At 43.1% G+C, this 234,994-nt stretch overlaps 1 protein-coding gene and 1 long non-coding RNA gene across 6 annotated transcripts; one reads left to right on the top strand and one right to left on the bottom strand.

Annotated features, from left to right (window-relative positions):
* Nucleotides 1-29,976: 29,976 nt before the first annotated feature.
* On the top strand, nt 29,977-230,331 carry HECW1 (HECT, C2 and WW domain containing E3 ubiquitin protein ligase 1). Of its 5 annotated transcripts, XM_028749808.2 has the most exons (29): nt 30,279-30,482; nt 82,648-82,705; nt 105,466-105,790; nt 117,481-117,588; nt 134,319-134,413; nt 139,324-139,402; nt 143,306-143,475; nt 157,617-157,759; nt 158,404-158,504; nt 160,486-161,850; nt 166,610-166,711; nt 172,234-172,384; nt 183,088-183,218; nt 183,864-183,985; nt 187,385-187,570; nt 188,499-188,633; nt 191,836-191,941; nt 193,335-193,431; nt 196,472-196,555; nt 197,808-197,917; nt 198,521-198,641; nt 203,187-203,300; nt 203,938-204,090; nt 208,375-208,473; nt 210,255-210,384; nt 211,586-211,732; nt 220,328-220,442; nt 222,205-222,403; nt 224,351-230,331. In XM_028749808.2, exons 2-29 carry the CDS (start codon nt 82,679-82,681, stop codon nt 224,460-224,462), a joined length of 4,827 nt encoding a protein of 1,608 aa, XP_028605641.2. In that variant the 5' UTR covers nt 30,279-30,482; nt 82,648-82,678; the 3' UTR covers nt 224,463-230,331. The 5 variants fall into 5 exon arrangements, with proteins under 5 accessions (XP_028605640.2, XP_028605643.2, XP_028605645.2 ...); XM_028749807.2 differs by lacking the exon at nt 82,648-82,705 and having other exon boundaries at nt 29,977-30,482; XM_028749810.2 differs by lacking the exon at nt 82,648-82,705 and having other exon boundaries at nt 29,977-30,482; nt 220,328-220,439.
* LOC144324963 (uncharacterized) lies at nt 212,583-219,174 on the bottom strand. The gene is made up of 2 exons (XR_013390277.1): nt 218,329-219,174; nt 212,583-214,294 (listed from the first exon to the last, which is right to left on the bottom strand). It is a non-coding gene; the product is annotated as an uncharacterized LOC144324963 (long non-coding RNA).
* Nucleotides 230,332-234,994: the final 4,663 nt, after the last annotated feature.

Below are 234,994 nucleotides of genomic sequence, written 5' to 3' on the forward strand. Positions count from 1 at the left end.
TCAACAAAAGAGGTACTTGAAGAATTTGAACAGTTTGGAAAAGTAGCCGGTTTCAAATTAAATAAAAAGAAAACAAAAATCATTGCAAAAAACATGGAGGCAGACAAAATTGAAGAATTACAAAATGCAACGGGGATAGAGGTGACCGGGAAAGTTAAGTATTTGGGAATATGGGTAACACCAAAAAATATAGATCTCTTTAAAAACAATTATGATACAGTATGGAAAGGGGTTAAGAAAGATATAGAAGCATGGGGCAGGCTGAAAATTTCATTCTGGGGCAGAATAGCTATAATTAAGATGAGCGTTCTCCCAAAAATGCTATTCCTTTTTCAGAACATTCCTGTTATTAGGGGTACAAAGATATTTAAGGAATGGCAGAAAGTGATTTCGAAATTTGTCTGGCAAGGCAAGAAGCCAAGGATTCAATATAAGTTATTGACAGACATGAAGGAAAGGGGGGGCTTCGCCCTACCTGATCTAAAATTATACTTCGAGGCAGCTTGCCTATGCTGGATTAGAACTTGGATCAAATTGGAAGATAGGGAGGTGTTAGACTTAGATGGATTTAATATTAGGTTTGGGTGGCACGCCTATCTATGGTATGGGAAGAGGAAAGTACACAGGGGTTTTGGAAATCATATTTTCAGAGGTCCACTGATTGAGGTGTGGGAAAGGAACAGAGAGGTGTTGGAACCTAAAACACCCCATTGGCTATCGCCGCTAGAAGCGATGAGTGTCAGCAAAATAAACAGGGGAGATAACTGGCCTACATACGAGCAACTGTTAACGAAAGAAGAAGGGAAATGGAAACTAAAGCCGTACGATCAGATTAAGGAGAAAGTTCATGACTGGTTGCATTACTTTCAGTTAAACGGAATGCTTAGAAAAGATATCACAGACAAAGGATATGCCGACAAAGACTCTAGATTCCAGACCGAAATATTGAATAACAACTATAGAATACTATCTAAAATGTACAACCTGTTGTTAGGCTGGAATCTAATAGATGAAGAAGTAAAGTCAGTAGCGATTCACTGGGCGAGAGATATTGGCCATAACATATATGCTGAAGAGTGGGAGAAACTTTGGAAAATACACCTCAAGTTTACAGCCTGTGTGACACTAAAAGAGAACTTAATGAAAATGTTTTATCGCTGGTATCTAACCCCTGTAAAATTAGCTAAAATGTATGGGATCTGTAACAAATGTTGGAAGTGTAGAGAAAGGGAAGGGTCCTTTTACCACATGTGGTGGGAGTGCCAAAAAGTCAAAGAGTTCTGGGAGGGGGTGTACAACGAATTGAAAAAAATCCTAAGATATACCTTCGTTAAAAAACCTGAGGCGTTCCTGTTGGGAATGATAGGGAGGGAGATTAGAAAGAAAGATCATAGGTTCTTTCAATATGCAACATCGGCTGCAAGAATCTTAATAGCTCAAAATTGGAAATCCGAGAACTTGCCGACAATCGAAGAATGGAGAGCAAAACTGTTAGATTACGCGGAGATGGATAAGATGACAGGGAAAATAAGATATTCTAAAGATCAGAGGTTCATTGAGGAGTGGGAAAATTTTACGAATTATCTGGAAAACTTGAGTGAAGGACAGATAACGCTAGTGGGTTTTAAAAGAGCTCTGTAAAAGGGAAAAAAGGGTACTGTCAGAGAGAAAGAGAAGACCTAGGGCGGTTAATGACAATACAATCTAAGAAATGCGAAGTTTACAAGAATACCACGGATGATTTATGGAAAGGTTGAAGGAAGTTGTACCATATAATTTGTGAATATGAGAAGTAACCTTTATGTATCTTTTTATTTGCAAATCAATAAAAATTACGTTTAAAAAAAAAAAATGCTGTGAAAATGCTTTTTTTAAAAAAATAATAATTGAAAAATACATTGAACTTGGAATAGCTCACTGTCGCCATCTAGTGTCACATTTGTGTATTGCATTTCACAACACATTTAAAACATTTTATTTGCAGCTGTATAGCTGAGTCCATTGTTTAATCAAGTCTAAGGGCTGGCTATAGATAAACATTTTCACCTGGTGCCTAAAGATATGGAATGAAGGTGTCAGGCGAGTCTTTCTGGGAAGAGCATTCCACAAACAGGGAGCCACTGCTGAAAATGCTGCAGCGAGGCTCCTCACGGGGTCCCTGCCATGGGAGCATATTCACCCAGTGCTTTTCAAGCTGCACTGGCTCCCGGTGGAGTACAGGGTCAGATTTAAGGTGCTGCTTTTAACCTTTAAAGCCCTTCACGGCCTAGGACCCTCGTACCTACGGGACCGCCTCTCCCGATATGCCCCACGGAGAGCCTCAAGGTCCATAAATAGCAACACCCTAGTGGTCCCGGGCCCTAAGGAAGTTAGATTGGCTTCAACCAGAGCCAGGGCCTTTTCAACTCTGGCGGAACGCTCTGCCTCATGAGACCAGGGCCCTGCAGGATCTGATTTCTTTCTGCAGGGCTTGTAAGACAGAGTTGTTCCGCCTGGCCTTTGGCTTGGAGCCAATTTGATTCCCTCCCTCTCTTTCTTTTTTCCTTTCCTTCTCCTCCTGCGATGAGGCTACATTTTAATATTTTAATGTTTCAATATTTTAATGTTGTAGTTTAATTTTGTTTTTAAGTTGTAATCATTCAACTTGTTTTTATTATTGCTTGTAAGCCGCTCTGAGCCCGGCCTTGGCTGGGAAGGGCGGGATATTAATAACTATTATTATTATTATTATTATTATTATTAAGAGGCCTGTTTGTGTTGCCGTTCTCCAGACTTCTCACAGAAGAGGCACACAAAGAAGGGCATCCGATGATGATTGCAGGGTCTGGGTCAGTTCATATGGGGAGAGGTGGTCTTTGAGGTATTGAAGTCCTGAGCCATTTAAAGGCTTTATAGGTCAAAACCAGCACTTTGAATTGGGCCCAGAAAGTGATTGGCAGCCAGGGCAGTCAGGCTAGAATCAGCATTATTATATGTTCAAACTGTCTTGCCCTCGTGAGCAACCGAGCCTCCGAATTCTGCACCAGCTGAAATTTTTGGACCATCTTCAGAGGCAGCCCCACATATTGCAGTAACCTAATCTAGAGGTTACTAGAACATAGACAACAGAAGTTAGGACATCATTTAAGTAATTTACAGTGGTAAATTACAGATGACCAACAAATACAGATGACCAACAAATACAGATGACCAACATTACATTCTTTTTTAAAGTGCACTTTCAATTCTTTACCGTGTGTGTGTGTGTGTGTGTGTGTGTGTGTGTGTTACACCTTTCCTGAAAAGCGGGATCACTGTATCACAGAAACTCACCATTTGTTTGCCAGCCTAAATGCCTGCTGAGGAGTCAGCTAATAAGCTCTGCCTATCTGCAAGTCTTGAGAAAGGCAGCCAGGCATCCAGACCTGTCCTCAGGGAATCAGCCAGTCAAGCCAGCGTGTAGGCCACCCCTGCGGGATCTGCCATTCATTCTCAGGAGATGCTATTAAAATTCCACTAATAATGAGGCAGCTTGTTAACATTCCTGTTGCTCACAATTTTTACTCATTTGCATGTTGGATAAAAATAAATGTTAACAGAGAGATTCCCTGCAACATTTATTTTGTACTATTAATATTCTTTACATAGTTGTATTTCGAAAAGGCTTAATTGAGATGTCAGTCAAGTGACATGTTGATCAAATGACATCATCTGAACTGTTAACAAGAAGCAAAGTGATAAAAGCACAGAAATCTTATAGAAAGAATATGTAAAGAATATTAATATATGGGGCGTAAGGCTGCAAGTAACCACTTAACTGGCAGAGTTAGTTGACTAAAGCTTTAAATACAGGTTGTGTTCCATTTTAGTCACAGAACTAATGCTTAGCATGCAGAAGATCCCAGGTTCAATAACTGTTGTGTCAAAGGGGCTTCAGAGCTGCGGCCACTTTGTGTAAATGATAATTACGGTAAGCTAGATGGAGCAATGGGCCACTTCAAATGTTCCCATCCAATTAAACAGGCTCAAAAAAGAAGCAAAAGGTCTGGAACTCAAGGCTGCTGTGCAGCAGCATAGTGGGGGGGGGGCAGAGGGATCACGGTCCCGGTTGTGAATTTTTGAGGGGGCACGAAACAGGCACCCCCATACAGATGCCCCCCCAGTGTGGCCCAGCCCGATGCTCCAATGCTTGTGGAGAGGAGCACCAGGTTCACGCCCACCAAGGGCCTCGTTGGCTGGCCAGGCTCCCCACTGCTTGACTCTTGTGTGGGGTGAGGTCGCTCCTCAGTTGATTATTTAATAAGTGTCGAAACCAACCATAATACACACTCATCCATCTACTCAGACCACACATTATATTCTTTAATTGTAGGCTTTCTTTGCTTCTGGGAGGTTGAGACAATCCAGCTGTTAGACACATCTGCTTTTCATATGACAGTATTGGCATGTGTCCATCTCACAACAGACCTTCTCACACTGGCTCTGTGTACTTTATGAGCAGAAGGTCAATTCCAAAGTTCCTTGATCTGCTCAGTGAAGCCAAGTGCAAACACTTTGTAGTGAGCAACATTAACATCTGGCATGGGTACCCAATTGCAATGGGCCAGATCTGCAGGCAGTTTAAATATGTGTGAGACGGACATCAATGGAACTGCACAGATGGCACTAACTGAGGATGTGGTTGATGGGATGTTATATCTTTACCACTCTTCAGTACAATATCATTTTGTGGCAGATGGAAGGTCTAATTTGAACCAGGGTTGTTTGCTCAGCTTTGGAATATGCAAAGTTGCAAAAGTGAATGCCTCTGGGTCACTGTTCCTTTGTCACTAATTAAGCACACCCTCCTGGCTCATTTCCAGTCCCAAAACCCAGCTGAGAGAATAGTAATTGGGAGGGATGGCTGCCGTGGGAAGTGTCCAGTACCACTTCATCCTCACAAATCACCTCTCCACCACTGTTTACCTTCTTTGTTTGGGAAATGGATTCTTCTGGATTGCTTCCTGCAACCCAACTACTGAATAATTTTCCAACTGACATGGATCATACCATTCATATTAGAAACCCTTTTAAATTCAAAACATCACATAAAATGGCTTATTGAGTATTGCTTTCTGCAGAACATGACAACTGAGAGGAAGAATCAGTGTGATCAAGAAGCAGAACTCAGAGCCATGCTATGAAGGGAAAAGCAGGCTTGATTCTTAGGAAAGTCAGTATTCCATGAAGCATCTGGAATGTCCTTTCTCCTCATCTGCCTTGGTCATTCCGCAGTGCTGTTTCTCCTCCTGTTCAACACCTGACCAATAGTGGTCAAATAATGTCAGGAACTGGCTAGATGAGGAGGAGTGGGGGAGACTACCTGGCCAAGAGGTGGGGAGAGATCATCAGGGGGTTTGGGCTGGGTGTTCACCAGTATGTGGATGATACCAAAATCTACCTCTTGTTTATATCAGAACCAATGAAGGCAGTGAATGTCCTGTGTGAGTGTCTGGAGGCAGTTGGGGAGTGGATGGGGGTTAACAAACTGAGGTTGACAAGACAGAAGTACTGTTTCTAGGGGGCAGGTGGGTGTGGGGGACTCCCTGGTCCTGAATGGGGTAATGGTGCCCCTGAAAGACCAGCCTGAGGTCATTTTGGGCTCACAGCTGTCCATGGTGGCACAGGTCAATTCTGTGCCCAGGGCAGCTGTATACTAGCTTCCTCTGGTATGCCAGCTAAGACCCTACTGTCTGCGCACTGTCTCCCCAGAGTGGTACATGCTCTGGTTATCTTCTGCTTGGACTACTGCAATGTGCTTTACCTGGGACTACCTTTGAAGGTGACTCAGAAACTACAACTAATCCAGAATGCAGCTAACAGACTGGTGACTAGGAGCAGCTGTCAGGACCATATACCAGCGGTCCTAAAGGATGTACATTGGATCCCAGTATGTTTCCGTGCACAATTCAAAGTATTGGTGCTGACCTTTAAAGCCCTAAACAGCCTGTATACCTGAAGAAGCATCTCCACCCCCATTGTTCAGACTGAGATCCAGCTCTGAGGGCCTTCTGGTGGTTCCCTCACTGCGAGAAGTGAGGTTACAAGGAACCAGGCAGAGGGCCTTATCGGTAGTGGCGCCCACCCTGTGGAATGTCCTTCCATCACATGTCAAGGAAATAAACAAATATCTTACTTATAAAAGACATCTGAAGGCAGTCCTGTATAGGAAAGTTTTTAATTTTAAATTTTTAATGTTTTATTGTTTTTTATATTTTGCTGGAAGCTACCCAGAGTAGCTGGGGCAATCATTCAGATGGGCAGCATAATAATAATAATAATAATAATAATAATAATAATAATAATAATAATAGTTTTTATATAGTAAGCAGTGCAGAAATGGTCTTAAATAAATAAACAAAACATTTTGGGCACCACTGTGTCTTACCAGAATTTAGACCTTATTTACCTGTTTGCCACTTTGTGAACTTTATTAAAGTTAGATTATCATTATGACTCAGAAGGTACCTCCTGGAATGCAAACTAATAAGCATCAGATGAAAACCAATATCCACTTCTAGTGCAGGCTGTAGTCCATTAATTGTCTTCTGCAGCATGACCGCAAAGCCTACAATAGCTGTTCAGATTCCAGCTAAGAGTTTTCCCTACTATGGTTTGACCTTGAATGAGGTGAGCTGTTTGTTCTGTGGCGGCTGCAAGAGCAGCAGCAGCATAGATTGCAATTCCTTAAAGTTGCCTACCCAGTGCTGAATTTAATGAAATATCAATGAAGTAAACATAGGTAAATGTTATCATTTTTATGGGGGTGGGGATCCAAAAAGGTAGTTTTGTGTTGTTGTCTTTTCTGATGCTATGGCAAAATATGTTTCCAACTTGGCTTGGTGCATCCCATTTCTGACTGCCTAAGCAATATTTGGGCAGCTTTGTCAGCAGCAAAACCAAGGAGAAGTTTAGCATTGACTATTATTGGTGGGCACCTCTAGTTGAGAAAAGTAAACAGAATCTGTCTGTGACCTTGTGAGTTAAAGGAAGTGCTCCTGATCTCTAAAACCAGTCTTTACTTTCTGCACTGGAAGCTCTGCTTGCCACTGAGAGCAAAATGCAACACACAGAAGCAAATCCTTTAATATGCTTCAGGTTACATACGCTTCAGGTTATAGACTCCGCTAACCCAGAAATAGTACCTCGGGTTAAGCGATTTGAATCCAAGTCTCCTTCATCCCAACCCTGACCCTCTGCATCCCTGGTGTGAATATTAACAAAACCTTTGACATCACACTCACTTTATTATGGAACAAGCTTTGTCATCCCTTCCTCAGTGTGAAAACACCAAGAATCTCTTTTGGAGTTCTCTCACTTATAACCGTCATCTGCTGATTTTGATGCAGCTTTAAAGGGTGGAAGAGGATGACTTTGCCCCCTTCAGAAGGGCTGCTTTGAACTGTGTCACACGAGAGAAGCCTCTCAGTAGGAGGTGATCAAGCTGCAGAAGCATTTAAAGGATTTAGCTCCCTTCAATCATTACCTCATAATTGTGCAAATGCTATAATTGGGTCTTAGTTAACAATAACATTTTAAGGATTGGTCTACTGTAGACATTCCCAAATGGTGTGTCCTGAGAAATTAATTAATTGCCTTTGTAAGCACAAAATGCCCAGAAAGGAAGCTGCCTGTTGTAAATGTGCTGGTCTGGCTTTACCTCTTTCTTTTCAGCCTCTGCTGAAGGCGAATTATTCTACTGCAACTCTACAATGGATGCTACACTGTTTTGTATCCCACCAACCTACCCTGAAATTCATGAGACCTCAGCAAAAGAGCAGGACCCTCTTGCTGGCCCAGATATAGATGGGGTTTCAGAGACATTAGCAAAGACCAATAACCCTTTGAAGACCTCCCCTGAGAAGATGTTCCACTTGAGGAGGCCTCCGGTTTGGAGAAATCCCAACCCCCTGCTTCATTCTATTCCCTCCTATCAAACCCATCAAGTTTGCTCCCTGGGCTTCAGATGCAGAGGTGGCAGTGTGTGCAAAGCTGGAGTCATAGTGCCCATCCGGTAGTTCAAGGACAGCTCCTTCTGAACACTCCTTGTAAGGAGGATGCCCAATTCCTCAACTGCTGTGGGTCAGGGCAAACGAGGAAGCAGCATGAACTTGAAAGCTGCCAATTTTGAACCTAACTAGTGCTGAAGCAACCTCTAAACTTGTGGTTCTCCATGTTGGACTGCTCTTGTAGTATCTAGAATCCCCTAATATTTGACTCACTAGGCATGGCAAGATTTTGAGACTCATTACCAGGGGCAGGACTGAATCATAGAATAGAATCATAGAGTTGGAAGAGACCACAAGGGCCATCGAGTCCAACCCCCTGCCAAGCAGGAAACACCATCAGAGCACTCCTGACATATGGTTGTCAAGCCTCTGCTTAAAGACCTCCAAAGAAGGAGACTCCACCACACTCCTTGGCAGCAAATTCCACTGTCGAACAGCTCTTACTGTCAGGAAGTTCTTCCTAATGTTTAGGTGGAATCTTCTTTCTTGTAGTTTGGATCCATTGCTCCGTGTCCGCTTCTCTGGAGCAGCAGAAAACAACCATTCTCTGAGCATAAGAATAACTTTCAGAATGTATAGCAGTAAAGTGTGTGTCCTGCAGTAACAATTCTCAGAATTCATGTTGTCCTTAGTAAACCAACAGATAAACATTTTTCTGGATGATTAAGGTTAAAACAATTTACACAGCTGTGGACCAATTGCTCCAGGAAGAGTAATCCCTTTGGCAACTGCTTCCTCTGCTTGTCCTGTTCAGAGGCTTCTCTAGCATAGGAGCCAATGCCTAGGGGCCATGGGGGCTTTAGCCCCCACAATGAAATATTTGAGGGGGGCAGGCCCCTACAGAGTTGATGGGCATTCCCATTCAAATGGTGTATGTGCACTGCATCATGTGATCGATTATGCGGGGCAGAGCTGACCTGGGCCCCCATAATACTTCATTCAAATTGGCACCCCTGTTCTCTAGGATCACATAACATGGTAACATATTTACGTACAACTTTTAAAGTTATTGTGCAATCTCAGTGTACCTTCAGATTTTAATTCAGAAAGGGAAAGGGCTTCACCTGCCAGGTGTTTGGGAAATACTGATCTATACAAATTTCTGTCCAGAGAGTTGTTCCTAAAATTATGTTGCAATCAAGCACTGACTTTCCATCTTTTCAAAAAGATTTCTCACTTCCAAACATAGGCCACTGTTGTAAAACCAGGATTCCGGATGAAACTAGATGTGACAGTTTAGCTTATTTTGTTCTTGTTCTTGTTCTATTATGTATTTTGTGTTTTTATTTTGTATATTTATGCATCTAAAGACACCCCCAAGATCTTCAGATGAAGAACGGTATACAAATTAAATACCGGTAAATAAATAAATAAATAAATAATTTAAATAGTAATCACTCACTGGGACGCGGGTGGCGCTGTGGGTAAAAGCCTCAGCGCCTAGGGCTTGCTGATCGAAAGGTCGGCGGTTCGAATCCCCGCGGCGGGGTGCACTCCTGCTGCTCGGTCCCAGCGCCTGCCAACCTAGCAGTTCGAAAGCACCCCCGGGTGCAAGTAGATAAATAGGGACCGCTTACTGGTGGGAAGGTAAATGGCGTTTCCGTGTGCTGCGCTGGCTTGCCAGATGCAGCTTGTCACGCTGGACACGTGACCCGGAAGTGTCTCTGGACAGCGCTGGCCCCCGGCCTCTTGAGTGAGATGGGCGCACAACCCCAGAGTCTGTCAAGACTGGCCCGTACGGGCAGGGGTACCTTTACCTTTTAATCACTCACTGGGAAGCCTGAGCTGTCTCAGAATCATGGGGCATAGGAGGTTGTAACTTCCTTCCCTGCTCCCAGAAAATTGCACCAGAATCTTTTATTTGCATTTTTCATCAATGGGAGCTTCCTTTAAACATAAGCAGTAGCTTATCAATAGACTGTGGCAGAGAGAAAAAAAGTTAAACCCCCCTGCCCTAATTGCAGCCACACAATTAACATCACATCTAGTTTGGCCCTTGGTTACGAGATATATATGTGTGTGTGTGTGTGTGTGTGTGTGTGTGTGTGTGTATGATTTAGGAATGAGTGCATCTTTTTCTCAGATACTTCATTAACACAGTTCCTGCTCCTTTACACAAGTTGTAACTAAAAACCTATGCACCCTGTTTTAAAAGTTTTCACCCAAAGTGTTTTCCATGAACAGCAAAAACAGATGGTCACATGTGCCTCCAGTACTGTGCCTAACGCTCTTCCATTGCGCAGGTCTTATGTCTGTAGTGGCCTCACACTTTAGATAATATAATATATTATTAATATATAATATATGGAAATACAGTTTATAAATGACATTGACACTCCTAGGAATTGAGGCTGCTTTTGGAGCAGTAACTATGTCTTTGTAAAGGGGAGGGAATGTCTAGGCAGGAAAGAAGAGAAGGGGCATACATTGTGGAGAGGGGAAGGAGCAATTGATTTTAAGGAGAAGGAAACGAGGCAGAAGTGGAAGGAGGAAGAGCTGTTCCCCTGTCCCTTCTACCAGCCCTCACATATATTAAATGCTGCCTTGGAAAATAATACGGCAGTTGTCTTTAAAATGCTGTGAATATTCCCATATAAACTGGGGAGCAGCTAAAATGGCTGTTGAGATAGGAGCAAATAATAATCAGAGAACTTTAGAGTTGGAAGGAACCCTGAGGGTCATCTAGTCCAGCCCCCTGCAATGCAGGAATCTTTTGCCCAACATGGGGCTCAAACCCACAACCCTGAGGTTTAAGAGTCTCATGCTCTACCAACCTAGCTATCCCAGGTTGCTACCTCTCCATAATGCTTTGCCTCTGTGGAAGTGAACAAGTAGCTACGCCCGTCTGTGTCGTGTCACTCCAAATAGATCTGGGTTTTTAAAATTCCTACTCATTGATCATTTGGTAGCAACAGATTCAATTATCTGGTCTATTTACCAGTTAATAAGTATTATGAATTGCACCAAAATCTTGATGGTGAGAAGAAATTCAAAATGGAGTTGTTCATTAAAAAAATTAAAATGCAGTTTTTTTGAGCTGCTTTGGAACTGTTATTGTTACACTATGTGTTGCTTTGTGCTGCATTCTGTTTTATTGAATTTGTATGTAGCCATTTTACTGCATTTTTAATTAATTTTTTAAAAAAATGCAGGAGAGGAAAGGTCTCCCACTGAGTGCAATGGCCAGGAATAAACAGGTGCTATGATTTCCCTGTCGTTTGTTAATGTACATATAATTCTGAGGAGAAGTTTTAGGAGAGGTGAGTAACACTTGCAGCACTCCTAGTTGCAACTTTAGGCAGCTGTGATAGTAGAAATTCTCAGTCTCTGATGTTGTAAGGGTGACCCATATATGTACAATAGGGGATAATTGATTGCATGTATCAGGCAATGATGTGATTTTTTAAAAAACCCAAATTAAACTAAAAGAAGACAGCTGCCTTTGAAGTCACTGAAATAACACCTAAGAGATACACTCAGCAAGCTGTCTAAATAGTATTTAAATTTTCCAAACTTAAAGGAGATTTAAATCCTATTTTTAAAGTGAGCTCCCCCCCCCCCCCACTCTCTTTCTTGTGATCTGCTTTAGATGGAGATACATGTCACATGTGCTTTTTGGACGGTTGTTTGGGACACATTCTGGAATCAAGACCCACACTCACTAATACCCATGAGGAAAGTCTGACCCTGAAAGTGGCCAAGTGATTTTTTGTTTCTTAATGAATAGAACTTATAATATCCCAATATATACCACATTCCTTGGCCTGCATCTGGAATAATACATGCGAAAGACTCTACGGGGCACACTGGAGGTGTTTGGAGGAATGTGTGTAATGAACTGTGTTGAGGTTATTTTTTTTACAAATACACACACACACACAACACTAAATAAATAAATTTCAGTCAAGTGTGAGACTAGATTTTCTCTTAACTGTGGAAGTGAATACAGTGGTATCTCGGGTTACGAACTTAATTCGTTCCGGGGGTCTATTCTTAACCTGAAACTGTTCTTAACTAGAGGTGTGCTTTCACTAATGGGGCCTGCCGCTGCTGCTGCACCGCTGGCACGCGATTTCCGTTCTCATCCTGGGACAAAGTTCTCAACCCGAAGTACTACTTCCAGGTTAGCGGAGTTTGTAACCCAAAGTGTTTGTAACCCAAAGCGTTTGTAACCCGAGGTACCACTGTAGACACATGCTATTCAATTACTTCTTCAAGGGATAACTCCTGATGCTTAAAAAGCAAGGCAAATACTATATCTATTTTCTCCAATCATCTAATAGTTGAGGTATGCTTATTTTCTGAAATAAAATGAAATGCATTCTCTGTTCTTGCATTTGAAAAGGTTTACTTGGAGAGTATGAAATGGTAATAATTACCTCCTCTCAAGAAAATCCCACCCCATACAATTCTGTTTTAATTACTCTCCTGAACATGCCTCTGGATCAGAAGGAGGTAAGCCCAGAGGAAAAATATGAAAAATTCCTTCAGTACCTTAAAGACTAATAAATTTATTATGACATAAGCTATGTGGACAAAAATCTACATAAGCAGAAGCATGAAGAATTATTCCTAGTTAGTAGTTTTTTAAATATATGGGTATATTAAGAAGGGGGGTAATGCTATAAATAATGAGGTGAAATAGTAACGTGATACAAAAAGGTATAACCTGAAATTATACAATTAAAGAAAGCAAAATAAACATAGTGATTAAACTCATTTGATTAATCTCTTTTTTAATGGCTGCATGCTAGCACAGTGAGAGGTTCCCAGAAGTTCAACCTAGGGAAAGTGTTAAGTTGTGGGTGAACATATCAGACAACACAGCGATTCTTCAAACAGCGCTTGTTTATTCACAGGCCAGAACAGAACTGAACTGAAGGCTTCTGCTTATATAGAGCTCCACTAGAACGCAACAGTAACCATTTTCTGTAACTATCCAATCACTGAACGTCACTTTCGATCCCTTATTTGCATATGTGGACCTGAACTATCTACAGTACCCCCCTGCTGGCCCAGGGTGAGAACTTCAGTACATAACAGAAAGTCTATGTTTGGTTTATGAAGCCTCCAAAACAAGTGTTCAGGTGAGGAGGTGGAGTTTGGCAGAGGTGAGGTTTCCAAATTTCAAGCAGTTCTTCTTACCTGTCACTAGCTGGAAAGGGCTGCACCTCTGCTAAGTGAAAGCCAGTAATGCTAAGGGCCTATTTATATTACCAGCTCCTGGCTAATAATGCCATTTTGGGTGTTTAGTGGGAAACAAGCAATCACCCTCCTTCTGTTTCATACAGCACTTGATTATTCCTCAGGAGCATATTTCTGTTCATCTAACTGAGCTTAATTAATTGGGCTTATGTACAGGGTAAGCATACCAAGGATATCTCTTTGCTTTGCAATCCCTTTGCTTCACCGACGAAGTGTCTGCTTATCTTGTACTGATATGACTACTATTGTTGTTACCATGCATGAAAAAGTAACCATAAGAGGAGCTCTCAAAATACTTTGCTTTTTTTTTTACACTTAAACCCCGCCACAGTTTAGCCATCCAAGTGCACCCATTGAACTTTTCTGAATCTCAACTTTCACAGACTTAGTCCTCTTCCCCGTATCTTCCCATTACTGCAACGAAAATCTGAAACGAGGCCCCTCATCCAGAGATGGTGGTTGCGCATCATGCTGAGGGCAAGATGCCAATACCATGAGTAGAAGTAGTTGCATGAGGGGTAATGGAGCACACAAAGCTGAGCACATTGAATTAAATAACCATGTGCAGGGGTGTGTTGACACCAGTGTGCACGAGGTTGTTGCCTCTTTCACACACATCTCCTTTATAGACAATTATCATTAGTGTTGCTAGCAGTGGCTGCCACTCTGAGAGCCTACAGAATATGGGCCTACAGAGTTGCATACAAGCAGGTGGGTTTCATCAGCAGGAGACTGTCCATCTCCATCTCCAGACTGCTCACTTATGCATGCCACACTGGCTTCCCTTAGGCCAGGATTAAGAACTCTTGTCTCTCCAGAATACACTGGGATGGAAGAAAACATATGTAGAAAGATGAAAGAGCACAGTTTTCTTGGGCCTTTTCTTGTTTTCCTTTTCCTCATGATGACTACCTACAACATTTTGCTGGGCCTATCTAGTGAAAGCAAGGAAGAAATGGATGCCATTTCCATAATAAATTCAGAAGGACCTGAAAAGATTAGAGTTCCCTGCTGTTTCAAAGATGTGGTGCCTTCGTATCATTCAGTCCACCTTGGGCAGTGACACAGACATGGTATTGTAGAGAAAACAAGCATTCAAAGGGTATTGTTTAATTTCCATAGAAGGCAACTTAAACTGCTGGAAACTGAAGTACAGAATATTAATCTGTTGTCTGCACTTCAGCGGAGGAAGGTTTTATCCCAGGAGAATAGGGGGCTGTAGAGGCAGATGCAGGTGGGAGATAGGGAGCAATGCAACATTTTAGCCAAAACAAGAGTGGACGGGAGAAGCAAATTTAAAATACTTTATGTGTGAAGTTAGTGGTCTCTGTCATTGTTCAGGCTCAGTGTCTCTATAGCTTAAAAGCACAGATCACTGTCTCCATGTCATTATCTATAATTATTTTTCTGATAACCCTGAAGAAGTGGCACATGGAAGGGAGTCATGGTGGTTGAAGTTGTACTTAAGCAGCTAAAAATAACAACCTTTATTCTGCAAAGTGGTTAATGTAAATGACTGAGGAATGATGTCATAGTATCTTGATGCAGTGCTGGGGTGCAATCTAAGGAGCTTGTCTCTCTTTTCCCACAGAAATCTGAAATACTGCCATTGCATGGTGATTTGCTAGTTAGCAGGAAAATAATTTTTTTTGCCTCCCCCCACCCACCAATGCTCTTATCATTAACTCAAAAAACCATTTATTCGGACCAACCCAAATGTCATAACTCTTCATCAAGCAAAGCAGAGGGTGGGAGAATTGGTGGGGCCTCGGGGTGAAACACCTGCAGAAATTAGACTGGGTGTTGCAGCCATGATGCCAGCTTGCAGACATGGTTTGAAGATTGAGATTGCAGAATGACTATGTCTTCCCAGTCCAAGGTGCCACAGATATAAAGTTACATACCTAAGGATCCTGGGATTAAGAAGCAAACAATGTTCTCCATTTCTGAGAAATTAAAGTCAGGTTTATAAGCCAGATCTTATTATTAAGGGATAAAGATAAAGATTTCCCCTTCTTAAATCTCCCCTCCAGTCTCCAGAAAACCCCTACAACGTTGGTGGTTTCCTCAAGTGAGTCCTGCCAGTCTTGTTTAGTAGGCAGTGTTGGGTTTGAAAATTAGAAAGAAAGATTTACATTCTTGCTCATCTTTTGAAGCTCACTAGGTTGCCTGGGGCAAATCGCTCTGTCTCCACCTAGCCTGCCTCTCAGAAATACAGTGTGGATAAGATTTGTTGGCACCAAGTGGAAAATCAATATGCAGCATGAATTCCAACCATACTGTGATTGCTAGCTCTCCTTCCTATGCAAAAGACCCATTTCCCTCCATGCCAGAATTTTGTAATCACCATCACCCCTAAAAACTACTCTTCATATCAGGAAATGTCAGCATATATTATATTCTTTCTTGCATGAAGCAACATTTGGCATAATCATTCCAGAAACCAATTGTATAAGCACCCATGTAAATCCACCCTTTTATTAATCGATGCCATGTGCCTAAGAGATGGGTTACTATAAGAACAAGAACAGGAGCTGCAAAATAAAACAACTTCCTTCAAAGTCTGCAGCAACTGTCAACTCTGTGGATGTGACAGAAGGTCATTTGATGCATGTCTAGCACTAAGACCTTTCTCAGAATCATTGCTTTTATGGGGCTTTTCGTAGCTTTCTTAAAAGAAGTAACTGCAACAGTGAACAGGCTAATAATAACTTACAATTATGGCAACTAGTTTTATCTGCCCACAAAGCCACTCTTGCATTGGGTCAGAGGCTGCCTGTCTCCGCTCCTCCACATGCAGCTGCTGGGTGACCTTGGGCCAGTCACACTTCTCTGAAGTCTCTCAGCCCCCCTCACCTCACAGAGTGTTTGTTGTGGGGGAGGAAGGGAAAGGAGAATGTGAGCCCCTTTGAGACTCCTGGAAGGGAGTGAAAGGCGGGATATCAAATCCAAACTCTTCTTCTTCTTTGCCCTTTCCCAGTGACTGTGCTCCTTTCGCATCCCTCCCATTCCATTGCCAATGCCAAACCATTATTTCAGTATTGTGGAGTGGATGCTTCTGAACTTTGGATGTGAATTGCACCAAGGGCCTTGGCTGTGGCTAGTTGTTAGAGGAAATAGTATCTGCTGGGATCAGAATTTGAAGCCCCCTGCTCAGCTTCCTGCTGCTGCACACCTGGTCTACAGGGGGCTATTTCTCCTTCCCTCAGCTTCTCCTGACTCACTGTATTTATTTCTTTGTCAAGGATATGAGCATGTGGCCATGCAGTTTGATGTCCATTTTGGTCATTCATCAAAAATGGTCATGCTTGTCATGTTGCATAAATGCCTTTATACTTTTAAGACAGTGTGGGAAAGATTGTTTGACAGGATAGTTTGATTGGGAACAGAGAAGGAAATTAATCAGTAATTTCTTTAATTGATAGCACTTAAATTAAGAGATGAATTCATCATAAACAATAGGTTGACCACATGAAGCAGTGAGCGAATAGCAGCAATTTACTTCTGTATCATTCAGTGTAGGTCAGTCATATAGTATTTGAAAATATTTTGAGCAGTGACATTGGTGGGATCTGGCAATTTTGCAAAAAGGGCAGCCCAGTCCTACTGCTCTGCCAAAATGGCTACTGCATGCACCTGTGTGTTATCCTGTCTTCACACAGAAGCAACTCATAAAAACAAAAATGCCAGCTTTTCTAGTGCATGCAAAAGGGAGAGCAGGACTGCACTGATTACCCCACTCTAAGATGTGGCACACTGTGTTGGCATCATCCCATCAGTGCCCACACATTTGTGGGCTGTGTGTGTGAGAGAGCAGCCAAAGATGCATAGGCGTGCCACACAACTGGGAGCCCCAATCAGTCAGGGCTTCTCATCATGCTTAGGCAACCCTTGCAATATGTGACACTGAATGTGCCACAGGCTTTGAGGGAGGGGGCATCAGGGGGCATAACATCACAGGGTTCTAGCAATGTGGTTCCACTTCCCTCTTCTCCACACAAAAGTCATATGAACAGGGGTATACAAATACAGTAAGTGGAGCATCAGCAGAAACCATTCTCATGGCTACTATACAGCTCAACCCCCAAATCCTGATGACACCTGTGCACAACACCTGCAGAAGCTGCATGAAAACCATTCTTCATGGCCACCCATTTCCCTCCCTCCAACCAGTCTGGGGTTCTACAACAGGGAACATGAGCCCTTCCCTCAGTGGTGCCCTGGGCTCATGCAGCTTCTCTGTTGATTGCTTTTATAACAATGTGCAAACAGCAGCATACAAAAGGTTTGCCTGGAAGCTAATGTACTTGCTCAGAAGTGTGAGGGAAGTTGTGACTTATTACAGCAGCTCTTGTCAGAATTTATGACTTGCGAATGCTGACCATTCACACATCCCATGCACAGTTGATGTAATGCAATTTGTTTTCTTTGGTGTAAAGGTGAAAAACTCCAGTTAGGTGTCTTCCCTTAACAGTGGTGGATTTACATTGCAGCACCAGAGAATGAAATCAACCTCCAAGTGTTAACACAGCATTCTGCCTTTCACCTTAAAAGAAAAGCCCTATATTTGTTTATCTGTTATATATAATAAATCACAGGGAGATGGTGTGAAAAGGCCTTAGCTTAGGTCAGTTCAAAGGAGACAGCTGTTTTTCAGTCTAAAGGACAGTAGTTATACAGTGACTTTATGCAGCAACACAAGTATACCATATTTACTCTTGGTACATTGCAACCCTTTTTCTTTTTTAAAGCTTTCCTTCTTCCTGATTAGGACCAATAATTTGAGGGGGAGGGATTATTTGTTTTGTGGTAATGGAGGCCCTACTAATTGGCAACCTTTGTGCCCTACTGTGGTGTGGCAGGCACAAGTGTTGATCATGCTTTGAGCAGCTGCTTAGCACATTGCCCTCCCAAAGTGAAAATGCATCACCCCAAAATGGTCACAATGTCCATAAAAAATAGAAGAATAGATATGGTAATCTACATATGTGGATGTAAATGGATAAATAATGACTATTACTTAAATAGAAATTCAATATGTCTTACCATAGTGTGGAAGACTGTGACCTGGTGACCTATGTAGTTGCTCAGTCAATTAATGTGATTCAGTTTCTCAGTACATTCAGCTAAAATAGACCAGGAAAATTTTGCTACAAGGCTGAGGGTAAAAGAAGCAAAAGAAAGCAAGGATCAGGAAGTTCCATAGTATCTTTAAACTCCTTTTGTGAACCAATCTGAACGTTATAGAAAAAGGTTAATAATAAATGGTGCATGTAAATCAACATGCCTCTGAACATGCCACTTTGTTATGTGAAGGACCAGATGCGATGGCGGTAAACCCATTCTTAAATCATAGAAACATATTGTTGGGAGGGACCCGATACAGGACTTGCAACTAAATAATCCCTGATGGATGGTCATTCAACCTCTGTTAAAAAACTTCCAGTGAAGGAGACTCTACCACCTTCTGAGCTAGTCTATTCCACTGTCAAATGGCTCTGACTGTTCAGTCAGAATCTCCTTTCCTGTCATTGGAATCCATTGGTTTGGATTCTACCCTCTGGAGCAGCAAAAAACAAGCTTGCTCCATCTTCCCTTCAGATATTTGAAGATGGTCATTTCGGTATATCACCTCCCACTCTTCTCCAGGCTAAACATACCCAACTCCCTCAGCTGTTCATCATAAGGCTTTACATTGCTTTAGAAGACTTTAAATCTCCTGACGCTAAATTTCTTGACATTGGGTCTTACTTTAACATGATCTTTCACTGTACCTGAGAACAGCAGGCTGTCTAAGAGATGCAGGCCAGACCATGTGGCACACCAACATCTCACCACCTTTTAGCATCTGCCGCCAGAGGCTGACACATCACACTGTCTAATGGTTTTAAAGGGAGAATTAGACAAAATCATGAAGGCTAGATCTTTCATCAGCTATTAACAATGAAACCTCCATGTTAGACCAGGTGCTGAGGACCAACAATATGGATGGGCGACTTCAAGCCCTGCTTGAGGGTATCCTATATATAGGCTCAAGGATTTCCTATATTTGTCCACTGTTGGACGAAAGATGATGGAGCACCTGCTCTGCTCTCGGAGGGCTTCCCTTGTATTCTTAGATAATTATTCTTCTTTGTATTTTATAAGACCTAAAATCTCTTCTTACTTTCTTTACGTATTACATTTACCAACCCACCCTTGATACCTCCTTCTGAAGTTCTTCATCTTGATTACTGAGCACTTGGTCAAAAATAAATAACAGCCCTAGTCTTGTATCACAAGGTTAAATGGGGCTCTTTTACACATGGCAACAAATATTGTGTGAGCTTCACTACATCATATGACACCATGAGTTTTGAGTTTGGTGAATTTGGACCAAGTCCTCTACAATGTAGAATTTTCTGTTCCAACAGGTCAATAGGTGCTAATGCCTGCTTTGCTGCTTTGGTGTCCTGGAGAGCAGAAACTGGATCATAGCTTTCAAGGAGCTTACATCTGGTTAGCTAAGCCAGAATACAATTGCTTCCAACAACCACCTGCGTGCAATGCCTTTTGTAGAGCTGCAGCAGAGAGGCCATTAACACCCAAGGAAATGCAGTGTGCCTGTTGTTTGGCATGATTTTTAAAAGCATATTGCTTACAAAGACCATATATGTCTATTCCCTATCTCTGTGCGTCAGTGTAATTTGTGCAGTTCCCAATGGAGGAGCAGAAAGCAAGATCATTACCCCCTAGATTTTCAGTAATTCTTAGAGTAAGTCTGCCAGTTATGTTCGAGAAATGTACGAGCCTGTTAGAGTTCCATAGCTTTTCTGTGGTCTACTTCTCCTCCTGAAAGCTCTTAGTAATACAGTCGATTCAAGATTCATTTACAGTCAAAAATAAGACGAGATGTTGTGGAAAGACTCTTTGTCTGAAAACCTGGATAGCAACTGCCAGTCAGAACAGGCAATGCTGGACTAGATGGACAGGCTGTGCGCACACCCAAATTTAAAGCACATGGCTGCCACCACATAATCCTGGAAACTGTACTTCCCCCACCCTCCCACAGTGCAACAATTCCAAGCACCTTTAACAACCTAGGGTTCCAGGATTCTTGGAGGGAAATCATGTAGTTTAAACAGAGGCAGACTTTGGTATGAGGCCAAAATTCAGTGTGCCCCCCTCCTTGTCTTCTGTTCTGCTCAGTTCACTACATCCTCAGGGTGACACTATGCAGAACACCCCAGGCTCGGTGCCCAGTGTGGGGAAACTAGTTACACTGCTCTAAATCTGCCTCTGGCTTTAAATGACAGTGTGTATGCAGCCATAGTCTGATTTGGTATAAGGCAGATGATTGTGTCACTACAATGGAGGCTACAAGTGGCAGATTTTCCATGAGGGTCTAGACCAGGGATAGAGGGACATTTTCTGGCTTGTATTTCTGTGCATTTTCTGCATTTAAAAACCAAATTGCCAGATGCTTTGGCTTAGGACCCTCAGAGTGGACTCTTGGAGTGGCTGAGGAAACCCAGCCAGATGGGCAGGGTATAAATAATAAAATTCTTCTTCTCCTCTGTGGAATCAGCATGTGTATTCCACACCCATGCCCTGTCACTTCCAGCATTAGACTTCAGCTCCATTAAAGGTGTAATGCAGAGGTTTTCAACCTTTCTGAGTCCATGGCTCCCTTGACCAATTACATTCTTTTTGCAGCTCCCCTGTGGGGAAACACACTCCAAGCCTCAGAAGCCCAGTTATGTCACCCCTTGCCTGCAGATCTGGCAGCCCCTCACCCCTTTTCAAACACCCTTTCTTGTGATGTGTTCCATCAGCCTTCTCTTCTCTCCCCTCTCCTTGAGAGTCCTCCAGGCAGCCCATGCCACTGTCCCTGGTCTCTGAGCCACACCCTTCCCAAAGAGAGGTGCTTTGTTACACCACCCTACCATTGACCATTGTGTCCTTCTGGAGTGGCTGTCCGAGTTAGGGATGGGTGGCACCATTTTGCAGTGGTTCCAGTCTTATTTGGGCAGTTGTTTCCAGAAGGTGATGTGTGAGAGGAGGTCTTTGGCCAGGTGGAACCTTCAATGTAGGGTTCTTTCAGGGTTCAATTTTATCCCTTACGCTGTTTAACATCTGTGTGAAACCACTGAGTGGGGTTCTCCAAAATTTTGGAGTACATCGTCTGGAGGTGTGGTAGTAGATGTGCTGGACTTGGTAATGGACTGGAAGAGAGCCAACAAACTGAAGCTCAATCTAGATAATACTGAGGCACTGTTAGATTACCTAAACCAGATGGATGGGAGGTGGCCTGATCATGATGGAGTTACACTCCCTCTGAAGGAGCTAGTATGTGACTTGAGGGTGATTCTGAAACCTTTGCTGTTGGTTGAGCCTCAAGTGGCCTCAGTAGCAAGAAGTGCCTTCCATCTGCTTCAGCTGGCGTCCCACCTGCACCCCCATCAGGGCAAGGATAACCTAACTCTATGCTCTGGTAACCTCTAGGTTAGATTACTGCAATGTGTTATACTTAGGGCTGCCTCTGAAGACAGCTTGGAAACTTCAGCTGGTGCAGAATTTGGCAGCCAGGCTTCTCACGGGGCAAGACAGTTTGAGCATATTACACAGATCCTGACCTGACTGCATTGGCTGCCAATTAGTTTCCGGGCCCAATTCAAATTGCTGGTTTTGACCTATAAAGCCATAAATTGCTCGGGACCACAAAAGCTCCAGTACCTGTGGTCTTTGGCTGAAGACCAGTATACAAAACAAACAAACAAAATAAACAAGGCAAATATTTTCAGCTATAAATCCTCCCCTCTCAAAGCTGCTTTTCATTTTTAAAAATGGGAGAAGCAGTTCTACACCCATAAAGAGCACATGATTCCGCACCAGCCTTTGAAGTGCCTGGAGAACTGTGCTTGATCAGGGATGCTGTGGGTGCTTTGGCGTCAATAAGGTCCTTTGAACTGAGGTGCAGATTATAATGTTTAGACATCCGCCTTGGATTTCTCCTCTGCTCCCACTTACAGTGAACCTTGTTTATAAAAAGCAGTTGTTGTATTTATAGCAGCTTTCTATGGTCCTATAGTAGCTTAAGATAGAAAATATGGGGACATGTTTACCCACATAGATTAATATTTTATGCAAATGGAAATGAGCTTGCTGCCAAGTATGGTAATTGCTAACCTCTGTCCGTTCTCCAGTGCATAGGTAGGCATCTCAGAAACAAAAGGAAGTTGGAGGGAAAGAGACTCAAGAGAGGGAAATGTAAAACTGGTGCATTTTCACATAGAAAGCCATTTTAAAAACTAGGCTATGCAAATTACTGTAGCCCTGGGGCTGGAATTAATTTGATCAAGATGGGGTACAGGCTGTCATAATTTAGCACTCTGATATGCACCCATGCAGCCAAACACTATGTGGAATGAAACAAGGAGATGATATATGCTCCTCACATTGTATTATTTACAGTTCAGGGAAACAAAAAATATGTAAGCTGCATTTTATTTTCATTTCCAACATGATAAATGCAGTGTTTCGTCCTTCTCATCCATTCTTTGCATTTCGGAGCCATAAGAAATTTACTGAGCATTGGATAACCTCAATTTCCTCCTTCTGTCTTCATTAATGTTTAATGCTATGTGACATCATGAGAAATGTGGGAATAAGCATTTATTGAATGTGGGAAGAAGTGCTTATTGTTGTTGCAGATATGCTTTCCATACTTATCTGTAGCCTCCAAGGACTGAATGCCACGACATCACGATTACTTCCTACTCTGGGGGATGGACTGTGTCTCCATAACATCCCTAACATGCCCATATTTAAACTGTGTTAATCCTGCCATTCAAAAACGTCTAAACTTTGCAAAATAAAATGCGAAACTTGCAACCAGAGTAAAATATATATTAGAATTTATAAGTACAATTTATTCTCTCTTCTGAACTTGAGGTACCTGGGGGTGAGTTAGGAAATATAGATTCTGTGACAATATTCAATGGGCTTATTACCCTAAATGTCAATGGTAGGTGCTTAGAATATCTATTTTGCCTGTGTACCATGTCAAAGAGAGTGACACTTGAACCTTTGAACAGTTTTGACTGAATATCTGCAGTCAATAAGTGTGAAATTTGTGTCCCAGTTCTTTGCTTGAAACACTCCAATTTATTCGCATGCACTTGTTTACGCTCTATAACACATTTTTATTTGTTTCTCCTTCAGCTTTGTTTATCATTCAATTTAACTCTTTTACATGTTAGGGGCCTTAGCTGACCACAAAGAAGTTTGTAAGATATGGTAAACTTCCTCATCTAACCTGCCACTTCTGAAATAGAACCAGCGTTCTGAGTTGTTTCATCCCAGCCAACCTTTTAAGTTTTAGGGGTTTTGTTAAATGACATTGGGATCAGTTATCACCAGCAAAATGAAGGAATTTGAAACCTTGTACATGCAAGGATAGGGGCAGGGCTAAAAGACCCCAACACGATGCAAAGCCTCCCTTAACAGTGCAGTAACTAAAGTAATTAATGAATCCTTTAGTAAGGAGCAGGTTGCCGGAGGGGGGGGGGGAGCAAGCAAGCAAGCAAGGCCATGGGTGGGCAAGGGAGGAAGAGAAATCACTGTACAATCTCGCCAAAGAAAGCAGCGTATGATGCTTGGTGTCCCTGACCCTATGGTTTTCTCTTCGCCCTCCTCCTCGATGCCACAGGAGGCCGTTGCCTCACCCCACATCTTTGGTGGACTGGCTCTGTCAGGAGCCAGGATTTAGGATACAGCCACAGACAAATATGTGGGCATGGTGGAGCTGCTATTATTCATATGTTCTGACATGCGCAGACCTCTTTCTACAGCACACACATTATGGGAACCAGGTTAATTGTGTGATGTTGAGTACATTACTCCAGTGCACTTTCGATGAGATGAGAAAACATTACACGACAATGTTGTTTCAATGTGTTATAAGATCCTTCATAACCATCTTGCACCCTTGCTGTTGCCTGGAATAATAATAATAATAATAATAATAATAATAATAATAATTTTTTTATTTATACCCCGCCCTCCCCAGCCAAGGCCGGGCTCATGGGGGCTAACAAGCAATAATAAAAACAAGTTGAATGAATACAACTTAAAAACAAGATTAAAATACAACATTAAAATATTGAAACTTTAAAATATTAAAATGCAGCCTCATCACAGGAAGAGAAAGGAAAAAGAAAAAAGAAAGAGGGGGAGGGAATCAAACTGGCTCCAAGCCAAAGGCCAGGCGGAACAACTCTGTCTTACAGGCCCTGTGGAAAGAAATCAGATCCTGCAGGGCCCTGGTCTCATGGGGCAGAGCGTTCCGCCAGACCGGAGCCAGAGTTGAAAAGGCCCTGGCTCTGGTTGAGGCTAATCTAACTTCCTTAGGGCCCGGGACCTCTAGGGTGTTGCTATATATGGACCTTAAGATCCTCCGTGGGGCATACCGGGAGAGGCGGTCCCGTAGGTACGAGGGTCCTAGGCGGTGAATAAACACCTCTGCCACCCCATCCTGGTACATGACTGCAGATGGCCCTGTCCAGGAGACCTCACAGGATTCTGTCAGGACTTTACAAAATGGATGGCCTTTTCTCTTTCACCAAGTAGATACATACATACTACCCACTTTTTCTGCAGCAGATGGTTTCCATGCACTGCAAGTCCAGTCTCCAGTGGCAGTCCTCTCCCATTACATTTGGTCACTTGATTTACGAATGAGCCAGTCCTCATGTGAAATCTATCATACCTTTGTGCAGACAATTAGCTTTGGTTTGCAACATATAACTTAACTCCCTCCTGTTTCTCTTGGGAGATCCCGGCATTTCTTTTGTTCAAAAATGACAAAATCTTGCGGAGAAAACAATGCGGTGAGTAGAGAACAGCAACATCCACAATTGGATAGAAAAGAGGGTGAGTGGCGGTGCATTCTCCCAAGGGAGCAAAGTACAGCTGTGAAAGCGGTAGCAGGACCTTCCTAGACTACCGTTTCAGAGAGGTCTCTTTGTGTGGGAGAAGAAAATTAATGGCACTGAAATAAAGGACTGGGAGAGAGTCAGTATTGACTGTCTGAAAATCACATAAGTCACAGTGCTACACTGGGAGAAAGGAGCTGAAATTGGTGGGATCTCTCGTGATCCACTCTATATCAGTAAAATACCAGAGACTTAATAAATCATCTCTTTCACCACTAAAATTGAGAGGCCCAGAACCAATATAAACTGCAAGGAAAAAAAGAGGGAAATTCCGTTGCTGAACTGTATGCATTGTATTGATTTTCAGGTTTAAGGTTATAAACTCAAGAACAAAGGGTTTGGGAGGCAGCAGAGGGGATATTGTGCCTGCAAAAACCGAGGGAAAGATTTTATCTGATATATATGCCTGTACTATATTTGCACTATATTGTCATCGCACTGCTTCCTGAGGTTCTAAAAAAAGGGCGGGGACTCTTTCCAAAGTCCTAAAAAGTCCTGCATGTTTCACCCCACCCCCCTTCTCTCTCTGTGTTTTCTAACTCCTTCATGGCCCTTTTGCAGGCCCTGAAAGCTGTTATTTGAAAGTTGGCGGTAGGAGGAAAAAGCAGTGGGATCGCTTAGCCTGTTACTTCAGGGTTGTAGGCCTTTGCAAGGTCCTTGAACAGATAAGAGAAGTCGAGGAGGATGTGTGATGGTGGGGAGAGATTATCCTGGGTAGAGATAGAACTGTTCTGCTGGGGGGAATAAAGGTTCCTGCCTATAGAGAGAGAGAGGAATCTGTGAGATGAGAGGGAGAAAAATATACTATTGGGTAGTGAGGTGGAGAAATGGATCTGTGAGGGTGGGAGAAAGAGATGCTCTTGGATAAAGAGAAAGGGCTGTGGTGAGAGAAGGCAAGAGATGGAAAGAGAGAGAGATAGAGATGGATCTGTGGGTGAGGAGAAGGTCTTGGGTAGAGAGAGAAAAGGAGAGAAGGATCAGTGGGGTGGGGAGAAAGAGATCCTCTTAGAGAGTGAAGAGAGGAAGTACTGAATGTATTTATGAGTGAGAGGTAGAAGGTACATATTTATGTGTGGCTGTGGACATGTAAAGTGTGGGGAGAGAGCTGTCTGGTCTGTTTGTGTGTGGTGAATGTGTGTGTATCCAATGTAGTGTGAGAGCGTGTGAAGAAGAGCAAATCCAGGTGGGAAAGGGCGGGGCAGAGTCCCTCTAGCATCAGATATGTGCAGTCAGGGAAAGGATTCAACATGTGCTTAGGGTTGGGTCCAATCTTTATGCATATGTTTGAGTTGAAGTTTCTATTGAAATAGTTGATATGGCTTGCAAAATGTTATGGTGAGTTGGCATGTGGTCTTCATAGAACAGGGATTCATCTCTTATGCTACCTTCTTCCTCGTTCCGAGCAAAAGCAGCAAGCTTAATCCACTGAGGCATGTTTATAAGGTTCCTGCTGCCTTTTGGCAGAAAAAAGCATAACACAAATTTTCATCAAAATGTTGGGAAATCTTTGACCTAAAAAACCCATCCTTTTTACTTTTTATACAAGGCATTTAAAGCCACATTGTGAATCTGAAAATAGAAAGGTCCATGCTCCACTTCAGGGAGGGGAGCTGAAAACTGGAGGGAAGCGGGGGGGGGGGGGGATCTTCCACCAGATTTGCATTCATTGAAGCTAGACACCCCCCCCCCACACACACCATTTAATGAGGTGCAGCAGTACTGCAAAATCTGTGGGAGGTGAAGACAAAACATAAGTATGGAATATTTTCTTTATTGGAAGATAGTTGCTTAATGTTTAGATGCATTGAACTATATCTTTCATATGTCAGTAGCAACCATTTATGCATGAAGAACTATAAACACAGGAGTTTTAAGAAATATGTGAGGATACATTATCTTAACAATAAATGAATCCAAAGTGAAAATTATTCAAAGAGAAATGCCAGTATATGGATGAATTTGTGCTGTAGATTTTTTTTTTTAAACCCATCTTAGATAAAACTAGTTCCAACATCCCTTCCACCCATTCCAGTACAGTGGTACCTCGGGTTAAGAACTTAATTCATTCTGGAGGTCCATTCTTAACCTGAAACTGTTCTTAACCTGAGGTACCACTTTAGCTAATGGTGCCTCCCGCTGCCGCCGCACGATTTCTGTTCTCATTCTGAAGCAAAGTTCTTAACCTGAGGTACTATTTCTGGGTTAGCGGAGTCTGTAACCTGAAGCATCTGTAACTTGAGGTACCACTGTACTCAAGAAATGTGCTTAGAAGATCAACTGATTTCAAAGATCTCGAGTAACCATGTTTATGTTTGCAGTCTTGGATACAACTAGAAGCAGCTGATGTATTCAATTCTAACAAAAGATTATTACACTTGTGTAATAAAAGGACAAGAGCCTGTTTCTATGCTATGAAGCGATTTGCAGCAGAAGCAGCAGAAGCGATTTGCTATGAAGCGATTTGCAGCAGGTGATTTGCAGCAGAAAAACTGCTTCTCACCTTGGGGTGGGACATTTTTGGGGGAGGGGGGGGAATGAGGTTCAAGAAGAGAAGTGGTGAGCAAGAAAAGAATTACCGCAAGTCTATTCTTCCCTTGATGCTTTTTGGTTCCCAACCATTCCTTTCCCATGCTGCTTTATTGGAGAAAAGTGTGTCATCAAGCCTTAATTACAAGTGGAATATGAAGTTAAATCCCACCTGCAATAAAACAATAAAAAATCCTGTAGCACCTAAAAGACACACTTACAGTCCAGTCCTATACAAGCCTACTAAGACGTAAGCCCCACTCTAAGTGGAACTTAAGTCCAGGTAAGTGTACACAGCACTACAGCCTTATTGTGACATACATTTCCCTCGGCTAGATGCCTGAAATTATATCCTTCAATTATATCCACTTCAGTAGATGCCTGAAATTATATCCTAAGTCAGTGTCTATTGGCTGGATCCAGACATAGCACATTGATTAAAACGGATCACAACTTCAACTAACTTCAGCCAAATCAAACCCTATAAATTCTTAACTGTCTCCCAATGAAATCATTGGCACTTAACTTTGGATGGACCCACCCTGCAGACAGTAAACCTACAAGGAGAAGGGAGAAGAACAAACTCAGGGCTTCATTTATGTCAGGGCTCAGGCCTTAAATCTATTCTCAGTGCTTGGACTCAGCTGAAATAGGTGAAGCGTTGATGAAAGAGCCCCTTTCCTTCACTGTGGAGTCACCGGAGGGATGCCCCACACGCCAGTGATTGAGAGAGAAACCAGGTTGCCAGAGTGTCATTTTTTAAAGGAAGTACTGCAGAAACAACTCTGTAGCAACAAAAAGAAGATAAAGCAAGATCTAAGCTAATTTTTGCCACCAGCATAAATGTCCCTAAAAAGGCTGAACACTTCAGCCTTTTTAGGGACATTTCCTCACTTGGCCCTACTTGACATCTCAGATACTGTACCAAAGATTTACCTTCTCACTGCAAACTGACTGCTGCTACAGCCATAAGGGCTATATTTTGGAAAGATCTAGTAGGAGCCAATCTTGTTGCACGGTATCCCAAACACTGGAAAACCCAAGATTTGCCCACGCTGGAAGAATGGCAGACGCAACTGATAGACTACGTACATGGAACTGGCAGAAATGACTGGCAGAATCCGAGACCTGGGAGAAGAAGTAGTGGAAGAGGATTGGAAGAAATTTAAGGACTATTTACAAAAACACTGTAAATTGTATGAGAGCTAGGAAGGATGCAAGATAGAAAATAACATGGCACCAGTAAACTAGCTGAAAGGAATACGAGAACAGGTGAGACTAGAGAAGAAGATAAATTTTGGAGTAATATTACGTCTAAATTAAGTATTTAAGTTTTTGATAAAAGTATTCAAAATTTGAGACAGAATATTGGAAGAATATAAAATAAGAACTGAAACAAGGTGATAATTTGCTGTTTAAAATTTTACAAACTAGGAACGCAGGAATGAGAGATGTGAGGAAGTGCAAAAAGTGAAGAAAATATGGTTATGTTTTTTGTATTATGTGTTAACTTTTTCTTTTTTATGTCTTTTTTTTTCTTTACTGTATCTTGGTGATGGGTTTTTATGTGCTGGGTGACTATAATGTTTAAAATTTTCAATAAATATTTTATATAAAAAACAACAACAATCTTGTTGCACGGTATAATAAAACATTCTATTTAATCTGGTACTGTTTTATTAAACATGTTAATGATGGTGCATGTAACTTGGCTGCTCATCCAGCATATTATAGTTTACGGATGATTCAATAAACCAATGCAATGCAATCTTATCTGTTTTCCTCCCCCTTCAATTCTAACTTAAACTTCTTGAAAATGTAATAAACACTCCCTGTCAGTGCCTTCACAGCCTTTGGGTCTTGTGTTTTAATACCTTGTTCACCCCATCTCCCTCCTGCCTCCCTCAAGCTATTTCTCCCTAAGCTAACCAGGGCCTGGCATTGGTTATTATGCAATTCTGCGTTTGATCTTTGTGCCAAAGTTGTTGTTATTGTTGTATTATTATTATTATTATTATTATTACTACTACTACTACTACTACTACTACTATACTGTATTCTTATTTACAGTGCCTGTACGGTTCGCACTGTTCTCTCCCCTTTGTTTAAAATAAATAAAAACGATTTGCCAAAATGAATGAATGACTGACTGAATGAACGGCCCTTCACAGAAGCGCAGGCGGCGAGCGAGGTTGCGCGAGATGCTCCGGGTCCCTTTGCGGAGCGAGTGCATCGGAGGAGGATTGGTTTAGGAGGAGAGGCCGTCGGGGCAAGGGCCTGGGGAGGCCAAGGCGGGCCGCCCTGCCCGCCCGCCCTCCTCTCCCCTTGCAGCAGCAGCAGCAGCAGCAGCAGCACCGGGTCCCCTCCGCCGCCCTGCGTGGGCTGCGCGCGGGGCGAGGGGAGGGGGGGCGCCCCGCTGGCGCGAAGCGAGCCGCCGGGCGACGCCGGTGATTGGCTGGCTCCTGCCTGGTACCCAGAGAGGGCGGGGCGGGGGGGGGGAGCCGCGGAGGCGCCCGCTTGGCTGCCGTATTCCGCTCCTTGGAGCTGCGCGGGGCTGGTGCGGGGGAATTGCCTCTCGAGCGCCGCTGCGAGGGAGGAGGCGGAGACAGGCGGGCGGAGGAAGAAGGGGCAGGCCGGGCGCGCCCTGACTGCAGCGCGGAGCCGCCCGGCGCCTGGCCATGAGCGACTGAAGGGGCCGCTGCTGCCTCGGCCGAAGAGCATGCTCTGCACGCAGCCCGGCTTTCTCCAGGTAAGGCGCCGCACCACCCTCTCCCGGCTGGCCCTCGGCCGGGAAGCCAGCATCCCAGAAAGCCTGGATTGGGCATCCAAGTCTCCGGGTCTTGTTGTGGCCGAGGTGCCATTGTGGTCCCCTCGTGCCAGGGGGCTTTGGGGTGGGGGCGCCTTCTGGGTGCCGCGAAGTGTAGCCAGCTCGGTTGGGGCGGGAGGGGAAAGGCGCCGTGACCTCCTGTCCAGTAGAGTAAAAAAGGAATCTGGTTGCCTGTGAGGAGGAACTGGAAGGGGCCTTCAGTCTAGTGAGTTGGACTCATGGACCAGGCATTATCAAGCTACACAGATAGATAGAGTCCACCCCTGCCCAGCCTGCTTTCTTGCATTTCTTGCAGAGATGTATTTCTTCTTTTAAGGAAGGGGTGCAGACAATGGATGGGTGCAGAGTGACAGCAAATGTGTAGTTTTTACTCACCCGCTGGCACATGACTGGATGTGGGGGGGAGGGGGCAGGGTTGTGTTTATGTGTACAATACAGCCTGAGCATCTCTAGACTGTGCACACATCCCCCCTTCCTTTTGCCGGGTTGTGAAGGGAATTGGAAGCCCCTCCGCTCTGCAGGATGAGAGTTCTGTTGCTGGGAGGATGGGGAAAGGGGATGTGCGTGTTTTCTCTGGATTCAGCATCTAGGTTTGGTTTGGTGCGTATATCAATTGGCCTGTCGGTACTAGCAAGAAAATAAGGGACAAAGGTGGGTAGCCTTGTGCTGTCTGTAGTTCACATTAGTTTGACAGGGTTTCTGTAATCCTGTATTGAGCTAAAAATCTCTCTGAATTATTTTGCTTACAACAGCCTCTAACTCAATGCAGCAAATTCTTTAATGACAAGTTGTTTGCTTTCCTTTGCTGTCTCCTTGCCTCCTTTCAAGTTAAAGAAAGGCACGTTTCATTGACTCATGCTGAGGACCTTTTCTGTTTTGTTGTCATATGCGGTTGAGGGTTTAAGACCAGTGATGCAACCACGAATAATGCAGCTTTTAAAATAATAATCCTTCTCTAGCTGCATAGCGCAAGTGCACACACAAACACATAGCCTCCTGCGTTTCAGTTTGCCCATTTAAGCCATGTGTGGTATATCCTCAAATTAAAGCAATTATTTGTTTGGCTTGGGTCTGGCTGTTGACATCCTTCCTCTTTAGAACTGCAGAGGCACCCCTGTCATGCTGCACTCAGCAGAAGCACAGAGACGCGACACAGCAGTCTCTCAAGCTAGAAGGAGAACCCTTCCCCTTCCTCCCCTTGCCCCTTCCCTGTGTTTTTAGTAATCTGTCATAGGATTCAGTGGGGCGCATCCCTGGTCTAAAGAGAACAGCATTTGAGAAATGGGAAAACTGCTGTCTGTAAGATGCAACATAGCAGGTGGTCAGCTGTGCCTTTGTTGAACAGTGAACATATGAGGATTCTGGTTATTACAGTAATTCATTTTAGCTTGGGGAGTCATTTGAAAATTTGGATTTTCCACTAAGAAGGGATTATCATTTTTCTGCTGTGTGTGTGTTTGTAAAGAAATAGAGTACAGTACAGTATGTGTCTTGGCTGCAGTCTATACTTGTCTTTTCAATTTCCTCAGAAATACACACACAATTATTTCTAAAAAGCGTGGTACTATTTTTATTACTATTCTGAATAGAATTATACTCAGTAAGTGGTACATTTTAGTTAAAATCCTGGCAATGGTTTGAAAAGCCACCAAAGAGATCTAGTTTGAAACAAGCTGTCTGAGTTTCCAAAGAGAACATCTAGTCATTTTCCTTTCCTTTTTATGATGACTTTAAAATGAATAGTTGATTGAGAAGACACATTTCATTTTTTAAAAAACAACAACTATTTGATTGATGCAGACTGGTGCTAATCATAGCCTGGAAAGTTTGGTAAATGAAATGATTTATTTGGACTTTATATATAATGCAGTGCTTTGAAATGCTCTCACACACTGCAAAGGCATTGCTTTCTTCTTCGGTGATGCTTATGGGTACAGTTAATTCTCCCAAGGTCTGTCATAGCTTTTTCATTAAACATGTGAATATTACAAAAGACACCACTAAATACCATGTTCAGTTTTCATTTTCTCATGAATGTTTCCTATGAGCAATGTCCCATAAGGGGACCCAGAGGGCAAGGTGAAAGTGGTGCTGACTCTGGGTCTCTGGCCCTCACTGCTTACTTTGTGTCCAACAGCCAGAGAACCCCCTCCCTGAGCTCAAGGGCCTCCCTTCCCATCAAACCTGCTCTCTAGTACAGGCAGTGTGCCCAGCCTGAGGCCCTGCAGATGTGACAGAGAACTAGGCGCCAGGCTAGAGGACTGTCACTTTAAGGGGGATGCTGCTGCTTGAGAGAGCAGGAAGTGTAATAAGGGCTCAGGTTGTTTTTTTAAAAAAATAATTTTTATTAAAGATTTTCTTAGGTTACAAAAGTATGTGCATTACCTCTTTTTCAGGTTGTAGATTTCCCCCCACCCCCAGATCAGTTACATTTGATGTGAGACATTTGTGTTGTATACAGTATAAGGTTGGGAGAGGAGAGAGGGAGGAAACGGGGCCGGTGAGCCCTTATTATTTGACCTCTCACTGCCAAGAAAAAGTAGTAAGAGCTCAGTTGAGACCAAGGTCTTTTTAGAACATGCCAGGCTGCTCTTTGGGTTCTGTCCAGGGTTCTGAAAACAGCCACTGTTGTTTTCAGGAATCCTTATCTTTTCCCTTCCCAGACTACCTGCTGGACTTAGACCCTCCCGACCTGCTTGTGGGTTCTACACCACCAGGATTTGGACACATGTGGGGTGATAGTGAAACTCATCAGACCTGGCCAGTACTCTAGACATACTGATTTCATGGTGCTACCTTTGAAGGTGATTCAGAAACTACAACTATTCCAGAATGTGGCTGCCAGATTGGTGACCAAGAGCAGCTGCTGGGGCCATATAATACTGGTCCTAAAATATCTGCATTGGCTCCCAGTACGTTTCTGAGCATAATTCAACGTGTTGGTGCTGGGGCAACCCAGTCAGATGGGCGGCATGATGATGACTATGATGACCTCAGAATTTGCCCCAGAATCCTCTGCATGCTCAGATCTTCCTTAGCAGACAAATTGATTTGGAAAGCATTCCTACCAACTGTGTTAGATTCAGGAATGTATAATTACATCCGAAGAATCCACCATGTGGATTCAAGCCCTTTGCCTGGCCTCAGGGTGAACAAAGTGTGACTGCTTCAATCAGCTGCCTGATTATGATGCTGTGGCTCTTACAGTGCTATGGTTGGGTTATTTTGTGCTCCACAAATCCTAAATTGCTGATCAGCAACAAAATCTTTTAACAAGGGCCATCTTTTGAATTGAACAAGGTCTAGAAGGCCAGCAACCTTGGTGTCATTCACTTCTTACTCCTGTGGCCCATGTCGAAGTGCAGGCAGGTGGCTTTTTACCACCTTCAGCTCCTCTTTGTGAGCAGCAAAAAGAAGACTTTGATGGAGAGCTGCTCACACATATTATTTGCCTGTATCTTGGCTGTCATAAGGGGATTAGATCTGACATGTGTAATGGGAAAACTCTGCCAAAGCTTCTGTTGCTGCTGAAACTATGTGGAGGGTGTTAAAGAGCCATTTGTGTGTGTCTCAGCTCATGCTGGGAGAAATGGGTGAGGTGCATAATATAAGGAGGTCTTTTTGGGAGTAGGGTCTGTGTTGAATGATGCTTTGGATGCCCTCAGGGAAGTGGATTGAGCCAGTTGCCTATCTGCATTCTAAACCAGACTGGAATCCTAAGCGTATTTACTTATAATAAGTCACACTGCAATTAATGAGATTTATTTCAAGGTAAGTATGGCAAGGATTTGGGTGTTTGAGTTGTGAGTCAGGACATCCCAATCAGATTTTATGTGTGCTTTTTTTTTGTAAGCTAAGTGCATTATTTTAAAGAAAACTTGCTAACGCTGCTATCCCATATAACAGAGTTTTCTCTCAACATAGCAAATAGCTTTCTGTCACAAGTATATGGATTTGCCACATATTTTATTAATCTTAGCAGTATTTTTTTGTTATAGACTGATGATATAGATATTCTCTTGCTATTTCTGTTTTGTTACAATGTGTTTCTGTGGCCTTTTCAATAATAGTCTTTGCGCCCATTAATATCTCAGTTCTCTTGTCTATGCCATATGCAATTTCTCAAGGCATTAATGGAACAAAAAAACAAGGAATAGAAGATTTTGTTTGTTAAACATTTGTCCCTATTGAAATTCATGTTGTCAATTTGGGGCCAGTTCTCCAATTTGTTCAGGTCATATTGAATCCCAATTCTGTCTTCTGTAGCCTTAGCTACCCCTTCTAGCTTGGTGTAATCTCTCCTTTAGTACCTTTGGGTACAACTCCTGAGGCCCTGGAGATCTGAATTCATTTAAAGTAGCTAGGTGTTCCTGTACCACCTCTTTTCCTATCTTGGGCTGCAGCTCCCTCCTTACAACATTTATTACGTTATCACCAGGTTGGGCATTGCTTTCTTTTCAGGTGAAGACAGAGGCAAAGGAGGTTTTGAGCTGTTGTGCCCTCTCTCTGTTATACAATAGCATTTCTATCTTCTCCACACAAAGGACCTCCTACTTGTTTGTTCTTCCTCTTGCTTCAAACATAGCTCAATAAATCTTTTTATTATTATTATTATTATTATTATTATTATTATTATTATTATTAACCTCTCTTGCAAGCCTGAGTTCATTCTAAGCTTTGGTCTGCTTGGCCTTATCCCGGCTAGTGTTGGCTACTTGTGTATATTTGTCCATCATGATTTCCCCCTTTCTTTTATTTCTTATACTTGCCCTTCTTAAATCTCAGCTCATCTGTAAGTAGTAGTAGTAATAATAATAATAATAATAATAATAATAATAATAATAATAAAGACAGCATTACCTCATACGAACCTGCCTGGGTTCTGAGATCTTCAGGGGAGGCCCTTTTCTCGGTCCTGCTGCCCTCACAGGCTTGCTTGGTGGGGATGGGGGTGAGGGATGTGGGTGAGGGCCTTCTCAGTGGCTGCTTCCAGACTTTGGAACTTCCTCCCTAGAGAAAGTTATACTGGTTCCCTCCTTGTTGTGCTTCTGTCACCAGTTGAAGACCACCTTATTCCAACAGGTTTGGGAAACATGCTGTATTTATTGTAATTATCTACGTGTTTTTAATAGAAAACACACACACACACGCACACACACAGAGTTTTCATTCTATACATGTTTAATTTTTTTTTAATGAGTGAGGGGGTTTTTCTATGTTTTTTGCTGTTCCTATTTTATCTGTACACTACCTCAAGTCCAAATAAAATAGGAACAGCAAAAAACATAGAAAAACACCCTCACTCATTAAAAAAAAAAATTATCTGTACACTACCTATTTTATCTGTACACTACCTCAAGTCCAGGGACGCGGGTGGCGCTGTGGGTAAAACCTCAGTGCCTAGGACTTGCTGATCGTAAGGTTGGCGGTTCGAATCCCCGCGGCGGGGTGAGCTCCCGTCATTCGGTCCCAGCCCCTGCCCACCTAGCAGTTCGAAAGCACCCCTAAGTGCAAGTAGATAAATAGATACTGCTTTATAGTGGGAAGGTAAACGGCGTTTCCGTGTGCTGCCCTGGTGCTGGCTCGCCAGTTGCAGCTTCGTCACGCTGGCCACGTGACCCGGAAGTGTCTCCGGACAGCACTGACCCCCGGCCTCTTAAGCGCGATGAGCACGCAACCCTAGAGTCGGTCACGACTGGCCCGTACCAGCAGGGGTACCTTTACCTTTCTTTACCTTTACCTCAAGTCCCTCGAAGTGAAGTACAAATAAATATATCATTACCACCACCACCATCATCAGTGGATATAATAATAATCAGTGTTACATTCCAGCTTGTTAATATCCTTAAACTGTGGTGCCCAGAATGGGACACAGTTCTCCAGGCAGAATAGAGTGGTACTATTACTTTCCTTGATCTGGATATTATACTTCTGTTGATGCAGCCTAGAATAGCATAGCTTCTTTTGCTGCTGCATCATACTGTTGACTCATGTTAAGCCAAGTGCCCCCCATCTTATATTTGAGAAGCTGGTTCTTCCTGCCTAAGTGTAGAACCTTCCAACTCTACAGCTGGGCTGGTGAGCATGGCTTGACCAAAATGGGAGGCCTGGTGGCCCTCATTAGGCATGCTGGTCGGAGGGTCCCCACCTCTGATCTGCCTCTTTACAAGAGAGAGGAGCCATCACACATACATTTACTGGATGCACCTGGGAATGTTTGGAATACTGGTGCTTATGGGCTTTGTAGATCTTTCAAATAGGTGCTCCGTATAATTATTCTTGACTGTAGATCTGAACCCTAACCAGTTAAAATAGGAAGGGGAAAACTCTTACTTTCCCCTTGTCCTCATCAAAGAATGTATGTATGTATGTATGTATGTATGTTTGTTTTTGAAGTTTTCAGAATTCATCAGCAGACCACATTCTCCTACAGTGTTAAAACCAATATAAGGAGGAATTAATATGCAGGAGGACATACTAGAATGCCATTTTCCCCATTAAACAAAGCTTCAGTGTGGTGAAGTGGTTAAGAGCGGTGGACTCGTAATCTGGTGAACTGGGTTCGTGTCTCCGCTCCTCCACCTGCAGCTGCTGGGTGACCTTGGGCCAGTCACACTTCTTTGAAGTCTCTCAGCCCCACTCACCACACAGAGTGTTTGTTGTGGGGGAGGAAGGGAAAGGAGAATGCTAGCTGCTTTGAGACTCCTGAAGGGGAGTGATAAAGGGGGATATCAAATCCAAACTCCTCTTCTTCTTCACACAAACAAATTGTGAGTCAAAGTGAACAGGGAGAATGTTCAATGTAAATCTAAGATGAAACATAGGTTGTCTCCTCCCCCTCCCCTCCCTCATACTGAATACATAGTGTCCAAGAGGCTAAGTAATGGTTTTATGAGTCATTCTTAGAGTTTTGTAACCTTTCTGTGGTTAGGACATAATGCACTTGGACAATGTATTTGTTCCTGAGAGAAGTGTCTGATTTTGCCAATCTGCTATAAAGGCAAATAATCAACTGGCAAGAGTTGCTGCAATGAAAGATGGAGTTTTTGTATTTGCTTCATCACCACCTTGAATGAAAGTGGAGACAGTGCTATTCAACACAGAGGACCACCCTGAGAAGAGGATGGAGGATTGTGGTTTTTTTGCACACCTTAACCTGCTCCATTCTTAAAGTGGGCTACTGCAATGTCCCTTCCCACCCTGTCCACACACTTTCCTTGCAGTTGGTTAGCAACTGGGGGAGGGGACTGTTAGTTGGCACTGGGTCCACTTCTCTCAGGAACAAATTTTAAAATATATACAAATAAACAGCCATATAAAATATGTAATAATGAGGATTTGCATTGGAGTTTTTGTCTTCTCATAACTGGACGAAGTTCCTTTCCCATACCAGGCAATGGGACCGTTACCTTCAGACTTGGGCCCCAGTCAAGAGCTCACTCTGCTCGCAGACCTCCCCTCCTACAAAGACCCCCAGAGACTGGCACATGATAAAGAGTGTTGGGAAACAGGCAGGGCATCAGCACAGCCCCCAACCTAGCCATTTGCTTCCCTGCTACCTCCAGTGCTCTAATATCCTGTCCCCTGTCTAACACTGACTTTCACAATGCAGCTGCTGGCTACATTATGGGAGGAGCTAGGAAGGTGCACATTGGGGCTTGCATGTTGTGGTAGGGCTGTTCCAGATGAAACAGCTTTGAGAGTGACAGAGGGATGAGGTGGAAGCGGATGTATAGGAACAACTCCAGGTGCCCCCAAGTTGATGGGAAGATTATGCTTACACTACCACCTAGGTATGTGAGTGAATAAAAGGCGTAAACCCTCGCAGTGGGTGCCAAAAACATGAAAGGGTGAGATGGCAGTAACTTGCCAGCAAAAAGAAAAGGGAATGCAGGACCTGCTGGGGACATTGTTACTTCTATTTCCAGATTCCTTCAGTGTGTAAGAAAATAAAGGCATCACATTGGCTCTTCCTTTTGCAGCCTACTTAAGATTCCCTATCTTCTCAATATATTTGCACTTTGTAGTGGGCATGGACTACTCAGAAATTACAACACAGACACACATATACACATTTTTAACGGGGAGCAAGAGCCTGTTAAAATGAACTCCCTGCTGTCTGACTTTGTGAAGGGTGAATTCCCACCCTCAACTTCCATACCATCCTAGGACAAGCAGCACATCAGTCTCAAAGTTTTAGCTTCATCCAGCTATGAATCTATGAGTCTGACATCAGAAAGGGAAGAACATGAGAAGGGAAGAATGGGATCTGGACCCTACACTGACTGCCCTTGGTTGACCTGCTGACCAGTCTAGTAGTGAGTTGTTTAATTATTACTTGCCATTTCCATATGTTGCAGCAGCTAATAAGGTTTATTTTGAACTGTTAAGTAGTTTTGGTAGACTATACAATGTAAGATAGCCTGATGATTGAGACCTTGAGTAGCCGTCATTAAAAAATGCTTCAGGCCTTCATTCCTTCACATCCACCAATTTCCTTTGCTTTCTGGAAGCAGAATGGTGCTAAAGGGCAGATGACACACTGCTCCACGTTGTATTATTTCAGCCATTCCACCCTTGAGATTTTCCTCGAAGCTGGCGCATCCTTCTCCGTTCTGTTAATAGCTTTGATACAGAAGGAAATAAGTGGGTAATTGCAAAGTGTCACAGTTATCTGCAACATGGTTCATTATAAATGCAGTAATTTCTAGGTCACAGAATTTTCTTTATGTCTCACACAATGGGAACATAGATTAATAATTTTCTTAGAGTAAGATGTAGTCCTTTTCAGAGCCTGCTAATTTGATGTGTAGGCAAAAAACATAATGTGTATATTTGGACACTATACTAAGACAGTTCTAATTTCTGTCCCCCTACCCACAAAAAAAAAGGGGGGGGGAGATACTACAGCAAAATTAACTAAATGCTAAAATACTTCTGATTTTAGATTTGTGTTTCTACTTGGGTAAGAGAGAGAAGCAGACACAGAACTGAAAATATTGACTGCTTCACATCTCAGGAAGTGAAAAGTAAGGGATTTTAGTTTTCAGTAAGGTTTCCTTTCACTCATTGCAAGAGCAAGGTTGCCCAGGGAAATATAAATGGAATTTTAGTAAAGACAGAGGTGAATGATCACAGTGCCTCACGCATTGCCCATCCTAAACAAAAAAATGTAATAGTATTCTTTTTATTTCAGGAAAAAGAAAAATATGAACAGCAGACATTGGAAGAGAACATAAGTAGCTGGGATGCATGTGAGGCTTTCACTTTGACTTCTTTTGAGAGATTAGAGCAATGGCTTTGTCTTCACTATTATTGGCCCAATCCCTTTTGGAGTGTCTGTTATAGAGAAGGAAGTCTCTTCTGAACCTTTGCTTCTCTGAGTAATCACTTTGCTAGTTATATGAGCTTAAAGCCTTCTTCCTTTACTACACCCTTTCCACATTTGTCTTCTAGGGACCTCCTTTATTCCTGCCACAGAACCCCTGTTCATTGCAGAGGATTCTGGGGAGTATTTTGAGATGCAGACTTAACACCCAAATGCAACTGAATGCAGTTCCCTGGGACTCTCCCAACACTCCCTCATGCCTTTGCATCGCAGCAGATGGTTGATAGTGGTGAAGAAGGACTCACCCACATCTCCATTTGCGCTGACGTTTTCCCTAGCGCTGAATCAGAACAACCAGCAGTCAGGTTTTCCACTGATTTCTGCTTGTTCTGATTTAGTGCTAAAGAGCAGGTTTCCCAGGGGAAAGTGGAGGGCAAAGGCAAAACCACTCAGACCTGTGCCTAGAAAGTGTGGGACGAATGGAAAACCGCTTGGACTTGTGCTTTCTATGACAAGCCCTAAGCTGCGTTTCTGGGAAGTTTGTCTGCTGTTACTGACCATCATATTATGGAACTCCTGTTATAACTTCTGAGAAACCACAGGGTTGCTTGAAACACAGTTTGAAAACCATTGAGGAAGATGATAATGTGGCTCATTGTGGCTATATGATCACTTCACAAGATCTCCTTATGCATTGAGTCATGTGGTCTAAAGTGTGTTCATATGTGAGTGAACCTTTAAGGGCTAACTACATGTTACTCATGAAAGTAATTTGGCTCCAGTGGGGGGAGCAGCGTGCTCCGGTGTTGTCAGCGGCTTGCGCGCCCTGGGTGCCAGCAACTCATGTTACACTGCTGGGTGGCCCTTGGGTTGTAGGTTGCCTAGACCTAGGTAGTGTTTCTAGGAGCACAGAGTGGAAAGCACTGGGTTAGATAAATTTCTGTTTGGTGGCTATATATCCATTACTCAGCTTTAGGACTAGCTAATGTGTGAGATATTACGAGAGTGACAGTGCAATCCCATGCATGTTTACATGGAAGTAAGCCCTGTCAAGTACAGTGAGGTGTACTCCTAGGTACATCTGTGGGACACCTGTGATCCTGTGGGACTTCTTCTTCTTCTTCTTCTTCTTCTTCTTCTTCTTCTTCTAAGCTGAAGTTCTTTGTGTATATCTGAAATGGATTCAAGGACACTGTATTTAATTTGTATGAGTGTGTATAAAATACTGTTGTTAAAATAAACCTTGAGAGGTATATTTAGCATAGGATGTTTTCATTTTTTAAAAGGCAAACTGACGTGGGCTAATTAAAGCTTTTTCAATTTAATAATCAAATTCAAGTGTTTGTTGCCTGTAACTTGAGAGAAATGTGCCTTTGATGTTAAAATATTTTAATTGACGTTTATTTTCTTTTAATACATCCTTGCAAAAACAAGCCCCAGCTCTTTGATTGTTTACTGTAAAAGCTCGCTTTCAAGGAATTATTCTGGTTGTCATTGTTTTGGGAGCTTTTGCTCTTTCTTACACACACACACCACAAATTTCAAGCAAGGGAAATATGAAGTCTTAATCACAAGCGAACTCTTGTTTCCTTGGTGAGAATGACATTCCACCCCAGAACATTCAGCCCTCAGTGGCATGGTAAATGTTATATTAATTTCGATTTTGGTCTTGTGTTGATGGTAAAATAACCATCACATAATGATAACACAGCAGCTCAAGCCACGACTCAAGCTGTTGAATGTAGACATGAGTTGACAATCCAAGAGTAAAGCACATGTTGGGCTTACTAGGATTGCCAGGTTGCAACCTCTTACCTAATGTAGTAGAACCATAGAGTTGGAAAGGACCATGAGGGTCATCTAAGTCCAACCCCCTGCAATTCAGTAATATTTTGCCCAATGTGGGGCGCGAACCCATGACCCTAAGATTAAGAGTCTCATGCTATATTGACTGAGCCATCTCAGTTGCTTTATACAGCAGGAGAGGGTGCTGACTCTTCCACCTCCCACCCTATTCTTTCTAGAGTCCCATCATTTCTGCACCTTTTCTGTTTCTTACTGTGGAGCAGAATTAAATTCCTACTTATTTTAAGCACGAGGAGCACGGAATGATGGAGCTGGACAAGCAGTGGTGGCAATGCTTTTCCACTGCACCAGTACTGTCAAAGGTTCTCTGGATGTCAGTCCTAGGGCTCGCTCAGCAACCTGAGATTTAACACTCATTCAGTGTGAATGAGACCAAAACTGAAAATAACCAGTACTCTAAGACTGGGTTCAAGAAGCCGAAAATGAAGTAAGTGAACAGCTCAATTGGGAGGGTAGTCTGGAACCTACTCCATAGTCCTGGTGGAGTACCTGGTAAGCATTGCAGAGTGGGAAGTCTGCAAGACAGAAATAAAGAACCTCCCAGTCCAGAAAAATACTACTGGGTATTCAAGACAGTAATATAGCTGGACTGACAGGCAATTGCTGGAGTTTAATGAAGCCAAGAAGTGGAACGTAGAGTTGGGCAAGGAAGTCTAGCTGTGGAGCTGGAGGCAGAGCTGGTTGAAACAAAGTTAAATTCTGGTAGAATCATTGTGGATACTCTGTTAGAAGATCACAGGGCTTCTAGTTGGAGGCCAGCCAGGCTCTGCAAAAATACAGTGGTACCTCAGTTTTTGAACTTGATCTGTTCTGGAAGACCATTCGAGGTCCGAAACGTTTGAAAACCAAAAACTCAATAGCCAACAGCTAGGCCTCAGGATTCTGCACTCAGCGGAAGCTGTGTGGCATGTTCAACTTCCATGGTGTGTTCGAAAACCAAAGCATTTACTTCCAGGTTTACGGCGTTTGAAAACTGAAATGTTTGCCAACAGAGATGTTCAAAAACTGAGGTACCACTGTGCGTTCTTATTTCTTCACTTACTAGATTCTACTCACCTTCCTCCTCTACAGCCTTTATCAGTGTTAGAAAAGCTGTGGCCCACCAGATGTTGGATTAAAGCTCCTGTCATCCCTAACCATTCACTGTGCTGGCTGGGGCTGAAGAGCGTTCAAGTCCAGCAGTGTCTGGAGGGGCCACAGCCTATCCCCTCCTGGTCTAGATCCCACTTGCATCTTTTTCCAGTAGTGTTCATTCACTTTTCTTTCAACTGAGACAATACAGTGTAGCTACTTTCTCCTTTTTTATTGTACGCGTACCTCACAGTGAACCACACTTTCCAAAATGTTCGGTTTGGCTATTAGAATATCACTTTTGCCTTAGAAGTGGACTGAACACTTTTTTGGGGGGTGTAAACTGATTTCTGAAATGATAGTATGTGGTTGCTCTGTTCAACTGACAAACAAAGTAGAAGTAACTTATAAATTTGTTTGTATGTGTGTCAGGAGGCAAGGATGCCTAGAATCATAGAATCATAGAATCATAGAGTTGGAAGAGACCACAAGGGCCATCGAGTCCAACCCCCTGCCAAGCAGGAAACACCATCAGAGCACTCCTGACATATGGTTGTCAAGCCTCTGCTTAAAGACCTCCAAAGAAGGAGACTCCACCACACTCCTTGGCAGCAAATTCCACTGTCGAACAGCTCTTACTGTCAGGAAGTTCTTCCTAATGTTTAGGTGGAATCTTCTTTCTTGTAGTTTGGATCCATTGCTCCGTGTCCGCTTCTCTGGAGCAGCAGAAAACAGCCTTTCTCCCTCCTCTATGTGACATCCTTTTATATATTTGTACATGGCTATCATATCACCCCGTAACCTCCTCTTCTCCAGGCTAAACATGCCCAGCTCCCTTAGCGCCTGTGGTGGTACAGAAACGAAAGTTGGTTTTGAAAGTCTTTAAAGCGTATGCCAGCAAAAGTGCCCCACAGGAAGCTGCTTATTCACATTATTTAGACTCAGCCGAGACCCTATTCTTAGGCTTGAAGCAAGGAAACCATTATGTTATGTGGCTCATTTCTGTGCCCCAAAAGTCCTGGGCTGCCTGGGAGGAGCCCACACAATGGCTGTTCCTCATGCTGGTGTTGCCAATATTTGGCAAACCCTCACCGTGATCAAAGCCCACGTGAAAACTTATGTCACCTCTGTGGAAGGACGTGTGTATCCAGAATTGGCCTCCACAGCCACTCACGGACTCACTGTTAAGGCTGTTTTCTTGTAAGGCAAAGAAGAAGAAGCCCAAGCTTGCAGGAAGAATGATTCTGATATAACAGGATGTCTGCAGCTGGACCCTTCCAATGCAGCTCTGGGCTTCTGACATTTACCTTTCTGGCCCAGGAAGGAGTCATTTGCAAATGTGAGAAAGGATCCTTAGAGCTGTTCCTCTCACAATGTACCCCGACCTGGTTTGGGCTTCAGGCAGATATCCGCAAGGGAGCCCGGCGCCTGGGGGGAAAATAATTTTTTTCTCTTTATTCCCCCCCCCCCCAAAAAAAACAACCTAGGTGTGTCCTATGGGCCGGTGCGCCCTATGGGGCGAAAAATACGGTAATAAAAGTTCTACTTCTTTCAGCCTGAGAAATGCTGGAATGTTGGAGACTGAAAGACACCTTGGTCTGCATCAAGGAGGGGGAAGCTGTGGCCTTCCAGATGTTGCTGCACTACAACTCCCATCATCCCTGAGCCATTAGCCTTGAGTCCAAAAACATCTGGGCAGCCATACATTTGCTGCCTGTGGCCTACATGGGGAGATTTTGAACCCTTGTGAAGTAGGTATCTTGGGTCTGAAAGCTCTCTTGCCTCTTGTCTTACTTGGCTGTAGCAGTTCACAGCTGGCAATAGAAGTTGGTGTAGCAAGTAGGGGAACAGACAGGAGAATGAAGTGCAGTTTCCCCTTCATCGTTTTGTCCTTCCTGACTGGGCACAGGAAGAACTTCCTTGGTGGCAGTATTTTAAAATGTCTGCATTCCTCCCTTCTTTCTTTCTTTATTTACCCTAAGGTTTTTGGTTTTTTGTAACTAACAGTATCAGGAGCAGGTTTCTCGATTAAATACCGACTCACTGTTTTAATCTTTATCCACGGTGTACCTTATTGTGCCCTTATTCGCCCTTGCTTTAAATTGATTAGTAAATGAAAATGTTATTGCTCCTTTTTAAAAATCTAGCTTTACTAATGTCAGGCAGAAATGGCAAGCTATCTGCATTGGCGTGTTCAAAATGAATCTAATCAAGACAGAAATGTACTATTTCGGCTTCTCATTTCCCTGGGAAGTGCAAGCCAGAATTCATTACTATGACAAAGAAAGTAATGGTCTTCACTTTTTTTTTTTTTAAAGGCCATTTTAAAAGAGCTTCTTTTTCTTTTATCTCTGAATGGCGTTTTTCTTACCTTGCCCCACAAGTTGTTCTTACTATATTATTTTGAGCAACTATTGACATGGCTGAATCTACTGAAATAGTGATGTTGTATGATTGATGCATATTTTCCACAGAAGGCTCATTCATTCTTTCATTCATGCATGCAGTTAAGAGCTTGCTGTTAAGAAAACAATAGGTTGACAAAGTGCAGTTTTAACAGCTCATTGTCACTGAAGCAGAAAAAAAGACATATCTGCATTTTGAAGGAAATGTATTAATTTTTTCTTTGAAAAGCAAAACTTCCAGTCACTGCAGTACTGCATGGACTTGACAAACGGATCATGAGGATTTGTTCCTTCCACTCCTTGATTCCAAGCAAATATTTTAAAAAATATTCCCTCTCTCCATCAATTTTTAAAAACATAGACTTGTGAATCCTTTCTAAGTGTGATTTTGATAACCTTTCAAAATCTGATGAGATGTTTTATCTTCTTGTTTCTTTGAAGATAAAGAGGATTTTGTCCCGATAGCCAAACACAATGGGATCGATAGACAAAGGAAGTGCCAGTGGGGTCCGGCTGAAATGAGAAAGAGAGATCATGCAAAAGGATGAACAAAGACTAAGAGCCACACTCCGCTTCTTCTCATTCCCACTCCTACAGTTAGGAGCATCCCTGATTGCTTCCTGCTCCTCTGCCTTTCCTTCTCTTTGACTTTTGTTGTTTTTGAGGTTTCTCTCATACTGAGTCACTCTTTTTCTTTCTTAAAAAATAATAATCATATATTGACGGATGGTCTTTCTCCAGGTAACTCTTTCCTTGGGTGTTCAATCCACGCTTGTTTCAACGACCATTTTCTACCAGTTACCTTTCTACATTTTAAACGCTTGCATCTTTAACTGCGTTTCTGTTCATGGAAGTCATAATAGGTTAGGTAAGATGCATTTGATGGTGAGCACAACTCTTTTTTTAGGTTTCGCTTTTCTCCCACCTGCAAACCACTGAGAAATGCAATAGCGTTCCACTTAGTATTGCATATTCCCAGTAGAAATGTACAAAGCTGTAGCAAAGGACCAAATTCACAATCTAACAACTGCCCAGAAACCACCTCTAATTGTTCACTTGATATATCAACTGCATAAAATTCAATTTCCAAAAATAAATTCTACCACCAGTTAATGGATAACATGTCAAAACTGCTGCATCTAATTTTCCCCATTTTAGAGGCAAAAGCTGCAAACCCACGAACACTTTCCAAGAAGTAAACCCTATTAAATGCAGCCCTACTTCTGAGTAAGCATTGATAGGATTGTGCTGTAATGCTTTTCTAACATTAAAAATGGCTACTGCAGCTCCAGTTTATCTATTTTATTAAAATGTGAAACATATATAGAATGAATAGGATAAGCAGAAGTTATAAATTTCCTAAAAAGTAAAACATTTATAGAATGAATAGGATAAGCAGAAGTATAAATTCATCTCCCTACTATGTCCTGGAGATCCCAGGCACAAGTATTCCAGAAAGTCATCTGTCAAAAGGAAACAGTGGGGTTTTCTGTGCCAGATAGTAGTGGTAGGTAGTGATGAGTCAGGATGGAACAAAATGTTACGAGGAAAACACAGGATTCCCCTACTGTAAATCCCTCCTCCCATAATGATGGAGTTGGGAGGGGGGAATTTGTGGGCAGGAAGGGAGCTTACCCTCCCCCTCTGATTTCTCCCTGCAAATGCTGTCTCTGGTAGTCAATCTCTCCCCACCCACCCCATCTGAGTTTGAAAAAGGAAGTAAGGGGGGGGGGGCGGACAGATGGGAGACAGACTTTTGAAGGAGGAACCAGAGTCTGCAGATAAGGTAAATCTTCACTCTAGCTGCCCTCACCAACCACACCACGTATTCCTGTTATCTCTCAGCACATAAGCAAATGGGAGCCACATGCATTCACCTTGATAACATCTACTGTATTTTGTTCTTGCCCCCCTTTTTGCTATGGAGAGCAGTGGCTTTCTCCCCTGTAGGTGGCTCAATAGTGTGTGTTCCATGCAGTTGCGGGTGTTGCCATGGGTCACACCAGGGGCCCTAGTAAGTCACGGGGTCTTGGGTTTTGAGACTCCTGCTCTTAACAGTGCTATAGCAGCAATTCTCCCTAGGGGTGCCATCTCAGTCTCAGGGTTGTAGGTGCCTGCTGCCACAACGCAGGCGTGCGATGTCACATGAACATGCCTGCACATAGTGCATGTGACATCACACACATTACATACAGGCATGTGCATGTGACATTACACATCCAGGTTGTGGTGGCCAGTGGTGGCTCCTCTTCCTCCTCCTCTCCGTGGGAAGGGTCTCAGACTCGAAGGCAGAGAGAATCTTCCTCTGTATCTGAGGCCCCCCACCCGAAAAGGGTGCCTTGCTTACTGGATGTGAAGGGTGGAACTGAAACGCCTTTCTCTTGGAAGCAGCATCGCTGCCACCTGCCAGCTTTTCTCATTGACTTTGTGGGTGCCCAGCACCCACAATTATATTATTGTGGGTGCCCAAGCACCCATGGCCACTGGAGTTGGCTCCTGCTTTCACATTAAATCAGAATAAATAAAGTTTTTACCCCTTCCTTGTGGGGCCCTTTATTGCAGAGGGGAGAGGGCACCCTGATGCCTTTTGGTGAGTTACAAGTCCATAACTCTGAAGGGTGAAAAATGAAGTTAAATTGTAAATCGTGCACCATTTCTCCACTTCTAGTTGCCCTCTTGCATAGTGGTTCTTGCGCAGAATGCTCAGTGTGTGCATTAAGATAATAAACTTGCTATCATTGTCTTTCTTCAAAAGGCACTTTTTCTTTGAGGGTTAGGGCAACATGGTCCAACTCAGTCTATGCCAACCTGGTGCCCTCCAGATGTTGGCTGTGTTGGCTGGGACTGAAGGTAAACATCTGGAGGACCCCAGGTTGTCAAAGGCTGCTGTAGCTGATGGAAGAAAGAGTACGATGGTCTCATTTGCCTAGTCAGTCTGCTTCGAAATATACAATGAAATATTCAAATGGAAATAATCCCCCAGTGATGATGCCTCTGGGAAGAGTTAATTAAAAAGGATGAAATTGAATTAAAAATGACCTATTATGGACTGCCAGAAAGCCATCGCAAAACTTAGAAATATTATTCTAATAGCTTCCTTTTTGTGAGAAATTGCTCATTGCACTAAATAGGTCTATTTTGACAATGGGCAAATGACTGGCATTTCAGTTTTAATTATGTGGAACACCTAGATGATTTCAAAACTACCCAGTTTTGAGAATGAGTAGAGAGAGAAAGGGGTACATTATGCAGCTAGGTTTTGAAGTTGTCGTAAGTTTAGGATGACCAGAAATTTTGTATGGGTCAAGATTATAATACTTAAATGATAGATCACACTTTAAATAAAATCCCGTTCCATAGTTGTGTGTATCACAGATGGATCATAATGACAATAAATCTTGTTTTCAGACATATATTGAGTGGTGTGCTTTTCTACTTTTGTGACGTGAGAGCATGCCCCTTCCCCTGACTGTGACTTAGGTAGTATATTTGGAACTGGTGTGCTGGACGGTCCAGTCTGTGTGAGCTCCCCCCAGTTTCTTGAAGGGTGCGCGCGCACAATTTTAGCCTTTGGTGAATCCAGGCCTCTATATCAAATTCAAAGTGTTGGTACTGACCTTTAAAGCCCTAAACGGCCTTGGCCCTGTATACCTAAAAGAGTGTCCCCCACCTCCATTGTTCAGCCTGGACACTGAGGTCCATCACCCAGGGCCTTCTGGTGGTTCCCTCACTGCAAGAAGTGAAGTTACAGGGAATCAAGCAGAGGGCCTTCTTGGTGCTGGCACCCACCCTGTGGAACACCCTCCCATCAGATGTCAAGAAGATGAGTAGCTACATATTCTTTAAAAGACATGTATATACTGTATATAACCTTTAGAAGTTTTTAATGTTTGATGTTTTATTATGTTTCTGTATATGCTGGAAGCTGCTCAGAGTGGCTTGGGAGACCCAGTCAGATGGACAGGGTACAAATAATAAAATTATTATTATTATTATGCATTAAATGCTACCGGATGCTCATAGCAGAGAGGTGAGGTTCAGACTGCTCCATGATGCAAGTTGGAGCTCCAGTGTTTGGTAGGACTGAGGGCTGCTGGCACACTGCCAGTACTAGCTATGCTAACAAGTATATGCAAAGAGACAGGTGTTTCAATAGCAGTGATCACTGCTGTAAAGGGGAGTTATTTTTTCTGCTGAGGAATCGGGACTCTTGTCAGTTGGTAGTTTTATGTCTGAATTCTGTGTGTGCATTTTTCTTGCTCCTGCAACACTCTAAAGAAGGTGCTTGTCGTACTTTGATCTACCTATCACTTTTACTGGCTGTGCACATACAGCTAAGCGTGGGAATGCAGTGGAAGCAATTACTTTGTAGTGGTTCCCTCTAGCAAACTCTTGGTGCAATGGGTCAGTGCTTCTGGCTGTTAACCAGAAGGTTGGTAGTTCAAATCCACCCAGGGACAGCTGTTTGCAGGATTCCTGCATTGCAGAGCGTTGGACCAGATGACTCTCAGAATCCCTTCCAACTCTACAGTTCTATGATTCCATGGTGCTTTAACTTATACTAATAAGCAAAAAAGATCAAGTTTTTTCTTTTCATTTTTTTAAAGGCGAACACTGTTCTTCTCAAAGTGTCCCATTCTTGCAGCTTTCGCAAGTGTAGTTGAGTAGGCATACACTTTTTAAAGTTTTAGTTGTATTTGTTGTATTGTCAGAAAGGGAGCAGGAGAGGTCCACAGTAGACAGCTGCACCCTTGCCTGCTTTCAAAGTCCATTACTGAGTTGGTGTCCTTGGGAGAATTCCTATCAGTTTGTCTCAGTCTGTCACTTGTGAAGTGGTAGCTCAGCTTGCTCAGTTGGTTTTCATTGCAAAAACATAGAAGGTTTGGGGCCCTGGGCAAAGTTTAGATCAGCACTACTCAGACTTTACGAGAATACATCTGTGCCCAACAGAGCTGAATACCTGGGTCTTCCTCGCCCCCACACTTGTTCAGCTCTTTTGACTACTTCCCTTTGTGTTTTTTCACAGTTCTGCCTACAGTATCTCATATGAACCTTCCTACAGTTATTCTCTTACTTTAGTTCCTGTGTTCTCATATGAACCATCCTGCAGTTATTACTTTAGTTCCTGTGTCCAACATGTGACTTTATCTCTGGTCTCAGATAACTGCACCCTCAGCAGTCCATGTCTTCCAGCCAGTGTGGTGTAGTGGTTAAGAGCGGTAGACTCGTAATCTGGTGAACCGGGTTCGCGTCTCCGCTCCTCCACCTGCAGCTGCTGGGTGACCTTGGGCCAGTCACACTTCTCTGAAGTCTCTCAGCCCCACTCACCTCACAGAGTGTTTGTTGTGGGGGAGGAAGGGAAAGGAGACTGTTAGCCGCTTTGAGACTCCTTAAAGGGAGTGAAAGGCGGGATATCAAATCCAAACTCCTCTCCTCCTCCTCTGTTTTGGTAATCCTAGTGGGCAGTGCTATTTTTCTAGAAAAATAGGTGCCGGAACTCACCATGAACACCTCCCTCGTTCTCTTATGATGGCAATGGCGCCCACCTGAGAGGTGCCAGAACTGAGTTCTGGTGAGCCCTGCTAGTGGGGCCTTGTGACCCACATTTTGGAAATCTGAACTACATCTGTTAATAGTTCCATCTCATTACCATTGCCAACAAGGTGTACAAAATTATTTGCATCCTTGTTAGTGTGTCATGAACTCCAATCCACCTCTATGGCAAAGCACTGCATTTATTTAGACTGCAAAATCACATTTTAGAAGCAAGTGTGAAGTGGCAGCTGAAAGTACTGGAGTTTTCACTACCCTTTTGCCTTTGGCCTGCCTCAATCTTGAGGTCCAACTTCACATGAGGGTGATAGATCCATGTCTTAAAGAGGGTTGCGGGGTGGTGGTGGAGGAGTGTAACTGAAAGCACAAAAGGGTCATGCGGGCGAGGGCCATTGAATTATTCCCCTTCTGATGGCTCCCCAACCCTTGGCAGTGCACCCCCTGAAGCCATTTCCTCTGAAGTCATTTCCCCTATCTGGGCTTCAGTAATGGAAGTTAAACCTGTAAGGAGAGAAGCAGCTGGAAGGGGGCATCACCCCTTGCCTGCGTATTCCTTACCCTCGGCTTCACATGTGATTGGGGGATACAGTACTTGTGCTTGGTTGGGAACAGATCTAGCTCTGTGGCTGATTATCTGCTTTGCTTCCTATGATTCTAAATCATTGTCATGTGTAGTTTAGCACTCAGGCCCTTTATACCTAGGGCATGTTTGTTGTTTGTTTGTTGTGCTTCTTACCAGAAGGGCCCAGAATGGATTGCAGCATTTAAAAACATAGTGCAACCAGAACAATAAAAGAACACCCAACACGACCCATAAAATCCCCAAACAATAATTCCATATAGTTCATTACAGGGAGGACACCAAAATGAGTTCTTCAGTTTTCAAAGGCCAGGATAAAGAGGCGAGTCTTTACTAAACTGAAGATACTGTATACTTTGCAAAGATAGTGTTATTATTGTTGTTATTATTTAAATTTGTATACCACTCTTCATCTGTAGATCTCAGGGTGGTTCACAGTATAAGAATACAAAAAACAACAACACAAAATACATAATAAAAACAAGAAGAAGAACAAAACAAACCAATAACCCTCCTCCCCCAGGAGGCAAAATATTCACTCAGGCAGGGCCAGCCCAAGACATGTGGGCACCTGCGGCAGACCTCAATAGGATGCTCCCCTCACTCCCTGCCAGGGAAGAAAAGGTCAGGGAAGATCTCCATCAGGAACAAGGTGGGGCAAGAAAGATTGGCATCGGGACTGCTGCCTGAGGCAGTCACCTTTCCTCGTGGGTGTGTCGGCTTTGTGCTCAGCCATACGAATTCTCAGAGCCACTTGGGTCATATGTGAAACAGCCCTTACTGGATTTGTTACTATGTCACTACAAACATTTGTGCTTGGGTTGCTGTTTCTTTCCAGCCTCAGCCTCTGAAGATGCAGTACTGAATTGGACATAGCAATTTCCATGGCAACCCATGTTAGTTTCCATGGCAACTTAAGATTTTCACAAGCAAGAGATTACAACTTCACACTATCAAACAGTGGGGAAGCTACGATAGAGGAGAGATTGTTTTAGTCACGTGCATTATTTGACTGATGGGGAAAGACTAAAGAACTTAACTTTCCCCATTTAATTCCCTTTTAAAAGATCATGTTCATATTCAGGTTCTCGTTTAAAAGCCATTACATTGGAACAAGCTGCTTTGCTCTGTAATAATACCTTGCCCCACGTGTCCCTGTAAAGTGCTCAGCAGACACATAATCAAAGCAAGCTTCTTTGTTTTCATGGTACATGGGTTAAAACTCATTTAGGTTGGTTTGAAAGTAATGTTAGAGAAAATGTAGCATGCATTGGAATTAAATGGTTTTAAGTTTCCACTCTATGACCCACACACATATTTTACAACATACAATTCTGTGGCCAGGCAAGCCAAATGCTCTGCTAAGAAAAGCTTAAATCTGTGACCTGCATTGAGCAAATTTGCATATTTTTCATACTGCAAAATTTATTTTGCAATTTGTGCTCTTTCTGCTTAATTGAATAGTGGGGAAGGGAAGGAAGCCATGGAGAACACCGAAGTCCCAACCCCAACCACTGTGAAAGCTTATCCAGCCATCTTCCTGCCTCCCTGAGCTTTTAGCACACAATTTCAGTCATCTTGGAATTACAGGGGGTAAAATAAAATAAAATAAAATCTTGAACTGATGAATTGGATTCAAGTGCTTAATGTTGATATTTGGTACTGCTTGATCCTATGAGCTTTTTTTATATACTGTGATTTACTTGTGGTTTTTGATGTGAGTTGGATCCAGAAGAAGTTAGTCACATGTTTAACTATCCATGAGCATCAGTGATGTCAATGTGGATAAATACTTCCTTTGGTTCCATCCAATTTCTGTGGATCTGTGTAACTGATGTTTTGGATATAAAGCACATTGAGCAAGGTAGATTAAGAGAGAAAGGAATAAATTGAGAATTACATTTTGCTTTTTGAATTAGATCCTCAGGAACCTAATACCACATCCTGCATTTCTCATCCCCTTCTTTGGAATTGAGGCGCACATGCAGCCCTCTGAGAAAGGAATATTTATCGAGCACCTAAATTCACAAAGCCTTACAACTGAAATTAAGCACTGAGTGTTTAGGATAGGGAAAGGTTAACTGACAGCTGACAACACCATAAAAGAGAAAGATAGTTGTGACAGTTCAGGAAAGTCTGTAAGAAGAAATGGGTTTTGAGGGATGTGTGGGAGGGGTGGCTTGTGAAAGAAAGTGGGTTAGACTGTTCCAAATATGCAAAGCCATGTGGCAGAAGGCGTGGGGAGGCAAATTGGAGAGCATCTGCCAACAGCACATGAATTAGGAGCAGACTGAACAAGAAAGGAAAGGTGATAGGTGTGGGGCTACTCCATTTTAAACTCCCCTCAGCCTTGCTAGGTAGGTTAGATGGAAAGGTATCAAGTCAAATCTTTATTAGGCCCATAGGCCAGCATAAGGTAAAAGCACCTACAAACACAAGTAGAGACTGCTAAATAGGCAAGAGGGCAGCTGTAAAAGTAAGGGGCACTCATACTCATTCTCTCAGTTATGACAGACCAGGATAAAAACACATAAGGCATCTAAGTCAAGCAGAATATAAGTGTTTGCAGATGTAAACCTTCAGTTGTGTGGTACATACCATCCTCCGACGTATGTCCATCATAGCAGCACAATATCTGGCGACTGAATATGTTATATCAGGGTTTATCTCGATGGCCCTTGTGGTCTATTCCAACTCTATGATTCTATGATTCTATATCTTGGGGCAATAAAGAGATATAGAATTGGTCTATGTGTCCTGGAAATTTGTGTATTATTGGCAGAATAAACATGTATATTTGTATAATACTGGCAATGGGGGGGAAAACCATGTTCAGTTGTTTCTATGTATATGCTCAGAGCCACAGGGACATTTTCTCTCCTCATAAGGTTGTCTTCCTGAAATGACCTTCTGGGTGGCTGAGGGGAGAGCCTTGCAACGAGCCAGGGTGAAAGCTGTTTTGTTTCTTCAAGATTAGTTAAATGTGCCATTGGTGAGGTGAGATATCTACTAGAGTTTTTCTAGTGATATCTAGAAAAACATGGAAAGGTAGTTTCTCCAGCTTCTGTTGAGTTTTATGATATGTATCCAGGTTCCCTACTGGGAACAAGTCCAAAATAACAAACTGGCATTTTTTGTTATCCTGTTCACTCCTATATGCCTGGACATATGTTCACTTACACAGCTGAACATTGAATAACATTCCTGCCAGTTCATGAAATGTGTTTGCTCAGCCAGCATTTCTTCCTGACTGCCAAGTATTCATCACCAAAGAGCTCCTTAGAGAGAGGTGGCCATGTTCTGTCTGTAGCTCCACCCTCCACCCTCTTTGAATGAAGCTCCAGCTCACCTTGCTTTCACTGTTGCTCGTCAAGGCCCCACCCCCCACCCCATTTGATGAATAAAACACGTGGACACCAGTATTTTAGGTTAATGAGCTAATTCAGGCCACAACTTTATTGGTTACAGAATGTGAGTGGTATTGGCTTAGGCATTGGACCCAAACCGACTATATCTGACTCCTGCCCCCCATGCAGAGAGTCTCTCAAGGATTAACCACCAGCAGGGGGAGCCCTGCTGATGTACATCAACTCAGAGCTCCCCTCAGGGTCGCTGGAGAGGTCGTGCCATGGCCCTAGCCTCTACCCAGGTTTGGACAGGAGCCACGACCCCCGGATTCCCTTAATGGAATACCCTTAAAGGGGAAGGGCAGGTGATGGCCACAACCTCCCCTCCTGTCCACCAAGCTTTTCCAATGCCTAACCTCCAAACCTTACAAAGTTGTGACAATTAGCTACGAGGTAGGCGAAAACCAAGTGGCTGGTGCCAATCTGCCAAGTGGAAAAATTCCTACCAGCCTCCCTCAACAGGTGACCAACCGAGGTCCATAGCAAGGTCAAGGTGTCAAACGCAAGAAGAAAGGGTGGGAGATCCGCGGGAGCAGGAAGCTGAAGGAAGAGTTCCCGGCTGTGCGGCCGCTTAAATGCGGCAAACCACGCCCCCCTGCCAGCCGGATTGGCTGCCTGCAGCTGTGATGAAGGCCGGGACTCCCCAGTGACACGGGGGACTCGACATGCCCCCGCTAAGTGGGAGAGTGCAAGGCCAGCACGCAAGCCCGCCCTCCTGTGAAGGAGAGTGGCTTTGTTTGCAGTACAGGTGGTGCCATGATGAAATTGAAAAAATATGTAACAGTGATTATGGTATGTTGCACAGAAGAGCAGATAATCCTCCTTTGCTTGATAATAAATGTCTTTAGCTTCAAGCCAAATAACCTCCAGCTAAAAGGATGTGAGGTGACAGGACAGGGAAGAAGTGTTGGAGAATCTCTGTTGGGGATTGTGCTGGGACAGGTGAAAAAATAGCCTGACTATGAAATGGTTTTTCTATGTTCATATAAATGCCAATGCAGTTCAAATGCCCAATTTTTGTTTATGATTGACACTTGAACATGCCAATTACTATACAACTGTACAGTTAAGTTTGCTATTCTGTTCATGCACTGAGTGCGCTGGAAGAATAATATACTCCCCATTCTCTGCTTGTTTCCTTTTTTCTGTAATTGCTGCTCTTCTCTGTGTTGACGTTTCATGTGGGTTGAGTGTTACAGACCAAGGAGTTGTCAATAGATCTGTTGGAACGAAAGCTGTGATTCAGTGTTTCCATGTGTTGTGAGACGGTAGAATCTCCAAGAAGATAGTAGGCCTGGGCGATATATCAGTATATGTGGGGGCAGACTGCAATGACAACTTCACTCAGCGGTATATCGCTGGTGAAACCATCCCTGCTCTTGAGTCCCTCTGCCTCCAGTGCCCAGTGTGCTGAGGGAGAAACAAACCAGCCAGGAGCTGGAGGCAGAGGGACTAAAACGGTGGTGAATTCACCAGCAATATACAGATGGTGAAACTGCCATGGCGCTCTGCCCCAGCAGGGGGAGAATCAAGCTGAATCTGGGAGGTGCCAATACAGCTTGTTCCTTCCTCCGCTTCTTTAAACTGCTTGGCTGAGGAGTGCGCTGCTGCCCTCACCTCAGCCAAGCACTTTTACGGAGCCCCCAAGCCACCACCGTCTTGCACAAGCCAGCGGCAGGATGGGGGCTCCATTAAAGTGCTCCCCCTCCCCAGCTGAGAGAGCCTTGACGCTGCTCCTGCTTGCATGGGAGTAGGAGACAGCCCGACCCCTCCTGGCTGCCTTCTCTGGGAGGGTGTGCTGCGCCTTTCCTCCCAGAAAGACGGAGCCCACCCTCCCAGTGGAAGGCAGCCAGGCAGTGTAGGGGCTATTTGATGCTGCTGGCAGGCCCAGCACTCACCAGCAACCTCCAGCAGCTCCCCTCTGCAAGGCACGGATAGGTTGGGTTTGCACCCCGTGCTTGGCGGACTTTGCCCGGAAGGGTGGGCTGCATCATTCCTCCTGGGAAACGGCCCCCCACTGGAGGAAAGAGCACACTCACACGGGCAAAGGTGAAGGCAGTCAAACGCACAGAGCTTGGCAGTTTTTGTGCACTTGGCTACTGCCGCTTGGTCCATGGGGGGTGGGGAGGTGGGCAAGGTAGCTCCCCTGCTCCCCACACCAGCGATACACCACAATGTTGAAAACCCAACATTGCCTTGCTCTAGAAGATAGTAAAGTGAGTTTTCTCATCAATATGTTTCAGTAATTAATCTCTTTTTAATAGCTGCTATGCTGCCACAGGGTGTCTGCTCCCACCCGACCTTTGTGTGGGCAGCTGAGGTCGCTGCGGTGGAGGCACCGGAAGCAATAAATGACATGACAACATTTTGGGATCCAAAATGGCCACAGGTTTATTGATTACAGATGTCAGTAGGCATTGGCTACGTATCCTGAATCAATCAGCAAGATTGCTGGCTGATTACTTCACCAGGGTCAATCCTAAAATAAAGATTCCCATATGAGGCACATCAAATTCAGGCAACCCCTCCAGGATGCCATTTGGGGAGTTCTAGGGCCCATTGCCCCTGTCTGGGCATACAGACAGAATCCTTCCCCTTGGACCCCTTTACTGGGGTGTCCTGATACTTTGATCCAGAAGAAAAGGAAGGTGAAGCTCCTGCCATTCCACTCGGTTGCCGTATTTGGGGCCAGGGAAGAATTTGCCTGCAGACAAATTGGGCTGGTGTGGTGGTTTTGCCTCCCTCATGGCAATTCTCACAACTTGCTGGTGGAAAAGGGCATTGGGTTGGATCCTTAGTCTAATCTGAGTGCGACTGGGCCTGCAACTGTTTAACCCAGGCATAGGCAAACTCGGCCCTCCAGATGTTTTGGAACTACAACTCCCATCATCCCAGACCACGGGTCCTGTCAGCTAGGGATGGTGGTAGTTGTAGTCCCAAAACATCTGGAAGGCCGAGTTTGCCTATGCCTGGTTTAACCTGCTTTGCAAGTGAAGTCAGTCTAATTTAGTGATTAGTTATGTAGTAGTCATTTGAAAAGCTATATTCTAGCCAAGGAATTATTTAGTTCTTGGCAAGGAACCTTCAGAACTTCATTCTGAGGATTCTTTCCTATAGAGTTCAATTATATTGCTTATAATTCAACATAACATGTTCTATAAATTCAAGTTGGTAGCCGTGTTGGCGTGACGCAGTTGAAATAAATAATTTTTTTAAAAAAATTCCAGTAGTACCTTAGAGACCAACTAAGTTTAATAATAATAATAATAATAATAATAATTTATTATTTATACCCCGCCCATCTGGCTGGGCCTCCCCAGCCACTCTGGGCGGCTTCCATAAAAACCAAAAATACAATAAAATATCACATGTTAAAAACTTCCCTGAACAGGGCTGCCTTAAGATGTCTCTTGAATGTCAGGTAGTTATTTATCACTTTGACATCTGCTGGAAGGGCGTTCCACAGGGTGGGCGCCACTACCGAGAAGGCCCTCTGCCTGGTTCCCTGTAGCTTTGCTTCTCGCAATGAGGGAACCGCCAGAAGGCCCTCGGCGCTGGACCTCAGCGTCCGGGCAGAATGATGGGGGTGGAGACGCTCCTTCAGGTATACTGGACCGAGGCCGTTTAGGGCTTTAAAGGTCAGCACCAACACTTTGAATTGTGCTCGGAAACGTACTGGGAGCCAATGCAAGTCTTTCAAGACCGGTGTTATATGGTCTCGGCGGCCGCTCCCAGTCACCAGTCTAGCTGCCGCATTCTGGATTAGTTGTAGTTTCCGAGTCACCTTCAAAGGTAGCCCCACGTAGAGTGCATTGCAGTAGTCCAAGCGGGAGATAACCAGAGCATGTACCACTCTGGTGAGACAGTCCGCAGGCAGATAGGGTCTCAGCCTACGTACCAGATGGAGCTGGTAAACAGCTGCCCTGGACACGGATTTGACCTGTGCCTCCATGGACAGCTGTGAGTCCAAAATGACTCCCAGGCTGCGCACCTGGTCCTTCAGGGGCACAGTTACCCCATTCAGGACCAGGGAATCCTCCACACCTGCCCGCCTCCTGTCCCCCAAAAACAGTACTTCTGTCTTGTCAGGATTCAACCTCAATCTGTTAGCCGCCATCCATCCTCCAACCGCCTCCAGACACTCACACAGGACCTTCACCGCCTTCACTGGTTCTGATTTAAAAGAGAGGTAGAGCTGGGTATCATCCGCATACTGATGAACACCCAGCCCAAACCTCCTGATGATCTCTCCCAGCGGCTGCATGTAAATGTTGAAAAGCATGGGGGAGAGGACAGAACCCTGAGGCACCCCACAAGTGAGAGCCCAGGGGTCTGAACACTCATCCCCCACCACCACTTTCTGAACACGGCCCAGGAGGAAGGAGCGGAACCACTGTATAACAGTGCCCCCAGCTCCCAGCCCCTCAAGACGGTCCAGAAGGATGCTATGGTCGATGGTATCAAACGCCGCTGAGAGATCCAGCAGAACTAGGAAACAGCTCTCACCTTTGTCCCTAGCCCGCCGGAGATCATCAACCAGTGCGACCAAGGCAGTTTCAGTCCCATGATGAGGCCTGAATCCCGACTGGAAGGGATCCAAATGGTCCGCTTCTTCCAGGCGTGCCTGGAGTTGTTCGGCAACCGCTCGCTCAATCACCTTGCCCAGGAATGGAAGATTTGAGACTGGGCGATAGTTGGCCATCGTGGCCGCATCTAAAGATGGTTTTTTAAGAAGCGGTTTAATAACCGCCTCTTTCAGCGGGTCTGGGAAGGCTCCCTCACGGAGGGAAGCATTCACCACCCCACGAAGCCCATTGCCCAGTCCTTCCCGGCTAGCTTTTATAAGCCAGGATGGGCAAAGATCCAGGAGACAGGTGGTTGGTTTCACTCGTCCAAGCAGCCTGTCCACATCCTCGGAGGTAACAGATTGGAATTGATCCCACTCAACTTGACTAGACAGAACTCTAGCACTCTCCCGCCCCGGCCCTGCTCCCACGGTGGAGTCTACTTCTTCCCGAATCTGAGCGATTTTATCTGCAAAAAACTTTGCAAAATCATTGCAGGAGAACATGTGGCCCGTACTGGGCCCCGATGTTGCAGGTGGTTCCACTAAATTGTGAACCACCTGAAAAAGTCTCCTGCTGCTGTTTTCTGCAGATGCAATAGAGGCGGTGAAGAAATTCTTCTTCGCCGTCGCTATCGCCACTTGGTAGGCTCAACGTTGAGCTCTAACCTGTGTCCGGTCAGATTCGGAATGAGTTCTCCGCCACCGGCGCTCTAGCCGTCTCAACGATTGTTTCATTGCCCTCAGATCCGTGGAAAACCACCCCCACCCTCTGGGTATAAGCTTTCTGAAGAAGTGTGCATGCACACGAAAGCTTATACCTAGAACAAACTTAGTTGGTCTCTAAGGTGCTACTGGAATTTTTTTAAATTTTTAAATTATGTTCTATAAATGTTCAGTAACCCAAACTTCTGTTTCTCAGTTCTCTCTCCTTTCTTCTTTCCTTATCTGTATGTACAACAGTAACCCTGTACATAACCCTTTCTTAATCTATTTACCATACAGAGTTCCTGTCTGCATTTTCAACGGCTGTAATATACCAAAGGGAGTATCTGTTATGTTGATCTTGTATTTTTGATGTGATTTTTCTTTGGAGCTTTCCACAAAAAGCCATTCGTTGTTACAGAATAAAACAATGGATGTTGCACTTTTACCCTTCAATAGTGCTAACATAAAAAGTAACTCACTGAGGCAGAAATGTTGGATCGCACCACAGCTCCATATGCTCAGCACACTCTTTCCTATAGCAACTAACCAAATGTCCATAGGATGCTGGAAAAACAGAACAAGATGGAGGCAATTGGTTCCTGAGCACCTTCCACCCCCACCCTCCGGCACAAATCCACCCCCCCCCATTTTTCCTATTAGCCTTAACTGCATTTGTTATACTGAAGCCTACGTTAACTGTTGTGAATCTACCCAGGGTTAGGTAACCCTGCTTTTGTATGCCAGGCAAGAAGGACTGCTACTTAGCATTAACCATGGTTAACATAGGTGCCAATATAAATTTCTGTTAAGGCTCATGAGACAGGTGGGGATGGGGGTAGGGGGGTGGAGGAATTTGCGAAAGAGAGGAGAGGGGATGGAGGATCTCATGGCCTGTTTGTCAGAGTGCTAGTATTAATACAGTATGAAGTAGAAATTCAGCACTGATTTGTCTTGCTCGTGAGTCTCATTTTCACAGGTTTGTGGGGAGGAAGGAGTCTTCCGGAGGGCTTTAGAAATGAAATGGATGCCCTCTAACTGGAGTATCCATGCCCTTGAGCTGTGCTGTAGCCAGCTGGAGCTGGTATTGATTTTAGCCATTAGGTTTTGAAAATGTTCTCAAAATGTTTTCTTTTAGCCATGGGGATCCTCCCCAAAAGTTAATAATACCCCAGAGAGATATCATTGGTGCGTGTTTTGGAAAACAGCCAGTTAGAAAGATGATAACACTCCCTGGAGGATAGTATGCTGTTTGTCAGCAATAAAATCACGTCTAAAGCAGCAATTCTCAAACTTTATGATACACAATTTCACTAGCTCAAGAAAAGAGTCTTTCCAAATCCAGATAAAGATTCATCTGGCAATGATTATTATTGCCCCTGATTTAGAGGATGATGTTGAGGAAATGTGCACCTTGCCCCATTATAAAGTGCTAGAGCAAAAAAGAAAGAAAGAAAGAAAGAGAGAGAGAGAGAGAGAGAGAGAGAGAGAGAGAGAGAGAGAGAAAGAAAGAAAGAAAGAAAGAAAGAAAGAAAAAGAAAGAAAGAAAAAAAGAAAAAAGAAAAGAAAAAGAAAGACAAAAAGTTTGGAAATTAAATTGGCAAAATCTGTGGTTGCTATAGTTGATTTTTTACTTTCTCCCAAAGGATGACACTCTGGTTTTGGCTAAGCAACAAAAGCAATTAGCTCTGGTAGAATGCTCACCTCACTTTTTATTTTTTATTTTTTTGTAATTTCTTTTGCAAAGCTTTCATATCTTAATTAATTCAGATTTCGTTCTTTCAATTTCCCCCAGATTATTTTGGAAAATGATTTATTTCAGTGAAGTTCTTAAACAAGCAAAGAAAGAAAGTCTGTAGCCCCTAAACCAGTGATTTGGATGGCTCAACCCCCAAGAGGGACCCTCTTGCCCCAAGTACCCCTGGCGGGGAAGCAGGCTCCCCCTCCCCCACCATATTTGTGCAGATACTCTTTCTTTCCCTGGATGCAAACCACTGAAGACTCTGTAGCCATTGTTTTATATTGGGGAGGGGAATCACAGTGCATTCACAAAAGTGACTAGAGGATGGGAGACCATCCTTGTCATGGACCCTTGGGGCAACAGGGTCTTTTCGGGGGGGGGGGGACAGCTTCCCTTCACTAGCTGATTTCATGCATGCACCTTTTGTTTCCCCTAATGGAAAGCAATGGGGACTCTGCAACTTACTTTAAGAGCACTTGAAACATGGTTCCACTGGACAAGAAGCAATGCAGTGCAAATTGCAAAGTCAGGCAAACTTCACCAATGGCACCTACCTGCTTCTTCTCCAGTCTAATTCCCTCCCCAGGTTTCCTTTTCCCCATGAGAGGGATGAAAATGTATCTGTTATGATAGCTTTGGGTAGCGGTGAAAGGGGCAAGGAGGCAGTGAAAAGTGAGTGGTTTATCTTTGACGAGGGTCAATGAAGTCTTGCCAGATTCCCTGGTACCTCTGTTGCCTCTTGTGGCATAGCTTCCCCTTGTCTCTTTGCAGTCCTCCTGCTTGTGGGCTTCACATAGGCATCTGGTTGGCCAGCTGGGCCTTTGGCCTAATCAAGCAGGGCTCTTCTGCTATCCAGCATGTCTCTTACCTACTGTGCATTATCTGCACAGTATAAGGGATCTTGGAACACCTGGCTTCTTATACTTCAGATGGCTCTTCCTGGCTCTAAGGCTAGGAGGAGAATGTTTACTGCTTTTTACACCTACTGACAGTTGTCACTATGGCAACAACTTGAACACGTGGTAACCTCAGAGCAGTTGTGATACACTTCAGTCATAAAGATGGTAATTTAAGCACAAACTAGTGCAAAATACAAAGAAACATTAGGCTGTGGTCTTACTAAATGTTGTTGGTTATTTAACTGACTTGCTGCAACAGATTACAGACAGTACTGAATGGAGGAATGAGATGCAAAGAGCATCTTCCATTTCAAATATAGACTTGAAACTCAGCTGACAAGTTGGTAGAACTGATGCTACATATTTTAAAGACTGCTTAATATTTACTTTTGGTGAAAGAAAAACCCTCAGGACTGTTTTAAGTCCACTTGGGCAGGATGTAAATGTAAAAAAATAAATATCTAAGATAAACAGAACTGCAGGTAGCTCTAAATACTTCAAAAAATGGGAGAAGGGGATGCTGTTGATGGCTTCTAATTGGCAAGCAGCCGCAGAGTTGCTGCCTTAATTTATCTCGGCTTCCTAGGAATATTAGCATTTTCATTTTAAGGTCTGTATGAAAAAGAAGCTGGATAATGAGACATATTTTTAGCATTAAGTTCTTTCTATCCAGGAATTTTTAATCCACTTTAATACTCAGCATAGTGCTACTTGTTTTTCACTCCTTCTGCACATCACAACGTTGTTTTGTGGCAGTTGAGCATACTCTGAAGAACTGACACAAACTGCCTAGCAGCAAGGCTGCCGTGAATCTGTTTTTCATTCTGAATGCAACAGATACTTTGCGGCCACAAAAACAGTGTTTCATACGATTGGGAACATAAGCTGAAATGTTGAACCTTGTGAAGCATACCTGAAAGGTTCATCATCAGTGGACATGGACAATATCAGGTGCACTGTGTTCCATATCTCATTCTGCAAGATGGACAATCCAGGATGCCCAGGAGCAGGAAACATGCTCAGAGTGTGCCAGGTTTTATTCATATTTAGTAAATCCATGACGGTTCTGCTTTTGAGAATAAATGTTAGGAAATCTGTGTGAAGAGGTGTTTAACCATGCAGTCCTCTACATGGTAGTAATCATAGTGTGAACTTGCAATTGTGATTGCATTGCACAGAGACTGCGGTTTAAACAAAAGGCAGCAATTCAAGAGGTTAAAAAAACCCCACCCTGAAGAGTTGTACCATTAAAGCTAAAGGAACTTCTCCAATGTAAACAGACAGAAAATGGAGTTTGGAAGGACACATTACATTGTGTGAGAATGTAAGGAAATGAACAATTTTCAAGGTGAAAAATGAACTACAAATAACTTTTTGCAATTTTGTTAAGGATTATAGTACCTTAGTTTTAATTTCTTTTAATATGCCACTGAGTGCTTTGGGAATAAACTCAAACTGGGACTGCAAATGCTGTCATTTGCTTTCCCCAGAGCCAGATTGTAATTATCTTATTCGCTTGTGTTTGTGCAATCAAAGGTTTCTATTTGTATGCCTTACCAGCCACGCTAACAGGCACATCAGCATAAGATGGCACAAAAACGCTACAGTATTTTTGAGTACTGCCAATTGTAGTAAATGTTGAAAAGACTCAGTAGAGCATTTGCATGTATCAATAGAAGCAAATATAAGGAGAAACCTTCAGCATGTAAGCTCCTAGTGATGCCTCTCTAAGCTTACCGGGACAGGTTTCATTCATTTTTTCTTCAGTGAGCATTACCAAAATAGCAATTACTGTGCTGTAAAGCTGTCCAAGTTCAAATCAAAGGAGTGATTGGAAAACTAAAAAATAGTTTTCGGATTTGTAGATGTACATGCTCCATTGTATTTGTCCCACAGCTCACACAACTTTGTATGCAATTATATAGAACCTCTCAAAAACCAAATATAAAAATAAGCCATTTATATTCCACCCAGTATCTGTTTCTTTAAATATAGCTTTATTAATTATAGCTGTATAATTCAGCATTCCATTGTGGGCCTACGGGAGAAAAACATTCAAAACAGAGATTTGCAGCTGGTGATCTCGTCGCTGGAGTCCTGCTTAGGATTTCACACAGCTGGGCCACTGCCACTGCACTTGAGAACAAAGCTATAACACTCCCGGGGGGGTTGTGGACAGGTTTTTTTCCAGCCTGTGGATTATCCTTTAGCAACAAGTATACTTGTAGAAATTCTTTTCTCTTTATTGAACTAAGGAATATTTGGATGGAACTTTGGCTTTGAGACATCCTGTATTCCACTTGAATATGATTCTGGTATTGCATACATTATGTAAAAGCTGTATTTAAAGAAACAGACACTTGGTGGAATATAAATGACTTGTTTTTATTGTGGGATCACTCTTGTGAACTGAAAGAGACCTGCCTGAGTGCTGAAAGAAATAAGTTCAAGGCTCCAGTGAGCCTGACACAGTCACCAACGGAATAGGCTGCATCACTACTTTGCCCTTCCTTCCTTCCTTCCTTCCTTCCTTCCTTCCTTCCTTCCTTCCTTCCTTCCTTCCAGTCGTCTTCTGCTGGGAGTGGGTAATTCTGTAACATCTCTGCATCATACAGCAACATTAAAAACGTGTCTAGTTTCAAGGGAGACTGCTCATTGCATCTTTGCCTTAAATATGAATGTGTCACAGCCCTGGGTTTCTCTCTGTCTATTCAGGAGCTATAAAATATATATCTTTAAAATTTGAAATTGTAACATGTTGCCAAGGATCAGCAAGAGTGCCCTAGTAGTGTATCCAAATTGATTCTGAAAAACAAACTAACAAACAGCAAGTGACATTGAGGATTTTAAATGTTCCACAACAGAAATATACTTTATATTTATTGCTTTTGGTCTCTTAGTTTTAAATATAATCTGTTCTCACATTATGTTAAGAAAGCAATTCCCCAACTGTGCAACATGAAGAATTAAAACAAATAAAGGCTGATGAGTGTGCCCATTATAGTTCTAGTTGAGTCTGTGCTTGCCTTCTTCCCTTCTGGAGGAATGCCCAGAACAGCTGCTGACACACAAGCACAGGAGGAGGTTTCTCTGAGGGCAGGTCATTTTCCTTTTTCACATTTGAAGGGCCAAACTATATGTGGTCTTTGTCCCTGCACACTTAGAATAACTGAATTGTAGAGCTGGAAGTAGCCCTGAGGCTCATCTAGTCAAACTGCCCTGAGACCTCCGGGTATAGGGCGATATATAAAATCAATCAATCAATCAATCAAATAGTAATAATAACCAAACCCTGCAATGCAGGAATATGCAGCTGTCCCATTCAAGGATCAAACCTGCAACCTTGGCATTGTTCAGCACCACACTCTAACCAATGGAGCTTTAAATAAATAGGCAGTGTTGGTTGGATGGGGGGAAAGAGAAAATGGATTAGGACCATAGAGTAGGGTGACCATAACCCTTTGCCCTTATCCTGATCCAAATTGAGCCCCCATCCCCAAATATCTGCTCTTCTCAACAGGAGGAAAGCTGGTCTGACCTGCGTTTGGAGCTATCCAAGTCCTCCAAGTACTGAGCTGATTCTCCAGAATGAACCCCTGGGCCCAAGCTTGCTTCCCAACCTGGCCATGCTCTTCCCTGGAACAGGATATCTTGTCAGCTTCAAGCTTGCTCTGGGGGCAGGTCTGTGAATACCTTAAAGAGAGCTCCACCTCTCCACTGCTGGCTTCACTCACACAGGATACTCCCAGGTCTCATAATGTACTGTCCTCGTGCACCTCCTGCCCCGCCAAAACCATGATGACAGAGGCTTTTGCTTGGAGAGTAAGAAGAGATCTTTACTTTTTTGTTTGTTTGTTTCAGATGGGATTTTAATGGGCTTCGTAAAGCCAAAAACTCAGCGCAGGAACTTCCTTATCCACTTCACATACAATGTCTCAAGAGACAGAAAGAAGCATGTATGTTGTATATACACACGTATATCAAAAGTACATTGGAAAAGGCACTTGTGTCAGTGTTTAGATATTGATTCTTGGTTTTTCTTCTTAAAAATAAAATAAAAATCTGTTATTCTCAGACAGTGATGGCATAGATGCAAAATGTCCACCACTGCCATACAAATGAAGATGTTGCTCCCCATAGCATAATAATGAGTTAACACATTTTGCAAACCCAGCATTGCAACTTTTCTTTTCAAAACATCTGCTATAGCAGAGGGTATTAGGGAAATGAAAGGTTTGTACATAAATCAATCTGTCATCAAGGCACTACCATTTGGAGAAATAAATTTATATTCTAAGAAGGAGGGGAAGGACTACAAATGCCTGTTTCATCTCCATTATGTGCTCTTAAGTTCAGGGCAGTGCAATGGTGGTGGAAGAGAAGCATCAGAGGCACCAGCTGAGGAAGTCCAGTGGTTAACAGCCTTCAGGGGAAAGCTTTCATCTGCTGAGGAAGCCCCACCTCAATATGATCCCACATGATCTGGGAGTGTTACCTAGAACACACCCCTTATTTTCCTGATGCTGCAGGAGAAGATGGGTAGTGCTGAATAAGCTGTGTTTTTAGAGAAGATTACCGTATTTTTCGCCCTATAGGGCACATTTTTCCCCCTCCAAAAACTAAGGGAAAATGTGTGTGCGTCCTATGGGGCGAATGCAGGCTGAAGCCTGGAGAGCAAGAGGGGTCGGTGCGCACCAACCCCTCTCGCTTTCCAGGCTTCAGGAAGCTATCCGCAAGCCTTGGGAGCTCCGCGGTAGTTCCCGTCGGGCTCCCAAGGCTTGCGGATAGCAGCCTGCATCCCAAAGCCTGGGGCGCGCTGCACAGTGCGCCCCAGGCTTTGTGCAGATATCAGGCAGCCCCACAAGCTCGGGGGACCGCGGGGAGGCGGAGCGCTGCCATCCCGCTATTCCCCGACCTGGTTTGGAGGCCCCACAAGCTCGGGGGACAGATATCCGCAAGCCTGGGGAGACCGGCGCGACTTCCCGCCGGGCTCCCTAGGCTTGCGGATAGCAGCCTGTTCTGGGGGCTGGGGTCGGGGGAAGCTCGGGCATCCCCCGCCCCAGCCCCGCGCCTGAGGGGGAAATAATTTTTTTCCCTTTTATTCCCCCCCCCAAAAAAAACTAGGTGCGTCCTATGGGCCGGTGCGCCCTATGGGGTGAAAAATACGGTATTGTCCATACTACTTTTTCACGTAGTTACCCCACCATTTCCTAGTGCACAGTCTGAACATCACTAGTTAATTTTGTTTTTCTGATACCATAGCTACAAACTAGTCAGCAGCTAAATTTAGCTGACTGTAACATGTCTCACTTTCTGATCAATATGAACCAGTTCAATTTATCCAAGTGCCCAAGCTTTTTTCAACCATAGAAAATTCCAAACTTGGTTCAGAATAAAGTGTTGGTGTGTGAATTTCTGTTTGATACTTTAAAGGTTATTGTAATTTTTAAAAATGGAGCTTTGATTTTTAATGCCCACTGCACAGAAAGAGAAGCACAATGTTATACTTCGATATTACAGTGGTACCTCGGGTTACATACGTTTCAGGTTACAGACTCCACTAACCCAGAAATCTTACCTCAGGTTAAGAACTTTGCTTCAGGATGAGAACAGAAATCGTGCTCCTGCGGCGCGGCGGCAGCAGGAGGCCCCATTAGCCAAAGTGGTGCTTCAGGTTAAGAACAGCTTCAGGTTAAGAACAGACCTTCGGAACAAATTAAGTACTTAACCCGAGGTACCACTGTAAATGGATATGATGTTTTATCATGAAGTACACTGCTAGAAGGTACAGTGCATTCTGGATGAGATTATCCAGTGTACCCGCTCCCCAGTATATAAAAGAGGGAGAGAGCAGCACACCAGACATTAGAGTAATGGGGATTCTATTTACCTCTGCCATAAAGCAGAGTTTGGAGGAGACTTTGCTAGAACCGTGAATGAAATCAGGTGGTAATTATATCTGGAGGACCCATTGGCAATGCAGGACATTGAATCACAAGCAGGAAAACAGGTAACAGAGATCACAAGACAGGAATGTGGAGTGAGGTCGGATGTGCATGATAAATAGAAACGAACTGTCTAGTGATGAGCTGATACCCCAACCTTCCTTAATAAGGAACAAGGGACTTTTCTTAACACCAAGTTAATGTACATCAACAACCATGGGTGATAATTTTTCTCTTGCCAAAAGAATTTGTCACTGACTATGAGTTTTTTGTGAAATTGATTGAAATTAGAGTTTTGCTGCTTCTTTTTTAAAGTGCATTGTGATTTCACATATAGGCCCAGGTGGAAGCAAACCTTATTTTGCCCTCCATCTGAACAAGCAAACGCTGCAGAAATCTGATACTAGGAGCAAATTCCACTTTTTGATATTGATTTAGGGGACAAACATAAACCATAGTTTGTTGATTCAGATGAAATGGCAAAGTATGCTTTGCTTCCAAGCAGGAAAGGGGGATAGGTTATTGTTGTATGTGAAGAGTACAGGGACTTCACATAACTCCAAGACGTGGTTTAGTGTTATGTAGCAAATATCCGTTTGATACTGCAGTCTCCATAACTACCCATCCCAGTCTTTATTAATTTTCATCTTGGTCCGCATTTCATGCACAGCTACATGGCTGGTGATACATCAGATATGCTTTGACAATAACAAGTAGATGGGTACCAGACAGTCACTTTCATTTATTTCCTGTACTCCAAGCCATATTAGGTTCAATCAGTGTTTTCAGAACTGGATTAACTAGGTGATGTTGTGTAAAGTATCTCCTAGAAAAAGAAGAAACATTTCTAAGGGAACAGAAAATGGATTCTGTGATTCTGTATAGGTAATGTAGTACCTCTTCAGAGAAGTGGCTATGTTCTCAGCATCCTGCTGTTGTTGTTGTTTTAAGTGATTTAAATTGTATTACTTTGCCATGGAGTGGCATTGGTGATATTTTTTTAAAAATTACATCCTGCTCTTTTTTAGAAAGCTGAGAGTGCCTGATCACCCTCTTATACAGGCTTACATCCACCCAGGGTGAACCATTCAGTGTTTTGGCTATATATTGGTCAGGATTCAGCTAATGATTTAGCCTCAGCACCTAGGGCTTGCCGATCGAAAGGTCGGCGGTTCGAATCTGACAGTAAGAGCTGTTCGACAGTGGAATTTGCTGCCAAGGAGTGTGGTGGAGTCTCCTTCTTTGGAGGTCTTTAAGCAGAGGCTTGACAGCCATATGTCAGGAGTGCTCTGATGGTGTTTCCTGCTTGGCAGGGGGTTGGACTCGATGGCCCTTGTGGTCTCTTCCAACTCTATGATTCTATGAATCCTCGCGGTGGGGTGCGCTCCTGTTGTTCGGTCCCAGCGCCTGCCAACCTAGCAGTTCAAAAGCACCCCCGGCTGCAAGTAGATAAATAGGGACCGCTTACTAGCGGGAAGGTAAACAGTGTTTCCGTGTGCGGCTCTGGCTCGCCAGAGTAGCTTTGTCACGCTGGCCACGTGACCCAGAAGTGTCTCTGGACAGCGCTGGCCCCCGGCCTCTTAAGTGAGATGGGCGCACAACCCCAGAGTCTGTCAAGACTGGCCCGTACGGGCAGGGGTACCTTTACCTTTACCTTTTATGTTGAATTTCTCCCTCTATAAATGAGTGTTGAATAGGCCAAGTTACATTTTCTGTTGCCTTTTTATTTCGCCTTTTGAAGGTATTAGTAAACTATCTGCCAACTAAAAGAAGATGGTAATTACAATTTGCATCCCACTTCATAGTCAAAAGTCGGCTCTTAAAGTACTTGTAAAATTACAACAAAACACAACAAATCATTATAAAATGCTTGAAACAAACAAAACAAAAGTCAACATCAACTTTTAAAAAATTACATTAACACCTGCAAGAGTAAATAGCATACTTTACAAAAGGAGTGGAGATATATATTTATTATTGCAGGTTTTATTAATATTATGCGTTTTATGGCAGTTGTATTATAATATATTTTATTGTGATTGGAAATGGTGTTATCTGTTACTGTGTCCTGGTCACTTTAAATGAGTTTTAACTCATAAAGGCAGCCGATAAATAAAAACCTGGTCCTCCAGATGTTACTGGACTCAAGCTCCCACCAGCCCCAGCCAAAATGGCCAATGGTAAGAGAAGATGAGAGATGCAGTCCAGTAGTTTCCATACCCTTGTTTAAAACATCTTCCTAACTATCAGGAGAAAGCTAGCTAAGTGGCACACCCTCCCGGCGTTACGTCAGAGTTCCTTGAATTCTTCCTGGCCAGTCTAGAAGTCACAGAAACCTGGTGGTCAAAGTTCCAGATTATGCTCCACAGGTGTAAAATGAGCTGCTGTGATGTCACAGAATGTCTGCAAACATTCTGGCTGAATTAATAAAGCTTTCTGCAAATGTTCATGTACTTCCAGGTATACATTTGAATTTTTTATTGTGATATGTGAGTATGCTATGAAACCTTGGGGTGTTGGGGAATCATTTTCGTGATTTTTGTGTGTGTGACCTGTATATAATAGCAAGGGAGGTCTTGGTCACTACTTGAAATGTAACCTTCCCAATGGTAAAACTGCAGAGAAGCGGATCAGATGTAGTGGCATAAGTACTTCATGCAAGCTAAACAAGCACCCTGCCCTTAGAATCATAGAATTGTAGGTTTGAAAGGGATCCCCAGGGTCATCTAGTCCAACCCCCTGAAATGCAGGAATTGAAGCAGAATAATCCCTGAAAGACATATCGACTGAATGGATCCAGCCAGCCAGCTATTTGCTGAACGCTCAAACCAATTACTATTATCTGAGGCTGGTGTAATTTTCCTTTGCCTCTCCCAGAAACATTGGGAGCAAATGCACAAAAAATAGCAAATAGTATTATCATGTCAATTTTATTCCCCATATGTCATTGGCACATTTTAACCAGCCCTGTAGATCTTTGCTGGATCAGTAGCGTTGCCAGCTGCTGTTGGGCCAGTGCTAGGTCTGGGGTGGAGTCCAGCAATTAGCATAATGCTAGCAAGGAGACTATAGTGCCTGATTCAGTGACAGACTATTGTTTTATAGTACAAAGGCTGGAAAAATAGAAAGGCTCTATCTTCCCAACTCTGCAATTATTTTCTATACCACAGATAATGCACTGAATAGCATAGATGTCTAGTAATTAGGATTGATTTCACCAAAATGTAGATAAAAAATCAGTTGTAGTGGCATCCACTGTTTTGAGCTTTCATTTTTATTGTCTGTGGTGTTTTAGAGCTGTTAATATTTTATATATGAAATACATGCGGCAATTTCATTTGCTTATTGCTGTGTCCTATATTTTAGGACATGGCTCAGTCCTGAATTGAGTAAAAGTTAGTGGCAGTTGGCAGGCTTTTTTATTGTCTCAGCTGGCAGGTCAAAGGCTTCCGAATTCAGCTGTTTTATCAGACTGAAGGAAGACTGGGTGGAATATGGTTTATTTCACAAATACATATTGCTACTTCTCATAGGAAAAACTTAAGAGAATTATCACATGTACACACAGAGGATTCCTTTCTAACAAGACAGGAGATTCCATCTAAACATCAGGATGAAGTTTCTGACAGTAAGAGCTGTCTGACAGTGGGGTGGTCTCCCTCTGGAGGTGGTGGGCTCTCCTTCCTTGGAGGTTTCTAAGCAGAAGTTGGATGGCCACCTGTCAGGGATGTTTTAGCTGAGATCCATGCATTGTAAGGGGTTGGACTAGATCAGGCATGTCCAACTTCAAGCAGGCTGTGGTCTACTATCCAGTATCAAAAACTGGCAGTGATCTACCAAACTCTCCCCTTGTCATTCTTCAGCAAGCGTTCCCTTCTCCCACCCCTCCAAAGTCATTTAAGATAGATAGATAAATGGATCTTTATTTCACAGATACAGTAGTTGCGTGTCGAGGTCCCCAAGCCACCCCCCAAATAACTCACAACGCACACTTAATTTTTGTTTTAAGGTTTTTGGCATAATTTTGGCCACAACTTTATTTAAATACAAAACCGTGAGTGGTTGTTTAGGCATTGGTTAAGACTATCTGTCCCCCCCGCCTGGGGACAGAACTGACTTCCGGGCACCACCAAAAGACAGTGTGGGGGAAAGCAAGTCGGGGAGAAATGGAGTTGAGTCACAGACCCTCACCTCTCACCCGCCTGCTCCCCGAAGGCTTGCCGGCCCTAGTCCCATTCCAGGGATTGGACGAAAAGATGGCAAGCCCCAGGATTCCTTCAACGGAATTCCCTTTCCGCAGCAACCATGGAGGGGCAGGCCCAGCCTATCCTAACCCCTCCTCCACCAATTTATAACCAATGCCTAACCGCAACCTTACAAGTTGTGATGATTTGCTACGCAGTAGGCAAAAACCAAATGGCCCAGCCAATCTGCCAGATGGACAAAATTCCTACCAGGCCCCTGCCCCAACAGCAGACGACCCCATGGCAGGCATAGCAAGGTCAATGCAACAACCCCTTACTCAAGGGCGGGTGGGCGGGTGATCCGTTGCACGCAGCAAAGAGAAAGCTCCAGGCTGCGTGCAGAGTATTTAAACATTTTACCCCTCCCACCAAAATTGCAACATAACTTTTACCCCAGCAACCCAGTGAACCAATCACTGCCCCAGGCCATCTTTAGAGACCCTGCCTGGTAACAGAGGGGTGGCCCAGCAGACCCCACTGCAACACGTGCTCTCCATGAAGGAGAACATGCTTTATGTTTAGATATCATCATGACAGATCTAAATAGTTACTATATGGACAAGTAACTAAACAAATGAGAAAAATAAAACTATATTTTTATATTAGTTTACACAGATCTGAGGAGCCAGTTGGAGTGTGCAGGGCTTCTCCCTCCCTCCCTCCCTCCCTCCCTCTCTCAATTGACCAAAATCAATCCCATGATTGACTGGTTGATTGCGATTGACGTGTTGAACATTCCTGGACTAGATGACCCTTGGGGTCTCTTCCAACTCGACAATTCAACAATTATGTGATTCTGCCAATGGTATCAGAGACTCATTCTGAGCTGTTTTGCCAATTATTATCTATCTTGCATATTCATATTGCCTGTGGTGCTGTTTCTCAACCAGTGGCTTCATACGTCAAATGTTGATTCCTAGGGCTGAGCCTTTTTCATGTTTTGTAGAGATTTACCCCCTGTTTCTGGTGGTTGGCTGTGGAAAGTGGAACTTAAGTTTCAACCAGGTGACTCCCTTTAGGTAACTTTCAGGGTGATGACTGGGCCCCAAGGCTTGCTCTCTGGCCTATGGGCATGGGTATAGCCAAGGGGGGTCAGGGATGGGCAGCTGCCCCCCAATCAATAAATATAAATAAAAATATATAGCTAACGGAGGTTCTGCCCCCCCCCCCCAAATCCTGGCTATACCCATGGCCATGGCGCCCTGGGACAGGAAAGGACCTGCCTTTGAGGTGAATTTGCCTCATCTGCTTGGGGGTGGAGATACAGTCATACCTCAGGTTGAATGTGCTTCGGGTTGAGCGTGTTCGTGTTGCACTCCGCGGCAACCGGGAAGTAACGGAACGCATTACTTCCGGGTTTCGCCCCTCGCGTATGCACAGACGCTCAAAATGATGTCACACGCATGCGCGGAAGCGGCAAAATGCAACACGCACAGACGTGCCATCGTGTCTTACATTGCGCTCAGGATGCGAATGGGTCTCCGGAATGGATCCCGTTCGCATCCCGAGGTACCACTGTACTGCATTTCTAACTGGTAGGGTTTTGGTTTCCCTAGCGGCTGCAGTTTCATTGTATGTTCCTACACCAATACAGTGGTACCTCAGATTTAAGACGCTTCAGGTTACAGACGCTTCAGGTTACAGACTCCGCTAACCCAGAAATAGTACCTTGGGTTAAGAACTTTGCTTCAAGATAAGAACAGAAATCGGGTGGTGGCGATGCAGTGGCAGCGGGAGGCCCCATTAGCTAAAGTGGTACCTCAGGTTAAGAACAGTTTCAGGTTAAGAATGGACCTCCGGAACGAATTATGTTCTTAAGCCAAGGTACCACTGTAGTTGTTTCCCTTGCAGGTGTTTTGATTGGTTTCAACTTAAACACAGTGTTCTAGTTCAACCCAGCCTTATGTGCCTGCATCCTTATTCAGCCATCAGGTCACAACCCAAAATTGCATACATGTGGTCCCCAAGTGCTGAACAGACTGAACCCTGCTTAGCTCTGAGCAGGGTGATAGTCTCATGTGCCTTTAGATCATTGATGGCCAAACTTAGTCCTCCAGCTGTTTTGGGACTACAACTCCCACCATCCCTAGCTAACAGGAGGACCAGTGGTCAGGGATGATGGGAATTGTAGTCCCAAAACAGCTGGAGGGCCAGGTTTGGCCATCACTGCTTTAGATCAATTGGGGGGGGGGAGTGAATCTATACTTTGAAATGAAAAAATATGAGAGATGTTAAAATAACTATTTTTAAAAAATAATGTTTCACAAAATGGCAAAGCATTTCTTTAGGGAGAGTGGAAACATTGTTTGTGAATGGCACAGCTTTAATTGGCCTACACAAGTCCTTGAGTGATGCAGCAGGGAAGCATTTAAGCTGCAGTCCTATACAACGATGGTGTGGGATATAGATGCCCCCTAGATCCTAGTACAAGGCCATTTCTAATACGTGACTTTGGGCCCTAATGGTAGGCTTGCTTAAAGGAGAAAAGCTTTGTCAAGTCAGATTCTTTTTCAGCTTCAAATATTGTGATTGTTTTTTATTACTCTCGGCATCAGTTGACATCCTGAATCAACTGCCCAAAGACTAGAACTTTCCAAATTGCCCATCTTTACAATCACTAGTTGGTTTTTCTGTCACATAGGTGCATTTAACACTGTGAATTTCATTCAGAAAATTCATCTGTTCTCTTGCTTACGACTTGCAGTGAGCTGCTTATATTAGCATATAATTATGACTACATTCCATTGTATTTATTAATAGCCTATCTTAGTTAAACATTTGGTTTCCATATGTGTTACAAATATTTTTGTTAAGTACTCACAGGACCACAAAAATCCTCAGGGGTTTCTCCCAGATTTTCAAGGATCTCAATCAATTGATTAGAACACAAAATTAGAAGGAAACAAAGTCCTCCTGGTCCAGCTCCCTCTCCTGTACGTTTGGATCAATGCACAGAAGGACCTAACCTAGGACAGTGCTGGGCCGATGTGAGGTTTGCAGGGTCTTTTTTGTTTTTCCTACAACCCTGTGACCCACCAACCAGAGATAGGTACAGAAAAAATGCACTTAGAACTAAAAGGTTCTGAGCCCAGAGCCCTGTTGTCTGCTTTCCCCTGGCCTACGCTATACAGTGGTACCTCAGGTTACAGACGCTTCAGGTTACAGACTCTGCTAACCCAGAAATAGTACCTCAGGTTAAGAACTTTACCTCAGGATGAGAACAGATATCATGCGGCAGAGGCACGGCTGCAGCGGGAGGCCCCATTAGCTAAAGTGGTACCTCAGGTTAAGAATGGTTTCTGGTTAAGAACGGACCTCCGAAACGAATTAAGTTCCTAACCCGAGGTACCACTGTAGTGTGTTACAAGCAGAGAGCACATACACTCCAGAAAATGCCTCGTGGACAAAAGCAGATCTTCCTGCGCTGGACTTTGTCACTGAGAAAATGCATTTGATGCATTTCTTAGGTGATGCCCCACATTATGATGGCTTGAGGTAGGACTTGTTTATTGCAAGAAATTTTGTGTCGTAAGATAATTAAGATAGGTTTTTCTTTTCGGACGGAGCTCTGCATGTTCCCTCGGCCCTAAAGGTGTTCAAGGCAAAAGTGGTTGCCGTGCTTGCTTATGCTGCCCCGCTCTGGGCCGTGATGACAGATCTTGCTCCTCTTGAGACTCTGCAAAGCCAATTCCTACGTCGGCTCCTAATGCTCCCCCTGTGCGTAAGCAACGCAGCCATGCGACTAGAATTGAAGATCGCATCCTTAGAAACTTGCCTGTGGAAGCAAGTCTTCAATTACTGGTTATCATTGTGGCATAGATTACCAAACCATTATCTTGTCCAATGCTTATGGCGAGATGAATTCTCCAGCCTTTGGACTAGTAGAATTCATGCCAAACTCCTGAGTTATGGAATCTCTCCCTCAGATTCCCTAAAACTAGACCAAATCACTGCTCAAAGACAGATCCGTCAAAGACTGGATGACATCGACTTACAGCAAAATTATATGCTGGGGGGAGGTGTTTGTTCGCCCCAGAACATTGGTATCACTTTAACTTACTGCGTTCCATCATACCTCTCCTCCCTTTCGACTGTTGCCCATAGACTGGCCTTCACCAAAGCGAGGTTTAACGTTTTCCCCTCCAATGTCCTGAGACATAGATTCTCAAAGGGCCAAGCCTCCGCCATGTGCGAATGTGATAAGGAGACGCCGGAGTCGCTTCAGCACATTATGTTCACTTGCCCCTTGTTCAATGTGCCACGGGCAAATTTGTTGGGATCAATCATACAGAAACTAGAGGGTACCCCACCAAAATTCCACCTTGCCCAAATCTTGCAGGATAAGGATTCCCACACGACCCTGAAAGTGGCTAGGTTCCTGGTCGCTGTCCTTACCCAAAAGTGACGCCAAGGAGCACTACAAGCTAATTAAGGCGTAGCATGCCTTTCCATCTTATAGTATTTTATTGTTATAGTGGTGTTTTAGCGACTGTTTTTTTTTCTTTTCCCCACGGAACAAGCTGTCACTTATGTGTTGTTTTTACCTGTATGGGCCTATGGCCGTAATAAATATTATCTATCTATCTATCTAAGATAGTTACATAGGTCTGATCCATCCAGTGACATAGGTAGAGGGCAGGTTTCACTTCAGTGCAACAGTACTTCCAAGTTCATTGCTTGGAATGGAGTGAGAACCAGTTAATTACATGGAAAAATGTAAACTGGTACACATTTTTAGCATTAAGGGTGTGCCAGCTCTTGATGACCCCAGCCATTGAAAATCAAGGCTGTTTTCATTTGAGTAGCCCTGCCTCTTTAGCTTCTTTTGTGGTTCTGTGTCTTGGTCACACACTCCTATGTGACTGAATATTGGGAAATACATTTGGTTCAAAAAAAATTTAGTGGAGAGAGTAAAATGTACAATGTCTGTGTTTCATCTTTACCTGGAAGTCTAGAACCAGTAGCTTGTAAGCATTATATACCTGGTAATATTCTATGCATAAGAGGAGGAGGAGGGTCTCGTGGCATAGAGAAGGCCCCCAACAGTTTTTGCGCTTTTAGTGCCATGGCTAACCCTTGCGGTCCTGTGTCTTGCTGTACCCAACAATTCCTGCAACAGGTTTCACTCCCCCTCTCCTGAACCACTTTCCTCCCTGTACTTGTTACATCCCTATCCCTTATTCTGCTTCTGCTCTACTTCATTCTCCCTCATCTCTCCATCCTCTCAGACTCTGCATCTCTCCTCAGTCCTCACCTTTGTTTTCTTATACTCTCTTCTGCCTTGTCATCATAAGTCATTCACACATCCCATAGTTTTATTTCTGTTCTAGTTTTATTAAAGGTTTTATTAAAGATGGGATAACAAAGATACGGCAACTTGGGCTTTCAGAGGATCTCCTGGGCTCTGTGGCTTTCCCAGTCGCCAAGACCATGTTAAAAACTAGGCTGTGGGACACAGATCACCAGGAACTAATCTCAGCTGCGGGAAAAACATGTTCCCCCCTTTATTTTCGACTCTCTGGGCACAGGAATTTAATCTTAATTATTTACAAGTTTTGTTCAATCCGCAAGAAAGAAGGGCCTTTTCGCTGCCTAGGTTCAATTCTAATCCTTCTAACCTCCTTTGGGGTAGGTTTGCGGGTTTGGCAGAAGGAAATAGGATCTGCCCATGTGATGCCCACCTGGTGGAAACTCTAGCTCACATGGCCCTTAAATGTAAAATGTATGATGATCTCCGCCAACAATTTTTAGACCATGTATGCATTCCAACATGGAAACCAGAGACAGAGGTCATGCGCTTCTTATTACAGGGGAGAGACAGTAGCTAAGTTCCTCTATTTGATTTTTTGTCGCCAAAGTATGCACTGGCCTATCTATTCTGAATGTATTCTGAATGTTCTTATGTGATGCCAATAAAGGTTACTTGACTTGAATAAAGATTCCATAGAAAGTCCCTTTTTCAGCATGGCAGTTAGGGTTTATGATAAGAGCACATAGATAGACCTGCAACGTGCAATCACAGGTAGGCCCAGAGCTTAAATGCAGATTAAGGTTCACAGTGAGGCTTAGACACAGGAATCCATAATGAGCTGAACTGGTAGTGAAATTATGCTGCAGAAGTCTATCTTTCAAAGACAGCGCTGACCAATTTGTAGTCCTACAGATGTTGTTGGAATGCAGCTCACACATTGGGTGTTGCACCTATTTTAGGATAAATGGTATTCTTTAATCTTCTCTTCACTGGTCTTTAAGTTTTCCTAGCATTTAGAAGTTTGGGCAAGGGGAACGGTGTGTGTGTGTGTGTGTGTGTGTGTGAATGTACTGAATTTACCTAAATGGAATTATTTGCAGTATATAGCAGCATGTAACAGAACATTTCAAGCCAGGTTTTCCCTCCACTCCTTTCTGTTTAGATATCACTGTTTTAATTTTAAGGTAAAGGTAAAGGTACCCCTGCCCGTACGGGCCAGTCTTGCCAGACTCTAGGGTTGTGCGCTCATCTCACTCTATAGGCCGGGAGCCAGTGCTGTCCGCAGACACTTCCGGGTCACGTGGCCAGCGTGACATCGCTGCTCTGGCGAGCCAGAGCCGCACACGGAAACACTGTTTACCTTCCCGCTAGTAAGCGGTCCCTATTTATCTACTTGCACCCGGGAGTGCTTTCGAACTGCTAGGTTGGCAGGCGCTGGGACCGAACGACAGGAGCGCACCCCGCCGCAGGGATTCGAACCGCCGACCTTTCGATCGGCAAGTCCTAGGTGCTGAGGCTTTAACCCACAGCGCCACCTGCGTCCCTCTAATTTTAATTTTATGATATGTTAAATAGCTTCAGCTTCAGTCTCTGGGCATGCTAAGACACTTTGAACCATCCTGAGTCATTTTAATGATACTAGCATTCATACATAATCAAATTCATTGTTTAACACTTAAAGGGGAAAATGAATATTGGATCGCATCCTGATATTTGGAGGAATTTTCACAGACTGAAACGAAATGGCTAGAGAAATCCTATATTCGCAATAAGCCAGGACCAGGGAGATGCTGCTGAGACGCTGACAGGCTGACATGCTCAGCCTGGGAGAGAAATATGAAAGCACCCAGTACGCTTTTAAACGTGTGTTATTGGTTTGTTTTTGTTTTTATTGCGTATTTTGTGGTCCCCTTGTGCTTTTGTGTTGTGAACCACCCTGGGAACTGTGGATGAAGGGAGGTATACTAAACAAACAAGCAAGCAAGCACAGAACCAGAACCAGAACATTCCAAAGGAGTATGAAAATGGCATTCGCACCCACAGCACCCCTGGAACTCTACCAACCTTCCCAATTAAGGCCATGCCAGCACCAACCCTTACATGCTGCTCACACCAGGGGTGGGTTTTGGCCTTTCATATTTCAGCAGTGCCCTGTGCAAAGCCCAAATTCAGCGCCGCCACCCCTGCCTCTCACCTTCTGTGCTGCATGTGCACTATGTCATAGCTGTGACACCCTGCAACGCCTACATCGGCTCAGCGCCAGTGTAGGGGACATGGTTGCCCTGCTCTAAATAAGCCTCTGCTAGCACTTATATGGGGCCACCTCATGCAGGCAAAGCAAAGAGGTTGTTCATCCCATTGCCATGCCCCCAATGTGCAAGAAACACAGAGAACCAGTCAGCTGCTGCAGGGGCCGTGAAGGTGCTTCTGTGGCACTGTCTGCTAAAGCAGTGACAGACACTCTCAGGAGTTTTCTGGTTCAAATCCTCCCCAACAGATTTTTATTTTTATTTTTTGCCTCCATCCCACCCTCCCTCCAATGGAAGAAAGGCGCAAGCAAGAAACAAGGGAGCTCAGCCTTGCAGTCTGCAAAGCGGGTACAGACACAGGATCAGGCTCTGATGCCCCCGCTCAGGAAGTTGCTGGTTCAATTCCACACAGAATTCCCTCCCTTTCCAAGTACCCTTCGTACATTGCAAATGGATAGTCAGTATAATTGCACACACAAAGGTTCCTCTCATGTTCTGGCTCATATACCCAAGCAGAATACATCCTGATATTGACTGGGAAGGTCCAGGACAATGGAACGAAGTTGCGGGGGGGGGGGGGGAGCATGGCGGCAATTTATCTTCTTTCCCATCAGTATAGTGGAGCGTCTGTTGAATTCTCAGCCAGCAGATCTTGAGTATAGGACTGCATCCTAAGGGGTTAATATCCATCCATTGTGAATGAAGTTTTCTGTAATTCTGCTTCTGTTTCTTGAGTAAGAAAATAAATAATTGCAACAAATCAGACCTATTTAGACCTATTTTGTTGGTGTGGGTTACAATATATCAAGGTGAAGGTGGTCATCTCTTGAAAGTTGTACTTATTTTTTTTGTTCAAATACTGTAATTGCTGCTTCATAAATAAGAGTTTTCTAAAGTGTGCATACACAGGGTGATAATCAACTATGTTTTACTCAGAAGAGACCCCTTGCAGTTCATGAACATGACTAAATTAAGCTCATTAATTTCAATGGGTCTGCTGTGAGTAAACCCGAGCAAACTATACCATAGGGATCAACCCCTTGTATTTGAATGCCTCACCTCACCCCCACCAGTTAATATCAGTCGGTGAAGATTTGCATTGAATTCCTTTAGTCTGAGAGGTTAAATTTAAGTTAGCATGTTACACTGCTACTCCAATTCTCAGCACACTTACTTGGATGTAAAACCCACACACTTACCGTATTTTTCGCTCTATAACACTCACCCGACCATAACACGCACGTAGTTTTTAGAGGAGGAAAATCCGTAGGCATGCCACCCGTAGGCATTCCCTCCATAACACGCACAGACATTTCCCCTTACTTTTTAGGAGGAAAAAAGTGAGTGTTATGGTGCAAAAAATACGGTAAATGGAATTTAGTTATTTAAAGTAAAACACTGTTGTTCGTGTTGTTTGTGAATGTAGAATCCCACTCCAAAATATAAAGCACTGAAATGAGCTCCATGGATTTTACTGTAGTGTGCTACATCACAATGGCTAAGATCCAAAGTTCTGTGGGGCTTCAACATACACCTCAGACCTTATGAGCAGAGTCTGCCTTAATTTTTTTTTGGGGGGGGGGGCGGTGCAGCTTTCCTTGCGCAACAACTGTGCACTGCTGACTGCGGTGGCCTTGCCTCCACAACCTTCTCCTGATAATTGCTGATAAGCATTCCTCTCCCCTTTTATTGCCTTGTAGCAGATAGTTTCCATCACTGAACCACCTTATGAATAGCAGTTTACTGTACAATCCTGGCGGGGTGTGTGTGTGTGTGTGTGTGTGTGAGGGAAGGGAGCTCTAAATCCCATTTGCTTCATCAAAGCTTAGAAACATCTGATTTTTAGTGTTTAATGGACTGCACCATCCATCAAGCGGCAAATCTTTCAGAATATAGATATAAATGAAAAGGTTTTTCTGGTGGTACTTTCAGTTCGGTCATTGTTACAACAATGTTGATTTAGTTATAAGATTTTCTTAGACCAAATGAATAGCTTTTAACTGCATTTTCCAATATGTTTCCAAGTTATTTCAAAGCTTTTCTGTTGTTTTTAACAGTGCAAGTTTTATTGGCTTAGCATCCAAGTCTACAGCAATATGTTAACAGGAAAATGATAAAAAGCTACATAAAACACACCAAACATAAATGAATACACATTGGAATGGAAGAGGTATATTTTGGGGCAAAACACAATGTTCTGTTTTCATAAATATATGTCTCTGTATTAATATGTCACTTTGGAACACATACTGAGTTAACCTCATTGAACTTTTCCCCAGGAATTGATGCACTTACAATTGAGGAGTCATTATGCTGCTCCACCTGTGTAGTGTTAAGGTCAGTGTGTTTTTCTGATTATAAAAGCCATCCATGTCATTCCATTATAAATCCACAACCAGTCACAATGGAATGTGCCATAGCCCAGGGCTGGTTGCAGGTGCCCTAGGTAAACACTGTTCAAAGGTCTGCCCAATTCAGATAGTGTGGGTCTGCTTAAGCAAGAGTGGGGAACTGTGGGCCTAGGGGCCAAACTGAACCCTCTCCTGGTTTTTGTCTGTTCCCGTGCAGTTTCCCAATGACTCCTGTTGAACTTTGGTTTTGTTCTGTCCTTGACTCATTTTTAACATCTAAGGGACATGGAAAAGACCTTGCAGTAATAGGCTTCTAGGTAAGACATGTATCTGGTTAAGGAAGCCTAATTTATAGCAGGGTACTATTTAGCTACCACTTAAATAGTAGCTTGAAGCCTGCCACGAATTCAAAAGTGTGGTGAATTTGACACACATTTCCTGCCCGCTGAGGCATTTATTTCCACAGCAGACAATGACCCAGTGGCTTAGCTCACAGTAACACAGTGCCAGAAGGACTGTGGGAGGAGCAAAGAAGCCACAGTCTCCTCTGTGGGAGCATCCATGCTAAGGCATGGTTTGGCTTAGTATTGTGTACAAGCTGAGCATTCATGTGCCTCCAGTATCTAAGCTATTTGTGAGTTCTTCCTCCATGAACACAGAGCACTCCTACATTAGGGAAGTGATATAACTGGTGCAGATTTGCACAACCTCTTACCTTCTTATTTAAAATACTACTCCCACTAAATTGGGGTGGGGGCGTTCTGGGATGACATGCCCTACATACATAAATTATTAAAACTGCATCAGTGCATGCATGTGTATGGGAGAGTGTGTGAAACATCATATAAAAATCCCTATGCAACTTTTTCTAAGGCCCGCCCAATTAACCAATTTTAAATTGGCTTTTTGGGTAGCCCTTACACCGAAAGATCAAAAGAGGGTAGAGCAGTGCTAACAGGTTACACTCCATTTGCACAAAAACCACAGGCTTCTACCCTGCCCACCTTCACCCTCCACAGAGGCAAGCAAAAGGCATTATTCGAGGGTGCATTCCAGCCAGGCAAAGCCCCTTGAGGCAGGGGAAGAGCAAGTGAGGGGGTGAGGGGTGACGCCTGGGAAGAGTCCTATAGGTAGGCTAGGGGCTAGTGGCTGCTTGATTTGACCCTCAGGCTTGTGGTTCCTCACCACTGCTTTATACGGAAGCCTAAAAAGTGTTCCTTTTGAAATGGCATCCTCAAAAGTCTACTTAACTTAACTGCATGCATGTCCTTTTTTCAGTGTCTTCCCATAAATTCTATTTTTGAAATCTAGTTATGGCACTTATTAAACAAGGAGCAGTGTGCAGCTTGAGCATTGCAGCTGATCATATTCATAGTGAGCCAAACACAGATAGTGCACCTGCCACTCATGCATGTGGCGTTTCTCTAATTCATAGAATCGTTAACCTTGACTTGATTCAAAGTCATTACAGCGCATAAATCAGCCATCATCATGTGCACGACATATGAAGTATATAAAGCACCTCAGTAGTATATATTTGAGGATCTTAAAGCTGCTGAGCATGCAGTAGATTCTTGTTCCTATATACACAATTTTGCTGAGCTTAGTCCTTCTAAATTACTATGTGTTTGTACAAAATCAGAACATGTGGCAGTGTTTTCCCTGGTGCTATTTCTGTCTCTGAAATAAATAAATAAAGTATTTTGGGATTTGCTTCTTACTCCATTCTACTTTGTTGCTGAATCATAGAACAATTTCATTGCCTACTAATACAGAGATTTCCAAGTGCTGCATGCGTTTTGTACATATGAAATTCCTGTTATGTTCTTAAATTTCTTATGGGCTTTAAAAAAACCCTCGAAAGTTATTTCTGTTGTTGAGAAAATGTTTACAGCTAATTGTCTGAGGGAGGAAAACAGTGCTGCAAATTGTTGAAGAAATGCATGAAATCACTTTACGATTATTGCATTTATATGTTTCCTAAATTTTGCACTGTTCTCATCTTTGCTAAAATGAAAGGATGTCTGTTTGGTCTTTTGAAAGTACATAGAAATGAAAAAACTATATAGGTGCAAAAGGTGCCCCGGTTTAAGGGCAAACCCTCCTCTTCTTTCTTGCATCTCTGCTGCTACAGCATTTTCCAGGAGTGGCCAAGATGTGTGCTGGGAAGTAAAAGGTTGCTACTCTTGCAAGTTGACCTGAGGGTACTCAAAATTCTTACCATCAGTATGTGCACTAAGCAGGCACACATCTACTTAATGATTTTGTAGTGCCCAGCATGGGTTCCTGACCTCGTGGCTCATGCTTACAAGATGCTAACCTAGCAGCTTCCTTGGGTCTCCCACAGCCTTGTGATGTTCATTGGTAATCAATGTTGAGTCATCCTCCTCCTTGGTCACCACTCAGTAGTGATCTCTTCCATCCTAGAGTGCCATCTCAGTCACTACAACTGCTTTCCACCTCCAACATTTCTTACCTACCCCTTACTAACACATCAATACCTCCATTTTACCTGATACAGCCACCTGCTCCTAGTTTTGCCATATTTTGAAGAACAAAAAAGAGGACACATTTGCCAACTTCTGTTTTTAACTCTGGATCTCTATGATGACTCTCATTTTTACATACCCATGAAAAAGAGAATGTGTCCTGGAAAAAGAGGACAAATGCCAACCCTAGTCCTGCTCACCCACAAACTCCTTACAGCTACCCCTCTTTCCTTGGAAGATCTGCCCATCTCCAAAGAACTCCAAATACTCCCCAGCTATTTCCTTATCTCTCCTCAAAGCCTCTTGTATCCTTGCAATTTTGATGTGCGCATTCTAATAGAACAGGGCCATCTTTCCTACATGCCTATGTTCAAAGGTAGCTGTGGGCTCAGAGAACAGTACACCTTCTGCAGCTTAGCCATGCCTTCCAGCACCACCCGTGTCCCTTTCCAGCTAATAACAGCTGGAAGTAAATGCCTCTAAAATCAGTGGAACTTGCTTCTGGTTGTGAAACTACTGCATTAGCTGGCTATAATATACAGTGATACCTCGGGTTAAGTACTTAATTCGTTCCGGAGGTCCGTACTTAACCTGAAACTGTTCTTAACCTGAAGCACCACTTTAGCTAATGGGGCCTTCTGCTGCCACCGCGCCACCGGAGCCCGATTTCTGTTCTTATCCTGAAGCAAAGTTCTTAACCTGAAGCAATATTTCTGGGTTAGCAAAGTCTGTAACCTGAAGCGTATGTAACCTGAAGCGTATGTGACCTGAGGTACCACTGTATTACCTATTCAGCCTGCCTTGCAGATAGAATAGACAAGAAATTGTGTCATGGACTGGCTGGATACAGAGGAGTGTTGGGAGGCACCAGCTGGGGAAACCCCAAGGGCATCCCCCAAGAGAAGAAGGTTCAAATTTGATAGTGGTTTACTGAATTGCCTTCAGTCGACGCTACCAATTCATACCAGTTTCAAGTGACTTTAGCTACCGCGTCTCTCGCACACGGAGCCCTAAGAGATTTTATTTCTGGGATGGGGTGGGGACCTTGAGCAATGAATTCTTGGCATCTTCAGATAATTACCGTTCATAGAGTTTGAGATGAGGCAGACACAGTTGAGGCATTGGGGAAGAGAAAAGAAATGGATGTCCTAAGTTGTATTTTCCCCCAAGCAAATTAAACAAAGACCAAATACATAACAATCTGGACTTGCCTCCAGTGACATCCAGCTCTCCCCCCAGAATCCATGGAAGCCAGTGCAAGGAGAGGTCTCCATGTGCAAGGCTTTTCTGCCACAGACGTTCACACTAGCTCAGCTTCTGCTGTGCTTGCAGAGGGTCCAATCCTCAGTATATCTAGGCAGGGCTGGGAATGTCCCCTCCCTGAAACTAGCCTGGAGAGCTGCTGCAAGTCAGTGTAGACAATACTGAGCTAAGTGAAGCAATGGTCTGACTCAGTATAAAACAGCTGCCTATGTTCCATTAGCAGGTCAATGGCAGCGGCTGGGCAGAATGGGTAGGGAGGAGCCACGCACTGCAGAGTCCTTTCACATGCATAATGTTCAGCTAATGCCTGCCTAGTTCAAGGTCAGGGGGGAATGTGATTAAATACACAAGTTTTACTGTGTGTACTTGTCTGCCTTGATTCATAGTGCCCATCCAGATCTTAACATGCCGACAATAAGCCTTCTGTTTATAAAGCCAGTTAGAAGTTTAACAGTGTAGCTCCTTAGCATATAATTTAGGAAAACCCTAATGCAAGCATTTAAAGTGAGTAAACGAATAGCTAAGGACATCATAAATCTTTTACTGGCAGCGCAAAAAGCAAAAGTGTTGCTATTTATCAAGCATAAAGGGAAACATCTCCTTTATCACAATGGAACACGGCTGCTGAAAGAAGACGTTCTTTCTCACTGAACTGTCTGATGCAAATTGGGTTGCCACCCATCAAGATTATCCACATCAGCTCAGAAAGCACTGTGACGATCAAGTACTGGGATTGTTATGCTCTACAAGAGCCACTTGCCTTTTCTCCCTTTTCCTGCTCAGGAGAACAAGTGAGCTAATTTGAATACTTGCTGCTGCAGCATATGAGCCATAAGAGACAGCTGGTGCACCCAGGGTGAGGAGGATCCGTCTCACCTTGCCCCTCCCTTGGCTCCATCCTCCTTATAGCCTTGCGCTATCACACGTTCTGTGGGGAAGGTGTGTGGACTGGCCATGACCTGTACACCTTGAGGCCTCTCTGCTGCCTTCTCTGAGAAGTTTTGAACTTTGGGGGACATTTTCTCCTTCCTCTTCATTAGAGTAGAACCCATATGACATTTGTCTTGCTTCACGAATCAAAGTCACTCTTTTACCAACCAGCTTGCACCTGTTAGCTTTACAGAATTCCAAAGAAGGAGAACCTAGGATAGAACTATGTATGATGCTAGCACACCTGTGTCTTCAAATGTGAGCTTACTCCAAACAGCCATAAAGTGGTGGAGTGAATGGTGCAGTTTGCATCAGAGAAGTAATGGACCAAAGGGGGTGAATCTTTCACCTGCCTGGGCCTTATTTCATTTGTAATCCTATCTCTCAGTCTAAGGGTTTCAAAGTGGCTAATGGAATTTTTTAACACAAAAGTCATTAAAATCATAGATGCTAATAAAGCAATAAAATACAGAAACACATTCAATTGATAGCCAGCAAAAGTAAATTAAATAAAATACAATTAAAAGCTAGAGAAAATTTAAAATGTCTTAGAATCATAGAACCATAGAACTGTAGAGTTGGAAGGGATCCTGAGGGTCATCTAGTCCAACCCTCTGCAATGCAGGGACCTCAACTAATCGTCTAACTTCTGCATAAAGACATATGTCCACCACCTTTTGAGGGCGTCCATTCCACTGTTGAACAGCTCTTAATATCAGAAAGTTCTTCCGTGTGTTTAGTTGGAATCTCCTTTCTTGTAACTTGAAGCCATTGGTTCGAGTCCTGTCCTCCAGAGCAGGAGAAAACAAGCTTACTCCTTCTTCCATGTGACAGCTCTTTGGATATCTGAAGACGGCTGTCGTATCCCCTCTCAATCTCCTCTTTACCAGGCTAAAAACATACCCAAATCCTTCAAGCATTCTTCATACCCTTAATCACCTCGGTTGCCCTCCTCTGCACACAGTCCAGCTTGTCACTATCCTTAAATTGTGGTACCCACAACTAGACACAGTACACTGGGCACTCAGCTACACAGCTGCAATTATAATGTTATGTGTGTTATAAAATTGTGACACCGGGTGGCGCTGTAGAGCTCAAAGGCAAATTGCATATATATGTTTTATAGTTTTTCTTTTATAGCATTTTCATAGTGTTTTTAATATATCTGTAGAACCAGCCCAGGTGTGGTCTCACCGAGGCAAGAGCGGGACACTATATTTCTGTTGATGCAGCCTAGAATAGCATGGGCTTTTGTGCAGCTCCATCGCACTGCTGACTCATGTTAAGCTTGCAGTCTACTAAAACCCCTAGATCCTTTTCACATGTACTACTGGCAAGCCAAGTGTCCCCCATCCCATGGGCGGACTTTGGTAATCTTTTGTAATGTGGCATCCTATGCAAGGCCAAAATTTGGATCTTCTCAATTCTGTGCCCCCTTGGCTTGGTGCCCTTGGTGTTTTTTGCAGGAGGGAGAAGCAGCTGCTCATCTTATATTTGAGCAGCTGGTTCTTCTTGCCTATGTGTAGAACCTTACATTTGTCTGTGGATGTAGTTGCCTGACAATCCCAAAGGCGGAGAGTTCCAAAGATGAGGAGCCACAATCAAGAAGGCCGTGTTCTGCAAGATCACACTACTAGAGGGTATTAGTGGGAAACCTCTGTAAGGGTTAGCATTTGCATATTGCAGCAGGAAGTCCTTCCACTCCACCAGGGCTTTAAAAGCCAGAAGCAGCATTTGAATTGCGGCTGGTAGCAAATTGGTAGTCAGTGAAGCTTTTAAAACACTGGGAGGCTGTGATCTCTCTAACCAATATCAGTTAAAAGATGCTGTTTAATAACAATACTCGCCCCCTGCTTGCTCATGAGCTCCCCTGGGGTGCGGGGCAAACAGTCTTGGGCAGTGGATACTACAGAGGAAAGTCAACAGGCAGAGGAAGTGTTTAGCACCCAGTTGCCATAACCGTACTGGACATTGTTCAGCAGCAATCTCAGCTGGTCTGTTACTATCATGTTCCAACTTTTGATTTTGCAAAACCTGCCCTTTTGCCTGTCCACAGCAGTTGCAAACTGGCAGGAGGGGCAGCAGAGAGGTTTGGGTGGCAATGTGAATGCTTCTCACAAGGCTCTCCCTAAATAGTTGAAAGACAAAGGTTTTTCACAAGAGGTAAAATGTTTACAAGGAGAACCCTCACATTTTGGCTTAGCCTAGTGTCAATAACTATAATCTGGAGAAGGCGTATTATAGGACATATTTCCCAGAAAAGCTGGGAATTTATGAGTCAGAAGTATCTGCTCTGTTCTAGGAAACCGATGTTCCATTTTGTGAGGTGATTCAGTTATTCCTGTAAAATTTGGTGATTCCTCATCTTAGAAATGATTTTCCACCTGATGGATCCTGCAGTATTTATTAACATAAACTGACTTTCTTTTCCAAAGCCACTAGTAGAAAATACTGAATAAAAATGATTCCAAATTAATCCTGCTAGATGATTCAGTATACTTTAAAATTGACCTTTTAGCCAGTGGTGGCACATCCTGCTTCATCACCTGAGGTGAAACCTTAAAGGTAAAGGTAAAGGGACCCCTGACCATTAGGTCCAGTTGCAGACGACTCTGTGGTGGCGATGGTGGGTTCTGGCAAGATCTCATGAGATATTGCTGAAATGCACTCCATGAGATCTCACTTCTCTAACACTGGAGATGGCTTCCTCACCCCACCTCACGGGGAAGCCAGGCCTGCTTTTAGCTAAAGTCTGCCCTCTTCCATTTTAACAAATTCTCTCTCTCTCTCTCTCTCTCTCTCTCGTAAATAATGTTTATTAATTTTCAATTAAAAACATCCCAATTAATGATAAATTCAATCAAATCAAATCGCAATACAAATATATAAAGCCAAATTACATTCCAAATTAAAATTTCAGGGAAGGACTTCCCATGTTCTGGATGTCCAGAGCAATTATCTCACACATTTTTTTTCCTGCTTTCTTCTCTATTGTTACGCCAGTTTCCAAATTCTGATGTTAACTTCTCAAAATCTCTTCAGTTGCTGGTACAAAACTTTTATCGTTTTAAATAAGTCCGTATGTCCATTCGCCTGCCGGAACACAGTTTAATTCACGATATTGTCCATCAGAAAGAATTCTCCATGCTGTCTCCCCGCAACTCTGGGCTGTTGTCCAAATCTACTTCATTTGAAGATTAATGACGCCGTAGGCTCTCAAGTTCTTATTCCAAAGCACTTCGTAGAAAATCAAAAGGATAAGATAGAATGCGATATATTTCACTTATGCTTTCAGAAATCATTTGGTGATTTATCAGCTTTTCCTGGTATTGGCACCTGCCCCCTCCCTGGGCCCGGGGCAGGGGGCCTGCTAAACACCAGCTTTGCCTTCATTTTCACCTTTTATAACAATATTCTGTGGAATCGAATGCACTATTTTTTGTGAAATATTTTCCCATATTGTAGTCTATATTATAGTCCAAAAAAAGATGTTTCCCACTCCTCCAGAAGGAGGAGATTTTTCTTCTACGCCACAGCTAATGAGCGCCATTTTATGAGCTCTTTTGTCTTTTGCCAAGTCCAATTACCAAGTCCAATTACAACTTCAAACAAGGGTTGCATGGCCAAATAACAAATTACAATTGAGACTTCACGTGTATTCCATTTAATGTTAATGTAGATGTATATGTCTACAGATGTAGATGTATAGAAGAAAAGAAATAGCCGCTCACCTCACATTAATGAAAACACGATAGGAGTCATTTTCAAAATCTTAGCATCCAGCGACTGTTTCATTTAGCTGATCTTTTTTGTCTCCTTCTTTCCAGAACACACCTGTTTGTTGTCCAGATCTTTTTATTTTAGCAAACAGGTATCCCCTGCACGAAGGAACAGCTTTCAGAGAGTTCCCAGTTGGCTCCGTGCCAGGCTTGGCACCCAGCGTCCTCTGTCCTCGCATCTTGCTGCGAGCGATGGATAACGGAGGATCTGCTGGTGAGGCAGCCCCCCCCCCCGGGGGGGGGGGGTTGGCAGAGCTAATTACCCTCATATTAGCTCTGAATTTCTGGCACGGCTGGGGGTCCGATCGCATGGGAGGCAGCCATTTCCCTCAGCAGGAAACAGGAAGTCCCCATTGTAACAAATTATCTTAACCATCTAAATGTGTTTCTAGTGCAAATATTAATTTCCTGTTTGTTACTGATGAATATTGGCTGTCAGTGCTGGCTTTGCCTCAACCTCGGATGCTGTAACTTCCATTTCCTACACTGCCCAGAATGGGATCGTGCTTGCTGGCCTCATCCAGATCTCAGTGCATTCAATGAATGGTAGAAAGGGTACCTCTATACACAGACCACAGCATACATGTAGAGGCTCTTTCCACTCAACCCACAAAGGTTGGGGGCAGCACCAGTGGGTGCAGTCATGCTCCTCTTCTCCATGTTCAGTATATCTGCAGAGGGAAACTTAAACGGGTCCCCACCTCTCTTGTTAGCAGTTAATTTCACATAATAATTGGGAGGAGGGATTAATGGCTTTGGAAGGGGAACCATAAACAAAGGCAGCTTCTCTTCTCCATAACTGTGAGTGTGATCTCTAAGGCAGAATCTACACACATATAAAAACCGTTCTGAAAATGCTTTTTTTAAAAGCGTTTTTAAAAATACATTGAATTTTCTATAAGGCTCACTAATGCCATCTAGTGTCACATTGTATATTGCACTTAAAGCATACTTAAAACGTTTTATTTGCAGCTGTATAGCTAAGTACAGTGGTACCTCCGGTTACGAACTTAATTCGTTCTGGAGGTCCGTTCTTAAGTTGAAACCGTTCTTAACATGAGGCGCGCTTTCGCTAATGGCGCCTCCTGCCACTGCCGCATCACTGGCGCGTGACTTCCGCTTGCATCCCAGGGCAAACTTCACAACTAGGGGCATCTACTTCTGGGTTAGCGGAGCTCGTTACCCAAAGCATTTGTAAGGAGGACGGTATGTAACCCGAGGTTCCACTGTACTAAGTGTTGTTTGCCTTTGGGTGAGGAAGTCTTCAGAATTACAACAGAATGCTCACCTATGCTATCTTTTTATCATGTGACGCCATATGATCAGATTGAAGTTTTCCTTGGCCTGTCTCTAGGGTTCCAGGGGAAGTAAAGTATAAACTTGTTTCTGCTTCATGCATCTCTGTGAATATATTCAGCCAAGAAGCCAGGAAGCTTCATAGTAGCTAAGGATGTGAATTTGCCTCTCTTGGGTCAAGGCAAATAATGGGTCACATGTAAAGGCTGAAGCAGCCTTTGGTAAAGTCAGTATGAGTACAGACCATTTGCAGAATCACAGTTAATGAATCACAGTTTAATACAAGTATCTAATCTGACATTAATTAAAAGAATTGGCTTTAAATGACATGAGAAAAATACAGTTGATTATCAAATGAACTTATCTTGATTTATATTGCAAAGACTGCTAGAAGAATTAATGAGAATGCTATTATCTCAAAGGATTATAGAACAGTGAATGTACCCTTAACATGTGCAAATTCCATAGGCTTGTTACTCTACAGAATCCCAAGATACATTGTTGTATTTATTAGGATTTCTGCTATTTGAGCAATTCCTGGTTACATTTTCTATAGCATTCAAATGTGGAAGAATCAAAAGTGAGATGGCAGGTGTGTCTGCGATCCGACTTTAAAATGAACAAATACTTTGCTTGGTAGCTTGAGTTTGAGTTTTGGAGTTTGGTCAGAATAACCTGCCTCTGCATAGGGAATGTTTTGTGACCAGAGAGGCAGAGATTTTTTAAAAGATAGAACAGGTAGCTTCTTCTGGAATGCATAATTCTGTATCATTAAAAGTGACTGTATCATTTACTCACACCCAGTGCAAGAACACAGTAGAGTTACCTACTCCCAAGTAAAGGCTAAATAGAGGGAAGCAAGATTGGAACACAGAAAGAGACATACTGAGCAACGGCCATGATGGATGGAGGGCTGGGGTCTCAGAGGCCTAACTATTAAAATATATCTATCTGTTTCTCAGAGTATCAAACTAGTTCACTTGCAGCAGACTAGTGTGGCCTCCTACACAGTTTGGAAAATAATAGGCTAAAAGGTACTGCATTTTAATAGACATTATTATGAATTAATATTATTTATGATTAAAAAAACAACGAATGAAATATAAACATGTGACACTCAAGGTTTTGCCCACCAACAGTGGCTGGAGATGGTGTCATAACATGTTTTGGTTACAGTATATATGAGACTGCTATGAAGATGAGAATATTAAATGATATCCTCTCCCTCTGCCTAATCTCTGTTGAAAAGTTACAAGGCTCTGACAGCTGCAAAATTTATTTTATGAGGGAGAATTGGTTCAAATTTGAGTTTAACATCCATTCTGAGGAGAATATCTATAGCTAGAGGAAGGAGGCTTGTAGCTTAGATAGTAAGACAGTGGGAGACTTCCGGCGGCGCGCGTCTCCGGTACGGGAAGGGATTCGGCCAGGAGCGCGAACCCAGTCCGATAAACAGGGGGAAAAGGGGGTGCTAGAGGGCGAGAGCACCCCAGAAACATATCCGGAGGGTGTCCGGAGTTACAGGGAGCCAGCAGAGACCAAACGCGGCTCACCCCGCTGTCAGGTAACCTTTGTAAGGCGAAGAGAACAGCGAGGAGAGCAGCAGGTCCTGGGCAGCCATTTCCTCCCCCCGAGCAACGGACAGCCCAGACCCCGCTGGTGATTAGCGCACCGTTTCAGTGAGTAAGAAATCCGGGGGTGGCTAAAACGCGAAGGTTAAACTATTTTGGAAAAAAAAAAACCCGGAGTGAGAAAGAAGGGAATTTTAGAGGTTCTGCCGTTACCAGGGATCGGCGGCTACGCAGAGAGAAACTGCAGAGCAAGGCAAGTGCATTGAGCTACCACTGGTGATTACTTCGTTTCCCTGAAAGACTTTACGCTAAATATTATTCGACCCCCTTCAGAAAAAGGGGTGTTTCAACAGGGAACAGAGGACGAAGTTACTAAATTAGAACCATCTGTTAAAACGAAAGGGCGCCGGAAAACGCCATCCTCACTGCTTGCGGAAAGCGGAAGAGAAGCGCCGGCGGCGCCATTAATGAGAACAAAACGTATCAGGGATTAATCTACAACTCCATAACACGGACTAACCTGATCTAAAAACTTTGTGGCTGTGCTCTTGTCTATCTCTTGGCACTATAGTGAAGAGCTGGGTACTTCTCCGTTCTTAACTTTTTGCTGCCTGCTCAGCATTTGGGAAATAACTATTACCGGGCGTTGACGGACTCTTTGGTTAATTTACACCGAAAGCCTGACTTCAGTGACAGAGAGCGCCATCTAACGGACAAAGTGTTTATAGCGCTTGGGAATTTCTATTCCTATCCTGACCTTACTTTTCACTTTTTGGTTACCTCTTTCCCAGCATTTCTGTACTCCCCCTTCCTCCCCTCCCCCTTCCCTCCCTTTCTTTTCTCTCCTTTCTTTCCTTTTTCCCAACTCCAAGAAAAAAGGAGTGGAGACTCTGAGTGAACCTTTTGGGAGACTCTAATGGTGTGGACTTTCCATCTACTATTTGGAAAACAAACTCTCCCAATATAACCTTTACAAGACTATACGGTGCTGTTTGAAAGCACACATTACTCTGCGGACATAAGAGCTTTCAAACCCCTGAACTTTGGTGCTGTTTGAAAGCACACATCATTTTGTGGACATAAGAACTTTCAAACTGCTGAACTTTAAGACTACAGGACCTTCCCTGATACCCCAAAGTTACAATACGGTAAAAAAGGAATTAATAGACTACTGTGCAATTGAAAGACTGTTAGGAAAGACTGTCAAAACAGGGGATCAGGTCAAATAGGAAATTGAAATCTGGTCAGAAGTGTTATAATTATACTGTTGGGTGTATTTTACATCTGTTAAGACAAAGAATGTCAAACACAGGGAAAAGACCAGAAGGGGGAACACCAGTGGACAGAAAGGGATCAAAGCAGGAAGGGGAGTTCAGAGCAGAGATATTAAGAATGTTTGCGGAGATAAGGGAGAGTGAGAAAAATGTAGAATGTAAGTTAGAACAAGTAGAGCACAGAATTGGGGATGTAGACAAGAAGCTAGACGAAACGGTTAATGAATTGAAGAGTCAACTCAAAGAGGTATTCAGGAGGACACAGACAGTGGAGGAAGGTATGAAAAAGACAAGAGCAGAACTAAAGGAAGTAAGACGTGAGGAGGAAAAAATTAAAGCGGAGATACTGGATTTGAACAAGAGCCAGGAGGATACGAAAGATTGGATTGCTCTGAACGAACTTAGACAGAGGGAGGCTAATCTTAGGATGAGAGGTATACCTGAAGTCCAGGGAGAAAATATAAAAGAGAAATTAACAACAGAATTAGCCCTTTGGTTGGAAATCTCACCAGAAGAGGTAGAAAGGGCAGTGCAATCGGCCTTCAGACTAAAAACTAAGCCTCCAGGGAACAAAAAATTTGTAGGAGATTGCCTGATAATATTCAAAGACAGGGAAATAAGAAACAGAATTCTCTCTAAAAACAGAGAGAAGAGGTTAAACATTGAAGGAAATAACATAATAATTTTTAAGGACATTCCTGTCAGGCTCTTAAAACGTAGAGATTCCTACAAAGAATTGGTACAGATACTCAAAAGAAACAACATTGAGTTCAAATGGGAGTTCCCTGAAGGCATTTCCTTTACATATAGGAGCAAGAGACAAAAATTGACAAATCCAGGAGAAACAGATAAATTCTTAAGGAAATATAAAGAATTAAAACCGCAAAAGGAAAAGGGTAAAGACGGGGGAATAAGATCGGAAGGAGTTCTGGAGGGGGAGACGGGAAGTTCGGGAGGGGAGGAGGGGGAGGGAGAGGGGACAGGGGAGGAAGCGTGAGAGGAAGGTTAAAAGGAAATTACAGCCGTTCTTTTTTCTTTTTTTTCCCCTACAAATTAAATCACAATGGTGTTAAAGGTATATAGTTGGAATGTTAATGGGATGAATGATAAGGGAAAGAGGAACCGAATTGAACATATTTTGAAGAAGGAAAGTCTGGACGTTATCTGTCTCCAAGAGACACATATTGCGAGAAAGCATAAAAGGATTCTGATTAATCAAAGATTGGGGAATGAGTTTGTATCCTTAGACAAGAAGAAAAAAAGGGGGGTGGTGATTTATATAAAAAAACAAATTGAAGCGAAACAGTTATTTAAAGACGAGGAAGGAAGGATAATAGCAGTAAAAATAAATTGGCAGGGAGAAAAGATAATAATAGTGGGAATATATGCGCCTAACGATAATAAATCAGAGTTCTATGGGAGATTGGAAGAAAAGCTGTATGACTATGCGGATGAGAAAATTATATTATTGGGAGATATGAATGGAGTGACGTCGTTAGAAATGGATAGATTGAGGGATACAAAGGGTAGAGAAGGGAAGCTACCCAGAACGTTTTTCTCCCTTATTCAAAATTGCAATTTGGTAGACATTTGGAGATTCAATCATCCCATGGAAAAGCAATATACCTTCCACTCGGAACCCAATGACTCATCATCAAGATTGGATCAGATGTGGATTTCGAAAGAGATAACTACTAGAACGGTACGGGTGGAGATTCAGGTCAGAACAATTTCAGACCACAACCCTTTAATTATGGAACTAAGAGGGCAGGAAAGCAGATCAAATAGATGGAAACTTAAAGATTACTTATTGGACGACCAAGAGGTAGTAGAAAAAGCCCAAACCAGATTAAAAGAATATTTTGAGGATAACTTAGGTAACAACACAAAATTGAAGGTGGTGTGGGACGCAGGTAAGGCGGTGATGCGGGGTTTTTTCATCCAGCAGAGTGCAATTAAGAACAAAAAGAGAGAAAAAGGGAAAAAAGAAATTATACAACAACTAGCTGAGAATGAGCAGAAATTAACTCAAAACCCAAAAAATAAGAAAATAAAAGAGAACATAAAAATTTTACAATCACAATACACAATGCTGGTAAATAGAGAGATAGAATGGAAAATCAAAAGACTGAGACAGAGGAACTTCGAACATGCCAACAAAACGGGAAAGCTACTATCCTGGCAACTGAAAAAAAGGAAGGAACAGAATACGATAAACAAGATAGTGGTGGAAGGAGAAGAGATAAATAAACCTAAGGAAATAAGGAGAGCCTTTTTGGATTTCTATGGAGAGCTCTTCAGAAATACCGGAAAGAATAAGACCAGAAAAATAGAGAGATATTTAATGTCTAAGAACATCAATAAGATCCCCCCAGCAGATAAAGAGAAATTAAATGCCCTAATCGAGATAGAGGAAATCAAAGCAATAATAACAGATTTAAAAAATGGGAAAGCCCCAGGCCCAGATGGGTTTAGTAGTAGATACTATAAAGAAATGGCACCGGTTCTACTGACTCCACTACAAGAAGTAATGAATAACATTCTTAAGGAAAGAGAAATACCGGAGACGTGGAAGGAGGCGCTGATTACATTAATCCCAAAACAAGATTCAGACTTAGAACAAATTAAAAATTACAGACCTATTTCCCTACTAAATATAGATTACAAAATCTTTGCGGGAGTCCTTGCAAGAAGATATAAGAACATCTTAGTAAAAAATATCCACAGAGACCAAGCCGGCTTTCTGCCGGGTAGGCAAATGAAAGACAATATAAGAAATATTATCAATATAATAGAATATTTAACAGAAAGATGTGACAAACAAGGTATATTGCTATTTGTGGACGCTGAGAAGGCGTTCGACAACGTAAACTGGGAATTTTTGCTGAGACAACTGGAACACATGGAAGTAGGTACTGAATTTTATAACGGGATAAAAGCAATCTACACGGAACAAAGGGCAAAACTGTTGATAAATAATGTGGAGACGGAAGAAATAACAGTAACTAAAGGAACAAGACAGGGATGCCCACTGTCCCCACTGTTATTTATAACGATATTAGAAGTACTACTAAACTCCATCAGAGATAATAAAGGAATAAAAGGAATCAGGGTCGGCCATCATGAACACAAAACTAAAGCCTTCGCAGATGATCTGGTTGTAACAATGGAAGACCCATTAGATTCAATAAAAGAGGTTCTTAGAGAATTTGACCAATTTGGGGAAGTAGCGGGTTTCAAATTAAACAAAAGGAAAACAAAAATAATAGCTAAGAATATGCAATCAGATAAACTGGAGGAATTACAAAGAGAAGCAGAAATAGAAGTGACAAAAAAACTGAAATATTTAGGGGTATGGATAACACCAAAAAATATAGACTTATTCAAAAACAACTATGAAACTGTATGGAAAGGGGTCAAGAAGGACATAGAAACGTGGGGGCGGCTCAAATTGTTATTCTGGGGAAGAATAGCTACAATTAAAATGTCGGTACTGCCAAGAATCCTATTTCTTTTTCAAAATATCCCGATCATCAAAGGTATAAAGATATTTAAAACCTGGCACAAAGAAATTTCTAGATACATCTGGCAGGGGAGGAAGCCGAGAGTAAAATTCAAATTATTAACGGACATAAAAGAGAGGGGAGGCTTCGCTCTCCCAGACCTAAAATTATATTACGAGGCATCCTGCCTATGCTGGGTCAAAACATGGATAAAACTGGAAGATACGGAAGTGTTAGACCTAGAGGGCCACGATAATCGATCAGGGTGGCATGCCTATTTGTGGCATGGGTGGAAGAAAAGACATAAGGGATTCGGGAATCATATATTTAGAGGTCCCCTGATGGAGGTTTGGGAAAGATATAAGGATGTGTTAGAACCCAAAACACCCCAATGGCTGTCTCCACTAGAGGTTATGTCGGTAAAAAAGACCAATATGAGAGCCAACTGGGCAACTTACGAACAACTCCTAATGAAGGCGGAAGGAAAGTGGAAAATGAGGCCGTTTGAGCAGGTTAAATCCCAAGTATATGACTGGCTACATTATCATCAGATAAACGATATGTTTAAGAAAGACGTTAGAGACAAAGGATATGCTGACAAAAAGTCTAGATTCCAATCTGAGATTTTGGAGAATAACACAAAAACTCTATCCAAAATGTATAAACAACTATTAGATTGGAATTTAGGCGACGAGGAGGTTAAGGCGGTAATGACACACTGGGCTAAAGATTTTGGTCGTAATATTTATTTCGAAGAGTGGGAAAAACTTTGGAAACATCACCTTAATTTTACGGCCTGTGTGTCACTAAAAGAGAACCTAATGAAAATGTTCTACCGCTGGTATTTGACCCCGGTAAAACTAGCCAGAATGTACGGATCCTGCAACAAATGTTGGAAGTGCAAAGAAAGGGAAGGGACTTTCTACCACATGTGGTGGGAATGCCAAAAGGTCAAAGAGTTCTGGGAAAGCATATATAATGAAATAAAGAAAATGTTAAGATACACCTTTACCAAAAGACCAGAGGCGTTCTTACTAGGTTTGGTAGGAAAGGAGATAAAAAAGAAGGACTACAAACTGTTCCAATACGCTATAACGGCAGCAAGGGTGTTGATAGCTAAAAACTGGAAACAAGAGAGTTTGCCGACTATAGAGGAATGGAGAGCCAAACTACTAGACTATGTGGAGATGGACAGGATGTCAGGAAAAGTTAGATACAAAAAAGATCAGAGGTTTGTCAAAGATTGGGAAAGTTTTACGGAATATCTGGAAAGCTTAACTGATGAACAGATAACACTAGTGGGTTTCAAAGGTGTTCTGTAAGAAGCTAAGGGTAATGCCTATGGAAAATGGAAGAATGAGAACGACTTATGGCATTACACACAAAAGAATGCGGATTTATTTTTTTGTTATTATGGACGATTCGTGGAATGGCAGAAGGAAGTCCTTTTTATTTTCTCTGTAAAGCAATAAGAGTATTGATATAGTTTGATTTGTATTTTGATTTTTACAAATTAATAAAAATTATGCATGAAAAAAAAAAATAGATAGTAAGACAGTGTTGAGTGGAAGCAGGCCTACGAATGCCAGGTATTTTTGATCACCTGAATGGAAGAAGGATACATTTTATAGACTGATCTCTGCCCTCCCCCCATTACACTTGATGTATTTGTAGGAATGAAAGAAGGGCAATAGTGGGTAGAAGCAATACTACACAGATGATGATGAGCCAAATAGGTCAGTTTCTGCTCTCATGTACACCCACGCAATTCTTCAGCTTCCAGGGATACGCTCTTCGTCTGTAGGGTTTTGATTAAAATTATTAATGTAGCTTTTGATATCTGTGCCGACTTTTTCCCTTCAGATTTAGAGCATTATAAATAATAAACGATGCCTGTGTATATCTTGCATGCTTATAACATCTCTATTCACACTGCAGGGCTTGCAGATTTGGAATGTGCAACACCCATCACTTGTGCTTTGTTCTTGATCAAGGAGGTTGTCGGGAAGAGAATTTAGAGTTTCAGAATCAACTTTGAAGTGTCAGAGGAATTACAATTAAGATTCTGCTACACTGACACCACCCATAATAAGCTTGTTTTCCCAGTTTATGAAAACGGAGAAGCTTGTCACTTTGGGCTAATTAAAAGCTACGGACTGGTGGAATTTGCTTCATCCTATATATTTTCTATTTTGCTTATTTTCAAACTTTATGCCTTCAGGGAACCCTTTCTGCATTTACTCAACTTCCAGGAACCTCTGCATGCCTGCCACAGAATCCCAGCACCTTCTTATTTTATGTACGGGGTCTGTTGTACGGGTTCACAGTTGCAGAGTGAGGCCAAGAACACATCCAACTTGCAGGTGTGCATTGAAGGAGAAGATGAGTGGCAGTGAGAAGCATGTCCTCTATTACCGATTTTCTCATTGAGCAAACCCTGATAAGCAGCCAAGGAATCCACAAGATTCCCTGGCGCATAGTTTGAAGACCAATTCTTTATAGTTCAGGTGGCCAGTCCATGACACAGACACCAAGCATTTGACATCTTTGGGCAGAAGTACACCTACTCAGTCGTATCCTAGATTTTGCAGACTAAACAACTTGTGACCCACCAAACCAAAAGCCCACAAGAGCTTTAATATTTCTTTTGCTTGCCAGAAATTGCAAAAATTATTTTACAGGGGAGACTGTCAAGTACCTGGCAGCCCTCAGTATACAGCTGTTGAGCTGCATTTGATGCAGTGAAACGCAAGCTGTGCCATCCTTATCCTTGGTTAAATAAAGAAGACCCCTTAACAATGTAGAATGGAAATATACAAGCAGGAGAGCTGGAAGGCTTGCCTAGGACATAGAGTCAAAGACACTCTTTCCTGCATCTGCAATGATGCCGCACTCCTTGGTAAACCACTTCAAGGTACCTGGAAGATGCACATGTAGAGCAATGAGCCTCACAATGGAGCTCTCATACTTTGGAATGAAATTTGTTGCATGCTTGTGAAAAAAGTTTTGCTTACCTTACTACTCTGTTTATTTTGAATGGGTACTTTTTCAAGGCTTTCTACAAATTTATCCTGTAGCTAGATTAAGTTCTGGAATTAAGTTCTGGAATATTTACCTGAGAGTAAGTCTTACTGAAGTCACATTAGTGTTTGTGTGTAGGATTGTACTATAAGAGTATTTTAATACTTCTGCTGCTATGCAGAGAGGTATTACTCTCTCAATTTTGTCTCAGCCTGGAATTTCCACTTCAACTGCAAAAAAATTAATCCTGTAGTTTATTGTAATGCTTTGAAGCTCAGGTGAGAATTAAAAGCATCTACCACAATAATTCTACTGTGCGTATTCTCCAAGTGGATGTGGGTGGGGCTACTGAATGTTAACTTATAAGAAAAAACAAAAAAAATTCCTTGCAGTAGCACCTTAAAGACCAACTAAGTTAGTTCTTGGTATGAGCTTTCGTGTGCATGCACACTTCTTCAGATACACAAAGCTCATACCAAGAACTAACTTAGTTGGTCTTTAAGGTGCTACTGCAAGGAATTTTTTTTGTTTTGACTATGGCAGACCAACACGGCTACCCATCTGTTATAAGAAAAAGTTGCTCATTCTATAGAATGCACTCCCTTTTTCATTCTGAAATATTGCCAAAATCAATATACAATTTTAAAATCCAAATATATTGCTTGTTTGAAGATTGGGAAAGTTGCCGCTAAGGGTTGGTTCCTGTTACAAGGTAGGCAATGGCGTCCAGCGCCGCTGCTCAGCCTCCGATAACAAACAGTCCCCCAAGGAACTGTTAGAGGTCAGGGGAGCAGGCAACCCACGCTGCAGGCCCCCAAGGCCTCTCAATGGAAGGCAATGCCTGGATTCTTTCCCCTTTCCGCTTGCAACAGCTGGATTGCTCAGAGCGAGTGATTCCAGCTCCCCGATCTCACTTGTGACAACCTGGAAGTCTCGAACATTTGATTTTTTCAACAGGTTTTACTATTCCAGATCTAATAAGTTGCTCAGTGTAAAGAACATAGTGAAACAGTATTGTCCTGGACCTATGTTTAAAAGCAACTGGCATTTTCTGTCTCAGAAAAAGCACGTACCTCATAAGATGTTAATGAGCTCAGAAATGTTGAGTTTATATATGCATTCTCTCAGCACTTCTTGATTGATGTACCTGACGGAACAACTAGGGGACACTTATGCAGCTCTTCTTACATAGACTGGGACAGGTGTGCCAATTTCCTCCCACTCCCCAGGACATGAACATATACAGTAGGCCTGAAACTTAGGTGAGGGTTATATTCCGCGGATTGCGCCTAAAGCCAAAATCGCATATAGTTAAAGCACATTGGGTTCAGTCTTTCTGAGAAATACTGAGAAATACTTTTTCTTCTTGTCTCTTGTGCTATGCTGTACTCTAATTGAAAAATATGTGCAAAGTTTCATTATGGGCATCATCACTTGACTGCCACAAATAGATTGGATATTGGCTGGGTTTGATAGTTGGGTTACAATTTACTTTAAAGTGGGACACACTGGGTTGAACTCATTTTAAGAAAGATCTACAAATACGTATTGAGGCATTACTATGTTCTCTGTGTGTCAAAGCATAATAATATTTAAATATTTATTTTCCTGACAAACAATAAGATTTAGTATTTTATACCACATTTACAAGTGTAGTCCAAGCCCAGCGTTCTAATTATGTGTAACAATTTCTGCAGCATTGGGCAGGGTGATCCTGTGCACCAATTACACAGTGGGGTTATGGGAGAGATATGCTATCACTATGCTAGCAGAACAGTGCATGCTATCCTATGCTTTGCCTTGTGGGAGGGGAAATATACGGTTCAGGAAGTCCCAAAATGGCAGTAAAATGGCAGACACCCCACATATCCATAGAAACATTCAAAGCCCACCAGTGAAAGACTGTGCCAGTGATACTGCCCACAGTGAGAGGGAACCACGGAACTCACAGCAGTGGGAACACACATGCAGCACATCTCCTTATGTTACAACACACAACGTGCAAAATGACACTATAGCTCCCCCATTCTACGAGCCTGTCCCCTTATGCTGCTCGCATGCAACATGCAAAGAGAAGGAGAGACCATGCAACATAATGGCCCAGTAGCTACCTGGGCATGAGACCTACAAAGAGGACGCACACAGGGACCTTGGGACAAGGGTTTAAGACCCAAACAGGGAAGAAGAGTGTGTTAATAAGCACTGAGAACTATGGGACAGCCACAGATGTGTGGCCTAAACTTAAATTGGCATCTGCCCAGCGCAGTAGTGGCCAGTATGGTGTGCAATAGCAATGGAGCTACCCTCCAAACATTGGTGCTGCTACAGCTTACCTGGGCAGTACTGGGTGGGATGGCTCAGAGCAGTAGTGAGCTGTGTGGTGTACCAGCGGGTAGCTCTGCCAGTGTGTCCATGCAGCTCTGACCATGTCCCTGCCCCAGCACTGCCCAGGTAAGCTGTAATGATGGTGGCATTGGGAGGGCAGATCTGATGCACTGTCCCATCACGTTGGTCACTACTGAGCCAACAACAATCATGAAATGAGAGGAACCATGGAAAGGGAGGGATGGAGTGAATCTGTTTGTTCTGAGTTTCATTGACTTGTTGGCAAAATGTGGAGGCCACATGAAACTGCATTCTCCTGGAGACTACAGAGCAGTTTGTTTGTGTGCAGTGTTTGTCCCCAAGTGCTACTATGCAGTCGCTCTGCCATCATTTAGTTTCCTTCACATTACTGCTCTGCCACTAACTGGAATCTTTTGCTGTGGTGTGAAAACAAGCCACATGGCCGAAATATGGGGTGCCTGCTGCACATAAGCAGCTTGCTGTGGAGAGCAGCTGCAATACAAAGTAATTCCAGCCAACCTCTTTGCAAAGGAGTCTTCATGCCTTGTTGCCCTGGCACCCATTCTGTTTCCCTCCCTCCCTCCCATCTGTGATGGTGCTTCGTGGCTGCTACACAGGAGCAGATGGTGTAGAGCCAACTGTGGCAAGGTACTGTAGCTCAGCATTTGAGCACAATAAGGATTCAGCTGATACGCTTACCTCTGGCACAGTATTAATATGGAGCACAATTTTTTTTACCATCAATATAACTGCAGCCTAGGAATACCAAGCGCAGGAAAAGAGCTCAGCTGGCAAACACCAGTAATTTATATGAAGGTGACTCTGCATCACTTTGCAGGAACAGATGGTGCAGTTGGGCCAGGCAATAAAAGGAAAGATGACTGCAAAAGGAGACAGACTAAGACACTAGTTTAGCTGCCAAAGGCTGGTTATGGGCCAAATAAAAGAATTAAATGGAATGTTATTTTGCTGATGAAAATCCTGTGTTTCATTAATTCAGATTCAAAAGAGATGGACAATGTAAGTAACAGTCTTAAATATAACCAGCTAACGACAAATGGTTACCAATTATGTAATGTAGCTATCTGCAGTGTGCATTAAGGATGTAAGCAAAATTAAGGATGTAAACTGCATTTTGTGAGGTGGTTTCTGCTATGTTGCAGTCATGCATGGAGGTTTGGTCACTTCATTTTTATTTTCTAAAATGTTGATATATTGGATTCAACAAAAAATGGATTGTGCTTGTCAGTGACTCCCCTCTTTCCTTTTGACAGAATCTGTATCAGAACAGGTTCCTGGGCCTGGCTGCCATGGCATCGCCATCTAGGAACGCACAGAATCGGCGCCGGTGCAAAGAACCTCTGAGGTACAGCTACAACCCAGACCAGTTCCACAACATGGACATTGGGAATGGTCCCCATGAGGCAGTCACTATTCCACGCTCTACCAGTGACACAGACTTGGTCACCTCAGATAGCCGGTCTACACTCATGGTCAGCAGCTCCTATTATTCCATAGGACATTCACAGGACCTCGTGATTTACTGGGATATAAAGGAAGAAGTGGATGCTGGGGATTGGATCGGCATGTATCTCATTGGTAAGTCAGTCCCACCCTTAGGATTTAAAAAAATATATTTGCAAATATGAAGTGTATCTAAAGTGGGCCAGCACCAAGCTAAACCTAACTCACACCCCCGTGTGTTTTGAAGTACTCCACCCCCACACCGACCCAAACCTGCAAAACAAAGTTGGCCACAACAGGAGGTCTATTGAACTCCTGTAGGGCTCCCTTCAAACTGATGAGTGAATGACTCGCTCTAATTACCAAATAAGCATGTGTATTTGAATCCCATGGAATTCAATGAGACTTACTTAAATATGCTGTCCTTCATGCCATATTAATAGTGATTTTCTTCGAAGAGCCAACATAGCTCAGTGACTAAGGCGGGCTTGATAAGATGGGTTCACATGTGAAGCCAAATACATACATTATGGAAGTTCCCCTCCCCCCCAAAAAATGTTAGGGGTACTCTCATTTTCCTACTCATACTGAAATACTGCCCCTCAATGAGGCCAAACTTAGATTCACAAAATGTTTAGGGGTATGCGTACCTCTGCGTCCCCCCACAAAAAAAGCACTGCATTATGGTCTTTCAAGATCTGCTTCCCCACCTGTAAAATGGAAGTAAGTGTGTCCTTATAAGAATGAATTGTAAGACAAGCACACTGTGTTTTAAGGACAAATGCTATAAAAAGAGTTCGCAATAAAAGGCTGCAAATGCTTGCTAGGCTCCCCTGTGCCACTGCCCTTTTCTTCTTTTGCACAAACAGCCATGTGCACTGCAATGTTCAATTCACAGTTGCTTATTTGTGACAGGGTGTTGTATCACACTCTAATGTCTACACTGAACACATCCTGGCAGTTCCTTGGGGAGGCACCAGGGAGGTGTTACCTGAGGCCTTGCCCTGTGACATCCAGCTTCTTTCCATCACCACCTCCTTCCTGGCTTTGACTTTCCTGGATCCCCTGTCCAGCCCTCCCTTCCTCCACAATTATAAGGTACCCTGAAGCCTCACTGTCTACAGCTGTGTCTTGTCAGGCCCCACTGCAGGGAAGAGCAGTAGTATGTCTTGTCTGGCTACAGGCTTGTCTCACAGCCGTTCTCTACCAGCAAGGCCTGTTGACCAGGGTCCTGATCCTGCATCCATACAGGAGGGAAGCACAGGGGACAGTGGTGGGTGGTACTCCCCGGAAGTCCTTCACAAAGTTAAAGTCAAATACTACAGTGTTTGGGATTAATCTACCTCCTTCCTGTTTTCCAAACCAGAAGTGGGGAACAGGTTCTGTTCTTCTGGAGGTCAGTGAGGTCTAGAGATCCTTCTTAGCACTTAGGCATGTAAGGAGAAAATATCTGTGGCTCCTTGTCCTAATTGGGCTAAATCATAGTAAATAGAAAGAATGAGAATAAATCCGGTGGTGTGGTAAAATGGTGGAGTTTGTTTCCTTCCTGCTAGTGCAGAGGGTTGGGTGAGGAGTTAACTCTGCAGCCGTTTTGAGAAATCTCCAGACTGCTGCTATTCCTAGGTCACTTGCTTGCTTATATAGAGATTTAGCAGGCACCTTCAGTGCCAACTTTTAAATGCCTGCTGAAAACTTTCTATTCTGCTAGGCTGGTGCAGGCATCCTTAAGAAGGCATCCTTCCACAATGGTTGACTTCTCTTTTTAACTTTTGTTAATGTTTTGTATTTTATGATTTTATTGCTGTAAACAGATTTGATATCTCTTTATGACATAGTGGTATACAAATATTTTTATAAATATTATAAATATCCCACATTTCCATTCACTCTTCAGTCCTCAAGGTGGCTTAATAATGCAAAAATTCAATACCTCTTTTACATATAGTAAGGAAAACTCTTTAAAACCAATTCCAAACAATACCTAACCAAACAAGGGCTATCAGAGACCTAGCAATGCTACAAGAATGGGGTGCCAGCACTGAAAACCTCATCCTGCTTATGGATGCTAATCTTTCTTCAACTAAGGAAGGTGCAAGACCCTGTCAGATTATTTAAGAGCCTGAGGAAGTTCACATTGGAATAACTATTATTTATTCATTATTTTGATAGAGAATTTCCAAGTCACCACGCAAGACAACCTGTAGGTGATTTACCATACTTTTCGGTGTATAAGACAAACTTTTTTTAACTCTAAAATAATGTTAAAAAACGGGGGTCATCTTATACATGGATAGTGCACAGGGGGGACGGGTGATTGGTGACTGCATCAAGGGCTGCTTTGGATTGGCTGCTTCTGTGATAATTTGGTGTGTGAATGGTTGCTGTGGCAAGGGCTGCTGTGGGTTGGCTGCTGCTGTGGCAATTAGTCATGCGATTGCCGGCTGCTGTTGGCGAGTGGGCAGGCGCTTGTTGGCTTATCTGACACGAGCGATTGTCAGTGTTTGTTCGCTGGGTTTGTGATTTTCTACAATTCCCCCCAAAAGCTCTGGGCATTCCTCCCCCAAATAGTGTATAAAAATACAAAAGAGAAAAAGAAAGAGAAAGAAAGAAAGACTCTATAATACTTGTCCCATACAAAACTATAAAAGTGAAATTATTATTCTACTACATTTACATTTATTTCTATATTGATATATTGTACTATATTCTTTATAAATGCATTCCAAATGTCATTATATTTGGTATACACCATCTGTGTCTATAAGCTGTCTGTATTTTGCAAGAGTTGTCATATCTTCTATCCATTGATTAAAGGGCACCACAAATTTATCTTTCCAGTGGATCAATATCAATATTTTAGTCACAGTGAGGGTGTGAATAAAGGTGTTTTCTTGGTGCTGAAAATATTGTAAAGTGGTTGCCAGATGGAAGGAAGAGTACTAGAAGCAATTCTGGTCCCAAACTGTGTGTGTAGGGATTTAAAGATCAAAATCAGCACATTTAAATTCAGCTCAAAAACCAATCAGCAGTCGGTTTAACTCTCTAAGCACTAAGCACTGGACAGGGGTAGCCGAAGTGGTGCCCTCCATATGTTGTCGGACTGCAACTCCCATCAGCTCTAGCCAGCATAGCTGATGACCAGGGATTGAGAGTTATAGCCCAGCAATACCCAGAGGTGACTGCACTGACTACCTCTGGCTTAGGCAAGTAACTCAGCTGCAATTTGGACCAACTGAAGTTTTCAAACTGCTTTCAAGGCAGCCAGTGCAGCGCATTTTAGTAGCTGAAAGCTTGCTGTCACATATTCTGTTGTTAGGAAGGATATTGTGCAAGTTGGCCCTGAGTTTATTGCAGGATAAGACACAGTATGTAAGATAAAGCGTATAAAAACCAGTACCCATTGCTGTATGTGGGATGGTTGTCTCATAGAGTGCTTCCTTGCCTTGTCTTTTGTTACATGGCACCACAACCTTCTTCAAAACAGGGGGAAATGTTTGAAGTGTAGATTGCCATTGTGATTTGTCTTTTTGTGCCTTTAACTCTGGGTCTCTGATATCAGTGTGACGCTGTCAGCATTCCTTTATGCATCCCTAGAAGAGTTAGTGAGTCAGCCTGCAGCACATTTTCTTACTGTTAGCTGCTGCATCTACACAAGTTTGCTCAAGAGTGAGTGTGGACTCTGGATTGACGTGTGTTAGGCTCTAAAGTCTCTTCTTACTTTAAAGAACTGAGGGATAATCAATGGTATGATATTTGGAAATTGCAAACAATAGTGAAACTTGCCAGTTTATCTGATCCAGAGAACAAATGGAGAGTGTTTCTCATTAACGTATTGAAATCCTTCTAACAATATTGCAATATATCCTTCCCACTCCTGGTGAAATATGAGGCCTGTCTTTTTTCAATATGGGCAGGGTATAAATAAAGTAATATTTAATATTTCTTACTATTATATTTATTATTATTATTATTATTATTATTATTATTATTATTATTATTATTAATTTATACCCTCCCTTTTCCCTGACAGGCTGCTTAAATCTAAAAACAAGCACTGCAAAGAATATAGAAAAATCAATCATTAAAGTTAAACACTGAGAGAGAACAATAAACATATATGAATTTTTTTAAAAAAACATACCAATAATTACAATAAAACAGCATGGCACCAACCCTTTCATTAAAAGCAGTCAATTCCCAATAGCTTGTTGGAACAAGGTCTTCACTGCCAGCAGAAGGACAGCAGGGAGCAAGCCAGTCTGGCTTCTCCAGGGCAGTATGGGAGCAGCTCCCGAGAAGACCCTCTCCTGCAACAGCACCAAATGGGCCTAGGAGGTGGTAATAATAATAATAATAATAAATTTTATTTATATCCCGCCCTCCCCAGCTGAAGCCGGGCTCAGGGCGGCTAACAACAATAAAACAGTACAAAAGTACAGCATAAACAACATTCTAAAATCATTCATTATAAAATTAATTAAATCAAGCCACTGGCAGCCATTGGGCCAGAGCTCCACGAAGATTGCCGAAGGAGGGAGTCAGGCTGTGCCCTTGCCAAAGGCCTGGTGGAACAGCTCTGTCTTGCAGGCCCTGCAGAAAGATTTCAAGTCCCGCAGGGCCCTGGTCTCTTGTGACAGAGTGTTCCACCAAATCGGAGCCACAGCCGAAAAAGCCCTGGCTCTAGTTGAGGCCAGCCTAACTTCTCTGTGGCCTGGGACCTTCAAGATGTTTTTATTTGAAGACCGTAGGTTTCTCTGTGGGGCATACCAGGAGAGGCGGTCCCGTAGGTATGAGGGTCCTGGCCGTATAGGGTTTTAAAGGTTAAAACCAGCACCTTAAACCTGATCCTGTACTCCACCGGGAGCCAGTGCAGCTGGTATAGCACCGGGTGAATGTGATCTCGCAGCGAAGACCCCGTAAGGAGTCTCGCTGCAGCATTCTGCACCCGCTGGAGTTTCTGGGTCAGTCTCAAGGGCAGCCCCACGTAGAGCGAGTTACAATAATCCAGTCTGGAGGTGACCGTCACGTGGATCACAGTGGCTAGGTCAGGGCGAGAGAGGTAAGGAGCCAACTGCTTAGCTTGGCGGAGATGGAAAAATGCCGCCTTTGTTATAGCTGCAATCTGCGCCTCCATGGAAAGGGAGGTGTCGAAGATTACACCCAAACTCTTAACGGACGGTGCTGGCACTAATTGCGCCCCCGCAAGAGATGGGAGTTGCCCCCCCCCCCAATCCCATATCGCCCCGTCCCAGCCACAGGACCTCTGTCTTCGAAGGATTTAGCTTCAACCGGCTCCCACGTAACCATCCAGCCACAGCTTCCAAACATCTGGTCAGTGTGTCTGGGGCCGAGTCAGGATGGCCATCCATCAACAGATAGAGTTGGGTGTCATCGGCATACTGATGGCAACCCAGCCCAAAACTCCGAACAAGCTGGGCGAGGGGGCGCATAAAGATGTTGAAAAGCATCGGGGAGAGTATCGCACCCTGCGGCACTCCACACACCAAGGAGTGGCGCGATGACAATTCCCCCCCAAGCGCCACCCTCTGTCCCAAATCTCAAAACCTGGGCAGGTTCCTATGAGGGAATATGGTCTTTCAGATAGCTTGGACCTAGGCCATGTTGGCCTTTATAGGTCATAACCAGCACTTTGAATTGTGCATGGAAACAGACCAATAGCCAGTGAAGCTGTTGTAGCAGCTGCAACCAATGACCAGCCCCAATAATTGTAGGCCAGTAACCAGCCCCAATCAACAGTTTAGCCCGTTGATGTTTCTGAGCACTTTTCAAAGGCAGCCCCATGTAGAGTGAATTACATTAAGCAGGGTGTAACTAAGGTGTGTGTCTCTGTGGCCAAATCAGGCATCTCAAGGAACAGGTGCAGCTGGTGAACTAGCTTTAACTCCTGGCCACCACAGAGACCTGGACATCCAAACTCAGGACTGAATTCACAAGTACACCTAAACTGCGTATTTGAGGGAGTGCTACACCATCCAGCACAAACGGAATCCCCAGTCCCTGTTCTGCCTTTGTTTTATTCAAATGAGAAGATTTTGAATCAAAAGGGAAAGGGCTAAGCAATCATTCTGCTTTGCCAGAATGCTCAAAATAGTAGCTAGTTCTGTTGGGCAGAACAAAAAAAAATGCCCAAATTCCAGCTGTTGTTTTAAGTTCCACTCTCCCTAAATGTACTCAGATAATTTAACTTGGGTCACAAAGGCCTTTACATGAAGTCCAGAACATAGGCTAGACTTTCATTGCCTGAGTCCTTGATTTCATGTGAGGGTAATATTGCACAGTGCTTATTGATATACATTAGGCTTTCTTCTTCACTATCCTTCTGGGAAAACCAAAACATTTTAAAAAGTTGTCTGATAAAAGTTCATTATGCACAAAACCTCTAGGGTCCAATTTCTAGGCTGTATTTGTTCTTCTTCTTTATTATTCAACCATTTCTTTTAAGTTTATATCAAAAATATTTTTGACCTAATTAGCTGAAACTCTGCTTTAAAAGCCACATGCTTCTTTCTTTTCTCTTTTGCCTTTAATTTTATTTCCCCTCCTAAAAGGCAAAAATCTCTAATGCTATATGTAATTCCGGCAAGATTCTAATTAGTGAAGTTTCTCTCAATATACTTCTGAGTTTATCCTGACTTTCTGACTGCTTTAGTTTATTCCTTGCATGAGGATTTTATTCCAAGTCCATTGATTCACAATCAAAGCACATGAAAAAAAGAATAGCTTTGGACCAAGCTGCATTTGTTGTGTGTAGGGGCACAGCATATACTATCTTATAGCTCTGGTATATAACTGCGATTTTTGACTAGCCTTCCCACATGAACATGCCTGCCATGGAACAACTGTGTATTTCAGAGGATCTCGGAAGTATGCTCGGAAGTGCATCTTTGGCTCACATGTAGGATAGCCAGACCTCTTGGGCTTGCCATTCTTCCACTTGAACTGAGAGTGGGCACTGGAATGTATCCAGCGTTCTCAGTATGGCTGCCCATTGTAAGAGAAGGTTGGTTGTGATTAGGGGAGGCCCATCCCATTTCTCTGCCTGAGGCAAAACGGGAAAGCCTTACTCACTGGGGTTGCATAGCTGCAGCTTTTGGGTTCCAGCAAGATCTCACAGGAAGCTGGAAGCCACTTCTCCAGCGTTGGGATGGGGTGGGTAGCACCCACAGCAACTCCAGAGAAGTTAGAAGAAGCAGTGATGATGGCAAGATCTCACAAGAGCTCACTGGAAGCTGCTGCCACCGCTTCTCCTTGTTTGTCCAGTGGTAGGGGTGGGCTGCCCCTTGGGATTTCGCCTCTGTCCGCTTCGTGGTGGGCCAGCCTTTGTTCTGGTACTCAGCCTAGCCCCATTCATGTCAAGGGACATAACGTGATTTCTGGGAAGTTGGGCTGCACTCTTGGCCACAGCCCTGGGCATCAGGCATGCTTTGGCCTCCACCCTCAGACAACCAGAGGTTGTCATGGTCTGTCTGCAGTGAAGAAGTCTGGAAGCAGCTAGTTGTGCACAGGCGTCTATGCAATTGGTACTCTTGTGCCTTGCTCCTTTCTAAATGTATAACGCTGCCTTCATGCATGCAGGGGGTTACTGACTTTTATAGAAGCTTGTCTGCTATTAGTAATTTTCTCACTGATTTACTCCTGAGAAATTTCCAAGGAAGTTTCCAGAGTTTCTCTGAAACACAGTTTGAAAACTACTGATGTGTAGCATTACCTTCATTCCTTATGCCTGTGTTCAGCCTCCATATAGATAAAGCATAAGGTAAAGGTAAAGGGACCCCTGACCATTAGGTCCAGTTGTGGCCGACTCTGGGGTTGTGGCGCTCATCTCGCTTTACTGGCTGAGGGAGCCGGCGTACAGCTTCCAGGTCATGTGGCCAGCATGACTAAGCCGCTTCTGGCGAACCAGAGCAGCGCACAGAAACGCCGTTTACCTTCCCGCTGGAAGGTTATCTACTTGCACTTTGACATGCTTTCGAACTGCTAGGTTGGCAGGAGCAGGGACCAAGCAACGGGAGCTCACCCCTTCGTGGGGATTCGAACCGCCGACCTTCTGATCGGCAGGTCCCAGGCTCTGTGGTTTAACCCACAGCGCCACCTGCGTCCCTATAGATAAAGCATAAGTAAAAGGTAAAGGTACCCCTGCCCATACGGGCCAGTTTTGCCAGACTCTAGGGTTGTGCGCCCATCTCACTCTAGAGGCCGGGGGCCAGCGCTGTCCGGAGACACTTCTGGGTCACGTGGCCAGCGTGACAAGCTGCATCTGGCGAGCCAGTGCAGCACACGGAACGCCGTTTACCTTCCCGCTAGTAAGCGGTCCCTATTTATCTACTTGCACCCGGGGGTGCTTTCGAACTGCTAGGTTGGCAGGCACTGGGACCGAGCAACGGGAGCGCACCCCACCGCGGGGATTCAAACCGCCGACCTTTCGATCGGCAAGTCCTAGGCGCTGAGGCTTTAACCCACAGCGCCACCCGCGTCCCTAGATAAAGCATACATATAGATAAAGATTTGTGGGATGTTTTTGGCTTATTGGCTTATGATTGGGAGTAGAAAAATTAATGTACCTCAGCCCAGAAAATAGTGGGAATAGCACATGGCTGGACACACAATCTTGGAGGGTTGAGTGTGGAGTAGCATATGAAGTGTTACTAGAAGCTGGGTCTGATCCTTTCCATCACCATATAACAGATAAGTGAAGGCTTTGCATGTTATTGTTATTTGCATAGCAGTGGTGATGATGATGATGATGATGATGATGATGATGATGATGATGATATACCACTTAATTGGCAAAGTGACTTTTAAGTGATTTATGAATTTAAACACACATAATTAAAATATGCCGTAAAACAATTCAGTAAAAAGGTTGAAACAAACACCCACAGTGTTTAAATAAACGTAAAAAAAGGTTAAGGACAAGGACGTTTGGATGGTTAAGTCCAGTCAAACTTGACTATGGGGTGCGGCGCTCATCTTGCTTCAGGCTGAGGGAGCCGGAGTTTCTTCACAGGCAGCTTTCTGGGTCATGTGGCCAGCATGACTAAACTGCTTCTGGCACAATGGAACACCATGACAAGTGCCAGAGCACACAGAAACTCCATTTACATTCCTGCCACAGTGGTACCTATTTATCTACTTGCATTGGTATGCTTTCAAACTGCTAGGTTGGCAGGAGCTGGGACAGAGCAATGGGAGCTAACCCCTTCATGTGGATTCAAACCACAAACCTTCCGATCAGTAAGCCCTCAGAGGCTCAGTGGTTTAGACCAGTGTTTCCCAACCTTGGGCCTCCAGCTGTTTTTGGACTACAACTCCCATCATCCCTAGCTAGCAAGACCAGTGGTCAGGGATGATGGGAATTGTAGTTCAAAAACAGCTGGAGGCCCAAGGTTGGGAAACACTGGTTTAGACCACAGCGCCACCTGCTCCCACAAGTGTTTAAGTAAACACATGTGCAATAAAGCATACCCAGAAGATCCAAATGTGGAAACCGTTTTTCTGCATATAATTCTGCTCTGGACTGGAGCATTAGGGCATCTATTTCCAAAGACAGTGCGCATAATCATTGAAGGCCTCCAGCTGCTTCATTTAATCAAAAAGAACTCAAGGTCAGAACCAGGGGACAACTTTTTGCTTCCTGTGCAAAACAAGTCAGAAGCTGGCACGACACATGTCAGTTCATCTTAACTTGTCAAGCTGGCAACACTGATCTGTGTAGCCAGGATTGCTTAATTCATGTGTACACTTTCAACACTGGTGCCCATTCAACAGTTTGTGTGTGAGGGATTGTGGCTGATATGAGTGAAATGATATGATATGATATGATTTTCACATGCATCAAAGCTGTGAAATTTGCTACAAATGCACTTGTTTGTTTGTTTGTTTGCTTGCTTATTTTAAAATAGGTTTTCAAACGCTGAACAAATGGAGGGGTGTACCAAAGATGCTCCTCACTGGGGATCAGTTTGGTCTGGGGCTACATTTTCTGGCTACGTTCTCATTTAAAAATAAAGAGAAAGAGCAGACTGAATTATGAGTCATCATTGGTGGTGGGATAAAGTCACTCTCTTAAGTTATTGTTGATAGGAAAGATAACAGCATGAACTCTTCTTGGACAAACTGAATTTTGCACCCTTCATCCTTTACTTTTGGGTTGCAATTATTCAAAAAGACAATCCTTAGTAAGGGAAAGCAATTGGCAAGCAAAGTGAAGCTTAACTCCCAGTCTTAGGGACTCACATGCCCTTCTTTAGTAAATCATGAGTCAGTGAGTAGCTGAAGTGCATGATAGGCAAAAGGGTCTTCCAAAGTCTCTGTCAGTGTTTATACTGGAGAAAAGCAGGTTGTAAAAAGCTCTTGGTGCTTTTGGCTCAGTTAGATCTAATGCCATTGACTATTTTGCCTTCCTCATCATCCTCAGCGCCATATTTTAGTTGCTAGACTAGAAGCAGCTATGGTGCACCATATGTGACCTTGTGCCGGCCATCCTCTCTCTGCCTAATCAATCTCAATTAAAATGTCCTAAGGTCCATGGAGGAAGAGTGGAATAGAAACATTAATTAATGATCTATGATCACCACCACCCTCAGAAGTTCATGCTTCACATTCCCCCAAACCAGTTGTTTTCTTGCCAGAGGTAGGATAAAAGTGTGGTGTTGTATGTTCATTACTACATCTTTGTAGAGGTTAGCATTTACTAAAAGATTAGAAAACCATAATGAATCATTTTCCTCCTGATTTTAAATGTATCTATAACCACAGTGGTATCCTCAAGCTGTGCGCCCATGCATTTTTCACGACACCAGTAGCTATTATTTTTCCCTACCAGAAGGTATCTTGTTTCTCTCAGAGATAGAAATTTTCTCTTCAAAAATTATTTTGTATGGGCAAGATTCAATACCTGTCTTGCTAACACTAGTTCTGGAAATATGGCAGGTTTAAAGTTCACTGGAGCATATGTCTGCTATATAGCAAAATGATAGTTGCTGATTGTTCTGAGGGAACTCCCAACTTCTCTTGGGGGCAGAACCTTGTTCATCATGTAGCTTTCCTGAAATCAATGGAACAATCTGTGGAGAAAATATTACTTGAAGAGGGTGTTAAAGCTTTAGATAATTGACTGGAATGTAATGGGGACCACAAAGTTCTTTTTCTTCTTTTTCTTCTTCTACTTCTTCTTTTTCTAGTATACCACCCTTCAACCAAATATCTCAGGGTGGTTCACAGCATAAAAATACAAGATAAAAACACAAAATCCATAATAAAAACAACAACAACAAAACTACACAATCTCCCACAATGGAGAAAGGGAACCTGTGCTTCTACAGAGGGATGCTGTGGACCCAAACAAGTTTAAAGATCCTGAGATCTTTTTACATTGTTACAAACAGAAGATAAGGAAGTAAATCTGTTTTTTTCTTGATTGCACAGCTTCATACCATAGCTGGTTCATCCAACCCGATAAACCAAACTACACAAATGTGCAGATACCTGGAGAGGAGCTTGCCATCACTTTACTTTTCCCAGGTATATTTTGGTTTACCATGTTATGCAAACCAGGCCATGGAAAACTATTGCACCGGGGTTAGGAAAAAGCTAGGGTAGACCCCTTTACTCTGATGTCTACATTTATATGTGTAAGGTTTGGGGCTTTTTTAAAAAAATGGAGGAGTATCATGGAGGGTTTGCTGGTGAGAGATAGGACACTTTCCTGCCTTTCAGTGATAAATTATTTTTAAAAAAGAAGCTGTGTTTTCAGCCCTTTCCTTTGCTCTGATTTCACTGGCTCTCTTTTGTTAATTTTGCAGATGAGGTTTTGTCTGAAAATTTCCTAGACTACAAAAATCGTGGGGTGAATGGCTCTCACCGAGGTCAGATTATCTGGAAGATTGATGCCAGCTCTTACTTCGTAGAACGTAAGTATATCATAGTGCTATTACATCATACTTCAGTGAAAACAGGAAGAGCTGAGCTCCCACACTACATGGGTGTTTTGGGGAAAATTTAATGCGTGTGGCAAAGAAAAATGATCAATTGCTTGTCCAGAAACTATGCTTCATGAATAACAGAAGTTACTACTGAAAGGATGCAGTGGGTGAAATTGCATCTATAACTCTGTATATGTTGGTGTTATTAAGCACGAACATCTCATAACATGAGAGGGTTTCAGAACAGGTGCTAAATACTTCTGTGTTTGGAGAAAAACTATTTTCAAGTTCATTTATATTTATTTAACATCAAAATTATTGAATCTGCTGGAGCTTTTATCCTTGTTTTAGTCTTCTGTAGTTTGGATCAGTTTCTGGCAGAGCAAATCTTCAATCCCTTTCTTGGAGTGTGTGTTATTCTGAATAACCATTTCCGAGGCAATCTCACAGAAGTATTTTTTTAAAGGGAATTAATTCCATATTGCATTTGCTGAGCTCACTGCATAACATACCGTTGATGCGCAATAAACTATGTGCTTGGGTTGTGAAAAATTATGTGCTCATGCATAGTAAAGGTGAATCTTTCATTGTTGCGTCCGTGCCTGAGGGCATCATACTTAACATGTGTTGCATGTGCTGCTGTAAGGAGTTCAAAATGTAGATTAATAAAGGCGCTCCAAACAGGTTGTGTTGTGTGACAACTGGCTGCAAAGGAAAATGAAACATTGTTAAAACAAAGCACTGCTTGATAGGAAGTTAACTGGGATAACTGGAACAATTTTCTGGCAGACTTAAGGAAGGTTACTTTAAACCATTTGTGAACAACCTGTGACAGAGGTTTTGAATATTTAAAACTGTGGTTTCAAAATGGATTACAGAGCATACTGCGGGGTCCTTGGAAACTTATTGGGGGTTCCTCAATGAGGAAGTCTGCTGTGAAGGACAAGTTTCTTAGAAAGATTGATTTGCCTCTACTACTAGTCTTCCTCTGCAAGGGTCAGGACCAACAACCTCTATGTACAGAGTGTGCTATTCCTCAGAATTATTGGCAGCGTGCAGGATTTTGATGGCTGACATGCAAAGCTTCCTTGGTATACAATGGAAAATAGATTCCGTTCACTGGCCTAAGCTAAATAGTTTCACAGATTATGGACTATAAGAACCAAGTTGCAATGTGCCAGAAACGCCAGTGAGATTTCTGTACCAGTTCTGTCTGCTTCTAACACAGCTGTATTCTCGTTGTGCCATCAGGGTGGGGCAGCTACACAGCAGGAGGTATCTGACTAGGTGTGTCTGATTAGGGTGTGTCATTTTAGGGTACAAAACGTAATTTTTGCACAGTTCTTTAGTGAGGGGTCTTAAAAATGTGTTTTTGGGTGTCAGGAATTCAAATCTGCTTTTATTTTTGTAATTGGACAAAAATTTAGCTTGGAAGCCTACACTTGACAAAGAAGCACATAAACTGTGTTTAAAAACCAAAGAATTTTAACTTTGCCTTCTGAAAATGTCAGGTAATAATAAAACAAAAGGCCTGTATTTAAAAACTGTGGGAATGTTCAGGATAGTAGGAGAGGATATATTGATTTGTAAGATTTGTACAAATTACACACACAAAATTGCACAAACAAATGTGTGCATTGGGATAAAATCACACTACAATGTTAATAAAGGACTTGGGGGGAATTGCGAGCTGATGTGGAAATCTGGAGAACTGAAGATTGGAAAAATGAGAAACTGAAATTGACAGATGCACCCATCCCTAACTGGCATGGTAGAAGAGGCATTATCAAGCTGCAAAGTGATACAGATATGAAAGCTCTGGATTTTGGATGAGCTAGGTTTTCTTTTTTGTTTACTCAGATATTGTCTTCTGTAATTGATTGTTAATTCAGTTAACTCTAAGGGGAGTTCTGCCATATGCTTTTCTTTCATCATATTACCAGTATGATTTCATTATCTACGTACTTTCTTAAATGAACCCCTCCTCTTTTTTTGTATGGAGCATGCTCTTCTGGCTGCAGAATCTGCTTCCAAGCAGCCTCTAATTCTTACTCAGGACAGCAAGTCCTTCCATATTAATTGTCAGTTGGGGAGTGGTACACTGGTATGGTACAGGTGGGGCTCTTTGGTCTGTGCTTATTATGCCCCCCCCCAATTCATGGGGATAAAATCCGTTCTATAGCCATTTGAGATTTTGCACCATCTTTGCCTTTCTAACAGATACTCTGCCTCCAAGCAGCTCCACAAAAGGCAGAAACTCCAAAGCATAGCTTTCATAGAATGTACACTTGGAAGGGACCACAAGGGTCTTCTAGTCCAACCTTCTACGATGCAGGAATCTTTTGCCCAACGTGGGGCTCACACCCACGACCCTGAGATGAAGAGTATCATGCTCTACTGACTGAGTTATTCCAGGTCATCAATAGTTCCATTTCCCTGCTAGGAGAAGCGACACCTGTTGAGCATGTGCTATCAAGAAACGGAAGGTGGTAGGCCTCTTTGTTTTCTCTAACCAGTGTGGTGTAGTGGTTAAGAGCAGTGGACTCATAATCTGGTGAACCAGGTTCGATTCCCTGCTCCCCCACATGCAGCTGCTGGGTGACCTTGGGCCAGTCACACTTCTCTGAAGTCCCTCAGCCTCACTCACCTCACAGAGTGTTTGTTGTGGGGGAGGAAGGGAAAGGAGATTGTTAGCTGCTTTGAGACTCCTTAAAGGTAAAGGTAAAGGTACCCCTGACCATTAGGTCTAGTCACGGATGACTCTGGGGTTGTGCGCTCATCTCACTCTATAGGCCGAGGGAGCCGCCGTTTGTCTGCAGACAGCTTCCGGGTCATGTGGCCAGCATGACTAAACTGCTTGGTGAACCAGCACACGGAAATGCTGTTTACCTTCCTGCCAGAGTGGTACCTATTCATCTACTTGCACTTTGACATGCTTTCAAACTGCTAGGTGGGCAGGAGCTGGGACCAAGCAACAGGAGCTCACCCTGCCGCGGGGATTCGAACTGCCGACCATCCATCAGCAAGCCCTAGGCTCTGTGGTTTAACCCACAGTGCCACCCGTGTCCCTTGAGACTCCTTAGGATAGTGATAAAGCGGGATATCAAATCCAAACTCCTACTCATCTAACTGTGTTCTTGGTTCCTCTTTCCCCAACTCCCAGTGTGGATTCCAGTGTAGATGTGGCTATCTTGGATTCCACTAGGACTGTCAAATACAGAATTCCCAACATACAGTGGTACCTCGCAAGACAAATGCCTCGCAAGACGGAAAACTCGCAAGACGAAAGGGTTTTCCGTTTTTCGAGGTGCTTCACCAGACGAATTTCCCTATGGGCTTGCTTCACAAGAAGAAAGCCCATAGGGAAATCTCCGGGGACCTCTTTTAAAATGCTGGCGGTCGGGAGCAAAGACTTTCGCCCACCGCCGGCCTTCAAAAGAGGTCCTGGAGGCCTTCGCTGCCGCCCGCCAGCATTTTAAAATCGCCCCGGGACAGCGGAGGCTTCGCTGCCGCCCGCCAGCATTTTAAAATCGCCCCGGGACAGCGGAGAAGTCTCCGCTGTCCCGGGGGCTTTTAAAATGCTGGCGGTCGGCAGCAAAGCCCTCCTGTCCCCGGAGCTTGCGGGGCGGGAGGTGGGGAGAAGGGCTTTTCTTCCCACCGCCAGCCTTCAGAACAGCTGTCCCCAGGACTGTCCCCGGACCTGGTCTGAAGGCGGTTTCCATAGGAGCGCATTGATTGATTTTCAATGCATTCCTATGGGAAACCGTGCTTCGCAAGACAAAAAACTCGCAGAAAAAGCTTGCGGAACGAATTAATTTCGTCTTGCGAGGCACCACTGTAAAGGAAGCCTGCAATATTTGCATATCTTGCAGTCATAGGCTTGATTATCCATGTGGCAGCGTGGGCTTGTAAGTAGGGATGCTTGAGGATTTCAGGCTTTGTGAATAAAATGATCCATTCTTCTCAAATTAATGCATAGTTAGGAAATCCACTGGATTTTGCACTGATTTGAATGGTGCAAGGCAATTTTTGGCTATTGTAACATCTCAGAATACTACATTGGAATTGAAGAAAGTGTACATCTTTGAATGTGCCTTGTAAATATGTATTTTGAAAGGATTAATGTCAATTTGCAAGATTAATGTTAATACAAGAATGGAGTGGAATGGAATTATGGGTAAAAACATGCAAATGTTATATGAATCAGAAACAGAGTTGCCCATCCCTTGTACACTGTGGGGAGATTTATTAATCAGATACTTAGTGAACAGTGATACTCTGCCTGATCTATTCAGATCATAATGAAAATTCCACCAGCTTTTACATATGAGACTTGAAAATAATTATTTTATACAAATTATACTATTTTCCATTCTGGATTTACTGATAATTTACAGCAATGCAAATAAGTAGGATAACTGAGCCCACTGTCTTCCAAAGAACAAAAGACGCGAGAATAAGAAAGTTTGTGCTGGGTTTCAGTTGAGCTTTTAATAATCCATGAGTCGCATTTCCCTAGGTGTCAGGAAACAGGCAGCTGAAGGGCCAGGGCAGGGCATGCTGGGAATTTTAAACTGCATATTTCTTTTAAGGTAATTCAACTTATTCCACTCATGGGAAAGTATAAGAATTTGGAATTATCCCTTCTCTCTTTTGTACAACCATGACTTAGGCAGAGTGGGATAAAGATTCACAACATCTAAGAATAGGGGAAATATATGCTTTCAAAGCATTTTCTTAAAAAATGCTGGCTTGAAAGTTTGAACATGCATACTTTGTGACTGAGTTAGAAGACCATGAAAACTGGGTTAATAAAGGGAACCTTGACAGTTGCAAACTCTTCCCCAATTACTTACTTACTCTGGATGCTGTATGATGTTCAGTTGAATTCAAACTTCTGTGGTAGCCGAGAAATTTCATAAAGCACTTTTGAAAAATAGACATTGAAAATCCCACTTTAAACTATGCAATGGCTTCAGATGGACTTGGAATTAACCTTATTTGCTATGAAACTATAGTTTCATTTGCTATGAAACTATATGAAGCTAACTTCTTCAGGCCTGGGGCCATATTCCCCCATGAGCTATTGGTGGGCAGGGGCAGAGGTGAAAGTGGATAAAGCGACAGGCATTGACTCCTACCTGTGTACAGTAGGCTGCATCCTAGCCACACAAAGGTTAGAGGTTACCACAGATACACACACCTCTCTCCATCTTCCATCCAGGCAAACAAGAGATATTATCCCATTTCAGCGACACATTCCAATGGAGAGTCAGACTTACGATGGAAGGTGCTAGTCAACAATCTCCAGATCAGAGATTGCTACTTGGTTGATGAATGAATAGATGCCGCTTCCATGGTTACGGTGAGCTTTCATCTGCTTATACCAGGACATTAATTTGATTCATTCAGTTTCTCATGGAGCTTTCCACCAGCTGGTAATTTCTATGTGGGAGGAAAAAATATGCTGTAGACGAGTTCTATTTTCTGCTGTCTAATTAGTGCTAATAGGAGTTACACCAGTACAACGTCACCACACTATTCTCACACTCTTCAAATGCAATGTTCTGGGAACAAACGAAACACAACATTTCATGGAAACCAATAGTGTGATAATTACAGTACAGTGGTACTTTGGGTTACATACGCTTCAGGTTACATACGCTTCAGGTTACAGACTCCACTAACCCAGAAATAGTACCTCAGGTTAAGAACTTTGCTTCAGGATGAGAACAGAAATTGGGGAGTGGCGGCGCAGCAGCAGCGAGAGGCTCCATTAACTAAAGTTGTGCTTCAGGTTAAGAACAGTTTCAGGTTAAGTACGGACCTCTGGAACGAATTAAGTACTTAACCCAAGGTACCACTGTAGAGGCTTGTATGTATTTGGGTCAATTGGTTCCTGTCTTGAATACAGTGGTGCCTCGCAAGACGAAATTAATCCGTTCTGTGAGTCTCTTCGTCTTGCGGTTTTTTCGTCTTGCGAAGCACGGCTATTAGCGGCTTAGCGGCTCCTAACGGCTTAGCGGCTATTAACGGCTTAGCGGCTATTAGCGGCTTAGCGGCTTTAAGAAAAAGGAAACAAACTCACAAGAACTCGCAAGACATTTCGTCTTGCGAAGCAAGCCCATAGGGAAATTCGTCTTGCGGAACGACTCAAAAAACGGAAAACCCTTTCATCTAGCGAGTTTTTCGTCTTGCAAGGCATTCGTCTTGCGGGGCACCACTGTAATGTGGTTTCTCTTTAACCTATGGTGGAGGTGTACAGAGGACTTCCAATCTATCCAGAAGTCAGTAATAGAATTCTTTTTAAAAAGTCTGACAGAACAGTCAGAAACACCAGAGGGAAGTGAAGGGAGGCTCAAATGCAAAATGTACCTGGCATGTCCTAAATAAATGAGCACTTGTAGAAATAGTTGAACAATGTGAATAAGCTGTGGGAAGTTCTGTCTTTAGAGCTGCTATGGTTAACCAGCCTAATTTCAAAGAACACAAAGGCCAGTTCACATAGGGCAAACCAATGCAGATGAGCTCCAGTACCAAGTGTTGGTTTGTGTTAATGGATCATCACTGCACTAAGGTTACATACCAAATTTTCACTGTGCATAACTTACATAAAAAATGTAAGTCTACCTCTCCTTTTCAAATGCTAGCCACCAAATGTTGAGTAAGCAAGTGATAATAGGACACTGTCTTATACCAAGTCAGACCATTGGTCCATCTTGTCATTGGCATCCATCTGTCTCACAATGGACAGCACCTCCAGGGGTGAAGTCAAATTGCTTCATTAGCAGCGCTAAAATGATCTCCCCGGAGCACAAGCCTGGTCAGTGCGTATGGAGGTCCTGAGCTGCCCAGACAACAAGACCCCACTCTTGGCCTTGCTAATGCAGCCCAAAGGAAAGCAGAGCAAAACGTTTGGCATCAGCTTCATTGCAGGAGTTGCCAGAAGGAGGTGCACCAGGCGCCATCTAACCATCTTAGGATTTGTGTAGGGTTTACTCCTTAGTCTTTTCTTATCCCAAAGATATCCCGCAAGGCAGCAGAGGTTTAAGATCAGAGTTTTCCTTCTCCTAGGTGGGCTACCTTTCCAGGTTGATGAGCCCCATCTGCCCCTCACTTCCGTCTACAGCACATGCTGAAACCACCTTCTTGATGTTGGACCCACTATTGGTCCCATCCGTTCAATCCACTTGAGCCTGTCTTCGCATGCAGGGGAAGTCCCTAAGTCACTGAGGGCTTGAGACCCATCATCTACCATCACTTGGTCCATCTAGCTAAGTAATTATCTTCATGGACTGGTAGCAGCTCTCCAGAGTTTGTGGCAGGGGTACTTCCCAGTCCTACCTCAAGAGGTCAGGGAATGAACCTCAGCATGCAAAATGTTAGCTCTACCACCGAGCTCCACCGCTCAGTGCAGTGCGAGGTTGCCTAACTCAAATTGTTGGGTTGTTTTTTTTAACATTTGCTTTCCTCCTTGCCCCTGCAGTATGAGGCATTTCTGCTTTCTTAAGCCACTGTTTATTTCATATTATGCTGAAAATGCATGATAATTAAACAGTTTGATTGCTCCTTTAAAAAACAAACAAACCCAAGAACATGACACCATAAATAAACATTTACACAGAGACCATTTTATCACCAGACACTTATAACTTGAATGAAGAACAGGGTACATATTTTTTGCAGAAAGAAAGGAGCAGCCCATGCATTGCATATTATTTATTAATATAAATATAGTTCTTTTCAGAGCTAACAACTAAGGGCTCTTGATTCTCTTCTCTATTTTGCATCTAAAATGAAAAAAAACTAAGGTGTGATTTAGCCATTTGACTACCAAACTCTAGGATCTGTCCTATGTGTTTTCTCTTCCCTTGAGTGCTTGAGAAATCTGAAGTAAGATGACTTGAGACAAGTCTGATTTTGCATCCTGGTAGAGATTGTCCAAAACAAGTGAATTGTTCGCAAAACTAACATGAGGTGTTTTGTACTACTGATGCTCAATAGGGAAGTCAGAGCATTTATGTTCTCACAAGTTAGATTCAGATAATTCTAAGAATTCATTGTTGTTATTGCCACAAGAGTATTTATCTGAACAAAAAATAATAATATTGGTGGCTTTTTTCCCACTCCAATGCAATCAGATTTAATCAGAAGCTATAAGAATCAACAAATGACTCTATGATAAAAGACTGGAAGATGCAGTAAGTTCTGAAAAACTGCTTAGACCTCTCATTTGAATTCCCCAGCTACACAGCTCTGAAACATCTGTCTTCTCAAATGGAGCATTCCCTGTTGCCATGGAAATATTAGTCTAAAAATACCATAAGATGTGTAGTTGACATAAAAGAAATGCATGCATATTGATTCTGAATGTGGGATAAATATTCAGTGATTAACAGAGCTGGCCTCATTTTTGTGTATGTGTTTAAATTTTATTATCTGACATTGCATACTGTTGAATTTAGTGAGTGTGGCTTTTGATATGATTCATCCAGTCCAAAGCTACTCACCTATCCTGAGAAATCTATCCAATATGATAATCAATAAAATACATCATTCTTCTAGTATCAATAAAGGTAAAGGTACCCCTGCCCATACGGGCCAGTCTTGACAGACTCTAGGGTTGTGCGCCCATCTCACTCAAGAGGCTGGGGGCCAGCGCTGTCCGGAGACACTTCCAGGTCACGTGGCCAGCGTGACATCGCTGCTCTGGTGAGCCAGAGCCGCACACGGAAACGCCGTTTACCTTACCGCTAGTAAGCGGTCCCTATTTATCTACTTGCACCCGGGGGTGCTTTCAAACTGCTAGGTTGGCAGGCGCTGGGACCGAGCAACGGGAGCGCACCCCGCCGCGGGGATTCGAACCGCCGAATCTAGTATCAATACACAGGAGTAAAAGATTATGCCTGGAGCCAAATTAAGACTGTCTGCCTGCACTTTAAATAGACCTCTGTTATTATACTGCATGTGCCACCAGTGTGCTGCCTGCAGGTATATATATGCTCATAGAGGCTTTCCTTCCTTGGTGCCCACAGAATCCCTTTCCCAGCACTGAAATTAGTGTTGAGAGAAGCATGCTATTGTAGCCAGAATATTGTTGCCATGTGTGTTTGGTTGCTTGGTATGTGTGGTGTCCATGGCAGTTTTTTCAGTTTGCAAATGTGCCCAAAGGCCCCAAAACTCAGAGCCCCTGTAATACTTACCATTGTGGGGTAGGGGTGAGGATTAATCAGTGTTTTAGCACATAAACTCTGTTTGAACCAGGGCAGAGTTGAAACTATTCCCAGTTTTTCACACAGTATTTGAAAGGACCAAAAACTCATTCCCTTTTGGTCTTTCTTGCAAAAATGTTCATTTATCTGTTTCGGTTGCTCTGTGCTCATTTGCCCTCAGATGTCCTTTATGTAGCCCAAGCCAACCGATTGCGTTGATCAACATGATTTCGTTGCCAATGTCTGGTGGCATCATCATGTCAGATATAGAGTTGTGGGATATCATTCAATTTATTTTGCAGTTCCTATTAAGATGTTATAGCCAGTGTGATGTTTTCAGAAATGGTGCCAAAGAAACAGCAAGCAAACAAAACAGTGAAGCTAAACCGCATTGAAATATTCACACACAACCTGTTTTTTATTAAAATGAGAAAAAAGTTAATCTGCTGAAATGCACTGTTTATTTCAACCTTTAAAATCAAAACTGGTGAAAACTCTGTACTTCCTTGGTTTCCACCTATCTGGTGCTAATGATTTGAAGCACCTTTATAAAGGTGCTTCTTTTAAAGACATCTGAAGGCAGCCCTGTTTAGGGAAGTTTTTAATGTGTGACATTTTAATGTATTTTTAATCTTTGTTGGAAGCCGCCCAGAGTGGCTGGGGAGACCCAGCCAGATGGGCGGGGTACAAATAATAAATTATTATTATATTATGATCATTACCCTAGGGGTCTATTTTTCTTCCAATTACAATATACATGATGAAAAACCAAATGCATCAGAATTTATATGCTTAGAATGTGGGTTTCCAAGCTACATTATTAATGCAATACATAATATAGGTGAATGAGTGAATGTTTATTATTATGGCAAACTGTCAGCATACTTAATATAATTGTGTTTTTAAGTATTGGTGAGACAGGTACTGGCCTCTGAAGTGAACTCCAGGTGGAGTTCCACACATGGTCCTTTAGATCTGAATACATCTTAGCTCTGAAATATCCTAAGAAAATGATGAGCAGTCAGATAAGGGCTAAATGGAAAGAAAGAAGTAATTTAATCACACAGTAGTGATCAGTGTCAGTGTCCACTGTAATTAAGGAATGTGAAACAGTAATCTGATCATACTGTATTATCACAAGGTTGAGTACAGTGCTGATTTAATTTATGGGGCCTCTATACTGAGCAGTAATCAAGCCAAAATGCAGCGATTTTTCTTTTCAATTTAATTCCCTGTTTGCACAGAAACACAAATTACTTCCCAATGGTTTTCCTGTCTTCAGTTTTTTAAAACCATTTGACCAATCAGTGTTTGCTAATAAATGCAAATGTAGCTTAATTTCCTTGTTTGACAAAATTGGTTATAAAACAACCTTTTGTGGTTATATCTCATCTTTACATTATTTGCAAGGAAATGCTTAGCTAAGGATGAATCAACTTGTTTCGTAATTAAGCAGACAATGCCATAAAATAAATTTTAACCTTATTTTGATACTCTCCACTGTTCATCAAACCTTCCTTAACAGATTTGTAGGGAAACACTCAACAGTAAATATGTGGGGTATGTTTTCAGATAAAATCAGTTTTAGCTGTTCCATGAATAGAAGTTTGAGAGGATTTGATAATCCAGGATGGGAAACTGGCTTAATCTTGGCATTGCTGCTTTTTATATTGAAGATAATAAATCCACCCCTTCTAGGGAAAGTTAAGCTTCTAAAGCCAAGCTAACCTTGAAGAGCAGAAAGGATTATAAAGAGCAAGTGAAATTCTGAGTGAAAGGATATTTATCCTGAAGAAGAGAGCTAAAAGAAAATGGGATAGTACAGTGGTACCTTGGTTCCCAAACGCTGAAAACCCAGAAGTAAGTTTTCCGGTTTTCAAACATTTTTTGAAGCCAAACATCCAATGTGGCTGTCAGCTGTTGTTTCCTGGACCTGCACCAATCAGAAGCTGTGCCTTGGTTTTCAAACATTTCGGAAGTCAAATGGACTTCCGGAACGGATTAAGTTTGAGAACCAAGGTACCACTGTATTTGGTGCTTTTGGTTTTGCTATTTTGTGTTTTTGTTTTTGAGGCTTTTTCGGTTAATTTGTGTTTGTGACTGTGTGGAACCCAGTTCAGATGATTGATTGATTGATTGATTGGGTGACTGCAGAAATGGATAAAAGTCCTCCCTCCAAACAATGGCTATCATCAGAGCAAGTAAGAAAAAAATAATAATTTTAATTTTCATCATCTGCAATACTGTCTTATTTATTTTATAGTACAGTACATTGATTATTGCTTTCATTTTATAGAGCAATGGTCTCGTTAGAGAGTAAAATTCATGTTAAATTGCTGTTTTAGGGGTTGTTTTTAAAGTCTGGAATGAATTAATCCATTTGGCATTACTTTCTATGGGAAAGCACGCCTTGGTTTTGAAACACTTTGGTTTTGGAATGGACTTCCGGAACAGATTAAGTTTGAGAACCAAGGTAGTACTGTATATGAATAGTTCTAGGAACTGATTTTACCTGAATGTGGGAATTTTTTACCTAGTGCCATGGAAGAAGATCCCCAGTGAATCATTTTGCATATTGTAGTTAGAGATGAGCCATTGTGTCCACATATGGACTTCCTGTTTTGCTTATATCTAGCAAAGAACAGCACTGGCAAAAAGGAAGGTATTCAGATTTGCACAGGAATGGGTCGTCATTGTGCCACCATCCATGTACGATACAGTTTCAGTAGTAAAAGAAGAAGAAGAAGCCAGATTTGCAGTGAGCCTGAAATATGAAGCTGAAACATCCCAGGGAAAGCAGTATTAAAGTGCCAACAAAACTTCTTTCACACACAGATTCCCTTCTTTTTTCCTTATTCTTTTTGCAATACTAAATGCATTGCAGGTTGTAAAATGACCTGATATCCTCTTGATATTTTAGAAATTGTTGGGTTGGCATGATAACTGATATACACACAAGTGCTTTGACATTACATCATCTCTAGGGAGCTGGATGGATTTGCTAACACAACTTTTGTCAGCACTAATGGAAAAGAGAAAATGACCTTGGTTACCTGATCTAGTGAACTCTTACTGCCAAGAGAAAAATGGCAGCCATAAATTTTCCACAAGGAATTAAGCTACTCTGGGGTTTGAACCAAGGACTTCAGGAATGGAGGCTGGGATCAAGTTTGGTGAGCCACAATATTGTGGCGCACAAAGGAGAACTGACAACTGTGAGTGTTTGACAGTTTGAAGTCACGTGATTGGCCAAGCCTGATATGAAATACTAGGACCCTCGTCCTGAGTTTTGCTTGGCTAGCAGAGCAGTAATTTCTGCTTCCTCTTCTTCAGGTTCCTGCTCAGGCTTAGGGAACCTGAGCCAGAGAACATACTTGCTGTGTCTAGATTCAGGTTTGGATTCCTTTGTCCAAACCCTTATAGTAGCCAACATTTATTTGGGACCTATAAATAGGGCACTCAGAATGAACAAAAACATACATTAGTCCTTACTTGCATTCCAGAAGTTTCTAACCAACAATGTTTTTAACTGCATATAGTTCCCTTGATTAATTTAGTGCACCCATTATCACAGGATAACTTAGCGGATTCTCTCGTTCCAGCCTTAAATCAAACCCCTGCTGTTTTATAAGAGTAGAATTATAGAACTGCAGGGTCATCTAGTTCAATCCCCAGTAAAGCAGGAATATGGCCATCTTCTGTGAAATTTGATGTAGGCTTCGGTTTTGTTTATTTTCCCTATCTGAAGCCTCTCTTTTGAGTTTTGTCTGGATTTTCTGGCTGCTTGTTTGAGCAGAAGATGTTTCCACACTTTCTTTATAAGTCTTATCTTTTTTATCAGTATTCAAATGTCTCTTCAAATGTGTACACTTTATTTGTTATTTCTGTAGCACCTCATTAGCACTTTACAGTATTATGCCAGGATCAAAAAATTATGCCACTCGTTATTGATGTCTGATGGGAGCTGGATTTCTATTTCTGAAGTCTAGTGCAAGAGCCTATACTCCAAAGTATGTGGCACCCGCAAGCTCTTGGGCTTGCCTAAGGTGGCTCTTTGGATCTAGGCCCTTAAGTTATTCATTCTCACAGTAGAAGGGCAAGAGGGAGGATTAGCAAAATCCTCCCTCACAGTGGCCAGAATCCAAAGGGCTTCCTGAGGTTTGCTCAAGGGCTTATGTGTGCCTGCAGGACTTTTTACTTTAGTTATTTGATTTTACAGCAGAGTCATCTGCTAGATCTCAAAATGCTTTTTGAAGGTCCCTTTGGTTTCAAAAGAAATTTGTCACAGTGGAAAGAGAGCTGCTGTTTTAGCTATACACATCTTTGAACTTGAAATCACTTATTTGAAGAGAGGTCTTCCATGTTTACCATGAACGCTTTGATATGTTGGATTAACCTGACTCTCCTGACAAAATCTAGAAAAGCAGCGTCATGCAGGAACCTTTAGAATAAGGCTGAAATCCTAAGTGCACTTGCTTCCTAGTAAATGTGCATAGGGTCATGCTATAAAGTTTATATTTAGGCAACATTTACTTTTTAAGTCAGAGAAGACTGTGCACAAAAAATGAATCCACAGGGCTAAATTAATATTAGCTTTGTTAGGAGATATATTCTTAGGGCACAGAGAGAACTTCAGCAGGTCTATGTGTACTCATGTTTCCCTCCCCTTTTCTAAACGAAAAACCGTTCCTCATTGATGAGCTGCCCAGCCCCATGAACATTTTTGTTGTCCTTTTCTGAACCTTTTCCAGCTCTACAATACAGTGGTACCTCCGGTTGCGAATGGGATCCGTTCCGGAGGTCCGGCCGCATCCCAAGGAATTCGCAACCGGAGGACCGCTTCTGCGTATGCGCGACATGATTGAGCGTTTCTGAAATTTATGTATCCAGAGGGTACGACTGTATCCTTTTTGTGACATGGCAACTTGAACTGTACAAAAGTATTCCAAGTGTGATCTCACCATAGATTTGTATAACAACAACACTGTGATGCGGGCAGGGTTCAAACCTTTTACTGATGATCTGTAGCATGGGATTTCTGTCATGCACTGGGTCAACGTTTTCATCAGCATGACCCCATGATCCCAGTTCACCAGTTCAGACTCCATAAGCATTTATGTGAAGGCAGGCTTACCTGCTCCAATGTGCATCACTTTTTACAAATTTATGTTGGAGCCCATTAACCACATCAGGCCGATTAACAAAGGTTGCAGAGATCTTTGTTTACTCTTACCACTTTTGTCATCCATAAACCTGGGCACCTCACTACTCTGCCCTAACTGCAAGTCAATTATGAACAAGTTAAAAAGCACAGGACAGTTTAAAAGGTCAGGAGAAACAATTGGAAGTTTACCAATTCTTATTTCTTTATATACTCTGTATTCTTGAAAATAAATATGTTTATTAAAAATAAATGACTCCCAATAGTGATTCATTTGTTATATCCTTCCATTGTCAAAACCATATATTTATTCTTCCTGTTCTTTAAATGATTACTAATCTATAATGGGACATTTTCTCTTATCCCACAAGTGCTAAACTTACTCAGGAGCTGTTGGTGAGGAGATATGCGCACCCAAACCTGGTGATAACAGAATAAATGATGTTCCAGGTCATTTTGTGCATAAGCCTGCCCCACCCCATTCCACCCCCTTCCACAATTGAAAATGGCGCCAGTGTTGGCAGCCATGCACTTATCAAATGCACATGAAATGGTCACTGCCTGTACATCATGAAGGAACACTAAATAGCAGTGAAGTCTTCTGGTGCCGATTTGCCACTGGTGACTTTGAGTTTGTTAGCCAGTTTTTTCAAATGAAGTGCAAAGCTTTCATAAACCAAAGCATCCTTCCAACTCTGTCTGATTGTTAGCCAGGTCACAATCAATAAAATTTTAATCATGGGTTTAAACAGAAGGTCAGAGTTCTCACCCAAAAAGATAGAAACCAGACATAATTTGGGGTGGTGTAGCAATCTCCTGCCTTGCAGATAGCTTTTTAAAAGTCCAAACTCAAAGTGAAAACTAAAACCAGTATCAAAATGGTAAAAAGAAAAGGCTAACTAAGCATGCCTTAACACAGCATGTTTCAAATTCTCTGTGTTCAGATTCATAGGAATGTGATTGCTTAGGCACCCCTGAGAATCTATAGTGGAACCCTTCATGCTGCAGAAAATTGTGCAGCATGTTTAGGACAGACACTCTTCATTTGGGACCTCCCAGTTACCCTAAATCAGCTAAGGATGCATCCTGGAACCTGGCATGGAAAAGCTCCATTGCAGCAGTGGATTGCAAGGGGAAGATCAGTAGTGGAGAACAGGTGGACTTTCAGGGAAGCTTGCCCACTATTCCTAATCTTTGCATTGAGGAGCTCCCTGATCAGCTTCCAATAAATTCCTTGGAATACAACTTGAAAATCACAACGTCTGCTGTTACTAGCAGATTACATTGTACGCCTTACTGATATACAGCAGCATAAAGGCAGCACCAGGAAATTGAGAAGTTTAGATTATTTGTCTTCAAGGCATCTGGTGGTTATGCAAGCAATTAACAATGCAATCCTATCCATGTCTACTCAGAAGTAAGCCCCACTGAGTTCATTGGGACTGAGATAAGTGTGTATGATTACATCCTAAAGGGATTTATTTGAGCCTGTAGAGAGGGGTATTTTCAAACTTTATTCCATTCCTGGTGTTCCGTATTACTGCTCAGGTAGAAAGAGTGCAAGTAAAAACTCAGTAATTTAGAGAGATCAGTCTCATCCCTTTATTGTTTGTGATGCAGTTATTTTGACTTTTATGATACATGGCAAATGAGTAAAAGGTTTTGCTGCTGAGCTGTTAAAATTCCTGCAGAGAAAATTGCTGAATAAAAATTCAATCTGAGCTTGCAGTTCAGCTGCTGTGATCACCCAACTTGATTGCATTCCAGAATAGACATGTACAAGTCCTGCACACAGTAGGATTGAGAGTTCTGTACCTCAACAGCCACTATTTGACTCCTGTTTCAATAGGGCTGAGCCTAAACTTCCTACTTCACCCTTGTGTTCTTTCTCAACTGCATTGAAAAGTGCCTCTCAATTTGAACTAATTTTCACCACTAAGTTACAACCATTTAAGCCTATTGGCTGTGATGGCATACATTATTTTGTCCATGATGTTATGTCCTCAACACCTGAACGTGCAATGTCAAATTTGTGGGCAAATTAGGGTAATAAATATATGAACAAAAAAGGAAGGAAAATGATTATGAGAAGCAATAGCTCATGGAATAAAGGGATGCTGACAATAATGTGAATGTTTGGTGGGGTGGGCATTTTTTGGCAGTCTGTGTCACATGCTCTAGTTTCTAAGCAAAAATTACACAAGCTTCAGAAGAGCTCTCTCATTTTATGGCAAGGAGAAGCACTGCAATCTCAGAATGAAATTTTCTGCCCAATGATTGACTATACCTAATAGATGAAGACCAATAGCTACTTGTTGTTAATCCAAGATGACCTTTTCTTTTAGCTGAAACAAAGATCTGCTTCAAATACTACCATGGAGTGAGTGGGGCACTGCGTGCAACAACCCCCAGTGTGACAGTCAAGAATAATGCAGCTCCTGTAAGTTATGCTTGCTTCTTTACAGTGCTCATCAAGTAACTTTGTGTTGCCTTTTGACTGTCTTAAGACCCCCTACTTTGTTTTCAGTTCTAGCTGTGAGGTTGCAACACCTTTCAAAGAGGAACAAAGTGTTTGCTTTTAAGAGCGAAGAATCACATGGATTAGGACTCTGTATGATCAGGTCTCATGCAGTGGATTCTGTTCACACTGGGAGCTCCTCCACCACATTATTTTAGTGCCACTCACAGCTGAATGAACCTGGGGCACGGAAATCACATTGCAGGAAGGCAATGGGTGGTGCGGAAGAGACGCCCTACCCCCTCTGAAATAAGTTTTCAAATATGTTACATCTAAACATTCTGGTTAAATCAGGATCATTGGCTTTTTAAAATCATAAGCAGTTTTTAATGATGAATGCAGATTTTGCTAGGTTCAACCAAGGTCCTACACTGGTTTATGCCAGCTCAGAGAGTTGGTTTTTATTTCAATATGACATCTCAACTGCATATATAAGTGCTCTCAAAAACTGTGGCACTTGGAATGGAATATACAAAGCAGATAACAAAGAAGAAACTGGTCTCTCTCTCTCTCTCTCTCTCTCTCTCTCTCTCTCTCTGTGTGTGTGTGTACACCGGTTTGTGTGTGTGTGTGTGTGTGTGTGTGTGTGTGCGCGCACACACACACACACACACACACACACACTTGTTCCTATGAGCATAGAGAATATCATTATAAAGGCCATTTGTTTGTTAATGGCTTTGATGCACACATGATATCTCTTAGCCGTTGTACTGCCCACATCATGTCTCCTGTTATGACCATATAATAGAAGCACTAATAGCTTGTACATAATAACACTGTAATCTAACAAATTATATAGAGATATGTGATTGCAAAGTACATCCATAAACTTCCATGCTTCAGTGGCTCTTCTGAGCTCATTACACACATCAGGTAACAAATTCCCTTGTTCAGACGGCACTGGTCAGTTGCAAAAGCACCACAAATCTTAATATGGTTCTATTTTAATGGCTGGGGAGAAAATCAAGGCAAGATGAATGACTTACTAAATGATAAGGGTACGGGATTGATTGTCACAAGGCTTTGAAAGGGCTGAGAAACAGGTGAGCTCACTTCTTGGGCTAAAATGAGGAAGGAAGAGAAGGCCTGTCCACCCTCCCCAATGTACATTTCCTGCAGCCTTAGAAGGCCCATTATCTGAACAGGATTTCATTTTCTAGGTTACTGCGCAATGACCTCATCACTCAACAGCCATTTTACAAGTTCAAATGTCTAGCAACAATCTGGGTTTTTCCTCCCTGGGGTATTTCCTCCCTCCAGCTATTTACCTGCACGCATCTGCATGATCTGTTCTTCATGGACTTGGATCTTCCATTGAGGCACAGATTTTTTTAAAGGGGTGTTGTATAAAAGCTACATACCCTTTAGGGGGAAATGCCAAATCTATTCCCCTGCCCTACAGGAGCATGCGACTGTTTTAGTCTTGGTTTCAAATGTATGGTGGCATTGGATCAAACTAGATGCAGCACGGCTTCCTCATGTTTGGGGATCTCAGCACATTTCTCTTTCTAAGAATGAGTCATGGGGAGGGTGGCAATTTGGGTTAAAAGTGTTTCTCCGTCTAGTGAAGTGAATGGAAATTGCACCAGGGAAAGCTTACTGGAAAGGAAACATTTTTTTATTATCTTTAATATCAGGTCTGTTAGGTAAGGTTTTGATTTTTTCATACAGGGAAGTTGCGTTATCTGAGCTTTAATTATTCATTGCTCTAGGCTGGACAGATGAGCAGTGCAAACCTATGCACACACTCTCGGATGTAAACCCCGTTGCATTTGGTGGAGCATACTTCCGGGGGGGGGGGATGGAGGAGAAGTTTGATTCAGTACTGATTTAAAGCTGAATCCATCCAATTCCCACTTTCCAAAACGATGTGCAAACTGAAACACAGTTAGCCTTCAAAATTCACATTTTTTTTTCTGAATTTTGCAATGCAGATCTCCAAACAAACAGTTCCAACAGAAATGCATATATTTGGGGAAAGTGAACAGAATATATAAAACCGCATTGTTCAAAACAGTACATAAAAAAATGTGTTTGTTGGGAGAAATTCATACCAAATGCTGGTGAATTTTCATGATTTTTAAAAATTGTGTATTACTACAAAATGTTGAGAACTGAATTTAAAATTGGAATAATGAGAAACTTAGAGAACTGAAACTGACAGCTGCCTCCATCCCTACTTCTAGATAAGTATACATATGATTGCACCCTAAGGGCTGGATTCAACTAAACAGTTGCACTAGCAGGAGCTAGGGCAACAAGTACTGCTTGTGCAACAGGGCTTTCCTCCCTCTCCTCCCCCTGCATACTCCTTGAGTCCCCCAAATTGGCTCGGGGGGGGGGAGCAGTTTGGAGAATGCCCAGAACAGGATTCAGGGGGGAGTAGAGGAGACACTGTTTCATTTGGCAAACAGAAATGCTTGACCTGGCAGAACGATTGCCTTAGCGCAAGGTTGAATCTCACCCAAGATGTGTAGCCTCTCATCTAAGCCCTGATTAAATGGTGAATAACCCTGAAAATAATTTGGGTAAACAAAGTTGTGTTGCGGTGTAGCAGACCACAACTGGGTATTAATTTAAAATGTAAATAACGAAAAAGGCTGTACTTGAAGAGCAAAATTCAGCAAAACCAACTAACCAGGTTTTGCAAGTTGTTCACTACCTAGAAACTCTTTCAGAGGAACATCTGGTCAATTTTTTAAAATGCTGATTTTTCTGGCCTTGATTGTGCTTTGCTGGATATTTTAGGGAAGGAACTTGCTCATACAAGCAGCTCTACTAAAAGAGCAGCAAAAGGTCTAACTTAATGTGAATGAAGCAAAGCAGCTATGATTAGTCAGCAGTTTGCTATGCTAATCTCACTCTGCTGTACCTAGCCAGGATTGCTAGAATGGCAACTTGGAGACTGTTGAAGTCGTGTTGGGCTTGAGATTGTGCTTTGCTGCCATGATTTGAGTGGTGAATGAAAAGGTCCCTGCATCATTACTGGTGGGCACAGAGAGGTACCACTGGTAACAGAGGGTAAATATTTCTGAATGGCTAGTGGCACTCTGCAGGCACCTTCCCCTTGCTGATCAAACAGCTAAGTCTATATGCGTGTGCCCCCCTTTTCAAAGAGCTAAAATGCCACTACTGCTCAGGAGCAGAGGGGATTGGATTCCATATTTTCCCGGCCAAACTTGCTGGTTTCATCTTTTTCCAAAAACAGCTCTGAAAGTGCAGCTCTGTGATGTTCTACATGCAAAGGTATTTCATGTTTCCAGGATGCCACATATCAGCAATGGTGACCAAACACTTGAGGTGGTAGATGATTTTGTCTACCTGGGTTCCACCATAACCAGCAACCTCTCCATCAACACTGAGCTGGACAGGCATATTGGCAAGGCAGCTATGCCAATGGCTCATCTCTCCAAAAGAATATGAGAGAATGTGATCCTAACATCCAGTACCAATATGAAGGTCTACCAGGCTTGCATGTTGAACACACTGCATTATGGATGTGAGTCATGGGCAACTTACAGCTGCCAGGAGTGACATCTCAACGCCTTGCACATGCACTGCATCATGAAGTTTTGGGCATCACATGGCAGGACAGAGTCTCAAACAAAAATGTGCTCTCCCAAGCTCATATTCCCAGCATGTTTACACTGGGAATAGTCATGTCCGTATAATGGAAGATGGCAGGATTCCTAAGGACATGCTGTGCAGTGAGCTGATTTCAGGCACCTGACCAGTTCTGTGCTACAGAGATGTCTGCAAATGTGACATCATCATCATCATCACCATCACCATCATAAATTTATATACAGTGGTACCTCGGGTTACATATGCTTCAGGTTACAGACTCCGCTAACCCAGAAATAGTACCTTGGGTTAAGAACTTTGCTTCAGGATGAGAACAGAAATTGTGCTCCGGCAGCGCGGCAGCAGCGGGAGGCCCCATTAGCTAAAGTGGTGCTTCAGGTTAAGAACAGTTTCAGGTTAAGAACAGACCTCTGGAACAAATTAAGTACTTAACCTGAGGTACCACTGTACTGCCCTTCACTCGAAGATCTTGGGGGCAGTTCACAAGATAAAAATATAGGATAAAGGCACAAAATAGTTGAAAAGAAAAGAAAAACTCTTGGCAGCATCAAAACCAACCCTGCCATGCGGGAATCCCTTGCAGATGACCATAGAGCATGGAGACAGACAGTCAGGTTTTGCATCCATAGCAGTGACCAGAGAAGGAATGGCTGCTGGGAGGAGGACAGAGAGAAGAAATGCCATGGGGCTTCTGCAGCAGCAGCACCAGCCATCTTCCTCTGTCCAAGATGCAACAAAGCATGTCTCTCCCTTGTCGGTCTCTACAGCTACAAGCAGATGCTGTGTGACAATGGCACACTCCTCCATTGCCTCCTGAGACAGACAGATGCAAACCAACAACAGGAACCCATATTTCCATTTGTTAGCACAAACAGTTACTTCCAAAACGAACAATGAGCGACCGTATTCTGGCAAATGCCTTATCCCACTCCCACCCCCCTGTAATAAGTGTTGTTTACAAACAGTAGGATAAGAGAATGCTCTTTTTATGGGCATTTAAAAGATTACGGTAATCCGTTGCTTCATCTTCCCCTTCTCTGAGATGATGTTCTCCAGTAGCCTCTATTTCCCCTTTACTGGTATAGCATTAACTTCTCAAAAGAAGTGTTTTGATCAATAGATGCTTGTCATTGATTTGTTCTTGATTGCAACCATAGGAATAATAGTTATTAGGTAGCATTGTTGTTTTAGAAAGAAAAGCAAAAATACTAATGCCAGCTCTCTTGCTATTTTTCTCCTTCCAGCAGATTTTTAAAAGCATCACGAATGAAGATTCAGTCCAGGGCCAGGGAAGCAGAAGACTGATCAGTTTTTCATTGTCAGGTATGCCTTGCTCTGATACACTTTTGTACAGAATGTTTCAGCGACCCCAAATCATTTGACCTGAATGCGTTTATCATGTTACTACGCTGCCCTTGCTTCGATGAGATTAGGCCAGGCCACACAGAGAGACTTGCCCCATGTTATCATTGCAACATCACTCTGAGGTAGTTTAGAGTGAGAAATGGCAACTTGCCTCAGGCCTTCCAGGGAGCTTCATGGCTGAGGGGATATTTGAAGCCAATCCCCCATTTCCCAAGTCTCCATGTTGATCAAATTTCAAAATTCATTGATTAAATCAAAGTCATGAACATTTCAACAATATTTTGGAATTCTAAAGAAATCACAATTACTGCAAAACTTTCAAACCTCAAAATTTCACAGCTTTATGTCTTTTATTCAAGATCAGAATAGCTGTCCATTACTGAGGTCTGGAAAGGTGAATGCTGTTGGGTTCTCCATGACACCTGTTCAGCTATGGGTCAGCCTCTTCCTGTTAACTAGTACATCATGCTACTTGAAGGAGCTAGGAAGAGGCACAAATAGCACATACATACTATCAAACCTGGGACTCTCAGGTACCTTGTGCAATTGATCTGCAACTGACTTTTCATCATTAGTAGATTTCATTACCAATTGCTAGCTCCTGTCGGTTCTTGATCTTGACAGTCATTTTATTGGCTCTCCTCAGTCTAATCTAAACTAGATCCCTTTTTCCAGTCTTCTATGCCTAGAATGTTATAAGAACAAATCATAAAGGAATTTGCTTATGAGAATCCAACAGGCCACATGATCTGTAGCTAGCATCTATGATAAACTAACTGCATACATTCCTTTCTCTGGCTAATAGGTTAGGTCTTTAACACAGAGTTTAAAGGTGGCTTCAGGTTATTGGTAGCTATGTGGCAGCTGCTTAAATGATTTTGTAATAGCACAGAGGAATTATTAGAGCAGTTAACTAAGCCTGAAAAGTCATCGTATCCAGTGATCAGTTTACGGAGCTCAGAGAAGTCATGTTGTATAACATCCATCGCCTTGACTTTTCCAACAACTCTAAGTCTGATTTATCTGTTTGTTTGTTTATTACATGTGCATCCTACCCTCCCACCAAGAAGTTCAGGTCAATGTATATGGATCTGCTCCTTTTTCGCCACAGTAAATCTTTTGGGTAAGCTAGGCTAAAACAGTGGTATTTTTGAACTTCTGTGCCATCAACTTGCCTTCCAAGAAACATGGAGCATATTCTGTATAGTAACACTGTAATCTTGTATGAATTGAATATGCACCCCAGCATATAAACAGCACTCCTATATAGCTGAACTGAGGTGAGGGATAAGCGATCTTTCAAGGAAGCTTACCTGCCATTCCTGACTGTCTTATTAAGGAACTCCAGTGTTCCTGGAAGACAGGTTGATAACTACTGGGCTGAAAGAGTGAAGATCAACCAGTGAGCTTTGTACCTGAGAGGGTTCTTCAGCCTGAGTCTCCCTGCTCTAAGCCTAGCATTCTTTCCACTGTGCTGCACTGGCTGTCACTGGTTTATGCATACAAAGCCCACCAGAACATTAATTAACTACTCTTCTCTTCTATTGCATTCTCTTTGAAGACAATTAACAATTTATCCCTGCTAGCAATGTGTTAATAATTAATATTTTCTCATCTTTTTCTTGTGACCTAGGCTTTTTTAAAAAAGCAACCGCCCCCCTAAGTTAATTTCTTGTGCTTTTTCACCCATGGCTTCGAATGTTTTCCCTGTAGACTTCCTCTGGCTTTCTTGTGAGCCTCTCATTAGCAAAAGTGAAACCATATTACTTTAAAGTCTTCTGTTGCATTTTCTTATCACTTTTCTGGGGGCAGCAGAGATTCCATATGGCACATGCTTGATTTGGATAAATACCCCACCATGTTTTGCCACAGTGCCATACTTTCCTGTATCCCATGCCATATTGTACTAAAAACTTTTATCGTATTTTACTCCAGTCCCCTCAAACATCTTTCTACACCTCCACTGTACCTTTCTATGTACCCGATGAAAGATATTACTGTATTATCCTACACTCAAAGGCATATTTTGCTGAACTGGATAGCCTCAAACTTAAGATTTTGATAAAGGCACAGAACATAAGATATGTTGTCACATGGTGGTATGACTGAATGCCACAGTTACCTGGTAACACCATGATTGTAACACCATTCACAGCAGGTTCAGAATATGGCAGCCAGACTTTTGATCGTGATTCTTTGATCAGAATCTATCATGCCAGTGTTAAAGATTTTCCGAAAACTTCTCTTTCCAGATACAATTCAAAGGGCCACTTTTAACCTATAACACTCTTAACAATTGAAGGACTACTCACTCCCATTTGAACCTATTTATCATTTGAGATCATTTTCAAAGACCCTGCCAACATCCTCCATCCCGTTATTCTTCCACATTCTCTTTCCAGTGTTGTCATCTTCAGATCTTTTTGCCTCCTAACTTTCATTCTTCTAGCGATAACCAAACTCCCTTGATTCAGAATGGTACCTGATAGGTTCAGGGCACCTTAATATCTATCTTAGCTTATGTTGTCATCTGGATTGTGCAGAGAAATCATGACTTGCAAAGGATCACCCAGTAAGTGTTATGGCTCCTCCAAAGATCATCTTTGCATCGAAACGTAACCCCATTCACTGTAGCATACTGGCTTTCTTCAAATATTGCTTTGCCTCAATTATCCTGTGTCTGCTACTGCCCCAATTCTGTTATGTGCAACTAGTTGTATTATGGAAGTGTTTTTGTTATCTCCCAGACAAATATAGTTGCTTCCAAGTGATGCCTCCAAACTCCACTGCTGTTAATGGCTTTGCTTCCACAAAATGGTCCACTCCATCATTTTGTTATGGACTTCATTCTAGTTTTTTGAATGACTGAGAAAATGTACAGAAAAATATGCTTGCTTTGCCTTCTGTTTGTTCCATGCTCCACTAATCTGTTTCTGAGTAATTGCCTGACATTTTCAAACAGATTGATATGTGCCACTTGTTGTGGGGAGGGCAGTGATTTATGAGCAATCAGAAATGATGCATGGTATATGGTGTATTAATGTCATTCGTCATTAGGTTTGACTTAAAATATATATACAGAGGCTGTTAACTGCTTTCTTGGTTTTCCTTCAATTCATGTGCACCCAAGAAATGCCTTGGGAAAACCAGAGTGTGCTGAACTCATTTTTAACAAAAACATTAGGCCTTCTGGAAGTCAGTAGCCTTGGTGAACACATTTTTCAGAGCCATTATGATGAGATGAAAATATATCCATATTTTCTCGGGAAATTCTGCTAGCAGTGAATTACAAATAGGAGTGGAAAGTGCCTGGCTGGAAACTCCTTGGTGGTGCCTTGATCTCCTGAACAGATAGCAAACTGACATTTAGGACATTCTGATTGTTCACTGTGTGAGCTGGCAGAGCAAGGAGATTTGCAGAGCCCAAGGAGCTCTAGAAACACTGTGTCTAAATCTCTTCCATGTTCCTTGCATGATTTTATTCATCCTTATAACTCTCTGACCAGTTTCTGAATGCCTCCTACCCTCCCCATGTTTCTTGGCCCATAAGAAGGCCTTTGTCCATCACACATGCAGCTACAGGCTTTAGCAACAGTCTTTAAACTATTTTCATGCAGCTAAGGATGCATACACACCATGTCTTTGAAGCACATACCCACAAGAATCATGAGAACTGTAGTTTGTTAAGAATGCCGGCCATGGTTGCTCTATGAGGGGCAAACTACAGTTCCCAAGATTCTTGGGGATAAAGGAAATGGGCTTTAAATGTATGGTGTGTACATTTCCCATGGCAATCACTGAGAATTGTCTCACTGGAAAGGGGGGGGAAGCTAAAAATTGTTCATGATCAACTTTCTGCAGATTTTCAAGCTTTTGGCCTGAAGAAAGGCATGTTCTTCAATCCAGACCCTTACCTAAAGATTTCAATCCAGCCTGGAAAGCACAGCATCTTCCCAGCTCTTCCTCACCATGGACAGGAGAAGAGATCCAAGATCATGTGTAACACGGTCAATCCCATCTGGCAAGGAGAGGTGAGCCATTAGCTTTTTTGAAAAATAAAATAAAGCTGCTATGCCCTTGGAGCAAATGCACAAATTTAGCCAAGGTGCAGACATTTTATAAAAGCTTGGAGGAACAGAGAGGATGTCACTGTTTGAAGAGAGCCTTTTCTCACAGGTACAATGTAATCTCCACACACGCCCTGCCACCTCTGTGTCCCCATCGTCTACAAGGGCCTAAATAAAAAGGTTCAGGGTTTAAGCTTACCTGAAGTCATAGCTTCTGACTTGGGAACCTCCCCTAGGAAGTGGATGCTCCTTGCAATGACTTACAGAGGAAGGGGAAAGCACCATGCATGGGCTCTCAGCCACACTGTGCACCTTCTGCCTGAGCTGGGATAGTCAATGAAATTCTGAAGCTGTGACCTGGGAAGCCTTGGCTCACATTAAGTCCTGCTTCAAGCAAAGTCCGTCAGAAGAAAAGGGTGTATAAAAATAGAAAAGGCGTAAAATATTGAGAGGAAATGAGAGTGAAAGAGTGTGTGGATCTAAGAATCATGGAATCATAAAATCATAAAATTGTAGAGTTGTAGAGTTGGAATGGACCCTGACGGTGATCTAGTCCATCCCCCTGCAATGGAGGAATCTCAACAAGATCATACATGACAGATGCCCATCCAGTTTCTGCTTATAAACCTCCAATGAAGGAGAGGCCACCACCTTCTGAGGGAGTCCCTCCCACTGTCAAATGTCTCTTACTGTCAGAAAGTTCTTGTTTAATCAGAATCTCCTTTCTTGTAACTTCAAGCCATTGGTTTGGGTCCTACCATCTGACGGATGCATACAAGAGAGAACAAAAAAGATACCGAGAATAAAGAATGGGGAGGGGGCTGGGGGGAGGGAGAATGTAAGAAGAGGTGGCTGCAATCTTGGGGGAAGCAGAAAACTGAATCCGTCAAGCCAGGGGCTTGCCACCAGGCTTACTCTCTAAGTTGGGCTGCTGGAACTTAGATGAGTAACATGTATGATTTGATATATCCTCCTTGTCCAAATCATCATTTAATGGTTTGTGCTTGAAATGCAAATTTCCTGAAATTTCAGCCACAACAGTGTAATTTGCTACTAAGACAAATGCTACTTTAGTCCTTTGGTAGACAATGTACTACAAAACTGTTATTTGTAGGGTTGGTAATTATTAGATAAAGGCACAGCTTGGCATTACAAGAACGTAATTAGAGGGTGGTTGGATGCCATTGTTAGGTGCCAGAAAGTCTTCGCAATGTTACTGGGAAAGAAGAGAACAAGCAGCAGGAGGGTACAAGAAATTTAGCAAGGAAATGAAAATGTATTTGTATCACTGAAAACTTTTAAATTAGCAACTGCTATATTTGAATGGCATCAAAATCCAAGCCCAGAGATTCTGCTGAGGGAGGGTTGCTTTCAAAGTCAATTTGCATAGGAAGGGCCCACCAAAGGTAGAAACTGTGTTAGCTACTGAATGAAATTGTTGCAGTAGGTTGAACACGGAGAATATTAAGTACCTACTGAAGTTTCACTCCACTTTGTGGTTTGCACTAAACAAGATATAACACTTTTTTTGATACATTTATTGGGTTCGATCCAGACCTACAGCACAGTCCAAACCTAGCTTCTGCTGGAGTGAGAGAGTTTTGATTTGGCAAAACATGGATTTCCTGGCTGAACTGGGGCTATGCCAGCATAAACCACTGACTCCAGCTGAGCTGGAGATACACTGGTGTAAGTCCCTTCACCCTGCCTCAGTTGGTGAAACTTACGCCAGCAGAAGGAAGGGGGGGGGCTCCAGAGTGTGGCAGGGGCAAGATGGGGCAAGGAGAGACAGCTATTCCAAACCAGCTTGGTCATGTGACCTTGGGTCCAGTCTCCAAAGCTAAGACCCATTCACTTGCCATCTCAGCTGGCAGTAGCCCTCCCACTTTCTGAACAGAGTTTGGAATAGAGGTAACTTACAGTAATGTACATTGTGCAGGCCTACATTACACTGTCTCCCTATAGCTAGGTTTGATTGAAATCAATGGGACAAGTCGGCTAAGTCTGGATCCAACCTGTAACATTTATGGGCCAAATGAGACAATTTGTAAAAGGAAAAGATTTCCAGAAAGTCTCCCTTTTGCTTGCCTTTTTTGTGTGCTGTTTGTAGCTGCTTATATTCTCAATTTGGATCCTCTGGGAGTTGGTTTGTTTGTTTTTACTACCACTGAGTTTTTATCCTGGTGATCACAGTGGATCAGGGACCACAAAGGCAACAGGATGGTATCATATTAGCACACAGTGAATCCAATTGTGCTCTGAATGATACTGCAAAGCCAAATCAGAGAGACTTTGTTCCTGAAAACTCCTGGCAGTCTCCACACAGAGAAGCTCTTAAATTGAACAAACTGAGCACTTTCTATTTTTTCCTCTCTTTTTTGGTTGGGGGAACCTCTCCTTGTTTACTCCCCACGGTGACGCTATGCCTGCTAGTAAACGCCACAGGACCCAGAGGATGTAGCTCTCTCACTGGTTCCCAAACAATCTAAAATAGAGGACTTTTTTAACAAATCTGCTTTTATAGTTCCAACAAAAAACTGGTTTTCACCTCTTGAAGATGATTGTGAGTGTGGGGCGAGTATTCAAGGTGAGAGCGTGGAACTGGATCCAGCAATGGGGCAAGTTGATCCTGTGCCGCTCAGAGAGGAAGGAATGACAAGTAGGGAGAGCACCCAATTAACTCTAATTGCAAGAATGGTTGAGCATATCTTCCAACAAATTAGAGGTATTGCCTCTCAAATAACCCATTTATCCAAAGAGGTCCACAGTTTATCAGTTAATAACAAGCAGGCATCAACAGAACACCATAGTACCAAAGGGAATTGGCGACAACAAGAGCAGACCCCTAAGCTCAACAGAGAACGCGCAGAGGCTCTTAAAACAAACCAGAGAGAGTGCAGTGTCTCTGCCTTCACTTTGAATGAACATTTTCACATCATTTCACAAGATTCACTGAAATGAAGGCAGAGGGAATTGCTTTTGGCAGGGCACAAAATACTGTATTTCACTGAATGTGCTCTGGTTTAGGCTCAGTTCTCACTGTATTTAAATGTTCAGTTTGCTGACGTCTTGTGGCTGAGAAACAATCTGCAAACGCCTGAAGGTTTTTCCATTAGTGAGCAACTTCATTCTGCGTACAATTGAGAATTTTCTCTCAGAAACACGGCGCTGTGCAACAAGCTGGTTGGCTTTAAACAGTATGGAAACCAGGTCACCATTACGACTGCACAGCCCAATTTCTTTTAAACTGAAAGGCCAGTTAACTGACAAGCTCTGATTTCCCCAGAACTCGTTGCCTACGCAAGAAGTATTCTATATAATTGTCAGGGAACTGCCATCGGAGGAACCGGTGGTGGAAGGGCTCACGCAGGCTGGGAGAGACTCAGCAGCTGAAGCAGGAACCAGCAGGGGGAGAGGTGGGTCTCTGGTGGAGGGGCTCACGCAGGCTGGGAGAGACTCAGCAGCTGAAGCAGGAACCAGCAGGGGGAGAGGTGGATCTCTGAGGGAAAGCGAGCAGGAGGGAGGGCTCAGGGACACATCCAGCGAGAACAGTGGGGAGGTATCTGAAGCTCCCATAGGGAGACCCACAGCCATAAGTCCTCATCGTTCTTCAGGAAAAGTTCTTTGCTGATACACCCATAAAGAAGTCATGATACTGTGGTGCCAAAAAGGGGGGGGGATTTAAGTTTTTTTCAAATATAACAAAAGATCTGTAGAACAGCCTAATAAACAGAACTAGCTAAACCAAGACAGTCCAGGCAGGGAAGTTCCTTAATGAGGGAGGGATTAGTCTCCCTCCCCACTCCTGGGCACTTTTGCAGGTGCCACCTGTGGCTTGGAAGGAATTCTTATCTTGTCATATATTAAATGAGACCTTGCCAAATGGTACAGGAGTAATGCTGAGCAACAAGAAAGGGGATCTGTGTGAAAATGAAGTTATAAGAATGCCAATTGAGGCAAGGGCTGTTTAAGCAAAAACAGTGACATCAGCTGCAGCCACCCTGCAGTGCAGAAAATCCAAGCCTAATAAGGACTTGGTCCCAGACAACCAGCAGACACTGTCTATAGCAAGGTCCTGTACAGCTGAAACCTCCACAGAAACCAGCTTTTGAAATACAGGCCATAGCATGTGCTCAAAGGTTTCTGCCTTGGTCTTTAAAGAGCAAATGCACATAGTTCTCCCCTCCTTCACCCCCCAAAAAAGCAGAATGAAGAGTTTGGAAAGGAGCCAATTTGTAAAACCTGCCTTCCTCCCTTCTCCAAATAGCTAATTGGCTACCACCAGCTCCATCCCAGGGTCAAACCAACAAGGGGTTGGCAAATTCACCCTCACGTGTGGGTAGGAGTGGTATTATTAGAACACTGTTCTTCCCAGGGAACTTGTATGACAGGTGCAATTCTTCAGTCTTCTTGAGAAAGTGGTTTCATTCTGAAAGTAAAAACACACTGCAGTTTGTTTCTGCATTACCCCACATTATGTCTATTTGAAAATAGATGAAAACAGACATAGATGGTCCTGGCAATGGATGTTGGGAAGGGTATATCCTCACCTGCACAATGATGTTGTGAGTGGGTGTATACCAAGATTACAGGGATGTGGGTGGCACTGTGGTCTAAAGCACTGAGCCTCTTGAGCTTGCCGATCAGAAGGTCGGTGGTTCAAATCCCCGCGATGGGGTGAGCTCCCATTGCTTTGTCCCAGCTCCTGCCAACCTAGCAGTTCGAAAGCACGTCAAAGTGCAAGTAGATAAATAGGTACCACAGTGGTGGGAAGGTAAACAACTTTTTTGTGTGCTCTGGTTTCCATCACGGTGTTCTGTTACACCAGAAGCGGTTTAGTCATGCTGGCCACATGACCCAAAAAGCTGTCTGTGGACAAATGCTGGCTCCCTCGGCCTTAAAGTGAGATGAGCGCCGCAACCCCGTAGTCGCCTTTGACTGGACTTAACCATCCAGGGTCCTTTACCTTTTACCAAGATCACCATCACCACTTCCTTGTTCACCTGGGTCATGTGCAGGGAGGAAAGGACATGGATAATCTGATCAAGGGAAGGGTTTTTAACTGCATATCAAATATGCAAAATCAGTTGTGGCCAGCAGAATCAATATTGATCTAGATTGAAAGCAACATATTGAGGATGAGCGTGAATGATTTTGGACTGAGAAAAGCTACATTTTTTGTGCTGCAAATGGGCCACAAAATGTGGCCACAAGCCACAAAATTGTTACTGGTGAGCTATAGTAGTAGTTCATAATAGAGTTTTTGGTGTATTTGAGAAACCTTTGTAAGCACCTGTTGGATTCTGGGTTTTCTATGCCCTCAAAAGGTCTAAAAGCTTGTGTGGTTTGTAAAAAATGGCAACTAAAGATTATAAGAATGTCAAGCTGAACTGCTAAAATGTTGTTACAGATTACAGAATGACTTCTTCAGATAATGACAGCCATTCTTATTTTCTTTAGTAACTATATTAGATTCCCTGAGCTGGCTTCTGTTATTCAATTTATTTCCTTCTCATTGAGTTTTATACCTTTGGGGAATGGGCCCACGGGAGCGTCAAAAATTGGCTGGTGCATCTAGTGTGCTTATGTTTAAGGTCCTATCTATTACATGAGATGCACCGCGAGGGCCTGAAAAATTATTCTTTGTTGAAGGGCAGCTGAGCATTTTATACTGCCCAGATTTTGATGTCTCTGTGTACCATCGGGTAATCTGTATAGTTGCACTTGACCGCTCTTGATTTCCTTCCTGTCTTGTCAACAGCCGTTCCATTATGCTTCTGAGGCAGAAGGGTGTGTGTGTGTGTGTGGTCCTTTGAAGGTTGGATGCAAGTTTAGAATTGAGCATGTGGAAATAAAATGTGTGTTCAGTGAAAAGTATAGTAAATTGGTAGTGGGTCCCCTCTTGAGGCATGGGTTTGTGTAGGTGCCTGGTAATCCAGCCTCTGGCACTGACCCATGGGTCTGGGTCTGAATGGGAAAATGATAAAATAAGCATCAACTTTAAATAAATAATAATAATAACAAATATGTTTGCTGTGAAACTTGCAATCTTCTCTTGCAGCAGTCAGGGGGAATAAGGCATCCAGAAATCTATATCTAACTTTTCTTACAGGATTTTGTTCATCAGGACCTCATTAAGCAATGTTTGGCTACAAATAGCGGTATAAAATTTAAAAAGCCACCAGTTTTATAATCAGCTGTACATGAAGAACTATTGTTCGCAAGGCTGAAGCTTCTAAATATTCAATGATATTTAATCCTTAGTTTTAGTATCCTCCAATATCTGTTTAAGCCAGAAAATACCCATTTGTTGCAATGCTTTATTTTATATCAGCGCTTACCACAGTGGTGAATGGATGTTGCTAGCCTTAAATACCTTTACTGTCAATAGCTTCCAGTGTAGCATTTAATCTGTAAAATAATAACAACTGTAAAGGAGTTGCTTAGAGGAATGGGAGACCCTTTGTTTACTGAAGAAGCATTGCCATCACACTGAAAGTGACTATAAATAAAGCAAGGAAATAGCTGCTAGACAAGCTTTTAAAAGGGCAAGATTTTCAGGAGTCTCTGAACAAGCTGAAACAGATTTCGCAAAAAAAGAAAAATAGGGTCACAATTATGGGAATGATCTGGGATTTTTGGCTTTACTGTGCCCATACTGTGCCCATGGAGGGGTTCACCATAGAACCCAGTGGGTTCCTGTCAGTCTTTAAGGCACACAGGCATGGGCAACAGTGAGCAAGGGAAAGTCAATGTACATGTGTCCTGCGAAGATATAACCTCCCCTCTCCTCCCCAGAGCCCTAGTCCTCAAGTTACTGCTGTTCAGGATGGAGTAACTTGCAAACTAGGAAGCATGACTATCAAATGCACAGAGGAGGGTGAGGTGCTCTAGTTGGTGGCTTCTGCACCTCCAGCAAACAAGAACCTAATTCCAAATCCAGTGATGCAGAGGAGTGGTGAGAGGCACCAGCTGGGAAATCCCCAAAGGAACCCCCAAAGGAAGACGGCTCACAGCCAGGGATTGGTGGTGGGATGACAATGAGCGGTCAGAGGGATCAATCTGGGAGGAGGTGTGTCAGAAACCGAAGAGGTAACAGAGTTTTGTGAGCAGGAAGAGGCTGGGGCAGAGAGCAGTCCAGGATCAGAGGTGGAAGCAGAGGTGGGAGAGTGCACTGGCATAACTAGTGGGTGTGGGAGATGCAGACCGCCCAAGGCGGCACGGGGCAGCACAGCGAGAGGGGCGATGAAAGACCCAGCTATACCACTGAGTGGGCGGGGAAGGGATGGTGCCAGAAAGTGAGTGGGGGCAAAGTTACGGAGAAAAGTGTGTGTGTGAATGTGTAGTCTTATGTGTAGTCCAGGTATTTGAACACTGGGCCATATTGAAATTTGGGGGTGGGGCAAAATCCCTAGCTGTGCCACTGGGAGAGGGGTCAAGAGACAGCAATGAGTCAGGCTGTTGAGGAAGCCAGGCTGTCTCCCCCTTCTGCAGCAACCAGCTTCCCTTCCCCCTTGTCCCCCAGAACCCAAATAGGTATGAAGAGGGTGGAGCAGAGACAGTGAAGAAAAAATAGCCTCAAATTGCTTGGGAAGGAACCAGGGGCGGGGAGACTTAGAAGCTGTGGGAAGGTGGGGACCTTCAGTCCTTGCAACTGTCTCAATGGACCAAGATCTACTGGGAAGAGTTGCTGTGCCCACTAGGCCTAAGCTGTTTTGCTTCTTTGGATAAAGAGTTAACTTCACTGACACCTTGTGAGTTGTTGCTGACCTCTGCCCTGACTCCTGCAGACACCAGCCAAGTGCCCACCCAAACCAGGGCCAGGGAGCCAAGCACCTCCCAGTCAACAGGGCCTTCTCAGTGGTGCATGGAGTGGCCCCTAGGGAGAACCACTTGCCTATAGCTGAGTTGTCCATATAAGGCAGGGTGGAGAAACTCAGGCCTGAGAGCCAGAAGCATAGCTGTCAACGTTTCCCTTTTTTAAAGGGAAATTCCCTTATTCTGAATAGGATTCCTCGCAAGAAAAGGGAAAAGTTGACAGCTATAGCCAGAAGCAACCCTGCATGCCCTCTAGCTGCCCACCACAGGACTCTTCCTAGGCCATGCTCCCTCCCCAGGCACTGAGCACACCCTCCTTGAGTGTTTTTGCCTTGCTAGTGACAGCCCTTAGGATATTTGAAGATGGCTATCATATCTCCTTTCAGTCTCCCCTTTCCCAGGCTAAACATACCCAGCTCCTTCAACCGTTCATAAGGCTTGGTTTCCAGACCCTTGATCATCTTTGTTGCCTTCCTCTGCACATGTTCCAGCTTGTCAACATCCTTCTTAAATTGTGTCACCCAGGAGTGGACACAGTATTATAGGTAGGGTCTAACCAAGGCAAAATAGAGCAATACTATTACTTCCCATGATTGGGAGACTATACTTCCGTTGATGCAGCCTAGAATTGCATTAGCCTTTTTTGCTGCTGCATCACACTGTTGACTCATGTTAAGCTTGTGGTCAACTAAGACCTCCAAGATCCTTTTCAGATGTATTGTTAGTAAGCCAGGTGTCCTCCATCTTATATCTGTGCAGCTGGTTCTTCCTGCCTAAGTGCAGAACCTTACATTTGTCCCTACTGAAATTCATTTTGTTAGCTTGGACCCAGTTTTCAAATTGTCCAAGGTCATTTTTAATTCTGATTCTGTCTTCTGCAGCATTAGCTACCCCTCACAATTTGGTGTCATCTGCGAATTTGATGAGCATCCCCTAAATTCTGTATTTTCCATGCTGCACTTGCAGGTAAATTTACATCAGTCACAACAATATTGAGCAGGAGATCAAGAGTCAGTTGTTTCTTTTATTAGCAAGTGCTGTGTCTATAAATAGACCACTCAAGCTAGATTTAGCTCCCAGCACAAGCATCTTGGACAGCAAACCAAGTATCCCCCCCCCCATCTTTTTCTTTCACTCTTAGCTTTTCTCTCACCGTGAGCACACACCTGCATGCAAAGGCATTTGACATCTCTTCTAAGAAAACTGAAAGTGACATGAGTGTTGTATTGCTGTAGTATTGAAAGTAGGCCAGGTCAGGTAAGGACAGCAAGCTGAACAGTTACAAGTCCCCCATTTTCCTCTGCTCATCATGTTTCCATTAACTCCCCAGAAATAAGAACAGAGTGATTTCTTCATTCCTGAAATCAGCTGGGATAAACAGGGAGCAGAACTCGCGCACTTCGCTTCATCTTGGGCATCTCTTTTACCTCCTCCCCCATCATTCAACAAACACTCAGAAACAATGAGTAACTTTCAGAAACACCACTAACATCTCTGAGCTCTGGGAAAAAATTTTTTAAGTGAAATCACAATAAAAAATTTGATTTTGTTATTGGATTTCTTAAACTGGGACTGTAGAAAGTGTCTAAAAATGGAAATAGAATGTCCTGAAAGGAATGGGGAACAGATAGTGTTGCTCACAATTAAATTTAAAATATTTTTAAAACTCTAGTCAGGACTGGCTGGGTGCCGAAGAGGGTGGCAGGCACTAGCTGGGAAACCCCAAGAGAAGGAGGCTCGGAGCCAGGGGAGGGGGAGGGGGACAACAAAGAGGGTGAAGAGGGAGCACACTTGGTGATGGTGTCAGAAGCTGAAGAGGCAAACAGGGTTTAGGGAGCAGGAAGAGGCTGTGGGCCGTCTGGAGTCAGAGGCGGGGGGGGGGCAGGAATTGGGTTGAACAACTATTCTTTGGGATGCAGAGATTACGTGCTTTAAATGTGTGGTGTGTGCACAGCCTGTTGCTTTAGTCTGAGTCAGCAAGGCTCTTCTTGAATATCCCACACAATTTAATGTTACATCTCTCTTTTAGTTTTGTCTCCATTGCCCTGGCTGTACTTGAGTGTATATGCGACATAACTGTGAGGCCTTTAAGGTTATATCTCAACATATTTAGCATAAATCCTGATCATTTGTGAAGTGATTTCACCAGTAGTTTTTGAGCTGTATACTTCTGTTCTCTAGACCAGTGTTTCCCAACCACTGTTCCGCGGCACACTAGTGTGCCGCGAGATGTTGCCTGGTGTGCCGTGGGGAAAATTCGAAAGATTTTTTTTTTTTTGTAAAAGTCAAATTAGGTCCTAATCTATCCCTCGAGCGCCTCTTGTCCGTTATTGTGACGCATGAAGCGTGTTCCCGCCCACTCCCCGCCCTCCCTTGCTTCTCTCTCTCTCTCTGTGGCGTTCTCCGCCGCTTCCTGCTGGGCATGCGCAGCTCGCCTCGCACTTCCATTCCGGCCCCTCCTTCCCCCGACTACCCCGCCGCTCCGTTCCTTTCTCTTTCTCGCGTGTCAGAGAGCGGCGGCGCAAGCGCGGCGGTTCCCTCAGGGCTGACGGAGGGCTCGAGGAGGAGGAGGCAGGACGTGGAGGCGGAGAAAGCGGCGGCGGCCACCCCCCACCTCCGGCTCGAGGCCCGCGTAGAAAGCTGAGGTGGAGAGATAGATAGAGGTGGGCGGCGGCGGCGACGACCACGACCAACCGCCACAGTAGTTGTAGCGGTGGCGACGGCGAGCAGGGACTCCCGCTCTCTCTCCGTCGTGTGTCTCTCTCTCTCTCTCTCCCGGGCCCGTCCGTTGAGTCTCCCGCGCGCCTCGGCTAAAAGATGAGCATCGAGATCCCGCCGGGTCTGACTGAGCTGCTGCAGGGCTACACGGTGGAGGTGCTGCGGCACCGGCCGCCGGACCTGCTGGCCTTCGCCGCCGAGTACTTCGCCAAGCCGCGCTCTCCTTCCTGCCTCGCTTTGCTGCCTCCTCCCCCCCACCCCCAAAGCTTGGAGGTTCCCCGGCGCCGACCCGCAGGTTTGACCCCCTTCTCACACCTGTTCGCGCTCCTTGCACGGAATGGGGCGGATGGGGAGGAACGGGGCTCGCCGCTGCCTCCGCTCGCCCTCCCCCCCTCCGCCGGCGGTCCTGCGATTCTTGGCTTTTTGGCGGTTGGCACAGAAGGAAGGCAAGGGGGAGGGGAAAAAATTGAATCTTACACTTTCGTGCGTCCCTCCCGGCGTGACGCTGCGCGCTGACGTCACGGGGCTGTAATGGTGGTGTGCCTCGAGATTTTTTTCATGAAACAAGTGTGCCTTTGCCCAAAAAAGGTTGGGAAACACTGCTAGACTACTGTCTGGAGAATAGGATGGCCCCTAAAAAGACATCTTGGTCATTCCTGTGCTAGGATATTGATGTGTACGTGTTCACATCCTACCATTCATGCATGCAAAGTTTAGAACCAGCCCTTTCAAACATCAATCACTTAGGATGATTAGTTTAAGGAGCTGAGATCCAAATTAAAAGGATGCTGCAACCTGAATAATTGAAAAGGCACAAGCAAGGAAATGGAAGAATTATAATCTAATGCTAGCTTCATGAAGTCAGCCCCCCCCCCCCATAATCATGCACACACAAGCACACAGCAAGCTCTTAGTATGAATTATTCATCGCAACATACCTCTGTGCGCTCGAGGGTACCATATAATTCTTAATTGGTTTTTTTTATAAAAAAAAAAAATCATGGATACGCAGCCTAACTGCTACAAGGAGAAAAACTGGATATTTGATCTGAATTGCCAAATAATAGGCAAACAAAAGAAGCAAGGTGTATTTTAGCATGTGGCGTTAACTAGCTATTTACATTAGCTGATTGCAGCAGAAAAGTGAATGAGAGCCCCAAAACCTAGAGATGCATTAGCTGCTCTGGTTGGAATCAAAGGACTGGATTTCTGAGCTAATTAGGATGCAACAAAATAGGGTCCCTGGTAATATGGGGCAGGCAGGACATTTTCAGAGCATTATTAGTGAGTGAGAGATGCTTCGTCTTTCCTGCAGCCACCAGGTCTGTCCTTTACATTTTAATACAGATCTGGCTCCCTCGTTGGAAGAAACCTGGCATGGGATGGATGGGGGTAGAATGGCTGTCAGGGGTATTTGTAGGTGAGAGAAGGCAGGTGCGTGAAAGGCTGAGGACCTCTGTTCCTTCTCATTATTCTCTCCTGCACAGGCTGTGGTCATGCCATGAGGCAAACTTGTATTTGGGAAATGTGTGTTTACCAGCAAGCTATACAATCCTTTCTTAAAGGGCAAAGGGCAATGGATTTGGATGTGGTCAGGATGAGGGGCTGATGCTGCAAGCAGGAAAAGAAACTGAGCCTCAGACTTTTCTTGGATTGAATTTGCTATGCTGTTACACATGGAGTCAGTTTTTCCAATGAATTTAATAAATGGACCTGAATTTTCAAAGTAACTAATGGTTTAGGCTTTTTATTTTTATTTTGAAATGACCAACATGGCCAGAGGTGCCACCTTGGGCCAAAAATTGGAGGGACAGTGTAGTATCATGCACACGTGTGATGCACGCCAGGGATGTCACATGTGTGGGACACAGCATCAGGAGGAGGCACATTATTGGGAAGAGGCCTTGCCCAGCTTCAGTGACCGTGGCTCCTCCTCTCGTGCTCAGGAGGAGCTTTCCTTTGATGCTGCACTGTGCTCGGCTCAGTGATTCAGCCTCCTCTGCCCCCTCAATATTGGGGGGCTAAGCCCCCTGCTAAGGAATATTGAAGAAGCTGATGACACCTCCACCCGCTAGATGTGGTGTACCTGAACATGGTACACTCAATGGACTGGATTTCTAACACTCCCCCCCCCCCAAAAGGTGTTGCTTCTCAGTTCCCAATGCCTGTAAGGTTTTTAGTCTCCTACCACAGTCTTTGTCCAGTTGATAGGCCAGTGTTAATTAGAAAATACATCAGATGGTTGCTCCATCATGCTTATGTAATTAATGTTGGGAGCATTAATCGATATCCTTGAGAGTATGACTGCATGGACAGCAAAACAAGAGGCACTGTGTTAGGGACCAGTTGGATGCGGAGGAATGGTGGGAGGAACCAGCTGGGAAACCACCAAGGGAAGAAGGCCCAGAGCGCTGGGAGTGGTGGTGGGACAACAATGCGTAGTCAGAGGGAGAAGGCTGGGAAGAGGAGGCGTTGGAAGCTGGGAGAGTCTGTGGCTGAGAGATATCCAGAATCAGGCAGAAGCTGAAGCAGGAGGGTGGGAGGAGAGAGGCCAAGAGACACAGGTGAGTCAGGCAGGTGTCTCCCATTTCTGCTACGACAAGCTCCCCTCCCTTCTTGTCTCTTGGAACCAGAAGAGGCAAGAAACAGGTGGAGCAGCAACAGGCTGCATGCAGATGCAGATTCTGATTGCTTGGGGAAAGCCCTGGAGAAGAGGGGACATAGAAGGCTGTGGGGAGGTGGGGCCTTTCAGTCTCAGCAACTGACTTTCATGGAATAAGACCACCAAGAATGAGCTGCTGTTTTCATTAGGCTTGACAGTCAACCGAGTCTGTGGAGATGGTGTTTTTGCTCAAAAAAGAGAGTTAAATCTAACCTGGGAGAGTATGGTTTACTGCCGGCTCACTCTTTGACACACTGGTACTCTATGCTGGTGAGTACTGTATTCTTCCAACTGGCACCTCCACATGGCTGCTGTGATTCGGCATCTTGCCTCCATGGTTTACATAACCAGCCCCATACAGAAGTACAAGGTGTCACAAATGGTAGGAAGCCAACTCAGCCTAACTCAATACCACCTTCAGGGTTCCAGTTGTGGATCTCTCTCAGCCTTGCCTGCAGATTCCAGAATTAAACTTGGTTCCTTTTACATGCCAAGTGTTGCCACTGAGTTCTGGCTTTTCTCAGAGGTAGCACCATGTGGGTTGTGGGCTGCCTAAAACAGTTCCTGATCATTCCTGGGGCACTTGTATGTGGGCAACACAAATATGATCTGGCCTTAATTGGAACTTTATGAACTACAGCTTGTTTCCACAACAAGGATGCAAATCTGAAACGCTCTGTGAAACACAAAACTGAAACACTTTGTGTGAGGCACTGACCTCAAGCCTCTGCTTTTCAGACTTTTGGGAAATGTTCAATTGGATGGTGTGGTCTGTTTTCATAGTTTCTCCTGGGATTTATTAGATGGCTGGATATAGATAACTAGATATATGTGCCCCAGGGATAGTTGGGTCAGAACCAGCAGAGCCCACCTCTAAGCTGTCTACCGTTTCTTGTGTTTTTTGTAGCTCTTCAGCTTTGTCTCCCTGCCCACTGATGTCCTGGAAATAGAGGTGAAGGACAAGTTTGCAAAGAGTCGACCGATCATTAAGCGCTTCTTGGGGAAGCTTTCCATGCCAGTGCAACGGCTCCTGGAGAAACATGCCATTGGGTAACCCTCTGAGCACAGCTCTTTAAGTGTGGATGAAAAGGAGAGCAACTATTGCTTTATGTCATAAAAAACATTGTGCCATTTTTGCTTTTGGAAAGCAGTTGCTCTACTTATGTATGCAGGTGCTTTTACCTTAGGCTGGCCTATGGCTGCAATAAAGATTTGACTTGACTATATTAATGTCCATTTATTGTCTGGTTTGTGATGTATTTTTCTTAAAAAATAGAATATATAATGCTGAAAATTTTGTTGTTGTTGATGATGATGATGATGATGATGATGATTTATTAAATTTATATGCTGCCCTTCATCCAAGGGGGTTTACAGTATAAAAGCACAAAAATACATAGCCTGGGGCCAAAGCAGACTTTACTTAAGGTGCATGTAACCATTTAAAGTACCTGTTTTTGTTCTTTCAATAACAGCCGTGGGTGGGGAGTGGGGAGGTATTGAGCTAGGTTTTACTTAGAGTAAACCCATTGAAATTAATGAACATGAATAAGTTAGATCCATAAATAATACATGTAATAAATAAATAAATAAATAAATAAATAAATAAATAAATAAATAAATCAAGTTAATTGTAGTGAATGAAAGTGCTGTAGTAATAAAATTCTTGTATGCATGGCCTTGTTTTCTTACAGTGACAGGGTTGTCAGCTACACTTTGGGACGAAGGCTGCCAACAGACCATGTCAGTGGCCAGCTACAGTTTCGATTTGAGATAACTTCTTCAATCCACCCAGGTATTCTTCCACTTTCTGTGTTGCTTTCTGTATTGCTTGACTTAACATATGCCTAGATTAGAAAGTTACTTAAACCATTGTTCAGATGATTGGGAAGGAACCATGATAGGCTCACCTCTCTTTCTTCCCATTCATACACAAAAGAAGAAGAGAGAAAGCTTCTGCCTTCACTTAGAACAAACCACAGTTCCTCATTATTCATAGCTCAGGGAACTGTGGTTTGTTCTAAGCAGAAGTTAACAAACCATGATCTGAAACCATGGCTTGAGCCTGGTTTGTGGTAGCTAACTTTGGTTGAAATAAGCTTCTGGTGTGTCAGGGACTGGCAGGATGCTGACAAGTGTGCACCGGGGACAGGAGTTGGACTCAAGAAACAGGAGCAGTGATTTGTGGGAACCTGTACTAGCCAGGAGGCAAGAGTCAGAGGCAAGGGAAGCTTCAGAGCTGGAGGGTGGAGCACAGGATGGATCGGAAGAAGAAGAAGAGGAAGAGGCAGGTCAGGCAAGTGAAGGTCCAGGTGCTTCCCCACCCTCGCCTGCACCACTGTCTCCCAGAACCAGGAGGGGATTGAAGAAGAAAGAGCAGAGGCAGCTTCCACACAGGCGTAGTCTCTAGCTACATGAACACAGCCTGTTGGAGGAAGATACAAGCTGGGGGGGGCATAGCCTCCTCTTGTTGCAACTGCTCCATAGAACACAGACCTGAGAATAACTGGGTATTTGGAGCTGTGGAAACTACTGTTAAGTGTCAGGATTGACAATAACTACCTGCCATGTACATCCCTTTGACTGGGGAGAGCCCCTTACATGGTGTGAGGATGAGGAAAAGATGGTAGGGGGGGCATTCCTAGTCGTCTTAACCTTTTGCATTTTAGATATTTCCTAAACAAAAGGGCATAGTAGTTGCTTGACATAATCATTTCAAACATTGGCTTAGAAGTAAATGGAGCCATTAAACCCACATAGGAGAATATACTTTAATAATATACCGTAGGACATTTTAATTTTTAGAAATTGTGCATCACACAGCATATGCTTATGCCTGTGTGAATCTGCAAAAGGATAGTAACAAGAAGTTAACCTCATGCATAAAACAAACAGATAAATTGTCTTCTGTTTCTTGTTTACTTTTCTTGCATGCAAAACCAGAAAGATGGACCATTCTTGCCTCAATAAATATGGTACAGGCAACAACTGTTTTGCGCGGGGGTTGTGGTTCTTACCCCCACGCGTGTCTGTGGAGTGCATGTAAAGCCCACTGCGCTCTGCCACCATTCTGCCCTCTTTTCTGGCCACTTCCAGATTGCGGTGTTATGTACATTCATGGTCACACATTCTTTGAACACACATGAAACAGGAGCTGCCTGTATAGGAATTATTGTCCCAAGTTTTACAATACTTCAATGGCAATTCCATATTTACTTAGAAGTAAGACTCACTGAGCTCAGCTGGACTTACTTCTGAGTAAACATGCATGGGATTCCACTGCTAACCTTAAAGGTAGCTGTTTTAGCCATGGATTATTTTTTATGGTGAAAAGTGCTCATTAACTTACAATACAATCCTAAGCATTTGTAGCCAGAAGTGTGCATAGGATTTTAGCTAAGTTATGTTTGATACTATATAGTGTATTCAGTTTTAAAAGATGTGAAGTATATGCTTTGCTTTAGTATCTTAAAACATTGTAGCATTAAAGCTAGGCTGTTAAAAATATATTATGATTTATATTTTAAATAATGATCTAAAATGTAAAAGTTTGTTTTTAATTTTAGGGTGCGGGGGAGTTTAACCACCCTGCTGTTAATGATATATGTGATGTGGCCTTTATTCCGGAGCATGCCTCAGTTGAAAAGCATCTGACAGCGGCTCTTACCTATTTCTGTTTAGGTTACAATAGCACAAGCCAATGTGATACCTATGCACATGATTCAGCAAATGGCTTTGCTGGCTTAAGTAACACCTTTCCTTCATGTTCCCAACAGATGATGAAGAGGTCTCTATTACTGCAGATCCTGAGTCAGCTGATTTCCAGGAAAGCACCATGAATATCTCAGCAGAGGATATCCTTGGTGAGCCTCCGTGCACCAGCACAGTGAGCTCAGAAAGTGCAGTTCCAGAGAAGCTAAATGGATACCCTGTGATCTACATCAATGTTGATAGCTCTGGTGCTGGGGAGCTCACCCTGAACAGCTTCCTAAAAGAAGAGCTAGCAGGAAACGGGGAGGCTGATGCAGTGCCAGCAGACACGGCTGATCCCTTGGAATCCATCCCAGGGGAAATGATGCCTTCCCTGAGTGCTATGGACCTCACTGAGCAACTGGCTCTGTTGGCATGCACACCCCCTGAATCTGAAGTTAGGGAAAACAATAAAGTCAATTCTGTTACGCAGGGAGACAACGACATCTTTGCCAGCATAGAAGCCTTATCAATTGATGAGGTGAGTGGGGATATGCAAGCTCTCAAGGATCTAGAGAAGAGTCAGGATGATGAAGGCGCTTCAGCCCAGGAGGAAGAAGAAGACAATGATGAGGAAAAGGAGAAGAACAAGCTGCAGATGAGACCCACAGCGAAAAGGAAGAACAGGCCTTGCTCCTTGCCTGTGTCAGAACTTGAGACAGTGATAGCGTCTGCCTGTGGAGAGCCTGAGACCCCACGTACACACTACATAAGAATACACAATCTCCTCCACAGCTTGCCTTCAGCCCAGATGAGCAGTGATGATGGAGAAGGGGAAGAGGAACAAGGCAGTGTGGTAGAGAATGATGAAGAGCTGACGGTCAGGGAAGTGTCAGAGAAAGACGTGGCCAGCGAGACTGAAACAGTGTTAGCAGAAGCTCCCCACGGAAACAGAGAGGAAGAGGCCTCCATGGAGCACCTAGCTGACTTAAATGAACAGCAGCTGGATGGTGAAGGGCCCAGAACGGAAAGTGAGAGTGAACTGAGTCCTAGGCCTAATGGTGATGCTGAGTGTGAAATGTGCGACACTTCCTGCTACAGCCCGTCTTGCTACAGCACTTCCTGCTACAGCACTTCCTGCTACAGCACTTCCTGCTACAGCACCTCTGGCCAGGACAGCACCAACCGGTTCTCAAGCCATACCCGATTCTCTTCTGTTGACAGTGCAAAGATTTCTGAGAGCACAGTTTTTTCTTCACAGGATGATGAGGAAGAGGAGAACAGTGCTTTTGAGTCAGTGCCAGACTCGGTGCAAAGCCCTGAGCTTGACAGGGAGCAGGGGGATGGCTCTGCCCATTGGCCTGAGGAACTGGTAGCTCGTGGAGTGAATCTGCCAAGAACAGCAGAAAGCGTAGAGTCTCCAGTAGCAGGCCCAAGCAACAGAAGAGAAGGTTAGACTTGGAGGAGCAATACGTTGATTATCTATATCAGGCATTATGAGAGATAACTAATGACCAAGGTCTGGTCAGTTTTGTTGGGCAGTACTTAACACCCTGCTTGCGGGGAAAGAAACAGGAATTAAGTGTTCTTACACGGTCAGTTTATTTTTGATGTGACACTGGTGGTAGGCACAAACGATGCGTCGGCTGTGTGTGATTCTCTTGGTCACATGCATAAATGAGTTCCTACACACTTAACCTATATGTTGTGGATGTCACTGTAGGGAAATTTAGGATTGCCGCTTTGCAACCTGGACACCAAACACATAACTTTAAATCACCTGGTTCTGTGGGAGACAGGGCAGCTGTGCCTCTTCTCACCACTTCCCTCCTTGGTCGTGAGGTCCATCTCTGCTCCCTCACTGTTACGTGACACACCTGCAGCCCTACTCCCTACAGAAAGTAAGAGCTGTGTGGGGAGTACAAGACCAGGGAGGGAGGTGGTGGGAGGATTTCTGGTTGCTTCATTGCCTAGACCACCAGGAGATTTAAAAACATGTCTAGTTCAGAATCAGTAGTCCTTTCATAGCACTCCTTTTTTCAGTGGGGCTTTTTCCTGGTTTATATAAAAAATATTTCATTTCACCTCAGGGGTGCGTGTGTGTGTGTGTGTGTGTGTGTGTGTGGAGAGAGTTAGTGCATGGGGAGGGCTGCATCCTCATCTGGTGTATTAAGCTGCTGCAGTGTGCAACATGTGAGGATCTCGCTCAGTAGGACTTTGTGTGCCAACATCTAAATCTCTCTTTGTATTTGAAGTATTTTCAGACCCTACCAGTCATGTGACTTCTTGGCAAAACATATAAATCGTGGGGAGCAGTGTAAAAAGGGCTTCTTGTGGTGAATCAAGCCTATGCCATATCATTGTGATGAAATGCTAATCTCCACAGTTAGATGAAAATGGCATGCTTATGCTTCACCTTTCAACCACCCCTTTCCTTCTGTCCCCATTGCAGAAGCAAAAATAACCTCAAATTTCATTTGATTTAGGCATTCAAAGCAACTTGATTTGCATTGTACTTGTGCACTGAGCTTTTTTGATATTTTGTAAATTTTGTTTGCTGTCTTGACTTTGCTTTTGTTGGGGGGGAGGCAGGGCACACATTTTCAAAATAGTAAAAAATTAGCATAGATTGCAGTCTTTGCTTTTGGTTAGTTGAAAAAAGAACATGGTGGATAATCTCTACAGCATGCCCTCCAGATGTTTTGGAACTACAACTCCCATCATCTCTAGCTAACAGGACCAGTGCTCAGGGATGATGGGAATTGTAGTCCCAAATCATCTGGAGGGTCACCTGCTCTACAGGTTTTCATATACCGTGTAAAGCAGAGCTTTCCAAACTGTGTGTCACGACATGTTAGTGTGTCAGCTGCAGTGTGTAGGTGTGTCACCCGAACGCTCCCTGCGCTCCCCACAGGGCTGGAAAGGGGTTAGTTTAACCTCTGGTTTGCTAGTAAAACTGAATTACTGTGTCGCGAAATGATGCACGTCTAAAACGTTTGTAACCAACATGAAAAGTTTGGGAAAGTTTGGTGTAGAGCATGAGTCACACAAGGCATTTCTGAGCCACACAAGCTCTGTTGATGATCACATTATGTGAGCCAGGTAATCCCAGAGATGGACAGTCACAACTCCTGTGATTGTAGTAACAGTTAGATGCTGTAGAGAAGCTGGCTGCCACCAACTGCATGTGGCTGGTTATTGCTGGAAGAGAATCGTGAACTAGCAAGTCAATTCCTATTCCCTTATGTGCCAGCACAACCAGATCAGGTGATTCGTTCACCATGTTTTCTCCCCAGGAATGCGTACCCAGGAAAGTGTGGGGCTGCTTGTGTAGCATAAAATGTGTTTATGGATTTGCTCTGAAACCATTGTGTGGCTACTCCCCACACAGGGCCATGATCCACAGGGCCTCCAAGGAATGCATCTCCATGGTGGCAGCAATGGCTGTGGCATGCTCCTTGGAGGCCTTGAATCTCCTGCCTTCTCAGTAGCCACCCCTCTACAGCAGCCTCTTGGTGAATAGGAAGCACAGCTGGTCTCCTCCCACCCCATGGAGGAAATTGCAGGGGCTGCCCTCTGGGGTCTTCTGGGCTCCACACCCACCCAGCTTGATTCAAAGTGGGGGGGGGGGCTTTCCCCCACAATGACTTTTGATTCCCAGTTCAACTGTTGGGCAAGGTTGATTTGATTTCCCCCATTGTTCCCAATGTAGATCTTCACTCTCTTCTTCTCTGGTGGGGGGGGGGGGTTGCCATTTTGTAGTTTGCCTTAGGCGCCAAAACATCTTGGGCCCACACCATCATCAGCCCAATTTTCTGAAGGTTAATCCTAGGACAGGAAGGAGCTTGTAGCACAACTCCTCCTACAAGGCTTGGGAATTCTTACATTATCACAGTGGCTCCCAGGCCAACTTAGAAACTTGCACCAAGATTCTCTTAAGTGTGCCTTTCTCCCCCATTCTGCGCTCAGCCCACAGTGGACACCTTCCTCCTTGATTATTCATGGCTCACTTACTTGAAAGGGCAGGTGAACAGGGAGGATGAAGAGCAGGGCCAGGAGACTACAAGGACAGGCAGTGGACCACACCATTGTGGCACACCACCAATATGATGATGCTGACCCTTGACACTGGCCATCAAAGCAGTAAAATTAAAATCCAGCCTAATATGATTAGATACCTTTAGTTAGATGGAAGTAAGGTGGTAAGTAAAAGAGCAGCAGAAAAGAAGCCTGATTTTGGTGACCTAGAAGTAAACTTGAGTAAAGGTATTAGTTCTCTAGGAACTTGCAGTAAGCTTGAAAATACCAAATTTTCCCAGCATGTAAACAAGTGTGACTTATATAGATTCATCAATGGCTTTTGCTTGGGACATTTCTTTTTGTGGTTGTGATACCACTGAAGATCAGAGAACTATATATAAAATTGTGGAGGGTTGTTTTTCTTAAATCTGGCTCAATTTTTTTCTGGACAGTGTATTCAAACTGATTTTTATTAGGAAACCGAAACCAAATATTTTGTCAAATTCAAGCTTAAAATTGTTTTTACATGGAATTAAGTGTGTACATTTTACTTATTCAAACTAGGGTCATTTGAATTTTCCATTTTGTTTTGGCTGCAGTCCTAAAAGCCACCTAAAATTATTTGGAGAGTAATGCAAACCCTTTCTTGGTCTGTGCTGCTGGAGGGGGCTGGGCAGTGGCGTAGCGTGGGGGGTGCAGGGGGGGCCGGCCACACCGGGCGCAACATCTGGGGTTAGGACAAATCCACAGGTTAGGGGGCGCAAATCCACGGGTTAGGGGCGCAAATCCACGGGTTAGGGGGCGCAAATTACTTGCCTTGCCCCGGGTGCTGACAACCCACGCTATGCCACTGGGGCTGGGGGCAGCAGTGTGGGCTCTGCCACCATGGAGAGCCTTGTTGCAGCTGCGGAAAGTGTGGTGAATGGGAACACTACCGCTGGTGCTGTTCCATCCAGCACTTGCCAGCATTAGCTCCCAAAATGGACTGTGAGGATAGAGCACAGGCAGCCATTGACCTGCTGGATCCTCAGCAGTGCCATCCCTCCGAGTTCCTGGGGTTCCCGCCAACTCCTGGGCGGCACAGCACAAAGTAAATTAACCTTCCCCACCATCTTCTGCCCTGGCCAGTGTGAGGGTTTGGGATGCAGCAGTTGCCCCATCACGGCACTCGGCCCTGCTGCTTCCCAGCCAAGGTTTGGATTGCTGTTTAGTTTCTCTAACATCAGTTAGATGGCTGATAAATTATGGTTTTAAGAAGTATAACCTTATTTTCTGCGCACCCCACCCCCCAATAATCTCAGTCCTGTAGTTGGAAAGATTCTGACATTAAAAAATGTCCAAGCCAGTAATCAAGTGTTTCATTTTGGTTAAAAATGGGATGATGACATTACAACCACCCTAAGTTTTTTATTATTATTATGTACCCCTGTTCTAAAACATAATAGAATAAGGGTAAATGACAAGCAATGGGATAAAACTGTTGATTCTGTGGGGTTTGAAAAATGTTCACTGAACCCTTGAATCCAATAAGAACTTGGTTATGTGTTTTAAGTTCTCAAAATAAGAATGGTATATTACTACAAGATGGTTGCAGCATCTCAAAGAGACTCTAGTGATAGCAGAACTTTATGAGTGACAGTTTGCTCAGATTATGGAGGCAAGAATACCTGCACTGAATGTTAGTATTCAGAAAATACTTCCATTTTGCTTTGGGCTCTACACTTCATCTCTTCTCTATCTTATCTCAGGTCCCCCTATGTTCCTTTTGGCTATCTTTGTCTCAGCTCAGTCCCTCTTATTCGCTTATCCTTCTCTCGCTTTCTTCTCTATCTATCTATCTATCTATCTATCTATCTATCTATCTATCATCTCTATCTCTCTCCTCTTATTTAATTTATAGCTGGAGAGGTCAGGGACTGAACCAAACCCATCAGTCCTTAGTTGGGTTTACATTGTAAGTCATCAATCCTTACTATGCAGTGACTCACAAAATCTTCCTTTTGACTTCATATTTCAATAGTTCTTTGCCTTGCACATTATTTTAAAGAGGGCTTGAGGCAGCTAATACACCAGATTGCTGTTAGCCCTTATCTGAAGTTCTTCCAGTCATTTGTGTTTATAGCAGTGCATTTGTAACCACTGTGTGGCATCCATGAATGAACATGAACATCTTGACTGTCTTATCCATAGGTGATTGCCCTTTACTCCATAATTCTCAGCCAATCAACCAGCTTCCCTCCATGAGGTCTGACCAACATCACTACCCAGCCATTGATGAACCTCTTCCGCCAAGTAAGCTTTAGTTTCTTAAAAATATACTACTTTTTTCAACTCAAGTTTTCCTGTTTATCTGAAGGGTACTTATAACTAGGCGGTGTGTAAAAAACTCTGAAGAAAGTTCACCTGTCATTCTGAAACTCTTTTGATTCCTTCAGAATTACGTATGAGGAATGAACCTCCAGATTTGTTTAAAATTTCGCTTTAAGCAATTGAAGTTGCTGAAACTGAGAAGCCAGGTCAGAGCCAACAGCTTTGTGAACTGAAAGAGGTAGGCAGTTCAAATAGGTAACTGAGCAGCTGGTGCAAACTGCTGCTTCCTGTCCCCTAGTAGGCAATGGAAACATAAGCATATCCAGCCAGTATTGTACTAATTGGACTGCCTACCATGTACTTCCAGGCTCAATTCAAGGTTTTGGTTTTGATCCATAATGTCCTTCACCTGACGGGGCCGACCCATCTGAAGGACGGTTTTTTCTGCAGAAGTCCACAGACTAGTTGTGCTCAGGTGATCAAGTCCAGCCATCGTTGCAGGCCTTACATTAGCAAGAGGCAAGGTTTTCAGCAGAGTGACCCCCAGACTCCATCAATGAGGTGGAGTACAAATTGGGCTGGTTTCTATAAAGCGCCCAAGGTTTTGTTTGTTTTTTAAGCAGGCATTTGATTACAGTAAGCCTGCAACTTACACACATTTAACTTGTGTGCATTCAGCTTTAAAAGTGCATCAAAACTAAATAAATAAAAAGGGGCGGAAAGGAGGCAGGGTTGCAGGGAAAATAACTTTAGCAATCCCACTTGCCATTGAACCCAGTAGGCTTGGACTACGTGCGCTGCTCTGGTTCGCCAGAAGCGGCTTAGTCATGCTGGCCACATGACCCGGAAGCTGTACGCCGGCTCCCTCGGCCAGTAAAGCGAGATGAGCGCCACAACCCCAGAGTCATCCGCAACTGGACTTAACGGTCAGGGGTCGCTTTACCGGTTTTGGCTTTATGCATGATCCCCAGAATGTAACACCCATGTAAGTTGCTGGCTTACTGTTTTTTACAAGGACAGGATGGCCAATATAGCAGATGATTCGATAGGGTATACCTCTCTCCTCTGAAGGTGGAAGGAAGTGGAGCTCACACCATAAAAATTATCTTTAAAAACTCTATAATTTCATCTTAAATACTTTGCCTTCACTCCATCAGTGTATCCTGCACTTGATGCAAAACTTTCTGGAAAGTTCTCACAATCATGCCTTGCAGAATTGAATCAGAGCTACTGTTCATTTCAGCTAGGTTTTTGCAGGAAGGCAGATTGTGGCCTTGATGTGTTTAATAAATCTTCAGCTGTTTAAAAAGAAAAAAGATGAGGGCAAATATCTGGAGATAATTAATGTCACACTGAATAGGGCTGTGTAATTTCTGGTTTTCAGCATTGTGATATATCACAAGCTAAACTGCAATATATCATGATGTCTGAAATAAGGATGGAATAATGTAAAGGCAAAAGGGGTAGGGTCTAAAACTACTTAGGGGTCTAAAACTGATACATTTTTACTTACCTGTACCATATAGTTGCAACTGTTATTTTATAGTACAGATATTTTTTAAATTAGCACATTTTCTCTAAAATTAAAGCTGTAGCATATTAGTAGCATAGATATCAAAGGTAAAGTGAGAATGTTCCCTTAATTTTTAAAATAACATTATTTGACAGACAGAAGGTCTGAAGATCTCAAAACCTTGGCAATTTCATTTGAGGGAATATACAGGTAGTCTGTCAGATCGCTTGGATCTCAGCCATAGAGGGTCATACAGGTCACAACCAGCACTTTGAATTGTGCCCAGAAACAGATGGTTAGCCAGGGGAGCTGTTATGTAGCCTGGTAACTGTTATGGATGCTCCCTATAGCAGCCCCAGTCAACAATCTGGCAGAAGCCCCTCAGGAAGGAACAGAGCCCTTGTAAAACAGTGCCTCCAAGTCCCTTCCCAGCAGGATACCATTGGCCCAGAAGGATACCATGGTCGATGCTACTGAAAGTCACTGAGAGGTCCAGCAGAACCAACAGGGACACACTCCTCCATCCAGTTATCAAGAAATCCACCAAGGCGACCAAAGCCGTCTGTCCTATAACCAGGTCTGAAACAAGATTGAAGTGGATCTAGATAACCAGTGTCCTCCAGAAACCCCTGGAGCTGATATGGGATCCCAAAAATGGGATATTGAGATTGTGGGAGGGCTTTTTCAATAGAGGTCTTATAACGGCCTCCTTAAATGTGTGGTGTGTGCCAAGGAGTGTGGTGGAGTCTCCTTCTTTGGAGGTCTTTAAGCAGAGGCTTGACAACCATATGTCAGGAGTGCTCTGATGGTGTTTCCTGCTTGGCAGGGGGTTGGACTCCATGGCCCTTGTGGTCTCTTCCAATTCTATGATTCTATGAAATGTGTGGTAGCTCTCACATTTCCTAGGATCCTGTACATCCTTGGGCTGTACAGACTGGATAGTATTCATTAACAGATAGCATGTTAGTGGGGTGAAATTCCTGGAGTGGCAGTGACATTTCTGGAGCAGAACTTGAATATTTCTGTTTTGTCCTTCTGGGTTTATGCATTTTTCACCACTTTTAATATGCCTATTCTTCATGAGGAGTACCTAGCATCTTGCATTAACAAAAATGTCCAGTAGATGGCATACTCTGACCTGTAACACATAATACTATTGTAGTCTTTCAGGTCTAAGATATTACTGCTTGGTTATAGAAAGTGCCCAGTGTGTTCAGAAACTAGGTAAAGTTTGCAAAGAAAGCTTTATGTTTTTGTTTTTAATCCAGTTACTTTGTTTTTGGTGACCTTCCTCCACTGGGCTGTGGATGTTCCCTAAACTTCATCACTGGATTTGATTCTTACTTTGTTGATGCAGTCAAGCCAAAGGAAGCCTTCAGTTGCCTGGAGCCTTAGCTGAAGTCTGCTGTAGATTAAGACAGAAGAAGGAAATAAGAGAAGTTCATATATTAGGCAAATATGTCTCTCCTCCAAAATCTTTTCCAACCACTTTGCAAGTGAAGGCAAATTAGATTTCAGATTACAGCCAGATGGCCTACTGTTGTTTAGGAAGAATGCTTATGTGGACTCTGTACCTAAATCTATGAAGATTCTATGGATTCCAGTTATTTTCGGTCCTAGGGACCCTTTAATTCACCCGTCTACATTTTCATCTAATATTTTACTGATAGGTTTATTGGCAGTGTTTATTGTGGAGATTAATTGATACGAAATCCCAAGCATAGAAGTATAAACAAAGGTCTTAACTAATATATCCATTTGTATCACTGAATCTTTAGTAGCTATATATTCTATGTCCCTGAACATGTTTGTCTTTCATGTGCCATGCCAACTGAATAGTTGCTGCCGGAATTGAATTATTCAGTTTTCCATTTGATTTGAAAGCCACATAGGGACGATAATTCTCAGCGGCATGAATTTTTAAAGCACATTTTTTTAACTACACACTGCAGCCAGATCTAAAGATTTTTCATTTTTCTGGCATTTGTAATATGCCTTTATTGTTTCCTGAGTAACTCACCCTTAAGCAGGGAGAATCTATTTTATATCTGAAGGTGTAAACATGGATTATCGTATGCTTGACTTGATGGAGAAAGATGTGCTTGTCTTAAAGTATTTTTCCAGTGAAAGCCAAGGAGTGATGGTTAGAATTAGATGAAATCTTCCTGAAAGGTCTAGGGTATGACCACTTGGGAGAATTCAAAGGACCACAGAATATTCACAACAGCTTTTCTGGGACCTGAGAGGCAAGAACTTATGTGTACCTTTCAAAACAAAGTAGCCTGACATAACCACTGACTCCATTCCAGTTAAAATTCAGTGCTGTTGAAACAAATAATCTTATTGCTGTCAGTGAGATTTAAGCTGTAATCCTAAACACACACTTATAGGGAACATGAACCATTGTACATAGTGGAGTATGCATAGGATGTGACTGAATAGCTGCAGTCCTAAATACACCTACTTCAGAATCATGCCCGGCTCTTTGGGACAAACTTCTGAGAAGACATGCATACAATCTGCTAGAAGTGATGCATAACTGGATTGTTGCCACTTTCTGCCACTGTGTCCCCATCATCTTGGCAGGTCCCAACCATATTCTCCTTTTTAGCACTTGTATGTCAGCAAGCTCCAACTTCAGGTGTTTCACTGGCTGGGCTGTTTCATATGCTATGTTTTTTCTACACACAAACTCTATGTTAAACATGAAATGGCCCTAACTCAGAGACCTTCTTTCACAACTGTCTGTCTTCTTTGCAATACGTTGTCCATCTGCACTGTTGGACAGATCTTCAATGTTCACCATAATGTCTAGTATTTGCAATCCTTCCCCACTGCTTGTCATGCCACTATGGTGCTATCCAAGTAAACTGGCAAACCTCTAGCTCTGGGCTTTCAAGTGGGCATTAACCATTGTATGTGATTTGTGAGTGCTTTCTACATGATTCATTGCATTATTGCACATTGTGGCAGGCTTACTAGCCATAGTAATTCAAATATAACCTGGGCAGGAAATGGTGTCCCAAACACTGCATGTTTGTTTGCTATGTAAAGTAATTTAAGGTTGTTGATTTGGAGTCCAAACATTCCATAGTGTGGCTTTTTGTCCAGCAAAGCATACGTCTACTTTTCAGCTCCTTCTACGCATGCCCACAGTTATGTGTAAAATATACCCTTTACTTTTTAGGGATCACTCTCATGGGATAAAGCACAATTCCATAGATTTTCTAGCCCCCATCAGGGTCCTAAACCCTTTTAAAAATCCCTTTTAATAAATGCATGTGATTTTGAGATACTGGCCCTGATCCAGAAAGACTTCTCTATGGGCAGGAGATCCAAAGCACAAATCTCATGTGTATAAGAACCATTAATTTCAGTGGAAGGGACAAGCACCATTGGCTTACAGCTTTAAGACTGAAGACTGATTAGGAAGCTCAAGAAGTACAACTACAAAATGTGCATTAGGTAAGAGCCCCACTCTGCAGTGTTGGGATACACCATCCAGTTCAACTTCCCTCCACCAAAAACCTGGGCACCTCATGGACTTGGAATTTGAACCCGTGCTGGATCCATTTTTGCCTGTACTTTAGCTGGCAGAGCTAGTGCAGTTCAGGAAGTCCACAGAATCCAAATGTGACTTGGGCACCGTATTGCCCCCACTTTTTGGCCAGGGGGGTGTTTCCTTTGCTTCTGGATTCCTTTGCTGTTAAGCATTAGAATGCTCCTATGCTGATGTTCTTAAACAGTGTGTTTTACAAGTTGTTGGTCACTTTTTAAATCTTGTATTTAATTTAGGAATGTCCTTTGATCAGAACCCTGTGCAGCAGTTGTTGCTGTTTTCTTTTTGGTAAATATGTTTGCATAATACTATACATTTTGGGCAGGAATGTTTATATATCTGGATTCCCCTAATAATCTAGATTTCTGGATGTCCACAAATGACCTCATTTTCTGTCTTTTTCCAATTTCCTAAAAAAACGTTTAATGCAAGACTGGGAAGCTCGGATAGATAGCCATGGTCGGGTATTCTATGTGGATCATGTGAATCGAACTACAACTTGGCAGCGTCCGACTGCAGCAGCTACTCTTGATGGAATACGCAGATCAGGGTCAATCCAACAAATGGAGCAACTCAATCGGCGGTGAGTTAGACCAAATTTCTAAAAAAGTTCTAGCTGAAAACCATCCTATTTGCCTTCATTTCCCATGCCTATAGGATCTGGCACAATATGCAGACAAGAGACTGCAAGTGCAATCCTATACATGTCTGCTCGAAACTATGCCCCACTGACTTCAGTGGAGCTTAATTCAAGGTAAGTGGGTATATAATTGCAGGCTGGGAGCATCATAAAAGGTGCTTACCAGATTGGAGGCAGATTGCAGTTTCCAAAAGATTTGAAAATTGTATAAAGGGAGACACACTAAAAGATGTTCTCTCAAGGTGGGCAGAGTTACTATGACAACATACACAGAGTGCTGCCCCCCCCCAAGAAAACCAAGCATTGTTAAGCTTCCCTTCTGAAACAGCTAATATAATTTTCCCAATGTCCTAATATCACAGTCCTTTTGTTTCCCTATTTCTGCTCAAAATCACTGGACAATACACAGCATAAATGCAATCAATACCAGCTTATTTTTGTGATTGTAAGTTGTTTTAAATTGTATTTTATATTGTATTTTAATGTAACCTGCCCTGGGATCTTCGAGTGAAGGGGAGATATTATTATTATTATTATTATTATTATTATTATTATTATTATTATTATTATTATATAATGTTACATTATGTTATGTTACCGCCTGTAAGTTTTGTATTGGTGGGTGTCTGTGCAGTAGTTTGTTAATTTCTTTGTTGTTTTTGTTTTATATTATGTTTTTGCATCTTAATAAAGTGGGGTGAAATAAATGAAAATCGACTTCCGGGTTGGCGCGATCGGGAAATGGCGGATTCCCTCCGAGCTGCGGAGGGAATCGGCTCAACTGAGGACGGGTCTTGCCGCGCCGGCGACGCGGGGACCCTTAGAAACCGCAGGCGCTGAAGCCTGCGGACTGAAGACTCGGTGGGCGCCTTAAGCGCCCCCCCGACCCACGAAGAGCCTTTTTAAAGGCTGCGGAGAGGGTACGGAGGGTGGCGTGGCGCTGAGAGTCGATCGCTACCTCAGTTGAGCGAAGCCGCGAGCCATGACTGGAGAGCGCTGACTTCCTTCCTCGAAATTTGGACTGAAAAAGAATAACCCGTGAGTAGAATGGAATTGGGCTTTAAGAATCTTTTCCTGTGAATTTGAGACGACCGGGGGGTGTGCTAAAAGGAAGTCCGCACCCCCCTTACTTACAGACAATTCTAAGCAAGGAACGGAGAACTAAGGAGGAGAGGTTATTTTGTCTAACATAAAAGAAATTAACTTCCTTGATTTGTTAAAAGACGTGTTGTGCTGGAGAGTGAGAGTGGAACTTTGGAAATTCTTGATGAAATCCCCCCCCCCTGGACCAGGGGGAGTCCCGCGCTTGAGCCTGCTGAAGAGGAATAAGGAGTTTGACAGCTGTCAAAAGAGCTGTCAAAGGGACAGTTTCAGTTAAAAGTTTGTTATCTAATATCTCTCTGGGCCAAAAGTGTTATAAATTGAAACAAAGTCGTTGGAAATTTGAAAGAAAGTAACAAAAAAGATTTGGACTGTTGGAAAAAGTCTACAAAATAACTAGAATCCCTCTAGGGGGATTCCTAAGGTATTACAATGGCTGCAGATGGAAATTTACAGGCACAGATAGACAGGATGTTTTTTCTCGTGGGAATATTGCAAGAGCAGAGCTTGACCATGAATAAACAATTAACGACCTTGACTTCTGGAATAAGCAACTCTGCTGAATGCATTAAAGACTTCACAGGAAAGGAATCTGCAGCTGAAATAGAAGTGACATCTCAAGAATTGGAGGAGAAAGTACAGATGGGAAATATCAACAAAAAGTCTACAATGGTGGAGTGCAAGGAAAAAGACTCTTGGAGTACATGGATTACAAACCTGCAAAAGATGTTAAAGATGAAGGAGGGGGCCCCTAAAGTATTTGGAATACAGGAACTTAAAGGAAATAAGAAATATGATTGGGGCTCCCCTGTTGGAGAGGAAAGATTGGCTGATTATTGGCAGCAGTTGTTATTAAGCATCCTGGTGGGAAGAAAAACTGGAGTGACGGAGATTGAACTGCTTCGAGAGCTGACGACCAACATAAAGGATTTCCAACAAAACCGGCGGAGAGGAACTGAAAGAGATTTGAAAGCCTCGGACGTGAGAAATCCAGGCTAGAAACTACTGCTGACTTTTATTTGAGAAGGGACTAGTACCTGGGGAGTGGGGGAGGGGAAAGCAGAATTGTAAAAATGTTTATGAATTTTGGGTCGGGTGAATAGGGCCTATATCTAATTTAAAAATGAAATCGGTGGAAGGGAACTTGGGTCGACCTTAGGAAAAAAATCTAAATGTTTATAAGAGATGGGGATAAGAAAAATGAGGTTAATTAAGAAGGTTTTATCAAAAATATTAATTTATAGGTTAAGGAGGAGAAGTTAGAACTTGCTGATTTAATTATGGGAATAGGGATGTAAGAAGGGGGGTGGGGGGGAGTCCAGGGAATAAGGTTAGGAAAGTAAGGTGTTGAGAATATGCTTGTTTTGTTTTGTTTTGTTTTTGTTGTATTTTTGTGTGTTTGTCTTTAAAAAACTTGAAAACCCAATAAAAATTTTATAAAAAAGAAAGAAAGAAATAAATGAAAATCTTACGTTACATAGAGAAAACAGGGTATGCTTTGATAGATGTTAAGAAGAAGGAAGAGCTCGACATAGTCTTCAGCAGGAACCCCCTGCTGCTTGTCATGTTTAGTTTGGCTTTCAGAATCACAGCTGGATCTATGAATTCTCAAGCATGTATGAGGTTTTTAAAGTAATAGTCAGGGGTTACTAAGTGTTGCTGGAAGGATATTTTGATGCTCCTCGTCCTCAAAGGTTGCACATCATGGTCTCCCCATGTTCCCCCTGACACCACCACATGCCTGCCCACTTCCATACACAAGGGAAGCTCAGCGCTGCAGCTGAGCACACAAGCAGGTGGTCCAGCCGAGCACATGACTGAACAGGTAGCCAGGTGGGTCTGTGAACGGCAGCAGCGGGGGGATTGGGATGAGTTGGGGGGTAATGGGGGGCTGGGGTCAGATTGTGAGGGGGACGTTTGGGTGAACTCTGAGGGAGGGAGAGTTTGGAGCAAACAGAGGGTGGGAATTGACAATGGGGTGGTGTGGGTAGGCTGGAATGGGGGGGGTTGAAGGAGCTCTGGTGGGATGTGGTGGTGGGTGAGGTGTAAAGGGAGGTGGTTGACAAGGGTGGGTAGGATGGCAGGGGTGGGGTTGGTGAGCAAAGCACGCAGGGGCAGCAGTCCTAGTATTCCAGTATAAGGCAGGTGAACGTCAGTTACAAATCTGTCTGAGATGTTTATGGGCAGATTTATTTTAAATGTCTTTACTTGACCTAAATCCAGGTCACACCAAACAAAGTGGGTCAATACATGAAGATGCATGCTTCTATTTCTCTTGTTAAATAATTTATAATTTCACTTGACATTATATGACAGCAAAATCATTTTTCACTATAACCTTGGGAAATGTTTTTGTTTTTCCTCCTCTCTCAGTTTATCATAATGATATTGTTTTCCATTGAAAAAAACTGGGCCTGGAACATCTATCCTCTAATTACACACCTTAAAGGGAACAGGCAGGCTAGTTGGGGGGGGGGGGGTTCTTATACTTTAAAATGTGGGATGATTATCTTTGGTGTGCCAAGCGAGCAAATTCAAAGCTTCTTCCTTTCAAGGCAGCCAAACAGGATGGGAGTTCTTCAGTCCGATTTGCAGAAAGGAGGATTATAGAAATCAGCTGCCAAGTGACAGCCACCAGGAATTTTAGTAATTTCCCTAAAGGCTTTAATTCCTCTAAAAATATCTGTTGAGAACATAACACCAGTGAGTCCCACAAGGTATTATCTCAAGCATACTAGTCGGAGTAGTGTAGTAGGTCAGACTTACTACAAATCCCAATTCATCCACAAAACTCACTGGGTAAAAATGGGCCAGTCACAATCTACCTCAGGGTAATCTCAGTGCAATATACCTCACAGGGTTGTTGCAAGAACAAAAAAGTGTAAGGTATGTATGGGGGCCGGGGATATGTCATCCAGATCTCCTGCGAGGAAGGTGAAATAGAAATATGTTTGGGTGCCCCCAAGCTGCTGCATTTGCTGTGATAAATCTATGTGTAGGGAATACAACTACACCAAAGCCCATTCTTACATATAGAAAATTAGCATGTCAGAGAGGAGGTTAAGGTACAACCATTTCCCCTAACATACCAGTTTTCTACCAGTTTTCTATTATTATTATTATTATTATTATTATTATTATTATTATTATTATTATTTTGTCTGGAGGACAATTTAGCCATGGTACCATCCATCTACAGGTTTACCATCTCACTTGCTGTTTGCAAGAACTAGGCAATGAAAAAAATACTTTTTTAGGGAGCAATGGCAAATTAAACCAGTTCCAGCCCTTGCTAGAAGAGATCATTTGGTTTATTTTATAAGAATAACATTTAATTGAATCAATATTAGCTTGATGTAATTGAAATATTTATTTTGAATGTTCTAGCTTGTGTGCCAGGTATCCTGTTAACACAACCTTCTTGCTCTCCTTTCTCTGTTAATTGCGCCATGCATGCTTCACTTCCTGCCCAAGATGCGCTCCTTTCTCTTTGCCCTACACACTCCAGTAACACAGGCCTATGTGTTGCCAGAAGGAAATGGTTCTTTTAAGATTCAGAGACAATGAATACAATAATAGGTGAAGGCTAGAAATTCTTCATTGATGCCTGCAAAGAAAGACTAGTGCCCAAACTGCAACCCAAAACCCACTTATTTGTCGCCAAGTGCCAACACGGCAATTTAACCTGAATTCTGAGGTTTTGGTTTAGAAGGGGAGGTTGGCGCATCCATGTGGAGAGAGTGGAGCAACACAGTGGTGCCTCAGTTTTCGAACAGCTTAATTCTCAAACTACTTGGAACCCGTACACTTCAAACCCGGAAATGAGTGTTCTAGTTTTTGAACCTTTTTTGGAAGCAGAACATGCTCTGTTCTGAGTATAACTTCTGTTTTCAGAATGAGGGAAGACGAGTTGGGTGGCAAGTGAACAGGCACCTGCCGCTCTCCAGCGCTGTGTCCCTCTACCTCTGCAGCCACAACAGCAACCCCCCCCCCCCCCAGCTCCAGAGACGCTGAATGAGGGAAGGCTGGGCTGGCAAGCGAGCAGGCAAGGGATGTTGCCGCCACACACACACACACACACACACACCCCACCTGCTCCTGCTTGCAGGCAAGTAGGAGAGGGATCAGGCTGCTCTGCTAGGCAGTGTTGCTGCTTGCATGGGAACAGGAGCTGCTCAATGAACAGGGGCTGCTCAGCTGGGGAGGTGCAGGCTCTGTCACACTTTCCATTGAGGGATTCGTGGCTGCACTCCCTTCAAGGAAGAAGTTTAAAGGAGCCCCCATCTCCGCATCAGAGCACCTGCAACTTGTGAAGTGGAGGCTTTGTGCTTCCCAGCTGAGAGATCCCCACCCTGCTCCTGCACAAGTAGGAGCGGGAGCAGGCAGCTCAGCTGGGGAGCGCGAACCCTCCACTCCACTTCTGACTCCGCTCCCATTGGCCCTGGCCGGAGGGTGTGTAAGGCCTCAACTTCGCAGCAGCAGCAGCAGGAAGAAGGCAGCTGCTCAGAACTCTTGGCAGCCCACCAATGCGGCAGTGCGCTTCTGAGCGCGTACATAGCGCTGTGCCCTCCCCACCCACAGCAGAGGCTCCCCAAGGGAAACGTGCACCCTGGAGGTTGTGGCTCCATTTTGCACACACACACCCTGACGCCCCATCCGAGGCGCTTCTACTTGGACACACGTTGGGCTGAGGACTCGGTGCACTGCGCTCACCTTCTGCCGGCTCTGTGCAGAGAGGGCTCTGAGTGCCCCCTCTGGCACGCGTGCCATACGTTCGCCACCACTGGGCTATGGCATAAAGCTACAGAACAGATCTTTTGGTGCTTTCCTTGCATTTCTTTAGGTGTCAGGCAAAAACATTCCTCTTCTCCTAGCACAGTCTGTGGTCTTTTAAACTGTGTGTGTGGCAGGGTTATTGTTTTTGTTTGTTACTAAGGTATGTATTTTTGTGCTTTTATATCGAAAATCGCCCTGTGATCCTTGGAAGAAAGGCAGTATAGAAATTAAATATATAAATAAAGAATAAGAATAATAAACAAGACAACAGTGCTTACGCCCCTCCATTTAGTTTCTGAAGACACCTCAGAACAGCAGTGGACGGGACTCCTGCATCAGCCAGCGCATAGCACCTTCTGCAGTCCAGATCTACACTGATCTTCCAAAAGACAGGGCTTCCCCTTTATATGCTGTCCTGATCTCAAATTAGGCTTACATACAGAGGTGTGTGGAGGGGGTATTTTTATTTTAGAATAAAAAGAGCTTAAGGCAGCTAACAACAATTTTAAAAACCCTGTTAAACAAATAATAAGTAATTAAACAACTGAAAGCTAAGGGAAAATAGAAACAGCAAACGGAATAATTAAACTTAATTAATAAAAGCCCACCTTTATAAAACTATGTGAGAAACAATTGTATCGGCACCAAACTTCTCTGTGGTCCAGCAAGACTGATAGGGAGATGTCCTATGATCCACTTATTCCATAAGATTCCTTCAGCCAAATACATTGCGGGATCCATCCTTTAGAAAGCCACAATTACGTCATACCAGTAACATATAAATGAGACCTCCTTGGAGCCTCACCTTTCTTCCCTCCGGTGGTTGTGGCAGGTCCATGAAGGCCATTTTAAAGTATTCTATGTACTGCCTTTTATCTAGTTTAGAAAACATTCCTTCTGCATTAGGCTTAAATATTGAGATGAGCTGGGCAGTATTTGTGCAGCTGCTAGGCTTTTCCTCAGATGAAAATGAACAAAATACTTTTGTTTGTTTGCAGTATTTATAGTCAGCTCTTCCTTGAATGTACAAAAACTACAAAATTAGGTCCAATAAAACACAATTCTAACCCAAGGTAAAAAAGCAAAACTACAGCAGCAAGAATTAATATTTCCAATTTAACCAAATGACTAGGTAAAAATAAACAAAACATTCAAGCAGACAGAAACAGATGAAACAACCAAAGGTTTTAGCATCAGTTCCCATCCGAATCCTCACTTAGGCAGCCTACTCCCTCCCTCTCCGTCTCTCACACAAAGTCTGTGTGCCAACAGACCCTCAATCTGTGGCTTTTGAGTAACTTAATAACTGCAACCGCCCCAGTCATCCAGGATCTCACCCTGAGCAGTGTAAATGGGTGCCCACAAGCAAGAAACTCCCATCTCTTATCCACAATGGCAACAGAAAAAAGAACATGCCCCAAAGAAAAACTAGGTAGCGATAAATCACAGCCAGTTTTTCTCTCCCTTTCCCAGTCCTGAGAAAACCACAGGGTTGCCAGATGGGTTTGCTGGCGTCCCTCATCTCTCGTCTTCTTTTCAGCTGGCACAGACAGCATTCAAGGTCCTTTAGGGTCTAGACTGGACTAAACAAAACTATGGTTTTGAAACTATTGAAAAGATACTGGGGTTGTTCCAAGGGGTTTTCAGTGTAGGGCCGGTCTACTCATGAGGCTGGCTGAGTGAGGCAGCTGCCTTAGGTGGCAGGAGCGCAAGAAGCAGCACCCCTGAGAGCCTGCCTCAGGCTCCACTACTGGTGAAGAAGGAGTGCCGGCAGCAGCTCTGGTAGCCACTGGCAATATCTTGCCAAAATGTTGTGAGATCTAATGTACTCTGTGAGACCTTGTGTGAGGTCTCACCGGAACCCACTGTTATTGCCACTGCTTTCTGGGTGTTGCCATGTAAGGAAGGCTTTGGTGGTGGCAGTGGCAGAGCGGCACCTCCCCGTTTTGCCTCAGCAATAAAGGACGCACCGACTCATCTCAATGAGATGCTTAATGATGGCCATCAAGGAAGCCTCCCCGAAAGACTGGTTGTTCACCTAACAAAAGCCAGTTACAGAAGAGGGAATGGGCAGCGAGGCACATCAGGCTGGCAGTGTGTCCCAGAGCACATATTCTGCAGAATGCTGTGGCAGTTCCTTGGAAAACCAGTCTTTAGGGGCTCCCTGAGGACAGAAAGTTTGAAAGCCACCATTATAATGCATACACAATGAATGTAGCCACCATCACAATCATCATTTGAAAAAGTGCTGGATTTTTCAAATGCATCCACAAAGTTGTTTCAAGTTTTTTTCCACATATGTGGGCATTTTTTCAGAATATCTTGAAGATTGCTTTACACAGTTTTGACTAAACTGTAGCAGTCTCTTGGTCCATTGCTTTGCTTCCTAGGCATTATTAGCCCACAGGGGATTTTTCTACCATCTAATTAAATAGGAAACTTATGCACTGTATATATCCCTCTAAATAGGTGAGCTACGTTTTTCTGTTCTGCGATTGCATGAGGGGGGCATAAAACTCAGCCTGCACTGGAATGGAAAGTTTGTTCAGTCAGCCTGCTGTGAAGTGAATAAAAATGTTTATAGGTTCTTATAAAAGAGAGAGTGGGGGAAAATAGAGCAATGTTAATATAGTGTGAAGTCCAAATATAATAATTTGTTTGCAAAGGGCATATTTAAAGGCAAAACAACAAATCCTTAGTTCTTGTAGTGTTTTTTTAAAGCTAATTTTATTATGCTATTTACCTTCTTGCTAATATGTGTATGTGCATGTAAAGTTAAATATAAAGCATTGATTATTGAGGAAATTAATGAAACAAAAGCAGTCTACTCTTTCAGCCAAGCATAAATCTTTATATTTTCACCTTCCCAATTCAATTCAGTTCATGTATTTTATTAAAACTTCCAAGACTGTCAAATCATAAATCAAACCAAACCAAGAAATAACCTAAAAACAAAATTATTATTATTATTATTATTATTATTATTATTATTATTATTATTATTACTGCTACTACTATTACTATTATTAATACCCTGCATCTTTACTAATAATGAAATCATTTGGAGCCTTATATCATTTCCCCCTGTAGAATACCCTCCTGGAGGATGTCAAAGAGTTAAACAACTATATAAATTTTTGTAGACAGGCAGCCCTGTTTCGGGAAGCTTTTAATGTTTGATTTTTTGTTGTTTGATTTGTATTCTTGTTGGAAGCTGCCCAGAGTAGTTGGCGTAACCCAGTCAGATGAGTGGGGTATAAGAAATTATAAATTATTATTATTATTATTATTATTATTATTATTATTATTATTATTATTCCAATCCAAATGCCATAAACACCTGAGAAACCTAAAGCATAATTCTAATAAATATTAAATATAAATTACCTAATTATATTTAGCTAATAATATTGAACCAATACTCAAAATTTGCCAATCCAAGCCAGTAAGCCTACCTAATATCAAAGTTTCACATTTTCTTCAGTTTACCTATAAGATTGACTTACCCAATATGCTCCCACTTGACAGCTTTGATCGGCAGAATTTGCACTTTTACGGGTGCCACATAATACCTGAACCACATCTATAAGAACTCAATTGTTTAGTTTGGAAGCCTCAACACTTTGGAGCTCCCTGCCTATTTTTATCAGGCCGGCGCCTTCGCGCTCGCTGAAGACATTTTTATTTAGACAAGTCTATCCAGATTTTTATTTAGTTTGTGTGAGTTTTAATTTGTTTTAGTCTATTCTATTGTCGTTAAAACTTTCTGTATGGTTTAAATTATGGTTGTAACTTTTTTAGTGATAATTTTTTTGTTCTATCTTTTTCATAAACTGCTTTGAGTTTTCTTTTACCATCATGCAGTATATTTAATTTTGTGAAATAAATAAATAATCTTTATTTATGGCAACCATAGCTGACTATAAGGTCAGGCCAAGAGGAGCCAGACTTTCACTTTCTGTCTTTCTTTCCTGTTAGGCTGTACTTACTTAAGGGGATCGTGCATAGTTAATTCACTGTGCCCAGATACTTCAGAATAACAACAGGCAATGACCACACATAGCACTAAGCCAAATTGTGGCTAAGCATGAAGGAGTAATCATGGTTATGCATGGAGCAAAAACCATAGCTGTTTTGCATCTGTCCTGGTCCTGATGCTGCCACGCTACTAGAAGGGAAACTATAGTTTTGCTTGTTCTTGCCTTACTGCTCATGGCAGAGAGGGCTTCTTTAATCAAACAGGAAAACAACTGAGTGAGTCCTCTTTGCGGCTTTGTCACTCAGCTGTACAGAGAGGCCTGCCACACTTTGTTGGAATTTAGATGTACACTGAAAACATATTCTCCCGGTACTTTCAAAAGACACTCAAGTATTTTCAGTGTTGCCTTCCAAACTGTTCTATTTGTTGATAGATTTCTTGTCCTTTTGTTCTAATATTTTCAATTACCAGTAATTGTCTATAACATTTGGTGTTTTCAAAGCTGAAATGCAGTTCGTTAAAGTTATAAAGTAACTAGCAACTTAAAGCAGCCTTTCTCAAACTTGGGTCCCCAGTTGTTGTTGGGCTACAATTCCCATCAGCTCTAGCTACCAGGACCAGTGGTCAGGAATGATGGGAGCTGTAATCCAACAAGACTTCAGGACCCAAGTGTGAGAAAGGCTGGCTTAGAGTCTAAAAGCAGGACACAAAAATGCTATGCAGAGGTCCCCTCATTTGTAATGTGCATCTGACTAACATATTTTACTTCCTCCCCTTTTTCAAAATCAAGGTACCAAAATATTCAGCGAACTATTGCTACGGAAAGAACAGATGAGGACACTGTGGTTAGCAGCAGGGTAGAGAGGCTTCCTGCTGGAGGTGGAAGTGATTCTGAGGCAGACCCTTCCCAGCCAAATTCAGGTAAGACATTTACATGAGTCAGTGTCCTCTTCTTACTATGGTATTGTATGAGCTTTGTAGATGAGGGGGGGGCATCACGTTTCACAGATGCTTCTCAGTGAGGGTCTGGTTCTCACTGTTGTGATAAAGTCAATGTTGGGGCCGTAAGTGGTGGGTCCCAAGCATCATTGCTCCTCCATATTCCTTACTGTTGGTTTATTTATTTCATAAAATTTATGTGCAGCTTGACTGTAAAAAATCCCAGAGCGGTTAACAAAAAGCTAAAACCATAACATCAGGAAAAAGATTTAATACGTTAAATGCACAAGAAGTTAAGATACTTGAAAAGATACTTGTGGATGTCAGAGATAAAAAGAACTACTCACTTTTACACTGGATATTTATTTATAAAACTAAGTTGGAAAGAACTTGTTGCCAAAAAGCCAAGACTTAGTTAAAGGAATCGACAAATAAGGAATTGAAACCACAAGAAGCACAGGTTTGTTGGGGAGGGTTGTGCCATGGATTAACAAGTCCTTTCTGTAACTACCAGGAAGTTGGCCAGAAGCCATGCTTTAGAGGGGGAAATCAGAAGAGGGGAGAATAGTCATTCAAAATTCAAATGTTCTCTTGCTGTGTATTACATGAAAGCCTTTTTATTTTCAGAAATTAGAAGAGAAGTACCTGTTTCTCCTGTGAATTCTCAAAAAATCACTTTGTTGCTGCAGTCTCCAGCTGTAAAGTTCATCACCAACCCTGAGTTTTTCACGGTGCTGCATGCAAACTATGTAAGTGCTTGACTCTCAGTTCTCTTGCAAAATGCTGATATACTTGGATAGCAGCTTCTAGGTGGCACTTCGGTTCTCTCTCTGCAATTGAGAATGTATAAGAGAGAATGAAAGTGATCGGAGAAACTATGCAAAAGCCAGAATTGCAGAGAGAGAACTGAATTCTAGGGAAGAAAATACAACTGAATTATCCAAGTGATAAATTCATCCCCACTTGAATCTGTTCACCTGGATGGTCATGCAGAAGAAATTTGGCTTTGCAGCAATCCAGCAGCATGGTTTGCAAAAACCCCTCTACATGTGCCTCCTTTTTGAAAAGGGAGCATTTGGTGGTTTGCAAATGTCTGATATCAAACCTTATCACTGAACATAAACTACAATGAGATGTTTAGTCATTGATCCACAACAGAGTATTGTTGTTCAAAGGGAATCATAATGCATAAAGGTAGCTTTTCTCACTGCTAAGATATTTCAGAAGATGTTGGACAATTACTCTGCTCATCTGTTTCTGCCTTAATAGACCTAGATCTGCATTATACTCCTTATGCAACATTTTGGTTAGCAAGACCACTAGCTTGTTATATGTACAACTCATACTCTTCCCATTTCCCCATGCTAGAACACCCCTAACACATTCCTATGTAAAATAATCACTAAATCAGTATTTTACCAAACCCTAACCAAGTATCTCAGAACAGAGGTTTTCAGATCCTGGAATGCCTTTTTGAAAGCTTCACATGGGGTTCCTCAAGGAGAAAATAAGTAGTAGGAGACAAACCTCCCCAAGAGAGAACTTGTGTGGCATTACTGATCTCCCACCCACCCAAAATGGTTTTTAAAAGCATAGTTCCATGTAAGTTTCTATACTTCATGACAGTGAATGAGGCTTCCACCCATTGCAGTGTTGAAAAGCTAACCCCCCCCTTTTTTTTTTGTTCTGAAGGAAGCTTCCAAGTGATGAGGAAGTATCATTGCAATGCTAGCAGGGAGTTACTGTGACTTTATTGAATTATTGAATTGCATTAATTGTTTTGATGAATTTGTTGTTGTTTGCTTTATATGCTTTTGTGTTTGATATTATAGCAGTTGCAGTGCTTGCTGCTTTTTAAATGGTGTTGTGATTATTGTGAACCACTTTGAACTCAACATTTGTTGTTGGAAAAGCAGAATACAAATATTAAATCAACACATCTCAGCCCCTAAAACATGCAGCCAAATGGGAACATTGCGTGTATTCTAGGTTGCTTGTTCATTCATGCAAGGCCATTGCATAGCTGTCAACGTTTCCCTTTTTTTAAGGGAAATGCCCTTATTCTGAATAGGATTCCTCGCAAGAAAAGGGAAATGTTGACAGCTATGGGCCATTGTGGTGTTCAGCAGCTGGTTCGTGCCATAGATGAACTGACTCTATGCCCTAGAATGCATCTGAGAATACTGTGCACTATCCTGGGGCTCTTTGGCAGATGTTCAGGGGTTTCTTGGTAGGCAAGTTGATGCAAAGAAGTTCCCCAGGAAGTTGAAAACTTGAAAACTGCACTGTCGCAAGGCAAGAAAGTATATCTCAATTATCTCCACTGTTTTGGCAAATGCTCACTTTCCCCTCATAATTGGCTAAGCAGAAACAAAATACAGTTTTAAAAATCATTTCAAGGTTTCTCTGAGAAGTATGTTGGAATGACTGGTAGAGCATAAGCAGTTTTCTTAAGATCCAGTTTTGGTTTGGTCAGGGGATTCAAATACTATTCAGAAAACGTCTAAGATTAATCTGAATATTCCTCTTTGAACTTTTTGTGGCTTTCACTTTATATTAGTAGATCTTACATCAAAGCAGGTATCAAATTAATTTGAACAGAGCAACACCTTTTCTGTTACAACAATGATTTCAATTCTGCCAAAGAAACCAGAACGACCTGCTGAAACATCTGTTAAGGCAGTCATACAAATTCCACTTATGTAAAAATAATATGCTACATAAATTTGGGCTTAATGTCGTTATAATATTTTAACCGCAAACTCCAATTAAAATTTAGAAGCATTAATTATGGCCATGAAAATTGAATTGGAAAATATTATCCAGCAGCTGGAGCTGAAATGGAAAACAGATCTCTTCTTTACTTGAAGGCTTTAAAAAAACCTATGAAATTTTTGGTCTCTTTTAAGGTCTCAGAGAGCTACTAAAATCGTCAGTGAGCTGGTGGTGGAATTCCAGAGTTTGTACTACTAAGTTTCTGTAATCCCAACCCCAAGCTAAATAGCAAGAACATTATCATATATTTCCAGAAATTAATGATCATTCCCTGTGTGTGATCATAAATACTTAGCAAGTTACATGCGTGCTGGAGCAATGTGAGAGCCTCTTCCATGTGGCTACATGATATTTCACTGCAGCAATATCTGTAGGAAGGAACTGGAAGGTTGAGGCAAATGATATGATTCCTTCCCATGCCAATACCATAGGCCCTCAGGCAACGACTGCTTACTTGCCAGAGCCACATGGCTCTTTCTTACAGATGTTGCTACAGGGGCAAGGGACCCACTGAATCACAGGAGGATGCAGTGTTATGCATTCTGGGTGGCTATAGTCTGACAACTAAGACCAACCATGCCTCAATTTGATCTGGAATAATCTTGGTATTTGTGAACTTTCTTGCTGAGCATTTAAAGGCTCTTAATGCGGGTGGCGCTGTGGGTTAAACCACAGAGCCTACGGCTTGCCTGTCAGAAGGTCGGCGGTTCAAATCCCCACAAGGGGGTGAGCTCCCGTTGCTTGGTCGCTGCTCCTGCCAACCTAGCAGTTTGAAAGCACACAGTTCAAGTAGATAAATAGGTACCGCTCCGGCGGGAAGGTAAATTATGTTTCCGTGTGCTGCTCTGGTTCGCCAGAAGCGGCTTAGTCATGCTGGCCACATGACCTGGAAGCTGTACGCCGGCTCCCTCGGCCAATAAAGCGAGATGAGTGCCGCAACCCCAGAGTCGTCTGTGACTGGACATAACGGTCAGGGGTCCCATTACCTTTTAATGTGGGAAAAGACATACAGGCAGCAACCATTTTAGGTGTGTCCAAATGACAAGCAGGTCCTTTTGGACCCAGAAGAGGGATGGAACAGGGACAGGAAGGAATGGAACCCGCACATGAAATGGTCATTGCCTGTATTAAATGCATATTCTTTGGGCCCTTTATTAAAAGACAAGCCTACCCTTCTGTAAATAACCAGACTTTGGGGTCTAGCAGCTCACAAGGCTCTTAAAAACAGTTACATGATTTACTATTTCAGACAAGAGAGTTTTGGGGGGAGGGGGTTGCCTGTATGATTCATACATATTCTGGAAAAGGTCATTAGAGTTGACCCATTTGCAGTCATGAAAGCTTTGTTTTCCCCTCCTGCTTTTTGTATCCAGAGTGCCTATCGAGTGTTTACCAACAGCACCTGCTTAAAGCATATGATTCTAAAGATCCGCAGAGATGCTCGGAATTTTGAGCGGTATCAGCACAACAGGGACCTGGTAAATTTCATCAACATGTTTGCTGACACACGGCTGGAGCTTCCCCGCGGCTGGGAGATCAAAACTGATCAACAAGGCAAGGTACAATAATTTATACAATATTGAGTTCTCATATTCAAATGTATTAGCTTTGAAGTTTGTGCTTTATTCTCAGATGTCTCCTCCTGAGTCATTCAGTGGCATACACATTAATAGGCTAAGTATATGAATTTGGGGACCTGAATACATTTACAGGACACAATTGCCAGTGCTGGCTGTCTACAGGCAATCAGGCCGCTGAGCAGTCACAAAGGACAAGTGGACCACAAGCACCTCAGTCTGTGGAGGTGGTCCAAAGGGCCACAATAAATGTGATAATGTGTACCCCTGTAAGCCCCTGCATGTGCTGCTAATAGAAAAGTTCACCTTCCCCATTGGGGTAGAAAAACAGCTAACACATAAATCACAAGCCACAGCACAAAGCTAGAAGAAGAAACACAGCATATAGGTAATAGAACGCAAATGGCTGCACGTAACTCGCTACACGTAACACAGGTTCCCAGCGCACACAGGGGCTTTTGCAACAATGCAACGGCCGTGGGTGGGAATCAAAGCTGCGTGCAAGTGCAACAACTTGAAATGTCCTTTTATGCATATGATTGGTCTAACAACTTGAATGAGGTAATGATGTATATGACTGGTGGAAATTGAAATGCTTTGTAAAAACTTATGTAAAAACTCTTGCCACTAGGAGAGGGTCCAGACTTTGCGGAACATACCCCACTGGATCAATAAATGGCTGGACTTTATCTCCTCCCAGCTCCTGGGTCTTATTGACAAGAGACTTAGAGGGTTTTGTAGGGTTTGACCCCTTGCAACAAGCCCACACCTGAACATCTAATTGTTCAAATGGAAGAGCCAGGCAAGATGCCTTAGAGGACCATGCAGAATCCTGCTGAATACATTGTTTACTCTGGTTGCTTTATCAGTATTATAATCATTGTTCTTTTCCAACATTATTTTATTACAGTCCTTCTTTGTTGACCACAACAGCCGTGCTACTACTTTCATTGATCCCAGGATCCCACTTCAAAATGGCCGCCTACCCAATCATCTGACTCACAGACAGCATCTTCAGCGACTCCGCAGCTACAGTGCTGGAGAGGTATGTTTTCTTGCTCTAATTCATTAGGATTTCTGGATAAATGGGTATATTCACAACAAAGCAATTTCTTCGCATTCACCTTGCTAGCTTTATAATTTGTAGGAAGTGGCTGGATATGTAATAAATTATATTGTGGCCTGAAACCTGGGAGGGAGAATGATGATGAATTAGAATTCAGATACATATACCCTGTTAACTGAACCCCTATCCAGCCCATTCAATACCTGTTAGATACCAGGAGCAGGCTATACTCACCCTGACACGGTCTAGTAAGAAAAGAAAAATTCCAGAAGATTAAATGTTATGGATTAAGCCATATTGGGGAAGGGGCAAGAAGGCATATCGTAGTGATAAAGAAAGACAGAGCTTGCCCAGCTATGAGTTGCCAGTGTGGTACAAAAAATAAATGACATTATAAACAGCTGCAGATATTAGCTTCAGCACAGCTATCAATACCTCTTGCAGCCTTCATATCTTGTAAAGTGATTAGAACAGATTTATATCTGCTTGTTTCCAAGCAATTCATTTGCTGGCTGTCAACAGCAGATTGTATCTTGGCTGTTGAGTCCTGGAAGACTTGCTCCCTGCCTTGCAGTCCTTTCCCACGAGGCATGGGAAGGAGGGGCCCTGACTGACTCCAGCTACAAAAGCTGAGGCTGTTGAATACACTCTGGGACTGCGGTATGGTTTAGGAGTTTTGGGAGGTGGAGGGTTGCGGGGTGAGTTGTTGCTATTATTGATTTTTTTTTTTTGTATCTTAACTTTTAGATCTTCTTATGATTTATGTGGCAATTGTTTAATTTGCTTGTGTACCTTTTGATGTTTTATTTATTGTTTATGACTACTTTTGTAATGTGCTTTTTTCCATGTTGTAAGCCACCTTGAGCATGGAAAGGCAGCATACAAATAAAATGATGGATGCATGCATGTTTTTATTTGCAGCTGCCTGTCCTTAGGGTTGGTGCTGCCCGTCCACAGATTATACAGTTGCCTGGGTTTTCTGTAGAATGCACAACTTCAGGGTGTGGGTCCTTCTGTCATTCACAAAACACAGAGACACAAAGCACAGGCCTTTGTGGGAACACCAACCGTTCTGGCCTGGAGAACATTGGCATAGTAGCTGGATGGGCCATAAGACAGTTCGAACAAAGTAGGAGCAGCTAATTAAGGAAGGCCAGAAAAACATAAAAGACTCCTTGGTACCTCCGGGCTTTTTGGGTGAGGGAGTCTCTTAGACCCATCCTTCCGACACATGCTCAGCGTCCAGCCTTCATTGCAGCATGCAGTTCTCCAACATTTCTTAGAAGCCGGGGTTCACTAATTCTTCTTTCCTTTGTGTATTATTCCCCCTGTCTCAAATTGCAAAGAAATATTATGGTTGGAAGCCGGGATCTTACCTTTTACCAGCTTTGTCATCTTTGTTGTTCAGGTGAACTATGGGCTTTGTTCTGCAATCTTTCTGTGACAATTTTCATGTTGGTTTGTTAAGTGCTTAAATCTATCTGAACACAATAGGAATAACTCCACTGAGACCCATATAATGGTGCCTATCACATACAAAAGAGAGGGAATCAAAAGCAGGCAGTTTCCTTTCTTAGCAGACAGTACACAGCGTGTTTATATTTTAAATAGTAGGCAACATCTTTTTAAAATTCTCTCATTAGTGTGCAGCAATTTCTTTTTCAACACATACGTTGCTATATTTGCTGGTTCCTCATTACCTATATGCTACATGTATATTCTCCTTTTCAGAAGTGATTTGTCACATTTAGCTACTTTTTATAAATACATAATTAAAAAGAGCTGGTGCTTTACTGTGATACAGAGATTGAATAGGTACACCTGAAACCTTGAATTTAACACCAACTCCTTGAATATGTGCATTTTCTTATTGCAATAATGCTCAAATGCCGTAGATAACTATTAATATTTTTGATTTTGAAAAATCAGCTGTCTGAGGCTGAAAACCTGCACACAGAATGAGTGGCCCTGATCCAAATGGGAAGTCCATAGCTATTGAGGCTGCATACATCCTCTTCAGAAAGCAGTGATACTTAATCATCTGCTGGCAAGGAGGGAGGAGGAGTAGAGCAGCTAAATTCAGCCCCTCTTCCTTTACCTCCCAACAGATGTTTGGTGAGATTACAGTTCTTTGAAAAGAATTTACTGCATACAGTCTTGTCTACTGGATAAAGGATTGGAGTTGAATGCCTGGTTGTTATGTATGTAGGCGGCTGGAAGCACATGCATATTGTGTCTGCCTGGATTAGTATATGACTGGGATTTATGGACAAGTAAAGCATAAGAGGGGATGCGGGTGGTGCTGTGGGTAAAACCTCAGCGCCTAGGGCTTGCCGATCGAAAGGTCGGCGGTTCGAATCCCCGCGGCGGGGTGCGCTCCCGTTGCTCGGTCCCAGCGCCTGCCAACCTAGCAGTTCGAAAGCACCCCCGGGTGCAAGTAGATAAATAGGGACCGCTTACTAGCGGGAAGGTAAACGGCTCGCCAGAATAGCTTCGTCACACTGGCCACGTGACCCGAAAGTGTCTGCGGACAGCGCTGGCCCCCGGCCTCTAGAGTGAGATGAGCGCACAACCCTAGAGTCTGTCAAGACTGGCCTGTACGGGCAGGGGTACCTTTACCTTTAAAGCATAAGAACGTAAGAAGAGCCTTCTAGATCAGGCCAGTAGCCCATCTAGTCCAGAGCCCTCTTCTCACAGATGCCTGTGAGAAACCCGCAAGCAAGACCTGAGCAGAAAGAGCGTATGCCTGTCTTGTGGAAGATCACAGGCCTCATGGCTAGGAGCCACTGATGTCTACAGTGCAGGAGTGCAGCTAAACTCCGGTCATTAGTAACATTATCTTTCAATTAATAACATAATGGTACTCTTCATGTTTTTCAAATCCTATTTCAGAACTGAGGTTGATAACCATCAAACACTTTTTCCTGTTCTACCTATAGTCCAACAGGTAAACATTACTTGCCTGTATGTACACACAGAGAGAAAAACACCAACAACTATTTATGAAATCACACAAAGTATTTTACTAGCAACCCCTCAGTCAGTCGAGTGTGAGACTCTTAATCTCAGGGCAAATCGCACCTCCCTCCCCCACACCTTGGGCAAAAGATTGTACAGGGCTGGACTAGATGATCCTTGGGGTCCCTTCCAACACTACAATTCTATGGTTCTATCCCTCTAGGCATCAGAGGTCTCTCGAAACAGAGGAGTTTCTCTGTTGTCCAGGCCAGGCAACAGTCTTGTAACCGCAATTCGAAATCAGCACCACCATGAGTCTTTACCTCTGGGTATGTATGGTTGCTTTTCAATGAGTTTACATTGTCGCTCTTTATAAGTCTCTCACCACAGGAAGAAAACAGCACCTTGCGTATTTTTTGTGTATTCTTGTTTTTTCATTGTGCTCCTATGCAGAGAAAGAGAGGGTGAATGGCTGAAGCAAGTCTCTCAGCTCCATTGGAGTGGGTGGGTGTCTCACATCTCGGTTTGCAAAGCAAAAGGAGTGGGCAGGAGAAGGATTGAGTCCTCCCTCCTGCCGGCTGCTTTTCCCCTCCAAATCATAGCTTCCCTCCTTCTTTGTTGCAGCTTTTCAGCATTCACTCAGGTTCCTAGATCTACACCTTTTGGTGAGCGTTTGCTTCAAGCCCTTTATACGCAAGTCACTTCGAACACATGATGAAGTGGGATAAAAGGGCTTTATCCCTTAGGTGAGGTAGCCTGGACGGCTCTAGGAATTTCCAGGAGTATTTTAAAACCCACCGCCCAAGAAGCAGGCCTTCTTCAGCTGAGCTTTCATTGGCTTGTATCTCTCCACACCTTTACCTGTTAAACCTGCTTTCCTTCCCCAAGTGTCTTGGAGAAGAGCGAAAGGTTGCAGGAGGGAAGCGTTCCCTGAAGCCTAGAAATTGCCAAGGGACTGCCTGGTGGGTGGCAAATGATGTCAAAAGCATCATTTGTTTAAACAAGGGAATCCTAGGTTGGATTATAAATCCCTTATTTCCTTGGCAGAAAATGGGACGTACAGTGTCCTTTGCATCCATACATATGGGCATTCCAGAGTATTCCTATATGGAGTATTCCTATATGCACTAGGAAGCGACTATTCTATTACAGTGATATATATGTATCTGTATTGTACATGTGTACGTGAAGGAGCAACTCCACCCCCGTCGTTCAGCCCAGACACTGAGGTCCAGCTCTGAGGTCCTTCTGGCAGTTCCCTTGCTGCGAGAAGTGAAGCTTGGTAGTCTCACCCACCCTGTGGAATGCCCTCCTGACAGATGTCAAAGAGTTAAACAACCATATAATTTTTGTAGACTTTTAAAGGCAGCCTTGCTTCAGGAAGTTTTTAATGTTTAATGTTTTATTCTGCTTTTGTATATGCTGGAAGCTGCCCAGAGTGGATGGGGCAACCCAGTCAGATGGGCGGGGTGATGGCGGCGGTGGTGGTGGTGGTGTGTGTGTGTGTGTGTGTGTGTGTGTGTGTTCTCCCCAGAATCCTGGTAAGCAGTGTATCTTTTAGAATAGGTTTCATTATTTGTTAAACAAAATTTATTTACTTACTTTACATGTTACCTTTTCTACCAAGGCACCCAAGTGCTTTAATGTTTAAAAATGCTAAAACAACAGAATAAGTCTTTAACTGAAATTTCCATAATGTTTGTGTTCTTTCCCCCAATCCAGCATACAATGATAAAATTGTTGCATTTCTACGCCAGCCCAACATTTTTGAAATGCTGCAGGAGCGTCAGCCAAGTTTGGCAAGAAATCATGCACTCAGGTACAGCTTTCTGTAGTTAAATTATTTCATACTTTTGCTGCATGTAAAATGCGAGGACCCATAGATTGGTGCTAGAATGGGCTTTACATGCACAAGGTCACAGATTCATTCACTGGCATCTCCAGTTTAAGCAAGATCTCTGCTATATATAAAGGATCTATATGGAAAATATTGTTGACTACTAATACAGATATTTTAGCGGCAAAGCATTATGTGCTGAAAAGCAGATTTTAAGCAATGCTTATAACAGCAGAATAACCCCCAGTCATGCATAGTCTAATAAACCTCTTGTTCCGGTGTATAAATATAATCAAAAAACCCTAGATACTTGAGTCGCAACTTGGATACTTGAGCCAAACACAGCCCAACAGCCACATATTATGGTTGGGGCAAGGTGATTAATTATTATCATTTTTATTATTTATTAAATTTCTATACCACCTTTCAGCCAAGGATCACAGGGCTGTTTACTGTATAAAAACAGAAAATACATAAAATAAAAACAAAACAGTAACTCCCCCCCCCCCCCAAGTTTAAAAGGCCATAGATTGTTTCATTAGCCAAAGGCCTGGGGAAACAGGAGTGGTTTGCCTGGCAGCTTCAATTTGTTGGCTCTTATCCAGTCCATTACTGAGGCAAGACAATGGTCCAGCACATCCGCTGCCACAGATGCAGATGAAAAGGAAAAGTAGAGCTTTGTGTCATCAGGATATTGCTGACAACATACTCCAACAACCCAGATGACTCCACTCAGTGTTTCATGAAGATGTTGAACAGATAGAGTTGAGCCCTGTGGAACCCCACATTGAAAGCTCCATGGGGCTGAAAAGCACTCCCCAAGCATCACCCTCTGGAAACGACCATCCAAGTAGGACCAGAACCACCACAAAAGGGTGCCACTTACCCCTAACTCACAGCCGCTCCAGAAGGATACTGTGGTTGATGGTATTGAAAGCCATTGAGAAGTTGATGAGAGGACACATTTTCCCTGTCTCTCTCCTGACATAGATCATCCTACAGGGCAACCAAAGCAGTTTCTGTGCCAAAACTGGGCCTAAGCTCCCAGCTGAAATGGATCTAGAAAATCAGTTTCCTCCAATAGAACCTTAACACACACACACAACCGTAGAAACTCCATTGTTGCCGTCCTAGACAGGCAGCAAAAGCAGGAGGTTTATTGAATGGGCTCTCACACGCACATGGTGGAATGAATTGGGATTTTCAGAGAGACCCTGAGCTGATGGAAGTAGCATTACTTAACTGTCACCTGTCAAGGATGTAAATTTTTGCAAACTCCACTGTGGTCTAGGCTATCAATAAATTCTGTTTTATTACAAATATAAAAAAGAATATCCAGATTTTCATAGTGAGATTTTTTCCCCACCCCTGCCCAATTTCATTCTCTCCCCATTCTCTCAATTTTTTTCTAGCCTTGCTTGCCAATTTGTCTTATTTAGTTCTGTAAACTAGTCAAAAGAGACTTTACTTTGGCTCCAGCAACAGAAATCTTCTTACTAAAATATACAAGTCAATAATTCCTGCTGCATTTAAAATGAACATTTCTGTAGGCACCATCAAATTATTCCAGTTTGTTTTTTTAAAAACAACAACACCCTGACCTAAGTAATAGTTCTCCCTTCCTCAAAGAAGTAAAAACCCTTGTATCTTCTTTTTAGCAATGAACAGATTTGACTATTACAAGGCTGAGACAACCTAGGAGGTTTGTAATGGGATTTGTAACATGATCCATTCATCTTTAGGTCATTTTCTTCAACTTGCATCTTAGGTCACTGGTGGCCAAAGGCCTCTGGTTGTCCAGCAGACTGGTTTTAATAAAAATTCCCACTGGCCTTTTCTTCCATGGTATACAACACATTAATCCTGAATTGCATAAAACGAAGGATTCTGGGTGCCTCATGCCAAGCTTATTCTTTCACTTGACATGGTTCCACTGAATTTGCTCCCATGCTCTAAGCCAAATTGCTTGCTAGACAAAAGTGAGCATCTCGAAAAAACCTTAGTTCCAGTTCAAAGTATTCCAAGGAGGGGGTGATTGGCAGCAGAAAAACAACAAGGAATTATGCTTCGCCTTTCTTCCACTCACTGCTCTTCCACTAGCTCATCCCCCACCACCACCACCATGGGGGTAAATGTATGTTAGACCCTTGTATCTGAGATAAACAAAGGCCTAGAAACCCAGTAGGAGTAAAAACTGTCCGCAGAGGGAGAGCTCTTGCAGGAGAGTTAGGCACCCTCTCTCTCCAGTGCAGACTGCTTTTCCTCTGCAAATCACTCTTCCTATTTCAGAACTGGGAAACTGGCTGCTAAGCTAACATTACATGCAATTGCAGCATTAAAAGGTGGGCCCTTGGTGATTGCTATTTTGGATACACAATTTTGCTTCAGAAAAAGAAATGAGCCTTATCATCCCCTTGAGATTGCCAGGCTACAGGCGGCAGAGAAGGGGGAAAGCCATGGCACACAGAAATTTGCCTACTTTCCCCCATTTCTGTGCCCTCCTGTGTCTCCCTGCCACCACCAGGACTGTGAAATTCCATACACGACTTCCAGGTCTTACAAAGCCTTCTACTCCTGTTGCCTTTTCTTACCTTTTCCTCAAGTATCTTTCTTTTTCCTTACACTTCCTTCAGGTTCTTCTTTTTCAACCCCTTTCTCACTCTGTACCTCCTCTTTAGCCTTTGAGCATCTTGCCTCCTTACTTCCTTGGGTTTTCTCCCCATTCTTCAGCCTTCTTTGAAATGTTTCTCACATTTATAGCTAATGCTCACGTGAGGTTTTAATTTCAGACAATCTGACATCATTCCCTTCTCTGACACATTCTGGACTGCAAACAAAATCCAATGGAATATAAATTGATTTCACTCAAGACATTGATTATAGCATTCAGATTATTTCTCAGCACTAGCTATTTTTTATATTGGCTTTTTGAAGAGAAACAGAATTGGTGTTGCAGAAACCAGGTACATCTATGTTTTCCTTAGTACCATTGCAACTTCCTTCTGTGTTGCTCACTTTACAGGGAAAAGATCCACTACATTCGGACAGAAGGTACACATGGGCTTGAGAAGTTGTCCTGTGATGCAGATTTAGTAATACTACTGAGGTAATAAAATTGGCAATAACTGTATACTTTTCATCCCGCTTCTAAGCAGTCACTTCCAGCTGCTTCCCAACAAGACACACCCCAAATCTCAGGGAATTTCTATGTATGTATCAAGCACAACTGAGAGAATATCGGCGCTGAGTTCCTTATAAGAGAGGCAAGAACATCTCTAGAATTAATGCAACTTGTAAATTGGCTTTTAAAAAATCTAGATCTACCTCAGATAAAATGAAAATATTGGCAAAGGTTTGTCTGTATTTCATACTTCTAGGTTATTATAGCCATATTAGTCATACTCTGAGCAGCGCCATTGAAATAAATAACATCTACTCTGAGTATTACTCAGTTGGCTATCAACTGATGTCCTCCTTTGATAGTTTTCTGATATAAAAAGGCTTCTCTTGTCCAATTGTTAGACCTAGGTATGGGGCAGCCTGGAGCCTATGCCCAACTCACAGAAAAGGATAGACTGAAAAAGCTAGGTCTAAGGGAACCTCAGTCATCTCATGACAGTTCAGGGAGTGGGGCTCAGGCATTATTTATCGTTTGTAGAGCTGACTGAGTAGGAGGAGGAAGTGTGGCAGCACCTACACTTTAGAACTCCCTGCCTACTGATATCAAGGCAGGTGTTTTCACTCTATTCTTTTTGACACCTGCTGAAGACATTCTTATTTGGTTTAGAAAGTTTGTATGCGTTTTAATCTGTATTAGTCTATTGTGGTTTTAACTGTATTTTTAAAATTGTATTTGTAATTTTTTAAAGTGATAATTTTATTGTTTAATCTTTTTTGAGGCTATTTCCTACAGATTGCAGTTGAATCCTGAGAAGACAGTAGTACTGTTTTTGGGGGCCTGGGGGTGGGCGGCTGTGGGGGACTCCATGGTCCTGAATGGGACAACTGTGCCCCTGAAGGACCAGGTGCGCAGCCTGGGAGTCATTTTGTACTCACAGCTGTCCATGGAAGCGCAGGTCAATTCTGTGTCCAGGGCAGCTGTCTGCCAGCTCCATCTGGTACGCAGGATGAGACCCTACCTGCCCACAGACTGTCTCACCAGAGTGGTCTGCTTGTTTTGGGGGAGTGACTGCTCAGGGCTGGAGGGGATTTGAAACTCTAAAAACAGATTTTAATCAATAGAATGCTCCCTATTAAAACATAACAAAGTGGTGGACAAATTAATTATTGTAGTTCACAGATTCCCCAAACTGCCTATTTGTGTGCATTTAAGCTTCTCCCATTTCTCACCTTGCCAGCCTTTTTGAAGAAGACGTTATGTCTTACATCCCTCTTCAAGCAGCTTTCCATCCTGGCTACAGCTTTTCTCCTCGCTGTTCACCCTGCTCATCACCTCAGAATTCTCCAGGTACAGCACTGGGAAATAATATTATCTGGTCAGATGCTTGTTTCTTGTTTCTCAAAATGTTTTGTGTGATAGAAGAAGGGGGGGCTACCATGTTGTCCATCCCCCCCTTAAGTGGCTATATTTTTATTTCAAGATATGTTGCTAGAAGTATGTAAACAGAGAATAAAAGCACTTTTGAAGCAATGGAGTGGGGGAGATAATGGAGTAGGGAAGATTCAGCGGGCGTCCCATGCATGTGTCCCTTTGGGTGCAAAAAAAGCAGATATCCCCCCACCCACCCACCCACTTTGTATCTCTACAGGGCAGATACATGAACGATAAATGTACTGCAACCCCCCCCCCCAACCACATCTAGTTTGGCCCTAAAAAATCTTAAGGAAACTAACATGGTGAGTATTCTGATGGAAAGAAATCCTTTTGAAGCCCTTCAACAGCCCCACATGCTCCCCTAGGCAATTGTGTGTCAGCTTCCAAACATTTGAAACAGGCCGTATGTTGTCCCTGTGAAATAAATGTGTTTGGTGCCTTAGCAAATGTTGATGGAGAACATTGCTTGTACGAAGTTGCAAGGCTTCTTTAAATCTTCTGTTTTCCCCTCCTAAGGCCTCCAGCGGGCCAGTGCAAGAGCCCCTTCTCCTTACAGGAGAGATTTTGAAGCCAAGCTTCGCAACTTTTACCGAAAACTAGAAGCCAAAGGATTTGGTCAGGGACCAGGTAAAATTAAGTAAGTGTGTGTTATTGAACCCTTTCTTTTTCTTTTTATTATTTTCCTGAGGACAAGTAAAAAGGGGGGAGGGGGCCCTGTTGGGAATGTTTACAGTTTAAATAGCAGAGACAAATCAAGGATAGGACACAAAGGAAAGGGAAAAATATGCATCTTATGATCTTTGAGCATTCAGGATGGGTAGGTTGGGGCATAAGAAGCAAGAAACATCTCCCACTCATCATGTGTCATCTAGGGGGGGGGATGCTAGTGGTGTGTTAATGGTATGTTGGTGATTTGTGGTCCATTGTTCTGAATGTAGGCTGCTCCTGATCAAAAGAGATCACAGAGCCACTAGTTGACTGGGGTGAGGAAAGCGGGGAGGGCTCCTAGCCCAACAAACCAGACATCCTTCTTCCCTGGACAGTCCTGCTTCTGGCAATTGTGCAGCTGAAGCACACGTGCTCAGAGAAAATGCTGCTGCTGCTGCTGCTGTCTTTTACTCAAAACATTCACTCAAAATTGTGCAACCGGGCAAGAATTCTAACCCATCAAAATTCTAATAACAAGTCCAGAAGTTAAATTCATGTTGTATATAGATGCTGTGTATATTGACTTTCATCGCTGATACTTGGGCCAAACTAAAATATTACACGTAAGTAAGGAGAATTGAATGTATTTAAAGCTGTTTCTCCCTGGGAGTAGCTTTATCCATGGAGACAGGATTTTCAGCATAAGAACATAAGAATAGTCTTTCGGATCAGGCTGTTCCCACAGCATCCATTTCTCCCATGCTTTCTACGCATGGGTTCAAGCAGTTTTCTGTTTGCCCTGCTGCTTTCCCCAGGCAAACCCTCTCTTTAATGCTGAATCAGAACAAACATCAATCTGCCGAAAACCCGACTGACGTTTGCTACAGTTGAGCAGTAAAGAGAGGGTTTCCCGCGGGGAAAGTGGTGGGACAAGAGGAAGTCTGGATGAGCCATCACTGCTCCTGGGGGCATGAGTTCCACAGTTTTACTATGCAGTGGCAGAGGAAGGGAGCGGAGGAGCGGTCCACCCCAGGTGCCATCTCTAAGGGGGGTGACAAGAAGGCTCCCTGTGGGGGGCTCACACTGCCGCTGCCATCGCACACGTGGAGGATCCTCCGCTCGCAGCTGCAGCGGAGGGATCCCACCACCATCCATACAGCACTTGAGCAGCACCGTCGGCAAACCGCCCTTTGGCGCATGCGCGGTGCCACTACATGCTGTGCATGCTACATACGGCACGTGCACATGTGCGCAGTACATAGTGGCACACACACATGCACCAGGGGGGCGGTTTGCCACGCTCCTGACACCCCGTACCGGGGGCCGGTTAGCCTTCCCTTGCCCCTGTGACTATGCACTGTGTGAAGAAGGACCTTCGTTTATCTGTCCTGACTCTTCCATAGAAGTGGAGAGTCTCCTGCGAGGTGTCAGGCAGTGCTCAATAATAAATACATTTCCAGAGCCCCATAGAGAACACCCTGTTGGGAAAATGTTTATCTGAGTGTTTATTGTTGTTTTAATTTTGATTTTATGTAATTGTTGCATGTCATATGTTCTAATGTAAACAAAGATATATCTCAATTCAACCATGTTAAGCAGTATAAAGATGAAAATGAATAAAAACAAAAGAAAGAAAGCTCTCCTGGGAGGAATAGTAGTCGAAAGATGATAGGCATGAAAAGATTTAAACTCTCCTTCTCCCCGATTATTCAGTGCAAATTGACCCTCTCAAATCTGCTTTCCCTATGAGAAAGGAGCTTTTGTGGCTTAAAGACATGCATTGCGGAGTAGCTGATAGTTTGTCTCCCAGCCCCAACACCTTGGGCTTTAGTGGCCTTTTAGGCACCCACCAGTATTGAAAAGCAAGGCTTTCATAAAGCTTTTTATTTCTCAGTATTCCTTTCCATGCTTTCTGAATATTTTGGGATCTGACCTCTATAATTTTCTGATGCTGGGCTGTGCAGTTCACATTCTGAGTGGTTTGGCAGCAGACTTGCCTATCTATACCCTTTTCCAAGGGATAGTCAGAAATACACAATGCCTCAGCCTTGAAAGTTCAGGCTGGCTTCTGTCCCAAACCACTTTCATAGCTTTGAAAACTAAACAATTAAATCTAGACGAGTGTCATGGGCAGAATATGCTACCCTGAGCCAGGAGGAGCCCTAATTGCTGATTACTTGCTTATGCCATCTGATCTTGCTATGCAGGTTCAAGGGGAGAATCCAGAAAAGGGTAATGTTCTGTTCCTAAAAGGGCTGCATTGATTGAAATATTATTGAACACTTGAGTGCTTCTATTGAAGGGGAGCTGAAAAGAATGTGAAATTAGACCATTCCAATTCTGTATTTTAAAATAAGCATTTCGTATACATGTCAGATACTTTTCGAAAACCTTTCTCCATATCTAATACATTTATGAGAATGTTGAAGGTTGTAGGCATACTATAGGACATGTTCAGGCATTGCAATCTGGGAAGACATTTCAGTTTGATAGGATATGAATATTAAAGAATCTTGTATGCCTCTGTTATCAGCTGAAACACTGTACTTATTCTGGAGCCATGGTAGTTTGAAAAGAGCCAGTGTGGTGTAGTGGTTAGAGTCCTGGGAGGCCAGGATTCAAATCCCCCCTCGGCCATAAAGTTCAGTGAGTGACCTTGACCCCAGTCACTGCCTCTTGCCTTAACCTACCTCCCAGGGTTGTTGTTGTGATTAAATAATGGGGGGGGGGGGGCAACCATGTATGCCACCTTGAGCTCCTTGGTCAAAAAAAGGTAGGATGCGAATGCAATAAATAATAAAGCCAATATCAGTCGCCTAAAGGCCTCCTTCTACAGTAGGTGCTGGCACAGCCCCTCATAATCAGGTGGGCTAATGAAAAGCCCAACATAGAAAGCCCATACGCCTCAACATTCTTCAGATGAAAATAGGGACATTTCTCAATCCCTCCTTGACCCCAACCCCTGAGCATTTCCTGTCAGAAGAAGGGTGGGTGCCACCACTATACACAAATGGGACACAGCACACACTCCAATATCCTGAGAAAATTCTTTAATCCCAATCTTATTTTATTATTTGGTAGATTTAGAAAAAGAAAAACATACACCAATACAAATAAAATTTAGAAAGCAGCAGGATTAAATGCAGACACACAAAGCATAAAAAAGACTCCTTATGCTCCACTCTGCTCCCCCTTCTTTTCTTTTTAAAAAAATATATTTTAGGTTTCAAAAGTTTACAAATTTGATACATATTTTCCCAATTCACATTCATTTCAGATTTGACTTCCCCTCCACCCCTCCATTGTTTTCCCTTGTTTTCTAAAATTGCTGCATATTATGATTATTCTACGTCATATATATTCTCCAGCACATATTTTACTGCTTTTCTTCATTCAGATCTGACCTGCGTCTTTACATGTTTACAATAATTCTTTCAATGTTCAACAAAGGGTTTCCAATCCTCCGTATAGTCTGCATCTTCTTGATCTCTATTTGTTATAGATTTGCCAAATAGGCATATTCAGTCAGTTTTGACTGCCACTCTTCTTTCGCTCTGCTCCCCCTTTCTTCCCACCCTGCACTCTGCCTGCCCCTCAGAGCCAGAGCATCACCCAGGGCTGGGCCTTAGTGGTGGCAGCCCCTTCTTGGCAGCTCTCCTGCAGCCACTATGAGCTGCCCAAGGGAGGAGGCCAGCAGCAGCCATGGAGAGGCAACAGGATGCTCCCTCACAGCAGCTACTGCCACCATCGCTCAGGACAAGCGCTGGCTCATCCTCCTCCCCAAGCTCGGCACTGGTAGTGCTGGTAGGGGGATAGGGACATTCTGGCATTGAATCTGAAGCTGGGATGGCTTTCATAATTCCAGGACTATCCCTGGAAAATTGGGGCACTTGGAGGGTATGGAGCCCCCCCCCCCCAATGTCCTCATATGCCAATAAAACTAGGAATGAAACCAGCTGAAAATCTGTTCTGATATTTTGATCCCTGCTTCTGATGTTTACAGTTCTGTATGTTGCAATTTTTCAAGCCTCTTTAGGACCCAGATGTGGTGAAAAATGGTCCTTACTTTTTAAATCTATAACATCAACCCAGGTGTGGTTATTAGCAGCTCTCTGGAGCAAGCACAGTGATATCAGCTTTATTTGGTCAGTGCTAATTTCCCAAGCAAGACATACTCGCTTGTGAGTAATTTCGTAAGCTTACCTTTAACTGTGAACTGAGTGAATTTCTCCCCCAAAATGAATTATGCAGAAAACTGCATACTTCTCACACACTTTTCACATTGGTTCTCTGCAAAGAACTTTTGCTATGACATCTGAATTAAGCCACTGTCTGCCCATTTTTATTTCTATTGAACTTTTTAATGATGGAAAATAATGGGTCAAATGGGTTTCTACTGGTTCATGTTTTTTCTTCACAAACTGATAAGGTATGATAATAACTATCTGTGACCAATGTTTACAAAATAATAATTTTAAAATTCCAGCAGTCCCAATTTTAACTTTTGGGCTGTCTTTCCTCTACCTCATTGTAGGTTAATAATACGGCGCGACCACCTGCTGGAAGGCACTTTTAATCAGGTGATGGCTTACTCTCGGAAAGAGCTCCAAAGAAACAAACTCTACGTCACATTTGTTGGAGAGGAAGGGTAGGTGCTGAGAAGTCTGAACCCCTGATATGCTAAGCCCCATGGCTGAAACAAGTTTGTTTTCTGCAGTTCTGTATGCACTGAACTTCATATGAAATATGGCAACCAATACAGCTGGCACAGAATCAGAAATTTTTTAAAGTCCACTTTCTAGTGTTCATCATTCTAGACACATTGGAAGTAGTCAGCCCAATTCAGAAAACAGCAAAAGTGTTAGAGTTCCAGTGTATGCATGGTTCTTCTATGCCAGCAATAGCTCCCCTGCTTCTTCCTTTCCAATTACATAGTGGAAACAAACAAAACCTACCGTATACAGCTTTGTGGCAGTATCACTGCTTTAAACAAATTTTGGAATCAGGTTTTATGAATTGTGAAGCCATATAAATAGCCACAAATGGAAAGTTTACAGATTAATAGTTCTGAGTTCCCTGTTGTTTGTACTGTTTATTTAGAAGCAGAATGTTAAGTTGGATAGGGATACACTCCAGTACTTTATCAGAATAGATTTACAATCTACTCACAACATATATTGAAAGAAATATGTACCTGCATAGGCTTGATTAGGAGACAACAGCACCCTATGTTGTGAAATGTGTATGAATTGTAAAAGTGTTTGTCCTGGGTGGGTTTTTTCCAGCTTGGACTACAGCGGCCCGTCCCGAGAGTTCTTCTTCCTTTTGTCTCAGGAGCTCTTCAATCCATACTATGGCCTCTTTGAGTATTCAGCCAATGACACTTACACAGTACAGATCAGCCCCATGTCAGCATTTGTAGAAAACCACCTGGAATGGTAAGCTTCCTGTTTAGGTGCAGTCATTTTAGTTTGTGGGGCATTGTATCCAATGAAATGGGTGTCGTGAGACACTAGACAGGAGCAAAGACTTGTGGGAAGCAGGCTGGACTCCCTCAGTTTTTCCTCCAGTCTAGACACAGACAGTATGTTCCTCCTGAATGTTCCACTGAATGTAATAAGATTCTGTTCTGATTAAACATGCATAGTACCAGGCTGTGCGTCTGTGTAAACGGAACGGTCTGAAAGACTTGTGTACAATTGGCTGATGAAGGAGCGCATAGGAAATTGTAAGTGCTGAAGGATTAGCATTATGGAAGAAAGGAAGCAGGTGTGTGCAGAAAACCTTTTGACTGGATTAAAGGTGTCAACAGGCAGTCACAGCTAAGTGGCATTTGTACTCATTAACCTTCCCTGCCCTTCCTTGCTCATTTTCCCCTGGTAGTTCAGGTGCTTGAGTAGTCAGCTTTTTAGTAGCTCTGCTCTTCTGCCTTTAAGAACAGCCTTACACACAGAAACATAGCAGGGAAAGATATTCTTCACTTAGTGATAAAATGATAGGGAAAACCTCACCTGCAGTATTTCTGCATGGCAGGCTGGACGTTGTTAGAGCTACTGTAGCAGAGCCATGGCGAGGGGCGGGCAGAGATTGGTAGTTGTCCTTGTGGGAGCTAGCAAGAGTGAAATACGAAGTAAGCCAGCAGTCAGATAACACCATGCCATCTATTTATTTTGCCTGGTGATAAAAGTGCACTTTTGCCATTGACAGCAACAATAGTTGCAGAGTTTCTTCCTGTCTTAAGCAACACAACCTTTATGTATAAAGCTGCTAACCTACTGCAATTATGAAGAGAAATAAGGGATGGGATCTACCCAAATAAACAGAAAGACCAGGATTGGTCCTCATGAATACATAAGAAGATCCCTCTTGGATCAAGTCAAGGGTTTCATTTAGTCCAGCTTCCTTTCCCCACCCCACCCCCAACAGTGGTCATTCAGATGCCCCAGGAAATCTTCAAACAAGACATGAAGGCAACAGCCATCCTGCATGGTTTGTCCAAAGTATCTGGTATTCAGGTATACTGCCTTTGGCCCTAGAGGTTTCATTTAGCTACAATATGTATTAGCCCCTGATAGACTTATTCTCTGTGACTTTTGCTTGTTATATGTGAGGATCATACAATTGGATTTTTCACTGTGCATATATGTACCCAGGATATTATTCAACTTTCCAACATATATAGATGTACACACAGTGAAAATATAGTGCTCGCTTCGGCAGCACATATACTAACACAGTGAAAATATAGATGCAGGATCATCACTCATTGGGATTTACTTCTTCTTCTTCTTCTTCTTCTTATTTTTTATTATTATTATTATTATTATTATTATTTGATTACATGTATCCCGCACATCTGGCAGCTCACAACAGAATATTAAAAACACGATAAAATATCAAACATTAAAAACTTCCCTAAACAGGAGATTTATGTTTTCCTACAGTGCATCTGTAGAGAAATGCGGTAGCATGTGAACCAGTTCTTACATATCACATCCCTGCTCCCGATTTTCTTCTCCTTCTGCTAGAATTCACCTCCCCCAAACATTCCACTTGTATAGTTAGGAAGATAAACAAGAGTCAAGTTTAACTGAAGTATTTGCCCTCCAGGTAGGATTTGAATTAATTCTGTTTGTTCTTGTATATAAGTTTTATTTTACCTGAAAATCACACCTCACCAAACTATCTCATATTTCAATTCCTTGAGAGAAACATCTCATGTAGATTTTGTGAAAAATTCATTATCCTTTTTAAATAATGCAGTGCATTTTTAAACTATTTCTATTTTAAAACACGCCCTTTCAAAAGGAAATGCTGTATTTTAAGGTTAGCACAGATACAAAGGCCCTGGTTTTGTGTTACTGGAACATCTAATGATAGGGCTGCTGCCTTCTTTTTTAAGATTTCTGTGTCTTTAACAGCTGCATGGTAGTGAAAAAAATCACTGGGTAAGAGCTAGTGTGGTGCAGTGGTTAGAATGTCAGACTAAGACTTGGGAGACCAGGGTTCAAATCTCCACTCTGCCAGAAATTCTCTTGGTGGCTTTGGGTCAGCCTAACCTACCTCATAGGGTTGTTGTGCGGGAAGAGCCTTGCACACTGTTTCTGGCAAAGACATACTTTATTTGCTTGTTAAATTGCTGCTTTATCTTATATGCATACTATACAGAGTTCATTCATACGTTATCAGCAGTGGTCTGCTGTGATGAAGCCGCCCTCACACCACTGCTAAGATGGTTAGCAGTAACACAGTTGTATGCGTGGCACCCTCCACGCAAGCATCACCCTACCCAAGGGAACAACAACGCAGGCGTGAGAAGAAACCGCATGACTTTGCATGTGGCAATAGTGTGGGAGTGGCCCTGTCCAAGCAGCTCCAGTCCCTCAATAGGCAATGGGTGCTTTCCAGTGTTGGACTGGAATACTTAGAACAGACCCATTGAAACATAATTCAGTGGGTCTTCTCTTTGACTTAATTGGCTGTCGCCCTGTATACATACTAAGCCCCCGAGTCTCCGTCAGTAAAAAAGACTGCAATCTCACAATAGCCATTCTTGTTTTTTGACAGACATTCCAGATGTGATATTTAGATGGCGCAATCTAAGCTCAGCAAGGCATTGTTTATTATCTGGTTTATTACAGAAAACACCCACCTAATACAAACAGAATCCAAGCATATAATTTGATTGTATTACATCCAACTACATAATGGATTACTTACCCTGCATTAACTCATTTCTCTTTAATTTTCTTAACTATACATACAGATGAAAAAGTAAAAGCAAATTAAAAGAAACTATCGCCTTACCTGAAAACATAGTTATTATTGTTACTATTATCAGAGCCGAAATTGGATAGAGTCTAACAGGCAAGAGATTTCAATATGCCCAAACCTCTTCTGCAGGAAGGCTGCTGATAAAGAAGGAACATTGTTCCTTCAAGAACCATCAAATGGAGAGGATTAGAAGGTTGTCCATATGTCAGTTTTTAAAATAATCATAACTAATTTACTGGGAAGTCTTACGGAAACAAATGGGAGCATGAGATTGTACTTCCATTGCAGGCATCTGAGTTCTTTGAAAGTTGCTACAGCTTCTCTATCTACCTCTGCCCTTGACCCACAGTAAAAGAGTGGGGTGTTTCTCATGTTTCTACATTGCTACAATACCTATCGTAATTGCTGAGACAGATCTTTTACCCAATCTGACTTATATTTTTAACTTGTAGCATCTGGCTTTCATTGTGCAAGTTTCTAACCTTGCTCAGCCTCCTGCCATTCCTGTGTAATTCTCTCCCTCTGCTTCTCAACACATTGCACTGCCACAAAAATGAAATGAAGCAATTTTTCAAGCATACTGAACATTGGCCTTTTGTCTTGGGTATGGAAACACCTGTAAGAGTCATATAACCCCATCATGTGTTAATGGTCACTGGAACAACATAAGCGCCTTCTCTGAAACAGAGAGAATGTAGAGTTAGCTCCAACTGGATTACAAAGGGCCGCAGGAGTCCAAAGCATGACATTTGTCCCAAATGGATAAACTGCTCCTGAGTTATCCCCACAAGGATACAGTTGCCTGATAGGGAGAAATGATGCTTTAATAAGATCAGTGTTTTTCTTTTCTTTTTTTTTAAAAAGCTAGCTTGGCCTTCTCAATCATTCTCTATTTCAAATCCTTGGGGTGGGTCACACATGATACCCTCCATGTATGAATGAGCTATCACAGGTCTAGGAGCCACATATACAATTTTGATATCACTTCACATCCTCTTCTACATGCTACTTTTCAATAAAGTAAGTTCAAACATATTGTGTTGACATCAAGTATTCTAGCAATGATACTAGTGTACCAGACTTGTGTGGAGTGGATGCAAAGCAAAACAAAGCTGCTCTGGGACCAAATTCCTTCAATTATTTTCAAAATGGCTCAACCCGGTTTTGTGTTTGAGAAGGGAATTCATTTAGGTTGATTTGGGGGGGGGGCGTGTTTAAAAAAAGCTAAACCAAGCTGTGGATTAGCTCCTAATAGCACAGCAGCAACAGGAGCAGAGGAGCGAAAGGACTACATTTCCCGCCCCCCCCCCCAGTGCTTGTTCACGCCTAGCCATAATTTGACTCAGTTTTATGTGCGAATGAGACTACAGGAGAACATGCTCCATGTTCTTGTCTCCTGAAGAACACATCATTTTCACATCACTTATTGTGCATTCTTCCTGGGGCAGGTTCCGCTTCAGTGGGCGTATCCTTGGCCTGGCTCTTATTCATCAGTACCTTCTTGACGCCTTCTTCACGAGGCCATTCTACAAAGCACTGTTAAGACTGTGAGTATTTTGCACATCATGGTAGATGCTGATCCAAATCTGCATCTCCCCCCCTTTTGGGGGGTGGATGGGGGATTAAATAATTTGGAAAGCAATTTTTTTTTATCAATCCTATTGTTAGCACTTTATAGAAAAACAGTTGCAATCCTGTGCACGCATGCCTGTTAGTAAGCCCCATTGAATATTGCGAAGATGCATAGACTGGGACTGCATAACTGCAGTCCTACTGTAAGGCACTGGATGATGCTCCCACCTGCAGTATTTCAGGTGAAGCAAGAAACAAGCAGTGCAGATGGTGGGCAGGGCTTCAGCATCCCAGAGTGCCCTCACCCTCATGCCCTGTAGCAGCCATGCAGGGGGCAGGGGCATGTGAGAGGGAGGAATGCCAACGGATAAGAGCAGAAACAAGCACAAGCCCAGCAACACTCACAACAAAATAGCTCTGTTGCTTCCTGCTATTTCAGTGCAACTGCTGATTTTGACTGTGGTTACTGCTGCTCTCCATAGCATACTTTTTAAAATCATATGTGCAATCCCTGTTGCTCCAAAATGTACTGTTGCAAATGCCATTGAAAAGCATTCAGATTGAGTTCAGGTAACACTGAGTCATTTGTAGCAGAGCTCCAAAAGGAGATTGCTTGCTGTTCAGTAGAAAATAGTTCACTTGCCCTTGTAATAGTGGTGGGACCTTATAGTACGTATCTAAGATTACTTTTTTTTTTATGGGTAAGAACCAAACACAATTGTTTATCATGATAAACCTGAATTTGCTGTCCTTGCATAAACTTGCAAACCCTGGACAGGTAAAAGAGTTTCAGTCACAATTATTATTATCTTTTATTAAATTGTTATACTGCCCTATACCTGCAGATCTAAGGGTGATTCACAGGATAAAATCACAATATAATAACACAAAATACATAATCAAAATAAAAACAAGACTAACCCAATAACCCCCCCCCCAAAAAAAAAAACACATTTTTAAAGGGCCTTGAATGTCAGTCAGCCAAAGGCCTTGTTAAAGAGGAATGTTTTTGCCTGGCGCCTAAAGGTGTATAATGAAGGCATCAGGTGGAATTCCCTGCGGAGAGCATTCCACAGACAGGAAGCCACTGCAGAAAAGGCCCGTTCTCATGTGGCCACCCTCTGGACCTCTTGCTGAGGAGGCACATGCAGAAGGGCCTCAGAAGATGATCTCAGGGTCCAGGTAGGTTCATATGGAAAGAGGCAGAACATCTATATTGTTCACTTTGTGGTTGAAGCACTTTGAATTTGCCTCTTTCAAAGAAAATCTATATAACAGAGTTTGATGTAAGACCAAACAGTATTTGCTTTGTCAGAAAAGGGCAGTAGTAGCTGTGATGCAAAATGGTGGAATGAGGTGCACAAGCAAACCTTCTCTATTGTCAGCATATTACAGGGAACAAACAATACGTGTTTGTGGCACCCCATCCACCATAGCCAGAAAAACATAAAAGCCCTGCTAGGTCAAGCCATTGGCTGACATAGCCCAGCATCATGTTTCCAAGAGTGGCCAGACTGTGGAAGAAGCCCAGAACAGATTTTCTCTGGCATCTGATATTTAAAAGTATACTGTCTCTGAAGACAGACGTTTTAGCTATTTTAGCTATCATGGCTAGTAGCCACTGATGAATCCATTCAGCTGGGAACTTTTGTTCATGCTAGACTTTAAACTTCAGCCACTTTGTGTTTTGTGCAATAAGCCATCTCTGTAGAAGCCAGAAGGTGGTGGTATGATCTGTGTTCTATTGTACAATCAGGCCATGTGATCTAAGCGACTTGGAGTACCTGGATGAAGAGTTCCATCAAAGTTTACAGTGGATGAAGGACAACAACATCACTGATATTCTGGACCTCACTTTCACAGTTAATGAGGAAGTGTTTGGACAGGTAAGCAATTATATGTATGTGATAAACTACCAGAGATTTGGAAAATAGGGTGAAGCAGGTATATTCAGGCTGGAAGACCACAATCACTTGGACAAAATGAGTCGCTGTTGGTGCAACATAAAAGGAATAAGAGACTGAGAGCTGAATAAGTGAGAGTTGGAAAATAAGAGAAGACACAAAACTGGTTGGCGACACATCAGTAGAGCTGGTGATATTGGAGGAAATAGGAAGTTCATAGAATTGCAGAGTTGGAAGGGACTCTGGGGGTCATCTAGTCCAATCCCCTGCAATTCAGTTGCCTGAGCTGAGCAAAAAGCCCATATTCAAACCAAAAGGGCAAAAGAAGGTTGAGAATCATGAGTTTTAATAAGGTACATTTGCACCACAGAGGTAGTTCAGAGCAATGTCAAGCGACAGAAAGTAGTACTGCTGCATTGACACCATTGACTTAAATGGATTTAAGAGTCCTTCTCTCTGCCCAGGGACCATAGCCTTCCTCCAGTTATGCTCCCCTTTTTTCAGTGAGTTCAGGATGGCATAAGTGGAAGTTACTGCACTTTTATCGTCACACTAGCCCTGTGAGGTAATTAAGTCATCCAGTGAATTTCATGGGGAAATGTGGACTTTCAAGCAATCAGCAGATATTTCAAAAACAAATTCAGGATGATGACCACAAACACAGAGATTACAGAGGGTTTGTTTTACAATTGAAAGTTAACCATTGTCACACACACACCCTTTGTGGTGTAAAAGCACTGATTGTGATAACCCATATATGCAAATACCAATCTGGAATATTTTTTAAAATATTTATCATTTTGCAGGCACCCATTTGTATGCTACCCTTCATCCCACTTTATCCGCACAACAAGGAGGCTAAACTGAATGGCCCCCAGATCACCTAGTCAGTTTCATAGTTGAACAAGGATTTGAACCCAGGCCTTCTTAGTTCATGTCCATTACAACACTGTGGCAGCTGACAAAGCCACAACAAAACAACACAGTTTGAAATTGTGCCATAAAAATACTAAGAAGTTAATCTAAAACAGCATAATACAGAAAATAATAAAAAGAGGTATTAACCATACATTGATAGAAAACTCTTGTTCTGCAGTTTGTATTTGAATTTTGAAATGTGTTACTATGGTTACTTTTACTCTGCTGCTCAGTGTTTATTATTGTTGATTAATTTGTTTGCTAGGTAACAGAAAGGGAGTTGAAATCAGGAGGTGCAAATACACAGGTGACTGAAAAGAATAAGAAGGAGTACATTGAAAGGATGGTGAAGTGGCGAGTGGAAAGAGGTGTGGTTCAGCAAACGGAGGCCCTGGTCCGTGGCTTCTATGAAGTAAGTACCAAAGAGGGGCAGCGTCCTTGTCAGTCACGGGCACAAGGGCATTCTGGCCGGAGAAATAAATAACAAAAATAGTGGCTTTCCCCATGGAATATTAATAGGGAACATCTGTATAAGTTGAATGTGCATGGTAATGACTAACCAGTATTTGAGCATGCACAGTGTTATTGCAAACTGCTGTTGACCATAGCACAGTATTACAGAATGTCAGTTTGCACAGATCGCAGATATAGCTTAAAAGGTACTGTATGGTGGCGGGATTTGTGGCTTTATCCATTTTTCATAGAATTATTAATATGTATGAGGATTTATTAATTTTCACTCCAAGGAATGTAATACTCCAACTGTTCCCTGTGCTTTCAGTTGTAGTGTAGGCTGAGCCTAGTCCATGCCAGGGAATCGTTGGCCCGCGTCCTCAGATCCAGAGAGAGAGTAAAAGAAAACACCAGGAAAGATCCTTCTTTGGAGGAAAGCAGTTTTATTCTCTGTGCACAGGAGGCAGCCAGCAGAATAATTTCTGGAAAACTGACTGCCCCCAAAATACCCCTCTGCAGACTTTCTTATACCTTGAGTGGGCTCTCTCCCTCCTTCCCACGCCCTCCAGAAACTTTCCCAATCAACTGGAAAGTTTTCAACTTATTTTTAGCATGTCTATAGCCCTCTAAACAGCCCTCCCTATTGTTCCCTATAGTGTCTTTCTAAGCGTCCTGCATCCCCCCGTCTCCTCCCGTCTCCTCCCGTCTCCTCCCGTCTGTGTCTTTTTTATCTTGCATTCCTAAAGTGAAAAAGCGAGGCTATTTCTAGCTTACAGTCTCTGTCTTATCTTGCATTCCTTCGAGGGGCCTTTTTGCAGGTGAAGTTATTTCTAGCTCAGAAATTGACTTAGATTCAAGGTATACAAGAATATGAAGATCCTTCTTAGGTACATATGAAGATCCTTCTTAGGTACAAGGTACAAAATATAGAAAACAAAGGTACAAAATATAAAAAGCAACCCTTCCCTCTCCCTTCACTCCCTCCTCTTCTCATGAACAACCTAATACTTAGGTTCGTTCTGGGGTAGAGGTCTATAATCTCTTATGAAAGCAAGCACGCGAGGTCCCATCATGCGAGACATCATCTTCTCCATCATATTTTGCATACATTGCATCAAGCAGGGCATACAGAAGCAGAAAAGCAATAGAAGCATTATTGGGCCTATCACCATAATAAATATCCTCCCCACCCATCCACCATCGGGCAACCAAGAATATAACCAATTCCACGGATCACCTTCTGTAGTTTTTAGCGGGTTTTCAGCTATCATTGTTTCCATGTGGTCAATTGTGGCCGAAATGCTGACATTATTATCTGGGATAAACATGCAGCAATAAAAATGAACTAGCACACAAACTCCTCTCTATGTTGAAGATGTTACCAATGGGAATTCCATGTAGCATCAAACCTGGCCGTTTAGCATAAGGTGGTATGTGCATACACAGCCAACAATTGGAAAGATTTAACATTATGGTGAACTTCCTCAAGGGTGAGAGCCTACCGGTGAGCTGATGCTCCCACTATGTGGGTCAACTTTCCTACTAACCCTGTTGGGTAAATTGAACTCTCGAGCTGCCTCCCTACTGACCAGGGCATATGGAAGCTGAAATCCTGGGGTGGCAATTCGTACTGGTACTTGTTTAGCAATTTCAACGCACACCTGGTTAAGGCTCCCACCCCTGCAGTACTTGCATTAAGATAGGTTCCGTCCCATCTATCGCCTGGATTAAAATTAGAACCTGGTCCGCCAGATGAGGTTGGTACAGTGCTCTACCCCCCGGATAACAGTTGATTACCCTCCCATAACAGCAAGAGCGGTCCAGAACTCGATAGATTTCGACCGTCTCTGCAACTTCCCGTATGAGCACTATCCACGCGTGCTGGACAGTGGTGTGGAAGAGGAGCCACAACGGGGTAGTGGGATGTCTTAATATGGTAACCTCATCAAACCCCAGTTTCCAATAGCCAATGAGCACGCCATCTCTTACCACCGGCAAGACGAACCAGTCGTAGCAGAGGCCAGCAGGCCAGTAAGGGCGGTATGGCTCAGTGGGGTCAGGGCTGTGGGACATAGAGCAGATAACAAAAAATAAAAAGTCCTTATGAAAATATTAAATGTCCTGGTGGACTTCCTGGATTAGTCCCGGCACGGGTTTTCACGTTGGGGACGCTGCCCGCGGGCGCCCCTCCCATCCAATTCTTCAGCTGTGCGTTGAGATATCAGCTCCCGGTGTGATATCAGCAGAGCGGTCGTCTGCCAGGCATCTGGAGATAATCAGCCGAAGGGAGTTCTCAGGATCTGGTGTAACTGTCCAGTTTGAAATGGCTTTCTTTACTGAGTAGGGTGGACCCACGGGGTGATGCCAGCAACCTCCACAGCAGTAGGTGTAGAAAGTAGCACAGTGTATGGTCTCCTCCAGCAAGGCTGTAGGGGGGCTTGCTGCCAGTCTTTCACCTACGCTTCGTCACCTGGCTCGAACTGATGCAGCCAACACACAGGGGTTGCGAGCCTGGGTCCACCTGTCGAGACAAAAGAAAACTCGGAAAAATATCTGGACTTAATTATTCAGTTGCATATTCTGACATATGGGACCGGTCTCCTAAATACAATTTCAAAGGGTGACAGATGGGTCCGTTTTGACGGGAAACTGCGGACCCTGAGTAACGCCAAGGGCAACATGGTCACCCAATTAGACCCGGTCTCCTGTGTCAGCTTGGACAGCTGATTCTTTAGAGTTCTGTTCATTCTCTCTACTTTTCCAGAACTCTGGGGTCTATAAACAATATGCAGCTTCCAGTTGATCTGGAGCGCTTTTGCCAGTCCCTGTAGGACTGCATGAACAAATGCTGGTCCATTGTCAAATCCTATGGACCTTGGCAGTCCATAGCGAGGGATGATTTCCCTAAGCAGGCACCTGGTTACTTCAAATGCCTTTTCAGTCTTTGTGGGCCATGCTTCGGCCCATCCGGTGTAGGTGCACACTGCCACCAGCAGGTAGCGGTGCAGTCCACAACGGGGTAATTCAGTAAAGTCCACGACAAGATCTTCCATAGGTGCAGTTCCACTGTGCTGAATCCCTGGGGGAGCCAGTGGTCCGGCTCTGGGATTATTCTTTTGACACAGCAGGCATTTCCTGGAGATCTGGGCTGCCAGTTGGTAAAGGTGGGCTATATAGAAGCATTTTTCCAGCTGCTTGGTTGTAGCATCTGGTCCTATGTGGGTTGAATCATGGTATCTCTGAGCAACCTGCCGAGAAAGGGACTCTGGAATCCATATCCTGTCATCAGGGGTAAGGTACCATCCTTCGTTGGACAACGTCAACTCCTGAGCGTCTGCAGTGTCCCTTTCCTGCTTCGTATAAGCTGGCTTGTCAGTAGTGCTTAAAATCTCTTCTGGGACCAGTGCTCCAATAACCAAGGCGGGGGCCAGTTCCCGGGCTGCTTCTTTGGCCACTTTGTCTGCCAATCGATTTCCTCTGGCCACTTCCCCTGGTCCAGTCTTGTGTCCATAACAATGGATAACTGCCACTGCCTCAGGCTCCCATACAGCATCCAGAAGGTTCAATAAGGCTTGTGGGTGGGCCACCTGGTTTCCTCTGGAGGTAAGCAAACCTCTTTCTTTCCATAAGGCTCCATGGGCATGTAAAGTCAGGAATGCATACTTAGAATCTGTATAAATGTTTATCTTCTGTCCCTTTGCCAGGCTCAGGGCTCTGGTAAGCGCAGTTAGCTCTGCCAACTGGGCCGATGTTCCAGGTGGGAGTGACTTTGCTTCGATCACCTGGTCTTCCAGGGCTACCACTGCATAGCCTGCTTTCCGCTGTCCAGTCTCAACAAAGCTGCTTCCATCTACAAACCATGAAGGCCAGTGGGGGTTTGCCTCATCTTTTGGTCAGGTCTGCTGGAATATATTTCATCCATCACTTCAATGCGATCGTGCATCTGTTCCTCACCTTCTCCTACCGGCAACAGGGTAGCTGGCTGAATGCAGCAGTGTCCTTCTTGGAATAGCTGCCAAGAGATTGTAGCCTTATTAATCCATGGGTAGGAATAATTGTTGCACCCGAGCAGAGACAAAAGGAGCCAAACGACACCAAGGGGTTAATCCAGAGAAAGAGCGTTTTATTCTGCCATCCGAAGGGGCAGAAGGCACCTGTGTGATTCAGTTCACAAAAGACAGGCCGCACCGAAAACATTTTACAAGCAGGTTTTATCCTTTTTTTCAAACCCCTTTTTTCCTCTCCCCCTTTACAGGTTCTTACATAGAAATGTTGCTTTTCGTTCTCTGGCTCTGTTCCCAGAAGTATGTTGCAAGTCAATGTACCAGGACCAAGGTTATTTGGATCTGGGAAGCGAAAAGCTTTTCTGTTCTCAGCTCTGGGTTTGTTACAGCGTTTTTGTTACAGAGAAGACTGCTTAGCTCATGCTTTTTGTCTTAGAGGAATATGCAGTTTTAAAAATGCGTACGCCAAGGCCTGGCGGGGGGGGGGATTCACAAACAGTTTTTAGGGCTTTCTGGGGTAACCCTAACTGTACCCCTTCAAGATAACGCTCTGAAGCTACCTCCAAGCGCCTGGCACAAAGGGGGGGGGGGCTGATGTCCTGTTACTTGCATGAATGAGAAACAGTTAGTTCACTTGCTTCTGCAACAGTCTTTGAGCAAATCATTTTCAGAAACCTCATTCTGTGTGCCGAGCAACCATTGTTGGACCAGGGCCAGGCAGCTTCTGGGAACCTGCGTTTGTTGGGCCTGGTTTATCCTAGTAAGTTTTTTTCCGTCTCTCAGGACTGGAGAGGTGGGGTTCAGGCCATGGGGTATCCCTGCACTGATCCCTGTTCTTGCCCTCTGCCTTGATTTTTCTGGAGTTCAGAGCTGGGCTTGTGGCTGTAATGCTGAGGCTCATGGCTGGGTACATAGGCATCGGAACTTTGGTTACTGTTCCCACCCTGTGGGGAGTGGGGTGTGTCGGGCGTGGGGCCTTTGGGCATTCCATTTTCCAGTGACCCTCTTGCCTGCAGATGGCGCACTGGCTTTTTCCCTAGGCGTTCTCTGCCCCTCCCGTGGACACCCTCGCTCGCTCTGAGATTGCATTTTTGGCTTTCTGGCTGTTTGAAGACAAACCCCTAATTATTTTGGCCAGGTCCTCTTCGAAAGAAGGATTCTGATTTAAGGTGCTTGGAGGTCTGTGGTCCTGGGCATCGGATGACTCCAGGGGGTCGTACACTCAGTGGAGTGGGGCCATCAAAGTGGAGTTTTAGCTGCCTCAATTGCAACTATTACCTGCCTCAATTGCAACATCAGTATTGTCCGCTGCCCTGAGGGCATTTATCTTGCAGATTTCCTCAATGGTCAGTATTGTAATCCCAGGGTTCTTTGATCCCTCGGGTTTAATTGTCTCTCTCTTTTTTTTTTTTTAACAGTTCTGTCCCATGCGGCTCTCAAAGCCTTCTGCTCTGTTTCTTTCTGTCTGCCAATTCACATCCTTGCATTGTGCTGCTTCTAGAACTCAAGAAGCCACATGGTTCTACATACTGAAACACTCTTTTGGACTGCTTGTCCACTTCACCTTCTGAATTCTTCATTCTCTATACCACCTTCTTCCTCACTTTCCTCTTCTCTTTCTTTTCTCCCTCAGTCTCTTTTCTTGGGGGTTGGGTAGGGGAAACCTCATTTAGCCCTGGTGCAGTTGCTGCATAGGGTGGAGGGGGGCTAATTATTCCTTCCTCCTTTTCTTCTGGGACTTCTCTTCTGGGACTGGCAAAACTGCTGGCTTTTTAACTTGTACTTGCTGCCATACTGGGCACAGTTTGGCATGGCACAGGTAATCACAGTTCTACTTTTCTTAAGCCATGGGAGACGGTTAGGAACTCCACATAAGTGTTGGAGTCTATTTTTTCATCAGGTTTTTAAAATCCCCACTCTTCTCCCTTCGTGGCATCTTTTCAATTTGTTCAGGGAAGCATTGCAGGGGGGTCATGGGAGTTGTTTTACTGCTTTTTCTCCATGACCCTGGAACACTTGGACACTTGGGATACTGGGACACTCCCTCCTCCTAACGTTATTTTTTTCACTCAGTCACAGGCCAGACGTTGCTTTCAACGTCTCACACACTCAAAACATTCACTGGAGTGTCCCCACACGCACATTCAGAAAAACCCATGCACCTCCCCCAACCCCTTTTTTTTTTTCCCCCCAAAAACCAAAATCACAACCGGCAGTGCTTCACAACTTCGACCGGGGCCCAAGAGCACCTTTTTTACTGCTTCTTCTGGGCACAAAACCAACAACCAACCATAACCGGCAGCGCTTAGACTTCGACCGGGGCCCTAGCAGCACCCTTTGCTGCTTTTTCTGGGCACAAAACCAACAACCAACCATAACCGGCAGCGCTTAGACTTCGACCGGGGCCCTAGCAGCACCCTTTGCTGCTTTTTCTGGGCACACCAAAACCAGTGGCACTTCTTCTACCCTGCTGGCGGAGCTGATCAGGCTCTCTTTTTGCTCACACCTATCCTTGTGGAGCTTGCTCCCACCTATACCCTGTGGAGCTTACCTTTTCCGCTGCGGACCTGTCCCCTCGGCGCCGTCCTCTTTCCTCCCTCGACCTGGGTCCTTGCTCCGGAGCGGTATGGCTGGCTCCCCCCACAAATTGGCAGGGTGCGCGTGGAGCCTGCAATTGCCGATCCGAGCTGTCCACCGAGGTCGAGCCTGGCTCTCCCCAGCCCTCTGAGGTGGGGCAGATTCCCGGTCAGGGAACCAAGATGTAGGCTGAGCCTAGTCCATGCCAGGGAATCGTTGGCCCGCGTCCTCAGATCCAGAGAGAGAGTAAAAGAAAACACCAGGAAAGATCCTTCTTTGGAGGAAAGCAGTTTTATTCTCTGTGCACAGGAGACAGCCAGCAGAATAATTTCTGGAAAACTGACTGCCCCCAAAATACCCCTCTGCAGACTTTCTTATACCTTGAGTGGGCTCTCTCCCTCCTTCCCACGCCCTCCAGAAACTTTCCCAATCAACTGGAAAGTTTTCAACTTATTTTTAGCATGTCTATAGCCCTCTAAACAGCCCTCCCTATTGTTCCCTATAGTGTCTTTCTAAGCGTCCTGCATCCCCCCGTCTCCTCCCGTCTCCTCCCGTCTCCTCCCGTCTGTGTCTTTTTTATCTTGCATTCCTAAAGTGAAAAAGCGAGGCTATTTCTAGCTTACAGTCTCTGTCTTATCTTGCATTCCTTCGAGGGGCCTTTTTGCAGGTGAAGTTATTTCTAGCTCAGAAATTGACTTAGATTCAAGGTATACAAGAATATGAAGATCCTTCTTAGGTACATATGAAGATCCTTCTTAGGTACAAGGTACAAAATATAGAAAACAAAGGTACAAAATATAAAAAGCAACCCTTCCCTCTCCCTTCAGTAGGTGTGGGGAAAATTGAAGCTACAGATATCATGGGATAAAATTGCTTGCTGGTTAAGGTTGATCATTCATATTGCTTTGTAAAAGCAGAGTAGCAGGAAAAGTGCAGTTCAACACACTAGCCCTGACCTAGCCCAGATTTCACACAACTAGTTGCACACAAGAACTTGTGACCCCTTCCACATCACATGTTGCTGCCAGCTCAGTAATGCCCAAGATGTCTTTCTTCTTATGCACATATATCTTTGTGCTGGAACATTGTATGACTATTCTCCTTCTTTCTCTTCTGTTTACATCTTATATTTTTACTGGTCAGCATTGTATATAGCAAAAAAAAATCTGCAAAATTTATTTAGCAATATCTGATCATCATAACCACCCAGAGAACTTACCGTATTTTTCGCTCTATAAGACACACTTTTTCCCTCCTAAAAAGTAAGGGGAAATGTGTGTGCATCTAATGGAGCAAATGCAGGCTGCGCAACTATCGCTGAAGCCAGAACAGCAAGGTAGGCTTGCATTTTGAATAAGATCATACATTTGAGTCAGAATATTTCTTTCCTTGTTTTCCTCCTCTAAGAACTAGGTGCGTCTTATGGTTGGGTGCATCTTATAGAGTGAAAAATACGGTAGTTAATTGGCCATTATTATAAATGTTAAAAATAAATAAATAGGCCTTTGTTGATGTAGTACATTAGGGGGATTGGGAAATACTACATGAATAAGTTGATAATGTTGTTGAGGGTGGGGAAGCTGTAGGTAACTTAGGTCACCACAAGATGATCTGTTTAATGAACATTCATCCTGACTTGTTTGTGAGGAGATTGGACAACCTTGCATCAATAAAGCATTGGTCCACACTTTCCAGTCCATTTCCTCATTGATTTCCTTATTACAAAACATCTAATCTGTTGAGGAAGCAGGCTTGTTTCACAGGAGCTCCAAATCAACTCTAATTGTTCAGCCTGAATTTGTTAGTAAAGGGGAAAACTTGGTTCAAATCCTCATTGCCCAGAATGTAGTTGGCAGATATCTGCCAACATGTTTTAGCCTGCCTAAGAGCAGTCATGCCTGCATGTGGTTTTTCACTTTGACAAGGCTTTGTATGTGTTGTACTGTCAGCTTCAACTGTGGTTTGTCTTTCAGGTTGTAGACTCAAGGCTTGTCTCTGTTTTCGACGCTAGAGAGCTGGAATTGGTGATAGCTGGCACTGCGGAAATAGACCTCAATGACTGGCGCAACAACACAGAATATCGGGGTGGTAAACTATGCAGTTGTTTTTCCTTCTCATCTTCCATTTCATGATCCTTTTGCCCTCATCCTCTTGGTGGAAATTCTCACTGTCCTCTTAAGAGAGACTGGCCCATAGACTAGGAGTTGGCCCAGATGTCTAATAACACTACTGGTCCACCCCCCCCCCCTCCAAAAATCCACCCCGTGATCATACTTGGCTTGTTTGTACTTGTCCTCAGGCTTACACACACCTGCAATCACTTCCAAATACTATGAAGAAAGTATACATGTATACTAGGATATTATAGGACTGCAGGGATTCATTTAATCACAGGCAGTCCTTTATGGTCCTGTAGCAATTCCAAGAATTTTTCCAGTCTCATGTACTAATATATAGGTCTACTTCTTGTTCTCATGGGATACAACTGAGGATGAGTAAATCTGATATGATCACAGATAGGACACAGAATAACCAGAGAAAAAGAATGTATAGCACTGCACAATTGTTCTTGTCCTGGGAATCCTGGTCATTTAAAACTGCAGCATTAGAGGGGAAATGCAGTCAACTTGCACGCATTTAACTTTCACAATCACTGCTTTACATGTTAGGCAGCCAGCCAGCACACAATTGCACAAAATAAATGCACACAAGACGGAGAGCTTAAAAGCGCATTCTGTACTGGGCTTTCCCAGCATGGAAAGAGCTTTTAAACTCTCTGCCTTGCTTACTGAGCTATGGGAAAGACTTGTGTGGGCTTAGGGAGGCTCCTGCAAGATGGAGGATTGCCAACTTGAATAAAATATTTGGGGGGCAGGTAAGCCCCCAAAATCGATCCCAAGACACACCATTTGAATGGCAGTGCCCATCAACTGGAGGGGGGTTGCCCCCTCAATTTTTTTATTGGGGGAGTGAAGGGACCTCAGCCCCAAGAGTTTGCTCCTTTGCTCAGATGGCTCCACGAGATCTCGCAAGAACCTCCAGAGCCCACGAGACCTTCCCACAGTCTGGTAAGCAAGGCAGAGAGCTTAAAAGCTCCCTGCTTTGCAAGGAGAGCAAGGCCCGCTTAAAGCATGGGCTTAGAAAAGTAGGGGTTGTCACCCAGGGAGTGACGGGAGTGGTTCTGAATGACTATACATGATTTCAGCTTTACGCACAACCCCCAGGGATGTAACCCCTGCACAATTTGCAAGCCTACTGCACTGATATTTCTTATAAGTAGACTAGAGCATTGGGAGGAGTTGGCTATATACAAATGCAGTTTGCCACATTAACTATTTTTTTCTGTGTACATTGCCACCCATTTAGTTCAGTGGTTTTCAAACTGTTCCAGGGAATCCTGTGGTTCTTAGGAAGCCTATCAGAAGTTTTTACCTGAGAAGATTAGTAATGGCAGACAAGTTTTGCTGAATTACCACTGTTATGGACCTGCCCCTGAAATGTGCCACATGAAAGTTGTTGGAAATGTTTTAGGGTGCTTTAAAAAAGGCTCATTTTCCTATTCATTCAGTAAGGCTCAACTAAGCTGCCCACATGGCATGAATATGCACCCGTCTCAGACTCCTCTGTAAAGTGCAAGAATTCCATGGCAGGCCCAGAGGGGTTTCTTGGCAGACCAGCTGAGGTGAAAATTGTTCCCCAGAGGTACTTCTTTAGCTGTACCATTAGTGAGAGCCAAAACCAAAAAGGGAAGGCAGAAAAATCCTGTTGCTTTATTTCATCATCATAAGCAGTTGTGGCTTCTCTTTGTATGTTTCTAACACATTTCTCATTTGCACACTTTCTGTTTTAGGTTACCATGATGGACATATCGTAATACGATGGTTCTGGGCAGCAGTAGAGAGGTTCAACAATGAGCAAAGGCTACGGTTGCTGCAGTTTGTCACTGGGACATCTAGTGTGCCGTATGAGGGCTTTGCAGCCCTTCGAGGGAGCAATGGACTACGACGCTTCTGTATAGAGAAATGGGGTAAAATAACATCCCTCCCAAGGTAGGTTTGCATTTTGAATAAGATCATACATGTTCTAAAACATTTCATGGCATTTTGTCATTTCCATTTATATCCTAGTAGCAGATAACTTTATACGATGTGCTCAGTACAGGAACTTGTAGCATTCTGATAATATTTGTCCAGTTTCATTATTCCCTGTTATCTGCTTATTGAGAAGCATGCAGAATAGGCAGGTGAAGAACTATTTTGGTGCCTGTGGCAGAAAATTCAAACAGTATACCACAAAATGGTTAAATATATATATATATATATATCTACTTCTTCATTTCCATTTCTCTCTCTCTCTCTCTCTCTCTCTCTCTCTCTCTCTCTCTCTGTGTGTGTGTGTGTGTGTGTGTACACACACACATGGATATAAATGGAAATGAAGAAATATATATATATACATATACAAAAGCTAAATCATTTAGAACTTGATGCCATTTAAAGGTATCCCAGAACCTGTCACTTGAGGTTGGTATAGAGCTGGCTCTGCAAAACAATGATTTGCCCAGCACACTTGGTACCTGTACAACTTGTGGCAAACACATAATGTGGCTTTTGATTCTGCTAGGTGCTCACAACTCTGGCGCCACACTTCACAACCTTTGTTTTAGTCCTATAATTAAAGGGAAAGACCAGCTATGTTACATGCCAGGAATATCTCCACCTGCAGTAGATTCACTATAATTAAGCTAAGGACATATTTGGGAGGCGGGGGAAGAGCTGGTGCAGCTCCAGAGGGTGGCAAGATTGGGGATTTGCCAGACTCCAAGACCGACAATGGGCTTGATTTCCCAAAAGCAAAATGCCGTTCCCTTTCCATTCTCATAAAGCACCCAAGAAGGTTGGAGGTGGCATGAAAGAGTTCTCCATTTCTTCCATGTTCCGGGGGCCTTTGTGGGTGTCTCAGTAAAGAGCCCTCAAAATCTTGAGAGTCAGAAATGGCCTCATTTCTGGAAACACCAGATTCAAGTAATGATTAATGTTCAGGCAAAACCTGCCACGTTTCTGTGTGTCCTTTTTGGAGGAGGAGAGCCCGAGTATAACTGGCATCAGTCTGAATCCACCTGAGAGACCGCTCAAGCCTTTCAAGAGGAAGAAAGCCTTTGAATCAGCAACAGCCCAAACTGAGTTCCTTTCAGGACACTCTCCAAGGAATAACTATTCCCCTAAAGCTTTTGAGAAGTGCTCATATTTTTCAGAAAATGTACTAATTACACATTGTTAAAGTTTCCTGTAGAAATCTACTGCAATTAACTTGCTAGGTAGAAGAAAGGAAAGATTTAGAGTTTTAGAAAGATGCCTCAGGCTTTTGGTCTGCCAAATACTAGAAAGGTAATTGGCCTCTTTCTGCTTGCCTAACTTGTTCTCCCAGATAAGATCTATGAATTTTATTCAGCTAGACTGAATATATTAATATTCACTATCTTATGTTCATCTGCTAAATAACTGAATTCTTTGCAAAATAAGCTTTCGCTACAAAATTAGATCTTTTAGGCTTTCCCACATATGTGGTTTAGCCACAGAAGCAAAGGGTGACTTTCCCATTCCTGAGTAGGAACATATTCCTGCAAGTTTCTTGTCAGATTATTGTGCGGTGTTAGAGCACTACGGTTTTGCCCTGGGATGCTGGTGAAGCTCACTGAGGACAGCTCCAGATTTGGGCTTTGGGCGCTTGTAATACTTACCTCAAACAAGAGGTAATGAACTGGATGAGGGTGAATAAATTGAGTCTCAGTCCAGGCAAGACACAGATACCATCCGTATGTGGTTCGTCCACCATGACTAATGATTCAACCTCTTCTCACCTGCAACTCTACAAAAGTTGTGGGATTCCAGCTCCCATCACTCCTCAGCTAACATGACTAGTAGTCAGGGACTATGCAAGGGGTTACGTGTTTCTATTCTTTAAAAACTGTACACACAGTGTTCTTTCACTTTCAGGGCACATACATGTTTCAATCGCCTGGATCTTCCTCCCTATCCATCCTATTCTATGCTATATGAAAAGCTGTTGACAGCTGTTGAAGAAACTAGCACCTTTGGACTTGAATGAGGACATTCAGACTTTTTGACTGTGTTCCTGGTCAGTAACATCACTACTTTCCCGGCTGCCATATGATTTTGGTTTTCTGTGTTTTATAATCTGGGAAAAAACATCGGGATTGACAAAAGCTGTGCATGAAGAACAGCCTTCCTTTAAGAACTAACCTTCATGCTTTCATCTTTGATTTCCAATGGACAACTCACCTGTATGCAATATAAAAAAACCCTATCTCAAGGTCTCTGTATATCTCCACATACCTCCATTAGTAACAATGAAAATATGAATGCAAGTTATGCTACACTTGACCAAATGTTAATAAATGTTTACTCCCACCTACGTTGATTAAAAAACAACAACAAAACATCAAGCATTCCAAGCTTTTATATGCACATCTCTTCAGGATTAAACACACTTTTAATATTGCATCTTAACAGCTGTATCTGCAGATGGGAGATGGCCAAGAGTCTTGTCATTCATCTTTGATTTTCTTGTACATATCACACAAAGGTGAGATAGCACCTATGAGCAAAACTGTTTTTGTTTTGTTTTTTAATACAAGAACTCATAACCCAAATCAACTACATCAGCTGGAGCTGGGCCAGGCCTAAGGTGTAGATAAGACATTCACAACAAAACAAACCTGTAGTGCAAAGCAGAGTGTGCCTGTGATTGTTGACAATTGTTGATTGCCAGAACAGGAAGGAACTTGCACTGCAGAGGCACTGATGGGAGGTAGTGTAATGACAACACCCATGAAGCACCCAAGAAGGATATTTTATTATACAGCATAATAGACAACATCACCTTACCTAATTAATGTACATAGCAAAAGTAACAGGAAGAATAACCCTCTTTCTTCCTAATATTTTCTGGTTCTGCTAATTGATTTCTTGTTTTTTGATGTTTAAATACTTCCTTACAGAAAAGAAATATAGACAATCTTGCACCCTGTAATGGAAGCAAATACTTATTTGAGGCATATTGATCGACACAGAATTGTGGTTTTTGTTTCATTTCTCTTTGATCTCAAATCCTCCATAATTGCGGAATTGGTTCTACGTAAAGGGATTTAGTTGGTGAAGCTGCAGAGAATGATGGTGCTGAGGCAATATGAATGACAGTATTGTCTGCATTGCTGTTGGGGTTCCTAAAGCACCATTTGTCTACCAGGCACATTAGTTATTAGTGAATTGTAAAGTTTGGCCTCTTTTGTAACCAGATGGAAAAATTCATGGCTTAACTTTGAGAACTGTGCCTTCCGTTGCCAAAATCAAGACAGTAAAACACGTTGGAACATGCATACTTTGATGGGTACTGCTGAAAGTAAGGGGGTGGGGTGGGAAATCAGCCTTTTTTGAGCTAAGCCAGATCTGAGAATAAGGCTGGAATCCTGCGTGCAATTACATGGGAGTAATGTCCAGTTAACTCAGTGGAACTTACTTCTGAGTAAGCATGTTTAGGATTGGGCTGCATGTGTATCTTGTCTCCATCAAGAGTAGTCCTTATTTCTATGCAGTCTTTTTAAAAAATCAAGACAGTGTAAGTTGTTAAGCGTGTATGTGATCACAGCAACAAAGAGATCATAAGAAATGGTGCTTAGTTATATGCTGTCTCTGAAAAGGGACCGATCCTCCTCTTCTTTTGCCCTAGGGTGAGGTACAAGTATTGTGCTTGTATGCTGTCCTTTTCTCTCACTGTGGAAGAGATGCTAATACACACAGTCACTGCCCTTAACTTCTAAGTGTGGTAAGGATAATGGGATAAGTACGGTATGTGAATAGTTGAGGCTCCTGAACTCAAGATATGCTCCCTCACTTATCCTAGATGTGATCCTCTGCTTATATAACTGATGCATATACCCAACAAATTCCAAAAATTAAAAAATGGAGTGACACAGTACTGATACTCCAATATTTAGCAAAGTGATGTGGTAGTCACTTCCATAAGGTTTCTTTTCTGTTTAGAAACCTAAACCTATGCTCAGACAGGAAACATTCTCAGAATAGTTCCCCACCCAAATCAAGAAAATATAACTTTTAAGGTAAACCACAAAAAATTGACCTAATTTTAAAAAAATTATGGGCAATTTAGAATCCAAAGTTTATAACTTTTAGGTTTGGGTAAGAGAAATTTAAGGACATTTGTACATCTCTCATTTGTGCTTAACTGTGGCTGGATCATGCATGTTCTTTTTGGGAACATTTACACTCTTCAAAGAGGAAAAAATGGACAAAACAAAAGCCATGGGACCTGGGAACAAGTAGGTATATGAAGAACAGATATTCATTACTGGTTTGGGTGTTGAGCTGGGAAGTAGGTGGCCTGGTGATTGCCGGCTATTTTAGCTGATATGAAAACTAACCTAAACTAATCTGTGTTTGTGTGATGAATCTTTTATTAGGCAAACACCTGATAAAGGTTTGTTCATTCATCACTACCATATTGTGGCCTTATTCACACGAAACTTTAAACCATTGTTAAACTAAACTATGGTTTAAAGGTGAATGAGCAGCATCCTGCTGCATGCTGCCGAAACTGCAGCCACTTTACTCCTCCCCAAGGTGAAATCTTACCTTACATTAAATAATCCAATCTAGCATTTTAGATTGAAATGCCAGTTTTAGTAAAACCAATTAATTTGGAATCAGTTGACATCATTACATTTTTCATGTCCATATCAACTGCATTTAATATACATTTTACAAGCACACACTATACCGCGTATATTACTGGTTGGATACAGGCTTAGTCATGCTTAGAACAGACTCATTAGAAATAATGGTAGTTAAAATAGTCACCTCTAACAAGTCCCATTTATTTCAATCGGCCTATGCTACGACTAAGTCGGGATCCAACTCCATCATTGCTGTAGGAAGCCTCTAAATAGATGAGTGTTGAAGCAGCCTACCAAACAGAACTTGGAATGCAATTTCCACTCATTTCAATGGAGCTTCTTTGCATACCTCTCTAAAACAAATGGAGGTTCCTGAAATATTAACCTAAAAGCAGTTGTCCAATATATAGCCTCTGCAATCCCCTGTGCACAAAATCTTAGGAAAATCATTGTATCTTGGGCCTGCGTACATGTATTTAAAATTACAGCCAATGTCACTACAAAGTCATATGTATGGTCTTGAAGATGAGGTATCATCTTTTTCAAGAAATGGAATGGAACTTAACTAGACAAGGCACAACCATCTGACTGGTTAGTTTGAGGCGGGCCAAATATAACAGTACTATATACCAAGAATTAAAACAACATCCTTTATTTATAATGCTGTATAGTCAGGATTTTTAAAACTATTTAAAAACTATATTTTATTAAAAAGTAAACTATTTTTTTGTAGAGTGGTGAAAGAATTTGTATATGCAATGAAGGCATCTGAAACAAGAGTGATGCTCAAAATGTCACTATACAGTTATGTTCCAATGCCAGATATAGTCTGGGAACTGAAATAGGATATAGGTAGCTTTGGATTTGGCCCCCAGAACATTTGTCTGTTCCTTTCTAGGAAAACATATTGTAGATTTTGTTCTCTAAATCTCAGGCAAAAGCAGTGCTGTAAATAATCCAGACAGGAAGCTTTCTTCTTCATAGCTTTCATTTTTCATGACACCTAAACAAATCCATTTTTCATCTGTTCCACAGTATGGGCTTCTGTCAACTCATTACAGTATTAAAAACTACTTATCTGTCCAATTTATCATCATCTATTTCTTTTTATACAATTGCATTGGATCAGAGGTGCCGACTTGACGAAAATATTGGGGAGGCAGGTAAACCCCACCACGGAAAATCAATCACTTGACATGGTGCATGCAAACCATTTGAATGGCAATGTCCATCAACTTTGGGGGGCTACGCCCCTCAAATATTTTATTGGGGGGGGGCGAAGACCCTTTGGCCCCTAGGAGTTGGATTTTTTTTCCAAGTCAACATTGCATTGGGCAGGCTCTCCTATGCAAGGGACTGAACAGCAGAGGAGAAAGGCTGAGAAATTAGCTTGGGGAGGAAAATAAATAAATTTTAAGAAAAAGAGGAGGGCATTGAGATTCCACTTTGCAGGTGACAAAGAATATATTTGTGGACCTAGGACCCAGATTATCACAATCTGGAGAGATTGCATTGAAAAGTGCAGGTATATCATTCTGGGATACATGGCAGCATGTAAGCTGCTCCCCTGTGACACCTGTCTCATTCTCGGGGGGGGGGGGCATGCATTAATGAAGTAACCACATGGGTGGAGCCAATCTCATGAGTCTTGACCTACCATGGGAGTGGGCAATATGGGAAAGTGGTTTCCACATCAATCAGGTAAATGCAAATATTGTCAAATGAAGGGGAAATTCATACCTTGTTATATATATAAAAAAGAAAAAAAAATGTCCAGTAGCACCTTAGAGACCAACTAAGTTTGTTCTTGGTATGAGCTTTCGTGTGCGTGCAAAAGCTCATACCAAGAACAAACTTAGTTGGTCTCTAAGGTGCTACTGGAAATTTTTTTATTTTTAAAATATATTTCTACTGCGTCAGACCAACACGGCTGCCTACCTGAATCTAATACCATGTTATGTCATTCAATAGACTATTTAATCCAAGCCCTTTCAAGTCTCAGACACCCGGCTAATTAAAACAAATGCCACTTTATATAGCAGTCCAGGTTCTGCTTTCAACACAAACTCAAACCCTGCTGTCCTTAGTACAATTGATAAGATTCATTTTCCTTTGTTGTAAACGCCAGCTTCATTTCCCCACATTACTGTCTGCATTTATTTTAACTATATTGTAATTTCATTTTACTAAAACAATTTTTATTCCTATTTAGCCATTTTCAAGTTTGCTTTGGTGTGATGATTCCACAAAGTGGATTTTGCCCAGTTTCCCACTGCACGGTCATCGTTTCTGCATTAATTCATCGGGGGTGCGGGGAGGAAGGGGTCAGCATCCCAACTTCATTCAAGTGCCAATGAAGTTTTAGTAATGGAGAGAAAATTCGGAGTTCACAACCAGGTTGATTCTTTTCTTTTCTACAGGTCTCATCACAACAAAAGCTTGGCATTGCTACAGTATGAGAATTGTTGTTTAATCCGAAATGCATTAATCTGAAATCCCCACATATTAATTTGGATAAATTCAAAGCATATATGTTAAGATCATAATCTAAAGCCATGGACACACTTAACTGGAACTAAATTTACTGAAAACAATGGGATTCTTTCCACAATCACATAAGGTTGTTGGAAGGCAATCCCATTTCAGTTAAGAGAGTTATGGCTTTAGAATTCTATTATTCATTTTTCAGTGAACTATCTCTGCCCTAAATTAAATCCTAGGCTTTTAGAAGTCAACAGGACTACTGCCATTAATTTCAACAAACACATATCAGGAATGAATTCCCAGTGGAAATCGAACCTGTTCAGTCATACATATACCAACAAATCTTTCTACGTTAAAGATGGTGCTTTTTACAATTATTCCTCTTGCTGTACCTCAGTGCTTAAAAAATTGACTGCAATATGCCACAAATCTGGGATAGCATTTCCAAGTTATTATGTCCCAAAAGGTTGTATTATTTTCTCCCTAGCACACCATAGTTCCTTTGATCAAGTCAACAGGTGTCTGTAGATAGTAGATACTAGCTATAGTCAATATTGAAACATTAGCTGAATTCCCTGCAGCTTCCAATTTACCTAAAACCAAGTGTCTATTATGGTTTCATTAAAGACTTCATACAAGTCAATGGCAGGAAAGGTCCTCGTTACTGGGCTAATTTTGCTTATATTGACAGGAAAATGTCACATGATACTCAGGCTTCGCTTTCTATTCAATCATATCACTGTAAAGGAATGTCAATAAAAAAATCTCTTTGTTATGGCATCAGGTGGTGTGGTTATTAATAGCTTATCTTCTGTGGCTTGCTTTGTGAAGGGGCCTGTTCTATGCCCTCTTGTTTGATAGAATCTCATGCTTTAAAGCAGGTGTTACATTACCTAAAGCAGGAAAGTCTAACATTTTTGACCTGAGGGCTGCATTCAACTTTGCCAACTCCCTGGGGGACCATATGGCAGTGTGGGGTGTGCGTGCCCCACACTCTTGCATACACACACCCCGGACACACATCCTCTCTCCCCTTAGCAGATCTATGCTTTTCCATTAATCAAATGGCCAATCTGATGACAGAGAGGAAGCAATTAGCATCCCTATCAGCATGCTGAACTGGGTGGAGGTTAAGGCTGTGCCTACTTTATGTTTTCCCCTCTTTATGGCTGTTACTGCCAAAACTGGTAGGGTATTAGCAGCCATAAAAATTTTACTTGGGAGCCTGGTGAGGTTAGTCTGCTAGATGCTTTCAGTAAATGACTTATTGATGATGATGATGATGATGATGATGATGATATTTTAGAATTGAATGTTGTATTTTCCATTGTGGGGCATCAGTAATCAAACCAAACCACCAGCAGAAATCTATTGATTTAAATAGGAATTAGATTTGTGCTTTGAGAAAAGACTGTAGATTAAAACAGTGTTGCACTTCAGATGTAATATGGTTTGTTGCAATTTGAGGCAGGAAGGGGATTTCCTCCTCTGTGACAAATTATGTAAATCACCCCAATCTGCAATACTAGGGGTTCAACAGAGGTTAATTCAGGGGTTAGCAACCTTTTTCAGCCGTGGGCCATGTGGTGGGCTGGACTATATTGGGGGGGTGAACGAATTCCTATGCCCCACAAATAACCCAGAGATGCATTTTAAATAAAAGGACACATTCTACTCATGTAAAAACACGCTGATTCCCGGACTGTCTGTGGGCTGGATTGAGAAGGCGATTGGGCCGCATCCGGCTCCTGGGCCTTAGGTTGCCTACCCCTGGGTTAATTTGTCCCTGAAACACCAGGTACTACCTATGCTTTGTACCTTAAAGAGACAGAGCTTTATACTTTGCAAACTGCACAGTCTCTCAAGGCCGACACAAAAATCAGGCTGTCATTTCAGTGCATACAGAACGTAAATCAGAAAGGACGTTCTCCACAGCAAAACACTAGAGGCCATTGTCCTCCACTCCACAGCTTTCTGTACTGCTTGAAAGCCAAGTATGTATCACTGAGGATAATGCATTCAAAAACATCAGTCTACAACCGCAGGAGGCAAATACAGTTAGTCCACATATCTGCCAACACTATTTGAATATGAACAATTCAGTATTCCTCTAAATTATAAGCAAACCACAGATGCAAGAAGGAAGATTAGCATCCCTCACTGCATCACAGGAATCCTCTACTGACTGGCTTCCAAGCAGGTAAAATTCTGCTTGCAAAGAGGAGCTAAACTCACAGTACATGGGAAAATATCTACATAGTATGGTTTTCCAACATCTGAACTTCCCAAGAGCACCTGTACCATTTAACATTAAGAAGAAGGTGTCAATGCTTTTTCCTGTCGCTGCCACTGCTAAGAAACCATCTCCACTAAAGCTGCCTCAGCACACAAGAGAGCAGTCCATAGGCACAGTGGCTGCTGGGCAATGTCTTCAGGTTTGTTTGTTTCACCAGCACATGCACAAATTCTTTCTGATTTTTTGTAGTCTCATACTTTATTCTGCCCAATCGCCTACGTTTCTCACCAGCATGTAAAGGGACAAGGCACAGAAGAAATCAAAGTGTCTAACTTACTTTTAATGAATCGTGAAAGAGAATTTTGGCAGGTGGTGAGAAAAAGTGTACCTGCTGAAATGTTCTCTCCTGCACAACACTGCAAGGTACAGGAGCTCTTTATTCTTTGGGAATTATTCACCCTACAAGTATGTGCACCGTCACCTTTCGTAAACACACCTTTCCACCCATTTCTCAGTACTGGCAAAAAGTCTGCTTCCTGACCATTCCTCCACTGCTGGGGCAGTTCAGACAACTGTAGGCTCTATCTGCACCCTACATTTAAAGCAGTGTGATATCACTTTAAGGAATCATAGCTTCCCCTCAAAAAGTTCTGGAAACTAGTTTGTTGAGGATGATAAGAGTTGTTAGAAGACTTTTATCCTCGCAGAGCTCCAGTGGTTTAACAGGCAATCCCTCTTCCTATAGAACTCTGGGAAATGTATCTCTGTGAGGGGAATAGGGCTCTTCTAACAACTCTCAAAACCCAATAAGCTACAGTTCCCAGGATTTGCATTGGCTTAGGCAACAGTGACAGTTTATTTTTATTATTATTAAATGTATATCCCACTTTTTCCTTCAAGGAACTCAAGGTGACACCCATGGTTTCTCTCCCACCCCATTCCATATTATCCTCACAACTTTTGAGGTAGTCTGTGAGACAATGACCAGCCCAAGGTCATTAAGTGAGCTTTGTGGCTGAGTGGGGATTTGAACCCTGGCCCGTTTCCCGGGGACAGTCCCTGGATTTACAAATCTGTCCCCGGACAAAATCCATCCCCAGAATGTCCCCGGATTTCATTTAATGTCCCTGGATTTATATTTTAAGTGTTGCAGATTCATTAGTAAGGAATGAATGTTGTGTGATTGGTTCAACGGCAAAAGACACATCATGTGAGGTAAAATGGCGAGCGCAACAGGAGCGAGCAGCTCCTTAAGCAACTCAGAGTTAACTGCGCTACCAGGCTGGCTCCGGGCTGCTGAGCCTGCCGCTGCCACCGCCACTACCAAAGGGGAACCAGGGATGCCCAGCATGTCAACAGAGGGAACCTCAGACACACACACACCCTGCGACCCAAATTGAGCCGGGAGCGAGAGTGCCCGGCCGACTGCCCAGCGCCGCTCTGGGGCCAGGAAAAACCCTGGAGCTGACGCAGGGAGAAGGAGGAGAGGAGGAGAAGGAAGAGAGAGGAAGAGAAAGGAGAAAAAAGAGGGGAGCCCCGCCCTTGCTGCACCACCACCGCCGCTGAGGAGGAGAGGTGGGAGAGCACCAGGAGAGCAAGGACACGTGGCCAAGCCCAGGCCAAGCCTACTCCATGGTGGCTAACACTCCAACAGAGCAGGCCAGGGACCAGAGGAAGGCCACGCGGCAGAGGAGACCACAGAAGAGAAGACATTACTTCTTTTTTAAAAAATAAATGTTTTCTTAATAACTTTTTTCTCTTTTCAAAAAAAAAGTGTCCCCGGATTCTTTGAAAAAAGTCTGGTAACCTTACTGTTGGGTCCTACTCTAACCTCTGACCAGTATTGGCTGCTTAGAATTTCATACATGTCCCCACTAAACGAAACACATTATGGCTACAACCTTGTGCACAACTGACACTTTGCTCTCAGAAAAAATGGGTATGTATGTTGAGGTTGGGTAGTTCCTATGCTATTCACGTTTACATACAGTAAGCTCACAACTTGCGCACATTTGACTTATGTGCATTCAGCTTTATGTGATTGGCCAAAACTAAAACTAAAATTTAAAGGGGTGGGGTTTCAGGAAAAATGACTTTGGCAACCCCACTTACCATTGAGCCCAATGGGTTTTGACTAGACACAATTTTGGCTTTGGCGCAAACCAAAACCACAGAACATAACCCCTGCGTAAATCGTGGGCTTACTGTATTATTGACTTCCATCAACCTCAGGCAGGAGTTCCCACCAAGGTCCTCCAAAGCAAAGGAGCTGATTCTCAAGCTGAGGAGCAGGAAGAAGCAAGCTGGAAGCCTTGCCACAGCCAAGCCTGACCTCAAGACTCTCCACACATGCAGCACCCAGGACACAGATTAGCCATCCTTGAGTCCAAGGTGCTCAGGTCAGTAAATACAGCAGCATTGTTGGTTGGGGACTTGGCTACAGGTTTTTCTGGCCCTAATTGAAAATAGCACTAACACCAGTTCTCCATGAATAGAAGTCTTGTGGGGGCTGCTTTTATGTTTTGTCTTTCAGGTTGCAGTTATTTGCAGTTGCAGACAAGATCATACAGACATACCATAAAAGAAATTTTTGTCAAGTCAATGGAGTGAGCTCCTCCTCTGGGTTCCAGCCAGGGTTCCGCTAAATGCCTATCATGCTCTGCACACCTTTATTAAATTTCCTCTCCTGTTTTAGGGTTGTTGCTTTCCCCCCTTCCCATGTTTTAAGTTCTTGGCTGTTAGTACCTCTCCAAATTTGGGGGCGTGTGGTGTGGTGTTGGTGTTGCACAAGCCTAATGATGCCTTTTCTTTCTGCATGGATGGCTGCAGAGCCAAGATGTTGGTGTAGTGTCACCCTCACAGGCGGGCTTGATGGGGACCAAGAGGGCCTTCTTGGTGGTGGCTGCTCCCAGGCAGCTTTGGAACTCCCTGCCTTGAGAAGCCAGGCTGGCTCCCGCCTTGCTTTCATTCCTCTGGCAGGTAAAGACTTCCTTGTTGCAACAGCCCCTTGGGAACTGACTGCTTTTAATGAGGGGGCTGGTGACATTCTGCTTTTGTGATACTGTAATTATCTGTATCTCTCTGTGGGTGTGTTTTAGTTCTACGTATTAATGTTCAATTGTCTTTTCCTATGTTTTCCTATGTTCATATTTTTTTTCTGCAAGCCGCCTTGAGACCCTGTCAGGGGACAAGGCGGGAAATAAAGAG

Source organism: Podarcis muralis, chromosome 12, assembly GCF_964188315.1.
Source record: "Podarcis muralis chromosome 12, rPodMur119.hap1.1, whole genome shotgun sequence".
In the NCBI taxonomy this organism is placed as follows: domain Eukaryota; kingdom Metazoa; phylum Chordata; class Lepidosauria; order Squamata; family Lacertidae; genus Podarcis; species Podarcis muralis.

Bases quoted from the DNA above. Each gene is read 5' to 3' on its own strand.
- HECW1 (XM_028749807.2), top strand. From the start codon at position 30,453: ATGCTCTGCACGCAGCCCGGCTTTCTCCAG. The intron at 196,556-197,807 runs GTAATAAAATTG...TCACCTTGCCAG, and splicing joins GATTTAGTAATACTACTGAG to CCTTTTTGAAGAAGACGTTA. The intron at 198,642-203,186 runs GTAAGTGTGTGT...ACCTCATTGTAG, and splicing joins CAGGGACCAGGTAAAATTAA to GTTAATAATACGGCGCGACC.